At 45.6% G+C, this 288,358-nt stretch overlaps 1 protein-coding gene and 2 pseudogenes across 1 annotated transcript; 1 reads left to right on the plus strand and 2 right to left on the minus strand.

Moving 5' to 3' along the window:
* Positions 1 to 14,053: 14,053 nt before the first annotated feature.
* Positions 14,054 to 163,327, minus strand: FREM1 (FRAS1 related extracellular matrix 1). The gene is made up of 36 exons (XM_075558865.1): positions 163,079 to 163,327; positions 155,672 to 155,766; positions 152,079 to 152,380; positions 150,367 to 150,563; positions 140,566 to 140,889; positions 137,405 to 137,513; positions 129,834 to 129,965; positions 126,456 to 126,800; positions 125,444 to 125,586; positions 117,975 to 118,171; positions 116,242 to 116,332; positions 115,348 to 115,515; positions 109,784 to 109,992; positions 107,273 to 107,366; positions 104,097 to 104,349; positions 100,975 to 101,169; positions 98,796 to 98,981; positions 96,294 to 96,490; positions 91,644 to 91,863; positions 88,843 to 88,987; positions 86,776 to 86,917; positions 82,009 to 82,204; positions 77,105 to 77,369; positions 64,761 to 65,175; positions 59,254 to 59,455; positions 58,496 to 58,640; positions 45,620 to 45,749; positions 43,575 to 43,647; positions 35,355 to 35,504; positions 33,600 to 33,838; positions 31,751 to 31,798; positions 31,153 to 31,311; positions 30,832 to 30,960; positions 29,790 to 29,905; positions 17,538 to 17,623; positions 14,054 to 14,808 (listed from the first exon to the last, which is right to left on the minus strand). Exons 1-36 carry the CDS (start codon positions 163,325 to 163,327, stop codon positions 14,609 to 14,611), a joined length of 6,546 nt encoding a protein of 2,181 aa, XP_075414980.1. The 3' UTR covers positions 14,054 to 14,608.
* On the minus strand, positions 135,014 to 135,646 carry LOC142460165 (dual specificity protein phosphatase 12 pseudogene; annotated as a pseudogene).
* Positions 163,328 to 209,262: 45,935 nt separating the features above from the next.
* LOC142457817 (cytochrome c oxidase subunit NDUFA4 pseudogene) lies at positions 209,263 to 209,781 on the plus strand (annotated as a pseudogene).
* The last annotated feature ends 78,577 nt before the right edge of the window (positions 209,782 to 288,358 follow it).

Below are 288,358 nucleotides of genomic sequence, written 5' to 3' on the forward strand. Positions count from 1 at the left end.
GGAGCTATGTCCTCTGCAGATTTGGAAAATGTATTTTTCTGTTCCTTTGCTATTCCTGAAGCCCTGTCCTATACTTAGCAGGTTCACCAACGACTGTTTGCTTTAGCAAACCAAATGCAATAAAAAGGCCAGCGGATGGAAATTTCTGGCCTTAGTCTTTGTCGTGCTTTGAGTTCTAATAGGCATCACTTTGTCCAAAGAACCGATAACTGATTCTCTAACAAGACTCAACTTTAAAATCAAATCATGACTGAAACCAGGACTCAGAATCAATCTTTCTTTCTCTCCCAGCCTGGCTACATCTCATAGCGGGTTTCAGAACTTTGTAACACCAGCCAGTTCTCGGGGAAGCATCTCCTGCAGGAAAATTGTGCTCCTAGAAAAGGCGAAGGATGCCAGAGAACTCGATGTGTGTTAACCAATCTTAAGCAGCTTGTAAATTGCTTTCTTCCAGTTGGAAGATGGGGGTAGTGTGTCACAACAGAAATAAGTGTAGGGGCATCTGTCTACAAATCCCCCCCCCCCCCGCCTCGGCCCCCTCACCAGTTTCTGCTTATACAATGCCGGCAGCTTGGGGGAGCCATATTGTCCCTATAAGCTCATAACACATGGACAAATGATTAACAACACATGGAAAACAGTTCCACAGTTAAGCTCAAATTCAGATGGGAATGGAAAATCAACTTGCAAAGCTTTCAACTGACTCGGGGCCAAGTGTAGGACAGAATGCAAGGGGAGGATGCCAAGAGAGAGGGCAGCTGGGAAAATGCAAGACGCAGAGAGGAAGTCTGAAACAATGACACCGTGTTCCGACAACCTTTCTCGAAGGCTCTCCAAGGGCAAGAACCCAAATCCACTCTTTGGAAACATGAAGACTTATGCTTTTTTAATGAAAGATTTTAGACAGACTCACATTTTCTATTCTCTATAAATAAAGGTTGGCTTGACCATCTTGGCAACACCTTGGCAGAAACATCCTGTTAAGTATCTGGAACATAAATATTAAAACATTACACATTTCCCCTCCAAGGTGTGGAAATCGAGGAACAAGGTGGCATGAAACAAACTGTGAAAAAGAAGGACAAGAAAACCCAAATGCGAAGCTGGACTTTCCAGCCAAACTTGCCTTCTGTTGAGTACCTGGAATGGGGTCAAGGCTGCCATATAGCTGGGAAGTCATTAAGTCTCATTTGCAAAAATATTCCCATTTTGGTTCACGTTTGAAACCTTGAGGAACCTGTTATCTGTAGCTAGTCACTAACACCACCCTACTGCATCTGATGCGTATCAAGTCTAAAGGCAAGGGAGGGACCTACGAGCAGGAGTCAGCGGGCCAAGAGGTGAGCGTGGTCAGAAGCCCCTGCCAGTCCTATTGGGTCATTAATCCTTACTTCCTCCCCATGCACCTTGACCTGCCTCTCTCTCCCTCTGGGCTGTTGGGCCTGCTCTCTGAACCTGTGTGATTTCAGGATCAGTTGCAGATTAGATCCTTGTGGGCCTTTGGGTTTTCATTGGCTGATTTTCAGAAGCCAACCCCATGCCCTTTTCCCAGTTCACCTTGGTGTGGAAGCACCACGGAAACTTGCTCACCATCATCGATCTCAACACACAAGCCTCCAGGGTTAGAGGTGGTAGCTCCACATGAGGTGCACTGACTGGGAATCAATCCAGGGTTTCTTGCATGGAGCCTGACCGATCACTGAAACGATCAATGCCTTACCTTTTAACATCAGCATTTGATCAGGAAACAAATCTACCCAGTATGGGCACTACCTGTGTTGCTTAAATACTGAACGCGAAGGCAGATGCTGGAATAGTGCTTCTACGGATGAGCCCCTCTATCGCCCAGTCTCTCGCTCCACGGATGAGCCCCTCTATCGCCCAGTCTCTCACTCTATCACACAAGCCATTAGTCCAGCCAGCAAATCATCCTTCCTCTCCTGTGAAAGACTGGCCCTTCGTTTGTCTTTTTCTCTAAAGATATTTGCAAGTCTTAGATCACCTTTGAAGGTAAAGCATAATAGGATTTGAAAAGGCATTTCCAAACTCTACAATACAAACTCTACACATGTCCTAAGATGTGGGTGACATGGGACTTGGAAACTTCAAGTCTCCCACCCCAAGCTCCTCTTTCCAGGCTGGGGTTAGTTGCTGCCAGGACAGGCTGTTGGAAGTTGTCAAACTCTTTCAGGTTCAGGTGCTGGGTTTTCATGCTAGAAACCCACCCCTCGGATCCCACATATATGTTAAAATATTGTAAAAGTTATCTTTTTATTGAGTGTCTACTATGTACCCAGGAGCCCTGGTAGCACTACAGTGGTTATGTGGTGGGCTGTGAACAGAGAGGAGGGCAGTTCGAAACCACGAGCCCCTCCAAGGGAGAGATAAGGCCTCTACTCCAGTAGAGTCTGTGAAACCCACAGGGACTGTCCCTGTCCTACAGTCACCGCAAGTCAGCGTTGATTACAATGCTCAAAAAACTCATAGCCATTTTGCAGATTCCAACTCAGAGTGACCCTACAGGACAGAGTAGAACTGCCTCTCCGAGTTTTGGATATTTTACTTATTTATAGGAGTAGACTGCCTCATCTTTCTCCCACGGAGCAGCTGGAGGGGTCAAACCACTGACCTTGTGGTTAGCTGCTCAGGGCATAGGCCACTACATCATTAGGGCAATGCACAATTAAACATAGTTTAATATCAGATGTTCCCAACCATTCTTCTAGTTAACCACTTTTCCCCTCCGTTTTATAGATAAAGGCATCTAAGTTTTAGGCTCAAACAGCAGAACAGTTGTGAGGTTGGCGCAGAACCGGGCAGTGTTTCGTTCTGTTGTGCATCGGGTCATTATGAGTCAGATTCCCCTCAAGGGCACCTAACAGGTTTAGGGAATTTAAGGATACATGACTAGCCTTAACAGTAACAGTGGAGGTGAGGTTGGGATGTGAACACATTTTATACTTTTCTTGCCTGTCAATTTGCCTCCTGTAACATACCTCTTACACTGGTACATAAATTATTTTATATTCTGTGATTTTAAAATGAGCATTACAAAGAAGCCTTCATTTAATGAAGGCCGTATGTTTCATTATGCATTATTCTATCATTGGACGTTTAATTGCTGTATCTCCAGGCACATAGTCTTCACTTTATGTTTTGAAAATTTTCCAGTATGTTGTGAAAATTCTGTGGCTAGATGTTTTGTTTTCTTCTGGGTAAATTCCTAGAAGTACATGACTGTAGCCTATGGGAGGTCTATGTTTAACTTTTTGAGAAACGACCCATCATTTTTATGAGTGGTGTAGCATTTTACATTTCCATCAGCAGAGTCTGAGAATTCCAGGTGTTCCATAGCTTCACGAGCACTTGGGACAGTCAGACTTTTTAACTTTTGCTACACCGCCAGTGATACTTCATTGTGGCTTTAGTTTATATTTCCCTAGAAGGAGCCCAGGTGGTGCTAAGCACTGGACAACTAACCACAAGATCAATGGTTCAAACCTGTCAGCCGTTCCACACGAGGAAGATGAGGCTGTCTGCTTCCATTAAACATGTACAGCCTCAGTCGCCCTATGTAGAATGACTCTGAGTGGAAATCGACTGCGATGGTAGTGAGTTTAATGACTAATGAGGGGCCCCTGGGGAGCATAAAAAGTTGTTTCCAACTTCCCGCTGAAAGATTGGCAGTTTGAAATCACTCCGACGTTTCTCCGGAGACAGGCGTGGCAATTGATTGTCAAAGGGCCACTTGAAACCCCTATGGCGCTGCTCTTCTCTGCTCCCACTGTGAGGTCAAAGTCGACTCCATGGCAACCAGCAACCTCAGCAAACGAAGATGTGCATCTCCTCACGTGCTCATTTGCCGCTCATATGTGCTCTCTACTGCAGTATTTCTTCAGATATTCTACCCATTTTTAAAGACTGAGCTATCTCTTCTTGAATTTAAGTGTTATAGTTCTTGATCAGACATATGCATCCAAACACCAAACTCCCTGCCGGCAGATGCTGACTCCTACCAAACCATTGACCTTGTATTTCACAGCTCAGTGGGTAACCGACTAAGCCACCAGGGCTCCAGACTAAGTCTGCAGACTTAGTATTCGCTCCCAGGCTGTGACTTACCTTGCCTTTCTCTGAACAGTGCCTTCACCAAGCCATACTAAACATTTGTATGTATTTGGTGATTTGAAACACTAAAATTTTGTTTCAAACGTTGGGGTTCAGAAGGGATGTTGTCCTGTCATGTTTGTTTTGTTTTCCTTGTAATGTCTTTGGCTCATTGGCACCCGTGATGCTGACGTCACAGGATGATGGAAATGTCCCTTCAGCAGTTTTCTGCAGGAGTTTGTGGGGAATGGATGGTCTTTCTTCCTTACATATTTCTAGACTTCGGGGTAGCAGCTATCTCAACACAGAATTTTCTTTGTAAGAAAAAAAAAATCTAACTACAAATTGAATTGATTCAATAAATAGAGGACTTTTTAAAGTTATCCATTTTTTTCTTGATTGAGATTTAGATATTCGCCTTTCCAAGGATTTGTCATTTCACATATGTGGTCGAGTTTATTGGCATAACATTGACCATGTTATTCACTAGCTATGCTTTTAATCGCTGTAGAATCTATAGGGGCTTTCTCTCTCATATCAACTATCTCTGTTTTCTCTTGGCCCACCCCCACCCCCCACCATCAATCTGGCTACAGAAACACAAAACCAAACTCAGTACCATGGAGTCAATTCCAACTCATAGCAACCCTATAGGTCAGGATAGAACTGCCCTTGTGAGTTTCCAGGTCTGTAACTGTGGATGGGACCAGAGAGCCTCACCGTCCTCCCTTGAAGAAGCTGGTGGTTCCCAACGACATACCTTAACAGCCGACCACGTGAAGAATCATCACTTCGAGGAAAGTAAATCACTGTTGCTTTTCTCTTTCTGGTTTCACTGATTTCTGTTCTGACTTTATTCCCTTAGTTCTGCTTTGTACTTTTTCTAGATTCTCAGGTGAGAGGAAAGGCCATGAAGACCGCTCTCCCTGGCCAAGGTGGGCATTTAGTAGTAGAAAGTGACCTCTCACCACTGCTTGACATCCCTCCAACTTTGGTATGGCATGCTTTTATTTTCATTCAGGTTAAAATACATCTAATTCCTCTTTTGATTTCTTCTTTAGCCCATGTCTTAAAGAAGTGTGTCATTTACTTTCTAAACATTGGGCACTTTCCAGAGACATTTCTGTTAATTTATTTAAAATTGAATTCCACCGTGGTTCAAAACACACTTAAGAAGACTTAAATATGTAAAGTTTTATGGTGACTTGTTTTACGTCCCAGAATGGAGGCTGCTTCTGCACATGGTCTATATGCACTGGGAAAGCATGCCCGTTCAGCCGCTATGGGGTGGGGTGTTCTATAAATGACAATGAGGTTAATCCGGTTAAAAGTGTCCATCTTCCATATCCTAATTTATTTTTGCCTCACAGTGCTATCGATTTCAAAAAGAGGGGTATTCAAATTTCTGACTATAATTTTATTTAACAGATTTGTACACTTCTGTATGTAAAATTACATAATTCTCTCTACTCCTAGTTGGCTCTGTTTCTGTTCTGTTGACTATTTCTCCTGACAATTATATACACTTTTGCTTCGTGGATTTCTAAGCTTTATCATGTGGATAGCGTTCAGAATTGTTTCTCTGAGTGAGCATCGACTCCACGGTTTGGGTTTGATTTAAAATTGTTATATCTTCTTGATGTATTGATTCCTTAATCGTTGTAAAGTGATCTTGGTAAAAACCCTTCCATCTGAAATCGATGGTGCCTGATATTAACAGAGCCATTTGACTAGTTTTGTCATGGTATAAAGTTCTCCATTCTTTTGCCTGCAGTATGCAAAGTGGGGGGAGCAGTGCCGGAGCAGTGGTTAGAGACCGGCTGCGAATGGAATGATCAGTGGTTCGGACCAGCTGTTCCATAGGAAAGCTACACGGCAGTTGGCCTCTGGAAAGATTTACAGACTTGGAAACCCCACAGAGCAATTTCGTTCTGTCTCAGAGAGCTGCTGGTCTGTGTTAGAATCAACCCCGTGGCAATGGGTTTGTTTGGGTTTGGTATTTTAAAGTGGTTTTTTTTTTTTTTTTGTGGTTGGGTCGGAGCACATTCTTCGTTTACAGGGTAAGTTGGGATTGATGGCCTGTGGGAAGCAAAAACACAGATGGCGACAGAGGCAAAAGTGAACTTACGTGTCATTGCTGGGAAAGTGTGTTATGGGTTGCCGTGAGGCCTTTAATGGAAGTGTTGGTTGACTTTTGTTCCTTTCTGTCTTAAGATAAACTAAACTTTATTGCCTATCAGAATACAAGACCTATAAAAACTGTTCAAAATGAACAGCTAGGTGTGTGAGCTATGAGGATAGTATATTCATTTCCTGTGCAACCCTGGGCTAAAGGCTTGTAGAGTGAATGTGGAGAACGTTTCGGTGTTCTAGACAGAACAGACGTCCAGACACAGTCTGCTCTCGGTAGCTATTCTCCCAGAATTGACGGGAGGGAGGGGAGAAATATCAGTCAAGTGACATAACTGTACTACACAGTTTAAACAGGCCTCATTGGCATCCCCTGCCCTTGATCAACTGTATAAACGGATAAAGCCTGGGTAGGGCATGATGGAAATGCTAGAAAATGCATCTTGGATTAGTCTGATCAATACACAGCAAGTACATCAACTCCTTTACTTCGTCCTAGAATAAACATCATGTGGTGAATTTTTACAGTATTTTTGTTGAGACACGTCCCATTACATCAAAGGTAGTATTTTAAAATGCACGTTTCAGTGGGTTTTAGCATATTCACCATGTTGAATAATCATTACTTACTTCCAGTACATTTCCATCTCTCCCACAGAAAGCAGCGCTAGGCCTATGAAGATTTAGTCCCAATTTCCTCCAATTCCTGCCCCCTGGCAAGCTTGAATCTGCTTTCTGTCCACCTAGACTTGTCTCTTCTGGACATGTCAAATCAATGGAATCGTACAACAGAATAAGACAAAGTATTGCTATAGAGTCATCAACAAAAATCTCACAATGTGAAGCTAGTATTTCTCGATATATCCTCCGTGTGGGTCTAAACCCTTCTGAGAGTGTCTCCCCCTCTTGTGCCCGCCCTGGAGCATTTGGCACCCTTTGAAGTGTGGTGGTCGTGTTGCTGTTGGGTGCTGTTGCCTCAGTTCCGACTCACAGCGAGCCTGTCCACAACAGAACAAATCTCTTCCCAGTCCTGCGCCACCCTCTGTCCCTAGGGCTGAGCCCAGGGTTGCCACCACTGCGTCCGTCCATCTCATGAACTGCCTTCCTCTTTTCCACTGCCTGACCACTTTATCAAGTACGATGTCCTTCTCCAGGACTGGTCTCTCCTGACAACATGTCCAAAGGAGGTAAGACAAAGTCTTGCCATCCTTGCTTCTAAGGAGCACTCTGGCTGCATTTCTTCCCAGACAGATCGGTTTGTCCATTGAGCACTCTGTGGTACTTTTTTTGTTTCCTTCTTTCCCCCCGCCCCACTTATTTGTTGGCACAACTGCCTCTTGATCCATGTACAAGTTCTTCATGAGCACAATGGAATGTTCTGGAATTCCCATTCTTCTCAAGACGATCCATAGTTTGTTGTGAGCCACACAGTCAAATGCCTTTGCATAGACAATAAAACACAAGTAAGCATCTTCCTGGTATCCTCTGATTTGAACCAAGACCCATCTGACATCAGCAGTGAGATCCTTGGTTCTATATCCTCTTCTGAGGATATCCACCCTGAACCTCTGGTCACTTCCTGTAGCTGTCTTACAAATTTCCTGGCCTAGATGAATGCTATATCAGCTTTTCGTCTGTCTGTCTGTGGTACTGTGGTGCCTGCGCATTGCTGTGATGCTGGAGGCTGTGTTGCGGGTATTTCAAATGCCAGCAGAGTCGCCTAAGGTGAACAGTTTTCAGCAGAGCTTCCAGACTAAGAACACACTATGAAGTAATACGCTGTCCACTTCAGAAGAATTGCCACTGAAAGCCCTACAGATGGCATCAACAATCATCAGTTAACGGAAGCAGAACATCGTCAGAGAGGGTGTCAGAAGATGATCCCCATGGGCTGGAAGGCCCTGAAGGTAGAACTGAGGAAGAGCTCCCTTCTAGAAGTAGAGTTGACTGTAGTGGCTCAGTCGGAGTAAACCTCCTGAACCTTCATTTTGGTGATGGGGCATGACTCAACATGAGAAGAAACAGCTGAAAATATCAATTAATCGTTGGCACTTGGATTGAACCAAGTATGAACACAGGAAAACTGTCAATCATTCAAAATGAAGTGGAAAACATAGAGATCAATATCCTAGACTGTTATGGACTTGTATTGGCCATTTTAAATCAGAAAATCATAGGTTTTACTCTATCAGGAGTGACACAATCAAGAAGACTGGGGTTTTATTCATCGTCCAAAGGATAGTTCAAGATCTACCTTGAAGTACAATGTGATAGGATAATGCTTATCCATATACAAAGAAATTATATCAAGATCACCCCTTAGGAATCACTTAGACTTTTTCTGGTTGTTTTTGAAGGAAACTTAATGAGGCTAAGACAGCTCATGTATCAGTGCGAGAATTGGTCTGCAACCGTCCATTGACTGTAAAGACATGCTTAAACAGGCTTCGTTTGGAATAACTCCATGCATGTATGAACTGGAAACCAAGTACCAGTGCTTTCTGACTTACTCTGGTATGTGGTCTTCGTGTCTGACTTCTTCACATCATGACTTCAAGTATGTAGAACTGCATCATACTCTGCATTCAGAAATCTTTCACTTACCTGGAGTCGAACCATTTTCTCAGGAGAGTACTAGATGTGTGGAATAAAAAGTGGAGATTCAGTATACAATTTAGAAGGCTTCCATCCTGGTGCTGACTCCTATATTCTCACCTCAGCCTCTTCGTTGTAAAAATGGTTTTCACGAATGATATCTAAGTGCCTCTCTCCCATTTCAAAAAATACATTCCAGAGGCACATACTGCTTGTTTGTGAGGAGAGGGGTTAGATTGCTACAAACTGAGTTAGCTAGATTTTTAAAAACTAGCTATTAACCTGTTTTTAGAGACAAGAGCCATGAGGCAAGTTCTAGCAATAGCATTTTTGTCCCAATTACACACTCAATTATATTCCCAATTTTACAACACATAACCCTCAAATCCTCAAAATTGGACCAGTAGGTAACATCATGATAATTGGAGAACAGGTTGGAATTTTCAAGGATTTTGTCTTGCTTGAATCCACGATGAATGTTCATGGCAACAGCAGTCAAGTGATCAAAAGACAAGGTGCATTGGATAAATCTGCTATTTAAGACCTCTCTAGAGTCTTGAAAAGCAAGGAGGTTACTTTGAGGACTAAGGTGCACCTGACTCAGCCATGGTATTTTCAATAACCCTAACATGCATGTGAAAGTTGGGATTTGAAAAAGGAATCTCAGAAAATTGATGTTTTCAATTGCGGTGCTGGAGAAGAACATTGAAAGTACCATGGACTGCTAAAAAGACAAACTCACCTATCTTAGAAGATGGTGTGCCCCTTAGAGGCAAGGATGGCAAATCTTCATCTTACAGACTTTGGTCAGGTTGTCAAGAGAGACTAGTCCCTGGAGAAGGGCATCATGTTTGGTGAAGTGGAGGGCAGTGAAAAGAAGACCCTCCATGAGACAGATTGACACAGTGGCTGCAATGATGGGCTCAAGCAGAGGAACGATCGTGGGGATGACACTGAACTATGCAGTGTATCAGTCCACTGTACATAGGGTTACTATGGGCTGGGGGCAACTCCATGGTACCTAACAACAATACACTCAGGAAGTTATTGCTAGATTCTTAATATTTACATATGATAGGGAAAAAGATCTATGTACATATATTTATAGGTTTAGCACTAAGGTAGCAGATGGACATTGGGCCTCTACTCAAGTTCTCCCTCAATACAAGAACAATTTGTTCTATTAAACAGGTATTCCATGATGCTCACCTTCCCGGCATGGTCGCTGAAGACATAGCAGGTGCATAAGCAAGTATGGTAAAGAAAGCTGATGATGCCCGGCTATTAAAAGATATAGAATCTAGGGTATTAAAGGCTTGAAGATAAACAAGCAGCCATCTAGCGGAGAAGCAACACAGCCCACGTGTAGAAGCACACCAGCCTGTGTGATCATGAGGTGTTGATAGGATCAGGTATCAGGCATCAAAGAACAAAAAATCATATCATTGTGAATGTGAGGGAGTGTGGAGTGGGGACCCAAATCCCATCTGTAGGCAACTGGACATCCCCTTACAGAAAGGTCTCAGGGAGGAGACGAGCCAGTCAGGGTGCAGTGTAGCAATGATGAAACATACAACTTCCCTCTACTTCTATAATGCTTTCTCCCACACTATCATGGTCCCAATTCTACCTTAAAAATCCAGCTAAACCAACGCATGTACAGTGGTACAGATAAGAGCTGTAAACACAAGGAATCCAGGGCAGATAAACCCCTCGGGACCAATATTGAGAGTAGCCATACCAGGAGGGCAAGGGAAAGGTGAGGGGAGAAAGGAGGAACTGATCACAATGATTTGCCTATAACCTTCTCCCTTGAGGATGGACAAAAGAAAAGTGGGTAAAGGGAGACATTGGTCAGTGTAAGGCATGGAAAAATAATAATTTATAAGTTATCAAGGGCTCATGAAGGAGGAGAGGGGGGTTGAGAGGGGGAAATGAGGAGTTGATACCAAGGGCTAAAGTAGAAAGAAAATGTTTTTAGAATGATGATGGGAACAAATGTACAAATGTGCTTGACACAATGGATGGGTGTATGGATTGTGATAAGAGTAGTCCGAGCCCCAAGAAAATGATTTTTTAAGTGATCAATAAAACAAAAGGCAGTCTACAATGTTTATATCTAATGTATTTCCCTCCACTTATGAAGAACAATATAATCAATGATTTCTACTGCAACTAATTCCCTGGTAAATAGCATGAGGCTTTAAAAATGTAAGAAATGTATATGATCTGTTGTATATTTTTATTTTTCTGTCCTTTTCACTATAACATCTCTAGCATCTATAGCAATATCAGGAATAGGTTTGGCATTCCATTTTTAGCATTTGCTGAAGGATGGATGGATGGATGGATGGATGGATGGATGGATGGATGGATGGGTGGGTGGGTGGGTGGGTGGGTGGATGGATGGATGGATGGATGGATGGGTGGGTGGATGGATGGATGGATGGATGGATGGATGGATGGATGGGTGGATGGATGGATGGATGGATGGGTGGATGGATGGGTGGGAGCCATACAACAAAGGGTGGCTGAAAGTGTAAGGATGAAAGAAACGTGTTGCATTTTCTCCCCCACCCCCTGCTTTCCTGCAAATTATTAAAATACGCAACCCATGTGTCCCTAGGAAAACCATGAAATATTAAAAACTTAAGGAGCAATGGACCCAAACTAGAAATAAGTATATTTTATTCATTTTGATTTAACACAAGATACAGTACATATTAATACGCTGCCTTGCTGAAGAAACTAATCAGCACCAGTTTATGGTTTAAATTATACAGAACCATCATGTTCATTAAAATACGTATATAGAGCCTTCTTGGCTGTATTCAAAATAAACAACAGAAATGACTGTCCGGTTTTAGGCTTGTATTTAGTGAAAATAAGCTGCGTATTTATAAAAGACCAAAACACCCGAGGATTCGGAAAAGCTACAGACTATTGAGCTTGGTTTGACGCCCATGGATAAAGGAGGACTTTACCTGAGTTAGAATTCAAGTTTGAAAGAGGAACTGGGTGGTGTTCAGATGGTTCTTTCTGATGGTCTCCTTTTTTCTTTCTTTGTGTCCTTCCCAGCAACCAGCAACCTCCTCCTCTCCTACTGAACTTCTCTCGCCTCCTTCCTTTCTCTCTCCTATAAGCCCTCATGCCCGTCCTACCCATGAGGCCAAATCTTTTCTTCTCACTCCCACCAGAACCTTCGGGCCGGCTATGGCACGGCAAGAGAGGAGGGACACGCCAGCCTCATACTCCCTGTTGTTTCCCCACCCCCCAGCCAGAGCCCAATCATGAGGAAGGCAATACGGCCATAATTGCTCAGCACCTAGACTTGCCTGTTGGCTTTGCACTATCTTTCAATCACAGAACTGAGAGTTTACAACTAAATTAGTGCTTTTGCGATCAGGAATATCTTAAACTCATCTCCTATTTCATTACAGTTGTTCTAGTATATTATGGAGATGGGGTAATTTAGTCAGTTAAGGGCTGGGTACCAATGGCAGGCAAGGTCAGTACCAGCTGCCTGCAGGGAGACTGTGAGGTGTCACGGAAAACCAAGGACAGTTCTTTTCTGTCCCCAGGGCTGTTGTAAGGACCCACTGACTGGAAGGCAGTGGGCTTGGATGGTTTGATATATTATAGGTTTTATACAATAATTATAGTGGTTATCTTCTAGTTATAAATATCAAAACATTTTGTCTGTGTGCTATCATTTGCAATTCTATTTAAATCTTTTTCTTGCAGACATGTATGCTAAAATTACTAGGCTTCCAGCATTTCACAGCGTTGGCAGAATTCTATATTTCCCATTTAAAAAGTCTAGAAAGTTCTAGAGTTCCCATAGGGAAGAGTGGTCCTTGAATTTCCCATTCAATGAACGTTTGCTTGGCCACCCGGGATGGAATCCTTCAAATCAGCTCGTCCCTACTCTACACTGAATCCCACCTTTCCATCCTGCCGAAGCAGTTCCTCTGCTGGAATCTGACTGGAACTCGTCCAGGAAGGTGGGCTTGACATCATTTGGTTAAACATCTGAGACTGCTTTTGGGACATGGGAGAACTGTATGCTAAACCAGTCTTCCATCTAAGGCAAGAGGCCACCTGATTCCATCCCAATGTTTAGATTTAAGTCAGAGGTAGGTCATTGGAGTCTTATCCTAACCCCTCTCTGTACATGTTTCCTATCCACCAAAAGCAAGAATTGATACATGAGCAAAAATCAAGGAAGCTTATCCTGCTTTTAATATCCACAGCTGCACTGGAGTTCTTCAAATAAAAATTAGTTTCACCCAAAGTATTGTTATAATGGAGCCCTGGTGGTGCAGTGGCATCGTGGTTATATGTTGTGCTCTGCATGGTCGGCAGTTCAAAACCACCAGTAGCTCTGAGGGAGAAAGACCATGCTTTCTACTCCTGTAAACAGTTACAGATCAGAAACCCATAGGGGTTTGCTATGAGTCAACATTGACTGGATTGCAGTGGGAAAAAAAACATGTTATAATAAAACCTGCACCTAAATCCTAGTCTAGTTGATAACCTACTTGGTTCTGATGCTGCACTGAGATTCATGCAGAAGGTCACACCTTACATAACCAAACTTTTCATTGATTGGGAAGAGAAAACAATTGGGAGTAAATATTGCAGACATAAGGTTCTAATGGCGTGTAATTAGCCCTGGAATTCGCTGCCACAAAAATGCTTCCCTCAACTGAGCTTATAAATTAATAAGGAACCCGCACATTAGAGAATCGAGTTAGCATGGCATTTCTGCAAAGATTTAAAAGCTCAGAATTGCACTGAAATCTTTTTCTGAGAGCACAGGCTTTCAAGGGCTCTGTTTTCAGTATAACCTTTCACTGTGGATCAGTACAGTTCACTAGTAAATTTCAGAGGAAGCAATATTTCCCCCCTTATGTCAGTCATCATTTATATATACTCTCTATTTCAAATGTCCTTGAGATACGCCTGATAGCATTCCACAGGGCAGGGAAGCGACCCGCAGCACTTCAAAGTTCTCATGATCCTGCAAGGCCAGGGAACCCCAATCAGTAGTTTTGTAATGTTACACAGCCAACCTTCCCACTGGCACAGGTGATCTGTTTAATGACTAATGATGTGGAGACCTTGGAGATAAAGGGCGTCCCTCTGAAGGCTTGTTTGAACTTGAGCTTCAGAGATGAGCCTGAAAGAGTGGCTCTCCTCATCCAAAACTGCCCTTGGCCACCAAACCTTTTATAGAAAAAATTGTTCCTTCTTTTGTCCACAGTTTTTAATGTCAGGCACCACCTTTGCAAGGACTCCGAGAGGACAGAGCAAACTTTGGCAATTCAGCCCGGTCAATAAACTGATAGAGTCCCTACATCCAGGCGGACATGGTCCGAGTGCCCGCTCTAGATTTCAGAAAGGCCTCGTTTGAGGTAATAGGACCAAAATTTCCAAGGGTCATAATGTTAGTGCTGCCTGAGACTTACTTTCAGAAGAGAGGAGGATGTCTCCTGGGAGAAGGACATCCCACATCCTATAGTACTACAGGCTTGTACATTAATTACAATGTCTACCGTGACACAAAACATTCGATCTCATCTTGTCAAGAAATATTCATTCCTCAATCCTTTTGGAGTAATTGATTTATGTTCTGTTTTGAACTGTAGAGAAGCACTTGTAAACTATGATTTGATAAATGTTAAGAGATCAGTCACGACCATTGGTTTTCTCTTGAGCCACAGTCACAAATCCTATAAATAAATAGGTGTGAACCCGGGGTGGGCGGCAACACTTAGAGCTTCCTGGAACACATGTAGCTGTGAGGCTTGCCCAACCGACAGTCCTTGGCTTGCCATTTCCCTTGTCTTTGAACCAAGACACAGTTCTTCCCGGGCTTTGAAGGTTGAGGGAGTAGTTTCCTCCAGTTGGTGAATGTGACTGGCTCACCACCAATCCACGCCCAACGGCCACCCTGTCCTTGGTCGTTCAAGCCTGATGTGCACCAAAAACAGAAAAACAAACAGAATGAAGTCATTTGATTACATTTGTCCTTCGACAAGATCTAAACTCAGGAATCACACGCATACGAAGACCCAGGCTCTAGATCAAGTTCATAACTAGTTGATATCTAGTGGATTCTGACTCATGCTGACCTTTTGTGTTTCCCACAGAACTGGGATCCAAAGGGTTTTCAGTAGCTGATCATCTCGGAAGTAGATCACCAGAGTCTTTTTCCAAGGTTCCTCTGGGTGAATTTAAATGGTCTACTTCTACTTAACAAGAACACGTGTGAAGTGTTTTCACCACCCATCGATGCCAAAAAGAAGTAGCAGGAACGAAAATTCTGTAAGATGCCGTTAAGAGCAGGGTTTTGGAGTCAGGCAGACCTGAGTTCAAACCCCAGTGTCACAACTTAGTAGCAAACTCTCCTTGGATGGAAATTTAAGTTGAGGTTTTGAAAAACCCATCTAAAAAGTGGGGATACCTGCCACCCCACTATCATGATCCCAATTCTACCTTGCAAGTCTGGCTAGACCAGAGGATGTACACTGGTACAGATAGGAACCGGAAACACAGGGAATCCAGGGCAGATGATCCCTTCAGGACCAATGGCATGAGTGGCAATACTGGGAGGGTGCAGGGAGGGTGGGTTGGAAAGGGGGAACTGATTACAAGGATCTATATGTGACCTCCTCCCTGGGGGATGGACAACAGAAACGGGGGTGAAGGGAGACATCGGACAGGACAAGATATGACAAAATAATAATTTATAAATTATCAAGGGTTCATGAGGGAAGTGGGAGTGGGGAGGGAGGGGGGAAATGAGGACTTGATGCCAGGGGCTTAAGTGGAGAGCAAATGTTTTGAGAATGATGAGGGCAATGAATACACAAATGTGCTTTACACAATTTATGTACGTATGGATTGTGATAAGAGTTGTATGAGCCCCAATAAAGTGATTTTTAAAAAGTGGGAATAAAATTAAGCACATTAAGAACCATTTTGAGGATCAAATAAGATAATGCATGTGCAACTCGACATTCTCCTGTATAAGAGGGCTTTAAACTATTTTTGGAAAAAATGCCATTAATTTTCAATTCCATTTTCCCATGAACTTCTTGCAGCTTCATTGTACATGTATTTAATATACAGCAGCTGTTACTGTTACTGCAGGAGAAAGATAGAATTGTCTACTCTCTTGGAAAGTTATAGTGCAGAAACTCACAGGGGCAGTTCTACCCTGTCCTACAGGGCCATTATGGGTTGGAATTGACTCAATGGCCATGAGCATGGTTTCTTTTTGTTAGTCCTATAACCCTGTAGACAGAACTATCAGAGAAGCAGGTACTGCTGTATTGCTCTTCGGTTGTCTACTGTTCTTCCCCATTACTAAGATGTCTTGTTTTTCATATTTGAAAGCAGCATTCTGGGGATTATTTTCATCTCGGATTTAAGTTTTCTCCCTGATACAATATTGCCATAAACAACTTTAATCCACTTGTCCCCCCATTCCCAGGGTAGGTTTACACATGGCACTTTCATGGGGTAAAGCTGCTGTCGTGTTTTCTTAACGTAGAATTCGTCTACTCCTTTCCCTCCTTGAAATAAAAAGGAATGATATGAGGACAGGCTCCCTGGAATAGAATAATCTGGCACCTCCCAGAGCAGGGTGATTGTAAAAACACCCCTACTTACACAGTAAATGAACCTTCCCCTAACGGGTCCTGCCACCCACAAGGGTGGCTGGACTCAAAAGGAATCCATTTAGTTAGCAATACTCTGTCTCCTTTGGGAATATCTATTTGAATTCCTGATCACATAATGCTATGCTAACTACTTTGTGAGGCGAGACCCTTGAAATCAGGCAGAAAATAACTTATCTGCCAGATTTTCAACTTTCATATTCTCAGATAACTTCAAAATTCAGAGACTCACTGAACATAGCAGAACTTTGGAGATGCTAATACTGTGTCCTTCATGTTTTTTGTTTTTCAATAAAATACTTTCAAGGGGAGGTGGTGAGAATATTGGCTTTGATGTCCCATGGGAATTTTAAAATGGAACTTGTTTATTGTTACAACTGTAGAAAATATTTTAAAATCCTGAATTAAGTAAAATCAAGATTACCTTTCAATCCCACCTGGAGTAAACAATCTCTAATATTTTTGCATACACACATAACTACATTTATATACAGTCACCAAATACATATAAATTCTTTTTATTTCATTCTATATTACTTCATTCTTTCTAGGACTGTAGACTGCTTTACTTCACACCTTTCCACAATCGCAATAAATTACACATTCTCTATACAGTATAACATGCATCTCACATCTATTTTGTCATGTCTTTAACATTTAAAGCCTTACAAAAGCCTTCTATCTTAAATCTATCTTCACGTGGCTAGGCTATAATTTGTTCAACCATCTCTGATTTACAGTGTTTCTTATTACCTGTTTTTAATTTTTAGAAATTGGGGTGAGCGCTCTTCCCTATAAATCTAGTCACACTGCTAATTATTTCTTTGAGATAGATGTTTTAAAATGAAATCATTCTGTCACAAGGTTTAAAAGGCTGCTGAGTGTCCTGCACAGCTAAGCAATGGCTGTGGACACACTGTACCCCGGGGCACACTGTCCCCCAGAAGGTAGCAGAGGGAAGGAAGCGTCCAAGCTTTGGGTGCCCGCATCTCACTCCTCCATGCAGCAGATACTTGCCTATCCAGAAGGGTCGCCTTCCACTCATGTCCCAGAGCCATTGCATGTGCTGCCTGGTGAGGACAGTCACAAGGCTGCCCAGGAGTCTACAGGCAAACAAATGAAAACGAGAGCCTCAGTGACAACAAGCGCAATTGTGCATTCCTCCTGATATAACATAAATAAATATCATTAAAAACAAGACAAAATAAAAACTGCAGAGAGAGCTGGAGACTGAGAAGAGATACGTTGTTAATGTTGCCAGGGACTCTCAAGTTGGCTCCGACTCATGGTGGCCCTATGGTAAGGTGACCAGACGTCCCGATTTTGAACAATCTGTCCTGCGTCCCGTGGCATTTTTTAAAAGTCCCGATTTTTGGAAAGAATGCAGGACAAGCTAGAGAAGGGCGGGAGAACGGGAAGGGAATATACGGTTTTCGGCTCCGTGTGGCTATTTCGCCAAGATATGAGTTTTATATTATTTTTGTTAATTTTGTAGTGTTAAAATTTGATAACAAATAATTGTTGAGAACTGATTATCGAGAACTCCTTATCAAAGTTCGCATTGTTGATCAGTTGTTAGAATTAGACCACCATTGTTTGGACTTAATGAACAATGGCATTTTTGGGCATTGGCAACGACGAAAACATTTTGTAACAGTCTCTCAGCTGATACACATCGTACTGAGCACTAGTGCTGGTTAAACAAGTGATGTCAACACATCAGCTAGTCAGATAATTTAGGTAAGTGATTTATTTATTAGTTTCATAAATGCATACATTTTCTTGAATTTAGCAGACAGTACTCATATTACTTATATTTTATAGCAGGCGGCAAAGAGTCTAGCACCAGCCTTGAAAGTGACACTTATGACTACGTTATGGTAAATGCAGAGAAAAAATAATACAAGTTAGTATTGTTATTATTTAGAAAGGAATATAGGATTAAAATTAAAATAACTTAAAATATATACTTTATAACAATAAAATTATTTTAATTTATAAACTAACAATAAAATATGTTGATGTAATTATGTACCTACTTGCTGTGTTTTTAAGCAATATGTATATAATAAATTATACTAAACTTTTATATATTTTTTAGATTTTTAACATAATGAGTAAGAAAAGAGGATGCAAATTCAACAATGATCTAAGAAGTGAATTTCCTTATATTAAAAAAACCAAAAACGATAACATGGTAAAATGTGAGAAATGTAATGGTGAGTTTTCTAATTCACTTGGTGGGAAGAATGATATTTCAACACCCTTGGAGACAAAGAAACATAAAACATATTTAAATACTGCTGCATCTTCCTCAAAATACAGGAATTTTTTTGGAAAACAACTTATGGAGATGAAGAAAATAAATTAGCATTATCAGAAGGACTTACGTCTTTTCATGCTATTGATCACAATCATTCCTTCAGATCTATGGACTGTACATCACAAGTTGTCAAAAAGTTAACCAACAAAAATTTGCCTGTGCTAGAACAAAATCCGAGGCAATTGTGTATAATGTGCTTTCCCCATATGCATTTTCAGAATTAAACAAAAATCTAGAAAAACTTAATTTTATATCCATATATTCTGATGCATCTAATCATAAGGATATAAAGTTATTTCCAACCACTATTAGATTTTTTTATTTGGAAACTGGAATAAAAATTAACATTTTAGATTTCGTTTCTGTGCCCGGCAAAACTTCTGAAATAATTTTCAGTTCCATTATTAATATTTTGGAAAAAAATTTTAAACATAAAATGATTGCATATTGTGCAGACAACATGAATGCAAATTGTGGAGGAAAAGCGAGAAGAGGTACAAACAGTATTTTTTATAAATTAAACAAAAACCTTAATCAAAACATTATTGGTGTTGGTTGTGCAGCACATACAATACATAATGCCATTCAAACAGCTGCTGATTTCTTGCCCATAGATGTGGAAAATATTGTTATCAAAATATATTCTTATTTTTATATATACACTGTGCACGTTGAAATGCTTAAAGAATTTTGTGAAACTGTGGAAGTCAAATATCAGAAAATACTTGGATACAGTATAACGCACTGGTTAGCTCTTTTGCCAGCTGTCTAAAGAATTTTGAAAATATATGATCCTTTGAAATCCTACTTTCTATCACAGGATATATGTCCTAGAATTTTAGAAGAGTTTTTTGAAAAAGAATCTTTAAAAATTTGGCTAGAGTTTATACACAATCCAGCAGCTCTTTTTCAAAATGCTATAAAACTTATTGAAGGTGACAAAATTTCAGTAACCGAAGTAGCAAATGAAGTTAATAATTTAAAATTTCAGTGTCAAGAGCAGTTAGAAAATAATTTTCTTCCATTAACTATCTGTAATAGTATAAGCCAATTAGAAGAACAAGGTGTAATAAATCATGCAGATATCATGAATCACGTTAAAAAGTTCTATAGTAACTGCATAGATTATTTAGAAGAGTGGACAGTACATTTCATTGATATTGAACATTTTCATTGGGTTAGATTAAAACAAGAACTTAATTGGAATGTACAAAAATCATTCAATCATATTACTCAAAATTTCTCAAATAGTAATATTTCCCAAAATGATCTTTTTAATGAGGTATCATTATTAAAAAAATATTGATAAGGGAAAGGTTAAATCTTGGGCATCAGCAAAAATCACAATAGAGAACAAGTGGTTAGAAATATTTCATCATTTTGAAATAAACCATGCTCCATACAATAATGCACTAAAAATTGTGGAATATGCGCTGTCCTTACCAGGAACTAATGCTCCAACTGAACAAGTTTTTTCCTACGGTAAATACAGTGTGGACATCAGAAAAATCACAATTAAGTGCTGAGACTTTGAAAGCCATTTTATGTGTGAAATATAATTTAACAAATTCTTGTGAAAAATTTCATGACCTTTTAAATGACAGCAATCTACTAAAAAATTCACTCAAATGAGAAATATGCCACAGAATAAAATACTATACATAATTTTTAATGTATTGTATTTATAAATTGTACTTATGTTGAAATTTTAAAAATATATTACAATACTATTTTGGGGTTCTATGAAAAATTTTGTTGCTCCAATAGACCAAATTTTTAATCAAGAACCCCCTCCCCCAGTCAATGGTGTCCGGCTTTACCAATAGTTGAGCCCTGGGCTGCTAATCAAAAGCTTGGCCGCTGGGACTTGCCCAGGAATTCTGAGGGAGAAAGCGCTGGAGATCTGTGCCCATAAAGGTTAGGGGGGGGGCAGTATCCTAGGGTGCATGCAGTTCCACTCTGTCACGTGGGGTCACTAGGAGTCAGAATGGACTCAGGAGCCTGTAAAACAGCAGCAAATCTATACAAGGAGGACTCAGGAAGTTGGTGGTGGGAAAATTCTATTATCCATTAATTACATTGTTCTTTCTCCCCCTCATCAATTACATTTTCCCATGAAGGTTGTAAAGCTCCCGTGTGTGTGTGTGTGTGTGTGTGTGTGTGTGTGTGTGTGTGTGTGTGTGTGTGAGAGAGAGAGAGAGAGAGAGAGAGAGAGAGAGAGAGAGAGAGAGAGAGAGAGAGAGAGAGAGAGAGAGAGATACTTTGGACATGCTGTCAGGAGAGAGAAATCTGTGGGGAAGGGCATCGTGCTTGGCAGAGCAGAGGGCCAGTGGAAAAGCGCCTGGACAAGCTGGGTTGGGAGGACTCAGCATAGCCATGGCGTGCGGATGGTACAGGCCTGGGCAGTGTCTCACTCTGTTCTGCACGGGCTGCCATGAGTTAGAACTGACTCAGTGGCATCGAGCCATAACCTGTGTTTATGTGCACGTGTGGTACACATACTTCAAAGAGTTTGTGGGAAAATTCCATTATCTTTTCAGTCCGTTTCTCCAGGAACCTTTTGAAATCCGTAAGCCTTTCCCAGAGATGTAGACTGAACCATAAGTAGCAAGCAGTACAGGAGAGGGATAAATTGTTGTAATGTTCTGACCATGATGCACATGTGCAATAGGCTTAAAACCTCTTTGGGGGAAATTCAGTAACAGCCTATTTGTAAAGATTAATTAATTACTTGATGCCAAAATATTTCTGCTCTCTTAAGAAATATATTTTGAAATCATGGGCATCTGGCAATTCTCCAGTTAATTTGATCAGTCTTCAGATACGATCCAGTTCCTTGAGGCCTGCGCTAGGAACTTGATGCTTTTAGTCAACTGACTCATGAGTTGTGACCCAGTGAACTGAGCCCACCATCAAACCTTCATGTACCACGTGGAACTCAGAGCCCCTTTTCTAAACAAACATATATTCCACCCAATAAAGGCCTTTATGAATCCTCATTGCAGCTGCCTGAGGTGATCCCGTAAGCAAAATGTAATTGTGTTCACTTGTTATGGTTGTGGCTGTGAGAACGCGTAGAGTCAGTTCTGGCCCACAGCGACACAGCGCAGAACAGGATAAAAGGCTGCCTGGTCCTGCGTCTTCCTCACAGGTGCCCCCTGCTTAAACCATTGTTGGGGGGGGGGTCACCGTGTCCATCCATCATGTGTCTCTCTGCCCATCTGGTTGCAGGGGGCTCTTCAAAATGGTCTAAGTAAAAAGTCATGTTTTAAAATAACAACAACCCCCCCCAAAAAAAAAAAAACCCTGATTGCTATCGAGTTGATTCTGACTCACAGGGAACCCAGAGAGGGCTCCCAACGCTTTGTAATCTCTATGGAAGCAGAAAGCGTCACCTTCCTCCCAAGGAGCAGCTGGTGGGTTCAAGCCAACGACCTTAGGGTGAGCAGCCCCACACAGACCAGGCAGCATCGCCAGCGCTCAGTCCAATGTCATTTCCTGAGATATAATGTTTTATCGTAAAATTGTCGTTATTTCTTTGCTTGATTGGTGTTCAGTGACATGAAACTCGGGCAGGGAACAAAATGAGCAGGACGTATAAAACTAGCCAACTGTTGAATGAGGTGGTATTCATTGTGCTCACACCATCCCCAAATTTAGATCCATTTCTCTATTCCCCGCCCCCCACTAGATTACTACAAAAGAGCAGAAGGTGTCTCTTAATGATTTCCCCCGTCACATCGCAGGTACAGGTCTATACATTACAGCAGTGATGTGCAGGTCTACGGATAGGAGCGCTCCTGTGCCTTCAGGGAGTGATCTCAAGGTCGCCTGCTGAATTGGGGTACTGTGACCTGGTGGCATAGTGGTTACCCTGAGGCCTGCTAACCAAGATGTCAACAGTTCAAAACCACCAGCCACACCAAGAGAGAAAAAGGAAGCTTTCTACTCCTGTAACAGGTTCCAGTCTCGCCTGGATGCAATTCTAGCCTGCCCCATAGGGTTGGCATAAGTCAGAATTGACTCGATGGCAGTGAGTTAATTTTTTAAAAATTTAAACTGGCTCTGACCTCATCACTGCTGTCAGGTCCTGTCTGACAACCACTGCAGAAATGACGGTAGCATCTGTCCCCTCCCGGACACATCTAATACGCTAATTCTAACTTACTAGGGGCAAAGGACACAGGAGCATCAAGCTTGCCACAGGGGGGAGGGCTCAAGAGTGCTCTCTGAGCTTTGCAGAACATGGAAAGCCAGGGTTTAAGTTCTACTTCATTCTGCTTTGCCCCCGACTTTGTAATATCGAGCACTTGTCGCTTCAACGTCACTGTCAGAAACAAACATCGCCGTTGCAGTTGAGTTGGCTTTGAGTCAACCCAATGACAACCTGATGGGTGGCAGGGTGGAAGCAGGCTCCATTGGGCCTTCAGCGACTCATTTCTCAGCAGTAGATCGCCAGGCCTTTCTTCTGAGGCACCTCTGGCTGGACTTCAACTACCAACCTTCTGGAGAGCAGCTGAGCATGGTAACCATTCGCACGGCACAGGGACTCATCCCAGGACAGCGCAGAGCCTTGTTACACCTGCTTAACATCTCTTCTCGTTCTCACGTTTAAAAAGAGACTATATACAATTCACTACCTAAGTGTAGGTACCATTTTAGTTTTCTTTTTGACTCTCCAAGCAAGAAGTCCCCCAGGAGAGCTGGGGAAAACATCTGTGCTTAGGACAAGCAAAGCATTAGAACATAGCTTTGCACAAAATAAATGCTCGACGATTTTATACAAATGACATGTTTGTCCTTTATGGTCATGCACACGTAAATATAGTAGGTGTTATCTGAATAAATAAAAAATAAAATACGCAGGCACATATATATAAATAAAAGGCTTTTGATTACTCTGAAACCTGAAGGCAGTTAAAGTGTAATGTGAAAAATAGGAGTTCTACTTTTCTGGCTACAGAAATAAATACTATTTTTAAAAAGACGTTTTGATTAATACAGTTCTATTTCAAGGAGCCCTGAGTTGTGCAAATGGCTAAATGGTAGGCTAGTCTCAGAAAGGTGGGGGCACCGGGATCCCCTCAGAGGACACATATGGCCGTCTGTTTACAAAAAGGCACAGCCGGGAAAGCCCGATGGGGAAGGTGCTTCCCGCACCCATCGGGTCACCCTGCGTTGGACCTGACTCATCACAAGTTTCACGTCACAACAACGATGTATACTTCCAAATAAACGTGTCAGAACAGGCCAGCAGGGCTTCCCGACCCTTCTGTTGAAAACAAAATGGTCTCACAGATAATAATCTATAATGATAGAAATTACCAAATGTAAAATGACTGCCAAAGGAAATGAGCAGACAAGATTACAATATGTAAATTCAAGAGATGCTTAATCTAAGAGTCTGGCTCCTCTGGATTAGAAACGTAGGAAACACCAGCGGGGAGGAAGGAGATTGGCAATAAAGGTTTGGGTTGAGCTGGAGACCTGATTAGGGATAAAGGATAAAGTGAATTTTCCTCTTCTGACTGAGGCACGGACTCTGGGAATGAACCTGGAAGGGGACTTCCAACAAGGAAGCCGGAGAAAACAGCTGAAAGAACCCTGTCATGGTCCTTGAGACAAAAACGTAAACACATTGCATGCGTGCTGTTGTTGCTGGGTGGCATCGAGTTGATTCTGACCCGTGGGTAGCCGTTGGGTACTGAGGAGTTGGTGTCAGCTCAGAGCAGCCCACGTGTAAGAGGACAAAACACCACCTCGTGCTGGTCTAGCCTCACCTGGGACGCCAGCAGAAATGCCTTACGGTAAAGAGGTACTTTCATTTCTGGGCCAATATAGGAAGTGGATACTCTATAATTTGAAAGACTATATATTATTTGGGGTTAGTAATAGATAATTAGTTGCTTCCCCAAAACCCTGGGAAAGTCCCAGCATTCACCAAAATTCTTTTTTTAATTAATGTATCTACACATGTACACCACGATGTTTATACCTCTACACATGGCTTTGCTTCCTTTGTCCCTCCTCTGTTTCCTTTCACCTTCCTCCTGACCCACTATCACTTTCCCCTTATTTCTGCCTATTGGTACCTCCTCTTGGCTAGTTTGCTGTTGCTCTAAGGAAATGTGTCAGTTTATATTGAAAAACAAGTCATAGTTCTACAGCTTAAAACAGCACCCTGAGACTAAGGAGAGTCATGGAAGGAACTTCAAATAATGGGCACAGAGTAGTTCTGAACCTGCTTAACATACCATGTCCGAGCTGCTGAAGTCATAGAGGGTGGAAGACATTCGGGTCTTACGATAGATTTTGTAACAGCTCGTTCCAGAACAAAGTGCCTCTCTCTCTATGACGCCGAAGAAGCAGCCCCCATGATGAAACGGTGCAGCTTTCTACTGCTCACTACACATCTGGCAGCCTGAACCCACCCAGCTGCTTTACCGGAGAAAGAGCTGACCATCGGCTACTGTACAGATGACCAGCCCCCACCCCCACCCCTGCCATTGCGTTGATTCAACTCCTAGGGAGCTCACAAGACAGAGCAGTGCTGGCTCCATCGGGTTTCCAAGGTGGGTGGGTTTGAGCTGCCGACCTTTTGCTTGGCAACTGGGCTCCTAACCCTAACCAGGGTGCCATCAGGCTGGAGGAGGCCCAGCACCGCCAACCAATAACAAGACCTCTTCGCCATGCAGTGCACAAATAGGGCTGGTACCTCATATCCTCAGGTCTAAATAGAAGGAACGTCTTCATTGCGCCGACAGTAAGCTATCAACTCAATGGAAAACTATCATTTAAATGCAATGGCTTTCACATTTCTGATAGAGTGCTGTGGGAAGGCACAATCAGGACCATATGGAGAAACCCTCTTTTTCGTTTTCAGCTAACTGCCATCAAGTTGATGTGGACACACAGTGACCCTATGGGACCAGGGAGATTAGCTCCTGTGGGTTTTCCTGATTGAAACTCTTTACAAAAGTAGAAAGTCCATCTTTCTTCAATGGGCTGGCTGGTGGTTTCAAACTGCTGACCTTTCAGATTGCAGTCTAATGCATAACCACTATGCCACCAGGGCTTCTAGGTAAGGGTCTTACGATGTGAATGATAGGGGCTGAGACTTGCCACATAGAACAGCTGGATCTGGAGAGCCATTTTGCCCATTTCTCTGAAGGTTAGGAATGAAAAATGAATGGCTTAGCTCTTGGATTTCATTGTGGGGAACAAGACTAGGAGATGATACCGATTCCAAATGTAGGGTCCAAATGTAGCCTAGACAGTCCCTGTAAAAAAAATTGCTTTCCAACGGAGTCTGACTTATAACAACCCATTAAGACCGAGTAGAATGATCTCAGAGGGGTCCCAAGGGTGTGACCTTGATGAAAGCAGAGAGACACCTCATTCTCCTGTGGAGATGCTGGCAGATTCGAACAGCCAACCATTTGATTAGCAGTTCACTCTCAACCACAGTACCACCTCAGCTCCTCAGACGTCCCAGAACCTGCCATAGAATCAGTGCGTGATAAATGTTTGATGAATGAATGATTGATTGCACCCATCAACCTGGAACTCCACTGTATCTCGGATTTACTCTGTAAGTTTACTTTGACATAAATCCAAATGAAACTTAAATTCCACACAATTCCTGGTTTGTCTTTGCTGTGCGAGATGTAAAATTATGCACAGATAACTCAGAAATTTGGAATCTAAGTTATCCCAATGCCTGCCAGAGATAATTTTAACTTCTAAAACCAGCTAGTATTTCCTATTCACACAGAAGAAATAATACAATGTGTATCTTGTGTGCATCAGGTTTCTTTCTCTCAACATAAAGTTTCAAGGGTATCCCACATTGTTGGAGGTTTCAGTAATACAATTCTCTTTTTGCTTATGAAACAATTGCTATTCCTGGAGAGGAGATATAGAACTCATACAAATCACGATGGTCACAATGGCAATAAAGCAACAAATAACCTACACTATGAGAATTGTGAATAAGCTAGCTATGAAATTCTTGGGTATGTCATCTGTATGTGTAGAAACATTTACCTTTATTCCTTTCAATTAATAAAACGAAATGGAATTGTTAGGGTAGATGCATGCACTGTTAAGAAACTGCCCAACAGTTCTAAGTAATCTTTGTACACATTTTACACTAAGAGTGCATCGAGGGATTGCACTTTTACAAACATTGAATTATTTACTCTGTTTCCTTATCAACATTTGATACTGTCAATCTTGATAATTTTAGCTGTTCTAGTGGATATGAAAAAAAACCCTTGCTGCTATCGAGTCAAGGCTGGCTCATAGTGACGCTTTAGGACAAGGTAGAACTGTGCTATGAGTTTCTGAGATTTTAACTCTTTATGGGAGTAAAAAGCCCCATCTTTCTCCTGCAAAGTGGTTTTGAACTGCTGACCTTGCAGGTCACAGCCTACTACATAACTGAGTGAAGGAGCCTGGGTGGTGCAGTGCTTAAAGCATCTTGCTGCTAACTGCAAGTTTCTCTGTTCAAAACCACTGTCTGCTCCTCAGGACTCCAAAGGGGAAGTTCTACCTTGTCCTATCAGGTCGCTATCAGTTGGCATCAATTAAATGGTAGTGAGTTTTGTTTTTTAGGGATATAGGTCTACATACATACATTTATATGTTATGTATCAATGTATCAAATGGACTTTGGGGCCTCTACTCAAGTCCTCCCTCAACTCAAGAACACTTTGTTCTAATAACCTGGCATTCGTGATGCTCACCTTTCAACATGATTGCTGAAGACAAAATGGGTGCATAAACGAATATGGTGAAAAAAGCTGATGGTGCCTGGCTATCAAAAGATATAGTGACTGGGGTCTTAAAGGCTTGAAGGTAAAAAAGCAGCCATCTAACAGGGAAGCAACAAAGCCCACAAAGAAAAAGCACAAGAGCCTGTGAGATCATGAGGTGTCCACAGGATCAGGTATCAGGCATCAGAAAACCCAAAACAAACAATCATATCAATGCAAACAAGAGGGGTCAGAGTGGAGACCTAGAGCCCATCTGTAGACAATTGGACATCTCCTTACAGAAGGGTCATAAGGAAGGAGGAAGTCAGCCAAGGTATAGTAAAGCACTGATGAAACACACAACATTCCTCTAGTTCTTTAATGCCTCCCCCCCCCCACTATCATGACCCCAGTTCTACCGTACAAATCCGTCTAGATGAGAGCATGCACACTGGTACAGATAAGATCTCCCAAGACATGGAATCCAATACAGATAATCCCCCAGGAACAGTAAGGGGGTAGCCACACCATGAGGGTAGGGGGAAAGTAGTGGGAGCAGGGGAGAACTGATCTCAATGATGGACATTTACACCCACCCCCTACGAGGGAACGAACAACAGAAACATGGGTGAAGGGAGACAGCAGATGGTGTAACATATGAAAATAATAATAATTTAAATTTATCAAGGGTTTACGAAGGAGAGAAGGTGGGGGAGGGAGGGAAAAAAGGGGAGCTGATGGCAAGGGTTTGAGAAGAAAATGATGATGGTGACATATGTACCAATGTGCTTGATACAACTGACGTATGGATTGTGGTAAGAGCTGCAAGAGCCCCCAGTAAAATGATTGATTAAAAAGCAACAACAAAAAGCAAGCAAGCAAAGGAGGCCTGGTGGTGCGGCGGTCAAGCACTGAGCTGTCAGTGGATGTAAAATGCTCTCTGAGATTGTAGCACATGCTTTCCTCAAGTCCAATGGCTTTGAGTAACTTCTCATGTACTTTTTAACCCACTGTAACGGGTCCATGTCATTTGCCAGTGGTACTGGCTTGCTTGCCTTTTCGTAAGAGCTTGCCTTTTCTGGATCTATGATTTTTATGAAATACACGCATCAAGACTAACTTTTCTAAAATCCGAGGCTTGCCCTTTCATTTACTAGTGGGAACTTCAGGTGAGCATAACCATTCGCATTTCCGAAAACGACTGATATTTGCCAGGGATGGCTCAAGTCTCCACTTGCAACCACAGAGCACCTTGATCCAAGTGTACTGCCCCCAAGCGTAAAGTCCTTATGGCCTCGCGACACTGTCGCCACTATCTGACCGCAGGTCATCCTTCAGTGAGGCTTCTAGCACCCAGGGCCATGTGGTCCACCTTGTCTAGCTCCATAATGATCAGTGCCTCTTCCAATGACATAATCCTGATGCTGAAAGACCTATCATGTCCTCAATTCTACCTTGCAAATCGGATTAGACCGGAGCATGCACACTGCTACAGATAAGAGCCCGCAACACAGGGAATCCAGAAAGTGGGGGAGGGGCAACGGAGGACAATGTAAGATGTGGAAAAAATAATCTGTAACTTATCAAGAGTTCGTGAGGGAGGGCAGGCGGAGGAGGGAGGGAGGGAGGGTAAAGAAATGGGGAGCTGATATCAGGGGCTCAAGTGGGAAGAGAATGCTTTGAAAATGATGATGGCAGCATATGTGCAAATGTGTGGATGGTGATAAGAGATGTAAAAGCCCCCAATACAAGTATTTTAAAAATAAACAAAGACCTATCATTACCATGCATTTTCAAATCACTGGATAGGAATCCCTATCTCATAAAAAAGTTCTCAGGACCTGCAAGCCTGTGGACCTAAAGAAAATGCCTTCTGACTGTCTCCAAAACACTGAGATGGTGAGACAGAACATTGGAATTGTGTCCAGGACACAGCTTTAAGAGATATGACGCCAAGTCAGGATCCATGAACCAGGTCAGGTTCAAGTCCATCTTAACTCCATGTACCTTTCTGCTTGACACACACAAGGTCCGCCCGCCAGGCTTGTTGAATGAACGAGGTCCCTCGACAGTTCCATGAGAAAAGAGAGAAATTGTAGAACCGAAAGCAAAATAGGTGACAACGTTTTTACACACAGATAAATAAAACTGAGAAGAAGCACCAATCGAATGTGAACTAGGGTTTCTTACTGTTCTGTGCAGGCCTGGGCAGCTGCAGTCCACGTGCGTTTCTGCTCCGTGACCAACAAATGGCAGTAGCCTAAGTGAAGGCGCCACCCTGCTGGGCAGGATTTATCTTCCGCCTCCTGAAAAACAGTGTCCAGGTCCACATCACAACAGCCTTCACAATCCCTACTCTGCTCTCAGCCTAAGGAGGCTTATCATTTTCTTGCCTTGAAGAGGGTCATGTTGGCCACCAGAAATGGTGTCAGACTTACTCCCAATTCTCCACCTTGACACATCCAATGGCTTCAAATACAGAACACAATGCTTCGATTTTACATACTGCTGTTATAGTACTTAAAAAAAATTAAGCGAAGAGGGAGGGATATAGAACAAAATTTGAAATTCTTGCCAGCTCCAGACTTTCTGGATCCACGGAGGCTGAATGGACCTCCAGATTATTGCCCCAAAATAATCATTACGCCTCGAACCCAAAACTATCCCCTGGAGTCTTCTTTAACCCGCACAACCGTCGGCCAACATGCCAACGAATGCTTGTCCGGGCCGCTGTGTTCTTTTACGGAAATCTATATGGGATCCCCACCGGGAAGATCAGGTCAGAAGGGAGGAGGGGAAGCATGTCTGTGCTTGGGGAGGATGGGGCAGGTGGGGGGAGGTGGACAATTCAGAAAAGGGGGGTAAGAATGGTTGTGCAACTCGAAGACTGTAATCACTGCCTTTAAATTGGATATGTAGACAGTGTGACATTGGTGGGTATTATGCATAGCCTCAACACCAACAAAAATAAGCAAACACCTTCTTAAACTGTATTGATTTCACTGACTTAACCGTCTTTAACTGTATTGATTGAAACCACTGAGTAAACATCTTCTTAATCTGTATTGGGTAAACCAAGAAGTTTTATGACTTTTAAACAGTTCTTTTAGGTGTGAAACAGTAGAGGCAGCCTGAGCTGACAGTGATGGGCGAGGTTGCCTGTTCTCTTTCTATGAGCTTATCACAGTGCACACTTCTGGGAATGGTATGTGGCTCTCGGCCGGGGTCCCACCTTGGTTTGGGGGCTCCAGGCGGTCCAGGCAGTCCCATTGCACTGATACGGCTTTTGAAGGCGTTGGTCCAGATAGAAGAGCCCCTTTAATTCCAGAGTGCAGTTCTTGGGGAAGGAGGGCAAACGGTCCTATGAGAGAGAAGGGCCATTAAGCAAGGCGCGTCTCAACTGTAAGTGGCTCCCACACCATCTTGCCCGAATCTCGCTTGTTGGGCAGGATGTATGTTGAGTAAACGGCCCCAGCGCTTGGAGATGACTGTGTGTTTAGGGCCCAGCAAACGGCTTGTGGCAGGTGAGTAGGAAGTCGAAAGATTTCCATACCTGTCTGGCGGAGTGTGAGTCCGTTGTGGATTCCACCTTATCGGCTTGAGGCCGTTGGGCCGCTCTGAGGGTTTTTTGTGGCTGGCTGGAGATGGAAGCTTTGCCCTGGGGAGTGGGGGAGCTGCCGTTCCCCAGCTTCAGGGCCACGTTCCCATGATACTTGCGGAAGTCAACAGACAACAATGAGGAAAGGCAGACACCAAGATAGCAAACAAACACAAAAATTGTTCTAAATACGAGCAATTTCTAAAATTGTGAACTTTTTGGTTTTTTTCCTGAGCTCTCAATCCTCTGAAAAGTTTTAAGGACAGCGGTTCTCAAGCTGTGGGTCGCGACCCCTTTGGGGGAATCAAGCAACCTTTCACGGGTGTTGCGCAATTCATAACAGTAGCAAAACTACAGTTATGAAGTAGTAGCGAAAAGAATTTTATGGTTGGGAGAGTCACCACAACATGAGGAACTGTATGAAAGGGTGGCGGCCTTAATGAGAAGCACTGTTTAGGAGGACTAGCCCAGTCTAAAAGAGATGAAATTATCTCTGTAAATACTCTGCATTCATAGAGTCAAGGAAATTAGGAACCCCCTCCACGTGGCTTACACGATAGATGATGTCTGTTCCATTTCTAAAAACAGAGGAGGGATGAACCTAAAGTCAACAGAAAACAAAATGTGATCAGGGTGTCGCTCAGCGATGCGACGGAATTGGGTTGAATAATAATTACCAGTGGGTTAAAGCGGTTCAGTGAAGTCTTGCTAATATCTGAACATTTTAAAGACATTTTTATTCAGATTCTCTGTGTCTAGATCATTGAAGTTTCACAAATTACTAGATCTGATCACAATGTAATAATGCTGGTTTCTGCATTAATCACCCTCCCCCAAAAAAACCCTAAACATGTTGCAAGCAAGTTGATTGCAACTTATAGTGACCCCTTAAGACAGGGTAGAACTGCCCCCATGGGGGTCAAGGCTGTGAATCCTTATGAAGGCAGATTCCTGTGTCTTTCTCCTGAGGAAGGACTGGTTCAAAAAGCAGCTGCGGGGGTGGTCATTCCATCACCCTTGAATTTAGTAGTCGAGAACTTAACCTGGTTAGGGAGATGAGACATTCTTCGTTGTTTGATAACCATCAAATACACAGAGCAGCTCCATGGTGGCTCAGTGGTTAAGAACCTCAGCTGCTAACTGAAATGTGAACCATTTAAACCCACCAGCCGCTTCATGGGAGAAAGCTGTGGCAATCTGCTACCAGAGAGATTACAGCTTTGAGAATCCTGTGGGCTCATTCAGACTAGACAGCCTTGCATTTATAGTACCCCAAGGCCCAATAAAACACATGCATGCACACATACACACAAAAGCACACATATCCATTCACACCCACATTCATAGATGTATACCCCCACATACACATTCATGTCCCCAGGGGAACACTTACAGTCACACACACACACACACACACACACTCATGAGCCTGTGCGTGGTTAGAATGGTCTGTGAACAAGGCCATTGCCATGCGTTTCACACCCATGTGGAAGGATCGCTGGCCCCGCTCTGTGTACAGAAGAGGCACTGCGAGACTGTAAAGGAGGCAGGGCCCCCCCTCACTCTGAGGTTCAAATCTGCTTCATCGGTGCTTCAGAGAACTTATCTTTGGATTATTTTAACGGGCACCAAACATAGCCACTTCCAGGAGGCCCCCAGGGAAGCATTCCCAGTGGGGAGCAGTCAGGAGTCCTCATTTCACTGGCTGACACCATCACAAGGGGTGACCTCAAAATGGCTAAAACTAGTTTGTAGAGTTTCAGCAGAAATGTATCATTTTAACAAAAACAGCCCTGTTGTGAATCATAAGAACTCTTTTGGTAAACACAGCTTACACATATTCCTGTATCTAAAAGGATCACTAAAACTCTGCTAATTTACTTTCTGAGCCTTCCAATGAACTCCGGACAGAGCTGCCATTGAGACTCTGTTACAAAGATGCTTCCAACCGCAGGGCTTATCTGCCCGGACTATGAATGTGCAATTGCTTCTGTGTTACAACAGTCGTTTCATAGTAGCTGCTTTTGTCAGAATGTCTGGTGTTATACTATGGTCGTGTGGTAATTAGTATTTGTGACTCTCGATCAACAAATATTTGGAGAATGTGGTAGTAATCATTTGAAAAGAAATAAAAGGGGGGGCTTCCTCTCAGTTACTAATAATGTAGCTGTTTGATGCAGAAAGATTTTACAAAACAATTTTGTTGCATATCCTCCAAGAAACATCACAAGAAAGCAATTTACAATTACCTTTATCCCACATTTCTCTCTGATTAAGATGGCTAATAAATGTGACTAAGGCTTCTGCGTGGTCTGGTGTGGGAGAGGCCCAAGGTGGGGGCAGGGGGGCTGAAACAGCACGAGTGACCCCACCCAGTGCCCTCCTTGGGCCCCCATGCTTACGATTCTGCCATTCCCACGGGGCCTGAGGCTCGTTCGAGAAAGCACTGTAGTATCAAAGCTCTGTGGAGTGTCTCCTCTGGGGACCTCTAGCCTCTTGGAAGGTGGACGGGGTCTTCTTTCAGGATGGAAGGAACCAAACGTGGTGGGTGAGGAGGCCCCTGGGGGCGGCAGACGTCCTATCCCCCTGTCCCACGGGCTGTGCTTGTTTTGGGTTGAGGAGTGTGAACGATGGCACTGTCCTGGAGACATAAGATGGCACACGGTCAGTTCGGTTCACACAAGCGGATAAGTGATCACGTTGACACGGCCCCCGGAGCCGCCTGTCATTAAACTTAGACGGATGGCGTTCCCACCAGATGTTGCCTGGTTGCCATTTGCCAGAACGCCTCTGTTCTCTCCATCCGCTTCCCTCCGGGCAGGCTGTGCCCTTCTGCACCATCTACAGGGTGATTATCAAGTCATGAAATTGATTTCCCAAGCCAAAAATGAAAATAATTCTCGTGATTCTATACTCATGACACCGTGTCGTTGGGGGGAAAGGCCTCAACATGGCAGTTCTGTACACTGGTCAAAGAGCACACCACAAGCAGCACCCAACACCCAGCCCTGTCCCGGATCGCCCGGATGTGGACGCTGGAGTTGCCTAAAGGTGTCAGCGAACCTGAGTGGCCGGTTTTGAAAAGGAGCATCCGACCATTGCAGAACAAAGACCCAAGTCTTCATGGGCCTGCTGGGCGGGGAGCCTAGCTATGGTCTCTGCGAAGGTAAGCCGGCAGATCTGAGGTTCGAGGCCCCTCAGGTAGTGCCCGAGTCACATCCGAAGCGTGCACTTCATGCACTGTGGGTGAGCAGAAATTTCTTGGAGGAACGGGGAGAAGAAATTTCTTGGCGGAACGGGGAGAAGCTCATTTGGTGAGGCAAAGTGGTGGGGAGGGATGCGGAAACAGAGTTTTATAAAGGACAGAGGGGAGCGTTCCCTTTTAGGACAGGGTGCGAAGAAGAGGCGGTCGGCTCCAGGTAAGGAGCAGATAGGGACCACGCGGGCCACGGCAGGTGTGAAGATGGGGCTACCAGGACCGCGTGTCCAACGCGCAATAGATGAATACCGAGAGGCTTTTGGTCTTGGGGGAAACGAGACCAGAGGCCAGGGCCTGGGCTGGTCTTTATCTTGCTTGGTTCGCAGGGCTGTTCCGCACCATAGGACCGGGCAGGACCTGCTTGGCTCTGCAGGCCAAAGTCATTCATTACTCTTCTCCACCGGCTCCTGGCTCCCCAGCCAGCTGCATCTTTCCGTCTACTTGTCTCCAATCCCTGCCTCTCTGAGAATGTTCCCGGTCACACTGCCAGAGGGGCTTGGGTGTGGGGCAGCGAGGCCCCTCTGTCAATGAAGGGAAATAATGACAGCCCTTCTCACGGGAGGGGGTGGGGGGTAATTGTCGCTGGATTCTCATCAACACTGTTTGCCCCCTCGGTGGGAACAACAAATGGGAAGGGGGGTGGGGGAGAGGGAAACAAAACGCCAACAGCGGCTGACTTGTTGCTTTTTCTCTTTCTCGAGAGAGCGCACTCTTAGCAGGAGGAAAGCCACATGAGGCAGAAGGCAACATAAAAGAGGCTCCGTCAGGACGGAGAAGGCTTTCTGACAAGAACTGCAGCACTGGGGGTGGAAGGCATTATCAAGCGCAGGGGCTGCCGAGAGCAAGCAGCCACCGCGCCAGGCAGGCTCCTGATTCCTAGATGGCCATCAAAGAATACCTCCTTTTGAGTCCAAAATTTTCACTGCAGCTTTTGTCCTGGTGCCAAGAATGGCATTCACGGGGGAGTTGAGAATTACTTCAAAGAGCTCATCATCTTCTTCGAACCCGTCATAGGTAATTGCTATATTCCACATCTTAGTTGACATTCCTACAAGAAGTAAACATTTTAATTACTCTTTAATTGCTATTTCAATCACCTAGGTGTCAGAGAAATATATTAATTAACATGTCTACCGCGAGACAGCAGTAGCCTGAGCGAGCTATTGTGCTGGGTCCCGCTGTTCTCCCAAATAATATTAAAAGACCACATTTGCTCCTGGACAATGGTGATTCCGTTTAAATGCAAACACTGTAACCAAAAAAAAAAAAAAAAAGTAAGCTGCATTATGCAAGGGATGAAAAAAATAAGGGGTTGGGGGTCGGAGGGGATGGGGGTTCACAGATGAGATCCAAGATTTTTTTTTTTTTTTGCTTCTGACCTGCCCCTTCCCTCCGTAGGAAGAAATGAGTCTCGCAATCTGGAAATCTTAATAGTGTCAAAGAAAAAGCTTCAGCCATTGAGACAGGCACTTAGGAATGATGACTGGCCGGCCCTTCATGCTGCTCATGGATCCCTTCAAATGGCGGGCTTCTAAAGACAGCTGTCTCCACCGGCTCCGGCTCCCTGGTCTACAAAAAGCTTTTTGCTGATTAGGTAATGCTCAGCCGATCGGTCCCCTTCTAAAGGGAACTTATGGGAAAGAGAGCCCGTTTCTTTCCCTAGCCTCTGACCAAGTTCATGGTTGAGGTGGGAATGTAACACTTCGGACGGCATACACGTATCCCCACCACCCGTCCCTGCTAAAATGGGGAGCAAGGCAGCCTCAGAAACACAAAATCCTAAGACTAGCAGGACCCCCCTGAGATGGTCTCCTCCTGGCCGTTTCCCATGGTCTGGCTCACAGGGCAGCCTCCTGAGCTGGGTGGCAGGGGACGTGGGGCATTTTTAGCTGGAGCAAGAAGGGCCAAGTCGAAGGCAAGAAAAGTTAGAACTGAACCTTCGAGGGCTGCGTTGGGAACACCTCGCTCATTCACTCCTCCGTTAGTGGCATGTGCGTCCACTCCCCAAAGTCCTACCTGTCCTAGTATTTAAACCAATGCCAACTGAACCCCACTGCCGTCAGGGGGGTCCTGACTCACAGAGGCCCTGTGGGAGGGAGGAGCTCAGCCCTGTGGGCGTCACAGGTGTCCGCCTCGCGAGAGTGGAAGGCGCGTCAGTTTTTTCCTGCGGCGTTAACAGCACAATGAGTAACCCACGAAGCCACCATTGTTCCCAAGGTAACAAACAAACCAAACTACTTGCTGTCTAGTCGATCCCAACACATGGTGGCCCCCGGGTACCAGAGTAGAACTGGCTCCAGAAGGGATTTCCTGGCCCTGACTTTTAGGAAGTAGCTCGCCAAGCCTTCCCCCTGGTGGGCTCAGACCACCAGCTTCTCAGTCACAGAGGGCTTAGCACTGGGCACCACCAAAAGCTCCATCAAAGGCTACTCTTAGCTACATGCAGGTGTGTTGGACAGAGCAAGATTTCCAGATCCCTGGTTAAACTTTCGACATCAATTGGTCTTCTTAGAACAATTACACCACCTTCACAAAAACAAAAAACATTAAGTTGAAGCTACGTGACTGTGACGCTACTCGATGCTCTTGAGTCGGCTCCCACTCCCAGCAAACCCTCCGCACAGCACAGGAACCCCTGCCTGCTCCTGCGCCATCCTCCCGTTGTTCCCACGCTTCTCTGTCGCTCACCCTTCGCCTTACCAAGCACAGTGTCTTTCACCAGGGACCGGTCTCTCCTGACAGCATGTCCAAAGTACATAGGATGAAGTCTTGCCAACTGGCTGTACTTCTTCCAATAATGATGTATTTATATAAACTCCCCTCAAGGAGCCCTGGCGGCATACAGCTTATACCTTGGATTGCTAACCACAAGGTCACTGGTTTAAATCTACCAGCTTCTCCTCAGAGGAAAAATGAGGCTTTCTACTTTCGTAAAGATTTACAGCCTCAGAAACCCACAGTGGCAGTTCTACTTTGTCCTCAGGATCCCTCTGGATCAGAACCCACTTGGTGGCCGTGAGTGAGTGAGACATAAATTCCCATCTCAAGGATGGGTATGTCAATCTCCTAAAATATCTCTGTTGTACACAGTGTGTACTGACCTTTACGTTAGGTGTTGGATGTTACCAAGAAATGCACTATCAGCTAAGCCCTACCTAAGAGAGTTAACAATGTTCTTGAGGCAATACGTAAATACTAGACAAGTCAGACAGTGATGTACAGTTAGCTATGATTAAGAAATCCTGGTATCGTGGTGGCCAAAGCTTTGGGCTGGTAATTCAAACCCATCAGCCACTCTGTGCGAGGATGGTGAGGCTGCCTGTTTCCAGGGAGGTTGACAGTTCCACAAAACCCTGTGGAGCAGCGCTAGTCTATGGAATAGTCCCACTGTGTGGAGCAGCTCTGCCCTATCAGGTTGGAATCAACTCGATGGCAGTGAGTAGGCTACAGAGGAGCAGCTGCCAAAAGATATAGCCAATTGACACAAAAGCAAAAACACAATTACTATTGCCTCAGCTTTAACTCCTGGTGACTGTGCATCAAACTACAATTACGTCAGTGTCTGGTGTTTTCTTTTTTTTAAGTGCATTTCCAGACCTCCCTTCCAAGGTACCTCTGGGTGGACTTGAAACTTCAGCCTCTCAGTTAGCAGCTAAGTAGCACTACCCATTTTCACCGCCCAGGGATTCCAAAGAGAGGGGGGCTAGATGGCAAGCCCTCCATGTATTCAGAGAAGGGAGAGGGTGTCTGGGGCTCCAGCATGGGCAGGATGGGGAGGAAGGAAATGGGAGATGACATGAGCAAAGGCAGGAAGAGAGCCTTGGGGAGACCTCGATCAGCAAACAGTGCATACTGGCTGGTTGGAATAGCAAAGTCAATAAGCCAGTCTGTGGAGAGCCCTGGAAATAAGATGGCTGGGTTCCGATGTTAAACCACAGGTAGGAGGGAAGCTTCTGGAATAAAGTGACACTGGAATTGGAGATTTTTAAAACTCAACCAGAGTATGTATGGAACAACTTGGTGAGCCAATCAAATGCGCAGAGTGCCTAGAAGTTGAGAGACCACCCAGGTAGCTGCTGTCATAACACTGACTTAAAGAGATATGGACCAGACAATACAGACTATCTACAAATCCCAAGAGCTCCAGTACTCAGAGAATCATTTTGATCCCCCACCCAAAACTCAAAGGAAAAGCATTGTTTACATATAAATCCAAGAGTGAAAAAATATTTCCAAGCCCCCAACTAATTTGCCCTCTTGTGCTGGATACATTTGACAGGAGGAAAAATTACAGTAATCCCAAACACAACACACAAGACCACAATTACGTAGCTTTTAATTTAGCAGGGACCCGTGGAGTAGAACCAGGTGGTTGGAGAAAATCTCCTCCAAGTTTCGTGTGAACGTTTCTGATAACGTTTGTCCACATTTCAGCCTGGTTTCTATGTCTACAAGGTGTGCCCATGAGACCGCTCTCATTTTAGGTGAATGAGATTGGAAGTAAAAACTTTCTTGTATGTGTGTTCTCTCCCAGCCCCGACATTCAAGGTGCAAAGTATTCGTTAAGACACTGAGATACAAAAGGTGTTTTCTAGGGTTCCCACTGACCTCCTGTTCCCACAAAACAAAAGGTGCTGAAGAGGAGAGAGAAGTGACATTTTATGCAGACGTGTCCACTTGACAGACAGCACCGGCTAATTCCTGGATATTTTCCTGCAAAGCAGATCTCTTTATTGCAAGACAGTTTCACAATGTTTTGTAGTAAACGCTGCTCTAGAGATCTGTTCCTTTGGAAAACATTTTGACGCTGCGGAGTGATGGAATCCTAATTAAGAAGGCAGCGAACCCTACAAGAGCACAGACTGCTAAGAGAAGGCATCATTCTCTTAAGACTATTTACACGTCTTTCAATCACAAGACGCCACATAGCTAAGTTCAAGGCAGGTGGGATTAGCTTTGGGGTTCTCACAAGAGCTGCAAAGCAAAGCTTCCTGGAATATCACTTGATGGACTGAAGAGTCCCTCCATTTCTCCCAGCGGCTGCCCAGAGTTCCCAAACATAAAACAGCCCAAGGGCTTTGGAAAGCCCACTCTCTGATTCTTTGGCAATCATGGAAGCTGCTGTTTTTCAAGACATGAACAGACCAGAATCCTCTGGGCAGAAGAGAAGAGGAAACACCAGATGCAGAGGGACAAGGATGCACAACATAGAACAAGGGACACAAATCAATAAGCATTTATGGGACTTGTGGACGGGGGCCCTGGAAAATTCTCTAAAGCAAAACTTCACTTTATGAAATGTCTGGTGACTACCAAATGAGCAAAACCACAAACCACCAAGTGTTGTATTATTTAAGTGATAAGGCAGGCCTACATTACTTTCTAAAAATGGCTCTAAAATTGTCAGACTCTTCAGAGCCCCCACCCCTGAAATCATTTGTATACTCTCAAAACAGCGTGCAAGTTCTCCTAGACAGAGGAGTTTGTCTTATCCCAGGGAATCTCTCCAAGTGTGCTACATTTGCCTTTTGCCTTCAGACCCATCCAAACATGGCCCTCCGGTGGTGTAGCGGTTAAGCGTTGGACTATGCAAACACATGGTCTGGCAGTTCAAAACCAGCAGCAGCTCATCTGGAAAAAGACTGGATTTTCTACTCCTGTTAAGAGCTACCGCCTCAGAAACACGCAGGGGGGGGGGGTGTCACTGTGGGTCAGCATTGACTTAATGGCAGTGAGATACGTGACTCATCCAAAGAGAATACCTGGTGGGCTGCCAGGTGGACCCACTAGACGCCCAAATCATTCTCACTCTGGTGATGTGCCGGCCTCAAGTCATACAGAGGACGTCTGGACTCAGGAAGTCAGGCCTGTGGGGCTGCCTTAACATGAAGAACAGAAAAGTGCACAGAGCAACTGCAGCCGACCACTGTATCTCAGGTGCGCGCTCGGGGGAACATCAAGCTCCTCAGAGGAGTAGCTCCCCCACAACCCGTGGTCACTGACTGAGCCGACACATGCTCACCAGAAAGCTAAATACCACAGCAAAGAGGTCTATAACAGTTAGGAGGGGGTGGGGGGCTGAGACATGGAAACGGAAGGGTCAACGCCTCTCATCCACTTGTGACAGGCATTTCTTTTGGTCCATTTAGCTTGGGGGTGGTGTTGGTTCTAGGCCACTTTGGCACATCTATGCCAGGAGCATGTGAAAACAAGAGTTAACCCACTGCTCTCCAGAGTAGCAGAGCCCTGGCTGCTCCCACACTCTTGTCCAGTCCTGTCTTGATCCAGCCTCTCCCAGTCCCTGGGGAGGGGGAGCTAGCAGTGCAGTACTGTGCGCTGGGGCTCAATGCGCTCATTCCTAGAAACCCGGAGGGAAGTGTGGCCCTAGCCTCAGCATTTTCTGACTCTCACCTCACTGGGGTGAGAGTGCTTTTGTGTTCAATCTTCAGCCTGGCGTTTCCGTCTTTTGCTCTGACCAACTAGGGAGAAGTCAGCCAGAAGGCTCTTCGGAGGGAGGATGGAGACTTTCATCTCATGTACGTGCACAAGTTCTCAGGGGAGACCAGTTCCCAGGTGAGAGCAGGCTTTGTAAAGTAGAAGAATGGTGGAAGAGAGGAAGGCTGGCAAAGAGATGAATGGCCACAATGGCTGCAACAGTGGATTTAAACGCAACCACAGCGGTGAGGGTGGTGCACAATCAAACACTGAAAAACCAAGCTCGGTCATCAGATCAATTCTGACCCTTTGCCACCCATCAGTCAGAGTGGACGTGTCTCTGTGGGTTTCTCAGACTGTAAATCTTCATGGAAGGAGAAAGCTGAGTCTTTCTCCTAAGGATCAACTGGTGGTTTTGAACTGCTGACTTTCTGGTTAGAAGCCCAACACTGTCACTAGGACTTTCCCTGGTGCCTGTACCAGGCAGTGGTTTAGTCTCTCGCTCTTTTTTTTTTTAATTTTAATTTTGTAACATTTTATTAGAGGCTCATACAACTCTTATCACAATCCATACATATACATACATCAATTGTATAAAGCACATCTGTACATTCTTTGCCCTCATCATTTTCAAAGCATTTGCTCTCCACTTAAGCCCTTTGCATCAAGTCCTCTTTTTCCCCTCCCTCCCCGTTTCCCCCTCCCTCATGAGCCCTCGATAATTTAGAAATTATTATTTTGCCATATCTTGCCCTATCTGGCGTCTCCCTTCACCCCCTTTTCTGTTGTCCGTCCCCCAGGGAGGAGGTCACATGTGGATCCTTGTAATCGGTTCCCCCTTTCCAACCCACTCACCCTCTACCCTCCCAGTACCGCCCCTCACACCCCTGGTTCTGAAGGTTTAGTCTCTTGTATGCAGAGTTGCTATGAATCAAAGCCGACTCGGCAGCACTAAGAGCAACAGCTTAGAACACACACGTCCCCTGGGACACCTGGAAGGACACCTTCCAGATTTTTCCATGGCTAGTTGTTCTGAGGCAGTATTTTCCAAAAGATGGAACATCCTTGAGACCAGGCACCATACTTTCCTACTCCCTACACTTAACATTTGCTACACATTTCAAGCAAGATATATGCTGTTGAATTCAGTAAGATTTCCCTGTAGAGCAGCGGTTCTCAACCTTCCCAATGCCGCCACCCTTTAGTACAGTTTAATACAGTTCCTCATAAAATTATTTTTGTTGCTACTTCATAACTGTCATTTTACTACTGTTATGAATCAGGCAACCCCTGTGAAAGGGTCGTTGGAACCCCCAAAGGGGTCACGACCCACAGGTTGAGAACCACTGCTGTAGTGCGTCCTTCCATCAGCCTATTCTAACAGGGAGTATTTGGAAATACCCTTCAGGAACCCATGTGAATAGAACATTTTGGGAACATTTGCATGTAGCATTTTTTTTCTTTCATGGTTGTTTTGATATTTTAAATTTGCCACTTGTTATTTTCTGCTCATTTGAGATGAATATTCACTTGAAATTTTTTTAAATGAGGCACAGTCCTAGAGAAAATATTTATAAAACAAATATTCGATAAAGGACTTGTCTCCAAAATATACAAGACTTTTGAAGTCAACCATGAGAAAAGGAACAACCATTTAAAAAGAGGGGCAAAAGATCCGAACAGACACATCACCAAAGAACAGCTACAGATGGTAGGCGAGCCTAGGAGAAGATGTGCAGCAGTCTGCTATTAGGGCATCGCCGGTGAAACAATGCGATGCCCCATCTCACTGACTAGCATGGCGAACATCCAGAGGAAAGACAGCAGCAAACGCTGATGGGGATGGGGAGCAACGGGAATCCTCATCCGCTGCTGCTAGGAATGCAAAACGGCCCAGGCACGTTGGAAGGCAGCCTGGCGGCATTTATTTAGTTAGTTTTTCCAAGCTAAACAGAGGCTTACCACCCCATTTAGCAAGTGTGCTCCTAGGTGCTTCCCCAAATGAGTCGAAAGCATACGCCCACCCACACACAAAACCTGCACACACACGCTTAGAGCAGCCTCGTCACCACGGCCCCACATTGGAAGCAACCAGGATAGCCTTCAATAGGTCAATACACAACTGCACAAGGGCACATGGATATCGAGATACAGGAAAGGGCTGTGCGGCCCCGGGGGCACATTGCTACGGGAAAGAAACCAGTCTGCAAGTGCCACATGCGCAGTGGCCCCAACGACTGGGCATTCTGGAAAAGGCCAACGACCTGAGTGTGAACTACATCTGGGGCTCAGCGGGATGGGCAGAGGAGGGTTGGAAAGGTGCAGCGGGGCACAGGGCCCTTTTGGGGCTGAGGGGATCCTGTCACTGGCACTGCAGGGCAGACACGCGCACTATGGATTTGCCAGACCCGTCAACGACAAAATGTGGAGAGCGAACGCAATGGCCAACGCATCTCGAGCCTGCAAACATTCATCACAGAGGACAGGGTGGGGTGGGGGGGCGGCGGGGAGGGAGCGGTGAGAGACAAGAGACAGCAATCTCAACACATGTGTCTCTTTCCGAGCGGGGTCAGACAGCTCCTAGAAGAGTTTCTAGTTGGCTAGAATTACATTATAGCCCCATCTTCTCTATAATCCACAGTTTCTGATAAAAATTGACCACAAACTATAGCCACAAACATACCTGGATCAAACTGAATCAGCTTAGATCGAGACACCGTGAAATCCTTTCCAACCGTAGCTGACCCCGGGTTGACCTAAGAGGAGGAAATGACTTTTTAAAATAAAAGCAAATGTTTGGTAACAGAGAAACTTCTAGTCTCCCCACCATTATTCTCACGTCATGCTCTTAAATCTGTTTTTAATATAAAATGGTTTTTTAAATTGCAATGAGCTGTATATTTTTTTGCAATGAACTATTTTAGATACATATTATATATGTCTTCCTCAAAGTTAACTTTCTGCTAGAAACATAGCAGAAAGCAAAAACATATTTTTTTGCTCCTCTTTCACAAATGATTTCCTTACTGGGGAAGATCACATGAGTTTAAACAAGCTCTCTCTCGCTCTCTCTGTGGTGTGTAAAATTTTATTTTATTTCATTTCCTTCGCCCCTTCCCGACATCGGTCTAACAAGAGTCTGGGTGGACGGGGGCTGGAGAAAAGAGGGCCACCGGGGTAGGCATTATACCAGCTCTGTGCATCCTCCGAGCTCCAGGGGGCGGAAATCCTTTAGATTTGATTAACTAAATCACGTCTGGTCTGTTTCCCTGTCTGGGGGGATCGCTGCTCTTCGTGGCCAGGGGTGAGACGTGAATGTGGGCGTTGTGCACAGCCAGGCAATCCACATCCAGGACCGAGGGCTTAACAAGCTTCCAGCAAGTGAGTGGGCAGTGGGCTTTTCATTGGATTTAATGAAGCTATTGACTCCTATCCAGCTCCAGAGTGAAAAACCAAAGAGCTGATTGAAGGAATCTATCCCCCTAACTTCTCCCAAAGGGTACCTAGCCATGCACTAAGAACAGTGTCCTGGGCTAGTTTAAAGAGCTCATTGAATGAAAACCCTTGATTAAGTACAAAGGATTTCCAATTCATAGAGACCCTATATGGAAGAGTAGAATTGGTTTATAAGCTGGGGATCGGGTGGCTCTGTGGGCTGGGCATTGGTCTGTTAACCACCAAAACCCACCAGCTGCCCTGAGGGAGAAAGATGAGACTATTTGCTCCTGTAACGATTTCCTTTTGGAAGCCCTACATGGGGACACCATGGCAACAGTGTGGGTTGTTTTGAATTGTTAGGAGATTGCCAGGTCTCTCTCCTGTGGAGCTGGGAGTTTTTATCACTTTCCCATCAGGGGTCCTTTGTGGGTGCGATGAGCAGTTTAAGATAATAAGCTTGGGAAAGTGGGTTGCTATATTTCTACCATGTTCTTAAAAGGCAGAAAGTGCACTATTGAAAACTTAAAAATTCCCATTTCTGTGGCCCTAGCTGCTACCTCATGTCAGGTCAAAGGTGCAAAGAGCTATTCAGGGATCTGCAGCGTTGACATTTTGCTGAAGAGAGACTTAGTGCCAAAGCCTCCATGTGCTGTGTGTTGGCATTGCCAAGGCCCCCCTCCACAGCCTCTCCTTTGAGGAGGGGGCGGCCCCTGGACACCTGCACCTACCATATGCCAGAGGCGACATCTCCCTGCATGGTCCCTGCACGTGCAATTGCCTCGTATTTGGTACCACTGAGTTACAGAATCCATGTAGGGACAGGAGTGGTGTGAGGCAAGGAGCTGGAGAAATCCCTCAAAGAAAGGCGTATGATTCAAACCAAGTCAGACAGCATTTGTAAAAGTGTCTGTTTCTTTCACAAAGTGGACAACATTTTGATGAATCTCTTATATACAACATCTCTTTCCAAAGCAAAATATGATTTAGTTGAATGAGGATAGGTATAGCTCCCTATAAAATAAAACCTCAAAACTTAAAGAGTTTACAGAAACAAACCATCACATTTAAAAGCTGGAAACAGATTTTTAAAAATCATTCAGGAGTTAATAAATATAGATAAGTGAAGGGCCAGGGTGCATGGGAATTTTGAACCTAGACGTTTCTGCGGACTGGGAAGGTCCTAGAGTCGGGCATGTCCCTGGTCACTCTGAATCCTTCACTGAAGATAATCAGTGGCATCAACCAGTAGCAATATTTGGAATCTGACCACTTACACTTGGGAGACATTACCTTCACATTCACAAAGGCCGAGTCCAGGATGTATCCCTTTCTGGTGATTTCCAAAGGCAACACTCCCACATCCTCACAGACTTCGTGCTCACTCTGGGCCCATTCGATGTGAGACCACTTCAATTCTAAACTGTGCACAAAAGGAGAAGCAAGGGAGGGTGGGAAAAAATCATGAGAAATACACAGCGAATCCTTGGGGGTTTCTGCTGCCGAGGAGACGGAGCCACCGATGAATGTCATGGTGGCAGAGGTAGCTCATCTATCTACCCCAATCGTGAAAATCCCTTAATGTTGTTGGCTACATTTGAGAAACGTACCAAAGGGTGGTAGCTAACAGCTCACCCACTCCTTCTGCTGCCTCTGTGAGGCAGACGGCCAGCTGTTTGAATTCCACGGGGAACATGAAAAAGTACAAGACTTGCTCACACCTCACCTTTATGCATGACCGAGAGACTTGGACTCAGCTTGAGTGGTTTAGACCAGAGCACGCGCACTGCTACAGATAAGAGCCTGCAACATGGGGAATCCAGGATAGATCAACCCCTCAGGGCCAACAAGGAGAGTGGAGACACCAGAAGGATTAGGGGAGGGTGGGGGGAGAAAGGGATAATCGATCGCCAGAATCAACTAGCACCCCCTCTCAGGAGGATGAATACCGGAAAAGTGGATAAGGGGCGACGGAGGACAATGTAAGATATGGACAAACTAATCTATAACTGATCAAGGGTTCCTGAGGGAGGGAGGGTGGGGGAGGGAAGGGGAAGAAACGGGGAGCTGATATCAGGGGCTCAAGTGGGAAGAGATGCTTTGAAAATGGTGATGGGGGCCTATGTGCAAATGTGCTTGACACATTGAAGGAGTGTATTGTGATAAGAGATGTAAGAGTACTTTTAAAAAAAGAAGAAGAAGCAGAAACTGTAGTTCAGGGACATTCAGTTTGTGAAGGCCACTGATAAGACACCTTATCTCTGATCTTCTGGGCTTCCTTGTTAGTGTTCTAGCTACTTCTCTTCCTTGAACTTGGGTTCAGTTTATTACCATAACACGCCATACTTGCAGATGTGGCCCAGAATTAAAATGTACACATGCCTTATAACCAACATCCAACCTTTTTTCTGGGCACCTAAAATGTAGCTCAGATGTATCCATACAACTGAATCAATCTGCTACAAAAAGCGGAGCCCGGTTCCCATAGCATCTCTAGTGAGCCTGATGCGTGATGAAAACAGTCTTAAGTTCCATAATGTGGAGCGGTCCTTTCTTTTACTGAGATGAAGAAAACTGAGACTCCCAGCAGACAAACAACTGGCTCACTTTCCAAACACCATGACAAAGCCAGTCGGTTTCAGGGAGAAAAAATTCCAGCATGATTCGGATGCCTGAACGCCTACTCCTCATTTCACCTCTGCGCCTTTATTGGAGTTCAGGGTCCTCCCACAGAGCAACACCATTTCATATTGGCCTGAAAATGTACTCTCTTTGGAGACAAGAGAACTTGAAATGCCTCAACTAAACGTCTCTCTGCAAATGTCTCCTTGATGCTAAGAGTTGGAATCTGCTGGATGGCGGAGGGCTTGTAGACATCAGTCCTCTTCCCTGACGTCATTTCCGGAGCCCAGTTGCGTTTGTGTTACCTCTCGCCCTTTTATCCTATGGGTACAGAACCTCGGTGCTTGCCTTTGGTCTGGGCCCCAGCACTGCTCATTGGTTTCCGGTATCTCCCACTGGCTGGAGTTTATTTTGCGGCATTAGATGTTGTGGGGGTCACTTGCAGAGACTGGGGCTCTCGGACTTCAGCGTTGCTCTCCAGCCTAAGGGTCATGGTCTTGTCCGGTGGGGATGGTGTGGGAGCGTGGAATTATTACAAGGCATTCATAATTTTACATCATCTCACTTCCGCAATCCACAGATCTAAAATGTATCGGGCACTCTGGATTACATAAAATTGGAAATGAGCTTTTTATATTAAAAATTATGGGGATTCTCATAGATAGTTGATGCACCTGAATTCATAGCTGGCATGAAATATCACAAAGGAAAGAAACATGTGATTAATGAAGCACTGAAGACTACGCATAAGGAAACTGGCTAAAACAATTCCTAAAGGATCCACATAAATGAGAAAAGGAAACAAAAATCAGCAGGAGGGGTGTAGGGAAGAAAACAGAAAGATGAATAGGGAGACAAGGAGGGCGGAGGACCAGAGTGAAATCAATACGTTTGGGTGGATTTACACTGTGCTTGAGTGAGGTTCAAATGAACGCCAATGTCAGTTGCTCTGAGACTCCATCCGTTGCTAATGATAAGCAAAAATGTATCCATGCCACTCCACAGATCCAGGGGCCCCCGAGGGCCGACAACTAGATGCAGTCTGACTGCAAACCTGGATTCAGAAGGGCACCATTCCCAGAGATGCTCCTTTCAAACCCTCAGTGTTGGGGGGGATGTTTGTGCATTTCTCCACGCAGTGCCCCAGACACCTGCAGAACGCTGAGCGGTGACAGTTCCCATTCCACAATAGTCTATTTTCTTATAAAGATCTGCTGCATTTTCAACAACATTTTAAATTCCATATCATTGGCCTGAGTAGTGACCTATCGATCGAATTAACTTCTGCCCCAGGGAGAGGATTTGTAATGTTCTCTATCATAAATGCTAACGACATCACTAAAATGCACCAGAATACGTCTGAGAGGAAAGCACAGCAAGGCTTGTGTCACGTACTTGGGACACGTGGTCAGGAGTGACCAGACCCTGGAAAAGGACTTTCTGCTTGGGAAAGCAGCAGGGCAGAGAAAATGAGGATGACGTCAACGAGGTTGCCACAGTGGTGGCATCGATGGGCTCATGCATAAGAACAGCTGTGAGGCTGGCAGGGACAGGGCAGTGTGTGGTTCCGTGGAACACGGAGTCACTATGAGCTGGAACTGGCTCGGGGACACCTGACAACAAGAAAGTGAACCAGAGACACTGTAAACCGTGGGTATAGAAATGGATTGGGGACTCATACTTAATTCTAGTTCCTATCCAAGAGCAAGTCATTTTTATGATATGGCCCCAACTCCAGACTCACCCTCATGAAGCAGTCACTGAAGATGCGGGGTTTGTTTGTTTGTTTGCTTCCTGTTGGAGTTTTATATAATGTTCTGTATGGAAATTCCAGAATAGGTAAATCTATAGAGGCAGTAACTGGACTAATAATTATGGAGAGGCAGGGCAGGGGAATAATTCCCTAGAGGCAGTGAGGAGAAATGGAGAACTAACAGCAATGAGTAGGAGATGAAAATATTCTGAAATTGATTGTGGCAACTATTACGCAACCCTTCTTAATGTGAACGAACAATTAAATTAAATAGCCTGGCACTTGTCATGCTATCCTGAAACCACCAGCCTCTCCGTGGGAGAAAGATGGGTGTTCTACTTCTCTTAGAGAGTTCCAGTTTCGGAAACTCACAAGGGTAGTTCTGCCCTGTCCTACAGGGTCACTATGAGTCAGCATCAACTCAACGGCAGTGAGTTTGGTTTTTTAGTTTATATATTTTCCAAGAAAAAACATTTTTTATGGTGAGGCAGTTGCCTACCTACAGGATGTGCACAACATGTTCTGAATGTATTTAGGTTTTTTAAAGCACTTAATTTGAGGAGTTCACTCTGCTCTGAGATTCTGGTTGCTGGAACTTGATGCAAACACATGGAAGAAAAGTCAGAGAGGTGACCACGTGGTAATTGACTGCAAAAGGCCAAACGGTGGACATCGTGAAATTATCCAGATGCCTCCCAGAAGGAAACACTGGGAACTCTGAAACATTCTGGATGTGTAGATGTCTTGCAGGCATGAGGGGTGATCCCAGCCTTTACGCGTTAATTACAATTTCCGTCTCCATGTTAAGGCCAGAAGCGAAAGTTTATGTGAAATGCCTTTGGCCATCATTTCAGTTACTCGGCAGAAGGGGAAAACTCAGTAAGTCCTGAATCCGAATGTCTCCGTCTTAGAACAATTGCCATCTTGGTGCAGGAACTGCCCAGTGCCTCATAGACCGGCGAGCAGCATCCTTGGTCTGCAGTCCCTAGAAGCCAGCGGCACCACGTCCTCCAACCACCACGGCCAAGACTGCCTCCCAACCTTGGCATGTGTCCACACTGGTGAACTACTCCTCTCGGCAGCTTTGGGTTTTGACTGAGACAGAAAAGCTGATTGACTATAAAAGCTAATTTTTGTTCCTGACAACCGCTATTGTGAATGAAGAACATAGCTAGGGATTCTCATGGTCATTGAGTTTATGCCAACTCATAGTGACCCTGTAGAACAGGGTAACCTTCCCCGGTGGGTCTCTAAGACTGTACTTCTTTATGGGAGTAGAAAGTCCTGTCATTCTCCCGAGAGTGGCTAGTGGTTTTGAACTGCTGACCTTGCACTTTGCAGCCCAACGCAGGATCCTTTAGCATGGGACAGTGGAAACAAATTGATTGGAATTTTGGCTCTTCTGCCATTCCCTGCCTCTAAAAAGTCATGCGTAAGAAAAATTATTTAAACACCAATTTAAAAGCTGCAGCCCCCTTATCCTGCAAGATTTTTTTTTCATTTTCCAAAATAGGCTATCATATAAACACACTATTTCATTTACTTGTGCACTATGTATGCTACAAGAAGACAAAAGTCTTTGATTCAGTCATGCATTTCAAGCCCCCGAGGAGTGTCCAGGAGGCCTGGTGGGGCAGTGGATTATATGCTGGCTGCTAATCACAAGGTCGGCAGTTTGAATCCACCAGCGGCTCCATGGGAAAAAGCCGAGACTATCTGCTTCTGAGAAGATTTCTCCCTTAGGGAGTAACTCCACTTGATCCTATATGGTGACTGGGAGTCAGAATACACTTCCCTGGCGGGGGGTTATTTGGGCCAGGTGTCTAGCACTTTGGGTTACCGAGTCAGAACTAACTGGATGACATCTACCAGAAATAACAACATCTAGCACATAAAAATGAGCAAGCAAATGTGGTGAAGAAAGCTGATGGTGCCCGGCTGTCAAAAGATATAGCATCTGGGGTCTTAAAGGCTTGAAGATAAACAAGTAGCCATCTAGCTCAGAAGCAACAAAGCCCATATGGAAGAGCACACCAGCCTGTGCGATCACGTGGTTCCGAAGGGATCGGTTATCAGAACAAAAAATCATATCATTGGCTGCACACCTCCATGATACGATCGTTGAGGACAAACGGGTGCATAAGCAAATGTGGCAAAGAAAGCTGATGGTGACCAGCTATCAAAAGAGATAGTGTCTGGGGTCTTAAGGGCTTGAAGGTGAACAAGCAGCCATCTAGTTCAGAAGCAACAAAGCCCACATGGAAGAAGCACACCAGCCTGTGTGATCATGAGATGTCAAAGGGATCAGGTATAAGGCATCATCAAAAAAAAAAAAAAATCTTACCATAGTGAATGAAGGAGGAAGTGCAGAGTGGAGACCAAAAACCCATTTGTCGGCCACTGGAGATCCCCTCACAGAGGGGTCTAGAGGAGGAGATGAGTCAGTCAGGGTGCGACGTAGCACCGATGAAGAATACAGCTTTCCTCCAGTTCCTAAATGCTTCCTCGGCCCCACCCCCACCCCCCCACTATCATGATCCAAATTCTACCTTGCAAGTCAGGATAGAGCAGAGGATGTACACTGGTGCAGATAGGAGCTGGAGGCACAGGGAATCCAGGGTGGATGATACCTTCAGGACCAGGGGCGTGAAGGGCGATACTGGGAGGGTAGAGGGTGTGTGGGTTGGAAAGGGGGAACCGATTACATGGATTACCGATTACCCAGGTGGAGGCGCTCCCTCCTGGGCGCTGAAATACATGCTTTCCTACATTTTATTTTGTGGCACATCGGCTCATTCCCATGAAGGATCTCTGAGCCAAAGGTAACATTTGGGGTTAAAACTAGTTTGGGGCTTGGATCATTAATCCATCTTAACAAGCACCTGTGAAAAAAGATACTTGGCCCCACTCTGCCTCAGTTTCCACGTTTCCCAGAGGGTAATAATGGCGAGACGGTGGTGGAAAGGGACTAAGTGAACTTTAATGAGCACTCGTTAAGTATCGCGGGCCCCAAAGGCTTTCTAGAAGCTGACATGGTAGTTCAACTGGTGCTCTTTTAGCCCCATCTTCACCCGTAATCGAGTAGCATACAATTTAAGAAAACCGAAAAATGGAGAACTATTTTCCCATGTCTTCCACCTAAAATGAATCAATTCAAGGGTGATGGTAATTAAGCTCCATAATCAAATACGTTGAACACCTGTGTTTTCTTTCTTTGATTTTTCCCCCTTTGGCCTTTCTCGCGTGGTAATGAGAAAAGCAAGTGCTCAGCCAGAAGGGAGCCGGTGAGTCTCCACCATAAATAAGGCCTTAGGGGTCCGAGACACCTTGCAACCACTTAGTGGTCTGTCCACGGTCAGTCAGTCCGTTGTTCTGTCTCTCCGGAACCCAACTCCCATTATCTGGAAAATGAGGAGAATTAAACTCCTGTCAAATGATTAAGATGGAAATTAGTTAATATGTTCACAGCACCTGTACACAGTGGGTGCTTAATAAGCGGGACTGCCCCTCCCTTTCTCAGGACTTTCTGGAATCTGGTCTGGAGGAGACAACTCCTGCAATTCCTGACTTGCAGGCAAGAGGGAAGATTTGTCTAGATCCTAGGCCAATGGTTCCCGCCTCTCCCCCTATGAGGTGTTTCATAAAAGCTGCTTAAAACGTTCACCTGTGAGAAATTCCTTTTCTTTTAAAATTTTTATAGCATTAGTCCCTTCTCTTTGAAGGTCAAGATGGAATCTTGCAGCAGCTAGCATGATGGTAGCCAGAGGAAGGGGAAGTATGCGTAGGTCAGTGGTGGAATTCGTGCCTAACTTGCAGGAGACCCAAGTTCAATTCCCAGCCCAGGCTCAGCCACCACCCATCTGTCAGCGGAGGTGCGTGTGTTACTGTGATGCTGGGCAGGCCTCAGCGATGCTTCTAATCTAAGATGGGTAAGGAAGCCTAGTGATCGTGGTAGCAAGTGTACAGGATTGCTTGACGTGACTGCACTGGGCAATGATATGATACACATATTAACTCCCAATCATTAACACATTTTTAAAAAATACAAACGAATGTCCTAAATAAATACCTCTCAACAAAAGAATAAGAAGAAGACTGATGAGTTCTTTACTTCCCCAAGAAATCAACCAATGAAAAGCCTAAGATCATGGTGGTTCACTGGGCAACCAGTAGTGGTTACAGCATTGTGCCTTTTGGTACCATGACTCAGAAGCCGTGGAGAAGGAGAGTAGGAATCAGAGAAGCTGCCCCTGAGATCCCAGGAACTTCAGCATGGGTCAACGTTTCTATTTAAGGCTTACTTTGTTCAGGGGTGCAAGAAACGTCTGTATGGAAGGCATTAGGCAGAGAGCTACACAGCTTGGACAGAAGAGGCATTTGGCAGGCATGATGGGGAGCCCTGGAACCTACTGGAAGTCCTGCAGACTCTTGGAGAGTCAAGTTGCCCTGAAGGACAGAACATGGGCTGTCAGTGTGTGGGGCCAAGGCATGATGAACCAATAGTAGGAGCCTCGTTTTGAGGTTGAGGGCCGAGGGTGCCTTTTTGGCTCTGCCACTCATCCCCTCAGTGACTTCTGCACACTGACTTGAGCTCTGGGAGCTGATTTCCTTCTCTCCGTCAGAGCACTGTGTTTTGCAGGGGAAAGCAGACAGCATATGTGGAGCCACCTAGCGCAGTACCTGGAATGTAGGCACTGGGCCAAACCTGAACCATTAAGCAAATGCCCATGGATTTCAAGGTTAGAAAATAGTTTCTGTTTACAGTGGCATGTTTCCCAAATGTACTCATGAAAAGGTGTTGCATGAGCTGTTCCAGCCGAGTAGGGGAGGAGGCTCTGTAGTCATCCCTGATGGAGAGACGCAGCGTTCCGTCTACGGCTCCTCAGCCACGCAAGCCTCTGATGACTTTGGAATGATGGAGTCAAGTACACCAGCAAGCTAGCAGTATCTTGACGGATATTGTCAAAACCAGCATTTCCTACACTTTTTAAAATGGACTGCCTCTGGTTCCTTCAGAACCGGTATCCTATAGTGAGACTGCAGGAGTAAGACCTCACTGCCAACCAAGAGCTTAGGACCCGCTCAACCAGGGTCATTCTCACCTATAAAAGCCCCTTTTGGGGAAATAGAGGAAAGAACTAGGAGGCAAAGAGTATTTATAGAGGTCTAAATACAGGCATGTACAAATGTAAATATATTTATATATGACGATGGAAAATAAAGCTATGTATAAATATTTATAGGTTTAGTATCAAGGTAGCAGATGGACATTAGGCCTCTACTCAAGTACTCCCTCAATGCAAGAACACTTTGCTCTATTAAACTGGCATTCCATGATGCTCACCTTCCCAACATGATCGCTGAAGACAAAGCGGGTGCGTAAGCAAATTTTCTGAAGAAAGCCGATGGTGCCTGGCTATCAAAAGATAAAGCATCTGAGTTCTTAAAGGTTTGAAGGTAAACAGGTGGCCATCTAGCTGAGAAGCAACAAAGCCCACATGGAAGAAGCAAACCAGCCTGCATGATCATGAGATGTTGATAAGATCAGGTATCAGGCATCAAAGAGCCAGAACAAAAAAACTGTATCATTGTGAATGAGGGGGAGTGTGGAGTGGAGACCCAAAGCTCATCTATAGGCAACTGGACATCCCCTTACAGAAGGGTCATGGGAAGGAGATGAGCCAGCCAGGGTGCAGTATAGCACTGGTGAAACATACAACTTTCTTCTTGTTTTTGAATGCTTCCTAACCCCACCACCACCCCCATCCCCACTATCATGGCCCCAAATCTAGTCAGAGCATGTACACGGGTACAGATAAGAGCTGGAAACACAGGGAATCCAGGACAGATAAACCCCTCAGGACCAATATTGAGAGTAGCCATACCAGGAGGAGAAGAGGCAGGTGGGGTGATAGGGGAATCCAACCACAATGATCTACCTATAACCCCCTCCCAGGGGGATGAACAACAGAAAAGTGGGTGAAGGGAGACATCGGTCAGTGTAAGACATGAAAAAATAATAATAATTTATAAATTATCAAGGGTTTCTGAAGGAGGGAGGGAGAAAATGAGAAGCTGATACCAAGGGGTCAAATAGAAAGAAAATGTTTTGAAAATCATGATGGCAACAAATGTACAAATATATTTGACACAATGGAAGTATGTGTGGATTGTAATAAGAGTTGTATGAACCCCCAATAAAATGATTTTTTTAAAAGCCCCTTTTTGTTCCAGATCCCCCTTGCTGGTCTACTCTTTAACTTTTTAAAAAGGAACAGGAAGAATATAAATCTCTTGGCCCCGTCTTAACCCAAGAACACAAAGTCCCATATCATTTTGCTTAATGACAAAGAAGCAGATTGACTTACTTTGTGAGTCAGCCCAGAAGCCATTTCTAATTAGAGGTGGGCATTAGCTGGCCATGAAAGGTTGCTGAGACATTTCTTGATACGGTTAACCCTTGGGCCCACGTGAGTCAGCAAGAATAGACGCACCACCACAAATACAAAGGACTTTGTAGACTATAGATGCTCTTGTAGTTTTTATCTGGTTGGCTCATCTAAATAAAATGTGGTGTTGGCAGCATTTTTTATAGAGGAGATGACCAGGACCAGGACAATCACCTAAGTAAATGGCAAAATAAAGCTCAGACCGTGTGTTTGGCTGCAAGGCCAGTGACGTATGATCCATATAAAAATCTCCAGGGCGGCAGGCACAGGATGCACCGAGTCTTCATCGAGGTGCCCTGTAAGGCGCAGCCAATGTCTGCAGAGAAACAAGGGCGGGGGGCAGTTGAGTTCAGGTCTGCACAGCCGCTGAGCAGGGCCGAGACGGTCTTCCTTGCAGTGAGGACACCATGGACTCGGGCGGGAGTCTTAGGCCTGACCCCTCGTTCCTGCACAAACTCAGAAAAGCCCTTCACATCTCTGTGCCTCATCTTCCTGAGGTCAATTCTGGATTTTCATAGTCTCTAACCCTTAAGGGCTCTGACTGTCTTGAGAGAATAGCACATGACTGAAAAGGTTGTTTTTCACTGGGACCTGCGCTCCTCACATATGTATTTTTAAGTAGACAGACGGTCATAAAGAGCCTAGTTACATGCACAATAGAAATTACACATGGGATAGTTGCTATAGGATTGTGTTCTGCTTTGTTCTGTTGCCATTCACTTCATCATCACAGTACCTATGGGCTAGCTACGCATGCGGATGTATATGTACATGTATCTGTACACACACACACACACACAAAATGAGTTGGAAAGTTATGAGACAACCATTCAAAACTTATAAATGCTGAGCAATTTCCACCTTCCCCCTACCCGCTCCAATAAAAATAACCTACTACACGTCAGAATCCAATCAAGATTCTATTTTGGATTAACCCTTAACAGGCGTTCTCGGCATCATGTTGCTCCGTCGAGTCCAATCATTCCAAGTTGAGTTAGAAACTTCCCTAACAGGCACATTAAGCAGATCTGCAAGACAAGCGGGAGCCTGTCTCCAGCTGTCTCGATGAGGGTTTGAATTACACCAAGTGAGTCCTGCTGTGATTCACCTCTGGCCTCGTTGTTCAACTCATCGCCATCCCAGGCGACTGGGCAGAACTAGCCCAGAGGGATGCTGGGCTGTGCCAGTTTACAGAAGCAGCACCCCCCACACACACCCCACACACCCACACCCACACACACCCACATACATACCATGATCTGATCCTCATAAAAACCCCATGAGGAAAAAAAAACTCCATGAGGTGGCTGGTATTGACCTTCACTTGACAAATAAAGGAAAGGGACCACTGAAAACGGCTGGTGCATTCAACCTCAAACCACCAAGCCTTTGGTTAGTGGCCAAGCGTGGCACCATCGGGCCACCAGAGCTGGTAAAGACCCCTGAGGTCCAACAATTGTACCTTTCAGGTGACGGCTTTATCGCCACCAATGAGGATGCTCTTTAGAAGCGGAGTGGCCATAAAGTGATCTGTTTGGCAACAGCTCCTTGTGCATCTAACCTGGCCCCCAGCTGTGAAGGAGGTCTGAAGACCTGTTAGAATCACAGAGGGGTCATAGCCACTCCCGTAGCACGCAGCGATGATGCTGAATGCCGCAGGCACACCAGGTTCTGTGCTCTGGTCATGGAGAGGCAGAGACGGGAGTGCTCTCGTTTGCTGAGCCCCTCCTATGCGCCGGGTATCTTACCCACACAGACACTTCTCATGGAAACCCATGAGATGGCCGCAAGGAGCCCTGGTGGTGTTGTGCTGCGCTACGATCCACATGGTCGGCAGTTCAAAACCACCACCAGCCTCTCCGGGGATGAAAGGCTGGGCTTTCTACCCCATCAAAAGTTCTAATTTGAGAAGCTCACCGGGGTCACTAGGAGTCAGCATTGACTCGATGGCAGTGAGAAGTCACCTTTGAAAGCCACACCTCTGGTCAAAGGTGCCCACCAGCTCTGCCTGGATCACAGGTGAAGGAGCCAGAAGGCAGACTTACCAGTGGCAGAGCCCCGTTTAGTGGAACTATTAAAGCAACAACTCTTTTAGAAAGTGAGACCAACCTATTAAAGGGTGGGGAGCTGGATTTTTTTTTAAAGGGACGTTTTTCTTGAGAATTGGAAGACGTTTGTCCAAAATTGCGAGTAATTTTTTTCTCTCTCTCCTAAGAGTTCAACCCTGAGGAATCATCCTTCTGCGAAAAGAGCGGCAGAGTGGGTTTTATACGTAATTTCAGGATCTCGGATGGTAGTGTCAGGGGCCAGTCATCCTTCTTAACCCAGCCCCGAGCACAGTGCGCTCAGTCTCCAGTCACCACCCTGTTGGCATCTGTGGAAGTATAAGGCAAGGGGGCCCAGCGAAGCAGGCTACTGCAAGGCTGTATGGGACGTGTATTGTTGGAGGAAGTCAGTTTTTCCTAACAATGACCACAGAGACCTCTGCTGGCGAGTGGTGAGATTACACTGCAGGAGCAGGGAGGGAAAGCAAAAGTCCAGGGGTCCAGATGCCACCATATGGCCACTGATGGGCCTGCACTCCCTCTGTGTGTCTGTGATGCTGGGAAGGACGTCCAATGAGAGCCATGTGAATTACGATGAACCTTCCTACGATCATCTGCTAGCTGGCAAATGGCCTTTAAAGGTCTGCGTCCCCTAATCCCCAGCACAGGGGCCCAGTGAGGGTAAGCAAGCATGTGGCCTGTTGATCTGGTTGCTTTTAGAGATCTGTGACTCTTCTCAAGTCCGGGTCATATAAATTCTGTGCTAAATGCAGGCCTAACGCCTCTCTGACCCCCTTTTGTTCTCGCTCCACTGTGTTCAGTCCCCGAGGATGGATTTACTCGCTTATAAAAGCCATTGCAACAGTCATATTTTTGTAAGGGCAAGAGAAGCTATTTTTAAAAAGTGGTGGTGACTAACTTGACCCTGATCAATCCCTTGCTGTACCATTTCACCAGGAGCCTGCAAGCTCAGATTGGGCCCAAGTCAATGGCCAGACAGAAGCCTGTCAGTTTGACAGTACATGGGGTGACACACGCAGGATGGGCAGGCCAGCCCTATCCAACAGCATTTTTTAACGTTTCCATGCTCTGTAAAGTGAAAGGCTGTTCTCCTAGCAAACAATAATGGCAATAATAAAAAAAATCTCTGTCTGAAACAAATCCTATGATTTGAGGAAATAGCCTATTGGTTTATCCGTTTAGGCCTCACCTGGAAAAAAAAATACTTTCACTTTTCTTCATCAGATCTATTCTGGGCATTCTAAGGAGGACTATCAATCAAATAAGCAAAATCAGTTACATGTGAGGAGGGCCAGCGTTCCCCGTATCATCCATGATCTGAAATTCCACAGCGTCAGATGTTACTTCCAGAGATGGATCCATGATATAAAGGATGGTCTTACTGTTTAAATCCTTCTGGCTAAATTTTTCCTGGATAAATTCACCTACCAAAAAAAAAAATCTCATGGGTAATCACACAAAACATTAAATCATAGCTGATTGTGCTTTAAAGCACAATGTACATCTGTTTAAGAAATTCACCTTATTGCAACTATCCTGCAGACTGGATAGACAATTCTGTACGCCCGCACCATCCTGTTCAGTGGTAACATAATCATTGTTTTCAACGTCAGAAATATACCAGCCAGGGAGATTGTCAGGGGGCAGCGGAGAGGGGAGGTAGGGAGGAAGCCCAGATTTTTAAAATAAACTGACACCATTTAGAATTCAAGGCAGATGCAAAAATCCGTTTAAATAGGAATTTGGTCCTGACACTCTGTGTTTCTCTGAGTCGATTACAATCGGGGCATTGAAAAATAAATAAAATAGAAGGTTGAAGATAATAAGCAGCTGTGAACCCCTATTTGCTTCTCACCCTCAAGATGGATTTAGGAAACTAGGCTTCTTCGGCACCAGCACTCTCTCAGAAACGGCATCTATCAGGAAGCCCTGGGGAGTGGTTACCAACTGGGCATGCGCTTAATTAAATTACTCTCCAGCCTGCCAGCCACTGGGTGTTTCACAATGAGCAATTACAAGGATTAAGGAAGCCGGTACCTGTTGTTGTGTCCTCCAGATGTCCGTGCTGTGGGCCTCGCAAAATCTGAAAGATGATCTGATCATCCTGGGTGTCGGGGTCTGAAGCCTTCAGCACATGGGATGTGATGTAAATCCCATAGCGGCCATCATTCAGGAGTCCCACCGGAGAGGGGGGATGCAAGCGTGTGATCCGGGGAGCCGTTTTGTCCAACTGGTCCACCTGCATTGTCAATGACATGCAACGTGATACGAAGGCTTCTCCCTCCCGCGCATCCTAGAGCTTTTAATGGGCCAGCCATGACAATGAAACTCTCCCCCAGCTGCACAGTCCTCCTCCTCCTCCTCCTCCTCCTCCTCCTCCTCCTGTGATCTTTTCTGCTAAAGACCCAGATGAAGAAGGCGAAAGTAAAGCCTCTGTCCTATCCACAGCCCCCTCCGCATCTGTCAGGGCTCGGAATGGAGGCCATCTTGCTGTTGGGAAACTTTGACCCAATTTTGTACTTTCTGTGTTTTGTTTCTCTTTTCTCTGTTCCCCGCACCTGGCAGAGGCTCGCGATAATAGTTCTATTGCTATTTGCTGAGTGAATCAATTAGGCCCTCCAAAATCATATTTCAAAGTTAATGTGGGTTCCATAGGAAGATTGCCTGTCTCCTCCAACCTTTGTGAAGTACAGAAACGGGTGTAGGGGTTCAAAACTGCATTGCACTTCATTGGTATGTCTTTGGCCAATTGGCAAAGTTGCTAACTAAGAATAGGGATAGTCGGGGGGGAGTGAAAGGTGGTTATTTGACCATGTATACTTGTTTCACTGTGAGTAAGGACCAGGTACTGATAAAAAAATATTAAAATCCACTTGTCATAGAGTTGATTCTGACTCATAGCAACCCTTGAGCACAGAGTAGAGAAGCCCTTTGGAGTTTTGAGAGTATTTATCTTTATAAAAGCAGAAAGCCTCATCTTTCTGCCTCCAAACGAATGGCTGACGAATTCCAAGGAGAGAATTTGCAGTTAGCATACTCAATCGATACCCTAATCTGCCACCAGGGCTCCTAATACTTGATTTCAATTTATGAAGATACTGAGTGGGAAATCATGAGTTAGAACAGAGATGTAAATTTAAATCCCATCTAATCTAGAAGAAATAGACAAATACCTAGAAATATACCAGCTACCCAAATCAATGCAGATAGATGTGGAATACCTGAGAAGACCCAAAAGAAAAGAAGAAATAGAAAATGCCATCCAAAAAAGCTCAAGACCAGATAGCTTCACAGGGAAATTCTACCAAGTATTCAGGGAAGAACTGTCACCAAATCTACAGAGACTATTCCAGAACATAGAATGAGACAGCAAACTCTGAAACTCATTCCACGAACCCAGCAAAACCCCGATTCCAAAACCAGGCAAAAGCCCTGCAAAGACAGAAAACTACAGAACATAGAGGGAAAAAAAATTGGCCAACAGAACTCAACAACATATCAAAAAAATAATAATAATTTATCCTGATGAAGTGAGATTCATATCAGGGATGAGAGGATGGTTCTATATTCTAAAAATAATCAGTGTAATCTTCCACATAAACAAGACACAGAATACAAACCACATGATCATATCCATAGATGCAGAAAAAGCATCTGACAATATCCAACACCATTTCTAACATAACACTAAAATAAGAATAGAAGGGAAACCCGTCAACATAATAAAAGCATACCAAAAACAAACAAACAACAAACCAAACAATGGCCAATATCACTCAATGGGAAAAGGAAGTATTTTAATTTCCCCTGAAAACAGGAACTAAATGAGGGCACGCCGTATCACCACTCTTGCTCAACATCATGCTGGAAGTCTTAGTGAGGCACATCAGATGATAAAAAGAGATCAAGGGAATATCATTGGGAGAAGAAGAAAATGAAAATCTTGCTATTTACAGAAGATATGACTTTACAGAGAGAGAACCCCCAAGGTCTCCACAGAAAGATTGTGAGAAACGACCGAAAGGTTGTAAAATAGGATACAAGATTAGTGAGCAGATATAACTTGGATTCCAGGATACCAGTAAAGAGAGCTCTAGAACAGATATGAAGAAAATAGTGCCATTTACCTAGACCCACAAAAGACGAAATGCCTAGGAATAAACCAAACCAAAGAAACAAAAGACCCATGCAAGCAAAGCTGCAGAACATTATGATAAGAAACCCAAAGAGACCTATACAAATAGAATATCCCACGTTCATGGATAGAGGGACTTAAGATTGTGGAAATGTCAATACTACCTAACGCAATCTACAAACAGTGCAATTCCGATTTAAACTCCAAACTTCATTCTTTAAAGAAATGGAAAAACATTACCAACTTCATATGGAGAGGGAAGAGACCCAGGAAAAGCAGAGAACTTCTAAAAGAGAAGAGCAAAGTGGGATGCCTGTCTACCTCCAAACCTATTACACAAGGCCACAGTAGTCCACCTTCTATTGATGCTTCCCACGTCGTCACTATTTTGCCCTTAGAATCTTTTAATGTTGCAACTCGAGGCTTGAATTTTTCCTCAAGGTCATTCAGTTTAAGATATGTTGAATGTCTTCTCTTTTTTTGGTTTTCTGACTCTAGATCTTTGCTTATTTCATTGCAATTCTTTACTTTGTCTTCTTGAGCTGCCTTTTGAAGTTTTTCTGTTCAGATTTTACTTCATTGGATCTTCCTTTTGCTTCGGCCCCTCTACAATTCAGAGCAGGGTTCAGAGTCTCTTCTGCTACCCGCTTTGATTTTCTCTTTCTTCCCTGTCTTTCTAGTAACCTTTTGCTTTCTTCAAGTATGATGTTCTGAATGCCATCCCATAGTGCATCAGGTCTCCTGTCATTAACATTCCATTAGTCAAATCTGATCTTGAGATGTTCTCAAAATTCAGGTAGGATATACTCAGGTCATATTTAGGCTCTCGTGGACTTGTACATTTTTCTACAAATCGTGTGACAAAATTTTACAAGACCAAGGCCTTCTTCATCACAAGTAGCATTGTTCAACATTACAAATGATGACTGGACACATGGACTTCTCCAGATGGAATACACAGAAATCAAATTGACTACAGTTATGGGAAGAGACGATGGAGACGCTTACTATCAGCAGCTAAAATGAGGCTAGGGACCAACTGTGGAATAGACCATCAATTGCTCATATGTAAGTTCAAGTTGAAGCCAAAAGGAGAAAGAAAATCCTTCCTGTTGGACAACAGAGTAACAGTTCACCCACAGGGGTGAAGGGGCTGGGGGTGGAGATGTGGCTGTGGCTGCTGGGTCCTGTCAAGTCAGCTCTGACTCACAGCCTTCCAAGTTTTCATAGCTTTGTTTGAAAGCCATTAAGATGGCAATAGATGACTTTATTAATAGTAAACCAGTTGTCTTCTCCTCAGTTCTGATGCAATCCTAGGTGTGTCAGAGGAGAACTGAGCTCCACAGGGCTTTCCATAGTTGCGCTTTAGAGAACAGCTTGCTGGGCCTTCCTTCGAGGTGTATCTAGACACATGGGCCTCCAACATTATAGTTAGCCACAGAATCTTAACAGTTCGCACCACCCGTTCAAGATCTAAGATGTTCAAGGCCATATGCCAGTGCTCGGAATAGTCCAGAAATTTAAGCTGGATTCAGAAGAAGGTATGGAATGAGGGATATTATTGCTGATATCAGATAGATTTGGGCTAAGAGCAGATAATAGAAAGATGCGTACCCGTGTTTCACTGAGTACACAACTGTGTGAATCATAGTATATATGGGCCATGTTGTTACGAGTGGGAATTCCGGAACCCTTCATTGTGCTCATCCATGGGCTATACATAGACCAGTTGTCTAAACAGAGCAAGAGGGTGCCTGCGCCTGGCTTCAAAACAGGAAAGATGCATGCACGGGCTACACTCTTTCACCATTCTGACTCAACCTGAATGCTCAACACACACTCTGAGAAACTGGACTCGAAGAAGAATGCAGCATCAAGACTGGAAGAAAACGCGCTGACAATGTGCACTGTGCGGATAACACAACCTTTGAAAGCAAAGAGGGCTTACAGCACTTATTAGTGAAGGTCAAAAGCTACCACCTTCGGTGCGGATTACACTTTAACACAAGAAAACAGAAAGCCCGACGACTGGACCAGGGAGCAGCCTCATGACAAACTGAGAAAGGACTGAACTTGTCAGGGACCTCCTTTCCCTTGGGTCCACGATCAATGTCCATAGAAACAGCAGTCACCAAAAATTGAAGGACAAATTGCATCGGCCAAATCTGCAGCAAAACATAGCTCTCAAGTATTAAAAGAAAAAAGACATCGAGGTCTCTTTGAGGACTAAAGTATACCTAATCCAAGCCACAGCTCTTTTCAATCACCTCCTATACATGTGAAATTGTTAATAATTAATAAGGAAGACATCAAAAGGGTAGATGCCTTTGAATTGTGGTGCTGGTGAATAGACAAATCGTACCATGGACAACCAAAGAACCAGCAAATCTGTCTTGGATCAAGTAGGCCAGTATTGCTCCTCAGAAACCCAGAGGGTGAGATTTTCATCTTCTGTACTTTGGGCATTAACAGGAGGCATCAGTCTCTGGAGAAGGGCATCATAATGGGGAAAGTAGAGGGCCCACAAAAAAGAGCAAGCTCCTCGACCCGATGGACTGAAAAGTGGCTGCAAGCGTGCACTCCAAGACAGCAATGCTGGCGAGGGCGGTGCAGGGCCACAGTGTGTGTCCTAGCGTCACCTGCGTTGACACTGTGTGGACACACGGAAAGCATCGACTAACACCTGGATACCCAGGCTTCTCGTTTTGTTTTGTTATGTTTCTTGATTTTAAAAAGAAAAGCAGCTCCAATGGAGTTAAAGAATAATTTTAAGGTCAGCAAAGCAGAAATTCCAACCTATCAATCTATGTTCATCTGAGTCCACGGTCCACTGGTGTCTGCCCCCCCCCCCACCTCCTAACGTGGATGTATTTGAGTTACAGTGAGACCCTTGCAACCATAGCTTCTGTTTGTTTGCTTTGATGACATGTTTGTTTTTCTTGTACAGTGTGTCATCAGTAATATGCACCACGAACAAGGCTGCCACACGTGATTTGCTGTTACCATTCTCAGAGGCTCATTCATGGATGTTTAGATGTAGTGTTGTCAGCCCCTAAAGACAAGGAAAGTTCGACTCTATAAAATGGGACGATAAAATCAATAATAATAAAACCAAACCAAAACAAAAAAGTCATTCAATTTACGTCAGAACGGACTTAGGACAGAATCTCCAGCCCAGAATCCTGTCATCTATCGGGGATAACGTGTACAACCACTGCCTCTCAAGATCAACCATTGGCCTAGAAGCAAGGGTTACGCCTGTTTTATTTACAAGTAGCCTGCCCGGTTCTTTTCCTAGTGCCTGGCAGCCTGCAGAAGCGGAACGTCAACAAAAGAGAGAAGAGAATAAGGAGACGGAGCTTCCGGAAGCCAGGTCTCTGGTCGCGGGCTGTGTGTCTGCCATACTTGCCTGAATGGGGAATGAAATGGGTTCTTGCCACACTCTCCCATCCACAATAAAGCCTTGATTTGTCCGATCCGTGACCACAAAAGTAAACTGGTCCCTCTGGGAGTCCCCTCCGGAGTGCCTGTAGGCCACGGTCCTGCTGTCCACGTCCTGTTGCGTGAAACTGGGTTGTGGCAGCACCGTCCCTCGCAGGTAGAGCTGGCCGTGCTGGGGGAGCTGGGCCACGAGAAAGGTGAGCTTCTCCAGGGGAGTGTCGGGGTCCGTCAGCTGGAGGAGGTCAGGGGAAAGCAGGCCCGTGGCCCCTTCAACTAGTCTCAGCCCCTTGTTCCTCGTCACCACGGGCAAGGCTCTATCCACCATCTCCAGAGTGACCTCCAGCAGCCCGTGCTTCGTCCGCAGCCCGTTGCTGACAATGAATCTGACAAAGAGAGGCAAGGCGGCCTTGAGCATGGGTCTGCTTTCACCATCGACTGTAATGAGACGATAACAACACACGCCTTTACTAAAGGGCATGTGGGGTGCGGTTCAAATGAAACTCAAGGGCAGTTCTTTCAGAAGGCCTCCTGTCTGCTGTGAAGCCAACTGCCCAATAACACCCACTGACCAGTCTACGCCCCAAAGTATTTGTTCACCCACATTGGTGGGCGACATAGGGATGGAGGAGGCTACGTTCATCGCCTCTACATAGGCCATCACCCCAACCAGGAAGGTTCATATCCCACTGGATCAAGGAAATGCATCTGAGGCCTATCCTCCTTCTTCTATATATATGTGTAATGTTGTCATTGTAGCACCTTTATGGGGGCATGCTAAGATCAACTTTGAAGACAGGTAACTGGAAAATCCAAAAATGCTGAGAATGTTGATTTTGCTTAGTCCACTGTACTCGTGCATTTTCATGGTGAATTTCTTCCGGGCATATGAAACTACCCGACTCTCTAGGATTACCAACCCAGCTCTCTTCTCTTGGCCTCATTTTTTATTCTTCTGTAAAGTGAATGGGATGGACCAGATAGTCACTTAGTACTTACTATCCACCCTAAAATATTACTTGAAGTGCTGATCCTTCACAATTTATATATGCATTTATGTCTTACTCCTTGAAAGATTTGTGGGCATTATGTTAGAGAAGGGATGTTATCCTCATTTGGAAAGTTAAAAGAAAAATAAAAAGGAAAGAAAATTTCAGGTGAAAAGTCCAAGAACTATGCAAGGCAGTAAATTGGGTTGGAAATGGAGTCGGGACTAGGATGGACCCAAGTCTGCTAAGCCCACACGCTCTGCATTGGCAGAGGGCGTCATAAACAATGGTTTAGCAATCCACCAAAGAAAGAAGATATGGATACCAAGGGAGAGAAAAAGATATCAATTTGCCATAAGCAAACTCTCTCTCACAATCCTGGGTTTGTGATACCACATGATGTTTCTGATTTTATTGATCACTAAATCACATTTCACTCACCACTGCCATTCAAAATAAAGCTAAGCTAGCTTAAGTGATCTCTAGAGTGTCTCAATATCTAATTTTTATATTTATGATCATTGAAAGTATTATGAAATTAAGCAAGCAGGATATACTATTAAAACTCCAGAAAATTAGAAAACAGCTGCTCTTAACTGAGAACAACAAATTTACCAAAGAGCAAAGAGGTATATTTAGAGATAATCATAGACTACTTTTATGGATCCAAGTGTCGTAGTTGCTAAGAACAGGCAGAATATATTCTCATGTGGGGGCTTCAAGAAGTTTGTGGGAAAATTCCATTAACTTTTAATTCCACTATTTTCATGAACTTTTTGAAGCCTTTTCTTATATTCTAAGAAAACACACGTAAAAAAAAAACTCACTTCCACCAAGTTGATGCCAATTCAGAGTGGCCCTATAAGACAGGGTAGAACTGCCCCTGGGGGGTTCCGAGACTGTAACTATACCAGAGTAGTAAGCCCATCTTTCTCCCAAAGAGCGCCTGATGGTTTTGAACTACAGACCTTTCAGGTCAAAGCCCAACTCGTAACCACTATGCCACTAGGGCTCCTCATATATTCTACTGGTACAAAACAAAACAATGATGCTTTTAGTAACATACTGTAGCATGACACATGTTTTGGTGGAAAGAGCATTCTAACACATAAGCCTTCCCTTTAGAGGTTCCTCTTATGAATTAGAGTAGGGATGGGTTTCTATTTGTTTTTGAACCTGACCTCTTTGGCTAGCAAGTTCTTTATTCTTGGCCAATTGTACCCTGTCCTTCAGGGTCTGAGAGCTAACGCTGGGTTTTTGAGGATGAAGGAACCGGAAGCCAGGTCCTGTGGGCCCAAGTGGACCAGCTTGCCAGAGGCAGAGGCTTTGGGAGAAAAGTTGTCAGACTTGAGTAAAGGGGTAAGTTCATCTGCAGGCTGACTTTGCTTTGAGGAGCAGGACCCGATTACTGAATCTTTAATTGATCGAGTCGGTCAGACCACCTATGAGGCAAATGCATGCATAGGGCCCATGGAGCAGGTGTCTATGTCACAAAGGTTACAGTTACTAAGTCAAACACAACATTCCACACACCCAGACTTGTGAGGAACGAAACCTGCCTTACCCTGGAGCATTAATTTTACAGTGTGGGTAAGGATATTGAATTACCTTCAGAATTTCAGCTGGATCAAAATCATTTTCCTTTTGTAAAGCTAAATTCTAAATCGATTTATTATCACGACAACCACATGGACAGGAGTGTTTGCGAAATTAGCTACTTATAAAAAGGGAAGAAAATAGTGACCAGCGAATTTAGAAACACGACATCTGTATCTTCTTCAACGTTCTACTTAATGTCGTCGCCCATCGAGATGCATTTTATACGCATGGGACGTGAGTTCTAGCCCTCAGGCAGAACCGATCCTGTCCTGGTTTCGTCGTTTCCCTGTTACTTTTGCGTGTTTCCTCTCTAGAGCCTGTCATCGGACTACAGATAAAAGCAGAGGGCGGCTAGCTGCTCTCTGCAGCTCTGGTCACCTAGGTCGCTAACCAAAAGAGTAGCAGTTTGAATGCATCAGCCACTCTACCACAGAAAGACAAGGCAGTCTTCTTCCCCACACGTTCAAACAAACGAAACCCTTTGCCAGTACGTTCATTCTGACTCCTAGCAGCCCTCCAGGGCAGCACAGAACTGCCCCACGGGGTTTCCAAGACTGTAAATCTCTTACCAAACCATGACCTTCGGGTAGCAGCCAAGCACCTTAACTGCTGCACCCCAAGCGCTCCTTCCACAAATAGCACAGCGCAGGGGAGCCCTGGGCACGTCTAGTCTATCCTGTAAGGGGCACCCAGGAGCCTGAGGGAGCACCGATCTAGTGCTCGGCTGCACACCCAAAGGTTACAGCTCCTCTGTTGGGAGAAGATGTGGCAGACTACTTCCACACAGATGGCAGCCTTGATGGCGGGGCAGGTCTGTACTGCCCTACCGTGTCGCTGTGAGTCGCAACGACTGCACAGAAACCGGTTCGGTTTTTGGGTCCAAAATGGACTCCGTGGTCCCAAGTGTTTTCTTCTGCCTTGCTTTGCTTTGTGTGTTGCCTCGAACTTCTCCCTTTTCCACTGTTGGCCTCCAGGAGCACATCCCATGCTGCCACCCTTCACAGAGCGGCCGCATCCCTGCCAGACCCCTGTACGGAGAAGCGCACTCCCGGCGAATTTTAAAGCAGCCACTTAGGGTCCAGTACACCTTTCAGCCGCAATACCTGCACCTTCAGCCTTACTATTCATTGTAGGGTTGGAGGCTGTGCATCCCCGTTGAAAGTACGCCAACCATGAGCTGGGAAGGAAGGAGTGGAAAGGGAAGCGCCAAGGACCAGGCACAACCAGGTTAACCGTGAGATGCCGCGCCAGGGGCGCCGTCGGAGGAAGCCACGTTGACAGCTGCTGGGGTCCGCCAAGCTGGGGCTCAGGCCATCTGCATGACCTCTGCGAGGCCACGGAATTGTCGGGTGACTCAAGCCATCCGTCTCCACCCCCGCCCTGCCTGCCCACATGATGTGGTGCTGACCACGCTGAAACCGGCAGCCTGCCATCACAGGTCGGAATGAGGACAGGCGGGCCAGGGACCAGGCAAGAGTCCGAAATAGGCTGGCGGAAGGCCAGGGTCCCAGCTGTCTGCGCTGACCTAAAGGTCCTAAGGCAGCAGTGATGAGGTGCAATTCCCAGGCATGCCAGGATCAAAGGCATCCTTCCGCTTCCAGGAGGAAAGCCAAGGGAGGTGAGCAGAGAAAGGCAGGCTGCCGGCTCCTGCCCAGGTTCCGCGGTACCGTGAGCCTGGCAGGACCAGTGAAGCAAGGCGAGAAAGCAAGGGCCGCTCCTTGCTGCCAAAGTTGACCAGATCATGTTCCAAAGGATCCCCCAGCACCCCAAACAAAAACAAAATCATTAACCTATAAAACCTCCCTATACACTCCCCAGTCTTACCCCAAGGTGGTCCTTGCTAGAAGGGACTCCATCCCAAGAAGATGCTGTGGGGGTGTGGAGGGAGAATCAAGCCGCTCCCGCCCTGGGGCCATTTGCTCTAGGACCCCCACCCCGCTCCCACCCCCAGAGAAGAGAGCGGGCCAAGGTGTTGGCTCCCCTCTGGAAAGGGGACTGACCCCGTGGTTCGTCTGGGGGTGCTCGCATGGTCTGATTTCACCATTACCAGGGTGCTTCCAAGCTCTCAGCTTCTCCTGGCAGAGGAGTTGGCTGAAGAATTTGCCATCTGTCACGGCATTTAAGAGATAAAAATGGAATCATAAATAGCGCCAGCTTCTCAGAAAGAAAGAAAAAGTCCAGCCAGCATGTCAAAATGGAGGCCATTAGCATGTTCTTTTAGTACCTGGCTGCCAGCAGCCGAAGTCAGCTTGGTAATCGCTCGGTGTCATCTGTCCACGAACCCACTGCCAAATCTTTCTTCCAGGCCAGCGGCACCAAACAATACAGGAGAAATTTATGATTCAAAAAATATTTTTGCAGAAGGTAAAATCTGACCATGAAACTCCCCCGTTTAATTAGGGCTGCCATGGCATACATTAAAAAGAAGAAGAAGGAGGGGAGGTAAAAAGGGGGTGCGGGTTACCTCTGCCACAGAATTTATCTCCTCTACCCAGCCAAATTCCTTGCCAGGTTGAACAGCACGCGACATAAATTTAGGTGATTAGATTGGTTGCATATATTTAATTTTTAAAAAGCACCATGATCACACTTTCATTAAAAAAGGCTTTCAGCTTTGGTTTAGCGCCACTTGACAAACACGGCGGCCGTCCCTGATTGGGTTAGTGAAATGACAAGATTAAAGCCGGCGACTCGGGCAGATGCTCCACTCTCCCCTTATAAATATGTAAAGCTGCTGGCCAAACAGCCGGATGGCACTTTGAGCAGGTTATTTCCCACAAACCTCCTGTTCCCCACAAATCTTTGGTACCCTGAGGCAAAACAAAGCAAAACAAAACAAAAACAAAAAAACCCCTTCTTGAGCAGAAATGAGAATGGAAGACATTTCTCTCTCAGATCTTGGTTTCTTAGACACCAAGGGGGAGCGACCACTTTTCCCTAAAACAAGGGAAATAATGTACAAAAGAGCATCAGGTACGCTGTCTCACGCACTGCTGGTAGTCAAGAAATGCCAGCTGCCCGAGGGCTAAATGGAGGGATTGCGACAGATCGTCTCCTCCAACCTTTGTTGTTTGGTGGGTTGTTGGTTTTGACTTTCTCTCTTTAGACCTATTGCCCCATCTTCAGCCATCCACAGGCCACCTTCGTGAATGTTGCTTGTATTGTGGTTGTGGCTGCCATCAGCTAAGACCCCCTCGTGACAAGTCTAGGTGACAGAGTTGAACCACCCAGGGGATTTTCTGGGCTGTAACTTTGACAGAAGCAGGTGGCCAAGTCTTTGTCTCACAGACCCGCTGTTTTTTTAGGGACCCTCCACTCGGTCCTGACCCATCGCCACCCGACGCACAGCAAAAGGAAAAAAGGCCCGTCCCGCTCCCTTCACATAATTGTTAGGCCCATTGGTGCATATACTCAACAGTAACAAACAATAAAACAGGTTACTTTTTAAAATAGTAGCTGTAAAAACAAAACCCTATGCAGCCATTGATACACTCTGGTAACCGTGAGGTCTCCTGAGCTGGAATGGAGGGGAGCGGGATTTTGATCGCTGAACGCATGCTCGCATCCGCCTGAGGCCTCCTTCTAGACAAGTTGTAGAATTAAGAGAACTACAAGGGACCAGGGCTGCACTCTCATTGGTGATGGTGGTAGGTGCCATCCAGGTGGCTTCCAATCACAGTGACTCAAAGTACAACAGAAGAAAACACTGCCTGGTCCTGTGTCAAACTCATCATCGTTACAGTTGAGCTTCATTACAGTCACGGTGTCAACCCATCTCATCACGGTCTTCTTCTTTTTATTCTGCCCCTCCACTTTACCAAGCACGATGTCCTTCTCCAGGGACTGGTCTCCTCTGACGACATGCACAAAGCATGTGAGACAGAGTCATGCCACCCTTGCCTCTAAGGAGCAACCTGGCTGTACTGCTCCCAAGACAGCCCATGGCACTGTCAACATTCTTCTCCAGCACCACAATTCAAAGGCATCGCGTCCTCTTCGAGCTTCCTTATTCAATGTCCAAGCTCCACGTGCACAGGAGGCCACTGAAAATACCATGGCTGGGGTCAGGCGCACCTTAGTGCTCAAAGTAACGTCCTTGCTGTTCAACGCTGTAAAGAGGTCTTGTGCAGCAGATTTACCCACTGCGATGCTATTTCCTTGTCTTATTCCTACACTGGCCCAGATCATCGTGAACCTTTGTTATCACTGGAGGTAAGAATCGGTTGCTTTAGAAAATAATGTAGTCCAGTGCGTGAAAAGGAAACATGAAAAGAAATAAAACCAACAACAGAGTTCTCAGTGTAAAGCCCCTTCTATGTGTAGCCCCTTCACTCGATGTTCCCGGAGGTTTTGTCGGGGCTTCCAAAAATCCTTCGGGCTTCTCGGGACATATTCCGGGAAGAACGGGTGCTAGTCTTGACTGCATTAAAAATCGCTCACAGAGCTTTTAAAAAATACAGATTCTTGGGCCCACCTTAGACGTAACCAAAGTAGCCTCTGAGGAGTGAGGACCATGAAAGTGTGCTTTTTAAAAAACTCTTTTTACTGGGGCTCATATAACTCTTATCACAATCCATACATACATCAATTGAGTAAAGAACCCTTATACATTCTTTGCCCTCATCATTCTCAAAATTCGCCTTCTGCTTGGGTTCCTGGAATCAGCCTATTTTTGAACGTGTGTTTTTTAAGGTTCCGGCGAGTACTCAGAAGAAATCTAGGGTATAATCGCTGGGCTGCTAATTGTAAAGGCAGAGGTTTGAACCAGTGGTGAGATTCCAATAATTTAACAACTGGTTCGCTGCCCTGATGACCGTTTTAAGTATTAAAAATGGATATACCAAAAGGTAGTTTATCATTTCCTACAGTTTAATACTTAAATAAGAACGATAAAATAGTTACACAAAACTAGAGTATAAGAATGTAAATAATATCTGACCCCAAACCAATAAGACGATGACAATGGATTTCCATATTGCTCCTTGACTGGCATCCTCACTTGCAATATTCTTGGCTCTGACCCGAGGATCGCCAACGGTGGGATTTATCCTTGACCATCTTTCCTCGATGATAATTCCTTTAGAGGTAGGGCAATCAGACGATAATCACTGTGTTTGATATATTGGAAACTATAAGGTGGCGTCTCTTCTCTGAGCATATTATGTTTGGAAAACCCCTTTCCACCTCTGGTGAGCTAAGAGCAAGGGTTCTCACAATGTGGGGTCTCTTTGAACACTCCCAGGATTGCATGATTCACTCATCATAGCTCGTGGGAATTTGGGGTACGTAACACAAAGCTGAGACGAATGACAATGTGTCACACTCTGGTGGCATGACACTTTTTCTCATTACGTTCTACGTTTGTTTACTGAAGTCAGAAACGCGAGGGAATAAAAATGTAGTATTTCATCAAAAGAGTAACGAGTCTTGTAAAATGATTAAATACATGTTACAATCGTGGTTCTGTCTAATTTCTTATACCTATGGACGGAATAAACCTTCCTACGGGTGCTTGGAGTATGTTGTTGTGCAGGCGAACATTGAAAAAGAGGGAGGAGTATAAATTTGTGATTTCCACATTGGGAGGCTGCTCAGCTACCCACTTTAGAGAGAACCCTAATTGCAAGTGCCATTCCAACAAACTCACCCCAAAATTAGGTATTGCTTCTGGTGAACCGGTATGAACCCACGAAATCATAGGACTCGTTGGAACCCATAGCTACTGTGAGGGAGAAAGATGAGGCTGTCTGCTCCCATAAAGATGTACACCCTCAGAAGCCCAAAGGGCCAGTCCGCCTCTGTCCTACGGGACTCCCTGCAGTGGAACTGACAGAGCCATGTGTTTGGGGTTCGGAGGTAGTTCTCAGGAAGCTCGTTAGTAGGTGGGATAGCGGACCTCCGCACCGATTCCTGAAATACGAGGGCGCCTAATTTTATACGGATACAAATTAGGAGAGTTTTGCCCACACCAACCTCACTCCCATTGGAGGTTCTGGTCTTCACTCTCAGCTCTCCCCAGTCTGCCAGCAACCTCGCCTCCGCTCCCTGACATTTTCACACATCCCTCAGGGGCTTCCATGGCTCAGCCACCGATTTCCCCTGTGCTGCCATTCACGTCTGCCGCTGACGCCCCCTCCCCCGGGGGCACTGGCTGGGGAAGAGCAGCAAATAACACAATAATGATGCTGAGACATAACAAGAGAACCATGATAACAATAACAGTAGCTAATACCTATTTCATGCTTCAGAAAGACCAGACCCCAGACCAAACCCACGAGTTGACTCAGAGTGGCCCCTCTGGGTTTCCCCACAGGGAACTGCTCATGGGAGTAGAAAGCTGCCGTAGTTATAGAATTGTCAACTGAAGGATTAAGCGTGTAGAGGTGGCGTCTAGCCTGTCAATCAGGTCGTAGCCAATGAGGTTTCTGTGTGGGTATAGCCTTCCCCTAAGGATTCTGGGAAATCTGGTATTTCCTCCTTGGAGGTAGGAGACTCTCTGCTCCCACCGTAGGAGATATAGCAGCTGACAAGACACATGGACCCACCCTGATGCAGCCCTGGGTGCTGGAGAAGCCATGCAGAGACCCCTGACAGCACTGAAATGTTTCCAATGCCACGGGATCCAAAGACTTTCTACCCACTGGCCTGTGATCTATATTTGACATCATTGCATGTGTTTTGTGAGTCTGAAGAGGGCTTCATAGATTGATATTGGACATATGGGCTAATATCAGATTTATGGACTTGATCTGGACTGGGCTGGGACGTTTTCTCAATGTTCAATTGCTCTTGTATATAAATCTCTTTCTTATACCCACATGAGTGTCCATGGATTTGTTTCTCTAGTCTACAGACTAACACAAAGGCCCAGGCTTTCGGGGGAACAGATTACAAGGATCTACATATAACCTCCTCCCTGGGGGATGGACAACACAAAAGTGGGTGAAGGGAGACATCAGACAGTGTAAAATATAACAAAATAATAATGGTTTATAATCACTTATATAATGATTTATAATCCTTATTTATAATTTATAATGATTTATAAATTATCAAGGGTTCATGAGGGAAGGGAGAGAGGGGAGGGAGGGGGAAATGAGGAGCCGATATTAAGGGCTCAAGTAGAAAGCAAATATTTTGAGAATGATGATGGCAACAAATATACAAATGTGCTTGACACAATGGATGTATGTATGGATTGTGATAAGAATTGTATGAGCCCCCAATAAAATGATTTTAAAAAGAAAGAAAGAAAGAAAGGAACAATGAAGACTGGCCAAAAAAAAAAAAAAGCCCAGGCTTTCTTCCATGAAGCTGCTGGTGGTTTTGAACTATCGCCCATGAGGATTGTAGCACAATGCATAATCACTACACCACTAGGGCTCTTCAACACCACATCACAACGACTACATATGCCAGGTCCTGTTTTAAGTGCTTGGTAGGCATAAGCTCATGTCAACCTCACAATCACCCTGTGAAGTAGGTGCTAAAACAAGGACATGTGAGGCATGGATAGAATTCCCCACCCTCCGAGCTGAGGTCACGCCTTAGCAACATTTCGTCTCTACATTGGTGATTATTATATTGATTATTCAAATGACTATTAAATTATCCATATGCACAGTCGCCTGTCAATGGAGGCTTGTGCGTGAATATGGTTCTGAACAAGTTTCAGGGGAGCTTCCAGACTAAGACAGACTAAGAAAGGAAGGTCAACCCTCTGCTTCTGCAGATCAGCGAACGAAACACTATAAAACGCAGCCTTCAAGCCACAACCAGCCATGAGGCAGTGTTTCCTTCCATCTGCTGTGCCTGGGTCACCAGGGGTGGCGAGAAGACCTGACTACAGCTAGCAAGACCAACAACTAAGGTTCAGATAACGCCGAGCAACAGCCAGGCGCTGCATCTGACCAAGCACGTGATCACGGAATGATCGTCTGTTGGTTAAGGAGACATCCATCAACAGGATAAGGAGGGTGTGATTTCAAACTTCCGGGGACATTTTAGCAGTTGGGCTATTTCAATTATCTTTCATAAATCATGCCAAATGCTAAAAAGGAAAGCCACATTATCTTTAGTTACATTTACACAGTGGTTATGGCGGGCACAGTGAATTCAGAGAGGAACCAGGTATATGTGGTAGAGGATGAGATTTGAATATGGGTGTTAACTGTACTTAAAGCTTTATGGGGCCTGCTTGACGAACACAGGCATAGAGACTCCATGTGGGTTATTTCACAGCCGCCTTTTGAGGGGGGCATCAAGACATAGTGAACACCATAGTGGGGAGCCCTCATCTAGGCAGAACCTCTCATCTAAAGCAGAAGAGCCAGTGCTCCTGGGGCTCCCCCCCCCCCAAACACTAATCCGGTTCCCTGGTTCCCATCCCAGGATTGTACAGAGAAGGATGAGGGGATCTGTATTTCTGTAAAGGGCCTCAGGGTCAACCAGCATTGCGAACGGTAATCTGATGGATCCTCTCAAGTTCCTCCCACGTCACGTGACTTGAAACTGATGGGAAGAAGTCAAAGGAACACAGACGTTCATCAATGTAGTATCTCTGCTTTCCACCATATTGTTATTCACTCTACCGATTTATCTGATAAGGAATCCTTGAGCAGGTGCACAGCCCCCAATTATCCCATTGTTTCCATGGGGCAATAAGGTCACTGTATGACAGCATGATTTATGACACAGTTACCAGGACGCATTGTGTCAAAAGGCAATGGCAGCGTCTACCAAATGCTCCTCCTCAATGCCTTTCCGTCTGCTGGAAAATCACACTGAGAGAAAGAGTGGAAACCATGGCCTTTTCATGTCTCTCCTTACCGGGGCACCTCGGCTCTTCTTCTTCAAAACAGCCGACAGTGTTGAAAACGGTGTGCTTATGTCTTCCTGGAGGCCGCCATACTTGGTGAAGTCGAGGGGCAGGGCCACAGAGGGAGGCTCTCAGCAAACCGGGTTGACCAGTGGCTGCAACAACGGGTTGAATCGCCCCCACCCTTGAGAGGATGCTGCAGGACCAGGCAACATTCTGTTCTGCTGCGCACAGGGCCACGGCGAGTCAGACTGGATTCGATGGCACCTAACAAGGAGAGTGGCTTCCTTCATTAGAAAGAGGCCCAGGTGTTTGCCTCACTATGAGGCGGTTGTTGTTGTGAGGTGCCATCGAGCAGGGTCTGAGCGACAGTGACCCTATGCACAATCCTCGCAAGTGTTCCTTTGCCTGAGCACATTGTTGCAGCCGCTGTGCCAGTCCATCTCCTCGAGGACTTTTCTCTATTTCCCTGCCCCTCTACTTTACCAAGCATGACAGCCTTTTCCCAGGACTGGCCTCCCCTGACTACACTGTTGAAGTCTGTGAGACAAAGTCGCGCCATCCTTGTCTCTAAGGAGCCCTCTGGCCATGCTTCTTCCAAGACAGATCTGTTTGTCCTTCGAGCAGTCCATGGTACTTTCACTTGTCTTCCCCGGCACCACAATTCAAATGCTCCGATTCTTCTTCTGGCTTCTCCGTTCAACGTCCGCCTTCCCACATGTGCACGAGGCAATGGAACATAGCATGGCTTGGGCCAGGGACACCTTAATCCTTCGAGCTTGTAGGTGGCAGAACATAGTTCATATCACAGCTAGTAAAGGATACCACCCCACCCAACTCCCACCTGCCCGTTCTGTCTTTCTACATATTTATCAAGACAAGGATACCGAAAATTTCCATGGCACTCACCCGAACATGTCGCTGGAGGCGGCCACTTTGCTCTGATGTACGTAACAGACGGTCTGCCCTGCTATGTCCATTTGGCTGAAGCTTGTAATGGGAACTCCAGGATAGTGGACGTACTCAAGCTGGCCTTGCTGCGGGGGAGACGTGATGACATACAGCAGTTCCTCGGGCTTGTCTGTGCCATCCACGGCCAGGAGAGTGGTGGTTGTCAAGAGACCCCTGTCACCTGCAGCCACCACCAGGGGCTTTGTAAAGATGACAATATCACCTGCACGGCAGAAGAGGCAGTTGGTCATGAGCCACGTAAAAGAATAGAAAGCCAAAGGGAGAGGTGAGAATAAAGGTCAGACAGCAAAAAGCAAAGCCAACAGGCCATGCGGAGGTTGCTCTCTCTGCCATTAATGACAGCATCCTGGGTAAAAGACTTAAAACCTTTCACAGGAGAGAGCACACCTGTGGCCAATAGATGAGTTGCATTAGCGAGTCCCACAAAAACAAACTCAAAGTAAAGAACGCATCAGCGCAAGATTCGGGCTTGTTCTCTCTAGAGACGGGCAGAGCACACGGGTAGGTGTCTGTTGCCTTTACTACCCTACTCCTTGAATTGCGCAGTCTGGTTGAAAGTGTCATCTTATATAGAGACAGGAAAGGAACAGGTGAAGGAGAGAAATAGAAGTGGGCGGTGCATAAGCCAAGGATGCAATACTTCAGAGACCAAGGATCGTAATCTATCTTTGGCCCCCAAGGTTCATTCAGAGATACCCCGGGGGCACAGAGATTAAAGCGCTTGGGTGCCAACCAAAAAGTTGGTGGTTCAAACCCGCCATGTGGGGAAAGGGGCTGGCAGTCTACTTCCGTAAGATTTACACCCTTGGAAACTCTCTGGGGACCGTCTTACTCGATCCTAGAAGGTCACTGTGAGTCTGAAGCAGTTTGACAGCAGGACGCTTGGTTTCCTGTTTCTCTTTTTTGTCTCAGGGTTCCTTTAACACAGGGGTGGGGGATGTCCGGCCTGTAGGTAGTGTAACTATTCAAGAGGCCCTTGACAGGAAAAAGGTCCCTCATCCCAGATTCCGATCATCTTAATGATCAAAATCTAGAGCCTACTCTCTGGCCGGCACGGGAGGAAGAGCTCTTCATCTTCACACCGGTCTTCTGAGAGGAGGTGCGATCACCTGACCCGGGAGATGAGGTGCTGACTTGCTAGTGATTGCACAGTGAACAAAAGGAAGAGCTAGAATGTTCACTCAAGCCCCTGAATGCAAGTGCACAAGCCCGTAAACATTGTCTTGTTTCTCGTCCTCTCTGGAACCAAGAGGTAGTTCATAGAAGTCCCTAGACAAGAGCAACATCTCGTGGTACGCATGTATTTTCTAAGAGGCACCGGGTCTTGTTTTTCTCTTTAGAGGACGCCCTGGCGGAAGCACTACATTTCAGTGCTGGACTGCTAACTGCGTCCAGCAGTCGGAACCCAGGCCGAGCTCAAAGGGAGAAATGCCTAGAGATCAGCGTCCGTAAATATTACAGGCCAGAAAACCTTTGGAGGCAATTTATCTCCGCCTTACGCAGTCGCTACGTACAAGGTGACATCCACTCGATGTCGCCTAACAACTATAAAAGCATACCCATCAGTACTGACCGAGCAAATACCCCAAAAGGCAAATGCATGAAGTAAAGCCCACTTCCAAATCTAAAACTGAAAAGAGTCCATACGATTTTGAAAAGATATTGAGTCTCATGTGGGAAAAAAATGGAAATAAAATGTCAAGAAAGGGCCCCGGCACGCTGTGGTTCTCCCCGGGTGGGGATGCTGCTCCCCCACCTCCACACCAGTGGACATTTGGCAATGTTTGAGACACGTTTGGTTGAGACAACGGGGGTTGCTTCTGACTCTAGGTGAATCGCAGCTAGAGGTGCTACTAGAAACCCTGCAAGGCTGGGAACCCTCACTGCAGATGATTCGATTAGTCTTTTTGGTATCACACCCTTCTATCTCAAAACATGATGAAAATCCACAACCCTCCTAATTTTAAGACCATCTGTGAGCCCCAGGTGCCACCGAGGGAAGTCAGATGAAGGCACCGAGGAGGTAAGGCTAGGCAAATGGGGAAACCAAACCCCAAACTCACTGCTATCGAGTGGACTCTGACTCATAGTGACCCGAAGGGACACGGTTGAACTTCCCTGTGGGTTTCCAAGACGAACGCTTTCCAGCATTCGAAAGCCTCATCGTTGGCCTGCAGAGCAGTGGGTGGTTTCTAACAGCTCGCCTCATGGTGAGCAGCCCAAAGCTGAACACACTTCACCACCGGGCTCCTTGGGGAAACAGGAGAGGGTCCCCAGGCACAGAAGATGCGCATGAGGTGAAGAGAGGCAGCTGCCTCGGCCTTCCTGCAACCTGTGTGAGTGTGGAGATGGATGAGGGTCAACTCTAGACGATGTGCTTCTATGCTTCTCTCCGAGGGCTCCAGGTTGTCTTGGCGGCTGTGCAAACCAGAAGACACAGCAAAACTGGAAGACCTTGTGTTATTTTAAAAACCAGCTGTTGTAGAACAGAGGCTGACTCACAGCCACCCAGCAGGACAGAGCCAAACTGCCCAGGGCGTTTCCACGGCTGTAAACCTGTACAGGAGCGGACCACCTCATCGTTCTCCTGCGAAGCAATGCATGCGTGAGCAGCCCAATGCTGGGCCCACTGGGCCACCAGCGCACCTTCCATTATCTGTTGAGCCCCTAAATAGAGAGGACCCCAATGCTCAATCTTAGGCTAATGATTAAGCTTCACGATTCTGCGAAGTACTGTGTAGACAGAAACACGCAGGGTTACAAAGCGGCAGGGCAACCTGAGAAAACTCATGGTACGTGTCAAAATAACTCTGTGTCTACAACGAGGCCCCGACACTGAGCTAAAGCTCAGATATGCACGCACAGAAAGAGAAACGATCTTGAATGTCTACACGTTAATCAGTCAATGTGCTGAATTAGGATAGATTTCCACAGATCCTTTCAGCAAAGAACCACTCATCCGCTGTGGCTGAGACTGGGGGAGCTCAACAACTTCCTGTGGTTTGCTTGCTGGGCACACAGCTAGAGGGCACCCTGCCCACTTCCCCTAACATGACTACCAGTTCGTCAATGAAATATGGAGAAGGGAGGGTCTTACTGCCGCTCCTCGTCCTCCCCACCTTACCTGTGAGTGACCCCAGGACCTCCGGAGAAGGAATCACTGCACGGAAGGCATGTGGGTCGTCAGATGACTACAGGCACACTTCATGTTACTGCACTCTCCTTTGCTGAACTTTGCTGATATGGTGACTTTCTATAAATGAGTGTTCTGAAGCAGCCTGCATGGGGCAAGTCTGTGGGCGCCATTTTTCATTGCAAGTCTGTCTGTCACACTCTCACTCATTGACATCAAGTCGATGCCAACTCACAGTGACCTTAAAGGACTAGGTAGAACTGCCCCCGTGAGTTTCCAAGACTGTAACTGTTTACCGGAGTAAAAGCCCTATCTTTCTCTGGGGGCTTCAACAAGTGCATGGAAAAATGGAACTAAGAGACCATGGAATTTCCCCATCAACTTTTTATTTTAAAGATCATTTTATTGGGGGCTCTTACAACTCTTGTTATAGCCCAACAACTTTTTGAAGCCTCCTCGGTTTTGGCACTTCTCACAACACATCAAGCTTCTCCGTAGTGCTATTGCATGCTGACTGAAAAGACTAAGCACACTGCCTTCCGGTTGACTGTGACTCTCAGCAACTCTATAAGACACGGTAGACCTGCCTCTGTGGCTTTCCAAGACGCTTACTCATTATGGGAGTAGAAAGTCGCATCTTTCTCCTGTAGAGCCACTGGGGGATTGAACTGCTGACCTAGTGGTTAGTAGACCAGTGCATAACAACTGCACCACCAGAGCTCCTTAACAGACTACAGTATAATGCCAACCTAACTTTTACGTGCTCTGGGAAACCAAAACATTCTTGAAATTCGCTTGCTTGCAAAGTTCTCATTACATTCTTGAAATTCACTTGCTTGCAAAGTTCTCATTATCGCAGACCCGCAGTATCTCTGGCGTGTTCCTATAGAAGACGCAGCGCCTCTCCCAGCCCAGGAAACGGCACTGCGCCACCCGTCCAGACGACAGTCTCTCCTGCTCCCGTAGTTAGGGTACATTGTGCTTGGACTTGGGCTGACAATGAGCATAGTAAAAACATGTGTGCAGTCAGACCCAACTTCTCTTACGGCTGAAATAGCTCTGGTGGGCCAGTGCGCGCCAGGCTGGGCTGAAAACGGCCAGGGTCGGGGCTGAACCCATGCGGCCCTCTCTGGGAGGAAGATGAGGCTGTGCATTGTGCTCCCGCTGAGCTACAGGCTCAGAAACGCAGAGAACCAGTCTCCTCTGCCTTTGGGTGTCGCAAAATGTCAGAATGGACTCAATAGCAGGGAGTTTTTGTTTTGTTTTTCTCTTAAGATCAGTCCCAGGGAACATACTTTACAGGCAGAAAATAAGCAAATAAAATATATCATTATTGAGCCAGAAAGAAATGTTGCAGTATTACACAATTTGGTGGGGTTTATTTGTTTGTTTGTTCTTAAGGACCCGTGTAACTCTACCATGCACACAAAGCAGGAGTTTTACTACATTTCAACAGCTACGGCAGCCCTGAGCTTGGTGGAATACCAAAAATCACCAGTGGATTGCCTTTCTATTCTTGTGAACTTCACAGCGCGCAGGCCAAATGGGCCCAGGTGGGAGGGGAGGGTGCCCTGATGAGACCGTGATGGGCAGGGTTTCAAGACAGAGGTCAGGAAAAGACGTTCATTGCATGGCATACCAGTGCACTCCCAGGTATGTTGGTTGGTACCTGGGTAGAATGTAAGTCCACCTGGGTAGATTAAGTTACCTTTTCCCATGTCCTTGATGGCGATGTGACAGTCAAATGCTGGTGACCTGTTGTCACCATCCCACAGGTAGAAGGTGAAGCTGTCTTGGTTCTGGGAATCTACTGGCCCGGTGTGTGTGTACCTCAGCAGGTTCAGATCCACGTCCTCCTGCGTGCACTTCGTGCCAGGGGAGAGTGGGACCCAGTCCCTCCCTATCTGAAAGAAGCCAGAATTAGTCAGTTGCCCAAGAGTGTTTTAGCGGGCATTTTTTCATATCGCCCCCAAACCCTCAATCTGAATAATATTTTAGAAAAATTCCAGAGTCTGTTTTTTGTCTTTTAACCTTATTTTATTTTCCTCAAAGCAATATATTAAAGCAAATTCAGACCTTAGGGGAAAACTGGCTTCAACCAGAAAGGTTTTTTGATTGAGTCATGTGGCAATTCAATGGTCTTGCTACTTCCAAGGTATTTATCATAAGCAATCATGGCTGATTAAATATTCCAATTAATGAGAACAGCTGGGTAATCGAGCTGCTGGAATAGATTCTTAAAAAATTAAACACGTGTCTTTGTGGGGTTCTTTTTTTTTTCTGGTTGATGTCATTATACAACCAAGCCATTTCCCCTGAAAACTGGGTTATTGCTTGGCTTACCTAAAGGGACTGAAACAAAATATATTGGATGCATTTACTTCTAGCCTTACCCCTACTCAAAATCCCTCTCACTACCTTACATTAATATACACCGTCAGATAGAAACATAGACCACAACACATCACCTTTTAGTTTTTAACAGACTCTTCTAGAAACAAGTTACATATGCTAGTCATCAATTCCATGCAAGACTTGGCACAGGAAGTGCAAGAGGCTCTTGTGCTGGATACGGGTGCACTGTGAGCGATTAGCAAAATGTACTATAGGATAGTCTCTTGTGCTTACCAGGTCGGGTTTAAGAAACTAGCACAGAATACAACATTGAGGCAAGGATCCTGTGAAAAACCCTCAGGCCCTCCCCAGGAGGCGGGGCCCTCACTGGAGAATCAGAGGAGCCCCGGGGAGGGGCACCTACATTTCAGAGGAGACACTGACATAGCTGTTGGTGGGGCTGGTGGGTAAGTGGGAGGAGCAACCTCCCATCAGGAAGGCAAGCTAACCAATCATTGTAGCGAACCTAAGGGGAGAGTAAAACCAGTTCTTTGTTCCTGGGTAGACACTTTGAACAAGCTTCTACCAAACCTTCCAATGAAGCACGATGATGACCTCAGACGCTGACCTTACAGGGAACATGGCATCCTCCAAGGGCCACACCAGAAGGACCCCACATGGAAGCCCAACTGAATGAACTGGACTCTACCTCAAAACTACCTGTACCCTTGGACATGGGATTGAAATTCCCTGGTAGGGGAGGAAGCAAAAGGTAGCCACCCCAAGACTGGAAATGGTGGGCACTAGACCTTGACTGGGACCCACACATGGCTTAGTGGGTGTCTAATGAAATGGGACACAGACCATGATATATTTAGTATCTTAATGTTCCTCTTGCAATAATATGACTGGCATTAATCTGATAGTCAAAAGATTTGCCCTTGAAAGAAATGTTACAATAAATTTTCCCCTGGCATCAACCCCATGTTCAATACAAACATAGCTCAATAAATTAAGAAAGCAATAAGCACAAGGCAATAACTTGTGGTTCAAAGCTCACAGTTGGATGATAGTTACATGAACTCCTCATATCAACAGTGCCTTAAATTCTATGCCATTGGATCAATGATTAATGTTACCAATGCAATTGCCTTATACTCCAGGGAGATGACGGACGTCTTTCCTTTTTTGTTTGGTGTGTTTTGGGGGAGGGTCTTTTTATTTCTGTTTGGCTTGTTTGTTTGTTTTGGTTTTCTCTTATTCTTCTTGTTGATTTTTGTTTTTGTCATAATATGACCACCAGTTATTCCTAACCCATGGACAAGCAGATGGAGTCTGGGTCCCCACTTAATTCTAGCCCTCGCAACAAAACCAGAATGTGCTCCAGGCTGAAATATTTCTCGCTTGTTCCATGACAGAAATTTCTTCTCTGGCTTTTTAAATATTTTTTGGTGGTCTTTTCTTGCTTGCTCTTTATTTTTATCTTTATAGTATTATTATGTCTTCTTTTTGTTTCTTATTGTTTCTGTTAGGTTTCCCAGTTTGTGAAGCACAGTAGAAGGAGGTGGGGCTTGGGGAGGGAGAGGGTAACTGGGGAGCAATGAATGTGGGAGGGGGAGGGAGCACTAGAACTGATTGTGATGACGGATATACAACTCTTTAAAAGAGTGGCTAACTATGACGAAAAATAAAATGTTCCAATACTGATTGTGGTGATGCTTGTACAACTCTTCTTAATGTGACTAAGCAATTGAATTGTATGGTATGTGAATTACATGCCAATAAAGATTAAAGAAGAAAGGGGGAAAAGGTTTACAATCTCAGAAAAGAATAATAATGAGTACAAAAATGAATGAAGGAAATGTTCTAAAATTGTGATGGTGATTATATAACTTTTTAAAAATGCTCAAACTATCTATTTAATTGTCTGGTATGTGAATTATGTGTCAATAACTCTGTTTAAAAAAGAATAGAAACAGAAATGTACACCATTTGTGGTCTATTTTTCTGGATACGTTATTGCACAGACTCACATTTCCTGCTAAGGAGCTTTTCCATGCTCCTGTATTACCTTGAGGCCATGGTTGTCCCGGTAATGCAAACTATTAGCAATCAACAAGGAAACTGAAAGACTGGTTTCAGATCCACCCAAAGTCACCTTGAAATAACAGCCTGACAAGTTGTTTCTGAAAGTCCTCAGCCCTGAACACCTCAAGGAAGAGTTCTACTCTTTACCACAGGGGGCCGCGGTGAGCGGTGAGTCAGAATCAACTCACGGACAGCTCGTTTGGTCTGTGTGGGTTTTTCATGTAACGAATGGGATCAACTTCCCCTGTTAAAATATTTTTGACTCTAATATCTGTAGACAAGGGGAATCATAATGGTCCAGGTCATTGCTTGTTCCCATCCTAAGATATATTTGCAAATATAATGTTAAACTCAGGCTCATTTTCACGTTTGGGATTGGACAGCGTGCAATTGTATTCCATGTGCACCTCCAGGTACAAACTTGGACTTCACAGAATCACGTGGAGGCCCCAGAGAAGGCAGAACACCACACTCCAAGGGAGGAAAACAAAGTTAGCAAGAAAAAAAGGGCCCTTGGGGTCGGGGGGGATTGAAAGGATTGAAGTTGTGTCCTCTTTGGTCTGAGAGAGAGTTGGGGAACCCTAGCGAGCTGGGAGGGAGCCGCATGGGTCTATTCTGGGAACCTGGGCCCATCGGGGCTTCCCAGATCCAAAACACTTGAGTCCCCAAGTCCCTCACGTGTGTGAGCACTCACTGCGTTTCCTCTTCTTCATTCCTCTTTGACATGAAATGGCACAGCTCTACCTCAATGCCAATGAGTAATTGCTCTTTGCTTGGATTCTCCGTGGTGCCTACCATCTCTGACTCTCAAGCGGTTTCAGACAGAACGAGTCCTTGCCACGTTTCTAGGACTGTGTCCACCTTAGATTAAAAGTCAACTGTTCAATCTAATCATCGCATTGGGATGATCGGTGTGTGTGTGGTGGGGGGTTGTTGCTGGTCTCCATCTATCACTCAAAAAACCTTCTGACTGATGACTCTGGTGACTTTCCTAAGTGACTGAGCTCTACTTTGGGCTCAGCTACTCCTGGGCGCCAAGCACGCAGTCTGAATCAGACCACAGCGTCGCTGTTGCAGACCGAAGTGGAGAGGACAGATGGGCGAGCAACAGAACGCAGGGGTCTCCACCTCCACTCCTGGGTAAAGCATCCAAGATAATTTGCTTTCTACTATAGCAAATCATTTCCAACGCACACAGGAATGTTCTGTTGTTTTGTTTTTTTTTTGTAGATCAAGTAGTTCACTGGACCCAAATAAGGCAGTTGTGGAAATCTGACAGTGGGTCAGAAGGACCTCATGGTGCTTTGACCCAGGACGTGACCCATTCACACCGTAACAGGAGGTCTCTGCTGCCCCACGGGGGAGGGAGATGCAAAGATAGAGGCAGCACCCTTTTGAGTGTTAGGCTCATCTCAGACAAAATACAGGACGTGGCTTGTCTCCCTGGAAAGGCACTAAGGATTCTTCCCACTCTGGGTGGAAGACGAGAATTGGAAGGGAAACAAGAAAGCTGCTCATTGCTAAGGCTTTAAGAAGGCAGGGGTGAAAAAATACTCAGATGATTTCTGGATTCTAAAGGATTGGGGGGGGGGGGCATGCCAATGCACTGATGCTTCTGCCCACCACACTAAAGGAACACGGGTCAGAGAGGGCTGTCTCTGGCATGAGAACCATGCAAAAAAATAAAATAAAGTCGACATTTCCATGCGTCTATGAACGGTTTGGACATTAGCTAAGAGAGAGAACTGGTAGACCGTGAAAAGTTTAATAACTGAGAGGCTCGCAAAGGATGCTGGGTGCTCACCTCAAACCAGACAATGTGCTTTCTTCTCTAAACTTTCCACCCCTCTGAACTGTGGTGTAACCCTCCAGATGAGAGTTGACAAAGAAAACTTAGAAGGATGTTATTTCACCCTGGATCAGGACAACTAGATTTTCTACTTCTAGGCAGAAACTAAATTCAGTTACAGATGTTTTTATATTGAGAAAATACATGCCTGTGATATTTGTTTAAAAAAACAAATAAATTATTTTTTTAAAAAGACCCACTCACCTTAAGCTGAAGTTGCCCATTTTGGGGAAGTCTTTCAAATACATAGCAAATCTCCTCCCTGGGTGAGTCCTCATCTGTGGCCGAAAGAACAGCGCCAGAGAGAACGCGCGTTTCACCCATAGCCATCGTGATTTCTGCCTGCCTGGAGAAAGGAACATGCCCGCGTATGAACATGCCCGTGTATGACATCTTCGGTATGAAGATATCAGTTTTGTTGATCAAGTGCCCTAACCTCAAATAATTAAGAGATGATGGTCAACATCCCAACACCTGGAAACAATGTGAAATATGTGCTCCTGGCACTTTACATGCCCAAAGTCTCCACCAAGGCCCGGAGTCAAGGCGCTGCGAACGGCCTGGGGGGGGGGGGGGCTGGATTCTGCTCGTCTCACTGAATGGCACAGTGCTTAAGTGCCCAGCAGCCGGCCGGAAGGTTGCCAGTTGGAATTCACGATGCAGATGGATGAGAGAAAGATCTAGCAAGCTGCTTCTGCAGAGATGACAGCCTGGAAATCCCTCCAGGGGGGTCCTACTCTGCCCCACAGGGTGTCTCTGAGTCAGAAGAGACTCCCCAGCCCACAAGCACCCAGCGATTGTTTACATTCAAGGTGCCCTGATGGCCCAACGGGGCAGCACACTGCTGCTGAGCAAAGGCTTGGTGGTTGGAGCCCGGCCACTCGGTGGTAAGAAGGTCACCTCTCGAAGGGTGACAGCCCGGGGACCCTTGGGGGGCAGTTCTACTCTGTCCCGTGTGGTTGATAAGAGTCAAACATTGACTCGATGGCACCTGATAACAGGAAGTGCCTACGTTATAGAACTTTCAGCATTCTATCAGGGTTATAATTAATTTTACAGAGGCATTTTGTTTCCCATATTTCCTTTACCAACAGCTCTCTGGAGATAGGTAGGACTACTCAAATTTTACAGGGAGAAACTTAAAGAGATTGAAGAGCCCATCCACAGGGGTCCCAGTCCCCATGATGACGTGCCACTCGGAGCCTGGCCCTGTGGACGGCTCTCTCTGGCCCTCTGAATGACCCCTCTCCCGTGTCCTGTCCTGTGGAGCCTGTCTTTCCCTCCCAGCCACCCTGATTCCGGTTGTCAAAGGAGAACTCGGCATCTCGGAACATGAGCTGGGAGAGGACGCAGCTGGGGCCGGGGAGGGTACAAATGGCTAGTGAATTCAGTCGCTAACTGAACAGTCGGAGGTGTGAGACCATCCAGAGGCACCCCAGAAGAAAGGGCATGGGCTCTGTTTCCAAAATCCAACCACTGAAAGCCCTGTGGAGCGAAATTCTACTCTGACACGCCTGGGGTCTCCAGGAACCAGAGTCGACTCCAGGCTATCACTCGGGACTGCAGCAGGCGGGGGGCTGCTTCTGCCGCAGTCCCGGCTGCTGCCTAGGGGGTTTGTAGGTCCTCTACGGCCACTGCTGTTTGCAAGGCCAATCTGGCGATTCCCCCCCCCCCCCCGTCTGAAGCAAAGGGAGAAGGTGCCTCTGTCCACCAGGGTTTCCAGGTCATAGTGTGGCCAGGGTCTAACATGAGGTGTACGCTGCCCAATTCTACAGTTTGGGCTTTCCTTGGAATTCAGATAAAGGTTAAAAGTCGTCAGGGTGAGCGTAGTGATTCTGCACTAAGTAGTTTCTAAAAGACAATCAAATCATCACTGAGCTAGTTTGAGATGTGCTCAGAAGAGGTTCTGGACATGTTTCAGGAGAGATCAGTCCCCGGAGAAGGACACCCTGGTTGGCCAAGTGGAGGCGCCATGGGCAAGAGGAAGGCCCTCGACTAGAGGGACGCGTGACTGCAACCAGGGCTCAAACGCAGGGCGACTGCGTGGATGGTCACAATGAAGCTTGCTCGACAGCGCCTCACAACAAGGAGAGGCTAGACTCAGTCACATTTGCATGGAAGGTTCTAGAAGTTCAGAGTGGGTGAAACAAGTTGGGGCAGACAGGAGCTATGGAAGACCCACGTCTCTCTAGGGACACTCGGCACCTGGGTAGCCAACAGCCCAGGCGTCTCAGAATTGTATAGGAAACCCGACAAGGCGCTCTTGCTCACTTGCTCAGCGTTGGCTTCTGATCATTAACTGGGGTGACGGTCACGGTGATGGTTTTAAGAATTGTATGCTTCCCATCCGACAGCCGGAGTGTGAAGTCATCAGCAAGGCTCTCGGAGTCATCGTGCGCATACAGCAGCCGCATTCCTGGAAGGAGGAAAGGAGATGAAGAACAAGGAAGGCTGCCTTCTGGTGGAACCATCCAACACGCAGCGGAGTGGGCGGGGATGTTTGCAAATTGTCCACCTGGTGAGGGTTTCCTATCAGGAATAGACACAGAGCTTTGACAGCCCAATAAGGAAAAGGCAATTGGCCCCATTGAAAAACGGGTAGATCTTTTAATCGATATTTCTCTAAAGAAGACATAAGAATAGGTACACATGGCCAATAGAGCCATAAAAAGATTCTCCTTAGTCATTAGGTGCTACAGATCAAAACGACTGCAACATTTCTCGTTCCACAGGACAGCTAGACTTTAAAAAGACAGAGAAGAACAAAGGCCGGTGATGAGGTGGAGAAACCAGCAGCCCCATGCACTGGGGGAACAAAACGCGGGGCAACTGCCTTGGACAACAGCTTGCTTGCTCCTCCAAATGCTCGACGGAGAGAAGTCATGTGACCCAGCAAGCCTACCCCTGGGTCTGTAGATAGCCGAGGTCCATTGACGACTTGCACATGGATGCTCTCCGAAGTGTACTTTATAAAAGTTAGAAAGGGCAAGCAGTCCAACTGCCTAATAACCAACAGTGTGAAGTACCCATACAAGAGACTGTTATTGTTATTCAGCTTGTACTGCATCATGCTACGACGGGTGGAACATGAAACTATTTTGCTAAATGACACAAATCTGTCCCAAGAGACCACCTATTCCACCTGTGTGAATTCGTTTATATGAACCTTCCAGAATAGGTAAATTTACCAAGACAAAAAGAAAATTAGTGATTGCCAAGCATTGGATGGTGGGAGGGACAGTATGATTGCTACAAGGAATGGGGTTTCTTTTTGAGTAACGAAAATGTCTTAAAATTAATTGTGGGTGTGGTTATACAAATGTGTGGATATGCTGAAAAACACCTATTTGTGTATTTTTAACAGGTGATTTTATGCCATTTTCCAGTATATCTCAATAAAACTGTCTTAAAAACTTGGAAGAATCTATACATAAATAAATTTCTGAATAGAGAAAGTTTTCTAAAATAAAAACAAAGGAATAAATTGAAAGAAATATAAGAATAAATGGTATTTAAACATGGGGGGGGGATTAAAACTCATTGCTATTGAGTCAGTTCTGACCCATAGCGACCTGAGAGGGCAGGGTAGAATGGCCCCTTTGGGTTTCTGAGGCTGTAAATCCTTCTGGCAGCAGGTCATATTTCTCCTGCAAATCTTTATGGGAGAAGAAAGCCTCATCTTTCTCTTACAGAGCCGCTGGTGGATTGGAACTGCTGACCTTGCAGTTGGCAGCCCAACACGTAACCCACTACACCACCAGAGCTCCTTAAAGAATTAAAAGGCAGTATGACAAATGTTGAACAAGTGTTAAGATGAGGCAAGCACGGGAGAGAAATGGCTTGGGAAATCTGGGTGGCTGCCAAGAGGAGGTCCACAAGCTGGGCTTTCAGGGCAGCGCTACCCAGGCAGTGACCTTCCGACTGAGGAGGAAGAGCACATGAAGGCAGGGAGCAGTGACAGGATGGGCAGGGATCTTAGAATTCCATAATTCTCTCTGAATTTTTTTGCATTAAAAATAATCATTTTATTGGGGCTCTGACCGCTCTTATAACAATCCATACACCAATTGTACCAACCACACTTGTACATATGTTGCCATCATAATTTCAAAACCTTTTCTTTCTACTTGAGCCCTTGGTATCTTTTTCCCCCTCCCTTCTACCCTCATAAACCCTTGATAAATTACCGTATGTACTCGTGTGTAAGGCGAGTTTTTCAGCACATTTTTAATGCAGTTTTTGTAGGTCAAATTAGGTGCCTTGGCTGATATCCGGGTCAGCCTATACTCGAGTACATACGGTATATATTTTTGTTATTATTTTCATATCTTACATTGTCCGCTGTCTCCCTTCACCCACATTTCTTTTATTCTTCCCCCTGTGGGGAGTTATATGTCGATCATTGAGATCGGGTCCCCTTTTCTCCCCCTTTGCCCCGCAGCTCCCTCTACCCTCACCGTATCGCTACTCCCATTATTGTTCCTGGGGCTTTATCTGTTCTGAATTCTGTGTGTCGAGCGCTCTTATCTGTACCAAAGTACTCTCTCTCTGAATTTTTTTAAGTATTTTTATCTAGAGAAAATGGGATGAGAGCTGTTTAAAAAAAGAACAATTAAAAAATAATTCAGGCTGCTATCCCGATGTGCCGTTTCTCTAAAGAGCAAATTATTTCCTCTGAGAAGAATGAGTGATTGTATGTGGTTCTATATTTGCTTCAGAAGTAGGAGTTTTGGCAGACAAACCTTTTAAGATTTGGTTCCATGATCACAATAGCTTAAAAAGGATGAAAAGCTCCTGCTACACGATCAGCCATCATAAATACCTTTCATGAGATTCTACAAGTGAAATGAAACATGCAATTTACTTTTCAGTACCCACTCACTTCCTCTAGCTAGGCCACTGTGTCCGAGATTAACCCAGACACCAGTGGAAATCCTTAAGTGGCAAATGAATAAAGTATATGCAAACCATTTCTTCACACACGTATCCCTCTATTTCGATGATGGATCGTATTTTCTGGGTTAGACGGTTACATCAACAAAGCAACAAAGAAAGGAAGTGGAGCACCGTACCGGTCTTGAGAAGCTCCAAGGAAAAGTTGTGAACCTGCTGATGCTCCTGGAGAGGGCGTGCTGGCTGCTGCCGCGGGAGGAGGGCCTCCCTGGGCGCACCGAGGAGGAGGCCATGGCGAGGCTCCTGAGTGACGGTGAACAGCAAGGGCCCCTTGGGAACATCCCGATCCGCAGCACTGATGATGGAAGAATCCAGCTCTCTCATCTGACCCTCATAGACCTACGAGAACAAGCCAGAAGTCAACTCTGCCCCGGCAAAACCATCGGAAGATATCCTGTTTCCGAATCTCCCTGTGATATGCTTGTAACCGGACCTAGAAAGACACTGCTGGGTTAAGAGACACGTAAAAGAAAAGAAAAAAACTAAAAGTTATTAGTTGCCCTATGTTTTCTCCTACAGATTTCAAAGCACCGTCTTACCAGAAAGGGCAAAGGACATATCAGTTATATCTTATATATGTTAAGGATGGGGGCGATCAATGCTTACTTTCTGGAAATTGCAGAGAAGTTCAGCTGCAAGACTGCATTCGTTGATAACCTTTACATGCAGTTCCTAACCTGTCTTTTACCCCCCACTGGGCCGCGGTGCTTTCTTAATCCGTCCGTGTCTTGAAACACAGGTACATGCGACACAATCTGGGACTCCTTGTTTATGGCTACCTTTGTCATCACAGTAAGTACTTCTGTACTGAAACAGCAGTCCGCAAGAATTGAGGGGACGTCAGTGGATGGGTGCTGCGAGGTGCCCTGGAGTCGGTCCTGATCCAACTATGGATCGTAGTAGGTCCAGCCCTACTATGTACATAAAATGAAGCGCTGCCCGGCCCTGTGCCACCCGCGCAGCTGGGGCCGTGTTGCAGCCACTGTGGCCATGCTCTTTGTCAGGGGTCTCCCGTCTTTTCCACTGTCCCTTTACTTTACTGGCTGGGTGGTCGTGTCTATGTTTCATTCTGGGCCCCTCATCTGTCCCCAATCTGCACACCTTCAATTTGTTATACTATTCTCACTAACCCCCCTCTCCAAATCCCACTCGGGGTTTTCCTGTCCTGTAAGTCACAGCACTCGAGAATTTGTGCTGTCGTACTTCCCTATCTTGATTTTCTTTCTTTCTTTCTTACCAGAGAACAAAGAAACATTGCTGCTTCCTATTTTGTAATAGGACAAAACCTGCACACAAAGAAAGTATGAACATATACTAGAAATTGCAATGTACATGTCACTAAGCTATATATCATTGGTGTGTGTGTGCGGGGGGGGGGGGGGTAACTCACTGCTATCAAGTCAATTCTGAGTCCCAGTGACCCTATAGGAGAGAGTAGAAGTGCCCCTGTGGGTTTCTGAGACTGTCACTCCTTTTTGAGCGTGGAAAGCCTCATCTTTCTCTTCAGAAGCAGGTGGTGGTTTGGAACTGAGTTGAGTCTCTGTGACTACAGAGACGCAAATATCCTCAATAGTCGTGACGACTTTCCACCGCGAACTGAAATGCAAGGGAGCCGTTATCTTGGGCGGTTAGCTGAGGATAAACAGGAAGTCCAAAGGATAAGCTATCCGAATGTCTTCAGGCGGAGAGGCAAGTAAGCCCCGAAGGGCTAGCACGGGTGAAGTAGTGAACTGCCAGTTCTTTTAGCCTCTCCTGCGGATTCTGAAGGAACCCCTCCTGCAATCTCTTTACTGAACCTGCCTGCACCAAGAAGAGTCTCTCGCCAGGTGTGCTCCGTGAGCTAAAACAATGGTTTTCTTTGATCGGGTCCAAGATCAGAAAGATGAAGGGACATCATAGTTTAATGCACATCGATATACTTTTGAAATCATCCTAATGAAAACTTGCCTTTTCCTCCAAGGACTTTAAAATGATGTTCCAATTAGCCTTCTGTCTGGAGCGGAGGACTCTGTGCCTCAAAGGACAGCAACTGCTCTCACTTGTCACACAGTGAGTGAACTCACAAGATTGCTGGGAAATTTTATTGGGGAAAAAGTGGGCTTCCTTATGCAAGTTTAATTATCCATTGAGCGTGATTCCCCTCCCGCCAATAAAAAAATTCAGGGAAATACATACAAAATGTCTAAAGAGATCCTAAGAGCTCAAACTGAAATCTCTTTTTCTTACAGCACAATTTGACGAAGCCCAATTATCTACAAAATAAATAAATTTTCTCTCAAGAAGGCAAAATAAATATGGCAATTTAAGCAATCAACTGAAGCTTAAAATAAGCTCTGCCAAGAACACATGGGGCTGTGTTTTTTTCCCCTCAGTGGCTTCTTTAAGGAAGAAGGCAGGGACAAGGAACAAGCGTGGTTACTGAGATGTGGTAAATCCATATGGCCTGTCTAGCCATAATTCCTTATGTGATGGATTATAATTCTGGACTCCGCCTGTGGCTATCGTCCCATTTTGGAAGCTGTACTCTGTCCGTTACAGGACTAAGGGAGGATGTATCTTTAGACTCTACTAGACGGTATGACTTAAGTCTCCTTGGTTTCCTTGGTGGTTGGTCTTCCGAAAGGCAAAAACTGCACCTCCATCAACCGCATCTCCATCAAACCATTCCACTATGAGAAACTGCTCTCTTGGAGCAGAGAAGGCAAGCCCAGCACCAGGACCACGTGAGGAGCCCGTTCCAGGTCTCTGTCTGAAGTAGTGGAGGCAGAGCAAGAGGACCTGCACGGAGACTACGGGACTGTGAGGCAGAGTGGCGGGCAGGTTTCCTGGTCAGAAAGGCCGGGGCCAAGGGATCCCATGGCTGAGGGGCTGAGGGCCGTGGAGAGATTGGCCTGCTGGCTGAGGAGAGGTGTTGTGTTGATCTCCTTACTGTTTGCTGATCCTGGTGTGTGGCAACCCGTGAGCTCGCCTCCTAGCCCCCTTAATCATGAGGACTGTCTGTGAGTCCTGTGTGGACACTGAAACAAATTACCAAACCCAGAAGAAGTCGAGTGAGGTGCAGGGAACAGCGGGGGCCAGAGAGGGTAAAGAAGCTGGAGCTTGGAGGCATATTTGACCCTTTCGCCACGAGGCAAACAAGGAACCCACAGGAGGTCAGAGATGGCCTCCCAGGCCATCGATTGCAGTTGCTTTTAGAGGACGCGGGGCAGTCTCCTGGTGCCCAACCTCTACACAGATACAAGACACCAGAGGTCGGTGCAGAAGGAGTCATTTATAGGTCTTCCTCCCCCTGCTCAGAATGACTGAGGGCCGTTTGCAGAAACCCACACACCAACGGCACAGGGCCAGCAGAAAGCGACCCTGAAGTCTCACTCTGGGGCAGTGCTAGGATGGCGCTCAGCTGCTATTAATATTCACCAGGAGATTAAAGCCAATGGAGAGTGTTTGCTGTCAGAATTGCAATGGGCTCACGCATAGGGACAGGTGTGAGGATGGTGCAGCGCTGGGCAGGGCTTGGTTCTAGGGGCTATAGGGTCGCTATGGGTGGGAACCGACTAACAATCGTAAGAAGAAGGCAACAGAATGCTTCCATCAATGTCATGAGCAATGCGTGTGTAACAAACCAAGCGGTAACAACAACAGTGGTGCCCGTTTTTAAGACACTACTCTGTGCGTGACCATTTGGATCAACATGGCTACCCCTTTAGGAAGCTCTGCTGCAAATGTGCAGAAGAGGAGACAGAAGCAAAGGGAGAAATAATCTGCTCAGGATCCTATAGCTCAGCGGGTCTCACCCTTCCTAACACCGCAACCCTTTCATACAGGTCCTCATGTTGTGGTGACCCCACCACCACCAATCATAAAATTATCTTCTTGGCTACTTCCTAAGTGTAATTTTGCTACTGCTATGAATCAGGCAACCCCAGTGAAAAGGTCGTTTGACCCCCAAAGGGGTCATGACCCACAGATTGAAAACCACTGTTATAGCTAATCAAGGGCAGCGCACGCCCCTCTCTAATTCCAAAACCTGTGTTCATTCCATGTAATCCCCTGTGTGTGCTGGATAGTCATACTACACCTAAAAGTTTAGAAGAATCATATGTGGGAAGACTTCCAAGCTACAACATAAGAGTAAATAACAAACAAAAAAAACCCTAAACCAAAGCCACTGCCTTCAAGTTGATCCCAACTGGTGTGAGTGCGCTAAGTGGTGGGCCGCTAGCCCACGAGGTCAGCGGTTCCAGCGGGAACAGCAGCTCAGTGGGAGGAAGATGAGGTAGTCTGCTCCCGAAAGTATTTACAGCTCAGAAACCCAATGGAACCGTCTTCTGTGCCATGGAGTTGTCCTGAGCTGGAAGAAGAGGAAAGTACAGACTGATAGTCATGGCGTGAGCTCTCACTTATGCGCAACACCACCCAGGAGGTCATGCGTACACAAGCTCTGCGATCTCCCCTCATTCAGTTGGCCTCTCTGGGCAGTTCTTCAGTTATGCAATGCAAATTACATAACCACCCACCCCAAAGCCTACAGCGAGGATGAAATGCAATGCCTGCTCCCATGCATGTGAGTAACTACTATCATTACCGTCACCATTGTATTCGACTGATACTTTTCAAATGGTTGCATCGCATGATGCAAACATTGCCTTCCCCACGCCTCGCCAACCGAGTGTGTCAAGTGCAGACTCGCCAAGGCCAACAGACTAATTTAAAAGCACCATCGCCAGACAGCAACAGAGAGCGGCTGGACGGTCTGATTCCCCTCTTACCGTAATGTTCTGCACCACAAAGTCAGGGGCTTCGTCATTGGTGGGGTTGATTTGGACCTCAAACGGCACCTCCACAGAGCGTCGCTCCCCATCGGTGACGTACACCATGAACTGGTCGGCACGTGGCTCTATCCTCTGGTGCTTGGCCTGCACGTAGTTAATGTGCACTGCCTTCATGTCTTTCCACCGGAACGAAGCTAGAGTACACCAAGGTGGGGCAGGTCAGTAAGGAAACAGTTTTCCAAAGCTGCCGGTCCTCAGTCCTTAACCCAGTGACCTATATTGCCCAGCAAAGTCGATGAGAACTCATGGCGGTTGACATACCTATCAGCTAGCAGAGGCTGCTTCCATGAATTCCAACCATGGCAGGAAAGCAGAGATACATGGACCAGAAAGCAGGATTAAATGTTACTTGGAAAACCAGAGAGATCATTGCTCAGCAGCAGGTAATGGGCCTTTCAGGCTGCTCTTCAAACACCTGGACTGAGAGTCAGAGTGGCCTTCCTTGGATTAAAACCACTGCTTCTGCATAAAGAGCTGTTGGCATGCTTGAGAAAGGGCCAGCTCTTTCACATACAGGCGAACAAGAACCCATCTATCATCTCCCGACTCTGTACAGACCAAGCAGCTGACTGCATCGAGTAGACTCAGCTGAGCTGCTGTTGGGCATTTTGACATCGTCTTTAATAAAGAGAGAGAAATGGCTTCAAACTGTGCACCGGGCCCCAGGAGAAACTGGATACCCCGAACTGCAGATCCTCTTAAATCCAGCATCCACCATATTAAAATGGATATGCTTCTAAGGGGGCTGTGGAGAAGCAATTATTCCTAAAGTGGATCTTTAAAAGACTTTGTTGTGTTTGAAATACAAGAGCTGTTTAGGGATCTGTGTCGCTTTTTGGTTTCAAAATTACGTCAGCATTTCAGGCTTACTTTCTTGCTGACATCCAGTCTGTTTCTCAGTGTTTCCCACAAATCTCTATGGAAAAATGCTACCAATCTGTGAGGATGAGACCTGGCCACCTCCCTGGTGTTACTATGAAGTCCTTTAATAAAATAAACTTTATTCAAAGGTTATTCTCCTATTTTTCAGAGGTAAAACACCTACATATTACTTTTTTCTTGTCAATTAAAACAAAATTATTTTTCTCTTGTTTGTGAAACTGTCTTATTGACATAGGATTTGTGTAGGCTACAATTCAATGGTTTAAATACATTAAAAAGACCTGTGTCTTCTTGTCCACAATTTCTGATCACTTTCTTTTTTTTTTCCTGATCAAGTCCTGTTTTAATGAACAAAGAGTCACAGCTTATAACGGCCAGCCAAGGGGGCAGCCTCAGCCGCACATGCAGATTAGGCTACCTTGGCAACAGGCCAATCAGGGAGTTCAGGGGAGCGTGCCCTGCCCATGAGTCAGTAAGGGCTTACAGTCTTCAATTAGGTACGCAGAGGAGTGGCATGTACACGCAAATCAAGCATAGGGGAAGACGATCTTTTGCCCAATCAAGGGGATACAGGACACAGGTGCTAATCTAAAGAGCATTACCCCTTGTTTGCTCAAGCTTTACAGCTGCAGTGCTCTGTCACATAGGCTGGGGTAGAAGAATGCCCAGAGCTCAGGCTAATTAATTCCAAGTAATGGCCAGGCCTCATGGCTCCAGGCAAGTCCTAATCAATTCCAAGCAATGGCCGGGCCTCATGGCTCCGGACAGGTCTCCCTTTTATATATTTTTCAAAGCCAAGAGCGATCCCCTCGGGAACTGCGTCTCAGGTTGTCAGGCATCAAGAATCATCCTTCACCGTCATTGATCAATGGAATGCCTTCATAAAATAAGAGCCAACCAATGTCTGTCTTAGGTTGGTATGTCTTGTGCCGATTTCACCCGTCAATGACTGCCAGTCCTTCAGGTTTTGCGGAGGGGGATAACTCCACGAACTTGGTTCAACTCACGGCTGTTCAGATGAGCTTGTGCAGTACTTCATGCTAGCATGGTTCGAGGACATTGCAGATAACAAGGCAATAAATTTCAAAATTTTAAAAATAATGATAACATTATATTCCTTATATTCATGCAGAAACAACCCAGTGTTAATTATCTCATTGATAAGCAAGCACATTTGATACACATAGCAACTCTATCTTTTGCCAAGTTAGACATCCTTGAGAAAATTAAAACACCTGTTTTTCTAGACCTTGCATACTTTCTTGCTCTTGGTATCTGATCATTTTCTTAAAGCAAACAAACTTACATGCAAGGGTAAATTAAGGATAATAAGATAGATAGATAGATAGATAGATAGATAGATAGATAGATAGATAGATAGATATAGAAATAGGATTCTAAAGTCTTGGCTATAATAATAGTAATTCCCCGAATGTATATGGTGGTTTCACATCCTTTAAAAGTCCTTCCTTAGCCAGTTGCCAAGCATGATGTGTCCCCCATTAGAGACATGCCTATAAGCAACCAGTCACCGCTCATCACAAAACCATGACTCACCTATACTTATGCCCGTATTGCTTTTTTCAAATCCCGCAGAAGGGAGTGTGTTTTCAATGTAACCAAACTGGGGAAGAGAAGCCAAAACAAACTCCAAGTCATCTGCCGCAGTGTCTGGGTCAGTGGCAGACAAATGGTTAACGGTGACCGGCGCCCAGAAACCCTCGTCCACAAGGAATGGGGTACCTGCATAGAGATAGAGCACAGTTACAACCTGGCCTGGGATCCTCTCATCAGGACAGCCAGGACAAAAGAGAGGGGTTGAAATTCCAACTCAGAGAAGCCTCCCATGCACAGACTTCCCTGAGAGACGTCCATTTCCTTCAGCAGCAGCGTCCTTACAGTGTAACTATTCGGGGTGGGGGTGGGGACGGGAATTTCATTTGACTTATGGAATTATCATGATTTTCCCAGCACCAGCAGCCAGCCAACAATGGAGAGACGGCCGCAATGCAAACGCTCTTGCACGGCCCTTTCGTCATTCTCTAGGAACTCTGATTTCCCTCGCGTGCCTATCGAAGTGACAAATGGAAATAAGAATTGCCAAGCAGTCCTAATGCTGAGCCGCGAAATGTGGCTTATGTACTCTTCAAATTCAGTTGTTACCTCTGTTAGTCAGAGTGCTAATTGCCTGAGAGCGATTATGAATCGCTCATAACGAATTTTTTTTTTCGTGCCTTGGTGCTTAATTATTCTGCTGGGATAATGTTTCCTTCCCAGAACATTGCTTGGGAGAGAGTTTGCAAATTACAGTAACATTCGTACATATGCTTGTGGGTGGTCGGGTTGGTTGGCTGTTGTTGTTTTTTTTCCTGGAGAGACAAAACATACATAATGCCTATGAAAAAGCAAATGCCTGGAAAAGCAAATAAGGTTAAATAGATCGTCATGAATATATATATATAGACATTCACACATGTACATGCGTTAGGTATTCCCAAGTATACAGTCATGCTTAATGTCTAGAACTCATTCTGTGAAATGGGATGTTATGTGATTTGGACGTTGTTTGATCTATTTAAATCATGGGCGGCAGCATTTCCTTATTTTCCACCTTCATGTTGTTTAATAATATTGTGTTTCACTTCCAAATGAACACTTCTCTTTGCCTCTGCTTTTGCTGCTCCTATCACTCGAATGGACTTGCGTGCCTTTGGGAGCCAGGATGCACGTCATGATCATTTTTTTGATGGGAAATGAAACGGAGGGATAATGGGACATTATATCAAGAGGTATGTGATATTCAAGAGTAGATGCTGCTGTGTATGAATCAAAGCAGGCACTTACGTAGTGAACTTTCTGTGTTCTTAACTTTCTATTTTTAAGGCAGGAGAGTTCCTGTTAAAATAACGATAGAAATAAAGTACAGTACGCACATCTGCCAGTAACAGAAGCAGTCATTAGGACTATCAAGACATATGAAATGATGTGGCAACATGTGCACAAATGTGCTTGATACAATTGATGTCTGCATTGTTATAAGAGCCCCCAATAAAGTTGTTTATTAAAATAAAAGGCATACACATGCTAGGTTATCTATGTACTGTACTCTCATACACACGCAAGCACAATCACTTTGTAGACAAGAGACTGGTGAGACGGGTGTTGTGTGAGGAAAGATGCTGCGTTCGCCATGTCCAGTTATACCCGCAGCATGCGATTCTCCGATCAGGGCTTCTGAATGCTGTTACAGCCTACGGGGCCACCGATGTATACGCAGTCATAGGATGCTTGAGTGGACACTACACGGCACACAATTATATATAAATGGTCTTCCCGGAATATACATTCTGTCTAATCGATGTTACTACAGATAAAATCAATTACTCTTGCTCCAAAAGAGAAATATTTTCCCCATGTGCCATAAAGCCAAAATTATTTAAAGGTTCTAGTTGTTCTCCAAACTCACACACACACTCTCTCTCTCTTTCTACCTCTTTCTCTCTCTACCCCCATTCTATATATAATTGTTTACATTTTCAAGTGAGTAAATTCTTTTGTTGTAACCCTTCATAGGTGGGGGAGTTTCCATAAATTTGCATTGAGGGAAATCTCAGAGGACAATTCTACAGGGTGGTGTTCTGTTCTGAATATACGTCAAGTGTATTTTCTTCACTAAACCACATGTAGGACACGAGGGGAGTCATTAGGATCTCGACACAGACAAAAGCATTTTCACCGATTATGATGGAAGGTGGCTGGTTGTCGACTGGATGCACCGTGATGTTGAGCTCATACACTGGGAAGGACTTGTGGGGAGGGACAGATGGGTGCAGTCCGCCGTAACAACAGCCGTTCACAGAAGGGCCGGCGAGTCCATCCGAAACCACCAACGTCATGGTATCAAAACAGGGCACCAGGCCAATCTCACCACCTGCAATGCACAATTCTGGCTGAAATCTGACTTTGTAAAGAACAAAAACAAATTCCAAAATGGGATGCATTTGCACCTCTTCTCTAACATTGAGTAGCAAGGAAAGTGACCTGGGTGGATAAAAAAAATGTGAGCCCCCATTTTGTCAATAGGGCATTAAATACAGCCCTGACAGTCATGCAGAAAGACTTCCCCATCTGGTGCCTCTGGTGGGATCACTGCCAGCCAGCACAACCGGGCTAACAAGGCTCTGACTACACAAATGAACAAGGGGGAGGCAAGAGGCTGAAGTTGGGGGGTGGGGAAGGAGTTCATTCTTCTTTTAATTATTCCAAGTTAGGACCAACCTCAGGTAGAGGCAGAAGGTGCCCTTGTCCCTTCGGTAATTGTTATCATTTGCATTGCCCACCAGAAATGGACAGCCACCAACTACAGAGCTGTTATGAGAAACAGAAGAAGACAGGTGAATCACAAAGATGATACTCATGTTGAATATGTGCTTAAATACTTTCCTCCCTGTTTATTGGCTGCGAGGTTTATAAAAAGGTCAGAGGGCCTGGAAAACACGTGGCTTGTGTTGTAGACTTTGTCTTTTTTACCCAGCGAGGCAACTGGTATCCTAACCAATCACTGTGTTGCAAAATCCATTTGAAAAATATTATTTCAAAAGATGGTCTCCCATTTCCAAAGGCATCCATAATTATCACATTCCCTTCTCTCTGCCCCATTGTCCCCCGCTGGAAATCTCCGGGTCTTGAATGATGAGAGTTCTTATTTCCTGTCCCATTCATCGGGCTTGATGTAGCAATGATATGCCCTCATGAAAGCTACAGTGAAGTGAGGCATACGGAGGAGAGTGGGAGGGGCCCTGCTAGCAGGATGGTGAAGCTCTAAAAGGCTGCAGTCTGACCCTACACAGGGGCTCCTTGGTAGAAACATCAAGTAATCTCCCCTAGGGGTTATAACCCCGGACACCTATGGGCAGCTCAACTCTCGCATATAGGATTGCTGTGAATTGAAAATCATCAGCTCGATGGCCATTGATGGGAATAATGGAAGAGTAACTAGGGAAATGACAATAAATCAAATCAAGCTGCCTGCCTAATCATAGAGACCCTATAGAACAGGGTAGAACTTCCCCTTATGGGTTTCCGAGACTGTAGCTCTTTAGGGAATAGAAAAGCCCTACCCTTCTCCCAAGCAGTAGCTGTTGGTGTAGAACTGGGGGCAGTGTAGCTAGCAGCCCAATGCTTAACCACTACACCCTGAGGGCTCCTAGGGAAAGATGGAGGAGAGCAACAATAATGGAGTATACCGTATATCCTCGTGCACAAGCCGAGTTTTTCGTGCCTCGGCTGATATTCAGGTTGGCTTATACTTGAGTATATATGGTAATTAAAAGCAGGCACTTTGGTGGAATAGCTGGTTAAGAGTTAGGCTGCTAACTGCAAGGCTGGTAGTTCAAAACCACTAGCTACTCCTTGGGAGAAGATGTGACTTTCTGCTCCCATAAAGATTTATAGCCTCCGGCACCCACAGGGCATTTCTACTCTGTCCTATAGGGTTGCTATGTGGTGGAAGAAATTTGACAGCGGGGGGTTTTGGGGTTTTTTGCTTTTATTTGGGTTTTTCTTTTTGAGGATGTGTCCCCACCTCAACTTCAGAAGCTGTGTGCGAGGAGGTGCGATCATGGCATGTAGGGGAATGGCCATGTTACACCGTCATCCGTGGAGAGAAGTGACTTCTGCCTGTTAGAGTTAAAAAGTCTTGGTTGATTTCAGTTACAAGCCCTTGAAAGTAGGATCTACATGAAGCTCTTTTATAGTCCCACCGAGGCTTCCTATGCTGGTACCTTGCAGATACAGATGCTGACTGAATTTTTTCTAGTTGAACATTTCACATGGGGGACAAATGCCACCTGAGTGACAGTAGAATAGAACGACCGACGTAATGTAAGCATGATGCTAAGAAGTAGGCCTTGACTGTGTGCACAAATCTGTGCCCACCAATGTGTGCTGTGGGAATGCCCTGCACCCCAGAAGACATGGTCTTTGCTCCCCAAGGACCCAACAGGCAGAGCAGATGGTCCTTAGGTGCTGACTGGTATCCAATAAGACTAGAATTGTCTGAGGGAGTTCACTGTTGACATTTTCATCATGATTTGAAGATCCATAAGCCACTGGATGGTATCCTAATGACATAGCGGTTAAGTGTCAGGCTGCTAATGAAAAGGGGTTCAAACTCAGCAGACCCTCCACTGAAGAGAGGTGTGGAAACATGCTGCCCTAGGGATCCACAGCCTTGGGAGTCCTGTGGAGCGGGGCTGGTCTGTCTCACGGGGTTCTTATGACTGGAATCCACCCCTTGGCCATGTGATTTGGTTGGGTAGGCTGTGATGGGCATCTCTCTGATGGCATAAGGGATGAGCCCTCGACTGCTAACCGGAAGGTGGGTGGTTTGAAACCACCTGGCAGCTCTGCTACTATAAAGACGACAGGCTAGAAAACTTGATGGAGCTGTCCTGCTTTGTCAGACAGGATCATCAGGAGTCTCAATCGACTTCATGGTACCAACAGCTGCAGCGAGTACTGCGGGTCACACGCAGTCGTCCCGTGGACCAAAACGGAGATGCGGAGAATCACAGGTCGACTTGAGAGTCTTTGTGGTAATGACAGGTATGGAACAGCGAGTCACACTTGCCTCTCTCCATCCTTGGAACTGATGCCTAATCCTGTGATCAGAAATACTTTGAAATACGGTGGTCGTCGTTGAAGACTGGAGTACAGGCTGCTATACCTCTTGGTTTTTAAATAGCCGTGAGCTGCAAGCCATTCTATGAGGCAGCCCATGGTGGGAAGTGGGGTTAAGACCCTGTGTATTGTTTGCATCCCTCACCCAAACTAATATAAGATGCTTATGTCACTTACTTGTGTGTTCATATGTCACAGCGCCAGAGAGAACATCTCCCTGAAAGAACTGCTCAGTGACCATTCCAGCGTTCTTCACCACCCCCAGCTGAGGCTTCTGGGCAATCGTGAACAGCAGTTTTGAGTCATCGCTGTCCACATCGGTAGCACAAAGGTACTCGGTAGTGATGATCGCCTCTCCTCCCTCGGAGCAATGCATCATGGGGATGAGGTCAGCCTTTAGGACCGGGGGCTCATCATTTACAGGGAATACCTAAGCAAAGGGGGGAAGGAGGAAGGGATGTTTTCAAGAGAAAGAACGAGATGACAAATGACCCAACTGGTAACCCATAGCTCATTGTCAGAATGACAGGCATTTTCGATCTTCCACACGCATGAAACAATAGATATGGAACTTGGCCAAGCAGCCTGCATCTTAAAACTTGTCCCACAGGAACCATTTGGCAGGAAATGACCCACGTGGGCGACATTTGAGGTAGAGATGGGAGAGTATGGTTATGATCAGGGACTCAGGACTCTCATTTGTTTCGAAAAAGACAAAATAGAAATGTAATATAAAGCACCCCACCCCCCCAACCCATGTCCTCCTTCAATAAACCCACATATTGGCGAAGAAAGCTGGTCCTTGTGGTCCAATGCACTTACATTTACCACATCCAAGTTATTTTTATTTCAATTTACTTGGTGATGACCAGGCTCCCCTCCACCCTGCACTTCCTGCCACCCAGGAAGTTACCCCACATTTATAATAAGCAGTAGCTGCATTCCAAACATTTTGAGTTAAATTTGAAAGCACAGAAGCATTTAATCAATGCCAGCTTTTACCGTGACAAAACGCTTCCCCCTCGCCGTCATGAAAATAAAGTCCCATGTAGGAAGGACAGAAAGCAACGTGGCATCGTACAGACTCTCTGGACAGAGAGAGCTGGAGCAGAAATGACTTAGAGCATGTGGGTCACAGAAACACGCAGAAGCGAGGACAGCCCTCCTCTGAGTTCCCACCCACAATGGTGCGTGCTGCTGCCAGTTTGTCAAGTCTGACCCGGAAACACTCTCAACGGAACGTTCATTTCCTTCCCCTAGGCTTCGCCACACACAAAAATGAAATGACCAACTCCCCCCTGTGATCATCTTCGGTGGCTTCCAGAGCCGCCCTTCAATCTCACCGGCCTTCCTCCATGCCCACGGTTCATCTTGCCGCCCACTCTGTGGTCGCCCCAACCTACCTCGCTGCTCCATCTGCAGCCTGTGCCTCATCGCTCCCCCACAAGCCTGCTACTTTAGGAGGCTTCTGCTAGTAATTCCATCTAAGCACCGTTGATTTGTAGACCACATCCCAATCTTAAATAATTGTTCCCATGGCAATATGCTTGATGCTTATCAGCTGGCTGTAAGTTCTCGGGGAACAGGGGCTCCGAGTGCCCTGCTGATCATCACACCCCAAGCCTCTAGCCTAGGACGGGGTCCCGAGAGGGCACTTGTTAAATATTTGTGGAATAAATGAATTAATGAATATAATTGTGTGTATACATATAGATGTACATGTCAGTGCACACGCATGCATGAACACTTCTCACACACGCACATCTATCCTGGTCAGGCTGCGATTCAAACGGGTCCCTGGTGGAGCACATGATTCCCTACAAAACCGACAGATCTGTGATGTGAGACCACCAAGGCCTGCAAGAAAGGCCTGACAACCAACCTGCTGCAAAAATGTCAGAATGACCTTAAAGATCGTGTCTATTGTTTAAACACCATCAATAACAGACTGTTTCCCCTCATCCCTGTAAATTGAAAGTGATAAGAAGATGAACTTGGATGGGAGGTGGATTATTTCCCTGGTATTTGTTTTCCAGACAGAAAAATAATGTTAAAAAGCTTTATCTACCCGTAACAGTAGAGGCCAGGGGGTTTCTGTGAATGGGAGAGGAACGACTGAGAGCAGGAGGTGAAAGTGGGTGCACCCCCCGGAGAGCAGAATCCTCGTTGCGGAGTCGACGTGCAGAAACTATTGAACCGGCGTATGTTCTGCACCATACAGTCTCAACAACAGCAACAAACAAGTAAATACATACAAGAATTTAAAGAACTGAAAAGGAAAAAATTCACTGAGATTTTGAAATAACCGTCTGCTCTTGAAACAGCGCCTTACTCTTCACCAAGACCTCCGAGGCTGCAGTGAGAGCAGAAGCGGGAAAAGACGAGGCTCTCCAACGTCTCCAGCATGAGACCGTGCTCACAGAAGACCAGTCCGCCTGGCGATGATGCTCACGGGCCGCGGTCACTGAGAACTGCGGCGGCAGCGAGAAGGGATGAGTGAACGAATGGAAGTGCCAGCAGCAGGTCTGCCATTTTTAAGGGGGAAGTGACTTTGTGGGTGTCCTTGAACCTTCTTGGCCCTCAGTTGGCTCAGCTGTGAAAGGAGGACAATCCCTTCCCTATCTGCCCCGTAAAATAATAATATACATAAGTATTCTTTATTCATCATTAACTGTCAGCTATCTAGAAATGTATGGCTATTACCACCAGGGGTGGTGGATCGGACAAAACTCAAACAGCAATGTAGTTTACTACAGCATGAATACCTAGTGGCTCTGCACGGAGGCCTTTTGGCAGACCCTTGGTCCCTACTGTACATCCCATCATGGGCCATGCTCAGGGCCATGCTCAGGCGGGGAAGCTCTGGAATTCCCACGGAGCCCCTGGGTCTTCACTTAGCCTTGAAGTGCAAGTTCGTCTGCCTTTGTCACAAAGGCAGGAGGAATGGCTGCACGTGGTCCTCGTGCCAAAGCTACTGTGTGCCACACATGTCCGCGTGCCCCATGCACACAGCAGAGGCAAACCCAGCAATCCCGTCCAGTTGCTACGGAGACAGCTTGTGTGTTCAAGTCACACAAGTACAAGTTGTTTCTACATGTAACCCATGACCTTTAAATCAAGTATCAGGGTGTGAGGTAAGTAATGCCCTTAAAAGGCTGGAAGAAAGAGAACGGTGTGCCCATTTCGTCAATATAACCTCACACTTCTCCATTGCCTGGTCAGAGACCTACCGAGATGTGAGAAGGCATCCTCTGTGTTAGATTCCTTGTTTCATGCTCTACCAGAGACCCTGAAACGTTTCCAAACCATAGGTTTTATTTCTCTGTGACCCAGGGAGGAAAGCATCTACCCACCTTGACCTGTAGAGCAAATTCTGCAGAGTTTGTGCCATCGGTGACATCCAGGTGTATGTCATCCTGAAGTGTCTCAGATCCATCATGCTGATACCTGTGGGGATGATACCTGTTACTAAGATATCAAGGTCACGGCAAAAGTTCTTTGAGGTGAACAACACAAGAGGTCATCCTTGGACTTGACCTTGAAAGGCCGTGTTTGTGTGTTCAAAAACAAAACCCAATATAATCATGAAGCCACTTTAACGACTGAAGGATCTCTGTATAGAAGATCACATCACCCTGGAAAATGTGTTTCATTCATCACTGACATTCATCATTTGTCCTTAATCAAAAAGCAGTTTTTCAAGTTGTTACTGTGCTGTGAGAACCACTTGGCATTTGGGCTGAGCCCAAGAGGACTCCAAGACTCAGAAGCAAAGAGGAGAATGAGACGCTGGTGAACATTATGGTCCCTGCCTCGCGGCCCTCTTGGAGGCTAGCCCTTTCACCTGTGCTCGGTCTCTCTAGCTCTCCCCCAAAACCTTGCTCTATGAATGACTGCCTCTTTCCTACCTTCTGCCATCTTTCATTCACCAGCTCTCTTTAAAGAGAGCTATAAAGGTTTTTTAATCTCTCCCAGTCTTAAAAGTACCTTCCTTTGGCCATATCTTCCTCTAATTCTGTCATGTTTCTTGAAAGAGTTGTCTAATTGTAGGTTTTCCATTAATTCTTCAGTCTACTGGGGTGCTACCTGGTAATTACTTCTAAATATCTATCAAGTTGAATTATGACCAAGTTTTAGCATGCTAATGATCAAGATACTCAGAAGTAAAAATAACCGCTAAGAATTAAAAAATTAATGATAGTATCTTGAATATATAGGATATTTACATGTAAAAATAATATCAGAGCTAAAGAACATTTATGCAGCACTATTCTTACTCATAGGATGGGCTAGGACCCAGGGTAGGGATTCTATTCCCAAGGAGAAGACTCATACCCTGGGATCCCTGCCACATACTGTCATCTATGTTTCAATTTGATATCCTCCATATTATTCTAAATAATAATCCATTGATATGTGCTATACCTTTATTATCTTTATTATGCCAATACCCAGTAAAATAGCCAGTAGAAAGTATTTTGATACAAAGGCATAAATGTGGAGTCAAGTAGGTTATATGTATATATCTATGTAGTATATGGTATCTATGTAATATATGGCTTCATCTATAAACTAGCTGAGTGACCTTGGGATAATTCCTCAGTCTCTGAGAACCTTCATTTCTCCATCTGTAATATGAGGCTAGAACCATCTACCTTGTTGGGCTCGATTGCTGGGAAGCTTAGATATAAAACCACAATTACAAGGCCCAGCATGGAGCTTGAATTATATGTACTGGAAAGTGTTGGTACTTCTCTTCGGACCCATCATTCACTCCCTGGAAAGAATTACCTAAACATAGCAAGATTTTGAAGATGTGGTTGAAATCTGCATTAGGAGACTAGGAGCATATTTACATAGGAGCCTCCGTTTATCTTCCACAAACCAAGAAGGGTCTGTCTATGGTAGGTGGCATCTCCAAGTTAGCCCAGTGCTGGCCCACAATGAAAGGTCCTAACGTCACTCCGCCAAGGGGCCTGGGTCGGTCTGGCTGAGGTTGTAAGTCAATGGTGTTATCCAAACTGTGGAGAGACCCTGCTGCTCCTCCTGTGCACAAGCCCAGTGCCTAGTCAGATCTGGAACTAAGCAGTAGGTGTCTAATACTTCATACTTCACCATACTTCACCAAAATCCCCATTTATACCTCGAGCGTCTAGGTAAGAAATGTGTCACTATGCCCATCGGTCTATTGACCGTTACTTTTGACTCATGTGCCATTTCCCAGAGAAGCTCTGAGTATCTTACTTTGGAGCGTGGTATCTGACAGGACTGTACAGGTAGAGGAATGAAGAGGGGTATTGCCGTCGGATCATGAGAGAGGGATTGCTCCATTCCTGACTAACAGAGACCAAGAACTATCCCCTACTTACCCAGCTCAACCCACTGTGTCCACCAATGTCCACAGCACAGCGCAATGGAATGAAAGCGCGTATCAAAATAACCAAAGAGATTGATCAAGCAGGTTCTATCCCTGAGTTTGCAAGGGTTGTGAAACTGGTGGCTTTACTGAGTCAAGTTCAAGGATGTCAAACAGCCTCCCAGTACACTTCAGTCTACATTTGTCTAGCAGGACTATCATTTTCTGGGATGTGTACAGCTCAGCAAGTCAATGCTACGGTCGTAGACTTGCGTTGTTCCAGTACTCACGAAACCCTTCGCAGTGGCATGGCGACGCAGCGGTGACTGGAGGTCAATGAAAAATGTCTGGTTTCTGATCTTACACTGCCACTTTGGAAAGGATTAAATGGCATCTTGGTAAGCCTGAATGGACTGGATAAATTTTCTCCTATTCTGCCTCACACCAGATCCACATGAGCAGTGAAGACATAAAAAGACCAAAAAGAAAAAAAAAAGAAAGTTCTAACCTAACTTTTAGGGCATGGAGGTCTCCCCAGGAAAATGTGCCCCCAGTGTTAACTGGTAATCCATCAAGCTCCAGCCTTCCGTGGAAAGGTGGTCTCTGTAGGATGAGGTGGATCTGGTCCAGGTTGGTGTCCACATCCGAAACCAGAATGTGTTCGGTGGTGATGATGCATCGACCTCCCTCCGCCACTCTCAGGGGCGTGGTCAATACCTAGGGAGGAAAAGGAACCGTTCAAAGCCTTGCTCCAAGAGGGAGCCCCAAAGACCTGTTCTATTGTCTTGGAGTCGGCCTCCAACTCAGGGGGACTCCTGTGCGCCCAAGCAGAACTGTGCTGCCCAAGGTTTGCAACGACTGATTTTCTGGGAAGTAGAGCGTGGATGGCAGGCCTCTCTTCTGAGGTATCTCTCATGGACTGGAATCTCCAATCCTTCCGTGAATAGCCAAGCATATTAACTGTTGGTACCATACAGGGACTGTCGCTGAAGACCATGCCAACAACAAGGACAAAAAGAACAAACCCAGTAAATCAATGACACTCTAGGACAAAGTAGACCACAGGGGTTCCCAAGTTAGAGACCTTTGTGCTATCAGACTGCTTCATTGTTCTCCACGGAGCTGTTAGTGGGGTGCCACTGGGCTCCTCTGAACACAGAGCTCAGTCAGCCAGCATAGCCTTTCCAGAACCATCTTTACATGCCAATATTCTGTCAGGAATGTGGTAAGGGGACAAATCCCTAGACATTTGGACCAACCCCCCCTATTTTGCTAAGTATCTTCAGCTTCTAAGCATTGATGTTTAAAAAGAAGCAAGATGTACAAGCCAGAAAATAACATTTCATTGACTTCAGACCCTATAGGACAGCAGTTCTCAACCTGTGGGTCGCAACCCCTTTGGGTGGGTGGGGGGGGTGTTGAATGACCCTTTCACAGGGGTCGCCCAGTTCTTAACAGTAGCAAAATGACAGTGATGAAGTAGCCACAAAAATAATGTATGGTTGGGGGGGTCACCACAACAAGAGGAACTGTATTAAAGGGCCGTGGCATTAGGAAGGTTGAGTACCCCTGCTCTAGTAGAAACAGTGAAAAAATACTACAATTTGCAAAACAATAAGCGGAAATAGTGAACTTCACCATTCCACACACACTGACCCCGGCTTGATGCGCGCGGGCGCACGCGCGCGCACACACACACACACACACACACACACACTTTATAAAATGAACAGAACTATGTCAGATTCTCCTTGGAAAAGAGAGTCAGCATTTTTTCCCCCATCTAAAAATTCTTAAATGTTTCATAACTTGGTTGGAAACATTTAAGCTTTAGTTATAGCATTTTGGAAGGAAGATTGCCTGGGAAATGGAATTCAAGCCTTGGATTCAAATACAAAAGCCATGAAGAGACTGTTCCTCTAATAGAAAAACCCAATGCTCCACTGACTAATAACTCATGTCTAAGTGAACTGCAAGCCAGGATGGCCCGGGGTATGTCAGTCACCATGCTGAGAGCTGGCAAGACGCGTCCCTGGTCTGGGAAGCGTAGAGAACAATGTCCTCCTCCTGGCACCTGAAACCCTACAGTTGAAAAACCTGTTCATTTTTAGCCCATAAAACTTGTCTGATCCACGGGTGAAAGGGAGCAAGCTCTGCAGGCCATGGGCTGTGAGGCCCCTCTGCAGATGGTCCGGGGACACGGCCTTCTCCAAGGAAGCAGCTGCTACTCTAGGAAGGAGGGAGTCCCTGTGGGAAAGAGGGTCTGGAGGAGCGGGCAGGGGAAAGGGGAGCGGGCAATGAAACGAGGTTCTCTTGTCCATCGGTCCCTGTGGACTGGGGCTCAATGCTACAGCCACCACCTGCTGGATCTGGGAAATTATGAGACATGCAACCCTGGGAGAGTTGCTCTACTCTTTCTTTGCTTCTTCTTTTTAAAAATCATTTTATTGGAGCTCGTACAACTCTTATCACAATCCATCCATCCATCCATCCACTGTGTCAAGCACATTTGTACATTTGTTGTCATCATCATTGTCAAAACATGTTCTTTCTACTTGAGCCCTTGATATCAGCTTCCATTTTCCCCCTCCCTTCCCAACCCCTCCCTCATGAACCCTTGATTATTTATAAATTTTTTTTTTCATATCTTACGCTGACTGATGTTTCCCTTCACCCACTTTTCTGCTCTCCGTCCCCTGGGAAGGGGTTATATGTAGACTGTTGTGAACGGTCCCCCATTTCTCCCCCACCTTCCCCTTCCCCTCCTGGTACGGCTGCTCTCATTATTGGTCCTGAGAGGTTTATCTGACTCTTGCCTGAACTACTTACACCAGCAAATGAAAGAACAAAGATAACGGTCTCTTCCTCGTAGAGCCACCTCCACTCCTTCCTTCCCAAGCAGTTCACTCTTATTTTGCCAAACCTACGTTCTCACTGCTTGTAGAAAGATAAGGCGTTCTTGTCTAAGGAGGAGCATGGGTGGTGCTTGGTGAAGAAGAGGATTCATCTCAAAAGAGGAAGACCTTCAGGGAGATTGATCGGCACAATGGGTGCCACAAGGACCGCAATCAAATGGCAACAGTGAGGGGGCAGTAGACCAGGCGGTGTTTTGCTCTGTTGTACGTAGGGTTGATACGAGTCGGAGCCTATGATGACACCTAAGAACCACAATAGGTAGTGCACGTTGCTCACACGGCCCACGGCTAACCGACGGGTTGAGGTGTGACGCCAGGCAGGCCTCAGAAGAAAAGCCTCAACGTCTGCTTCTGAAACCTCTGCCGTGGAACATCAAGAGTTCAAAAAGAAAGAACATGTCCCGAAAGAGACTGCGGTAGCTATTGTGCAACACTGCTGGAGGTGACTGGACTATGGAACGTGGTGGTATCTGTAAGAGCTCCTAACAAAATGATCTGAAAAACAGAAAGAAAAGAAAAGCCTGTGGGACACATATTGGGAGCTGCCACAGGCAGAAGCTACTCGACAGTAACTGCGTTTAATTTGTGGGTTTGACCATTTTTAATTGTGCACTGGGTGAAGGTTTACGAGCATATAATTTTTCCATTCAGCGATCCGTACATATTTTGTTTCATCTCCTTGATTGTAATACCCACAATGCAGTATCACCTCTCCCACTCCCTCCCTGTGTTTCCTGTCCCCATTGCGCCTTCTTTCCGACTTTTCTGAGCTTTGTCCTTGAATAAATGGTACCATTTTCATCTCCAACGGTTGATTGTTCTACAGTGTGTGGAATAGCCCACTGGTGTTACTCTCCCCAGTGTCGGCCTGCCTAGTGTTTGGCTGATCCTTGAGAGATGGGGGTGAGTTCATTTGCAAACCTGTGGGGTCATGAAGGGCCATAGTCTCAGGAGTCCACTAGTCTGTCTCACCAGTAAGACTCACATTTTTCATGACTTCTGAGTTTTCTTCCTCATTTTCTCCCACTCAATCCAGGACTTTCTAATAAGGTCCACTTTCAGAGGGTACTTAGGTACCGACAAATTCTTCTGCTGTAAGGTTCATGAGGACTGATGTTCACGTGGTCCATTAGTCCATTGGACTAATTGCTTCCCATTATCTTCAATTTTCATCCAAACAAGGAGAGGTAAATAGTTGCTTAGATGGGTGTTCATGAGTTTCTAAAACCCCAGTCACTATTCACCAAAATAGGACACAGAACATTGTCTTTGTAGACTATGTTATGAATGACAACCAGTCTTATTGTCGTTGAACTAAGACCCACACCTGGCCAACTGTTGTTGCCGCTAAGTTGTCTCCATAAATATGCAAAGCTGTCAGTGTTCTAAGGAGTGTACTTTGCGACATGAAGTGACTAAAGTCAGAACAAAACAACCTTAAGGAAACATTCCAAAAATGAAAAGCATACAGCTAACTTTCTTCCATTCATTGACCCTTTTCAATCTTCTTCTGGATTCAGCGTCCAGATGTCAAGGAACCCAGGTTAGCCTGACATCAAAATCCTCTTCAGGTGTCGCTCAGTGCAGCTGCCAGGCCAGACTTCACATCACCTCATGTGGAAGGAGCCTCAACTGTTTAGCTGAGGCCGTTGACGTAGCCGTCTTTCTAATGGTCTGTTCTCCGAGGTTCTCGTCCACTTGTCCTGATTCTTGTTCAAAGAACGGGGCAGCAACCACTAATGCCACGTTCATCCCACATCCTCAGAACCACGTGATGACTTCATGGGTCCGCCAAGGAAGGCCACTGTTCTCCACCATTGTGCCTCTCTCCCCAGAGCCTTGGGCTGCTTTGCATGAAAGACGTTCCCTCCACACTGCTAGGGCCAAATCATGAGCGTCTTCCAATGCCCGGCTACTTCTGGGCTGACTTTTCACACCCAGCAACAGCCGGTCTGCACACAATCTGACCAAGGGGACTCAACAAGGAGTCTAACCCATTTTCACCACAACGCACAGCACTCAGACGAGGACGTGTGAGAGAATCGAGGGCGTGTGGACAATTCTGCGTGAGTTCACTGGCTTCTACCAAAGATGGCACCTTCGGTCGTCTGCCAAGGTTACCCGTTCTGTCACAGATTGCACCCGAGCCTGTGGCCAGAGGCTCTGGCCAATGATGGAGATGATGGTGGTGAACCAGGTGACTGTGGGAACGTACGCCCCAGCGCACCGCCACCATGAGAGATGTAAACTCAGCAGGGTCAGAGCTTCCAGATTTCCGAGAGAAGCCAGAAATCTTCTGATGTCTAATGAATTTTAAGACACTGCTTAGACCCCATCAGAGCAGTTGTGTGGGTGAGGGAAGCACCTCGGACCCTGTCAGAGGCCTCTGCCTACAGCCCGGGCAGACGCAGAGAGAGTAGGAGGCACCGGCAAAGGGAATGCCTGTGCTGTCCAGAAAGAGCCCCCAGAAAGGGGTGTCTCTCCCTAGGAAGGAGACAAGTTTCTAAGAATGGGTCTTGCTACTTTCTCCTTCAACTTTCAAATAAAAGGCAGGTGGGGTGGGGGGTGGGGGTGGGAGGTGGGATGAGTGGAGAGCTGTCTGACGGGAACACGTAGGCAATGGAACATGCCCTCACTACGAATCGCAAACGCCCAAACGAGATTCACAAGGTGGCCTTGCCTTTGCAGTTCTGTGCCAATGAGAGACCAAGGCCTTAGGTTTGCATTGGGCAGTGGGTCAGAGAGGGTGGTACTTTCCATCTTAATTCATTTGGGGAAATTAAAGAGCTTCTTTGGATTACGGAACAGCATAGCCAGCCTGTGGTGAGAGCCAATAAGCCCCTCTGGTTGCTAAGAGACCCATAATTTAATCCCCTCCCTCTGATCAGCACGTGGAACTCAGCAGAAAGGAGAGGAAATGGAAGAGATTTTGAGAGAGCTTTGAAAATCATGCCAAATTCAGCCACTAGAAAATCTCATCTTTTAGATAGAAAGCCCCGTGGGAGGTGAGAGACGTCCCTCCCCCGGCTTTTGCCCGTACACTGCAGCTGGAAAAGAAAAGACGCCGTTTTAAAATAGTCTCAAGAGAAAGTTAGCATTTCCAGCCAGTCACTTTTTCTTTCTCTAAGTCTCCCTCCATCGGAAACAGTGCACGTACCTGCGGAACTTGGTTGTCCACTGGGAGAAGGGTTATGTTAAAGCAGATGCCATGCAAAACGCCACCGCGTTGGTTACTGACGGCAAGGGTGAACTGGACGTGTCGGATGCGGGGACCTATGTCTTGCATGGGCGGCATGTAAGCCACCTTCATATAGTCCACAGCGTGCTGCAAGGCAAGATGGACAGGGGCAGGGTGAGAATCAGGACCTTTCAGCGACCTGCCATGCTAACTGGTATTACACATCATCGCCAATTTCAGCTCTGTTTTACAAATCCCTTTTTATACAAATCAAGGGTGAGAGGGATAAATAGAGTGAGTAAATCCCCGTGGATCTAAATGTTTGAAGCCTCCCAAGTCTATGAAAGATAGGACACTTGCATCGCAAACCAGCTATTCGCGTGGCAACTGTTACCAGGTAGAAGCAAAACTGGCCAAGATGCTTCCTTGCCTGTACAGTAGGTAAAATAATAGTACCTACCACCCAGGGTTGACATACATAGTTACAATCTGTAATCACAATGAAGTCTCGTATGACTAACCCCAGACCACAGAGGTAGACCCTTGTGGTGTCCGTGGGCGCAGGCAGGTGGCCGGGAAGGATTTGGGATGGTAGAAGGATATCGAGTGAACTGAATTTGGTGTGACAAAAATTTATTCACTGTGTCTCCAAATCAGAACCCTGGAGTCGGCAAGAGTTGGTGGTGAATGATGACAAGATTTTGAAATCACATCCAGCTTGATCAAGCATTTTCACATAGTTGCCTCGCCCATTTCGGCAGCATTTGTGATCAAAGGTCAAAGGTCAACATTCGCGACTGTGACACTAGCAAGGACATAGCTTCTCAGAGGGCATGGAATCATGTCCGTCCAGAGCCCAGCGTGTCGTCATACCTGAGAGAATGACCTCAGCTTCAGGGATGCAGGGTTTTTGGTTAGCTTTGGTATGCTGTCCACCAGGAATAATTGCCCAGCGTCCAAATGGCTACACAAAGAGAATAAGCAAGCTCGTTTTCCAAGTAAGAAAGAAAAATTAAAGCAAATAGCTGACGAGCAAACTTCCCACACCTAAAAGACACTGCCGTGGGGAGTGGTCATAACCTCCACCTGGTGGTGGTGGTGGTGGTGGTGCCGTCGAGTTGCTCCGACCCGGAGCGACCTGATGAAAATCCAGAATGGCACTGCCTGCCCCTGCACCATCCTCACCATTCCTGACCAGATTCGGCTCCCATGCATTTGGCCTTCAGCACCTGGCACTGCTTGGGAGCTATGTGTAAGGTTTTCCATGACGACTGCCTCTGAAGTGGGCAGCCAAGGCCTTCTCTGTTGCCTGTTCTTAGTCTGGAGGCTCCGCTGACACCTGTTCACTCTGGGTGGCCCTGCCGGCGTTTGAGAGACCAGGAACATCGCTTCCAGCATCACAGCCACACCCAAGCCATCACAGTGCGACAAACTGAAAGACACCTGGTGGCCTCCATCTGACAGTCCTCTCTTTATTGCTGGTGGGGGAGCTAGACTTAAAAGGAGTCCTGCTTGCACGGTGGTTAAGCATTTGGCTGTTAACCAAAAGGCCAGTTGTTCAAACTAGCCGCTCCGAGGGAGACAGGTGTGGCAGTCTGCTTTCATAATAAAGACTGATGGCCTTGGAAACCATAGCCCTGGGGCCATGCTACTTTGTCCTACAGTCACTGGGAGTCGGAATTGTTTGGTGTTTTTGTTTTTTCAGACATAAGCCCAGTATTATCAATGTCATTGCCACCATGTCTGCTAAAAGCATGCTAGAATATTCTGCCTCAACATCGTGAATGGGAATCAGTAATCTCATCCTAAAGATGACTCCTTGTTCTGTGCGTCCATTGACACTCGCCTGCAGGATATTCATGCCACTTCTATGAACTGCGGTCAAGGACTAGGACACTATCATGGCTTACAAAACTAAAAATAACCTTCTGAGAACCTCAATCAATTTTGCCCAAAACAAAAAAAAATACAGCATTTTCTCTAGAAAAGGGGAGGTAAAAACCTTAATTCTACCTAAATCGAAGATCTCGCAAACTACTGGTCACTTATCAATCAGTATCGTTTTTGAAGAAAAGTACAGAATACATTTGAGACTCAAAAAAACCCCAAACTCACTCCCATCCACTCAATTCGGACTCAAGGTGACCCCCGTCGGACAGGAAAAACTGCTCCTGTGGGTTTGAGAAGGCAGCTCTTTATGAATGAAGAAAGTCGCATCTTTGGAGCGGCTGCGGATTTCAAACCACTAACCCTCATGGGCAGCAGCCCAACGTGTCAGCACGACGCCTCTCGGCTTCTTTTGAAACAAATCAAAAAAACCAAAACACCCAACCTCACTGCACTGAGTCGATGCCAACTCCTAGTGCCCCTACAGGGCGGGTAGAACTGCCCCTGTGGGTTTCCAAGACCATCACGCTTTATGGAGTGGAAAGGCCCATCTTGCTCCCTTGGAGACGGAAGTAAATACTACATTGTGAGCAGGCATTTGTGTCTGATTAAGCAAGGAGGACCACCACAGTACTAAATCTACTCCTCGGTTGGCATTTTCAACTGTCCAACCCCACAACCCAGCGCAGCGCTCAGCTGGCGACTTCCGGAGGACGTACCTGAGTCTAAAGGAGAAAAATGGCGGTGTTGTTACTGTGTAGAGCAGCTGGCTGTCATAGGATTCCGTATCTACAAAGTGTAGCTGCTTCCTGGTTATGTAGGCCACCTCGGTTTCCTTGACAACCAAATGCCGAGAAGCCCCGGGAGCCTCTTTTGGAAGTTGGTCGTCCACTGGAGTGATGTGAATTACCACCACCTAGAATAAAAGTATTTGCACCATGAATTTGAACCATCAAAGTTCAGGTGATGTCCAGCACCTTTACTATAGGATACAAGCAGTCCCAGGGTTCCAACAGTCTGACTTACAGACAACTCCTACTTGGCCTTGCTGCCGTGGAAATTTCCCCTCACTTTGAAACAATCGAGTCAAACCCTAGAAACTCCGTTTTAGAGTCGATGGCAACACACAGCCCACAGCCAGCGAGGACAGAGGGCACCTGTCCCACGGGGTTTCCAAAGCTGTAAGTCCGAAGGGAGCAGACTGCCGCATCTTTCATGGAGCAACCGGCAGGTTCAAATGACTGACCCTTCAATTGGGCGCCCAAGCATGTCAACCCCTGCGCCACCAGTGAATGGCCCATTGCTTGGGTCAAAGTAAGGCTGAAAAGAACCATTTGCACTCCGCCTGGCTCACCTACAAACTCTTAAGGACACTATTAGGAAAAGCGCTCACTCATGACCTGGGAACTGTGTACATGTATTGACATGATTCAGTAGTTATTAAGAGCATAAGCCAAGAATGGCATATCCTTCCTTTAATTTTAAGAATACGAGTATCGTAATAACAGATAATCTAGTTGGCGAGCCCCATAGAATGGGCAGCTAAAACACAGATTATGTTTCTGACTTTATTTTTACATTTCCATGCACTCACAACCTCTGCTGTCTTTGGAATGTCCCTCCACTCAGTCACCGATCCCAGCATGTCAAGGAACACAGCGGCTACTCCCTCCTTTTCTGTCAGAGTGTCCACTTAAAAAAGTGCCCTTTACGCTGGCCACACCTACCCCGCCCCAAGTGTGATTCCCATTATTGGCAGTCTAGCTCTGGCTCTCAGTTTTTCTTCCGTCGATTCTTACAACAGCTTTCTCCTTGTCAGCCATAATGCTAGTAGCTAATCTACTAGATTACTACTAGATTTTCACACCTCCAGGAGCCCTGGTGGAGCCGTGGTGGTGAGGTGGTTACAAGTTGACCTGAGATCTGCAAGGTGGGCAGTTCAAAACCACCAACCTCTCCTCGGGAGAAAGACGAGGATTTCATAAAGCGCTTCAGTCTCAGAAACTCACAGGGGCAGTTCTACCCTGTCCTCTAGGGTCGCTATGAGTTGGCGTTGACTCGATGGCCATGGGTGAGGAGCCATGATGGCACCATGAACACTGGGCTGCTTGCTAATCAATCACAAGGTCAGCCGTTCAAATCCACCAGCCACTCTGTGTAGGAAAAGATGAGGCTGCCTGCTCCTGTAAAGATTTATAGTTTCAGAAACTCTAGATAGAGTGACTATGAGTCAGAACCGACTCCATGACAGCAGGGTTTAGTGCCAGAGCCCTGAGGGGACAACAGTGACGTGCTCCGCTGCTACCTGAAAGGACAGGCGTTTGAGCCCACCGTGGCTCCGCAGAAGAAAGTGCTCTGTCACGTGAGGCCACTAGGAGTCACAATTCAAGGTGTTACCTTGAGAGTTCCTGTGGGACACAAGTGATTCAGTGCTCTGTGATTCCCTGAGCCACCTGGCTGCTCAAGTCCACCGAGAGGCATCTCAGAACACCTGGAGCTCTACTTCTGGAATGTCACAGCCACAGAAAACGCACTGGAGCACGTCTCTAGTCTGACACACAGACAGGAAGAACCATCCACTGGAGTTCAGTTGATAGCCATGGCGGTCTCAATTTTTTAGTGTTCTCTTTAAAAACCTACGGATCAAACCAAGTCATTCACCATCTCCATAATGAAGAAGTCAAGCCAATGACCCAGGAGTTCCATTGTTGTTCTGGGTAGGCACTGCCAAGTTGGTTCTGAATGACCCATAGAGACCCAATGCACAACCACCTGATCCTGTAAAATCCTTACCACCATTGTCATGTGTGAGCCCATCATTGCAGCCATTGGCTGCTAACCCAAAGCTTGGTGGCTTGAGTCTGAATGCACCAGCAGCTTTCGAGGGTCCGTCTCCTTTATTTGCAAAGTGAAGCCCAATACCAGCCACCTCACGGGGTTTTCAGGAGGCTCAGGTATCTCCATCCATGTAGGGAAGATACCTGGCACGTAGTAGGAGTTCAGCAGGTAAGTGAAGATGCTTCGTGGGAGAAAAGATCTGATCTGTTTCTTGTCAAGATGGCAACCTGGAAACCACCATTGGGAGGCTGTGCTGGGTCACCTGGGTCGAGATGAGTCAGAAATCAACTGGACGGCACCCGCCAACCTGGGTCTGAGCACAGTCTCCCCTGTGAAGGCATTCTTACCCTGGTTTTGATGGATTCTAACGTCACAGAAGCACCAGTCAGCCTCGCCTCTTTTTAACAGTGTCCCCACAACACCCAACTTACAAAACGAAGCAAATTCCTTTTGAAATTGAAGTGCAGAAGCCACACGTACAGTCTGGCTAAATGTTTGCTATGGTGCAGAAGACTCTGGACCATCGGCAATGGCAGCTACAAGCCGCTCTCCGGGGTGGATCACGTAACCTGTGTGTCAGCGCAATGGCCCTTACCCTGATTTGATATCAGGATCAAACGAATGGCCAGAACGACAGTGAGGACTGCAGTGAGCACTTCACTCGATCCCCGTCCTCTCCTTCCATTCATTTTACCAACGCAGACATACAGCATGCTTACTGCTCCATTATGAAGCATTCTCACCATTAAAAACTAAAGCCAGCTATCCAAGAAAGGCACACAATGGCAGTCGTTTCTCCAGGCTCCTGGAGTCTGTGTCACATTTCCCCCCTCTTCCAGTTACAGTATTTTGCTAATCTACAAAGTTCAGAAATTCTCTCTGGGACCGCCCAGCCACAGTGTGGATCAGTGAGGCTCCACTTAATTGAAAAACTGAATTTAATAAGGAAACAATAGTTATTGTGCCTTCAAAGAGACCGTTTTCTATGCTAATTTATTCTCCAATGCGTTCTTTGTGTAGAAAGAATGTTTAGGCGTGCTTTTTTATACCCCTACAGCAAATCTTGGTGGGCACATTTTTCAACATGCTTTATGACCGTCTGAGTTGATGTGGCTTTACATGTTTATGCATGTTCAAGCAGTTCTTGTGTGTGTGGCTGTAGATGAGAAAAAATACCCCATTTTGCCCAATTCCACAGAGGAATAAAGTATTCTCAATGTCCTCAAATGTGTCGTAACATAGGCATTAAACACCAGCTCCCAGACAAGCAGATGAACGTTAGTGTTCCAACCACAGTCTTGCCTCCCTGCCCCCCTCCTCGCCCCCCTGCAAAGCAACCTGTGGTCACTTGAACCTGTCAACAGACTTGTAGGGGTTCTGAATATAAAGCTATGAAACAGGGTACCAAATTGGAACCTTCAGAATCAAGCTCATAAAAGGATACCGGGCTCGATGGTGGCCAACTTCAGTGACTAGGCCAAGGTTCTTGAGCCCTTGTCTGCCCTGAGCGCTGATTCCTACCTGCTCTTCCAGATCCGTCACTCCCTTTAAGACCATCCAGTGCCATTTCTCAACCCCCAGAAATTAGTTCCAATGCTAGGTTTGCCCGCCACCCCACAGGCTGGTCAGACTTCCTGCCACCATGGGTCCCAGAGTGCCTGCTCACTCGTGGAGCTTTGGATGGCTCCCTCTCCACTTCTCTTGCAGGTCTTGGCATCTTCCTGCGCCTCCCCTCCAAGTCCTCACCCTCTCTCTGTTTCTCTCTCATCCTTATGGCCTGCGCCCCACTTCACTTTTAACATTACTCTCTCCCGGTTGAAGGGCTCTTAAGATCTTAGACTCTCTAAAGGCCTCTATCATGTAGATTGGAAGAGAAACTATCTGGCCAAAGCCAATCAAACAGTGAGGCTTAACTTCATGACCATCATGGTAAGCAAGATGGGAAGAAGAGGGACAGTTTCATACTGACAATTAGGCATCTTAGTGCTGTGGGTGCATTTCACCGTGGAGGATGCAGATGGGAAATATGAGGGAGAGTGAGGGGTACTTCCTCTGTATGCAAGCTCCTTCCTGCTTTAATTAGATTGGTGGCCCCCTAGCAAAATCCTGTGTCCGCTTCTGTGAAAAGGAGTGCCTGACCAACCAGCACCCCGCCATGGGATCCCGACTGCCCCATAGCAATGCTATGGGAACAGCTCCAGAGAATACTGAGGGGTGGAGCCTGAGGTTAACCTCTGGAAAACCATCAACCTTCTCCTCAGAAAACCTGCCATCAAGTCATCTTCTTATATTTACCTCATCTGAACTTTCAGTTGAAGAGTTGGAAGTTACAGATTTGTTGAATATTTTAAATATACTTTTATTTTTAGGGCAGGATTAGATGCTTGTCCAGATTGAGGATCATTTAAGTCCTCTGAGTTTCTAAAGCAGCACCCTTTTTACAACATAAAATGCTTGCAAATGCACACAAACACTGATGTGTTGGTATATCCACATTAGTCCCCGGAATCTCAGGGGAATGAACGTTACATCTGTTGTCTACCCAAGTTCACTCACTCTTTTCTACTCCCAACCAAATGTTTGAGTCATCTCATTTCTCCTAGTTTGAATACATGTTAAAAGACCCGGAATTCGTTTGTGGGGAAACAGATAGTTCTGAAAGGTTTGACTCTTGAGTTCCGTATCAAGATCTAAAGATACAGAGATGAATAATCCAGGGTTCTGGGATTCAAGGAGCTCAGAGTTGAACCAATAAACTCTATAACAGCCTCACACTACAGTAAGTTAAATAGCAGAGGCAGATACAGAAAGGTACATCCTAGGCAAGCGAAGCCAGTCCAGGAGGTTGTGCAATGGGGGCATCTGAGAAGGATTCTATGTAGCTGAGAACAAGTCCACAGTCCAGAAAGGAGAACAATTAAGGCTGCCAAAAATTTTAGAAAGACAGAATGGGTGGGTGGGGGAGGCAGAATACCCCAGATGAATTCTACCAAACATACTGCTATGATGTCAACAGATTTCAATTGTCTCCAATGAACAACAGATGTATTTTGAAGAGCCTCTGTGAGATCCTGAGAATAATGTAGCCCAGAACGGATAGTGGGAGGGGGCAGTAGAAGAGACCGAGTTAGCTGGTGAGACTGATTATGCAGATGTGAGGGGGCCTCAAAAAGTTCGTGGGAAAATCCTATTTTGTTTTCCTTCTGTTTTCAACAACATTTTAGAAGCCCCCTTGTATGAGAAAGAGAAGGAGTCAGGAATGACTTTAGAGTAGCGGTTCTCAACTTATGGGTCGAGACCCCTTTGGGGGCTCTAATGACCCTTTCACAGGGGTCGCCTGATTCATAACAGTAGCAAAATTACAGTTACGAAGTAGCAATGAGAATAATTTTATGGTGGGGGTTCACCACAACATGAGGAATTTTATTAAAGGGCCGAGGCATTAGGAAAGTTGAGAATCACTGCTTTAGAGTCTCCCTACAGTAGTGTCTTGTCCAAGGTTTTTGGCCATGGTGAACTTGAAATGCTAGTAAGACATCTGTGACAAGATGTCAGATACAGCAGTGGATTCAACAGTCTGAGCTGGAGAAATATGGATGCACACCAAAAAGTGGAATCTGGAGGAGGGCGGAGACACCTGAGAAACTGGTGGGCACTGGGAATGGAGGAGTGCCATGCTCGGGACAAGGGAAGGGGAGGCCAGAAACACTGAGACTGGTGGGGACGGAAGGGGAGGGATCTGAGGGGACGTGGGAGGCTGAGGGAGCCGGGGAGCCAGGGAGATGAGACTGAGTGCTGGGGGCGATTCTGAAGGGTGTGGGTGAGAGGGGGTGGGAGGCCGGGAAGAGATGTGAGACTGAGGGAGCGGTGGGGATGGCAAGGGAGACTAAAAGGAGGGGGGGAAAGTGGAACCTGAAGACAGAGCAAAGTTGTCAAACTCCCTCTCTGAGCCCACATTACTACGAAGAGAGCAGAGAAAAATGCAATTGTGATTTCATCATCGGAAATGAACACATAATTGTAGAGTTCAGTCAGTTTCGATAAAGTCTTCGTTACCACGGCCTTTTATTATAAAGGAATTAGGTCTTTATACTTGTTTGTATTAAAATGTGATCTATAAGGCATGTAATAATCCAAGAGCGCAGGAAGCAAAGTCCTGGGCTATCCATTTTTCAAAAAGTCAGCTAAAAGTGACATGTATTCTAGACAGAAACATAAATCAGTCTGAACAGATACAACAGAAGATGGAAATAAATTGTTGACATTTGGGATATCAAATCCACCAAGATCTATTCTAGATATGGGAGATTCACCTAAAGTGGGATTGTTACTTATAAAGGAGTGGGCTTGTTAGTCAGTAAGCAGATGGGCAGTCTTTCTCGTGCATTCTCCATCAGCTCATTCATCATCCGTAACACGGGCGAGTCACTTCCCTCAGTCTCTGGGCTCTCTGACATCATTCTTCCTAATCAGCCCCTTCTGTTATCTTCATCTTGGCACACAGATGAATTTCAATCACCTATGCATTGGGTAATGCCCCTGACAGTGACGTTTTCAAGAGACAGTATGTAATCGATAGGACATGTGTTGTAAGCAGTCACTATAGAGCAGGCTTGAGGTTTTCCTGAGTCCCTACACATGCTACTTTCTAAGATCATAGGTGGAAAGGGCCTAATAAAAAGCACTGTGCATCGCAGGCGATCACTTAATGTCAGCTCTATTTTTCCCACCACCTTCCCTATAAGAGGCCTCGGTCATCCAGCTTCTACATGGACCCTGTTTGTGTAATTCCTGCCTGAGAACATTGGTTTGCACCCATTTTCAAAATCTGTGCATCTACATGATCTCCTCAAGTGGTAGTAAGACCAACAGTTCTTCAAAAACATCTGAAACAACACAAGAGCGTTGAGTACTTGCCCTTGGGCAGAAAACTCTCAGCACTTTTTATGTTTTCCACAGAGAGGAAACTGAGGCACAGGAGTATTAAACAGTGTCGTGTTCAGGAGAGAAACACAGGGGGTCTAATTCTAGAGCCTATGTTTGCGTGATTGAAGTCAACCACTTCCTATCAGATGAATTTGTGTTGTCTGGAATTAATGAGGTGAGCAGATTTTGTGAGTTGTTCTAACAGGCGCCCAGTGTAAATAATCTGGGCAGCACTACCTACAAGGAAAAAACATTAAAACTCTCGGGGGAAAGTAGCATTCAAGTAGTCCCATTACAAAGAAATCGACCAAATTCTGCTGAAGTCTTTGCTTTTCAAATCCTGACTCTCGACATTGGTTTTCATGGAGTTTCTAGTAACAGCTTGCACAAGACTTTGGGAGTGTATGCAAAGGTGGTCTCTCACCTGAGGCACTGAAAGGTTTGGAGGTTCATGACTATCCCACAGGACCAATTCAAAAGAATCTTCAAAGATTTCGCCACCAAAATGCCGGTAGTAAATGATCCCGTTAAACAGATCCCTCTGAAGGAAGCCAGGAACAGGGTAGCCTGCTGGGTGACAAGCACCACATAGTAAGATTCTCCTAGAAGTTCAACGATGATAACATTGACATTGAACTTCTCTCTGAAAGTCTTCTCTATCCAGTAGGTTGTATATACTCGGGGATACTTTTTTTATTTTTGAGAATTTAGATGCAAAAATCTCCAGAAAAATAAAATTCATTTATAAGGGTTTTAGGAACACAGAAAATAGAATGATCAGCTGGTTCAGTTTGCTTTTTATTTTTTACATGTTTATTGGCATGTAATCCACCTATCATATAATTCAGTGGTATACTTGAGGGTTCTTTAAGAAACACTTTTATCAAACACTTATAAATAGCACAACTATTTTAATGTTCCAACTGTCTTCACGTGTATAAATACTGAATTTGAAAAAAAAAATTAAGTCCTATTTCGGATAGACAATCCTACCAATGACTTAATCCCTACTTAGCAAACTTAGTAACATATCTACTTTAAAGAGTGATTATTAAATGATTGTAATATAATATAAAAAAATATTATTCATGAAATTGCTTCATCCAGGATCTAGAATAGGCCAAACATGCGCTTTCAGGCCCAGTTGCTCGATCATCTTTCTTGGACTACTTCGTAGTGATGGCTACCTTGAGGGGACCAGCTCTGGAACTTTCTAGATCTATTGGATCTATCAAGTTGGGCCTATCAAGTTAACTCCTGTAAAGCTCAGGCTCCCCACCAATAAAAGGAGGTATAAATAATATTTTACCTCACAAAATTAATATCCACCATAGCACAGATTCTGACACCATGTCAGCAAACCCAGAGTGTGCATAAAAAGTTCTCAAGAAAAGAAGACATTGCATTCAAAATCTCCTTAGGGAGCTGGGACTTACCTAGCAGCCCTGGCCCAGGCTTCTTCATGATCTCTCCCGCCCGCGGGGGGGTCGTGATGTTGAAGAAGATGTAGTCATCACTGGAGTCCATGTCGGAAGCTCTCAGCACGGAGCCCTGGATCCGGACAGTCTGCCCCTCCTCCAGCTCAATCACAACGTTGGTGATGAGGAATGGGGGGCTATCATCCTTGGGTAAGATGTGGATGGGAAATTTATGACGGATGCTATGCTGGCCGTCAAATATCCTGAAGACCACAAAGTCTGCGGTGGAATCGCTGTCGTCGTGATGATATCGAACCACGCCCGCCTGGAGATCGGCCACAGTGAAGAGAAATCCCTTCCCCCCTAATGGAGAGAGCGCAGCAGAGGGAGCTGATTCAATGAGGGAGCCCGGAGGGAGCAGCTGGGGGGTGGGGAGAGCGCCCCCTTGAGGAGAGGGATGCCCATGCTTCCCTCACCTGAGAAACAACGGCCTGTAGCTGCCCCTGGGTTTTGAATACTGGGTCTAACATTGCTTAGTTGTGCCGACTCAGACAGGGTGTTTCATTAATCGAGATTCATCTCTAAGATAGAGATGCTCTTGTTGTTAGCGGCCTTTGAGTTGGTCCCACCACAGTGAACCCTTGCACAGCAGAACAAATGCCACTTGGTCGTGCGCCGTCCCCACAGCCAGTTAAGCCACACAACGGTCTGTGGCACACGTTCGGAAGGAGATCGCAAGGCCCTGCTACGTCATCTGTGTCTGGAAGCTCTGCTAACATGTGCTGACATCACGGCACACATAAGCTTCCAGTGACGGATAGTGACTGTGCATAAAGTGCAAAAAGAAACTCAAACCAGATTCATTTTTTTAAAAATTAAGTGTTCTGGCAACACAAGAGGAGAGAATTCTACCCAGAAACCACCTTTCCCACTGACTACTGGGGAGTCTTTTCTGACTCATCCTGACCCTATCGGGCTAAAGAGTAGACCTGCCCCATGGTGTTTTCCAAGGATACACATCTTTCTGGAAGCAGACCGCCCCATCTTCCTCCCACAGAGCAGTGGGTGGGTTGGAATCACCACCTTTCGGTCAACAGTCATCACTTAACCACCAGGGCGTCTATGAAGCACAATAACCAAAAATCCGGACGCACTGCTACCGCGTCGATTCCGACGGCTACCATGACCCAGTGAGGATGCAAGCACTTCGACAGTAGTAAAAGGGTGACTACTCTCGAACGCATTCTCCTTCTCCATGACAGCACTGCGGGAGGAAGAGTCTGCGCTGCGCTCTCAAACCAGTAGCTTTCACACCAGCGGAAAAGTTGTTTGAAATGCAAGTCTAGTCAATTCCCACACACAGTGACCCTATCATAGGGCAGAGGACAAAAGCCACTCAAGGTTTCCTAGGCTGACCCCTTGACAGGAGCAGCTCGGCAGGCCTGTCCTTACCCACTGAGCCACCGGGGCACCTTGGGGCCCCATCCTAACCTACTGAAATAGAAACTCTAATGGGAGTCTGGTGATCTGCTCCATCCAGCGCTCCAGATGATTCCAGTCCATGCCAGCGCCTAAAAGCTTAGCTCTATCAGTCAGCATGGGTTCACCTACCAGCTCTGCCATTTTCTGTTCACGTGATTTTAAGTAGTTTAGCTGAGTGCCTCAAAGTGTGAGAGTCTCCACTTGTAAAACAAGGATACTAACGACACCTCTCTCCATGAAGTTGGCATGAGGTGATGGAGGCAGAATGCGCCTGGCACAAAGCAAAGCGAGCAATTGTTTAATAAGGTGTTAGAAGCGCTTTCCGCCTCCTCCAAGCCCACACGGCATTCGGTTCCCACTCCGTACTTCATTTCTTCAGTACCAGTAAGCATTTCTTCACTTTTTGCACAAAGCATTAGAATAGCTGCAGAATCAATGACTAGATGCTAGTGCGATGGCCACGGCTGGTTACTTGCCCAGAAGGCCCTTTCAGCGTCTTCCTCACTACCAGAATCGCAGCTTTGTCTGGGATAGCAATCGGAATCGTCGAGCACTACGCTTCCCAGACTCCTTTGTGCCTTGCACCCAGGAAAGCCACGTGACACAGTGTTGGCCAGAGAATTTTCATCGTCTCTTCTGCCTTCCTGCCTCAAAGGCCGATGTCGGAAGTATATGCACCTTATGACCAGCAGCAGGGGGAAAAAGGAATTTGTTGGCATCGGGCATCCAGAATGCCAACACCTGGCATGAGGGAAATATTATTCCATTTTTAAGCCACAATAATCAAGTTTCCCTTATACATTGCTCAAACACCAGTCCTGATGGATTTATCCTGGCACACACTGACCTCCAATTCTTCAAGGAAAGAGGATTTATCATGAGCTCATCCCGTTATTTTTAACTCCCTAGCCACCTATGATGATAAATAAGATCTTTCTTTCTGCTTTGCATTTAGGCAAAGCAAGAGGATAATTGAATTAAATCCCCTGAGGTCATTCCAATAGATGCACCATATGATCATATGGGCTAGTACCCTGTTTTCAAAAAGAGGCCCTGCTGGTTCCCTCATTAAGCGCTTGACTGTGAACAGAAAGGTCAGCAGTTCGAACCCACCAGGCAATCCACAGGAAAGATGTGACAGTCTGCTTCTCTGGAGATTTCAAGCCTTCGGACCTAGTACTACTCTGCCCTAATCAGTTGCGATGAGATGTAGTTGACTCACTGGCGGTGGAGTTATTTTTTGGTCTGATAGTACCTTGTTGGGAGTGGAAGTGGTGAGTACGCTCTGGCCTGCTGGCCTCATGATGACTGTTCAGACCCACGGAACAGCTCCATGAGAGAAGGAAGGGGCACTCTGCTCCCATCTAGGTTTCTAGTCTTGGAACCTTGTTCTACTCACGGAAGTTCTGCTCGGTCCAACAGGGCCACTCAGAGTTGGCACTGAATTCATGGCAATGGCTTCAGTTGTCAACCAGTGATGATAATTATGGATTCATTTCTTTAAAAGTATGGTAACTACCACAACTAATAAAATTATTACTAAAATACTGAAAAATAGAAAGGTGATTTTCATCCCTTCTATTCTATCACATTTCTTTAAAGCAGAGGAATGGAGGGAACTGGGAGGAGATAATTAGTTAAGAAGTAGATTTAGAGGTATCTAACATGGCATTCAGAAAGCACACCCGAGATTCAAGTACTGAGCCAACGACACAGTCTCAATCATAAATGGTCAGCTATTCATTTGAGCATCCTGACTAAAAGTTGATGGTCTCAGGGTCTCCAGATTGTTTATGGAGGACAAGTTCATTTAGAAATGGGGCCCAGGAGATGTCGCCTTTACCCTATTAAGTGTGATTTGGTTTTGGAGAAAATACTTTTTAGGTTTTTTTTAACTTTGTTACAAAGACTTGCCTCTTAGTGTAAGACGTCCATGTAGCAATCCATCAGCAACGACTAGATGGACGGCGCCAACGTCATCATTGTCCACAATCTGAAACTGTTCCCACGTGATGGCCCGCGACTGCCCCTCCAGGAGATTTAGACCTGTAAGAGAAAACATAACTGTGTCGGGAATTTTCTATGGCATGCCAACAGGCCTATTGGTTAAAGGATTACATAATTTACTCATGAAGCTTTCTAAAAAAAAATATCTCCAAAAGCTTCTCAAGAAACTGAATTCTAATTTTTAGTTTAGTAACTCCATTCTGACGACCATTCCCTTCCAGAATTACCTACAGCCTGTTGGCTCTCCGGCCTCCTGGATAATGGACTGGCTGAATGACGCTCTAGCTGCCTGTCTTCCACCTCAGTACTCCGTCTGGCAGTCTGTCCTCTTGCCGTGTCCAACACGTGCCCTCTCGGCATGCTCCCCCTGTTTTGGCACGACCTCCCTTATGCCTAGTGCCACGTCCCATGCCATCAAGGCCATCCTGTCGGTACAGCAGCTGCTAAGAGGAGCCTGGTTACACAAGCTGGATGTGTGTGGAGTTAACACTCAGTCAGGCAAACTTTGACCAGTGAGAGACTAGAAATGGGAAGGGAGCTGAGAGTGAGTGTGTGTCCACCTAGTCCAACCTCACCTCTGGCTCCCCATCAGCTTTATTCCTGAGCGAAGCTACCACCTGCTCTGTTTGCCACCTTTTCCCTTGTTCTCCTTGCTCCCTCACTCGTGTTTCTAGTGCAGGACTAGTACGTACAATGCGGCTTAGCTTGTTTTTTAGGGATCCTGAGCTAAAGATAACAACTTATTGTTTTATTTTTTAAAAAAAGGAAGAAAGGAAGCGCCGAGGATACTGGCGCCAATAAAGAACCTCTGTGGCTGCTAAGGAGGGCGCTGAGGCCATGAACACACAGGGCAGACGAGACAAACCATCGTGCAGAGGTGGAATGCAAACAGCAGCAGCTAGAAAGACTGGCTCAAATGTACACGGCAAATTACGAACGGTGGTGGAGTCGTGAGAGATTTTCATCTTTCAATCACGGGCATACCTGAACTTCACAAAAAGAAAATAAATGCACTTTCCAAAGGATTCTGATATCTACAATTGCCAACATCCAAGTCAGGAGCCCTGAGCAGAGTGCTATCGTAAGGACGCTGGGCGTTACAGGACGTGCTATTGAATAAACATGCCTCACTATTAAGCTACTGGATGTGCAATTATTGCTTGATTTTAGGCCATCGGGTCTTCCTTTTCTCTAATCATCCCTCTGAAGGCAGGACAGTGGAACATACAGTCAGAATGATCGATCCAGGACGCTCGACCGATGTCCCCGTTTCCCCGACACAGGGAACACAGAGAGACATACAAGCATGCACCAACCAATCCTTTTAAAATGAAAACTGAAGGTTTAAACCACACACTGAGAAAACAAAAACTTCCCTGGAACAGAACCTACCACCATTGCTTCTAAGTGTGTTCTGCATGCTATTGAAGACAGTGACAAGAAACTAAAAAACAAAACCAAAAAACTACAGTCTGAGCCCTGCCTGCAGGGGCAGTGACTTATTTAATGGGGCTTTTCTGGCCAAAGTCTGTAACTCTCACCAAACAACTGTTCCCTGGGTCTGGTAAGAAGGCAAGGTCTTGGGAGAGAAGCTGATAGGATTCCCCGGTGAGTGACTGAGAACAGGAGTCCCTGAAGTGACACCCTGCTGTGCTAAAATGAGCCCTCTGGGAAGCGGGAGGAGGGACCTCCGGACCAGCGAGAGCCAGGAGGGAGCTCGTGCTCTGGACCTGAGATGCCTGCGCAGTGAACCTCCTGGATCCCGAGGGCAGCGCTACCAGCAGAGGAGCAGAGCAGAACCGAGAACCAGAGTGCGGAACTGAGTGATGGATTTCCCGACCCAGAGAGCGTGTTGAGATGAGTGCTTTGGGGCCGGAGGTTGGCTTCTGGAGTGGCATGCCTCTGGACACTTCACTGGGGAAGCTGGACTTGCCGGCTCAGGAGGAAGAGCTGAGTGCCTTTGGACTTGCTCAAGTGGGAGACCTCTGGGCACTTAGTTCAGGGAGCTGGGTTTGCTGACCCACAATGACTTGGAGTTGCGGCTTCCAGCAGAATGATAGGCCCTGCGGGGCATTTATTAGCAGACTTGACCCTTTGTAACACAGCCTGGTTCACAACTACCCTGAGTATTTCTCTGGCTCTACAATTTGTTAACTTCCTTAATAAACCCTTTCATCATGAATTTTCCCTGTGAGTTTCTGTGTAGCGATTGCAACAGATATTAGAAACGAGAAAGGAAATCTTTCTCTCTCACTGCTATCAAGTCAATGTTGACACCCAGCCATCCCTCCCCCCCCCCCCCCACACACACACACACATCCCGCAGGTGGCCGGAGACAGTCACTGTTTATGGGAGTAGAAAGCCAGGTCTTTCGAGCTGCTCCTGGTTAAGGTTAAGGAAGACCGCTGAAACTGAGAATGGCAGAGAGAGAGAGAGAGAAGCTAGATGGGCATGTGGGTGGATAGATGGTAGCTAAAGCAGTATAAGTTTTATTTATATAGTATGGTTTCCATGGAATTGAACTTAAAAATAGGGCAACGGTCCAAGATGTAATTGATTTTCACTCATCGTCAGCAACAAAGGAAGAAGGAGACCCAAGAATCGCAGAAGGAAAGTCACTGTAGGTCTACCGACTTTCAGGAAGCACCGCCTCCGAGGCCAGGAGACCCGAAACAAATGAGGGGTGAAGACTGCCACCAGAACAGAACCTTCTGGTCACGGTCCCAATAGTCGTCTCAATCAGAACAAGGCTAAACCATCAAGCCGAACTTCAAGTCCCCACACACACACCCCTCCACAGTAATCAGTGGTGGGATTGAGCAGGTTCACACCAGTTAGGCAGAACCAGTACCTAAATTTTTGTTGAGTTCGGCAACCCAGCTGCTAAGACAGGGCCTGTGCTCGGGGTTCTGGCTAAGCCAGGCAGCTTCTCAAAGTGGAAATCACAAATGTATATTCCTTACTCTTTTCAATGTTCATCTGCACAGCAGTGCGTTCCAGCAATGCTCATCTAGTCCATGGGTATAAAAAGCAGACGAAGCTATGCCTGTAGCACTTGTTCATTTCATAAAACTTGTTATACCTTTGAAGAAGCACGACGTTTTATCACCTCAGAAACCAAACAGAACATAGCGAGACTACGTGCCAAACAACCAGAGGATGGCACGCTGTCATTCATTTCAGCTTTGTGTGACCCCCAAGCCCCCACGAGATATTATGAGTGAATTATGTAATTCCTGAAAGCGTTCAAGGAGCTAAAAATATCAGAACAGTTGACATGAACAGAAAGGGGCTTTTCAACGATGAACGTATGTGCAGAGAAGAGAAGTCGCCTGTTTCTAATGTGTCCAACACAATGACTATCAATGTTCGGCCTCCCTGGAAAGGAATGGGATCCTACCCCTACAGGGAAAAGACGGCTTACGATAAAGCACACAGTCGGTGATGCTGGATAAAACCAAGGAAGACTGCAAGTGAGGGTGCCAACCAAGAAGCAAGACAGAAATATCTTAAATGACACTTTTATTGGTTTTTTCAGGTATTATTTAATATTTTATCCATATTTTCAAATTCTTACAACATTATATAGTGTGTACCTATTTTATTGTTCTTATTTAAGTATTAACTGTGTTGAATAATAAACTACCTTTTAGTATATCTTTTTTTAAATTTTTAATATGGTCATTAGGGCAGTGAACTGGTTGCTAAATTTCTTTTTTTTTAATATCATTTCACTGGGGACACGTACAGCTCTGATAACAATCCATGCATCAATTGTATCAAGCATGTTTGTACATATGTTGCCATCATCGTTTGGTTGTTACATTGTGTTAATCCCACCACTGCAATAATAGATTTCTTTTTGCAGATGACTTCAAAAGGCATCTCAAATATGCTTTTCTAAATAATTCAGATGATTGAAATTCTAAACAATACCAAGAAAACACATTGTATCATTGCCTTTCAATATTTTCAAGAAAAATCAACATATTTAAGATTTACTAAAGTCCCTTAAAAAAACAGAGTGAGAAAAATGAATTTCAAAAATAAAGTAAAATAAATCTGCTTTGCATCTGTAGAAGTAAAATACTATTTATTAAAACATGAGAATTTCTCATTTTTATATATAATTTTCTCTAGCTAGGCCCTAAGATTACATAGCAGGAAACTATATATGTAAAGGTATGGAAGATTCTGATATCAATTGAAATGTACACGATTTAAAAGTTCTGCTTTTGAACAAAAGATCATATCGATGTGAATGAGGGGGAGGGGGAAGCGGAGACCCAAAGCCCATCTGTAGACAATTGGACATCCCCTTACAGAAGGCTCACAAGGAAGAGATGAGCCAGTCAGGGTGCAGTATAGCATCAATGAAACATACAACTTTCCTCTAGTTCTTTAATGCTTCCCCCACCCCACTATTATGACCCCAATTCAACTTACAAATCCCGTTAGACCAGAGCATATACATTGACACAGAAAAGAGTTTGAAGCACAGGGAATCCAGGACAGATAAACCCCTCAGGACCAACAATGAGAGTAGTGATGCTGGGATGGTAGGCAGAAGGTGGGGGGAGAAAGGCGAAACCAGTGACAATGATCAACATATAAGGACACCCCCCAGGGGGGCAAACAACAAGAAAGTGGGTGAAGGGAGACAGCAGTCAGTGTAAGATACGGAAAATAATAAAAACATAAATTATCAAGGGTTCTAGGGAGGGAGGGTAGGGAAAGGAGGGAAGGGAAAAATGAGGAGCTGATACCAATGACTCAAGTACAAAGAAAATGTTTTGAAAATGATGATGGCAACATATGTACTAATGTTCCTGACACAATGGATGGATGGATGGATTGTGATAAGGGCTGTAAGAGCCCTCAATAAAATTATTTAAGTTCTGCTTTCTATAGTATTTTACCTAAACAACAAAGTATCATTTCCAAGTCCCAGCAAGTGATTTTATCTTCTCACATTTCAAATGAAATGCTGATAACCTTAACCTAGTACATTTGTCATACATGACAATATGCAAAGGTAGCACATATTATCAGCTAGTTTCTTTTGAAGTTACTGAATGTCACATGTTTATAGATTTGTGTGTGGGCTGCCAAAATAGAGAGAAATTCTCATCCCATCCACTCTACCCTTATCTATTTGAAAAGCAAGTGCTATTCACCTACCACAAGATCACTGTTCACCATACCAGTTGAAAAAACTCAACCTGACACTGCATATTGGGCAAAGAAGCTGCCCATTAGTCACCGACATGCAAGTGGGCTCCATCCATTGTTCTGGTTCAGTGACGTAAGATGTGCACTGATCCTGGCTTCCTGCTGCAAGCCTGAAAGAGGGTGGTGTGCTCTTGTGAGCCAAGGCTATGGGACCACTTCCTTCCATAAGATATAAAAATATTAGAACTTTGAAATGAAGAACGCCTGTACGTTCTCTAGTGGTAGAGGATGCAATCTTTCAATTCTCGGGAAATGGTGGTTGGAGTAACAGCAAAGAGCTTCCTGAAGTAAATTCTGCGATTCTGGATACGTCTCTGTAACCTCTTGTAAGTGACATTACTGCTGAGTTGTATGAGCGGGACCCACTTCAATCCCTTACTTGGTATCACGTCAGTTGCCACTGGACCCGTTCATACACCTTGGCCTCTGGATCGACAGTCTGGAGGTCGTCAGAGGCCTTGTCAAAGCTAAGCTGGTCAGTCTTCATCTTAAGAGTAGCTGCTACAGGAGCATTTCAACTAGCTTCTGAATAGTCCTTCAGATACCATGTACCGAAACAGCAGGGCTCCACACAGGGCTGGCCAAAACGGTCATGCACCAGTCCAGGTGACCAAGCAGGTTGGTCTAGGGTTTACCCAGCACTGGAAAGAGGCACTGCAGACCCGCCCCCTCAGCCCTTGTCTTGAAGCCCGGTTCCTGCAAGTCCATAGTCATAATCGCTGTGGTGTCAGTCTTCTTCGGGTGGTCCTGCTCTGTGAGGACCGCTGTCCACCCGGGGAAACCCCAGGCAGCACTTTCCACATCTGCAGAGCAGAAGTGGCCCGGCTCTGGGCCAGCTCCATGATCCTCCTGACTGGCAGTGTGACCCCAGTCCCATGGTCTGCTCAACGGACAAACTCATCTGTCTTAGAAGAACACAGCATCGAGCTCCTTAGAAGCAAGGATGGCAAGACTTTGTCTTACCTACTTTGGACATGTGGTCAGGAGAGACCAGTCCTTGGAGAAGGACATCCTGCTTGGTAAAGTGGAGGGGCAGTGAAAAAGAAGAAGGTCCTTTCCAAGATGGATGGACACAGTGGCTGTCACAGGACAGTTGTGAGGATGGTGCAGGACCAGCGGTGTTCTGTTATGTTGTGGGTGGGATCACTAGGGGTGGGTACCGACTCGACGGCACCTAACAACAAGGAAAAGTGAGTAGCAGATGCAGTCCCAGAGCAAATCCTCGTGGCACAGTAGATTCTGCATTGCAACCCCAAGGTCAGAAGTTCAAAACCACCAGGTGTGCCGCTGGAGAAAAAGGAGAAGCTTTCTACTCCTGTTAAGATTTACACGCTGAGAAACCCAGAGGGGTGGATCTACTCTGTCCGGTAGGGTCACTATAAGTCAGGCTTCCACCTGGCAGCTTCCACCTAGAATCCTCTGTAATGGAATTCATCTTGGAGAGCAACTGCAGACACGCCCTATTTGCCAAGTGCAGTCTATTCCAGGTGGATTTCGCCATTTCCCTGCATTTTAGTAAATACGTGTAAGACCCACGGCACAGTTAAATGAATGTGCACTCCTTCTGTTCAGGCAGGTGACAGTACCACTGCAGTCCTTCCGTCTCCACTAACACAGTAGTTTCTTCCTGTTAATCAACCTTTGCTCCTGTGGAAACATTGGCCTCACCTGACAGAGGCAAGAGCCCTCCTTTGCAGTGTTGACTGGGGAGCAGCGCCCCCCGGTGGCAGTCTCACCCAAAATGTATTTTAATGGATTTTTAAAATAAGGACAGCTAGGACAATGGATGACAGTGGAGACTTGTCTGCTCTTAAGCACAAAGATTCCAGATCACAGAGTTGTTGCTTCACTCGATTGGATCTCCGCATCTCCTGCAGAGGAAAGGAGTTGGTGCTTGGACATAAGAAATTCTGGATTCAATTTCTCTCTGTTTGTCATTAGGAGAAAACCCAAAACCAAACCCGCTGCCACCGAGTTGAGTCTGACTCAACCATGACCCTCTCGGACACAGTCGAGCGGCCCCTGTGGGTTTCCGAGACCAGAACCTTTTACTGGAGTAGAACACCTCATCTTTCTGCCTTGGAGCAGCTGGTGGTTTCAAAGTGGTGACCTTGCGGTTAGCAGCCCAACCCATCACCACAACGCCACCAGGACGCCTCACTAAGGAAACCAAACAGACAACCCACCAACTCTCCACGATGCCATGTTGAGAATGATTTGTTGGATGCTCTATTGGGAGCGTCACCTGTGTTCCAGGACACGCGCGGGGCGTTTGTATCTGCTGTTCTGATGGAGACATGGACTGTGATTGGCGCGCTCCTTTCGAAGAAGAAGTCGTGTACCTCCAACTCCACCTGCAAGCAAACAGATGGGCATGACTCGGGTCTCCACCACAGATGGAAGGCAAAACTGACCCAGGTTTCTGCGGGAGCCCCATCTCACCCTTGGCAGCTCAATCGCTAGACCAAGTTCCTTCATGGGCCGTCGCTTATTTTCCTCCTCGTAAACTCATGTGTTAACCTGGAATTAGTAAATGTGTCCTTCCTTTGCCCAGGAGCCTGTCTCAGTCCAGCGTGGGCTCAGCGTTCTCGCCAAATGTCAGACTCGAAATGAAACTGTACCCTGGGTAACGAAGTCCTTTTGGAGGTGCGGTGTCATGTATATTCTAATAATTAGATGGAACCATGAGAAATTATTATCTTTCATTGAGGCACTTTATTCTCAAAAACCAGTAAGTGTCCTACCTAATAAAACATGTTGGAATCTTCCAAAGCAGTCACAATGCCTGAAAGAACACACTCAGAGCCAGGCCCGGGGAAGTGCTGGGTTCAGAACACCTGGTGGTCCTGGAAGTGCCCATGTCTGCACCCACAGAGGTCCGAACAGGCCCGGAGCTTCCAGCCCAACTAATCTGAAAAGCCCACAATCTCCCCTGAGAAGCGGGGCCTTCCCTTCTAACAACAAAGGAGCTCTGGGCTAGACCTGCGCTTCTAAGCATCAGGCTAGCTGCTCCTGTCAGGGTCTAAAGTCTCAGAAACCCAGAGGGGCAGTTCTCCCAGCTAGAGCTTCCTAAGAACAAAGAATGGCCTTTGGCCTGGGCCCATTTTCAGGTAAGCATGACACCGTGGCAGAACACGCATGCAGGAAGCATGTGAGCCCGGGCAAAGTCTGGACACAATGAGAAATTACTTCATAGCTGGGGAGGCACAAGAGGCCGGGGCACGAGAGAAACAACAGCTGCCACTTATTACTATTAAATGAGGGAAAGCAAAGCAAAGGGCAAAAAAAACGCCTTTACAGTGTGAAGTCTCCCGTGTGCCCTGGGGGCTGAAGGCTGAAAATTCCTACATTATATGGAGGCCCATTTGGTAACCCCAGGACACTCATTTTCCATAATAAACCTGAACTCCAGTGCGTATCAATCTGCTCATTTAAATTTCCCATCATGTTTGAATCAACTTGCTGGTGGGTCTTCAACTATGTGAAGGGTTATTATGTGCAAGACGGCTACCAGCTGTTCTCCATCCCCTTCAAAGCAAAACAAGGGGGACGGGGCTGAAACTGCAGCTTCAGGGATTTAGGTTGGACAGGAAGAGGAACTTCCTTCCTGGCGGAAAATGCCTGCTTGTGAAATCGGTTATCAAAATTGACACTATGGAATCTCCTAGCCTGAGTGTGACTGATGAAAATGAAAGACCTCAAATAAGTTACTGGTCTGTCTAATGTACCCAATCAAATCACTGGCGGCAAAACTCAGCTCGAGAGGGGCTGGTAGTACACAAAGACACAGAGATCTCCAGCTGGGGAGCCCATGCCTTAATGTTGCCCTAGGCATGACTTTGTAGTGTTTTGTAGTTAGCATGATATTTTTTAATGCTTTCTACCTTTTCAATGTTTCTTGTTTGCTGTGGTTATGAGATAGGGAGAAAAGATGAGAAATAAAACATAATTTAACTGTAACATAAATTACTTTGTTAAAAATTCAAAATGTGGCAGTCCCCTGCCTGATGGTAAAAATTCCCTTTAAGTGTAATCAGCAGGATGTTCCAATTTAGAAGGGAGGCTAACAAAGTCAGGGAGACAAGTAGCCAGACACAAAGTATCACCTCAATGTAGCTAAACAAGGGTCCCTGGAGCTTCAAAGGGTGGTAGCTAATGGTCCCTAAAGAAATGTAGGTATCGATAATTTCCTAACGCTTTCTACAATCTGCCTTCTTAGAGTATTGATTGCATCTTGTGACATTGTAAAATCCTACTAATTTCCTCCTTTAATGATAGTAAAATAATAATAGAAAATCTTGTTTCATAGATATTAACTTGTGGGGTCAGGTCTGAGCTCTCAAACAGCTCGGTAAAGAGACCTGGCTGTTTTCCTTCTGTACGCGCTGTTAGGAATAAAATAAGAATTTCTAAATCAACCTGGTCTCTGTTTTTGGCTACGGTGACAGGCTGTCCCAGACCCCTTGCAGTCCGACAACAGTAAGATAAGGCTTCCTATTCCCGTGAAGTGTTGCAGTCTCAGCAACCCACTGGCCAATTCTACCCTGTCCTATACAGTCACTATGAATCTGTATGGACTCGATGGCAGTGAGTTTTGAGTTTACCGTGGTCAGTGTATGTCTGCCACTCCAATATTCTTCACACGTACAATCCAGAGAGCTTTATCTTATTGATCGCATTCTGCAGCATGAGCCACTGACATTTCCATCACCTCCAACTTTGGATCTCTACCCACATTCCCATTCTAGATCTTTTGTGTAAGTGCGGTCATAGAACGGTGTTCATATTTCAAAACTGGAATTTTTACATAAAAATCCAGATTTCCAACTTGACTTGAAAAATAAAACTGTGGCCACACTAGGTGGGTCTTTACTCTCCCTCGGGTTCATTCAGGCCAGGCTGAGGGGCAGGTACTCCTCCAGCCAGGTGAGCTCATTGACATTGCCTGCTGGGCTCCTTGGGACATTGAGGTTTGCACCCAGATTCACAAAGATTGGTTCCCTTCAGGGACAATGACTGTGCAAATTAACTCTAAGGACTCAAATGCCTCTGTAATACTGTGGGAGACTAACACTGGGTGGATTATATACCCTAACTTATAACAGGGACTCTGGAATGCTGGTATTCCACAGTAGGAAAGCCACCACTTTGGTAAGTTGGAGATGAACTCCCATTACATTATCCTGCTTCAAATACCATTCCCACAGATTCTTCCCGAACAGCTTTCTGCCTTTAAGTGAGCACATAGTTGATTCTGTCTCCCTATAGAAGCAGACATTCTTGTTATCTCCTCCCACCACAGTATCCATCCCTGATCTTTATATATTATAACCGTACAATTGCACCTAAAGAACCCACTAGATTGTTAGAGGCTGGATTGCTCTAACATAATACCAATTGAGCTACCTGGAAATTTCTCCTCCCCGTATGGCTGCTGTTTGGCGGCTGGTAGGCAATCTGCAGGTCATTTAGGTCTTTCCAGGTGAAGGAGGAGATGGGTCGGGTGTGATCCAACAGGTGAGTCACAAAGCCCTGGCGCGGGGGCTTCGTGATGTTGAACACCAGCAAGGGCTTCGGGGTCTCATCATCTTCACAGTCCAGAGTCGATGTGGTCAGGGAGGTCAGGATGAACTGGTCCACTTCCAGAATAAACATGGCCATGAACGCAGCCCTCGGGATCTGATTCGGAAGGCCAGCTCTGATGTGGACAGGCAGCCACGCGCTCTCTGACTTTGAAAGGAGAAAGAGAATGAATGAGTGAGTGAAAGAATGATGGCTGAGTAAATAAACAGGTAAGCAGCCTGAATGAAACTATAATAAACAAGGCTAATAAAGCCACGCAGTCCTCGGGTAGGTCTTGTTTTGGGGGTTTTTCCCTTTTATTGGGGGCTCTTACATCTCTTATCACAATCCATACATTCATCCAGTGTGTCGAGCACATTTGCACATAGGCCGCCATCATCATTTTCAAAGCATTCTCCTCCCACTTGAGCCCCTGATATCACCTACCCATTTCTTCCCCCTCCCTCCCCAGCCCGCCCTCCCTCACGAACCCTTGATAAATTATAGATTATTATTTTCATATCTTACATCGTCCTCAGTCATCTTCACCCACTTTTTTGTTATTTGTCCCCCTGGGAAGGGGTTCTAGATTGATCCTTGTGATTGATTCCCTCTTTCTCCCCCCACCTTCCCCTAATCCTCTGGTATCTCTACTCTCCTTGTTAGCCCTGAAGGGTTTTATTTATCCTGGATTCCCTGTGTTTCGAGCCCTTTTTTAAATTTAATTTTATTTTTAATCATTTTATTGGGGGCTCATACAACTCTTATCACAATCCATACATACATCAATTATAGAAAGCACATTTGTACATTTGTTACCCTCATCATTCTCAAAAACATTTGCTCTCCACGTAAGCCCTTGGCATCAGCTCCTCATTTTTCCCCCTCCTCCCCACTCCCCCTCCTTCATGAATAATTTATAAATTATTATTTTGTCATCTCTTATCTGTAGCAGTGTGCATGTTCTGGTCTAATCCGATTTGTAAGGCAGTATTGAGGTCATGATAGTGGGGGAAGGAAGCATCAAAGAATTAGAGGAAAGTTGTGTGTTTCATCAGTGCTATACTGCACCTTGACTGGCTCACCTCTTCCCTGTGACGCCTCTGTTAGGGGATGTCCAATTGTCTACAAATGGGCATTGGGTATCCACTCCATGCCCCACCCCACCCCACCCCGGCTACATTGGGTAAGATTTTGTTCTGGGTCTTAGATGCCTGATACCTGATCCCATCAACACCTCATGATCACACAGGCTGGTGTGCTTCTTCCATGTAGGATTTGTTGCTTCTCAGCTAGATGGCCACTTGTTTATCTTCAAGCCTTTAAGACCCCAGAGTTTCTGAAACTGTAACTCTTCAAGGGAGCAGGAATTCCGGTCGTCTCCCAGTGACTTCCAATACATAGCCAGGTCTAGGACAGGCACAAATGTTGCCATCCGAGACACTTATGCTTACTCTGCATTCTCCAGCACTTAAGACCTTAACTTCTAAGTCTCATTTCTTTTTCTCCCTTCTGAAATATGAGAATACTCTTCTTCCAAGTGCTAGGTAGTTAGACTAGGGACGAAGCAGGGTTGTCTTCCCAAATGCCTGCGCTAAATGAAAATTAGCCGTCGTGCCACAATGAAGGGGCTGGAAAGAAATCAGGCACATAATTAGATGCCTATGGGAAAATCCAGAACTGAGCATGCTCAGACACAAGCCAGCTAGGCCCAGGTGGAAGCCAACCGGGGCACACCCACCTTAGGCACCAGCAATCTGACATCACCCAGATGCGCTTAAACTCAGCCAATGAGGTCTGCCCAAACCCTCAACTACGCCTCCCCAGCCCAGAAGATAAGCACACCCAAGGGTGTGCTTCCTGCCTGTGGTTACCCACCCATGCCTGCACAGGGGTCCGCTTGCCCTTGGCCTCGGGATTTCTTGGTTCCCCACAAGGTTTCGAGCTCCTGTATCTTTTTTAAAACGATCTGTAGCGAACCCCTGCGTGGTTACCTTGCACGCTTTCCAGAATCCGTGTGTACTTCATTTGGAGACTGTAACACCTGAAATTTTACTTTCCCTCATAAAAGTCACCTGATTATAAAATTGCTTCTGTCACATGAATTCTTTCAGCGTTATGAAGCAAGAACAGAGGTATCCCGCTCCAGAAATCTAACAAGTATCAACTGAGAATTAAATAAGATCGCTGATTAAACACACTTTAGCAAAGTCTGGTCCCACCGCAGACAGGCAATCCATGTGCAGTTCTACAAAGACACAATTCACATGTGTTCCAACCTGCCACTATGAAGGAGCTCCACCATGTCTGGAAAACCCCATGAGGTGTCCATTCCATCTTTCTACTCTCTTTTTCAAACCCCTTGTGTCAGTCGGGAATGACAGCAAAACCGACAATGGGCCTATCCACAGAGACTGAAGACAATTCACCGAAGCGGACATCAGCATCAGGGACAGCATGCCTTCACCGAAGGGAGGGAGGGAGCTAACCTGGTCCACTCTCACTGCCTGCTCCTAGCTTCGAGACCCAGAGCGTGACCCAACTAGAGTACGGAGCAATGTAGCCTTCTGCTGCCGAGTGGCAGTTACCTTACTCGCTCATGCGCCGGCCCCTTTAAACCACACAGCCAGGAGTGAGTGACACGGGCCGAGGAGGTGCACTGCATCGTGGAATAGGATGTCTTTCAGTGTTGTGGGAGGAAGCCTCCTTGGAGCCGCTGTTACGAGTGCAGGGAAGCTCGGCCGCCTAGCAAGCCTGTGTGTACAGAAGGAAGCACTGGTGGTCCTGCTCCGTCCTCACAATGCCGCCACCAGGTCAATCCAATTGTAGCAGTAGATGCCGCTGATGACCAAACTATACAAAACTTTGACAACTTAACAACAACCAGACAAATAACACGATCACCAACTGGGCAAAGGACTTGAACAGACAGGACAACAAAGAGAATATTCAGATGTCCACCAGGCACCGGAAACGGTGTCCGAGCTATCAGAGCGAAGAAACGAAAAACCACTGTGAGGCGCTGTTTCAATCCTTCTAAGATGGCAGATAGTTTTTAAAAATAAAACAAAACCAGAAACTAACGGATGTGAGCAATCCAAATCAAGCCCACTGCCGGCGAGTCAACAACCCTACACAACAGAGAAGGACTGCTCCCAGGGTTTCCCAGGCTGTAAACTTGCCGGGAGCAGAAAGCCTCATCTTTCTCCCCAAGAGAAGCGCCTGTGTTTTGAACTGCTGACCGCGTGGTTAGCAGCCCAATGCCTGTCCCCCAGTGTCACCAGCACTCCTTAGCATGAGCAAGGATATGCGAGAATTGGAACCTTCCCCGTTGCTGGTAGGAATGCCAGAGGGGTAGAAAGCCCTGTGGTAATTCTCGAAAACTAAAAATCGAACTCCCATCGGACCCAGCAATTCCTCTCCATGGCGTCTCCCCCAGACTGGACACCAGAGACAATGTGCAATGCAGCACTGTTCCCGACAGAGGGAACGGCCCAGTGCTCATCACCAGCTGAATGGGTCCATAAAGCAGGCCGCACCCTACAGTGGCAAACTACTCAAGCTGTAGGAGAGAGAAAGCCATGAACCTGCTACAGTGTGGATGGAGCTTGAGGACATTAAGCCACGAGAAATAACTAGCCACTAAAGGACAGATAGAATATGACCTCACTGTATAAAAACACAAGAGAAGGCATACATACACAGACCCTCATTGATTAGTGGTTATCGGGGAGAGATAGAAGGGGGGAGGGGATAGCATTGATGGGAAAATCAAACTGATTAAAGAAAGGTAGGGCTGCCCAGTCAGTAATGTAATTGCTAACAATAAGGTATAGACAGTGAAAAAGTTGACTTGGCAAAGAAATGTGATATATTTACAACAATGAACACACAAAAGAGCGGCTGCTGAGGCTGCTGATGTCCAGCAAAGCACCTCACGAGATGTGGTCGCTTGTTTTGGGTCTAATCGTGTGTTTAATGTTTCTGTTCTATTTCCTACTTCACTGATGCACACCTCGAATCTTAAAAGGTTGCCAGCAGCCAATCTGAGACCAACTATTATCCTCTAGTAACCTGGAGCCACTGAGGAAGAAGAACCTCAGAAGTTGGAGGAGAGTGTGGAATGAATGGAGGGTGTGGAATGAATGGAGGGTGTGGAATGACTGGAGGGTGTGGAATGACTGGAGGGTGTGGTCTCTGCCTCTGTGAGCAACTGCTTCCTTTGAAGTAAGACCAGAAGACGTGGAGGGTCCCCCACTCCAACTACTCAGCGTTTTGATAGAAGATTCTAAGAATCCTCATCAAACAGGGAGTAATGTAGAACAGAATTCCAAATTTCCATCACTCAGGGTTTCTGGAGTAATGGTAGCTGGGTGAATCCCTGGAAGTATTAACATCAAATCTGTAGATTTTGAATCTTTAGACTTTAATCTTTACATGTTCAATAAGAAATATCCCCTGAAGTCTTCCTCATACAAAATAACTCGACTCTCACTGCCATTGAATGCTGCCTCTCTGGATTTCCAAGACTCACTATTTACAGTAGAAAGCCCTCTGAGCCGCGCCCCCTCCTGCCCATCCCTGGATGTTCAGAAACGGGAAGGAGAGAAGGGCCAGTGGGAAATCGAGAAGACGGTCAAATCCTTCCCCTGCCTGCTGGCTGCACCATTCACAAAGATGAATGATGTTCTGAGACTTCCCAGGTTTCGAGGATCCTCTCCATGTGATTCAAAGGTATGCATCAGGGTGTCGTGCTTGTAGAGTAGAGGGCCAGTGACAAAGAGGGAGACCCCCAATGAGAAGGACTGACACAGCTGCTGCAACAATGGGTTCAAGTCTGTGAACAACTGCCAGGACCGGCCAAGGACCGGGCAGTGCTCCCTTCTGGTGTGCAAGTGTCTCTGTGAATTGGAACGGGCTCGATGACATCTAATAACCATAACTACTACTACTCCGTGAACTCGTTCACAAAATTACCTGAAGATGCATAATTTGAAAATCTGACCATGGGAAAAGCAGGGTATTATAGTACTGGTGCTGAACACTGAGACCAATTGGTCCTACAGCTATGTTTAAATAAACACGCTAGTTTCAATGTGCTGACACATCTGCTGCAAACCACCTCTTTCAAGTGCTGAAATGCCAAGAATGTACTTTGAAGACCAAGGTGCACCTGGCCCAAGTCTCCCCTAAATGTGAGAGTTAAGCCAGGAACAAACAAGGAAAACCAAAGAAAAACGGACACCTTGGAATGAGAGTGTTGGCAGAGAAGATTAAAAGGACCTTGGACTTGTAAAGAACAAACAAATCTGTCCTGGAAGAAGTACAGCCAGAATGCTCCTTCGAAGCAAGGAGTGCAAGAGTGCATCGTAAGTACTTTGGGCAGGTCATCAGAAGGGCCCTGTCCCTGGAGAAAGCGCTCAGGGAGGCAGATGAACACAGTGGCCTCCAGGATCAGCCGACACGGCGAGGGGGCAGGGCCAAGGGATTGTTTGGTTCTGTCCTAGAGTCGCTACGGAAAAGAACTGCTAAGATGGCACCTAACAACACAACATGGATGCAAATGTCCACAACATGCGCTTGGAAGAACAGAGATTACGCAAGAAATAGCACATCAAACCATATCCAAAACTGAAACGGCAAGTTGTAAAAAAAAGACGGGGCGGTGAGAGCATAAACGGACTCAGTACTTATCACATAGAGGGGGGACAGAGATAACCTGCCTCACGGATTTCCTTTAAATAGTTAAGAAGCAAAGGTGAAAGAACTTATTTCATTTTTCATAAAATTCAAGGAAAATTTTAATAAAATATAAGAGTTTCAAAAACTAAAGATAAAGGCAAAAAGAATTTTGCAGGTAAAAATTTTGGTTTTGTTTTTAATATCAAAAAAGCCTAAGACATGACTATAGACAAAAAACTATCAATGATTACAACAAACACAGTTTATGTTAACTTACGTATGGCAAATATTCTCAAACTTAATGAAAATATCTGATTATATGGTTATATGTGTCTTACAGGGAAAGCACTTAAAATAAAATGTCCCAAAAGGATAGAAAATAAAAGAATGGTTAGAATTTATCTTGTTAAGAATAAGAGCAAAAGGAACAATATTGTTTTCCAACACAGATGAATTTAGGGTAAAAAATATATTTTTAAAAGATAAAGTCGGAAAAAATGAGGAGCCAATGCCAGGGGCTTAAGTGGAAAGCAAATGTTTTGAGAATGATGAGAGCAATGAATGTACAAATGTGCTTTACACAATCGATGTATGTATGGATTATGATAAGAGTTGGATGAACCCCTAATAAAATGATTTTTAAAATTAAAAGATAATGTCAGTTGATATTGGTAAAATATACAAGTATGCTTCTAAGCATCATTCCATCTAATATTGTTCGGGCTGATCCAGTGTGGTATAGAACACAAGTAAGAAGAGTAATTACTGAAGAGAAAATGACAAAATTATCATTGTTAATGAAAGATATAATTAGGTTCTTTAAAAACCTAAAGGACTGAAAAATTCTTAGAATAATTGAATTCCGAAAAGAAGCCAGATAAAAGGAAATGACACCAAAAGTAGCCTTTCTATTTATGATAAATAATTAATGAGGAGATATTAGAGGCTCATGAGGGAGGGTAGCTTTCTACTCACAATAGTTACACAGAACAAGCTGCCTAACAGCGAGCTGAACACGTGCGTGTGATTTACATGAAGGAAACGTCCATATTTACACATGGAGACGTATAAGAGAACAATTTGCCTCCATGACAAGCGAGACCAGGATCCTTCGAGACTCGATATAGTAAATGGTCTAATAGTCCAACCCTTCCCAAAATCTCTTACCATTTTAATTCCATCTTGGTAAAAATCTTTAGGGGCTTTTGTTTGGAAACTGACATGGATGATATGTAATTATTTATCTGGACCGATGACTAGGCAGAATGACAAGAAACTTTGTAGAGGGAAAGGGAGGGCTGTATCCATGACAATAAAGTGTATTATCGACCTTTACTAATTACAATAGGGTATTGTTCCCTAAGCAGGCAATTCTAAGAGGCTAGCCTTGAAATAGTAGGCATAAAGTCTTGCTATTCAATACATGGGAATTAATCATGGGAAATCCGTAAGACAAATGAATTATTCAATAACAGCATTAAAATTTTGAAAAAGAAACAAAAACCAAAGACTTTCCTAAATGAAGAGAAGTTTTTTTAAAACCTGGAAGAAATTATTGATGAATAGTCACTTACTTTACATGGTAGACTGTACAAGCATAAAAATAATAAAGATACAAAATTTCATATATAATATGACTTCAGTTCCATAATACAAGCTCTATTCTGGTGTGAATATCTTCCCATACTGTGGGTGTGTGTATGTGTGTGTGTGAAAATTAATGGTAGGAATACAACTAGTTTTATTTCTTCTTTTATATCTTCTTGTGTTTTTAAACTATTCTCTACAGTGAGTATATTACAAAATATATACAAAAGTATATATTCACAAAATAATATACTTTATTACTTGCCATACTGACTATTAAGTAAGTTAATGCTAAATAAAGTAATACAGTTATTTAAACCCTCTTGGTAAAACTGGCATACAATCATAAATAAAAGAAATTCCCAAACTCAATAAAATAGGAAAAATAATTTTTAAATTATTCAGAAAGAAAAACGGCTCTGATTTTGTCATGGAGACAAATACTAACAGTAAAAAAAAAAAAAATTGAGTCAAAGCTAATAGACCAAACAACGAGACTTCAGGACTTGGCTCAGCCAGAAAAGATCCATGAGCATATGGACAAAGTATTTTACCTCCCTGGGTCGGTCAGTACTATAATACAAACTAAGAGGCTTGATCTAAACCAATTATTTTCAAGGCTGGCTAATCACAATCAAAACATGAAGTGTTTACTGTGCACCAGGCATTGTGCAACCTGCTTTATAAAAAACATCGCATTGAATTAAGAAATATGTACTGTTTTAAGATGGGGGAAATGAAGCATAAAGCTTAAGGTCATGCAAATAGTTAGAGGTTTGAGCCCAGCCTATCTAGGCCCAGAGTTAATCCTGCAATTACCTTACAGATGGAACTAAACCCTTCAAAACATAGGTTTCTGCCCAAACTTATTTGCCCTACCACCCCCTTTTCAGAAAAACATTACTTAGCACCCCCCCCCCCCTAGCAATAAAAACGTGTGTTCTATAGCCCACAATCCAGGATACAACGTGGGTATCTCCTTTTTCAGCCCCTGGGATCATCCCAGCACCTCTAGGGGGTGGTCTTGCTCACTTGGGAAACATTGCTTTTAGGCCCCCCCAAGAGATCTAGCTGATCCACTGCACTCTCTATCTCTAAACCCTTTCCAGATCTCCATCCTAAAATCCTGCGATCCTGTTTTACCATGCTTTATCTTATCAATTCCTTGGGGTAATGTTCGATAGCTGACTGGCCCTCTGAGCAGAAATGCTAGCAAGAGGCCAGGCTGGAGATCTCTCACTGAGCATCATCTCAGATCATCTTATACCTGCACACAATCTGAGTTGTTTCCCCAGGTGCACTGTTTCTCCGTTCTTCCCAGTGCCCAAAGAATGCACTGTGTGAATTAGTCGAGTCCATGCTTACAGTGTCGTGCACATTGACCCTACTTTATGTCATCATGTCGATGTGAAGACAGCAACAAGAAGAACTGGCAGGATGCTTGAAAAGAAAGATCCACTGATCCTGTAGGAAAACCTCAAACCGAATGCCCAGAAGTCATGTGTACCCTGATCCCAAACTGTCCTGTGATGCCACAGTCAAGAAGAATGGATGTCTCATACACTCCTTGAGAGAATTATTGATGTGAGTTCAAACTGACAACAGTTCATCTAAAACCCAGATGAGAACTTGGAGGAGCAGAGTCTTGATACTTGGTGATGGGGTGGAAGCCTGGCTCAGCGTGCAGTATGTAACCCATAGTGCCGAACTGTGGGTGTAGAAATGGTGAAGAGATGTGTGTACGGCTGTATACTGCCACCAAAAAGAAATGAAATGTTCTTTAAAGAAGGGACATTGGAATTCAGGTGAATTTTGTCTGTTTTCCCAATGATCAACTCTCCCTCCCAAGGTCTGGAAGAGTGTAACCAAGACACTCTTATTGTCCACCACAACTACAACGGCCGGACTGAAAACATCCTGCACATCGCCCCTGGTCTTGCAGAGGGGGTGGGTGAATTTCCTAATTTTTGCCAATAGGTGCTGATGGCCAAAGTGGGGGAAGATGGCCAAAGTGGCCAAAGACGCGTTAAAGAAAAAATGTTGCAGCAGGTCTGATGCCAAGCTGAAAATGTTGAAGGTAAAGAAAGAAGAAGGTTGAAATAGAACCAGGCCCAGGCCTTCCCAAGTTGTCTTAGTTATCTTAGGGCTAGAAAGGGGTCAGAGAAGGGACATTTGATGCTGATATTATAGATAAAAGCTGCCATCTTAAGGACCTAGTGGTGGAATGGGCCTGTAATGTTCCAATGAGTCCAGAAGCAGTTCCACGCGCCACAGGACAGTGACCTCCCCCGGGCAGGGAAGCCAGCATGAGCTCCCCTGGAAGTGGATCTCTTGCTCGTGGATCCACGGGAGCAGACACAGAACCCCCAGCTCTACCTTGTATATGATTTTACTCCTGCTGTCTGTGAGGTCCAGCTGGATGGAGATGTAATCAATGTTGGGGGAAGGGGGGTCCAGGTGTTGATAGTGAAGCCCCATCCGCAGGAACTCCTCACAGCTCACTTTGAGACGTCCTACTTTCTTCACTCGGACCGCACAGCTTCCACCTGGACACCTCAGTTCTGTTCCCAGGTCTGGAAAGCACAGCATTGGGTTAAGACAGCCATGGGAACATAAAGATGGTTACATTTTAAAACAAATCCTCCCTCCAATGGATATTTATTCCTCTCTTGACCCCCCTCCCCACCAAATATTCATTTGTACCCTCCCATGAGTCACTGGGTGGGTTTTCATAAAAGCTTGTCATTACATGCCACAGAAAAGAACACTTGACCAGTGGTCTCACCAGTCCCCTTGGCTATCAAAAATCACAGTGAGAAAATAATAATAGGATGTGTCTTTGGGGCTTAGACACCGCTGGACAACAGGCCACCGACTCACTAAAGTGTCCGTGATCTTAATTCCTTCATGCCATCAGCTTTCAGGGCGCCATCATGCAATCTCTACTATTTCAACTCACTGACATTCTTTCCCCACGCTGCCCATCACACATTCAATTCCTACAGTTCCCGCCAGGCCCAGTTAGTCTTCCATCGGAACCTCCTCTTACATAAGTCTTGGAAACCTGAGCCGACCTGCTTGCTACTGTCCACTGGAAAACACAATTGTCTTTCCAACCGTCTTTCCCAAGCCAATTTTTCACCCTTGTGGGATACATGAAGCTCACGGGTCACTGACTCATTGAGTCTCATTTCTCTGGTGTTCAGAATGGCTAGTTTGCTTCTTAAGCAGATGGTTGTGAGAACTGAATGAGCAGAGCTAAGGGCGAGTGTGCGTTTAGCTCCAAACTGCTGTCTACAGTCAAGGCATCATCACTATGAGTTTCCCTTGTAGTTCTTGGTCTGGTCCACAGAACATAGAACACGCCTATGCATGTGTGGTGTTGCGTCTGCTCACGGTCAACTCCAACTCACCTCGACCCTACAGGACAAAGGACAGTGACCACAGCGGGTCTCCTAGGCTGGAATCTTTACACAAACAGCTTTCCCAAATGTTCTCCCGTGATGCCACTGCTTGTGTTTGAACCACCAACCTTTAGGTTGGCCATGGATCCTGAACCACGCGTGGCATTCAGGGACGTATTGCTAATAACAATATTGCCCTTGTGTGCCTTCACGTCAATATGGGTTCGTAGCAGTGCTGTAAGACAGACTGGAACTGCCCCATAGAGTTTCCTGGGCTCTTATGTTTATGGGAGAAATCTCCAGGCTGTCCCTCCCACCGGCCTTCAGTGAGCGACAGAGTGCTTAACCAGGCACAGCCCACAATTACGGAGCCTGTCCCACGAGGCACGTTCTACATGTCATCTCACCAACTCCCATCTACCAACTGATTTCACGGAGACTTGGACAGATAGGGTCCTGTCACTGCCTACTCTAACACAGAGAGCAAACACCATGGGCCGTTCCCAACCCCAGGACTCTGAGCTCAAAGTTTCTACACGGTCATCCACCATACAACACGTTTTCAGTTAGCTAAAAGTCCCACCTAGACAATAACTAACACTGTCTGCCGAGGTGGAAGGTGATGACCTGTAGTCAGTCTTGGCTGATTAGTTGCATCCAGATAATAATGAAAACATAGCCTACGCGTCTCGGGGAAAAAGCTGTGGGGCTGATCTCCACGCGGTCCCTCCGGCCCAGGCTCCACCAGGACCATCTGGCCGTGGGCGGGCAGCCAGGTTCCCACAGGGTCCAGGCTGACGGTGCACTCCAGGTTAGCCGCCCCACCATAATCAAAGCTGAGCACGTTCTTATCAATGGCCCGGGACAGCCCATGGAATTCCGACACCTCCAGCACACTGGGGCTCATGCGGATGATGTTGCAGTCGGGTTCCAGGAGATAGACCCTCAGGATAAAGGTTTCCGTGAAGGTGTCCGTTTCAGTAAACCTGTGGAGAAAAATGCAGCAAAGGCAAGGTTTGTGGGCACTCAGATTCTTCAGATATGTGTTCCTGGCCCGAAGGGTAAGGAGCGACCCTGACAAAATGTGTGGATTAAGTAGCATTTGGGTTTTGTTGCATACTCAACTCCCACCTCTCTTTGTCTGTGCCTCCTTTTCCATTGCCTTAGCGACAACCCCTTCTTCTGCACCTCTCCCTCCAGTCACCTGTCAACACCTCTCGCTAATGGACCATCCAGATGGGGATTGAGTGACCAGTCCCGAGTGCAAAGTCATCATGTAATTTAAGAACAGCAGCAAGCCTGCAGCATCAGGGCCCGTGTGCTCTTTGGAAACACCACAACATGAGTGGCCATTCACAGCCCGCTTGGGATGTCTTATCGGTTCTTGGCACAAAAAGGGTATTCAGCATTGTTCCTTCCCTTCATCCAGGCCCTGTGATTGCTGTTAGGTGCCAGCGAGTCGGTTCTGACCCATAGCAGCCCTATGCACAGCAGAAGGAAACACTGGCCTGCCCTACACCATCCTCACTATTCTTCCTGTGTGTGATCCCATTGTGGTTGCCGTGGTGGGGGCGCCACAGGCAAGGTAGTTTCTGAGATGACAGAGATGCTTGCCCTTCATTGTAAAGAGGGACAACCGATCAACAATGCACCAACAGGGCGCTTCTAATGGAGGAGCTCTTTTCGCAGCTCAGGAGTTGAGCGAATTCTTGACAAACAGTATCTCATTCAATCCTCACAAGAACCGACAGGAGGCGCTGTTCATCCCATTTTACAGACAAGACCAAGAGGCAGCAAGAGGACAAGTAGTTTGCCCAAGAAGCTAGAACAGAGATACACGGGCAATCAACAGACTCGGATCAACTCTTGCCAACTCCTCTGAATATTCTATGTTTCACAATGTCCTCAAGATAGAGTCATGACTGAACCCCTGACGTGCCCGTAATTCATGCTCCTCAACCCACCCTCTCTACCCTCAAGGAAGGAGCAGCCCAAACCCATCTGCTTTTCCATCCTTTCCAGGCTGCTTCTAACAGCGCAGACAAGCTCTTTGATGTCAGCCTGATTGTTAACTTGACAAACCAGGAAAGACCTAGGAAAGAGCATGCCTGGGATGCGTGCACAGGTTGAACTGAACCCCCTTTCTAACCAATGTTCCTCACCCCAGCTTCCAGGGAGTGTGACCTTCTTTGAAATAAAGCCTTTTAAAATTATTATTAAATGTTTTCATTGGGGGCTCTTACATCTCCCATCACAATCCATACATTCATCCACTGTGTCAAGCACATTTGTACATATGCTGCCATCATCATTTTCAAAGCATTTTCTTTCTACTTGAGCCCTTGATCTCAGCTCCTCGTTTCCCCCTCCTTCTCTCATGAACCCTTGATAAGTTATAGATTATTATTTTCATATCTTATATCGTCCTATTACCCTTCACCCACTTTTCTGTTGTTTGTTCCCCTGGGGGTGGGGGTTAAATGTTGATCCTTGTGATCAATTCCCCTTTTCTTCCCCCACCCCCACCCCTTATCCTCCTGGTATCTCTATTCTCATTGTTGGCCCTGAGGGGTTGATCTATCCCGGATTCCCAGTGTTGTGGGCTCTTCTCTGTAGCAGTGTGCATGTTCTGGTTTAATATGATTTGTAAAGTAGAATTGAGATCATGATAGTGGGGGTACGGAAACATTAAATAACTAGAGCAGTGGTTCTCAACCTTCCTAATGCCACGACCCTTTAATACAGTTCCTCATGTTGTGACCCCCAGCCATAAAATTATTTTCATTGCTACTTCATAACTGCCATTGTGCTACTGTTATGAATCAGGTGACCTTTGTGAAAGGGTCGTTCAACCCCCAAAGGGGTCAGGACTCACAGGTTGAGAACCACTGAATTAGAGGAAAATTGCGTGTTTCGCTAGTGCTATGCTGCACCCTGAGTGGCTCATCTCTTCCTTGTGCCTCTCCTGTGAGCAGATGTCCAACTGTCCACAGATGGGCTTTGGGTCTCCACTCCACACACACACCCCACATTCACAGTGAGGAAATAAAGTCTCGGTCCCTAGAGGCAACTGCTCTCAAGGCGATCCTGAGTCATAATAAATATCATCAAGTGAGGATGAGGTCAGACTGAATTAGGGTTGCCTTTGTCAAGGACTGACTGACCAGTCTCCTCGTGAGCAGAGGGAATTTGGTGCCCAGCCACACCGGTACACACAAAGAGAACACCGTGCGGGGAGGAGAAAGGGAACGGAGTGCTTAGTCCACAAACCAGGGACGCCAAGGACTGCAGGCCACCGCCTGAAGCAAGGAGAGAGGGGTGAGCTAGATCTCCCTTGGAGTCAGCAGAAGGAGCCAATCACTGGAGCCTTTCTAGAATGACCCACTGTTTCAATGTCTTCTGCCAAAGTCATTTTCACGGGTGTACTGCCTGAGAGCAAGTCACACTGAGGTATTGTAGCCAAAGGTTTATCAAAGCAATAAGAACGAAGTCGGGAGGGAGCGCAGGGAGGGGACTACATTAAGGTCTAACTCGGCCCGCACTGAGTTCTCTGTTGCTTCTATGGAGCCTATGCTTCCAGTCTATCGCCATGAACTTGTTTATAATTAAAATTTGCATTGAGTTACAACTCATAGACAGGACCCTCTCTGAAAGTGTACAACGCCCTGATGTATTCGCAGGTTGCATAACTACTGTTATAGTTGTTGGCTGTCTTCAATTTGTGCCGCCGACTCAACTACCACATGCCCTGGGAGCCAAGCACTGTCATCCGTTGGGCTTCCCTGAGTCGATATCTTGGAAGTGGATGGCGAGGCCCCTCTTCTTGGTATGCCTTAGCCTGACAGCCCCACTGGAACCTGGTCAGCACCACGCAGCCCACAAACCTCCGCTAACGCGGGTGTGCTGACTGTACTTGAGATGAGTTGGGTGGGAATTGAACCCAGGTCTCCCACATGAAAGTGAAAATTCTCTCAGGGAGCCACCCCTGCTTCTTTGCAGCCATTGTCTTTATTACCAGAACACCAGAGACACCTGGGCAAGCACAAGAACTGACTACAGAAAAGCCCCCAACAGATGACTCACATCCCGATCCTGGAAAGGTGGCTGCGGTGCTTGCTTCACATGGGCAGGGCTCAGTTTCCGGAGCGCTTTCTGGTCTGGAACCCAGTCATGCCCCGTGTGGGTAATACTCGTCCACACGCAAAACCACCCCCCCACCAGGAAGTCCACAGACTGGTTCTCTGGCAAAGGCTGAGCGGCATTCCTAGGAGGCTTACCTGTAAAGTCGGAGCTTCACTGCGTCTTCGTCCAGAATCGGGCAGCCATTGTGGACATACTTGACTTCGTTAGGAAGGAAATGGCAGTCAAAAACCTAGTTCACACGAAGAAACGGACAAAGGTGTGTGAGAAAATGGGCACAAGGTCTTCTTTGAAATTCTTCTACTAGTGGAGTGCCTCCTGGAGAAGTGACGGACTGTCATTGCATTGTGGTGTGGCCATCTGACGACCTCTACCCCACCCCCATGCCCCCCCTTGTTCCGATAGCTGATATTTTCATAATAGCTGTAAACTAGGAAAATCCCAGCAGATGAAGCAGATATTTGAGAGGCAATTGCTGCTCTGGATAATGATTTTCTTATAGCCCACAGCACATTTAAAAGATGGTGCCTTTTGTCAAAATCGTATTTCCTCACACCCTTCCGGGGTTCGAGCAACGGTGTACGTGTATGTGTATGTGTAGGCAAAGGCAGACAGGAGCCCTCACACAAGCACACTGTGTTGTCATTGTTGGGTTCTGGTAATGTTGACTTGCGGTGACCCCGTGGGACATAGCTCCCCCCCCCGCACCAGGATCTTCTTGTCATTAATCTTTATGGGAACAGAGCACTAACCACAGTGCCTAACCACTGCTCCACCAGGGACCCTATAGTTCTCGTATTCATGTGTGTGTGTGAGTATACACACACACATATGCATATGTATGTATGTATATATGTGTGTTTGTGTACATATTAGAGAGAGAGAGAAAGTTTTTCATATACTCGCTCCTCACTTTGATTAGATTCCAAATACGCAGTTATTAAGGGGAAACTAGCATTATACAACAATGGAGGATGGCTACATTACATAACTGGCAAACCACCAAGCACATGGCCCGGCCCTATGGATACATAACTTGAACCTCACGGCCATCATTACTCTCCCCTCCTACCCCGGAGTCTGTTACAGCCCGGCGTCAATTGTTACTGTGCAAGATAGCCAGTCTTCACGGTGGCTGTAAATGTGAAATTCAGAAAAAGAGATTACCGGTAAGTAAAGATCAGGCTATAGACGAGAGTTCTTCAGAAAATTTATGGGGGTGGGGGGGGGGATAATCCATGATCTTTTTATTCCATTTTCAAGTGCCCCCACCTAGCCTTCTCCTCGCTTTTGATACTTTGATTTCTTTTCTAAGGAGAAAGTTTTCATAGCCAAAGATGAAGTCACTTCCAAGAAACACAAATAACAAAATCCAAATACAGAGGAAGGAAAGATAGCAGAGCTTCAATTGTGAACACCCAATTTTCAGAAGGCTATGGATGACAGGGGGGTACCTACATCCATCTGTAGGGTCCCACGTGGAAGAAGCCCCTGGTGGAGCCCTTCTGGCCACAGTCAAAGGACTGGGCCCCCGGTGGATCCCCTTTGGCCACAGTCGAAGGACTGAGCCCCCAGTAGATCCCCTCTGACCACAGTCAAAGGACTGGGCCCCCGGTGGATTCCCTCTGACCACAGTCAAAGGACTGAGCCCCCGGTGGATCCCCTCTGGCCACTGTCAAAGGACTGGGCCCCCGGTGGATCCCCTGTGACCACAGTTGAAGGACTGGGTCCCCGGTGGATCCCCTCTGACCACAGTTGAAGGACTGGGTCCCCGGTGGATCCCCTCTGACCACAGTTGAAGGACTGGGCCCCCGGTGGATCCCCTTTGGCCACAGTTGAAGGACTGGGACCCCGGTGGATCCCCTTTGGCCACAGTCGAAGGACTGGGCCCCCGGTGGATCCCCTTTGGCCACAGTCGAAGGGCTGGATTAACCTTGAAGTCAGACAGCCACTATTATAAAGCGGATTATGACCGAGGGAACTATGTTATAATGTGATGCCTCGTCATTTGATCTCCCCCTTCACCCATTTTGGATTTGTTCTAGTTTTACATATTCCTTGCTTTTTTTCTCGACAGAAGTTTTGTTCTCTGGTGTATCTTAATACTGTTGGTGGTCTTATTTTCTGTCTTTCTTTTTAAAATATATTTGCTGTTTCTAAGGGTCTCTGTTTCCTACTTTAGGAAGCACAGGAGGGGCAGATGTATAGAGACAATAATTGGTGTGATGACTTACTGGGTTTCGGGGTGGGGGTTGGAGAGAAATGGGGAGCAAATAATAAACGCAGTGGTGGGGTGTTTTAGAACTGATTATAGTAATGTATATGCAACTTTTTAAATACGACTGAACTATGGAAGTGTATGATAGGTGAATTACATTTCAGTAAAACTTTTGGGGGGAAAGCAAAGAGGAAGTCACTGACTACGGACACCAGTGCCACAGAACAGAGGCAAGCCTGTCGTTCCGTTGTCTCTCAGATACTCACAAAAGACTGCTTTTGTTACCTGCATAGTAGCAGAAATGGGAGACCAATGGAGATTCGACAGAAATTTCCTTTGTACAATTAACATAACAGTGAGCTGTACTCAGGTCTCACAATCAATAAGATGCCTACAGAAGTATCTCTGCTTCCATGTACGTCATGACCCTCATTCTGCCCAATCGGAACTGACAGCGCCCTGAGACAGACCCCTTAGGATTTATGTCTTGTGACGATTTGAGCTCACGATGTCGGCTCTGTCCCTTTTTGCAGCCTCAAACGTTTTTCAGGCAACACAACCCACCCTAGGAAGACTTCATCACTGATACAAATGACGCTTTTCCCATAGACTTCAATGGCTCCTCTCTTTAATTGACAACCAGGAAGGAGATGAAGGAAAGAGCCTGCCCCCATATCGTTGACAAATAGTCATGGTAATAAAGAGACAATCTGCTTTGTTAAAAGAAACACCTGTTTTATGTTTCATAATGTGTTTTCCTTTTATAAAGGGCGACAACCATAATTGTCCATAAATTTACTAACTAAAACAAAGGAGAGCTAAATCCTGTTCTAATTACTGTCTAGCTTTGTTTTTTTTCCACTTCAACTGCTTTTCAATTACAATTTATAATTAAATTGTCACACATTCCTAACTCATTGCTCACTTTAATGACAGTAAACTGGTTCAAACTAGAGATCTTTTCTCACTGTGGCATTTCCTCCTCAAAAGAGCAAGCTCAGTGCTCAACTGGGTACTTCCCCACCCAGGGAAGCCCTCGCTTTGGATCAGGTGCGAGAGGTGCTGTGGGTGAGGAAGCCTTTTTGCTAAAACCTAAGCAGAGCATGCGGCCATCGACTTGGTCTTCTGGAAGAGGTCAGGGGGCTATCTCAACAGCGGGTATGGGGGGCTCCCATCGAAATCCCCAAATATCCAATAGGAAAAATGAACCTGTTGGTCTGAACTAGACAAACTTCAGTAATGAAATGAAAACACTAATTGAACAGATGTTAAACAAAACATTTTCGAGGCAAATCGCATGAAACTGTTCATTACACAGCAGGGTGCTGTTAATACAATCGTCTCGCAAGAAATGGGTTCACATAAGGCTTGCTTTCAACTTACTATTAAGCGCTATTAAAGAATAATGTTTAGGCGTCATGTGTTGTGCATGCACCCTCGGTTATGCTGAATTTCAAACACTCCCTAGGAGACGGATGCCTGGGGAGGACCACGCCAACCTGGATTAAAAACTAGCTCTCATTCCAAAACGAAAACCAACAAGAAGACAGCACCGGGGACGCTTGTTGTTGTTGGACTTATTAGAACAATTCGAAAAGCAGGAACAATCTCCTGGAAATTAGACCAAGTCCTCCTAACATAAGAGCACCCATTTCATTATCGTTCAAAGTTTAACCATTTGGTACACACACACACACACACACACACACACACACAAATGAAACTTCATGGTTGTTTTGGTTTGTTTTTTTTTTTGAAACTTCATGTTTTAACAAGCTCCTTTGGTACCGATTTTGGAAGAGAAAATTACTCATTAATTCCAATCTCATCAGATTTACCGGTGGAAATGCACACCTGAGTATTCAGGCTCTAGTTCTTTGTCTGATTTTTAATGAGAAGTCAGTTGAGACTACTCAGCGCACCCTCAGTTCTTTGCAGTCAAGAGTTGCCCCAGACAGCTCAGCACTCGATTGTTTCTGCTCTTTATTGTCTGTCTAGTAACTAGATCTTTGCCTTTAAACCAAAGAAGGTCTGAAATAGACATGACTTGGATGTCTATTCTAGCCCTTGATCTTTGTGACCCAAAATGGTTTCTTCCAAGTAGAGGCACTCAGATCCCTTTTGCTCCCTGGTGCCCCCAAACAGGCCAAATGATAAGGAGCCCTGATGGGGCTGTCAGGTAAGAAGCATTGGTTGGACTGCAAGCCACAGGGTCAGTGGTTCCAACCCACCAGCTGCTCCGAAAGATAAAGAGGAGGCTGGCTGCTCTCATAAACAGCGATAACCTCAGAAATCCCATACAGGGTCCCTGTGAGTCAGAAGCAACTCGGTGGCAATGGGTTTGGGGATATTAAAGTAGCACTGAGCATACAGGACGGAGACAATTCCTTTGCTGTGAGGGAGAAAACACCTGCAGTTGCATCGAGAGAGGAGCCCACCGAGGGAGCTGTGTGAGCACAGTGGTGGTGGTGCTGAGGACACCTCTGCGCGGCAACCCCGTGGATGGAGACGAGGAGAGCACACCAGGGTCTCCCAGGCGGTGGGCTTTTTGAAACAGAATGCCAGGTGTGTCTTATGACTGCACCTGAGGGTGGGCTCCAACCACCAACCTTCGATTCGCCGTTTTGTGTTTGACTGACTGTCTCCTCTAAGCAGTAATAGCATAGGAGCCCTGGTGGACGTTAGGAGTTGGACGGCTAACCACAAGGTCAGCAGTTTGAAACCACCAGCCAGCTCCACAGGAGAAAGTGAGGCTTTCCACTGCCATAAAGAGTGACAGTCTCAGAAACTCACAGGGGCAGTCCCACCCTGTCCTACAGGGTCCGAGTTGACTCGATGACAGAGAGAAGTAGTCATCGATCTTGCCCCAAATTGCCTTCTACAATACTTCAAACTCATGTCTACCCTAAGGACAGAGCAGAAGTGCCCTTGGGGACTTCTGAGGCTGCAAATCTTCCCCTTCTAAGAAGGGAAAAGAGAGAGACCGGCCCGGCCTTTGTGAGACGTGTGTGTGTGTGTGTGTGTGTGTGTGTGAGTGTGTGTGTGTGTGTGTGTGTGTGTGTAGAGCCCTGAGCTAAGTACTCCTGGACAGACAGCCTGAGAGCGGAGGCAATCTATGGGAGTTTTGCTTCTCTTCTTCCCTAATACTGCTCAGTCTCACTTCTTTTTGTTTTTTCTTACTTCTAAATATATGTTAAAGAACTTTTATTAAAAACTATGGATGGAAAGACACTCAGTTTTATCAGAGACCCTGGTTAGCTTAGTAGTTGAGCCTTATGTTGCTCTCCCCCAAGGATGCGAGCATTTGCCTTTGACTGTGCTCTGTGTTCGAATTGCCACCGCCTGCTGTTGAGGTGATCCGATGCTAGGAGCTGGAATAGCCGTGAGTTTGGGTGTTTTCTTTTGTTTTGGATTAGATGCATCCCACTTAGCATACCTGAGCTCTACATGTGAGCTACTATCCCCGACTGACAGAAGACAAGCCAATAGATTTACAGCATACAATTTATGTTAGGAGAAATATTATTAAAATGGCCAAAAATGGGATTACATTGCCCAAGAGACTGAGACCATTATTGCCTACGTCTACCAGTTTTATATGCCTGTCTAAAGTTCTTTGACCAAAAAACCAATAATAATAGTTCTTGTGGTAGACTGGGCCAGACATTGATTGGGTTGCTGTCCCATCTAGAATACCCCCGGGATGGGAGCCCCTGATGTTTTCCAACTTTGGGCTAAAATTTTAAATGTAGTGTGTAGAATATCTACTAGATAGAACATATCATGTTGAGCAAGCACCCCATCAAAATGTCTATAACATCTAAGTACCACTTTTTTAAAAACTGTTCATCGATATTTAAGTTTAGCACCACTTTTTAATAACCTCCGGGAGGTTGTCTCGTTAGCAAACGGAGGTGAAATTCCTATGAAAGGTTCAGCCGATGGAAGGGAGCACCATCCTGAGAAAGAGCAACAGCTCCCAGTGCTCCACTTGCCGATGAGTCCTTGCTGATTTCAACCACTGTCCGAACAAGCAGTGGAACCAGGGCCAATTTGCTCCCAGGCGTCGGTGTAAACCCCCTCTGACAACACATAAAAATGTCTACTTTTAAAGCCCAAAAGACCAACCACAGGATGCCCTCAGAGAATAAAGTCTGAAGGTTTTGATTAATGGAAACGTGACGTGGGCATTTATAAAGAATGCTGAATACTTAAAGGGAAGTATGTTCCCATCTCTTTTCTAACCAAGCACCTCTTACTCAAGGACAGTCCAGGTGAGGTTACTAGATGAACATGCGGTCCCGCCAGCTTTTGCCCTTCTGAGGTCACCCTTGCAAGAGCGTCCTGAAGTCTTGGTACTGCATCTCCAGGGCACACTAGGGAGGCCGGCGAGGTCATGTCGGGCAGTTTCCGGTGAAGACTCCACATCCCTCAACTCCCACCCTTAAAAAGCCGCCTGGTTCCTCCTTTTCCCTTTTCCCATGCCTCCCGGAGTTGGGCCTGTGTGCCTTCCGACCCATCACACAGCGGCCCAAAGGGACAGAGGAGAGCTGTTCCGTTGGGTTGCCGAGGCTGAAATCGGTGTGGGGACAGATGGCTAGATTCTTCCTCCTGCACCGCTGTGCGTGGGCTCCAAGAACCTGCTAGCAGCTGGGTGCTTCACCTCTGTGTGTGCGCGCGCACACACACACACACACACACACACACACACACACATACACACACACACACACACACACACCGGCTCCTTACAGAGAAACGGAGAGATGTCTGGTTGCCTTCCCTTGCCCTTGTCCAACTGGTGGGATTTGCACTCTTCAATAGAAGAGGAGAAATTGGACATGTGAGTTGACTGGCAGTAGGATTTTTTTTTAATCCATACATTCTTTTGACTCTGCCTCCTTCCCTGGTGACATCGTGGTTACGAGTTGGGCTTCAATGCGTAAGGGCCGAAGTTCAGAGAAAGACAGTCTTGGAAACTCACAGGGGCCATTCTATCCTGTTCTAGGGGGTCGCTATGCATCAGGATTGACTTGGCGGCGGCAGTGAGTTTTGGGTCCCTCCACAGGTATTAATTAGTGTCGTTAGGAACCCATCCTATTGGCCGCAGCATTGTAACCCAGTCAGCCTAGAAGGTTCTAGAACAAGGTTTACCCCATATGGACCAACAATGCGATGCACGACCTGCTAATTGCAACTCCAACATCTGCCACCTGAGTACCCATCTCAGCATCTCACTTGAGCTCAGAAAGTCGGCCTCCTCCCACTCCCACCCCCATGCCGGCATCGCACACAGGAGAGTGCAGCGCCCTCCGATAGGGCTTACCTGTGGGGTGAGTTTTCCCACCCGCTGGGTGATTGGCTCGTTCACTACCACTTCCACTTTGCAGGCGTCCTTCTCTTTGGGGACAGCAAACTTGAGATTGTCCTCCGACAGGAAGGCAGAGCGACCCTTCATCACAGTCACCCCTAGGTTCACGCTGACGAAGGTGGGGCTGGCCTGGCCCAGAAGCAGCAGCAGCAGGAGGAGGAGGGGCAGCAGGGCACTGGGGACCCCCCAGCACAGAGAGGGCATGCTGACGGAGGGCAGCCTGAAGGTCACCAGGAGGTCCTGCACACAAAGGAGGCGTCTCAGCTTCCTGCAGGAGGGCCAGCTCAGGGGTCCCGACAGTGCGCCCCAGAGTGTCAGAACGCCCTTTTCATTTCGAACTCAGACAAGGAGCCTTTCAGGAGAGGCTGAAGCTTTTAATAAAACTCGCTGATCACTCCTGACAACGCCGGGAAGATTAATGTGCCTCCCACGTGTTTTCAAAATCCTGCAAATGGGAGGGGAGAGAGACCAGAAGGTTAGTGCAGAAGATTGCCACCGACAAAGGAATCTTTCAACCAGTCTATACTTTCAGCTAAATTAAAAACAAATAAACGAACTTGACCTCCATGCAAATAAAAGACCCCACAAGCCATTTCATTACCTCGATTGCGGGCCCCGCTTCCGGCCGACCTGCCCCCACCGGCAAATCATCTGTGTGGTCCCATCAGACACAGCTGGCCTTGCATGGTCCTGGGGGCTCAGAGAGCTGCCTGACTCAGCCTCTGTGTCGCTGGGGAAATGAGGATCCAGCCTAATTTGTGCGAGCAGATAGGACTCCTTACTTGCTGCTTGAAAGCAAGACTGATTCAAAATCAGTTCACCCCAAATGGGACAGGGCCTGAACCAGGTGTTGTGTGAGCACCTTTCTGGCTTTGCTGGGCTGGGAGGACACTTGGCTTTCCGCCAGGCTGGATGGAGCATTTTGGAAACGGGGAGCGGTGAGTCATCCTACCCGATGGAACAGGGCTGATGTACGTGTGAAAACCGTGACATGGAAAAGGTGTTGTTACAAACATATAGTCACCACAATGAAAAAGAAAAGATTGGGATGGAAATTGGAGTGAGTGTGTGTGTGTGTGTGTGTGTGTGTGTGTGTGTGTGTACATAAAATTCCCCCCCCTAAGTGCCTACTTAAGTTGTGTTTAGATACAGCATTAGTCACTGCCTTCAAGTCCATTTCAGCAGAACTACCTGATAGGCTTTCCAAGGCTGTAAATTCTTCCAGACGCAATCAGCCATCTTTTCCTCCCGACTCAAAACCAATGGGTTCTAGTCACCAACCTTCGGGTTAGAAGCAGAGCCCTTTCACTCTTGTGCCACTAGGACACCTTCTAGGTGTAAAAGAAATGATGCGCCCAGCGACACAGGTTTCAGGTTTGAGGATTCGCAACAAATGAGCCTACTGAGTATCTTATCTAACACTGCCATCAAGTTAATTACTACTCACAGTGACAGCTACAGGTGAGACACAACTGTCCCCTGGGGGTTTCTAAGGCTGTAATCTTAATAGAAGCCGCAGGGCATCTTGTCCTCTTGTACAGCAACTGAGGGCTTCACATGGCAGATCTTTATATTAGCTACATTGCTAATTATAATGTGCTCCATTGGCACAAAAGTTTCCGTATGAGCTGCTTAGATGTCCCGTGGCTGTGTCTGTGTCCTATAAACACTGAAAAGGGTTTGTCTAACTTTAGTACATATTGAAATTTATCCTTAAATCTGAGTTTGGCAAAGTGAACCAACACCCGTACTGCACCCGTACCAAAGACATACATTTAATAGATTTCAATACATTTCTATGTACAACCAGTGCAGAATGAAATTCATGTTCAGAAGAAGAATGTGACCTCTATTGTCTGCATCCTACCTGTTATGTTAAGGAAAGAAGCATTCTCTCATGCTGTTAGAACTTTTCAGTTCAGAGTCAATGTTTGATGGTCTTTAGAGAGGGGACTTGTTTCTTGGGGTGCCGGTCCTGTAACAAATGTACACACACACACACACACACACACGCTCATTGACCATGTGGCCTGCCTGCAGGCTAAAGCAGGTTCCCTTGTTTCAGCAAGAGGACAAATCTAATACCCACAGTGGAATACACACAAATCTAATTCACACGCAACCCTGAAAACACAATGAGGAGCGTGTCACACAGCTGAGGACATGGACACAACTGAAGGCGGGATGCACAGCATTGCGTCCGTCTCAGAAAGATGCACCTTCCGTGGCACCATTGTCAGAAAGGGAGAAAAGAGAAAAGGGAAAAGGGCATTCACACCAAAGGGAAAGACTTTGCAGGCTATGAGCAGAGGGCCAGAGCGGGAGGAGTGAGGAGGAGGAGGATAAAGGAGGGAGGGCAGACTGAGGGGCAAAAAGAAAAGAAAGAATCGCATACACATGGGGGGGCTGGGTGGGAGGTGGCTGGGTGGGACTTGGGCGTGGGGGTTGGGGAGGGTTTGCTGGGTCCTGTCTGGCTTGATGTGATAGTTGTGTAACTCTCCGGAATGTTTTCTTTGTACGTGTCATATTCTGCAAATAAAAGCAGAACATGACATAAATCAACCAAGAAATGTAAAATACATGCTGAAAATTAAAGGGCCACTGCCTTCAACGTCCTCGTTTCTTCACCGATCCGATCTAACATGTGGAAAGGCAGTTGGTAGAGCGGAGTGACTATGAAAGGAGAGAACTGAGCATGGAAGGTGACTTCAATTCCGTGGTGATGTGTGAGCTAGCTTCAAATAGCAGCGTCGACAAAGAGTGTCAGTCTGGCTGGGAACTTTCTACTCCCAGAGCAGCACATACAGGCAGAGGAGAAGTAACAGGGTGGGGAGATCTCCCCACAAAGTGGGAGACAGGGCCCTACCACTGCCCTCTGAGAGGTGAATGGATTAAACCCATCCCGGGTGCCTGCATCCTGCGTGTTTGCTGGGGTTCTCTACCCCAGTCACCACTCCGCCCCAGGAAGAGGTGCTTCTCTCACTGGCTGCTGCTGCGTCTCCTTCTCCTTTACGGGCTCTTTCCTGACTCCCTGACTTTTTAGGTTCAGTCCTTGGGCCTCTTTTGTATCTACCCCTCCCCACCCTTGTGTTCTGATTGCCCTTTTGATGCTGATGAGTGTCCCACATTTCTCTCTCTCTCTCTCTCTCTCTCTCTCTCTCTCTCTCTCTCTCTCTCTCTCTCTCTCTCTCTCTCTCTCTCTCTCTCTCCCTCTCTCTCGCCTAGACCTCCCCCAAAAGCAGGGCTCTAGATATCTCCAACAAAACACTAGAAAAGGCCACCCTGAGCCATGGATCAAGATGTGCTGTGAGTTCAGTGAGCAGAGTACATCAACGAAATCCATATTCAGGATCTATAGCACTGAGTTTGAGGCTGTGGAGGTGACAGTCTTTGTCCCATCATCCCACGCAATCATGAGAATCTCTCCGACGGAGAGCAGGCAGCCTCTGCAATGATGGGGCACAGGATCTGGACTGCAGCTCCGCCCCCAACAGTGACCAGTGCAAACGCGTTTGCGGCAGAGAATGGCATGGCGGCAGAGCAGATCTATGCGCCCGTGGGGTGAAGTGTAACTTTCAAAAGGGAAATCAATTCTTTATCTGATGCACCTGGGCTCACTGGCATCTAAAGCAACTCGGGGACAACTCTTTTTTTTTTTTATTGCTAAATTAGAAAAGTCAAGACAAGGTAAGTAGGAATGTCAAATTTTGTTCAGTAAAACAATATAGTATTTGCATCTAAGGGGGGGGTGAGGAGAGGAAGAATTGATATAGAAGAGGGCAGCTAGAGAGAGATGATGGGCATTTCCGTGAGTAGCGAGGGTGGGGGAAACGGAAGGAGGGTATTAGGGTGTTGATAGGAGTACCTGAGAGGGTAACGGAATCTGGACAGACGAGGCAAAGTAGGAGAAAGAAGAGCCACAAAAATATAAGGAAAACAAAGGGGAAATGCCCTTTAAAAAACACAATAGCATGCATACAGAGATCATATGCCTACACATATGTAAAACTGTATATATGTGTGTGACAAAAGAAGAAATTTCAAAATGTACTCATAATATACTAAAGAGTTTTTCAAACCACACTTGCAGGGAAATTGAGACTGAACCTTTATATGAACACCAGGGTTTTATAGAACAAAAAATGGATGACTCATCTAAGGATCCATCTGTTGGCAAAGTCACTCGAAAACAAGCCCATCGCAAAATGAACAGGTTACAATGTCATCACGTTGCTCAAGGACATCCGCTGTACCAGGACTTCCCTGGTTCAAGCCCAGCCAGACACAGAAGTTCGGGGAGCCCTTTAACCTGAGATGTCCATCCATGCAGTAGCAGGACTGCTCATCCCAAGCCAGAACCAAGGAACACAGCAAAATGAGGAGATCCACACCACCCCCCGCCGAATTCTCCAACCTTCAGGACCAGTGCTGAGAGTGGCAATACCGGGAGGGTGGAGGGAGGGTGGGGTGGAAAGGGGGAACTGACTACAAGGATCTACATATAACCTCCTCCCTGAGGGACGGACAACAGAAAAGTAGGTGAAGGGAGACGTCGGACAGTGTAAGATATGACAAAATGATAATTTATAAATTATCAAGGGTTCATGAGGAAGGGGGGAGCGGGGAGAGAGGTGGAAAATGAGGATCTGATGCCAGGGGCTTAGGTGGAGAGCAAATGTTTTGAGAATGATGAGGGTAACGAATGTACAAATGTGCTTTACACAATTGATGCATGTATGGATTGTGATAAGAGTTGTATGAACCCCAATAAAACGATTTTAAAAAAAATAAAAGAAAAACTGTTGCTGCCCCACTCCTAGTGACCGCTTGTGTGTCGAGGCAGAACTGTGGGAATTGTGCTCCTTAGAGCTTCCCTTAACTAGTTGTTTTTTTTCAGGAGGAAATCACCAGACATTTCTTCCAAGGTACCTAGGAGTGGGCTCCAACCTTCAACCTCTCAGTTAGCAGCCAATGCTTTAACCATTTGTACCATCCAGGGACTCCCTTCAACTAGATTATCAGCGGTGTATCCGATTCCCCGGGAACAGACCTCGGCAGAGGGTGGGCCCAGCATGTGATCCTGGAAGTCCCTTCTCCTACCACCCACTCAGGCTACAGCTGAAAGAAATTCTCCTTGAACCTTGGGCGGGGTGCGGGGATGTCTTAGAGCATGCAATGCAAGCTAAACAAGCGCTCTGGGTAAGGGTTCAGTTCCTGATCGCGGTACATGCTGTGAGTGACCGACCAGTCAGCCTGTCTCTAATGCTGTCCTGCTCGTGCTTTGCTGGGCATCCCAGCTCCGTTGTCTCCCCCGCCACACTCTCAGAATTATTACTTTGCAGCACAACCTATGGGAGTTTAATGAAGAAAACCGGGAAAGAGAAGAAGCAAAGAAGGATCCATGGGAGAAAGACAAGGCTGTCTGCTCTCTTAAAGGGTGAGATAGTTAAGGTTTATTGTGCCAACCTGGCCGATAAAACATGTGGGATTAACTGAAGGGCAGAGAGATACTCCGTGAGCCTCGCCTTTCTAGTTCTTGGGTCTCTTGCTTTCTGATGGTCAGATCAGGGTGCAGCTGCCTTAGCCAGTTCCCTGCTTCAGCAGTCAAGGGTCACTTCCTGCAAGATATCCCCAAGGGGAAGCCACATGGACTTACCCCGATGCAGAAGACCTGGGTCTGGATACCCCTGCCAGCGCTGAGATGCTTACACGTTCACTGATGCAGCTTTCCTCCTGCAGTCGGCGTCATTGCATGTGTTTTGTGAGATTAAGGAAGACTTTGTGGATTGGTGTCGGACATATGGGCTAATATTGGATTTATGGGCTTGGACAGCATGGGGTTGGGATGATTTCTTAATGTACACTTACCCTTTATATAAAACTTATCTACAGATGAGCTTCGGCGGATTTGTTTCTCTAGTCTACCCAGACTAACACAAAGGGTTACAGCTGTGTAAACCCACCGGGGTAGTTCTGCCCCGCCCTATAGGGTCACTATGAGTCAGAATCGATTCGATGGCAAGGAGTTTTCGAGTGAGTCCACACTTAGAGGCAGCTTGGGTATACAGTATAAATCAGTCGGTCTCCGTGGACAGCCAGCTGTCTTAGATACACTGTCTTACTTCACCCAGGAATGGATTCTGTATCTTGATTGAGGGCTGCCTTAACCAAAAAGGGCAATGGGGACCAACGAGGGCACAAATCAACCAAGCTCTTCCTGCATGTCAGCATGACAAAGCCAACCAGGCTCACCTGAGAGCGACCCTGAAGAACCTGCAGCCAACGCTCCCTTTCTCTGAAGTGAATGTGGTGCCCCTTTTCCAGCAACCACATGCGGCTGGAGAGCTTTTAGAGGGAGGGGGTGTCAGCATCTGAGCTCACAAATTCACAAGGTGCCCCACCCAAGGGGTTCAGTCCTAAGAGAAGATGCTGTTGGGGGGCAGGGAGGGCTGGGACTTCAGGTGGGGCTGAACTCCAACATTTCAGAAACAACCTGAAGCAACAACGTAGGGAGGCAGAAAAGAGTCCAGGGACCAGAACCTCTAAATCCAACATCAAGAACAAGACTCAAAACAACACTAATCCGCTAATCAACTGGGTCTGGATGAGGGCTGGCAAATTCGATCGTGCTTTATTGGGGTGTTCTTTGCACTCTCCTTTTCCTCTCGGTGTTGATGAGAGCATTGCATGGGAAATCCTGCCTTGATTTGCTGTTCGCTAGTATCGTTTTACAAGGGGAGGAAAGAGGGAGAGGATTTGGATGAAAAAGAAGCCAGGATGGGCTGTGAGTCCAGCAAGGGGTCACAGGTGGAAATGAGGATGGAATTACAGCTAGGGCAGTGGCAAGGGTTAAGCTCTTGGTTACTAGCTCAAAGGTTGGCCGTTGAAACCCTCCCACTTCACTGATGTGCTTCTGAAAGATCCCCCAAAAAACACAAACTGCCATCAAGACAATTCCAACTCCTAGCCACCATATAGGACCCTACAGGACCGGTACAGCCAACCCTGTGGGTTTCCGAGACTGTAACTCGTTACAGGAAAGATCAGAGTCCTGAAAACCCTGTTCCACTCTGCAGTCATGGGGGTGCCAGGAGTCAGGAGGGACTGTCAGCAACTCACAAGAGACCGCTACAGGATGGCGCCCTAGAGGAGTTTGGGCACATTAGGGAACTCAGCGCCACGTCAGGTCCTAGGACTCCTGTCTGCCCGTGAGTGGGTCTGGTGGCTGACGTGGTCATCCCTGGGCTCGGCAGCGTTACGGGGGGCATCTGCAAGTGGAAGTAGAGAGGGGCACTCAACTGGAGCCCCTGGCAGCCCACCACTGGCGTGTAGGCATGTCTGGCTGATTTGATTCTGGGATGGAAACAAATCCCATCTTTGCTTACTTAGGTGGTTCAGCTGTTTGGAAAATCCTGTCACGGTTGCGAATCAGTTCTGCTCTTACTGGCCTCGTTCCCTGTAGGGGTGAGGGGTGGGAGTCTAAGTCTCTCTGTACAAGACGCTGGAGAAGGAGAGAAAATGTTCTCGAAAGGAAGCGCCACCCTGCTGTGAACTCTTCATAAAAACTTTAAAAGGTTTCTTTCACCAAACGCTCTTTCCTGAGAAAGCTCCTGAACAGAAGAAAACAATTTAGTAACATTGTGTTTGGTGGAGGGGGACATGTGAGCAAGTAGTTATTTCATAATTACACATGCGGCTTAACTGTAGAAGCACGTGTTCTTCGTGTTGATATAAACTTGATCCTCCTGTCACTAATCTGAGATCATCTATGCACGGCCAGGAAGAAATGGACCCCAGCTGTTTCCCCAGCCTGTCCGTGCAGAGGAAATGATCATGTCACTGGTAGACCCTGAGGAGAAGGGATCTGAGCTGGCTTCTTCTGTGGACTTCTGGTTGCTTGGCCATACAGCACGTGGACAGCCCTCTCTCTTAACATCGGTTTATGTTTGTTGCTGGTCTTGCTTTTTGCAGAACCATGTGCAGGCTGATAACCCTCAGCCGTGTTCCGGGTAGCTGTTAACGGTTCCGGTCTAAGGGACAGATGCAGTAGACTCATTGTGAGTTCTCTGTGCTTGAGCCTGCAGTGCCAGGGGTGCAAACGGCTAAGCGGCTGGCTGCTACCCCAAGGCCGCAGGACTGAGCTCACCCACAGGAGCCTCGGAAAATCCGTGGAGCAGCTCAACGGGGCCACACTGCAGACTGCCGCAGGTCCGGGTCCCTGCAACAGGAACTGGTTTGCTGGTTTGGGCCTGACCCCAGGACCCAGGCACTGAATGTCTGTATTATGTGACTTCACTTTACGGGACGGTTTTCTATTCTTTGCGATTTCTTCACGAGCTCCAGGCTCTCTGGTTGAGTTTGCAAACCCCGAACCTCATCCTTTAGGTTCCAGATAAGAATTGATGACTGTTGCCTCGGTTAAACTTTCCCTGAAGGGGAGAGTTCTCCAAAGATCACTGTGACTCACAGACAATACAATTATCTGTGAAACTGTTTACCAAAAGCTGCGGATTGTGACTCCTCACAAGACAAGCACAGTCTAGAGGCCTGCAGGGAAACCGGCCACTTCGTTCATAATTCGCAAGTGTCAAATCAATCCAATATGCGCAGATTGTGTTGCTAGCATGTTGCTTCCTCCACGCCTAGATGTTCTCTAGCATGCCGTCTAAAGCACAGCATGGTGGCTTGGATGAGACTTTCAGAAGCAACGAAGTCCCTGTGCTCCATGCTTTCTACCAAGTCACTTACTGTGGACGAGACTAACTTTTCTTTTGTGCTTACGAAAGAAAGGCAAGCTCACGATTGAATGCGTAAAACCACGGGAGCCCGCAGAGAGGCAATGTGAATACATTTCCAGGACCCAAACACGACACGTGTAAGCTGTGAGTGTGTGTGTGTGTGTGTGTGTGCGTATACACAATATTAAAATGTAATTGAAACCAAAGTGTCAAAGAGTTGGGTTGGGTACCACTCGTTTCTATTAACATAGCTTTCTATTATGAGCATTTTCCACATGATTAACCATGCCTCAGGATCTGACTTTTAATTGGTACAGTCTGTCCATTACGCAGATAGACCAGGATTGCTTTCATTATTCCAGGGTTACACTGATGTAGGTACCAGGTCAATGGACTGTAATTTGAAAAGATATGCTTGATTATAAATCAATTCATTTCTCTAATTCTTTCTTACCAATAGGTTTCTTGAAGTGTAAAGATAGCATTGGAAATTGTAAGCCTGTTTTCAGGAGATATATATACACATATATATATATGTTTCCTGATGCTTTAGGGTACAAAAGATACCCCAAATGTGAAATATAGCCGAAAGAGAACATATATTAAGTCTTAAACAGGAAGAGACACTGACACAGCATTCAGATAAGGAAGACTTTTAGCAAGAGGTTGTGATGGTACCCAAGCATCTGCAGAGATTCAGAGACTTCAATAGGTCAGGGGAGGGCAAAGGAAGCTGTCACAGAAGTATCATTAGTGGTAGATCAATACATGAATTACAGATGTGCCCACAGAACTGGGAGCAGAACCATAATTGGGATATGCACATTATGTAAGAAACAAGAGCTTGCTAGGTTGGTTTCAGGACCCTCTGACCTAGGTAGACAGGATGTGACTCATGGATGTAAGACCCTAGCACCCCAAATTTCATTAAGGGCACACCCAGCCAAGTCCCCAAAGGCTATTCCTGGACCAACTAGGGAAGTGAGAGTTGAATGCACTCAGCCTGAGGGCAAGACTATTCATGATGCTAGTTAGTGGCCAGAAGGAATTCATTGGAGGCTGAAGATATGTGAAGACTCAGAATTGGGGCTTTCTGGCTTCTGCTGTACACCATAGCCTTTTGCTAATGTGGTTCTCAGGAACTTAAGCGAATAGACTGGAAAGACAATACCAGTTTAACCCTTACTCATCCCGCTCACAGCTAACACTCAGGATTTTCCTTTCTACTCCACACTCGCTCGGTACAATGATGCGCCCTGCCGCTGCTTTGATCTGCCTTCCTTTGCTCATATGGGAGATTTAGGTATTATTCCTTTTTTACTGGTAAAAGAATATATATATATATATATAATATACCTTTTCCCTTTAAATCCATTTTATACGAATGCTTCATTGATATAATTACATTTCTTTCTCTGTGCAACCATCAGATTTATTTAATTATCCATTCACCATTTGCAACTTCTTCTCGAATCCATTTTTGTTGTGTCAATGCCACTCAGAGGGGGCCGGTAAGACAGAGTAAACCATGGCACCGGGTGCCCCGGGCTGCATCCTTGACAGAGCAGATTGCCACATGCATCTCCCTCGGAGCAGCTCGGATTTGAACCCCAACGTTTCCGTTAGCAGGAAACACGGAGCCACGGGGTCATCAGGACTTCTGTCTTCTCTTCCAGAAGAAAGTCCCGTGAGAGTTCAGTGACGTTGCCAACCTTGCACAGCGGTCTGGAAACCAGCCCGAGAGTAGAACCTCTGCTCTCCAGATGGCCAAACCAGTGTCCTGTCCTTTTCGCATTTGGCCTCCTTAAGTTGGATGTGCTCAGTCCACACATGTCCCCTGCAGTGCTTTCTCCCTGGGTCCCCAGGCAGCGCGGGCTGACCCTCGGAACTGCAGAGAGCCGTTCTGCAGGCGACCCTGCCATTGCCAAGGCTGCAAAGGCCAGCCTCTGACGGCTTCATAGACACATGGGAAGGTTTCCTGCCATGAATTCTTTTTTAAGTTGGGATTTAATACATATATCATATCGTTCCACATTTCAATCACGTCAAGTGGAATGTACAATTGCTACCACAATTGGTTTCCAAACATTCCTTTTCTACATGGACTCCTTGACCTCGGCTCCTTTTTACTCTCCCTCCACTACTGTTCTCCCCCAACCCCAAACCCCCAAACCCCTTCTTCTACTTGCTGTCCCTCTAGGGCAGCAGTTCTCAACCTTCCTCATGCCTCGACCCTTTCATACAGTTCCTCATGTGGTGGTGACCCCCCAACCATAAAATTATTTTTGTTGCTACTTCATAACTATAATTTTGCTACTGTTATGAATTGGGCAACCCCTGTGAAAGGGTCATTCGGCCCCCCCAAAAGGGTCGCGACCCACAGGTTGAGAACCACTGCTCTAGGGTCATCATCAGTGCTAGGTTTCATATACCGAAAAACAGAAAAACTTGAGAATAAGGGGAGTCAGAACAGAGACAAAAAGCCCCTCTGTAGACAATGTAACATCCCCCCACAGAGGTGTCACAGGGAAGGGATGAGTCAACCAGGGTGTAGTAAAGCACCAATAAAACATATAATACTCCTCTGGTTCCTTGAGGCTTCTTCACACACACAACCCCACTACCAGGACCCCAGTGCTGCCTTTCACTTTGGACTAGACTGGAGCATGTACACAGGTATAGATAAGAGATAAAAGCTCGTGCACACAGAATCCAGGAACAGGAATGGGAATAGCAATACCAGAAAGGTAGGAAAGGGGAACCAATCGCAGTGATGGACACATAACCACACACCCCTCCAGGGGGAAGAACAGCAGAAACCATTGGGGAAGAGAGACAGCAGTCCGTGTGAGATATGAAAATAATAATACTTTGTAATCTATCAAGGGGTCACAAAGATGGTGGAGTAGAGAGAGGGATAAAGGAGGAGTTAATAGCAAGGGCTCAATAGGAAGTAAATGTCTAGAAAAGAATGGTGGCAACATATGTACAAATACACCTGTTACAATCAATGTATGGATTGTATTAAGAGTTGTAAGAGTTCCCAATCGAATATTTTAATTAAAGAAAGAAAACCAGGAAAGCATATAACACAGCTTCAAGAGGGTGACCTCCATTGACATAACACCTCTGAGATGCACCCTAATATGAACAAACAAACCCCAATACAAACCAAAAACACAGAAAGCTTTGGAAATCAGATCAGGTCTACCCCGCATCATAGGGGGGAATCTACTGACAAGTGTTGACTGTTTAGGTCAGTTCTATGCCTCTGATCTTCTAAACTCCTCTCTCCAAAGCACTGTTAGTGACCACTTTCCTCCCATCTCTCATCTTTAGATGGGGGGGTGGGGGAGTTCTCTGGGGGCTTACTTCCCACATAGTTCCACAAGTGAATCTTTGGCTCTCACTGTCATCCATTGCCTTCTGCACACCGGATTCTCACAGTTTAGGCTCTGACACTGGTCCCTCCATGGAGTTTAACAATTCAAAACACGTCAGGCCACCTGAGTCAAACGCAACTTGAGGGCAACTGATCACAAATGGGCTCACAGACAGCCAATAGCAACGAGCAAGCCTAGTGGGCAGGGACAGGCAGCACCCTACAAGCTGTGCTGCTTAGCCTGCGTAGCATGGAGAGGTGGAAAAGGTTTCCCCAGAAGTCCTCTACGTCCATTCTGTTTGCAAGATGCTCAAACGCTCCTTTTGAAGACCCCAAATGTAGTCTTAGGAGTCTGTGGAAGGGGCTAGGAAGGCCTGGTGAAAGGAAACATTTTTTTAAGCACAAACTTTGCAAATTTACAGAAAACCTACCATTCCTCCCGCGCCCCCCTCCCCCGTGTGTGAAAAGCCTACACCATTTGAGAAACTGCTCCAGTGACTCTAGTTAAGCGCATTCTAATGATTGAAATATAGGATGTCCAGGGAGTACCTACAACGCTTCTGGTCGTGTCAAACAGACCCACCTTTAATGAATCTACATCACAAATGCAAATTCCAGGCTGTCCTTTGGAAACTAGCCATCTGACCGGTCTCTGTAGAGACTTAGAATGGAACTACCTTCAAAGGTAACGAAAACCGGTTACAGAAGGAGAAAGGGTTTGTGCCCTTATTAAAAGTTCTATTTTTAATGACTATGAGCCATCTTGAACCCTCAAAAGCATTTCCTGGAAGATTAGGAAATGGCTCTCATTTAAATGCATGTGGCTTTTAGGCAGCGTCTTCAGCCAGCTTGCTCTCATTGCACAACATCAAGAGAAAGAGAAGCACTCCCGTTCATTATGGTTGACTGTACTGTGTCCTTCCCTGGCACCACCACTAGCCTGGTCCAAACGAAGACCTAGAGCCTGCCCCAAAAGACCCACCCTGACGGAAATAGTTCTCCCTCTTCCTGGGTGAATGCTGTATCTCCTAAACCCCTATGTGATAGTAACCTGGCCAAAAGAGAGGCTCGGTTTAAATGGACATTAAGTCATGTTCAGCAGTTCACTCTCTCAGGTGATTCTGGCTTCAGAACAGAGGCATTCTGGTTCTCTCGATAGATCCCTTTGTTGCTTCACAGTGTAATCAGTGACTGAGTGTCCCTTGGGGACAAGGTTGGTACCAAGTGTTCTGGTTACAAACACAATGTCTGCCCTTAAAAAACATTTTCACACACACACACACACACACACACATTTTCACGTAATGCCAAGAGGCAGGCATATCACCAACGCCCCACAAAGGGCACTCGGTACCCTGTGGGTGAAATGAAAAATGAATCACTTATTCTCGGGACACAGAGGTGAGCAGCCTTTCCCTCAACTGGAGCTCAGAGGAGGCTTCCTAAACAAGCAGAGAATTACACCTGAAAGGACAAACAGGATTTAGAAAAGTGAAAGGGGGAAGAAGGGGCAGAGGGAAGGATGGGACAAAATCAAAGAGCAAGCAGATGTCAAGCAAGCAGCCAAGAGTCTGGGAGGGAAAGGTGGGCAGAGTTGTCAGGTGCCATTGAGCTGGTTCCCACTCATCGAGGCCAGCAGGGGGAAACACTGCCCGGGGCCTGCTCCCCTCGCCGTTGCTGCTGGCTGGTGTTCCTCGGTGTCGGGTTAGAGGACGAACAAGAAAAACAAAAACTCCAAAGCGCTAGCTCTCAGCGGCCTGAGTGGTGCTATGGCATCTGAATTATTTAGAACGTCTCCAGGTAATTCTAATGAGCCACCAGGAGAGAAACCCATGCAGTGAACCACTGCCCTTTGATATCATCCTTTAAAGATAAACAACAACCACAAAAAATGACAAAAAAACACAACCTATTGCTATCAAGTCAAATTCTGACTCATAAGCACCCTCCAGACGGAGTCAAAAGGCCCTCTGGGGTTTCCAAGGCGGTGAATGTTTATAGACTGTCACATTCTGCAAACCCATGGGAGCAGCTGGCAGAGTTGAACCACCAACCTTTCGGTTAGCAGCCCAGTGCTTAAACATGACGCCATCAGTTTCCTTTCAGTAGAAACGCAGAACCCACATCAGTGCTGTCCAGTCGATTCAGCCCCTTGGTAACCCTCTAAGTCCCTAATGTCCAGGAAGAGGTAAAAGGCTCAATAGTGGAAGTGAAGGTCTTTGACGTGTCTGAAAAAGACCCAGTACATCTCAAGACCCGGGAGGCGGAAGGAGGTGGGCTGGGACTGGAAACACTGCCTACCCCAGGTCAGCGCCAGGGCGAGAGGGGGTGAGGAGGGCAGGATAGGGGCATTGGTGGTTCGAGGTACAATTCTGGCCTTCCCCACAGGCCCCCAGGCACCATTCCCAGGCACTGCCGCCCAGTCACAGCCACCTCCCGTCCGTCAGTGGAGACTTGGCTGTAGCTATGGTGGGGCTGCCAGGAACAAGGATGCTGCTATGGAGGGACAATGCCCCCCAATAATACGCCTGTGGATGGGAGCGCTGATGGTGATGAAACGCTCAGTGTCTAACCACTGGGCTGGTGGTTCTAACCCCCCCTCCCCCCCGTAGTGACTCCACGGGCAAAAGACCTAGCATTCTACTCCAGGATGATTCCCGGTGGGTGTCCTTGAGTTGATTCTGACATGATTCCAGAGTCTATTTCCCTGTGGGTTCCTGAGCTGTCACTTTTGCAGAAAAGCCTGTGGGGCAAGTCGACTCTGTCCGAGGGGCTACTATGCCTTGAAATCAACTCAGTGGCGCCCCAGAAGAAGAACCGCAGCAGCATGTCCTGGTGAACACAGGGTCTTCGATGTCCATGAGGCCTGAGCCGGGCTGGGTTCGTTGTAAACCAATCACTTCTGACGCACACAAAGAGCAGTTAGGCACCTGCGCAAAGCAAGCACCGATAGGGAGCAGGAGATGCCGCCCAGGGACTGGGGAGCAGAAGCCGAAGAGATGAGGCCCTTCCCCCAGAGCCAAGGAAGAGTGACAGGCTCCTCTGGAATCAGTGCCCAATTCCGTCTTCTGGCCTCCCAAGTGAGAAAAAGTAAATTTCTGTTGATTAAAAAGCCATCTCCATGCGGCACTATGGCCAAGGCAGGCCTAAGAAACTAAGACAGATACTGAGCAGGTTTTGGTAGATCGTCTCCATGAAGAGTCTGGAGACACACTTCCAAAGCACCAGCCAGTGAAAGCCCTCCAGATCACAGCCGTCATGGTCTGAACCCCACGGACAATGGGGTTTCCCTGAGCCAGGGGCCAGCTGGACAGCAGCTGATGAGAACCACAGGGAAGGGCGGGAAGGAGGGATGGGGTGGTCCTGCACAGAAAACCTGAAACGCAGGGCGAAGCGATGTAGGACCATCTAACGGTGGCATCTCTGGCAATTTCGCCGAGTCTTCGATGTGTCCCTCGGACTCTTGGCACGTGTGTGACACGCACTCAGGAGAGGAGCTTCAAAAAGTCCGTAGAAAGGGGGAATTAAAAGATCATGGAATTTCCCCATGAACTTCCCCAGTGGCTTCCGGAATCAGTAAAATTCTCAGAAAAGAAGGAACGTCTATGATGGAAGAAACTAGGCTCCAGATGAATTAGTCAAATGTGGGGCCAACGCTGGTTTCCGTGGCATCGTCACGTTCCCCCTCGCTGCGTGCTGTCTTAAAAGGCGAGGGGAAATATGTGTGACAGCAGTCAATTCTATTCCTCAAACGGCCTGCTTCTGCATGCTCTCTTTGCACGCATGCTAGCTCAAGATGCGATGGCAGGCACAGTCGGGCTCACCCAGGAAGTAATCGGATCTCCCTAAAAGCATGACTTGCACTGCCAGGATGGATCAGATGAGAAGAGCATTTGAGGTAGCATGTTCAATCGTTGCCTACAAAGCAGAACCACTTAAACCTCTTATTCTAATCATTACACAGTCTCCCCCCCACCCCCAAGCATCTCAAAGTCTAATTTTCTTTGTGTTTCTAATGGATTGATTCTGTCTTATCAATTCCTCATTATCCCACACCCTTTCTAACAGTTCTCAACCTGTTCCTTGGCCTTGATTTTACTCATTTGGGTCCATATCAGGATCTCCAGTCTCTCCTACTGGCAAAACAAAACAAAAATACTTGGTTTCTTCTACCCAGTGACAATAAACGAAAGTTACTCTTTGGAAGGGGGGAAATAAGCCAATCCATTTTTAATCTCTAAATAAATTTGAACTTTTTATATACAAGAATTGAATTTTTATACAATGAGAAAGTGCAATATTAACATATAACATCAGTGCCATTCACTAGGGTGTATATGACTCGTATAGACAGATCTCATTTAAATGTATAATCGAAGGAGAAGCACTTGGACCAAAATGCTCACTTTTCAACATTTTCCACTATCCATCCTCACTGTCATGGAATCCCTTCCGATTCACAGCCACTCTACAGGACAGAGCAGAACTATAAGAACTATAAGAATAGGGCTTCTGAGACCGTAAATCTTTATGGAGGCAGCCTGTCACATCGGTCTCCTAAGGTGCAGCTGCGAGTTTTGAACTGCTGACCGTTTAGAGAGCAGCCTAACCACTGTACCACCAGAGCCTCTTACACCATAATTAGTGACCTACTAATCAATATACATCAAATTTGACTTTTCTTCGATGGCTCCTCCTTGACTTCTTCAAAGCACACCGCAGGGCTGCCTACCCCACTGTCTTCATAATCGCTTCTCTCCCAGTTTCCATGGCTCTCATCAACATTGCCTCTATTTCTCCCTTCTCTCTCCATCCTTTTATTTGCCCTCTAACGGTCACCTTGTTCCATTAAACACATGACATTTCATTTCAAATGTGATCTCCACCGGTTTCTCACTACATAGCTATTGCCATGACTTCTGCTCTTCCTCTAGCTAGGCGTGTATGCTCCACAACTGCACTTTGACCGACTCTCTCCCCTAAACTCCGATTATACCTTCGCAATGACCCCTGGGCATTTTCCATCTCTCTGCCCCTGCTGAGGCTAGCCCTGCCTGGAATGTCCTTGCTTCCATTCGACTGAAATCCCTCCAGTTTATTAAGACCTCATGAAACCTCTTCTCCAGATGCCTCAGATCTGATCATTCCATTTAGAAAGTCATTCCTTGCCATGGCAGAAAACTTGCATTGTATTTAAAGCTGTCCCCGGTGAAAGTGCACACATTTGTCTGTGAGTTTTGAAGGCGGGATGACAAAACTGTGTGCTGTATATGTGTGGCCAAACAAGCGTCAACATTGACGTCAGCAATTACAGTTCAATGGCACCGTTTGCATCCCTGTCCAGTGAAGAATACTGGCATCTTTGGAAGGATCTCTATAAAATGTGGGTATTCCATGATTCTGGGTTATAAAGATGTTGCCACTAGTTTCCCTTAAAAAAAAAACTTGGGGGTTGGTGAAGAGCACATTACTCCGAAGGAAACTATCTAGCATTGTGCTCCAAAGCTCTGGTTTGGGTCTCTCAGATTAAACTATTTTCTAAAGTTCTAAACCAAGATGTGGAAGAGATGGGCTTAGCAGCTCACAGCACCGATACAAGAAGGGTTGGTTGCTGTCACCGAGGACACAGTCAAGATCCACAGACTTGATATCGGAGGCTGGAATGATGGAGCGAAGCCAGTAAGTCAGCGTTCAATGAGCACAGGTGCCTAACTGCATTTCCAAAAATCAACTGCACATGCACGGGAATGAGAAGACCTGCCTTGGCAGCCAGTTTTGAAAAACATAAAGTCTGTCTTCAACTACTTGGAGGAGGAGTGAATTTACTCCACGGTTCCAGGCCAGGGGACAGATCGAGGGAGAATGAGTGGAAATCTCCTCTTGTTTTCCTTTCCCAAAGACCTTTCTTTCAGAGTTGTACAATAATAGCAAGGGCTGAAGCGTAGATATAACAATTATTTCAAGGAAGAGGAGGAGACTTGCTGCTCTCTAGGGACCCTCTTAACTCTGGAGCTGGCTTGCCCACTATGATTGGCCCCTGCCCACCTCTTCAGTCTCTTCTCATGCAACTCAGCCTCCTCCTTGTTACCAAAAACACTGGTCAAACTGAGTTTTCTGTCCTTTCTTAATCTCGTGGACCATGTTTCCTGGTCTGTGTATCAGGACCAGGTCTGTGGACCGCCTTTTCCATCTGCCATGAATGTCCTTTCCCCTCTCCCCCCAATCACTTTGTTTCCTGGCTAAATTCTCCCTGTGCTGGTCTGGGTTGACTAGAGAAACAAATCCAGGGAGACAATTACGTGTAAAAGAAAGAGCTTTATGTGCAAGAGCAATTGTACGTAAAGAAAACATCCCAGCCCAGTCCAGGTCAAGTCCATAAATCCGATATTAGCCCATATGTCCCATACCAATCTAGAAATTCCTCTTCAGATTCATGCAACATGTGCAATGATGCCAAATGCAGGAAGATCACAGGCCAGTGGGTGGAAGTCTTATGGATCCAGTGATGGTAGAAGCATCTCAGCTCTGGGGCGGATCTCCACGTGGCTCCTCCAGCTCCGGGCTCTGGCGGCATCAGTGTAGCTCCATTAGGTTCGTTGTCAGTAATGTCTTGCAGGGAGTGAGCATGTGTTTCACCTCCAGTGAGCTATTCATCTCCATTGTGCCTCCCAATGAGGTCTTCAAGCTGCAACCTGATTGACAGGCCAGACTCCACCCCTTCACTCTTAACTCTCAAACTGACAACAGATTATGTAACTATCACACTACCCATCCTTCAGGTATCAACCTCCTACACAGGCATTCAATGATTATTTTGCGGACAGTGTTTTAAGTCTGTAAACTCCGTAACAATAGAAATTCTAATGATTCTACTCATTTAAATGTCACCAATACTAGTCCTTGTTCCCAATATAAAGAACCCCTACTGCCATTGAGCCAGGTTCCGAGGCTTCCATAAATCTTTATGGGAGCAAAAGCTTCATGTTTCTGGTGGTCAGCAGTCCAGTGTGTACCAAGGCTGCTCAGTAGAAATCAGATGGATCAAAAGGGCGATCAAATGACAAGATGTTGCATTTTAACCTAACGACATCTACAGTAGTCCACGCGGATTAGGCCTCCTTGTGAATGGCCTTGCCATCAGACGGATTGCACTGTAGGGTAGGTACTTTCTAATATCTTTTAGCTCTTACAAACTCCCAGTATGGTTAAGGATCAATAGCTTCACCTCACTCCTCAGGAAACCAGTTCATGAACTTGACCAATATTGTAGAGCCAAAGAATATTGAATTGAAACCCAGAATTGAAATCAGTTGAAATGTATCCAAATATCATTCTTTGAATCTTCGTAGAAAGCAGAGAATACCCAATAGAAAAAAAATACCAAATACTTAAGTTTTATTAACAATGCAAAGGCATTTGTGGGGAGCGGGGAGGGAGAGGCAAAAATGAGAACCTGATGCCAGGGGCTTAAGTGGAGAGCAAATGTTTGGGGAATGATGAGAGCAATGGATGTACAGATGTGCTTTGCACAATTGATGTGTGTGGATTGTGATGGGAGTTGTGTGAGCCCCTAATAAAATGATTTTTAAAATATTCAAACTAAATAACAAAAACAAATCATAACAAATTATGGACAACATCGAGAAGAATGGACATCACAGAAGTCATCGCTGTGCTCATGTGGAACCAATACAGGGACCAAGAGGCCGTCTTTTGAACAGAACAAGGGAATACTGTGTAGTCTGAAACCAGGAAAAGTGTGTGCACAGGTTGTATCCAACCTGCATGCTGAGCAAACAATCTAAGAAGCTGGACTCTAGGAAGAATAAAATGATGGTACCAGCCCCTAAACCAGCTATGTTGACCCCTCTCCCCTGCACTGAAGGCAGCACTGAAGGTACCGCCCAGGAAGAGTGGCAGGTCTGCCCAGACCACACAGGTGCAAACTAAGAGGGAAAGAGAGAGAGTGGACTGCATCCTGGCCCACCAAGACCCGAGGACGACATTCCTGCTCAGAGCATCCAATGCACAGAGCGGAGACTAAAGGGTCAGCCTCATCATATGAGAAATGATGTCCCCTTATTGACCCACAATGTTACTGGGGGGGGGAGGGCAGCACAGAGACACAGTGTGGGAATTGTCCCTGGTCTGACATCGCCGCCCTCTCCAGCCCCCCCCCCCCCCACACACACACACTGGGGCATAGCACGAAGGGAGTGCAACAGAGGAGCAAAGTAACAACGTCCCCGAGGATTACCAAAAGTAAACTTCAGACTCAGTGGGGGCAAGGGGAGGGGGCTGGGCTTGGCACCTCATCAGAGCCGATCAGAAAGCATTCATAAGGATCAGCAGACAGATCTGGAACTATTTACAGGCTTTGTATTCTTTTTGTTTTTGTTTTCATGTCTATCTATATAAGACAGGCAGGATAAACAATCCCGAGGAGAAAACAGGACAGATGGTTCTGGGGGACATGGGAAAGGAGGAGGTAGGGGAAAGGGAGTGGGGAGCCAACAAACCCAGTACAAGGTAACAACAAGAGATCTAAAATTGATGGCAAGGAGGGCGTAGAATGCCTGGTAAGGTTTGATCAAGTACAATGTAGCCGAGAGCAATTACTGATAGATAAATGAAGGTTGTACATGATAGTGAGACAGGAGGGACATAAAAAGAAATAGAGGAAAGAACTAGGAAGCAAAAGACATTTATAGATGTATAAACATAGTCACATGCATATGTAAATATATTAATATATAACAGGAATATAGGTCTAGGTTAAGTATTAAGATAGCTGATGAACATTAGGCCTCTCTCAATGCAAGAATACTTTGTTCTAATAATCTGGCATTCGGTGAAGCTCACCTTCCTAGCACGTTTGCTGAAGATAAAATGGGTGCATAAGCAATTGTGGTGAAGAAATCTGATAGTGCTTGGCTATTACAAGATATAGCATCTGGGGACTTAAAAGTTTGAAGTTAAACAAGTGGCCATCTAGCAAGGAAGTAACAAAGCCCACATAGAAAGAAGCACACCAACCTGTGTGATCATGAGGTGTTGGTGGGATCAGGTATAAGGTATCAAAAAACCCCAAACAAACTACCATAGTGATGCGAATGAATGGGTTTGGAATAGAGACCCAATGCCCATTTGTAGACAACTGGACATTCACACACAGAAGGGTCACAGGAAGGAACAAGTCAGTACCGATGAAACACACAACATTCCTCTAGTTCTTTAATGCTTCCTTCCACACCGCCCACCATATCATGACCCCAGTTTTACTGTACAGATCCAGCTAGACCAGAACATGTACCCTGGTACAGATATGAGCTCTTGACACAGGGAATCCAGGACAGAAAGATCCCTTAGGAACAATAATGGGAATAGTGATACTATGAGGGTGGAGGGAAGGTAGAGGGAGAAGGGGGAGAAAGGCAGAACTGATCATAATGATCAATGTGTAACAACCTCACCCCACCCCAGGAGATGAACAACATGGGTGAAGGGAGGCAGCAGATGTGTATGATATGAAAATAATACATAATATAACAAGGGTTCATGATGGGGGAAGGGAAAAAAGAGGAGCTGATACAAAGGGCTCAAATATAAAGAAAATGTTTTGAAAATGATGATGCCAACATATATACAAATGTGCTTGATATAATTGATGTATGTAGTTATAAGAGTTGTAAGAGCCCCCAATAACATGATTTATATATAAAAAAGAAGAAAAATGGCATCCGGATTGGAGGAAGGCTTAATGACCCTCCTAAGATATACAGATGACACAGCCTTGCTTATTAAAAGTGAAAGAGGCTTGGAGCACTTACTGATGAAGATCAAGGACTACAGCCTTCAGGATGATTTGCAACTCAATGAAAAGAAAGACCACATCCTCAGAACTGGACCAAGAGATAACATCATGACAAGACAAGGATTAGAACTGAAGGTGTCAAACCTTTACTTGACTTGGCTCCACAATCAGTGCTCATGAAAGCCACAGTCAAGAAGTCAAAGAACACACTGCACTGGGCAAGTCTGCTGCACAACCAAACTCCCAAACTCACTGCCATTGGTCAGTGCTGACTCATAGCGACCCCCAGTGGGTTTCTGAGACTATAACTGTTTACAGGAGTAGAAAGTCCAGTCTTGCTCCCATGGAGCTGCTGGTGGATTTGACCTGCCAACCATGCGGATCACAGCCAATGTGTAACCACCACAGCACCAGGGCTCCTTAAGAGCTCTTTAGAGTGAAGAATAAGGATATCACTTTGAAGAACAAGCCATGATATTTTGAAATGCCTTATATGCACGTGAAAGTTGAATATTGAATAAGGAAGCCTGCAGAAGAATTGATGCATTTGAATCATGGTGTGGGTGAAGACCATTGAAAGCACCATGGACTTTCATGGGAACAAACATTCCTTCTAGGAAGAAACGCAAACAGAATGTCTCTTAGAGGCAAGGATGGCGAGACTTTCTCTCACATGTTTTGGACATCCTATCAGGGAGGCCTGGTGGTGGAGTGGTTACACCAAGTTGGTGCTAATCTCAGGGTCAGCAGTTCGAAACCACCAGCAAGCTCCGTGGGAGAAAATCATAGAGCTGCAGTCTCAGAAACTCCGGGAAGCTGTTCTACCCTGTTCTGTAGGGTCGACAGGAGTCAGAATGGACTCAATGGCAGTGAGGGACAGCAGGAGGGAGGGAGTAGTGAGTTTTTTTTTAATCAGAAGAGACTGGACCTTGGAGAAGGACATTGAACTTAGTAAAATAGAGAGCCAGCGAAAAATAGGACGACCTTCGATGACAAGATGAACTGACATCAAGGTGTAACAATGGGCTCAAATACAACTGGGACTACAGCGCAGGACCGGGTAGCGTTTCATTCTGTTTCCGTGGAGTTTCTAGGAGCTGGAGTAGTCTTGACAACACCTAATAACTACTGTATATACTCAAGTATAAGCTGACCCGGAATTTTCCAAATAAAATCTCAGAATTTCGGGTGGGGTTATACTTGATTATATATGCGGTAATAATGCAAATGATTTAAAGACGCGGTGAGTCCTCGTGTATGGCTGTCTAGCCTTTCTGAAATTCCCCTAGCTTCAACAGGACTTGGACTTCGACTTTATACAGTGAAGAATTTTGTTGTACTGACAAGAAATGCACATGTTAGAATGAGGACAAAATGCCTACAAGTCCATGAACCCAGGTTGCCGCCGAGTTTAGGGATGGGAGCAGAGCTCATTTGTTAAGTCTGAGCAGCTGATAACACTTTTGACAGAGGGCAGAGGTGGGAGGTGACTCTCAAGGAAGCACTCAGTGGGGCCTGGAGAGTGTATCTGCATCACTGTCTCTACGTGACCAGGCAGGATGTGTCAAAGATCAGTGTGAAAGCGAATGGAGCATGTCAGACGAGCTTTGCAGCCTTTGGCTGGGGCACCAGAAGAGTATTCTTGGACCCATCTTTTATTGCACATTTTCCAGACATATCTGCAACCCCATAAAGAGGGGAGGAGAAAGGGTGAAGCAAAAACAAACACACCCATTTTTGTCATTGCCTTTCAACTTACCGATGAGAAGCAAAGAGCCTTTTTTGTTAAAAATAGCCTAACTTTGCCTGCTCTCCACCCTCCATCCTGCAGTGAGTCGTTTCCCATCCAAATTTAATATCTTCAGACAGCTGGAGGCTACACTTGTCAGACAAGATCATAGCTCACAGCTATAACGTCTTATCTTGATGGCCAAGTTTGAGAGCCCTTTGAAAGGCTACCCCAGTCACCACAATAAGAGGAGCTACAGACAAAATAGAAGATTTCATTAGGAGTGTCATTTTTCCCCCAGCACCCTTTTGAGCCTGTCACCTGGTGGCACAAAAGCTGCTGGGTCATTTGAAGGGGTCATATTGCAAGCCATACAAGGACAGAGCCGCTAAGCCCTGTTCAGACCACCCAGCTCTCCAAAGGGAAGCAGCACTGATTCAGACAAGATAGGAGTCTGCCCTCCTTTGTCACCTGGCCCACAGGGAAGCAGCCTTTCCAAGGAGTTACCAAATCCCACTGGGAGGAATGGCTGTGACATTTGTCTGATGCAGGACACCATGGTCTGTAGTCTTTAGAAGATCCAAAAAAAATTAAAGGGCTATTTTTGAAAGTTTTTGAAGAAAAGAATAGGCCTGCTCTTTGGAACTATTCTGGAAGCAGAAGCTAAAGAGTCTCCAACACTACTTCTCCCCACCCACCTACCCCGTCCCTTTATCCGTTTAGAAAACAAGCAAGTTCCACCCAATATCAGAAAGTTAGAACTGGCAAGATGCTGAAACTCACTTAATTCAACCTCTTCAATTTATTGACAGAGGAAGTGACGCTCAGAGGGTCTAGGTGGCCTGTTCGAGATTGGTTTGCAGCAGCTAAAATTGGAAAGGGCCAGGATCTTGTCTAAATGATACATGCTGGTCATTTTGAGTCCTTAAAAACTATCACTAAGTCTGGCATGTAACTGTACTCCCAACTATTCGGAGTTAGGAGAAGCAAAAAGAAGAGGTACTGGTGGTCTCACTCTCTTGTAGTACTACAAAATGTAATGCCATTCAACACGGAGGTGGGACTGGAGGCCGAGTCCCTGTTTTCATGTGCTGTCAAATGGGGGGCTTAACATAATGGTAGAGTCACATCTTGTTTCTCCAAACAAACAAACAAGTTCACTGTCATCAGAGTTCATTCCAATGCATGGTTACACTATGGACAGAGAACTGCCCCTGTGGGTTTCTGAGGCTGGAAATCTGCGTGGAAGTAGAAAACCTCATCTTCTCCCATGGAGTGGCTGATAGGTTTGAACTGCAGCCTACCTGGTGACCCACCAAGAAATAAGGGTCGTGTCACAATGAGTCTAATCCATAGGCTACTTCTAACAGTAAGACTGTTACAGAGCACTCTGAAGAAAGCTGATGGAGAACTGGGAACAAGTTGGGTTTTAAGGTGCCCGGGACATATACTCTCACATGGAAACACGGTGTCAGGTATCTGTGCCCAACTCCTTTGCTCACTTCTTGAAATTATAAGGCAGGGATTGGAAGAGGCTCAAGTGGGGAGGAGGTGGGAGGCAGAGAAGCGAGGATGGTGGGAAAGCTGGCTAAAAAGCCAAGCATGCTAACCCTTGTCCCACAGGAGTTACGGCCTATGCCAACTCACACACAAGTTTTTTTATTTAGAGCTGGGGTTTATTATTAACGCAGTGCATGACAAGAAATTAATTGCCGTGGGCCATGTTCAGCAAAGCATGGTCTCTGGACCACCTGGGCAGATTCCCAGCCCCACCTGAGGTCTAAGCTCTTTGGAGTCAGGACTCAGAATCTGTCTTCTGGCCAAACACTTGGGTGGTCCTTCTGACCCCTGAGGCTAGGGGGACCCCCGGGGTAGATGAACAAGCCGACCCAGTGGACATGGTCCTGAGGTGAGGCTGCAGTCCCTTCTCAACAGCAGTAGGAGGCAGAGGGGCAACTCTGCATCTAACTGACTGCAGCCCAGAAGGACAGCATGGATTTTTCCAGAGCAAAACCTGCAGAGTTCAGGGATTGCCATCCTGAGCCTAGCCTGCAAAGCAGCCCTGAAGAAGTTTATCTCTCCGGCAAGCCTCTGGGGCCAGAAACCCCCAGGAGCCCCCCACACCGACCCCAAACGCTCTTTTCTAGTTTTGTCTTTCACCCCAAGAACACCACGCTCCAGAGGAATGAAATAAAGAGATGCCTGTGATCCAGATGGAAAAGCAAAAGAAACCATCTCCGACAGAACCCAAGGACCTGGACCGAATCTGAACGCGGCCAGAGCTGCCTGGAAATCCAGAGTCCACAGAAACGTTTCCTTGGCCTCCCAGCCAGCGTCCCTCGGCCCCATGGAAATAAACTCCATCCTTCGGAAATTTTCTGTGTCCCAACATAGCTAAACCAACGCAAAAGGAGACATAAGCCCATCCAGATTCATTTTTCTTCTTTTTTTTAGGATCTTATTGTTGGTTTTATTAATTTTTACATCATTCCCATTTGCCATTTCTAAGCTGAAACATTCTACCCCAACATAAATAAATAAGCGAAATAAAACTACATAGGCGCTTGACGAGAGCATCGCCTGGGGCCCTGTCTCAGGACTGTGAGTTCCCAAGTAACCAGGAGCCCTCTTTGAGGGCGTTGTTGGGGAACACTGCAAATTGTCACTCTCAGAGTTTACGGGGGAATTAAACTTTTACAGGGTTGCTCGGAGCGAAGGGACCATGCGTGCAGACAAGCAGACAGAATGCTCCGGGCCTCGCCAGGGCGCGCGCGGGCACACTCACAGGGGATCACGGGGATCTCCCGATCCCGCCCTCCGCCCGGCACACTTACTCACCGGGGATCACCGGATCCCGCTCTCCGCGCGGGCAGCTCGATGCCGAGGAAGCGGAGGTTTGTAGCCCGGAGTCGCCGCCGCTGCCGCCCACCGAGCAATCTCGGGATTTTAAAGGAAGCGGGAGAAAAATCCGCCCGGCGAAGGGCAGGGAGCTGAAATCCCAGTCTTTCGGGTCATCGGAGTTTCGCGTTTTCTTTGTGCTAAAAATCCACTCGCGCGCCCGGCCCAAAATGCTCCCGCGAAGTTCCCACGCCCGCTGCGCCCGCCCGCCGCCGGGAGGCTCTGCGCCGCGGTGGCCGCTTCGCCAACTTCCCGAGCGCGCCCGAGGGACGGCGAGGGTGCCGGCGGGCTCCGCAGTCAGCCGGCCAGCCTGGCGATCGATGGGCGCAGCTCGCCCTGCCCTCGGCCGCCGGTGGGTCCAGGGGAACCACGGGGCCTTCTGTTACCGTCTCCTCCCCGCTTCCTCTCTCGCTATCAGTTCGGGAATAACTACTCTGCCACTGGCTGCGGGGACGCGGCCGCCCCCAGCCCCCACCCCCGCAGCACACAGGCACACACCCATCACACATGTCCACACAGAGTACACCCTCTCACACACAGGCGCACACCCATCACACATGTCCACACACAGAGTACACCCTCTCACACACAGCACACCCTCACACACAGGCACACACCCATCACACAGGTCCACACACAGAGTACACCCTCTCACACACAGGCGCACACCCATCACACATGCCCACACACAGAGTACACCCTCTCACACACAGGCACACCCTCACACACAGGCACACCCTCACACACAGGCGCACACCCATCACACATGTCCACACACAGAGTACACCCTCTCACACACAGGCGCACACCCATCACACATGTCCACATACAGATTACACCCTCTCACATGCAGGCACACACCCATCACACACCTCACACACAGGTACACCATGTGTGGTAGTTACATAATTTCATCTCTACTTGATGAATAAGCGTAGGGGTGAAGTCGAGTCTGTCAATCATTGGATTCTGGGAGACTTGGGCCAGCGCCGAGATGCTTCCACCACCACTGGATCCACAAGACTTTTCACCTCCTGGCGTGTCATCTTCCTGCACCCGGCATCATTTCATGTACTGTGTGATTCTAAAGAGGAATTATGGATCAGTATCAGACGTATGGGCTAATATTGTACTCAGGGGCTTGATCGGGTCTGGGCTGGGATGTTTCCTCAGTAGACAATTGCTCTTTGACATAAGCTCAATCTCACACACATACGAGTGCCTCTGCATTTGTTTTTCTCGTCAACCTGGCCTGACACACAAGTGCACACACATCACATTATCTCAGGCCCAGGCATACACACACACACAGTCACAATGCAAGAATGCTCATAAAGGCACACACGCCCACATGCACACACACATCAGTGCCCATGCATAGCACACTTTCTCTTACACAGGAACACACCCATCACACACACACAGGTACACACAGTCACAATGCAAAAATGCACACATAGGAACACATCTTCACGTGTCTCATACACACATGTACATCAATGTTCACATACAGGCCACAAATTCATATACCACCTCACACATGTGTACACACATTTGCACATACCTGCACAGACACACACTGTCACAAGTATGCCCACAAAGACACACATATTCAGACCACACACACACAATCTTACAGAGGTACCTACACAGGCAAACACATCCATAAATACCCACACACAAGTGGGCACATCTTCACACACACTCCACGTAGTAGACATGCACACACACATTCTTCAAACACACTCCATGACAAAGAATCTCTTTTCTCCTAACAAATTTCCACACTGAATGGTTTCTATTCAAATTGCAGACAAGATGCCCAGCATCCTGGGGGAAGGGAGGGGTAGCTGGCCTCTTGTAGCTTCAAGGAGAAGATCACATGGAAGCAACTTCTAGAGGCCACTGTTCATTATCCTCTTGGTCCTGCTGTTTATAGAGCTTTTCTGTGCAGCAATTTTAAAAGACCGACAGAACTCCCTCGAATCTCATCCACTGGCTTGCAGCTCACGATCCATGGATTCAGGTCTACCCCAGACCAGGAAGGTCCTGCCAACAGTGTTTTGTTGACTTCTACTTATCAGGACCGCTGGGTGGGTGAAAGCCTGGCTCCTTAACCACTGTGTAACAATATATATAAAGCTTCCCCTGAATTTCAAACCCTCCAGTAATGAAAAAAAAGGCATATCATCTATTCTGACTTTTAAATTGACCATAAATAGAGAAGCATGGGTCTTATCACCCTTATGGGGGAAATGTTTGTATTGAGACATGTCTGGCTATTCGGGATCTTTGGCAAAGGTATCAGACACTATAAATCTCCTGTGACCTAACACGTGACTCCTCCCACAGGTTACCCACCTCACCCTCCCACGTTGCCAACGATGGAAAGGGTTTTTAGATACTTGCAATGAAAATAAAATACAAAGCCTCTACGTTTAGAATTTCAAGCAACTCTAAAAACCAGTAAGGAAAAAATGGACCATCCTGATAGTGTCTAGTCACAAAGAGAGGGAGAACCACAAATGTTTAGTGTACACACGAAAACATCTACAACTGTGGGTGAAGGGAGACAAATGCCAAAATAATAATTATTTATAAATGATCAAAGGTTCATGAGAGAGAAGGGGAGTGGGGAGGGATGGAGAAAAATGAGGAACTGATACCAAGGGCCCAAGTAGAAAGCAAATGTTTTGAGAATGATGATGGCAATGTACAAATGTACAATGTGCTTGACACAGTAGATGTATGTATGGATTGTGATGAGTTGTATGAGCCCCCAATAAAATGATTTAAATAAATAAAATAAAATACTTGAATCTGAAAAAAGAAAACATCTACAACAATTTAGGAATCTGGTCACAGCAAGTTCCACTCCAGCCTAGGGGGTTACTATAAGCTGAAAAGCGACTCAGTAACACCCAACAAGAAGAACAGCATCCCTCGTGGAAACGAAGCTCCCGACAAACACCGCATGTGTCCACAATGTTTGAACAGAAGCATTCCGGTGCCATCCCATTTTCACCATTGAAAACCAAGCTGGCGAGGCATTCTTTTCATTGGTGATTAACTTGATCAGAGCTTTACATGGTACCATGAAGCAGACATCAGGATTTGGGTCTGCCCCAGTTGTATTTTGTGACCATGCCTGAACTGGTTCAAACTGGATCAAAAGCCTGGCTAGGGTATAGACAAAGTGCCATGAGCGAGTCAAAGGTGGGCTCTTAAGCACGATTGTGGGCGACAGATGATCAGAGACAGTTTCTGGAGGACCTACATGCCTGTGCTGATGGCCAGCGGATGAAGAAGAAGGGGCGGGCACAGATAAGGGAGCCTTTTCAAGACCAGCAGCCCAGAGATAAGGATCTGTGTATTAGTCTGGGGACATTGGAGAAACAAATCTACAGCAACTCATGTGTAAGAGAGAGTTTTATCGGGTGCATAAGCAAATGTGGCGAAGAAAGCTGATGGTGCCCGGCCAACAAAAGAGCTAGTGTCTGGGGTCCTAAAGGCTTGAAGGTAAACAAGCGGCCATCTAGCTCAGAAGCAACAAAGTCCATATGGAAGAAGCACAGTAGTCTGTGTGATCACGAGGTGTCAAAGGGATCAGGTATAAGGCATCATCAGGAAAAAAAAAATCTTACCATAGTGAATGAAGGGGGAAGTGCAGAGTGGAGACCAAAGCCCATTTGTCGGCCACTGGAGATCCCCTCGCAGAGGGGTCTAGGGGAGGAGATGAGTCAGTCAGGCTGCGACGTAGCACCGATGAAGAATACAGCTTTCCTCCAGTTGCTAAATGCTTTCTCCCCCACAACTACCATGATCCGAATTCTAACTTGCAAGTCTGGATAGAGCAGAGGTTGTACACTGGTGCAGATAGGAGCTGGAGGCACAGGGAATCCAGGGCAGATGATACCTTCAGGACCAGGGGTTTGAGGGGGCGATACTGGGAGGGTAAAGGGTGAGTGGGTTGGAAAGGGGGAACCGATTAGAAGAATCTACATGTGACCTCCTCCCTGGGGGATGGACAACAGAAAAGGGGGTGAAGGGAGTATCGGACAGGGCAACATATGACAAATTAATAATTTATAAATCATCAAGGGCTAATCGGGGAGAGCGGGAAGGGAGGGGGAAGAAGAGGACTTGATGCAAAGGGCTTAAGTGGAGAGCAAATGCTTTAAAAATGATGAGGGCAAAGAATGTACAGATGTGCTTTATACAATTGATGTATGTGTATGGATTGTGATAAGAGTTGTAGGAGTCCCTAATAAAATGTTTTTTAAAAAAGAGAGTTTTATATAAAGAGTAAGTGCGCATCAAGAAAACATCCCAACCCAGTGCACCCCAAGTCCACAAGTCCAACATTAGCCCATTCGTCCGACACCAATCCACAAAGTCCTCCTTCATTTCACAAAACACATGCAATGATGTCCAATGCAGGAGGAAAGCCAAATCAGTGAGTGTGTAAGCATCTCATTGCTGGCAGGGGTCTACACGCGGCTGCTCCAGCACTCAGGGCTGCATCAGAGTAGGTCCATGTGGCTTCTCCTCAGGGATGTCTCGCAGGAAGTGAGTCTTGCCAGCTGAAGCAAGGAAATGGCTAAGGCAGCTGCACCCTGGTCCAATCATCAGAACGCAAGAGACCCAAGAACTAGAAAGGCCAAGCTCATGGAGCCATTTATCTCTCTGTCCTTCAATTGACCCCACATGTGTTTATCAGTCAGGTTGGCACAATAAACTTAAACTATATCAAGCTGTTTGCTACAAGTAGAACACAAGCAAATGGATGTTGCTGGAACTTAAGTAACAAGTGAGGAAGGCGGCAGCAAGCGGACTGCACATTTGGAGAGTCGTTTTATGGCTTGCCAGAAAGGAGGGTGGCCTTTGCCCTGAAGGCTTTGTAGAGCCACTGAAGGTTTAAGCAAATGCTAGATCCGCCTGGGCTACACCACTGCAAACAGGACGGGGTCCACGTCTCTTGGGTTTATCATTGGGATTTTGACAAGATTCAGCAGGTCCCCAGCAGTACCCTCCAACCTCGGATGACGCACTTACAGACACTCAGTGCAGACAGGTGTCATCGGATGCCCTGAGGATGACGATCCAGCGGACTGTTCGCTCATCCTTCTCAATTGTGTGCTCACTCTTAGCCGAGATCATCTGTGACATGCACATGCTTCCTACAGAGGCCTATCTGCCAACTGTCTGTCCAGTGGGCCGACCGAGTTCCTCTGCGCTTCCTCTGTCAGTGATAAGTGTTTCCAAGTCAGCATTTTTCTTTCAACTAATTTTCCCATCTGACAAATGCCTTCACTAGACATCCAACTAAAAATGATGGAGAATTCCCTGACACCTTCTGCTTCTCTTGAGGCAGTCCCTCCAGAGCACCGCCGCTCGTGTGCTGCTGATGGGAAAGCGTGCTGACGCCAGTCTCCATTCATGGGGGGGGGAGGGACTAAAAAGAGGGTCGGGGGGGCTTATTTCAATCGTTTACTTCTGAAGAAAGAGCATGTATGCCATTTTAGAATGATTAGACGTGGATCTGGTGAAATACGTCATCATAAATCAGCAAACATTAGGTTCTAAAATAAAATAGAATCTAAACCATAGGTTCCCAAATTTCTTTAGCCTACCATCCCATCCCATTTTAGGGGGGAAAAATTACTCAGCAGCCCCCTGACAATTCAAAACCTTTCTACTATGACCCATAACTAAAAATCGAAATAGTGACCCTAGGAGAGAGGATCACTGTGCCCGTGAGTTACAAGACCATAACTCTCTGTGGGAGCAGCAAGCCCGTCTTTCTCCCCAGGGTGGCCTAACCGCTGCTCCGCGGGGGCTTTCTATGATAAAGCACAGGTTGCTGCTTTCACAATGCCCACCTGGATCATTCTGGTGCTGCCCCCCCCCACCCGGGGCAGTGTTGTCCACTTTGGGAACCAGCCCGAACACTCCATCATCACCAAAAGGCTTGTAAGCGTCTTCAACGCTGTGATCCCCAGGAATCTAAAGGCCTCGGTGGATCTGAAATTCCCACCCAAGGAAAATGTCACCATTGAAATGCATTGGGCACAGTGCCCTTTCCATGAGCCATCTGAGCGCATCAGTGCAACACAGCACGTGCCCGCTGTCCCTGCAAATCACACCCCACTTCCCCGCGGGCGGTCCGACTGCCCCCTTCTGCAGCCTGCGTTAGAAACACGGGGATCATGGTGCAGTGCTTCCTTTTTCTTACATGGCGAACCTTTTCGAAGAGGCCCTTGCACAGCACTTACGGAAAGATCAAGTCTCTCCCCACCCTGGGTTCATACATCGGTTCTGAGTTAGGACTTCAAAGGCGTAACCGGCAGCATTCCCGGGGCAGCATTTTAACAGTGCAGGAAGACTAGAAGGTTGTGGCTACACTAACCCATCCCCAACGCTGGCTGACCGCAGACAAACAATACTCTAATCAGATCCTGTAAATAGTATACATATTACCACGTTTGGACTGTCTCCTCAGTTTCCAGAGCTATTTCATAGACATTGACTGGCGGATGCAGGATAAGCCAAAACAAAATTCGGACCCATGGCCACACATCTGTGTCACAAAACAGACGCTGCACGCTTTTAATATCTTTTTTCAATAAAGGTTTCTATGATTACATAGCAATACATTTTTACTCACCCTGAAGAAATGTTCCCATGTGGAATGTGAATTTCTGCCTTTGATAGGAAAACACTTTGATAGGATAAGGTTGACCTAGTCGTTGCATTACTATGATTGAAACTGTAGAATTAGGGGGGAGGTAGAGGGCTGGAAGGGATCATGAGGCAAGACTTTTTCTGTTAAAACGAAAGAACATCTTCCACTGGACTAAAGTCTTCCTTCAAAGTCCTCGCCACCATAATTAAAATGGAACAATACAAACTCAGTTTGGTGCTTCGGGATTGTTTTCATAACAGAGTGGATTAACATCACACTGAGCGAAAACAAAATGAGTGGGTGGAGGGGTGGGATGAGGGAAGAGAGAAATCTCTTGATCTCTAAATGAAGTGTCTTCAGAGTCTTAGCAGAGGAATGCAAATTAACACTGGGCTGCCCCATCCCCACTCCCCTCCCTAAGGCAGGACATTCCAGCAACAGTTTAACTTTGGCAAACATAAAATACCAATCAAGTCCCTTACAAGACCAGCCTCACAATCACAGAGGAGCCATCTGGTCATTAGGGACTGAAGATAAGACAAGTTTTGCCTGTGGGAACTACAGGCAAAAGCCCCCCAAGCCGCTGCCAAAGTGAAGTGAGAGAGGTAAGGAGCTGCAGAAGTGCTGCTGAAACCCCCAGCTCTGCCGTAGGCCCGGCACAAAGAGGTAACTTACCTTTGGTGTTTCTCAAGCATCAGGGAGTCTATCCCTACAATAAAAAGAAGGGATGCTTGTTAGAGAATGGGGCATCTGGCTCCTGAGAGGGAATCTTGGTACCAGGGACGTGCCCCTTACTGGATGCAAAAAGGTGTGGGACGCACAGACTGGCCGAAACCGTGTGGTCTCTCTGAACAGAAGACCAGTTAGGTCTCTGTTTGTCTTACCTGGATGCCAACAAGAGCCAAGTAAGCTCTACTGCGGGAGAGGAGACTCCGTGGAAGTATTTGCAAAATCCCAAGAAGTACATCCCTTGGACAAAACTGATCTTCGTTGGCATGAAGAAGACAGAAAAAGTAGACTTGATAACTTAGCTCAGGAAAACAAAGATATCAATAAGTAATCGCTGACCAAGGCCTTATTTATTATTGCAAACTAGGAATGTCTCCTGCCTTTCCTCATGTGCGCTTCGTTCACCTTGAACCACCCACCAGAATTCATGTGGTTTTTGTTGCTGGGGGTCCATTGAGTCAATTCCAACTCTTGTGCCCTTTGTGACAGAACGAGACCACCAGCCCTTTCTCCCTCAAGGGTGCTGGGTGGGTTTGAATTGCCAACCTTTTGGTTAGCAGCTAAGTGGTTAACTTCTGCATCACCAAGGCTCCTCCAGAGAATGAATGGTTGATGGGGTATTTGTTGTTAGGCCATCCTGAATTTTTGAAGGCCCTGGTGATGTGGTGGGTTATAAATTGGGCTCCTAATGCCAAGGTCAGCCATTTGAGCAGCCACCAGCTGCTCCATGAGAGACAAATGAAACTGTTTCCATAAAGATTTGCAGCCTCTGGACCCCTGTGGAGGGGTCCTACTCTGTCCTATGGGGTGACTATGAGTTGGAACCTACTTGATGATAGTGACTTTGGGGGGGGTCCTAAAATTTAAAAGATTGGCTGGGTGTGACGAGTAAGATCAAACTTCTCGGAGTGTTGATAGCAATTCTGGTTCACCAGGTGCTCTCACGGCTTCTTTGTCTTGAACTTAGGGTCAAGTTGGATTCATCATGCTCACCTTTTCACCAAGACAGTGAATGCCATCTCACAACATACAGGAAATTGGTTTTGAAATCCCATCCCTGTCTCACTGAACAAGGCGCCCTGGTGGCATAGTGCATTCCGGTTAGACTGCTAACCACAAGGTCTGCAGTTTGAACCCTCTAGCCACCCCACGGGAGAAAGGTGAGGATTTCTTCCCGGTAAAAATTCATAGCCTGGGAAACCCACAGAGACAAAAAGACAATGATACTCATAAGGTTGCTGAGTCAGAATCTGGTGACTTTGGAATTGGGTCTCATTAAACTGAGCAAGACTCACCTGTGTTTCACGTGTGTCCATCAGGCAAGGGCTCAAGATAAGACAGGCTAGCTCTACCTGTTAAAAGACAAAACTCACCGCCATTGAGTTGATTCCGACTCACAGTGACCCTATAGGACAGGGTAGAAGTGCCCATGTGGGTTCGAAATTTGTAACTCTTTCCAGAAATAGAAAGTCTTAGCTTTCTCCTGTGGAGCTGCTGGTGGTTTTAAACTGCTACACCATGAGGGTTGAGCAAAGCCCACTTTAACTTTTGTTCTCAACTATGTCAATCTAATTAAAATGTCTGGTATCTACCAAGATTTACATCAAATAATAGTATTTTATTTATGGTGATATCAAATAAGAATATTTAGGATTTCCCCAAGAAAATAATTTATTTAATTTTTACTAGTTTTATTGGCATTTCATCCACATAACCCACAATTCAATAGTTCAATCATAGCAAGAAGAGTTGTACAATCACCCCCACAATTGATTTTAGAACATATTTTTCTGCCTTGTACTCATTGCTATTCACGTAATTACTATTTTTAAATTGTGGCAAAAATATACACAACAAAACCTTCTCCGATTCAACGCCTTCTACGTGCACAATCTCGGGCCATAGATTACATTCTTCATGTTGTACAACCATTACTGATACCCTTTCCCCAATCACTCCTCCACCACTAACATAGATTCCGTGTCCCCTAAACAGGGACTGCACCTCCTTCACTCATGGGAACCATTGGTCAAGTTGGGTTTCTTTTTCTTTCTTTTTTGGTAGTTTTCTTGATATAATATTCACATCTCCATCATTAAACCGCTTTTAAAAAGAGTTGTGTCTCCTTCACCACATCAGTTCTAGTGTTCCCTCCCCCGCCCAAAGAAAAGAAATTATAATCAATGTAAAGGAAGATTGAAATTGAGGGAATTTACCAACAAACAAAACCAAACCAAAGGAGCTTGGAATGTCTTCCTGACGTAAACCAAATTCCACTTCTGTGTCAGTGACTGCAATACTTGTGTTTGGCACATTGTCTTATCACGCCATGTTAGGAATCTGCAGCATATGTTTTTCAAATCATTTACTAGTGTGCATAAATATTAATTAAAAGAACAATTTCTTTTAAGATTAGATTTCATTTCAATGTAGCATAAATCTTGGCCAAGTAAATATCGCGAGACATTTATGGCGATTCTGCCCCCTAGGCTAGGGCTCTGCTTCCCTGGAGAACAGCATCTGCTTACCATCAAGAAGCAAGGGAGTGCATTTTATGGTGCCGGTTTCCTGGAGAGATAAATAAGGGGAGGAGGGAGACCTTAATTTTTCAACATGCATTCCTCTAGAACTTAAATCAGCAGCGCTTTTAGAATGGAAAGCCCAGAACTGGGGGAAAGGTATGCCTATTTCGTTATGGCAACGGAAAAGCAGCCAACTGCCTGGTGAAGACCGCCTTTGAGGGCGGCCTATGTTAGATCCCTTTTTGTTTACTCCTGAGGCCAAACTGATTGAAGGGTGAAGTGTCCGGTCAGCCTCAGTCGGGATTTTTTTTGTTTTGTTTTTCAAACATGCCTGATTTCCCCAAGCTATCCAAATGATGTCTTACTGTGCTTTTATGCAGAAACAAAACCATTGGTCTTGGTAATTTCAGAATCAAAGTAAATCAACATTCTCTGATCCAAAAAAACCCAGTCTTAGGCCTGCCTCTAATTAGCAGTAGGTTGTTCATTGGTGGCCTCCTTGGCGGGACTGTATGTGCGAGGGGGCCATCAGGAAGGCAGGCCCTTGGGTCACTGCATTACTACAGCCATGGGAGTTGCAGGTTCGAACCCCAGAACGGCTTCGGCACCCATAAAATTCCCCGTCTGTGCTTGCACTTTGGCGGTCTTCTCTGTGTGTATGAAAAGATGCTGGGACAAGCATCCGACGTGCGCTTTGACTTTTCATCGAAGTTGTAGCTAAAAGCACTGTGAACTAGGTGGTCAGTGTTTTCAATTAATGTTTATAAAATGTTTAGCGCAGTTGGTGTTGTGAGCGGTGTCGAGTTGGCTGTGACTCGTGGCGACTCCATGGACGGCGGTGCCAAACGTTGACTGGTACTGCCCCCCCCTTCTCAACTGCTGGTGTGCTGGAGCTCCTGGGAGAGGACACCGTGCACTTGGAGTGCTTTCTAAGCACAGGACTCAGCTACAGCACGAAAACCTAGCACAATGCTCTTTTTCACTTTTCCCACAAAGGAGCCTTGCTGGTATAGTGGTCAGATGCTGAGCTGATAATCACAAGGTCAGCAGTTCAAAACCACTAGCCCTCAGGAGAAAGAAGAAGAGACTTTCTACTCCTGTAAAAAATTACAGCCTGGAAAACTCAGAGGGGTTAGTTTTAACCTGTCCTGTGAAGTCACTATGAGTTGACACCAACTCGATGGTGGTGAGTTTGGTTTGGGTTTGCTTCCCTCCCCTAGCTCTCCCCTCCCCCCACCACCTCCACCCCTGACACAGGAAATAACTTCATCTCAGTTTACAGAGATAATTTTCCTTCGCTCTTACAGCTGCATAGTTCTTCATCATATGACTGCTCCATAGTTTGTTTAATAAAACTTCCTGGGTGGGGGTAGGGTGGGGGATAGAGGTGGAGTAGAGACCCAAAGCCCTTCTGTAGACAATTGGACATCCCCTCAGAGAAGGGTCACAAGGAAGGGGCGAGTCATCCAGGGTGCAGTATAACACCGGCAAAACACACAACATTCCTCTAGTTCTTTAATGCTTCCTACCCCCCACTGTCATGACCCCAGTTCTACCTTACCAACCCGGCTAGAGTGGAGCATGTACATGGGTACAGATAAGAGCTCTCAGCACAAGGAATCCAAGACAGATAAACCCCTCAGGAGCAGTCAGGGGAGTAGTGATACCATGAGGGTAGGGGGAAGGTGGGAGGGAAAGGGAGAACCGATCTTAATGATCAACACATAAACCTACCTGTCCGCTCTTCCAATGGGGACAAACAACAGGAACATGGGTAAAGGGAGACAGCGGTTGGTGTAAGATATGAAATTAATAATCATTTATAAATTATCAAGGGTTCATGAGGGAGGGAGGGTTGGTGAAGGAGAGGGAAAAAATTGAGCTGATACCAAGGACTCAAGTAGAAAGAAAATGTTTCGTAAAGGATCATGGTAACATATGTACAATTGTGCTTGATACAGTGTATGCATGGATTACTATAAGAGCTGTAAGAGCCCCCAATAAAATGATTTTTTTAACTAACTATAGGGGGTGGAGGCAGGGGTGGTGGTAAATGACAGCTGTTGTGAAGTTGTCCAAGAAGGAGGAGGACGTTTTGAAACGGCAGTAACAATTATACAACAATACTGCTTGATGTGATGGAATGAACTATGGAATGATATCTGTCAGTTCCCAATAAAAACGTTCTGTAAAAAAAGCAAACAACTTCCTATATTTGAGAATTTAGCCTGTTATGGCCAATCTCCACATTGGCCTGTTATGATTAAGGCTACAATGACTAGCCTGTGCTTTTTCACGTGATTGAAATACACCTTAGATTGTGGATGCGTATTCCTGAAAGGAAGGTTATTGGACCAAAACATATACGTAAATGCAGTTTTGTTAAAGCAGCAACAACACCCGAACCCACTGCCATGGAGTCTTCTCTCCATGGGGTCCTGAACTGTCCATCTTGATGGCGACAGACAGCCCAACCTGTCGTCCTCTGTGCCACTGCGGCTCATCAGGCTTGTCCCCAAACAGCCAAACCCACTGGCACCAAGTCAATTCCGACTCATCGTGACCCTGTAGGGCAGCGTATCAGAGCCCCGTGCAGTTTCTGAACCTTTACATTTTTTTCTTCCTCAGAGTGGAGTGCCTGGTGGATTTGAACTGCTGACTTTGTGGTTAGCTGCCAAATGCACAGCCCACTATAAGTCACCAGTTGCCCTCCATAGCCTTGTTCACTCCCATTAAGTCAATTCTGGCTCGTAGTGGCCCTATAGGACAGACTAAAATTGTCCCCAGAGAGTTTGCAAGACGATGAAACCTTTGTGGGAACAGAAAGGCTCATCTTTTTCCCTCGGAGCAGTTGGTGGGTTCAAACTGCCGACCTTGTGGCCAGGAGCCCAATGAATAATCCACCAGGGCTTATTACCCTCCAAAGGGTCTATACCATTTTGCCTTCTCACCAGCAAAGTATGAGAGTACCATCTTCCAAGCTTCATCACCAGCAAACTGTTTTGGCCAAGTTTTTATGAAACTACCTTTTTCTTATGAGAGAACTAGAGTTTCTAAGATAATTTTTAAGTGCCATTTAAATTCTTTATCAAGGAAGAATGCACCCTAGTCATCTGTTTTGTTGGTATCTCCGTCTCTACACTTGACTGCAAATGTTCTGCCACCAGGTGTATAGAGCACTTTGCTACTGAAGCAGGAGCGTGGAGTGAAGTTCAAAACCAGGACAAGAAAAGAAGAAATGCCATCCCCCCTCAAGGCACAACTTTCCATAGTCTGCAGTCTGCTCCACCCTTGAAAGGGGAGAGCCGCCAAGCCTGCAGGCAGCCAGCTTCCAGACACTCTAAAAGTTTGCCTTATTTGTGTTTCTTTTCAAGGACAAGGAAAAAAAAACACAAAAAAAACCACAAAAATGAGAAAATATTGATAAGGTGACATCTGAGAAGCCTAGTACTGCATATTGAGCCCAAGCAGCAATTAGGAAGTGAAGGCATGCTCTCTCCGACTGCGACCTGGAGTGACTCCGTGGAGAAGGAAGGAAGGGAGGATGTGCACCAGTGGGGCAGGAATCTCTGAGGCGGTTTCAGGCTCTCAGACCAGCCTCGGGTGAAGCTGTCAGCACAGAGTGGAATGCAGAAATACTGCAACAAATCCGCTGCCTCCCAAATCCGCTGCCTCACTGAGGAAGGGCAAAGGTGGAGGGAGCAGACTTATCAACAGATTTTTCTGCTAGCTCAGGGGTTCTCAGCCCTGTCAACAGATTAATATCGTTGGAGCAACATTTTCAGACAAACAGATGCCGGGCTCCTTCCTTGGAAAATTAAATCAGCATCTCGGGGGTCAGATTCTAGGATCCTACTGAGAACCAGTGGTCTAGCCAAAGACAGAGGGCCTTTGTTCCTTTCAAGGATGAAGGGAGACCTGCTGGTGTAGTGAATAATGAGTTGGTCAAAGTCAGCAGTTCAAAACAACCAGCCGCTCTTCAGGAGAAAAATGAGGCTTTCTACTCCTACAAAGATCTACAGCCTTGAAAACCCACAGGGGCCAGTTCTACTCTGTCTTCTAGGGTCATTATGAGTCAGAACCAACTCAATGGCAGTGAATCTTTGAGTTTCAAATATGAAAAAGGACTAGCCAACCAAGACCAGTTGCCATCAAATCAACTCATCCATAGAGGCCTTAGATGGTTTCTGAGGAAGGAGACGGCCTTTTCCTTCTCCAGAGGAATGGCTGCCGGGTTCAAACTGCTGACCGGTGGACAGCAACCCAACACGTAGTCCATAATGTATGCCTTAGTCATATAGTATGGTATAATAAGTAGTCCACTACACTATCAGGACTTCTTGCAAGAGAATTATTTTAGAGCTTAATTTAACAAGTCCACCCATCAAAATATATGGCGATTATTTACCCAGCTTCTACATCAGTTACTAAATAGCCATCTAAGTGAGTTATCAGCTAAGTCCACATGGAAAAGCATAACAATCCATGTGATGCAAGGATTGTAAGTAATAAAATCCAAGATCAGAGAAAGGAATTGTGTTCAAACTTAAATCTGAGTACCCAATTTTCAGAAGGCTGTGGGTGACAATGAATGCCCAAGATCTATTTGCAGAGTCCCCATGCAGACTGAGCCTCCATTGAATTCCTTTAGACCATTGACCAGGACTATGAATAGTCTTGCCCTCAGACAGAGTACATTAGAAAGTGGGTTACTAAAGGTATTTTAGGGTTAAAATTTAAACCTCTCCTTATTTGAGGTTTTCTGTGTTTTATTTTGTTGTTGTTCGGTGTTTTTGTATTACTTTATTTATCTGAAATCCAAGATAGATAAATCTATAGAGACAGTAACTAGACTAATATTTCCTTAAGGCTGTGGTAGGGGAGGTTGGGACTAATTGGGAACTAATAATAATAATAATATATATAATAATAAATAAAATGTTCTAAATTGATTGTGGTAATGGTGTGACAACTCTTTGAAATATATTCAAACCATTGAATTGTATGGTATATGAATTATATATCAATAAAACTGGTTTGGTTCTGATTTTTTCAAAATCACAACTTAGAAAGTCCTATGGAGCAGTTCTACTCTCTCACAGAAGGCCCCTGTACATTGTTACTGACTTGGCAGTACTTGACAACAACCTGTGTCATAATTATACAAAGGAACGTCATCCAAATGCCAAGTGGTAGGAGAATGATCAAGTGATAACAATATGCCTGTTATAATGGTTTATATATTATGATGTTAGGAGGAAATGTGATTTTGCCACTAGAAAAGTATCATACAGGTTTTTAATTAATACAAATAATGCTTATGATGCAATGTAAGGGAAATAAAGCAGAATGTTGCTTTACAGCTACCTAAATGATTACAACTCCACAAGGAATAGGAATACAACCATAGTAAAATCAGACAGGAACATTAAAAATTCCTAATTTGTTAAAATGGAGAGATGGCAGATGATTTTGTGCACTTGGTTTTCATTTTTGACTTTTACAATATTACTTTGACAATGAATTATAATGTACTCGCTCATGTGAAATTTTTAAAATCCTTATTTCCATGCATCTGATTTCCAATGAAACAAGTCTAACAGCATCTATCGAAAACACGCTCTCTTGTATGACCTGTAATGATCCATTATCCATTGTATGATCCACATGGGGTGGGAAGTAAATGGGGCTGTTCAATCAGAGTACCTGATAATTTCTAATAATTCACCTTTCTTGGGGGGGGCTATTTCGGAGCCAGTGTCTAGAACAGCATGTACGTACTTGAACATTGATGGTTACAGAATACTTTGAGAGTTGATTTTCTTTTGCTCTCCTTTGGTTAGTCCACATTTGTGTGTCTCAAAGTCGAGAATCTGCATCCAAAATGGATGTGCCCCAAGTTCATGTAACATCCTAGGATGAAGCTGGAGTTTTAACTTTACTTGACTATGTAAAGAAATCGTGTTGCATTTCTTAAAAGATGAAGAACAAGGTGCCAGAAAAATTGTACTCTTCTAGGAGTTGAAGCCATGGTAACCACCACCCTCTGCTGTTAGTGTCGCCAGCCGTTTGGACATACAGGTAAGAAAGCAGAAACGGGATAATCTCAGGGAAATGCTTTATCTTAAAGTCTGATTCATCTTTTCTCTGTTGAACCCCTCAAGTGAATGCTTCATTTCAGTTATTATACTTTCGACTCCAGAGATTTTGAATTAGCTTTACATGGAAGGACATCATTCTAATATTTCTCTGTTATAATTTCCTTAAGTTGCTGAAACATGTAAAACTTGTTAGCTGGTTGAAACTCTTTGTCTGGTAAGAGGTATTGCTGCATTTCCATGAGGACAGTTGCTATTGGCATAATGAGTTAAACACTGGGTTGCTTCCTGCTATATTGGCAGTTCATACCCCACTAGCAGCTCCACAAGAAAAAGGTGTGGCTGGCTGCTATCTAAAGATTGACAGTCTCAGAAACCCTAAGGAGTCATTCTGGCCTGTCCTATAGGGTCACTATGAGTCAGAAGCAACTCGGTGGCAGTGAGTATGGGTCATACTTTCTTGTTGCTTTTGCATGACTCAGATTATTTTTGTAGCTGTTGTAAAAAAATTGTCCACTTTAAACAATTCCATGTGGCAGCTCTGGGAATCTAATTCTCCCCTGCCCAGGATTTGTTGTGGATACTATTTGTTTTTGTTATTTTTTGTTTAGTGTTTTTTTTAACAAGGTTTGTAAAATCTGTATTCATTGTCATGTATGGTCATTGAATTCTCTACCTGGTTAGCTGAGTGGGTCATCTAATAATAAGACAGGGAATCCTCAAGTGTCAAGAACCAGCAGGTCTCCTAGTCTTTGCTGAACGTCTCAGTAGGCATGTTGGGGCTCACCTTCACACTCAGCCAGCCATTGAGCAACTCTTCCTGAAGCTTCACTTCCTGCTTGTACAGAACCTCAAAGTCAACCAGAGGTGACCATTTAGGGCTTGTTCGTGTCCTTTGTGTGCATGGGCATGGCTTCTAAATTCTCAAGTATATCAGAGCCTGGGTGATCGTCTTAGCCCTCAGCTTTTCCTTTTAAACTTTGTTGGTTGGCCTTTTGTTTGTCCCAACTAGTATCCACTGTCTCAGGAGATTGAGTATCAAATAATTGCCTCTAATTATTTTTTATCATTTGCCCTAATTATTTTTTATCATTTCACATTGGAGTGAGCTCCTGTTGCTCTTACTGGCCATCAACTCAATTCTGACTCATGATTACCCACATGGACAGGGTCAAACTGCTCCATAGGATTGATTGTCAAGGCCCTGGTCTTTCCTAAGCAGATAACTAAGCCTGTCCTCCAATATCCCTCTGGGTAGGTTTGAGCTGCCAACCTTTCGGAGAAATGCTCTTGACACCATTTGCACCATCTGGCATTTCTTTTGCCAGCTCCTGGTCAGGTCAAATAACGACAGTCCTGGGGACTTTTAGGGAAGCAGCAGACAGGTCGCTGAGTGACAGCTCAGTTGAATGGGGCTTGGAAAGAGCTCTCGCTCAGTGCCAGCCCCTCCCGTCACTGACCGGCCGCTGTTCTGCACTGTGGCTCTGTTTTCAGTGCTTTGGCAGAGGCGGGCAATGGGGAATGGGGCAGGACAAGTTTAAATGGCACAGGAATATGAACGAGGAGCACTGAGTTTCTATTGAGGTTGATGGAAGCCATGGTAATGGGTAGCGGTGATGGTTGCGCACCATGATGAATACAATGGTTGTTGTTGTTCGGTGTCATCAAGTGCATTCTAACCCATCGCCAACGTGATGCACCACAGACGGAAACCCTGCCCGGTCCTCCGCCATTCTCTCCGCTGGTCCTGTGTTTGAGCCCATTGTTTCAGCCACTGTATCCACCCGTCTCCTTGAAGACCCTCTTCTCTTTCACTGCCCAGCTACTTTCCCAAACACGAGGTCCTTCTCCGGGGACTGGTCTCTCCCCGAAACACGGGCAAAGTATATAAGATGAAGTTTTCCCAGCCTGGCTTCTAAGGAGCCCTCTGACTGTACTTCTTCCAAGACAGCTCGGGGTTAGCAGTCCATGACACGTTCAATATTCTTCTCCAGCACCACAATTCAAACACATTGATTCTTCTTAGGTCTTCCTTAGAATTCTTTGTCCACCTTTCACGTGCATATGAAGCGATTGAAAACACCCCGACATGAGTCCCGGCACACCTTAGTTCTCAATGTGACATCCTTGTTTCTCAATACTCTCAAGAGGTCTTATGCAGCCGATTTGCCCACTGCAACTCACCTTTGTTCTCTTGACTACATACAGCTTCCATGAGTATTGACTGTGGATTTAAGCATGGAAAAACATCCTGGAAAACTTCCATTTTTCCCCCTCCATTTATCATGATATTCCCTGCTGGTCCAGTTGTGAGGATTTTGGTCTTCTTGACAATGAGTCGTTATCCATACTGAGGGCTGCAATCCTTGATCTTCATCAGCAAGTGCCTGAAATCCTTGCTTTCTGCAAATAAAGCTCTGCATATTGCAGGTTGTTAATAAGCCTTCCTCCAATCCCAGTGTCACGTTCTTCTTCAAATAAACCAGTGTCTCTGATTATTGCTTAGCAAATAGATCGAATAAGTATGGTGAGATGATAAAACCCTGTCACACACCTTTCCTGGTTGTAAACCATGCAGTATCCCCTTGTTCTAGTCACGTAACTGCCAGTTGATTCATGTAGAAGTTCCACTGAAGCACCATGAAGGGTTTGGAAATTCCCAGGCTTCCCAGAGCTATGCATAATGTATCATGGTCCACACAAGAGACTGTCTTGTCATTATCAATAAGACACAAGTAAATATCTTTCTGGTGTCCCCTGCTTTCTGCTAAGATCTGTCTGACATCAGCGATGGTATACCTTGTTTCACTTCGTCTTCTGAATCCAGCCTGACCCTCTGGTAGCTCCCTGTCAGTGCACTGCATTGTTGGATCATCTTCAGCAACAATTTACTGACCTGTGCCATCAGTGATATCGTTCTTTCGTTTGAGTGCTCTGTTGGGCATCTTTCTGTGGAATGGGAACAACGATGAATCTCTTCTAGTCAGTTGACCAAGTAGCTGTTCTCCAAATTTCCTGACATAAATGAGTGAGTGTTTCCAGTGCTTCATCAGCTTGTTGAAACATTGCAGTTGGTATTCCATCAGTTCCTGGGCCTTATTTTATCCTAATGTTCTCAGTGCCGCTGGAAGTTCCTTTGGGTACAGTGATTCTGCGTATTGCCATCTTCCTAAGATGTTCCCTGTGTCATCCGATAGTTTTCCCACAGAATCCCTCAATTTTTCAACTCGAGGCTTGGATTTTTTTCTTTGGTTCTTTCAGTTTAAGATATGCTGAGTGTGATCTTCTCTTTTGGATTTCTAAGTCTAGGTCTTTGCTTATTTCATTTAATATTTGGCTTTGTCTTCTAGAGCTGCCCTTTGAAATTTTCTATTCAGCTCTTTGACTTCATCATTCCTTCCATTTGTTTTAGCTACTCAACAATTAAAAACAAATTTGAGAGTCTCTTCTGACATCCATTTTGATCTTTCTTTTCGTTGTATCAAAAGGATACAATTAATATCAGTGAACATTGTACATAAAAATGCTGAAAAGGTCGAGGAGGTCCTGGGTGACTTTGGGCGCCCGCAAAATCAGCGTGCGGAGTCCTAGCTCCTGGGTCTGCCAAATTTGTTTTTCCTTCCGGACCCGAGGCCAGAGCCGCAAACATGCTGCGCCAGATCCTGGGTCAGGCCAAGAAGCACCCGAGTTTGATCCCTCTCTTCGTGTTTATCGGAGCTGGAGGTACTGGAGCTGGACTGTATATCATGCGTCTGGCATTGTTTAATCCAGATGTCAGTTGGGACAGAAAGAACAACCCAGAACCATGGAATAAACTTGGTCCCAATGACCAATATAAGTTCTTCGCTGTGGATACAGATTACAGCAAGCTGAAGAAAGAAGGCCCTGACTTCTAAATGAGAAGTTTCCCCTAAAGCTGCTGAGAATGAAGGTCTTCCAGAAGTTATCCGCACAATTTTCCACGTGACCAGGATATGGTTATCTCCTAAATGCACGAAATCATGTTGGAGTGTCGTGTTGGGGTTTACACTGAATAATAAACATGTGAAACTTGAAAAAAAAATGCTGAAAAGGTAACAAAATTATATGTGGTTTTACAACAATCATAAAAAAGGAGAAAAGATAAAAAGCCCATTGTTCTGACCTAGTTTATGCCATTTCCCTTAATCAATGCTCCCTTATTACTACAAAGCTTTCAAAAATCTCTTTTAAAAGTTAACTCAGGTTAGATCATCGACTGAGACCTTTCTGATTTAACATCCGGGAAACAATTATAGTTCCCTTAGTTCCGCGATGTTGAGAACACTTCATTTTCTCTCCCTTTGCTCTCCAGTACTGACAAGTACTGGAATGCCGCAGTTATAAAAAACACAATCTCAATGTATAAGAAGCCATTGTGCCCTAACTTACTGTGACCAGTGATTGCTGCCCAGTGCCGTCCAGTTGATGCTGATTCACAGTGAGGCTGTGTACAACCGAGTGACACAGTTCCAGCACCTGCGCCACCCTCACAGTCAGGGCATGTGTGAACCCACTGCTGCTGCAGCCACTGTGTCAGCCCATCTCCTTGAGGATCTTCCTCCTTTCCTCTGATGTTCTACGTTACCAAGCATGATGTCTTTTCCCAGGGAGTGGTTTGTCCGGATAACTTTGATGGACTAGAAAGAGAAAACTTAAATCAGTTATATTTGATTAATATAATATGAGACAAAATAATATCAAAACTACCTGAGCAGCAATGAGTTACAAGAAACTTGCAGTTGAAATTGTATATGTATATATTTTAGACAACAGTGCTTACCACTGAATAGTCTGTAATGAGAAAGTACTTTGCATTGACGGCAGTAGCTGTTTCTCTGTGCGTAAATGGGATTGAGCTTCATTTGAACCAACAATGGGATACAATTTTGCCTTATCTGTCTTAGAGTTGAGAATACGTGGGATGACTTTTTTGTTTTGTCTTATTGTTTATTTTTCCTCCAGGAGATTTTTTGTCATTGCCTTTTGTCTAGTGTTTCTTCCCGTGCCTTTAAATCCCATCAGTAAGTGACTTCTGAAAGAGCTAATACCATTTTGTGACTTCATCAGAGTCCTGCTGTCTAAGTTATTTCCTGCCCTTGATTCTTCTACACAGTTATGTACAAATCCTTTATAGCATATTTCTCAATTACAACAGCTGGGATTTGCTGTCTATCGTCTGGTGCCTATAGAGACTACCCAGCAGCACAGCCTCAACGTCTCTAAAAGAACCCCCATTGAATGTCAAGCAGATTACTCTGTGCTTATTGTGTTAACGCTGGCAAGTTCAAGCTAAGCACTTTAATATATGTATACTTAAAAATGCACTGATGGAAAAATAGAAACCAAGAAATATCTTCCTACAAAGTAGATGAAGTTGTTTTTCTTTTAAGTTAGTGACAATTACCTATGCCAACAAATACCCAAAAAAGCAAAGCAAAAATAGCCAGATAAGTAAGGAAAAGCTAGTCATATATCCAAAGAAGCTGAAATAATCACTGTAAAATATACAGTCCCCAAATCCCACACTTTACAATGTCTGTCTGATGCAACCACAAAACCTCTATTAAGTATCTAGCCAAAAACTATCATTTGACCTCTCTCTTTCATACTCCCATGCTATGTTTGCAATTACCCAGAGGGAATTACACAGCAGTATCAAAGGCCTTTTCACAATGATGATGGGTGTGATCCTGGACCACAGTCCCCTGCATGTCATACTGGGTCTCGTTGCTCCTAGAGACTTGTCCTGCAATTGCTTTCTCATTCGGTAAGAAAGAGTATCTTTTTTAAAAAAAATTCTAACTAAGGAACAACTGTATATCTTAATGAGAAGTATCCAGACTCTTTAAAGTCTCTTATAATTTGATTTAGTAAATGGAATTTGGGAACACGGTATACTGCTAGTATCTAGTGGAATCATGGGAGATTCTTTTCACTGCAAAACAGTCTGTGAAGTGTTTGCTTCTTACATGTTAAATCATGCATTCAGAGTTAGAAAACACATGGAAAACAAAATGTGCACTTGCCAGAAATCCCTCCTTATTCCCTCAATATGTATGTATGTACATATGCGTGTCCACCTCTCCTAGAAATGATTTAATTCATTTTTGACATTTCTCCATCTGTAACAAGCCATTCTGTTTTAGCTTTCCCACAACCTGAAAATATTTACTTCCATCCTCAACTCAGGGATATGTGACAATGATGGCTAGCTCCTCTAAATATTTATGATGTTGGAAGAAAATGTTTTCTCTTTCTAAATAAAGAAATGCAGAGAATGAAGATGGAGAGGTGGGGCATGCTGGAGATATTAACTATCACAATGAGAACATTTTCTGGAGAAATGAGGAAATTAAAATAGCCAGTATTAGAGAAACACAAGTTGTTGCTGGTCGGCGCAGTCCAGTTGGTACACAGAGGAAACGTTACCCAGTCCTGTGCCATCCTCACCGTGACTGTTGTGCTTGAACCCACTGTGCCAATCCATGTTGTGCAGCCACTGTGCCAATCTGTCTCCTTGGAAGGCTTCCTTCTTTGGGCTGAACCTCTACTTTTCCAAGAATAAAGTCCTTCTCCAGGGACTAGTCTTTCCTGATAACATGTCCAAAATACACTGCTTCTAAAGAGCATTCTTGATGTACTTCTTCCAAGACAGATATGTCTGTTCTTTCAGCAGTCCTTGGTCCTTTCAATATTCTTCATCAGCACCAAAATTCAGGTGCATGGATGCTTCTTTGGTCTTCCTTGTTCAACACTCAACTATCACATGCATGTGAGGCAGTGGCCTGGGACAGGGGCACCTTCATCCTCAAAGTAACATCGTGCTTTGCAACACTTTAAAGGAAACTTGAAAGAGGAATTACTGAAACCCAAATGATAGCGGAACAACAGGAAAGTCAAAGGAAATAGAGGAAAGAGCTAAGAGGCAAAGGACATTTATAGAGATCTAAATAAAGGCATGTACATATGCAAATATATTTATATATGAGGATGGGGAAATAGATCTATGTACATATATTTATAGGTTTAGTATTAAGGCAGCAGATGGACATTGGGCCTCCACTCAAGTACTCCCTCTATGCAAGAATACTTTCTTCTATTAAGTTGGCATTCTATGATGCTCACCTTCCCGACACAACTGCTAAAGACAAAGTGATAAAGAAAGCTGATGGTACCCGGCTATCAAAATATATAGCATCTGGGGTCTTAAAGGCTTGAAGGTAAACAAGCGGCCATCTAGCTCAGAAGCAACAAGGCCCACATGGAAGAAGCACACCAGCCTGTGTGATCACGAGGTCCAGAAGGATCAGTTATCAGGTATCAAAGAACAAAAAATCATATCACTGTGAATGAGGGGGGAGTGTGGAATGGAGACCTAAAGCCCATTTGCAGGCCACTGGACATACCCTTACAGAAGGATCTCGGGGAGGAGATGAGCCAGTCAGGGTGTGATGTAGCAACGATGAAACATACAACGTTCCTCTAGTTCCTAAATGCTTTCTCCTTTCCCACTATCATGATCCCAATTCTACCCTACAAATCTGGCTAGACCAGAGGATATACACTGGTACAGATAGGAAGTGGAAACATAGGGAATCCAGGGTGGATGATCCCTTCAGGACCAGTGGTGTGAGTGGCGATACTGGGAGGGTGGAGAGAGGGTGGATTGGAAAGGGGGAACCAATTACGAGGATCTACATGTGACATCCTCTCTGGGAGCCGGGCAACAGAGAAATGGGTGAAAGGAGATGTCGGACAGGGCAAGATATGACAGAATAATAATTTATAAATTATCAAGAGTTCATGAGGGAGGGGGAAGTGGGGAGAGAAGAGCAAAAAATTAGGAACTGATGCCAAAGGCTCAAGTGGAGAGCAAATGTTTTGAGAATGATGAGGGCAATGAATGTACAAATGTGCTTTACACAATTGATGTATGTATGGATTGTGATAAGAGTTGTATGACCTCCTAATAAAATTATTTTTTTAAGAAAAGAAAGAAAGCTTGGAAAGAATTTACCTAACGCAATGTGTCATTTGATCTCTTGACTGCTGCTTCCATGAACATTGATTGTGGATCCAAGCAAGACAAAATTCTTGACAGCTTTAATCTTTTCTCCATTTATCATGATGTTATTTATTGGTCCAGTTGTGAGGATGTTGGTCTTCTTGACACTGAGTTGTAATCCATACTGAAGCCTGAAATCCGTGATCTTCAGCAGCAAGTGCTTCAAGTCCTTCTGGGCTTCCTCAAAGTTGTGTCATCTGCATGTCACAAGTTGGTAATAAGCCTTCCTCCAATCCTGACACCCCATTCTTTTTTCACATGGTCCATCTTCTCTGGTTATTTGTTCAACATATAGACTGATTGAGAATGGAGGGAACACAGCCCTGATGCAGCTTTCCTGCTTTGAAACCATGTGGGTTCCCTTGCCCTGTTTGCACAACTGTCTCTTGAATCATCTACAGATTCTGCATGAGCACAATTCATGTGCTGGAATTCCCATTCTTCTCAAGTCAGAATCGCCCTGACAGCAACCACAGAGCAGTGTCATGCCAATCGTATGTTCTGGGGTTCAACAGACTTAGACCTACAGGAAGATTCTGAACGACTGAAAATAAAATGCCTCTTCCTAATAATTATAATAAAGTGAATACAATGAAAATTATGAATACTATAGAGTCAGTATAAGAAGACAAGGGAAAAACAACATATTGTAAAATGGTAGAAATGTTTAAAATTGTGGTATCTTAAATTTTCCTTTCCAGTGATCTTGGATTACCTCATTCAACTCCCCCCTCCCCCACATACTAGGTAAATGAGGTGCTCTTGCTCTATGTTCACATCTACATTTTGAAGCTCTAATTGAGACCGGAAGCAGTGGCCCCTAGGGCAGCTTGACTCTGATTGTGCTGGCTGGTTCCCAGCCGCACGTGCCTTCACTTGGTAGCCAAAACACGGGCTGGGAGAGCATCCGTGATGTCCGAATGTCGGTCAGAGCCTTGGTGATGCGAGGCCCTTGTTGGCTCCCTGTGCCTGCCGAAGGGCCTATTGGAGATTGACTCCAGCGGTCATGAGCACAACACCTGCTTAACTTATAGAGAAATTCCAGACTCTTCCATGAATCATAAAAGGGAATAGCTGAACATTCGTGGCACTTTGGTAGCCAAAGCCCTGACCTTCTTTGTGTTTAAGGGGGAAAAAACAACAGTGGCTACTGAACAGTGGCTGGTGTAGCCTCCAGGGAAGGGGTGTGTCCGCAATTTAAACTTATTCCAACAAGTCCAAAGTAGATCAGCTAGGACCCCTGGAGGGAGCAAGAAAGCAGTCCACTTCCTCTACTGCCTCTTTGGAGGCTGGCTGCCCAAAGAAAACACGCCGCAAGTAAATCGAGACAGGGGAAGATGGCTAAATATTACTCCAAAGATAGGGAAGACAGCAATCATAATTAGAGACAGAGACCAGGGGAGATGTGGAAAAAAGCAATCATAATTAGAGACAGAGACTAAGGGAGATGTGGAAGACAGCAATCATAATTAGAGAGACTAGGGGGCGAAAAGACTAAAAGGCCATTTAGGAACTTGTTTTTAAAAACCACATTCAACATAGAAACATCAAGAGGAAACACTAAATTGTCTTTTGGGGGGAAACCATGAGAGAGATTTTTTTTCCACTACAGGATGATCACCGTGCTATCATGATGGCTACATAAAATGGACTTCTAAAAAATGAATCTAACATTTCTCCTGCCCCCAGGGAACTACTTTGCAAGAAAAATAAAGCCCACATACAAAACCATGAAAAGTCTTCCAAAACGGAACCTCAAATGGGAATGGGAGAGGAGAAGGGAAATCACGCCAAACGATGCAGAGCAATGGCACTACGGTGAGTGGTCTACCATGAGCTGCTAATGCTAAACGAACCAGCTGACTGCTACGCACCATCCGGTTCTTGCCAAGGACTAGTTCCGGTCAAGTTCATGCTGACTCAGGAACTGCCATGGCTTGTAAAACTATCCTCAAAAGGCCTTTCAGCAGCCGCTCTCTCTTTTTCAATGCCCGGTCTCTCAAGGCACCTTTGAGTGGCTTGGAACCTCCAACCTTTCAGTGAGCAGCCAAGGGCATTGCCATTAACAACTCCCGGGGGCTCCTTCTAAGACTGACTAGAAAATTTTCAAGAGAGAATCAAAGCTAATAAATGCAATATCACTGCCTGGATACCCTGAGTCTTTGTTCTACTTTTTCTTCTAGTCCAAAGAGGAAAATGAAGATTGATATTTTAATAAAGTTTGCCCAAGTTTCCGGAAAAGCGTGTGACCTTAGCCAGAGCTTAAACACCCTCCAAGCATTTGGCCTTTCCTTATAAAGGACTCGGCAGGATTGTAAAGCAAACCATGTGTCCCACTTCATACCCAATCACAGCTCACATAGGCCTTGTAGCATGTGCTAACTGCCAATATCTTGCCAGTTGCAGAGAGGCTAGAGTCATCTGGACATCTTGTCTGGGACCAGGGTAGGGCGCATAAACCCTGGACGCTCCAGTTAGTTGACTGGCTGGATTTAAAACGCCTCCAGGGATTTAGTGTTTGGTTCTCCACCCTAGCGTAGCTCCCCTGGCCAGAAGTCCCTGGAAGGCTTGCCTTCTGTGACTAATGCTTTACTATTTGTCATTAGTACGTGTCTTCACCGATCTCACAGATGAAGTGTCCCTCCTGGCAAAGAAGGCAGCTGTGCAGAATGTGCTGCGGTTTGGGAAAGGACTGGAAACTGAGGGTCAGGCAGGCCCCGGCCCCCAAGGGACCGCTACATTCTCATCGACATTCAATGTTTCTGTCTGTGTACGGATCTCCCACCTCACAATGTAAGCTCTTGGAAGGCAGGGACCAGGTGTGCCTTGTAAGTTGCGGTACACTCGCTACAACGACAGCCCACGGCAAGTCAAAAAGTCTGATCAATCATGAAGACAGCCCCGAACCAGACAATGTTTTGCCTTGTTATAGGGTAAGAACAAAAGAACTAACTCAGTGACAATAAACAGCAACCACAAGACCCTAAAGCTATCTCAAACTTAGAGATGTCTGAAAATCGACTCCCATCCTCCAGTTCTTGAACACTCTTCACCAGCCAATCACTCTCCTGTTTTCCAGTTCAGTAAACGCCCCCTCACCTTCCCAGTTGGCCAAGCCTGAGACCTGAGTCACCTTTCATGGCTTTCTTGACCATCTCCCCTTATGTAAGTCAATACTATGTCGTATTGCATTGTATCCAAAGCATCTCTAAAATCTGTCATTTCTTTCCATCTTATGATGGTCATCCAGCATATATTCCGATCTCCTCTACTCTTTTTAAATCAAATTATATAGTCCCCTACTTTCCATTGCATTCTATATAGAATATAAAAGTCTTCTCATTGCCATCGAATCAATATCGACTCATGGGGACCCTACAGAACAGAGTGGAATGCCCTTGTGTGCTTCCAGGACTGTAAATCTTTACAGGAACAGAAAGCCTCCTCCTTCTCCAGTGGACCAGTAGATTAGATGCCTGGGCTGGACAAGAATAAGGAATTGCTTATTTCATTAGCACCATCAATATTGGTATTGACGTGAAATCACTCCGTTTTACTCAGCATCATGGTAAATCAGGCTTCACCCAAAAGACCATGGGATTCTAAACCACTGGTACTTGAGAATTACTCATGCTAAGTCAAGCTGCATGAGTCCCATCTCTCATTTTATTAATGGAGAAAATTAATGTTCTGCCCATCAGTCACACACATCTAGCTCTCATGTGACCTTGCTCCGCTTTGGCAGCTGGATTGCGGAAGCCTCTTTCTTGCTGGGATCGTGGGACAGAGATTTCCTTGATTTATCAGTGGATGAATAATAAACAAAGAGCACAGTGGGGAGGAGGTCCAATGGCTTCAAGAAACCAGTCCTCTTTGAGAGAAGATCCTGCAAAGCAGATGACCCAAATCAGAACCAAAGAGTCCTGGCCCCGAGCTCAGCACGATTCTAAATCCGTAACGCCAAAAAAAAAACAAACAGTCCTGTGTTCTGTTTCTAGGAAGGAAATCGTCCTCTGCTGCGTGGGCTGTTAGGCAGGGCGCCACCAACAACAGTCATGCCTTTTGCGGTTGCTCGGGCTGGCCTGGCCCGGCCAGCATGAGACAGGTAGGACCCTGTCACGGGGAACTCTGTGCAGGGAGGAGGACAGATGGCACTCATTAGGAGACCAGGAGACAGAGGTTTACATCTCTCAGCATCTTTCAGATGCTATCTGGTGTAACCACAACTAAATTGCAGCTAACAAAATGCTTTTCAAAGCTGTTCCAGCAGTCCCGGTTCTTCCCCCGGGGCTATGACTTCAACATCTTGAATATTCATATTAGTAAAGCTCCCTAGGTTTAATCCTCTGCGACTGACCATTTCATTTCCTGTTTGCAGCTTAGCAAACAAAATGAACAGGATTCCGAATGCCCCCCGTCCCACCCCAACAACAGGTCTTGTGTCTTCTTGACTGAGTTGCCCGTGAAGATCCTGGCACATTGTCTTTCCACATTGGCAAGGGGAAACTTCTTCCTCACAGGAGAAATAGCACTTAGATATGGGGTAGAGGCACAAAAAGGGAATTTGTGACCACATTATAAATGATAAGGAATCAAATCTGAAGTGATGCTCAACCAATCTCTGTGGGTGGTGCTGCTTCAAAAGCTTGTGTCTTATTCATAAAAAATAGCTACAATGCCAAGAAAACAGTTAATATGATGAAATGTTCTTGTAATGTAATGTTCTTGACCTACAGTTACCAGGAAGGAAGGAAGGAAGGAGAAAGTGTTTTTGCTCAGGGGATATTGAGTTCATGTTAATGGTGGTGGAACAATTTGGAGAGGTTACATCAAGAATGGTTGCACAATGCAAAACGTATAATCAATGGCACTGTAGAAGTTGTTGAATTGGAGAATATTTTGTTGCGTGTTTTTTTGCCCAAATTGAAGGAAAAAAATTACACAGATAACAATGAGTACAAGGAAGAAGAAAATGTTCTAACATAGATTGCAGTAATGATTGTACATCTCTTCTTGATATGACTGAACTATGGAATTGCATGAACTGTAGGTGGATGAAGTGTCAATAAAATGGTTTTAGAATACCACAGTAATGTTGCTGTTGTTTTTGATGCTAGATGCTGCTGGGTCAGATCTGACTAGCTACAGTCCTCTATAGAACAGGAGGCAATGCTGTCTGGCCATGGGCCATCCCCACAATCACTGCTTTGTTTGAGTCCCTGTTGCAGTCACTGTGTCGGTCATCCCGCTGAGGACCTTCCTTAGCCCCCTGCTGACCCACATCTGATGTCCCCTCCAGGGACCTGCCCACCTCAAAACATGTTCAAAGTAGGTGAGACAATGACTCGCCATCCTACAGCTGAACTTTGATAAGAAAAGAGACTCGAGGTAAGCCGTTCCAGGTACCTTAACCCAAGGCTAATTCTCATCCTAGGCTTGAAGATAATAAAGCTGATCAGTCTTAATTAATTAATTAAAATTTAAAATAAAGAAATACTGTTAAGTCATTCTCTCTTTTTTTCCCAAAGGAGTCTGGTGGTGCAATGGTTAACCATTTGGCTGCTAACCAGACGCTGGTGGTTTGAACGCACCGGCCAGTCAAGGGAGAAAGAGGCGGTAGTCCGTCCACATGGATTTGCAGCCTTGGAAACCCAATGGGGGCAATTCTATTCTGTTCCATAGAGTCAAATTTGATACAGGATTCTTTTTTACCCCAACAAAGTAAGACGAATTGAAAGTCACAAACGCTCTCGCTGACACCGTTTGTAGAACCAGCCTCTTTCTTGTCAACCTCTCACACTTGAAGGACATTTGGAAACCTGACCGCATTCTGCAGGCACCACCAATGTGGTGCGTGACACAAGACACCATACACCTGCTGAAAGGTTGGATGAGTAGAAAATCAAGGGAATCCAAGTCATTTCACTGTCAGAAGCATTTCTCTCATGGACAGCAACACAGTCTACCTGCCCTGCAGCTAGAGGGTAAGCCGGCGACCTGGGAGGGAGACCAGTCTTCCTGCCCAAGCCAAGCTGTGCTTTCCCTGAAAAGCTCAGGATCGGATGCAGAAAGCCCTCGGCACGGGAAAGAACAAGGAGCATGTCTTCAAAAGGCTCTCTTCTCAACCTGAAGCACTGAGGGTGCTAAGTAGCTGTCCTCACATTCCCAGAGCTCATTAGATGAAAGGAGACTACTCTATCTTGCTTCCACTCTGCCCCACCTCAGTCTCCGTGACCTTCAAGATAACCATGGTATCAGTTCTCGGAACCAGAAAATTAGCTCAGAGCAGGCTGCCAGTTAGCCAAAATCTCTCCTGGAGAAGGGTAGGCATAAAGAGGTTAACTGTGTGAAGAGTACGCTCCTTGAGGACAGCAAATAGCCTGCCATCAAGTCTAACAACAACACAGAAGCCAACCCCAACCACACTGCCACCGAGACCATTCCAACTCATAGGGACCCTCCAGGTCAGAGCGGAACTGCGCGCAGGTTTCTCCGGCCTGTAAATCTCTATGGAAGAGGCTGATCCATCTTTCTCCCATGGAGGGCTGGGAGATTTGAACTCCTGACTTTTGGTTTAGCAGCTGAGCATTTTAACCACTGCTCCACCAGGGTTCCTTGCTGCTGTGTCTAACATTTAGTAAGTAGCTAATACATTTTTGTTGATTGGATTAGTGGTCTGATGGAGATTTTTCTGGCCTACAATTCACCCCTTAGAAGTAGTTGTCGGAGTAGAGAGGTTTGCTGTGCACACGGGGCAGGTCTCCCCTGTCCCAGAGGGTCCCTGCGAGTCAGAACTGACTGGTGTGGCTTGGTTTGGTAGTAGTTGAGCTATTGAGGCGTCATTCACCCCTGGACCCATGAAGACCATTTCCCCATCTTGTTCTTGGCTCTTGTAGATCAGGGATGGGGGAACATGTGGCCCATGGGCAATATTCCAAATAACCAAAACCACACTCCCTACCAGGGAATCGATGCCCAACTCATAACAACCCTATAACGGGGTAGAACTGGCCCTGTGAGTTTCTGAGACTGTAATTCTTTACAAGAGTAGAAAGTGGCTGGTGGTTTCCAACTGCTGACCTTGCAGATCACAGCACAACTTGTAACCACTGCACCTCCAGGCTTTCTCGCGGGCCATATAAGGCCCCAGAAATCATCCAGACTAGCTAACATCACACATGTCACCAAAGACATACCGTTCCAGCTATCACCTTACAGGAATAAGCTAATGCAACGAGCAAATACAGCAAATTTTGAAGTTGATCGTTTTGGATGGTGCGGGAATGATGTTCTTGACTATCCAAACGGCTCTTGGCAGAAAAGGGGCTCCCCAACCCTGCTGCAGATGAATCAGGAAACCCCCAAGTTGTCTCCCCAACTAAGGTATTAAGATGAGATTCAAAGAAATAGAGAAACCAGACCTAACCCCCACCCCCCTCCTCTCTCCACATGAGTTCTCCTCCTAAGGCTGCCCTCCAAGGGCATTAAGAGCTGCAGCCCGGTTATCTTTCGTTTGCCAAAGGCTTGATTGACCTGTCTGTTCTAGACACAAGCCAGGCCGGGCAGTGCACCGGGATGAAGATGTCTGTAAAAACTGGACTCGGGGAAAGAGAATGTTCTTATCCGTGAAATGTTAGGGAATGAAAAGAAAATCCTGACTTAGCTCAAAATCCCAGAAACTAAGAGTTGATCGCTGAGACGACTCAGGATGGGAGACTGTTACAGATAAATAAATGGGCCGTTTTTGTTATTGTGTGCCTTCAGGTTGAACTCGACGCTTAGTAACCCCACAGCGCTGAGCAGAAGTGGTCTTGGCTGTAATCTTTAGGGGAGTAGATAAGCAGGTCTCTTCTGCAGAGAAGCTGATGACTCAGTTTGCAGTCAAGCACTTAACTACTGCAACACGGATTGTACAGAGTAGAACTACTTCTTAGGGCTTCCAAGACTCTAAATCTTGATGATAGTACACAGCCTCATCTTTCTCTGAAGGAGCGACTGCTGGGTTTGAACCACCAGCCTTGAGGTTAGCTGCCTAATGCCTACCTCATCATGCTGCCAGGACTCCTATCTAGGATAGAGTAGAAGTGTGTCCTTGGGTTCCTAAAGCTGTAGTCTTATGGAAGCAGTCTGCCACATATTTCTCCCACAGAGTGCTGGTGGGTTTAAACTGCTGATTTTTCAGTTAACAGCCAAATGCTTAGCCACAGTACCGCCAGGCTCCTTTTGAATCCTTAAAAAAAACAAACCAAAATCCCCTGCTATTCAAATGATCCCTTTTGGAAACTTCTCCTTGGTTGTGGTGTGTGCCCCTCCCCGTTAGGTGTCCCTTTTTAACTTCTTGGACAGATCCTGTCTCTTCCCGCTGGTGTTCACTTTATAAAACCACGTATTCTCTGCATTCAAAGCTGGTTGCTCTTCTCGTTAGTTGCCTTGGAGTGGTGGAAGCCTCACGTGTGCAGAGCCACTGTCCCACGGGGTTTTGAAGGTGGTGGCCTTTTGGAAGCAGGTGAGCAAGTCTTATTTACAAGACCTCTCTGGGTGGGTTTTCAGCTCCAACCTTTCGCTTAGCGGTCCAGCCCTTAACCCAGCTGTACTACACAGGGGCTCCTTTTAAGACTTAGTTCTGTCTGTTTTAAAATTTTCCTCTCCAACTTAAATTTGGACTGAATCCAGAAGATGTTCATTTGGGCTGGTCACTGCCCTGAGTTCTGAAGACGTCGCGTTCACTGTGGGAGCTAGCCACGCTTACGATCTGAAGTCAGAGTAACACTTGGGAAAGACGAGGAACACAGTGTAACCTTCTGCCATAGAAGCCACGTCTAGGGCAGCTCGTGTGTAGGGAGGAGAATGACAGCTTTTTAGAAAGGGGACAGAGTCCGAAAGAAATGCTGGAAGTCTTAACATCGGAGCTGAATGAGCAGAGGGTGTCAAGATGGTCAGAGAGGGAGAGTGGCAGGCAGAAGGGGACAGGAGACTAGGACTTCTTTGAACCCTAAATCTGAGCGATGCTTCCCACGGAATCCCAGGAGACGAGCTCTGAGAAACAGGAGCCAGATCTCCCAGCCACATGGAGGAGATGCAGAAGTGGTCTTCCTGTTTCTTTCATCAGCTCCCTGAAAAGCCTGGAGACGTGAAGTGTCAAGGAGAAACTTCAGCGGGGACGGGTCTTCTGTGTGAAGGGAATGTATGCACATGGCTTACAGGCAAGCTCGGGAGTCTAGGAGAGACCTGGAGATCACGCATCTGAATTTGGTTTGGGGAGGCAGCAGACCACCACCATGCTGAAAGAAGCAACAAAAAGTGCTCTCTGGTGAGTGTCGGGCTTGCATCCAACTCCTCTGAGCAGCAGGCCCACGTGGCCCCATGACCTCAGCCAAGAGAGGAGATGGGTCTCTCTGTTCTTTTTCAAAACATTTCCATCTATCTGGAAGCTGAGATGCTCAGGCTAATAGGAGAAAAATGTTCGCTAACGTGCCACATGGGTAAGTCTTTCAACAGCTTGCAAACGCTTCCCCGTGTGATGGGTTCATCGTCGCTAAACTTATTTATGGGATCAAAGCGAATTTTCAGGTTATATGTTTCCTTAGTTGCAATCCTCCATCTTCACTAATTATATATTTATGGGCAATTCTTAACATTCTCTGCTAGATATGGTAGTTCCGACTTTATGTCTCCTTTAGGACTGAAAATCTGCCATTAGTTTTCATGCTGATAATAAGGACGATCTGAATGCCTTCTTTCTGAATTGGATTTTTCATTTATCAGCGTGCTCTTTTGTGGGGAGCATTTGTGTGCATCTGGACTCTTTAAGAGCTCTCTCCTCCCAATAGATTGAGATCTAAGAGAGTTGATTCTGACTCACGGCGACCTTAATGCTGACCTACAATGACCCCATATGACAGGATAAAACGGCCCCTGTGAATTCCTGAGACGTAACTCTTCACAGGAGGAGAAAGCCCCATCTTTCTCTTGCAGAGCAGCTGACTTGTGGTTAGCAGGCCAATGCATAACCTCTATGCCCCCAGGGCTCCTCATGATTACAACAATAGATCTCCAATTTTTCGGTTAAGATTTTTATTAAAATGAACATTTCTGAGCTCTGCCCATGAAAATGGGGATTTCATAGGACTGGGTTGGATCTTGGGACTCTGCATAGCTTCCGTTTATACTCGAGTATAAGCTGACCCGAATATCAGCCGAGACACCTAATTTTAACCACAAAACTGCATTAAAAATGTGCTGAAAAACTCTGCTGAGACACAAGTCTATACGGTAACGAGCCCTTCGGGTCCTGTGGGCACAGGTGGTCGAAGGATGGCTGCCACTTAGGCAAACATGAAAGAAAAGGCAGCAGGATAATTTATCTGCAAAAAAATATTTTCTATTTAGAAATGGATAACTCTCTCGTCAAATCCTAAACCAAGGCAGGTCAGAGATTGGGCAAGTCCGAGTTTTAGGGTACTGATCTCCAAGAGCATAGTCCAATGAGGGCGGATGCTGAGCCGGCTCGGTGGTTTGATGTTACAGAAGCCTGGCGTGTGGGTTTCCCCCTCTCCTTGTGCCACCCCAAGCACAGAACAGCCTGAAAGTCCTGCTTGTTGCTAAAGAAATCGAATCCATATGTTTGTCTGACTTAGACTAGAGTAAAAAATGCTCTTGGTGTTCGTTTACAAGCAAGAGAAGCCCTTTGCCATGAAATCAGCACAGAGGAATGCATCCCTTTAGGGTAAGCAGACTTCCACAACACACAAGTAGAACTGAAGAAGGGGCCTTAAAATCGGGACGAGTGGGGAAAGCGATGCGACAATTCAAAAGCAACTGGGGGATTTTTCTAGAACTCCTTAAGGTTTAGTCTGTTGACACAAATCATTCTCAAGACCTTCAGACTCTTAACTTAGGGCTCTTGGATACCCAGTCTTGCACGATGGCATCTGAAATCGTACTTGCTAACTAAAGGGAAACAAATGTGCGTGACTCCTCGCAGAGGCTGGATTGCTTTAAGCGGTTTTGTGTTTTGTTTTGTTTTTCAATAAACTTATTTTTTGTGAGACTCGCCTTTAATCACTAACAAGTTACAATGCTATTTATGTTTATTTCTTGAGGGCAAGCCAAATGCGTTAGAGAAGTGGAACAGCTGCACTGGCCTGTGGGTCTGAATTTAGCTGCTGCTTTCAGAGAGTTCTTGCCACAATCGAAGCTCTTCTCATGAGAACTTTAGAAACCGAAGATCTCCAAAGTCTATTTTGTTTACCGCCAGGGACAGAATGGGGTGCAGGGGATCAACACTTCCATCACCCATCTGACCATGTGTCATGTCAGAGGGAATCTGTGTGCTGCTCTGTGGCTGGGAGCTAGGCCACCAGTATTTCAAGTGCCAGCAGGGTCGCCCTTGGGGACAGTGGTCAGCAGGGCTTCCAGCACAAGGTGGAGTAGGAAAGAAAGGCCTGCCGGTCTACTTCTGAAAATGGGCCAGCAAAACCCTAAGGGATCCCCGCAGGACACTGTCTGAGTTCCTTGGTTTGGACACATCAGCAGGAAAGGGTCAGCGACTTACCGAGGACATCGTGTTCACTGGAGCAGTGGACCAGATAGGGCATAGGAGGCCCTCGGAGAGGTGGATTGACACAGGACCCACACACAACCGTGGACGCAAACATAGCAGCACTTGTGAGGGCAATGGAGGACTGGGGGATGGTTCATGCATCAGTTGTGCACAAGGTCACCAGGAGGTAGAGTGGGCTCGCAGAAGCAAACAGCACAACAATAGGTACTTGCCAGTTGTTCCCAGAGGGAGGTAACTGCCATGAGTTCTTTTAGAAGCAGATCCTGAAATGAAGCAGAAAAATGTGTTGGAACCTAACCTAGTCTCCAGGCCACCTTGAGGAAGTCGGGTATACGGTGGGGACAGCATAGGTGGCACGCCTGACAGGGTTGAGTTTAAACCTAGTCTCTGCTCTTCCTGGCTGCATCTTGGAGTGAGAGTCTTTGTCTTTGCAAGACTGCTCACTAATATGAGGTGAGCACTATCTTGTTGGACTGTGTTGAGTGATAAACAGGGAACCTATGTCAACCTTAGAACCATGGTCTGCTGAGGGCGGGGGAGGAGGACGGTGTGGGGAGGGGCGTTAGAGGAGGGTGTAACCAGGGGAGCCACATATTCCAGGTGCTAGCAAATCTATAGGGGATTTAAACACCATAATACAATGGACTAGAAATTGGTCTGTTCTATATTATTACAATTCATGGGTCTGTGTTAGACCGGGTTGACTAGAGAAACGGATACAGAAACACGCATATATATGAAAGAAAGAGCTTTATGTCCAAGAGTAGTTATATATTAAGAAAACAGCCCAGCCCAGCTAAGTCCAGATCATAAGTCTCAAATTAGCCCATAAGTCTGATACTAGTCCCTAAATTACTTTTCAGACTCACACAGCAACATGCAATGATGGTGAATGCAAGAATATCACAGGCTGGTGGGTGCAGAGTCTTGTGGATCCAATGGTGGTGGAAGTCTCACAAGGCTCTGGCAGTTCTCAGCCTCATGGCTGGCCAGCAAGAAGTGAAGCAGAGAGGAGGGAGGCTGGCCTCCAGAGAGCCATTTATCTCAGTCACCCTCCAATCAAGCTGCGACTTGATTGACAGGCTAAACTCCACCCTTTCACTCTTAATACCCTCATGTTGACTCGAGATTATGTAACTACCACAGGGTCATTCAAGACAATGACAGTGCTGAGAGACTTCTTCTACCAAGGTTGGTATTCCTCGCCCCACCCCACCACCACTACTGGCTTAGTGCCTGGTGGTGAGTTCTTTAGAAAAAACTAGTTCAGGTCTCTCTTGGAGAAGATGGGCCAAACCTGTATGAAAGCACACCAGTCTGTGTGATCATGAAGCGTCAATGGGATCAGGTATCAGGCATTAAAGACCCAAAACAAAAAACAAAAAAATCATATCAATGGAAATGAGGGGGAGGGCAGAGTGGAGACCCAAAGCCCATCAGTAGTCAATTGAGCACCCCCTGTCAGAAGGGCCACATAGAAGAGACAAGCCAGTCAGGGTGCAGTATAGTACCTACGAAACACAAAACTTTCCTCTAGTTCTTTAATACTTACACACACACACACACACACACACACACACACACTATCATGACCCCAATTCTATCTTGCAAATCTGGCTTGACCAGAACATGTATACTTATACATAAGCTCTCACAACACTGGAAATTCAGAACAGATAAACCCTTCAGGACTGATAAGGGAAGCAGTGATACTAGGAGGGTAAGGGAAGAGGGTGGGGGGGGGAGTAGGGGGGAACTGATCACAAAAATCGACATATGCCCCCTTCCCAGGGGGACAGACAGCAGAGAAGTGGGTAAAGGGAGACAACAGTCAATATAAGACATGAAATAAAAGAAAAAAAATTAAAATTATCAAGGGGACATGGGAGAGGGTGATGGGGGAGGGAGGGAAAAATTAGCTGATACGAAGGGCTTAAGTAGAAAGAAAATGTTTTGGAAAGGATGATGATGACATATGTACAGCTTTGTTTGATACAATGGATATACATATAGATTGTGATAAGAACTGTAAGTGCCCCCAATAAAATATTTTTTTAATCTAAGATTTAAAAAAAAAGAGCCTTGTGCATGAATCCTACACCAGGTCAGCTGAACCGACATCAGAAAATGTCATTTGGAGAATTTAAATAAAGCTATTTCTGGAACCCAAGTATTGAGTGCCTTTGCTGTTTGTGTTCACCTTACACTTCATACGCTACAAAAAGAAACCATCCACCCCACGGCATCTGGAAGCAAAGTGGCTCTTAGGATTTCTTAGGGGAGAAAGAGCTACCGGTTCCCGTGTGCAGTAAGTATCCCCTCCCCCAAATCCCTTACATACTCCCTCCTCCTTCCAAAGTTGCTCCTTCTCTCCTACAAATTCCAAATCTTCTTAAGCTAGACCATCCAAGGGCTCTCTCTCCCATGCCTCTTTGGATATCTCTTTTTTCACTGATTTTCAGTATCACCTTACAACATGAGAGGTACCAGCAGCACTCAGAGTAGGCCCACCAGTAACCATTCATCCAATTGAGCGAGTGGGACCTGACAGTAACCGCCATCCCAACAACACAACAAAACCTTATCTATTTTTTCTTGTCCACATGTGGAAGTGTTCGGGTTCGGGACTTGTGTGATCATGAACCCATGGTAACCTACCCTGGGGGAAAGAGAGAGAGAGAGAGAGAGAGAGTCACATCATGAATGCTATCATAAATCACTCTGTTGGGTTTTAATTAATAAAAGTAATTCAAAACATTGAACTAACATTGCCTTACAGATGCTAAGTGCCATGCTTAATTGTAGTCATTTTCCTGCTCGTTACACTTCCTAAAAGGTAAAGAGAAAGAGAGAACAAACCAGTTGTCATCAAGTGGAGTCTAAAGCCGCCTGAGTTTCCCAAGCTGCCATCTTTATGAACGCAAACAGTCACATCTTTCACCCACAGAGTAGCTGGCAGGCCTCAACGTAACCACTGTGTCCCCAAGAACAACCATACTACCACCGCCAGCCACAAAATACTAAAAACTGACCCTCTATCACGCATTCGTTTATCTCCCCTGGGGAAAAAACTTCTAAAAATGTATACATTGATGAAACAGAAACACCATCCATGAGAGAGGGGGCAGAGCGCAGCTGATAATGCCAAAAACTGAAACCCAAACTCATCTCCATCAATAGGCAATTCTGACTCACCGTGTCCCTAAGAAGGCTTTCTGAGACTGTGACCCTTTACGGAAGCTGCTGAAGCACTTCCATGTCTAGGCCAGGAAATCTAGAAGACCTGGCTAGCTGATTCCTTAAACATCAGGAAAGGGTGTGTGTGTGTTAGGACTGCATCCTTTCATCATACTTATTCAATCTGAATACTGAGCAAATAATGAGAGAAGCTGGATGATATGAAGAAGAATGTGGCATCAGGATTGGAGGAAGGCTTATTAATGACCTGTGATATGCAAATAGCACAAACTTGCTTATTGAAAGTGAGGAGGACTTGAAGCCCTTGCTGTTGAAGAGTAAGAATTGCAGTCTTCAGTATGGATTAGAACTCAGTGAAAAGAAAACCGAAATCCACACAACCAGACCAGTAGGTAGCATCATGATAAGCAGAGAAAAGATGGACATTCTCAAGTTCACCTTGCTCAGATCCACAACCAAGGCTCATGGAAGCTGCAGTCAGGAGATCAAAGGACACATGGCATTGGGTAATGTGCTGCACCAGACCTCTTTAGAGTGCTGGAAAGCAAGGGTGTTCATTTAAGGACTGAGGTGCAACCTGACCCAAGAAATGGTGTTTTCAATGATCTCATGTTCATGGGAATTTTGGACGACTGAGGAAGACTTCGGAAGGTTTGATGCCTTTGAAGTATGATGTTGGTGAGCAGCATTGAAAGGACTGCGGGCTGTCAGAATGCCTCCTACTTGGTCTCCTGTACTTTGGATATGCAATCTGGCTAGACCAATGCCTAGGAAAGGAATTATACTTGGCAAAGAAGAAAGTTGGTGGTAACCAGGAAGACCGTCAGGGAGAAGGATTGGCTCAGTGGCTGTAACAATGGGCTCATATATTACAACAATTGTGAGAATGGATTGGAACTGGGCATTGTTTCATTCAGTTATATGTAGGGTCTCTGTAAGTCAAAGCCACTTGATAGCACCTAACAACAAAAGATTACACACACACACACACACCATTGTCTTGTGTCATACTTATTGTAAAAGAGTATCATTGCATTTACATGTGGGCAATTCCTGTGGAGCCCAGCATCACCTCCCTAGGGGCAAGTCCCCCTAGGTAATGTTTCAACATGTGGCAGGCCCACCATTTTAAGCTCCATATGGGGGAGGGGTCCCCAAGTTGAATCACTCAACCACAAAGAGGCCCTCTCTGTTTCTCTTACTCTCTCAATATCTAAAGGTGATGTAAATGGTGAAACATTTGACTGCTAATAGATTGGTTGGCAGTTCAAAGCCACCCAGCAACTCCACTGGGAAAAACCCTGGTGATCTGTTCATACAAATTCAGCCACAGAAATCCACTGGGGCCGTTTCACTTTGTCACATGGGGTCACTGTTTGAATGGACACAAAAAAACCACCAACAACTCAATAGTCATGATCTTTAATCTCTCCAATTCTAGTGTTTGCTAATCATTCATAAAGAGTTGGCATTTCAATCGCACGAGGCGAAAGACGAGGCTATCTGCTCTCAGAGGTACACCCCACATCCTTGGTGAGAGTAGGTGATCGCCCATTATTCATAATCACATAGAAGTGGGAGAACCATTTCCCTTATTATTTAATCAAGAGCATTACCTTGATTAAAAACCCCTTAATGTGGGGACCCCAGGAGCCCACGCTGTCACTTACGAAGACTTTTTCATGTGTAGACAGTCATTGTGCCTCCTTTTACCGTCACCAGAGGCTCATGGTGACAAAGGCTTTGTCCAGAGATACAGTGTCAGGATCCATAGCCTATGCTATGTTCATGGATTATGCTATCAAAGAAGGTCCAAAGGGGACCTAAGAGTCATTTTCTAGAACGGAAAGTGTTACTCTAAGGAACTCCTTGTCCATCTGTTCTTTCCATTAAGACTCAAACAAAAGAACATAAGTTGAAATGACATGACCAGGGAGTTTGCTTAGACAATTTGTGAACAAGCCACTGGAATGGGGAGCTCTGGAAAAGTTGGAAGGCCCACCCTGGGGCACCAATTAAAGGAATGGGGTACTTTTAAGGAAAATATGTGTCTTTTTCATTTCAAGGTCAATCGACCCAAAGGGAAAATTAACCAAGGGAATACTAATTGGTAAGATTTGATGAAAGCGTTCTCTGGGCTAGTACGCTACTCAAGTGCTTTATATTAGGTAATGAGACTAAAACAGGGAAAAAATGAGAGACAGGTTTATTTTCCTCGGGAAAACAAATATTCTTCTATTTTTAAAATTAAAACAAAGCAACTCTGTTTCACCATCACCATCAAAATAATGCTTCATCTCCATGGGCATTTCAAAAATTAAAGGGGGAGAGCGACAGAAAGGTAAATAGTCAAAGAAGCCGAGTTGGGAGAGGAGGAGGGAAAAGTGTATAGGGAATAAAGAGAACCCCACAGAGACGGGGAAGTAGAGAAAGAATCAGGAGCAAACAGGGAGAAATAAGAAGCAAGCAGGTAAAGAAGAGAGGAAATGATCAATGTGGTGGCAGGGAGCTAAGAAGGATGATTTTCCCCATCAAACTCTGACATTTATCTAGGTGATGGGTGGACTCAAGGGCAAAATATCAATGATCTGTTTCATTCTACAGTGCCTCCTTAAGGGCTTCATCACTGTCTACAAGTCTTCCATGTCTCTTACCATGTTTTTTTTGAGTCTTGGCTCCAGGTAATATAGCTACAGTTGTTGCTGATGCTGTTGCTACTAGTGGGTGCCATCTAATAGGGTTCTACTCATAGCAACCCTGTGTACCATAGATTGAAACACCACCTGGCCCTGCACCGTCCGCACAAGCAATGGTTGAGGCTGAGGTTGCACCTACTCTGTTGACCCATTTCATCAAGGGCTTCTTTTTCACTGCCACTCACTTTACCAAGCCCAAGTCCAGTCCTTTTCCAGGGTGATAATATGTCCGACGTCCAGATTGCCTCTAAGGAGAGTCCCGGTTGTGTTCCTTCCAATACAGGTCCGTTTGTTCTTTCATGCAGTCCATAGCACTTTCAAGATTCTTCTCCAGCTCCGCAATTCAAATGCATCAATTCTTCCCTGGGCTTCCTTATTCACTGTCCAACTTTCAGAGCATATGAGGTGATTGAAAATACCATGGCTTGGGTCAGGCACACCTTAGTCTCAAAGTAACCTCCCTGCCTCTCAATACTCTAAAGAGATCTTCTCTGTTTATTTGCTCAGCCTACAGATTTACCAAGTATGGTGAGAGGATACAGCCCTGTCACACACCTTTCCTGATTTTAAACCTTGTTCTGTTTTGACAACTGCTTCTTGATGCAAGTACAAGTTTCACACAAACATAATGAAGTGTTCTGGAATTCCCATTCTTCTCAAGGTTATCCATCGTTTATTATGATACATACAGTTCAATGTCTTGATAAACACAAATAAACATCTTTCTGGTATTCTCTGCTTTGAGTCAAGAACCATCTGACATCAGCAATGATATCACTTGTCCCAGGCCCTCTTCTGAATTGCCTGACCCTCTGGCAGCTCCCTGTCAATGTACTGCTACCATTGTTGGATGGTCTTACTGACATGCAACATCAGTGACAATGTCCTATAGTTTGAGCATTCTGTTGGGTCACCTTTCTTTGGAATGGGCACCACTATGGATCTCCTCCTGTCAGTTAGCCAAATGGCTGTCTTCCAAATCCCTGGCATAAGTGAAGAACTGCTTCCAGTACTTGATCAGCTGCTTGAAACATTTCAATTTATAATCCATCAGTTCCTTGAGCCTTGTTTTCACCTAGTGCTTTCAGTAGTCCTTAAACTTTTTCTTCGGTGCCTTTCCTTCTTGCTCGTATGCTACCTCTTGAAATGGCAGAATGTCCACTAACTCTTCTTGTATTAATCCATATGCTGAGCAAATAATCAGAGAAGCTGGGCTATGTGAAGAAGAAAGTGATATGAGGATTGGAGGAAGGCTTATTAACAACCTGTGATATGCAGATGACACAACCTTGCTGGCTGATAGTGAGGAAGACTTGAAGCCCTTGTTGATGAAGATCAAGGATTGCAGCCTTCAATATGTAAAGAAGACAGCCTTCAGCTCAATGTAAAGAAGGCAGAATTCTCACAACTGGACAAATAGGTGACATCCTCATAAATGGAGAAAGGTTGACGTGGTCGAGGCTTTGGCCTTGATTGGATACAATCAATGCTCGTGGAAGCAGCAGTCAGGAGGTCAAAAGATGTGTTGCACTAGGTCAGTCTGCTGCACAAGATCCCTTTAGAGTATTGAAAAGCAAGGATGTTACCTTGAGGACTAAGGTGTGCCTGACCCAATTCATAATAGTTTCCATTGCCTCATATGCGTGTAAAATTGGATCATGAATAAGGAAGACCAAAGAAGAATCAATGCACATGACTTATGGTGCTGGAAAAGAATATTGAAAGTACCAGGGATTGCTAAAAGGACAAACGGATCTGTCTTGAAAGGACAAACAGAGTTCTCTTAGAGGAAAGGATGGCAAGACTTCGTTTTACATGCTATGGACCTATTGTCAGAAATCAATCCCTGGACAATGGCATCGTGCCTGGTAAATTGGAGGGGAAGTAAAAAAGAGGAAAGTCCCCAAGTAGGTGGGTTGTTACAGTGGCTGGAACCATGAGCTTGGGAATAGGACAATTGTGAGGATGGCACAGGACGGGGCAGTGTTTCGTTCTGTTGTGCATAGAGTCACTAAGGCAGGGGTGCTCAATGCGTCGACCGCGATCCACTGGTCGATCACAAATGTAATGTAGGTAGATCGCATGGCATTAAAAAAATAGAAGTAAGCCTATCATCAATCCCGTCACATAATTGATATACAGCACAGCCAAACAGATGCAATCTTAGGTGTCAAACGCATGCGCAAACAACTGTGTTAAGTGCAGCAAAACTGACAAGCTACTTTATTGCCAATTTTTTTACCTTGCTTTTTTTCCCTATTAAATGTGAGAAAGGATATTAAAATGAGTTGGGGAGCTGGACCAAATAAGAAGACAAAAACGTATCACTTTCATACAGAATGAGAGATTTTGACACTACAAGCCGACATTCCACTGAAGTCCAGAGCACATGAACAGTTCTGGAACTTACTCGCAGAGGGAAAGTGCCCAAACATGAGAAAACGTGCTACCTCCTTGACGGCATTATTCGGCTCTACTTATTTATGTGAGTCAGCCTTTTCCCACATACAGATCATTTAGTCGAAGTCCCGTTGCACCAAGACTGACGATCATTTGGAAGTGTGCTTGATGCTGGCTGTCAGCAGCTCCTGTCTGAACTATGCGTCCCTGGCTCATTCCATTCAGTGCAAATCGTCAGAGTAAAGTCAGATAATGACAAAGAGTGTACATAGTCAATTGTGTTGTACAATATGGACTCCTGCGGTTATGCAAGGTACATAAACATACAGTGTACATACAAAGCATTCTCAATGCATTTATGAATAGCTGTGATCAATAAATATGTTTTGCGTTTTTGTGGTTGGTAGCTCATTCTGACTTGATCATTTTACATGTAGCTCGCATGCTGTAAAGTGTGAGCGCCCCTGCACTAAGGGTTACAGCTGACTGGTGGCACCTGCCAACAACAAAGGGGTCTTGGACAGCACAGTCACCCAAGGCAGTGTGTCGTTTGAGCGCTTGGCTGCGGCTTCCATGAGCAGTCCCTGAGGACCCGAAAAAGACAAGATCCTTGACAACGCCAATCTCGTCTCCATCTATCATGATGTTGCCCACCGATGGTCCATTGTGCGGATTTTGGTCCTCTTTACCTTGAGTTACAATCAGAAGGCGATGGTCCTTGCTCTTCAACAGCAAGTGCTTCAACTCCTCCTCCCTCCCAGCGAGCAAAATCGTGCAGGTTGTTAAGAAGCCTCCTCCAATCCGGGTACTGCATTCTTCTTCATACAGTCCAGCTTCTCTGATGGTTTGCCCAGTCACTGACTGAATAAATATGGTGAGAGGATGCAAGCCTAATGCACTAACTTCGAGGTCAGCGAGTTCAAAAACCAGACAGACAAGACCTTCTACTCCTCTACAGAGTTACAGTCTGGAAGCCACAGGGGCAGATCCACCCTGTCCTGGAGTCACAGCGAGTAGGCATTGACTGCATGGCAGTGAGTTATAATGTCAGTAGCTTTTGTGAAATAGCTGAGCCACTCTGCAGGTAACCAGATACCCTCACTCTGGCACTGAATGAAATCAAAAGAAAGGTAAGTTAGCATTTAAGTCGGAAGTCATTTTAATACCACGTGAGGAAATGACTAGGCTACATGGTTATTCCTTTCAATTCAATGGTGCCTGACCCCCACCCCCCAAAAAAAACCTATGCAGAAATAGAATGAAGCATTCTCAACTGAAAACACGTATGTCTGCCTCTCCCTGTTCTGTGGAGCTTAACCTTAGCTACAGCTGTTCCTAAAGCTAATCTGTTTAACAGAGTCACAAGCTCGGTTGGCCAGCCTCACCACCTTCTTAAATTATCGGAGTGTTTACTATCATAACAACCCATGAAGTGGCTCCCTTAGCCTCGTGCCTCTTGCCTTTCTGTTCCTATTTTCTACCTTAGCTCAAGGGATTGTGGAGAAGTAGCACATTTTTTCAAGGACAGTTGAAATTTTTCCAAGTTCCCTAAGTCTCCACAGGCAACTTTGCAGATTTGTATAACACGGAATGGAATTCTGAAAGTCGGCTGAGGCTGTTTGGGGAGAGTCAGAAAGTCGCCAGATGTTGCTGTTATAGAGAATATGAAATGCTTTCTACTAAATGTGCATGTGATTAGATCTTGGGGAACTACTCTATCATTACAGTAATGGGAGAACTGTTGGGGTTTTTCCTTACAGTGTTGCATTTTTCCTACTCAAAATCTCTTTTGACTAAATGAATTGCATATGTGTAATCAAAGCATTATACATGTCATTGTACTTGGAGTTAATTTGAGCAATTTTTGTCAAAATTTACCCACATGGTAAAACGTGCTTTGAAAACAATTTCATACAAGAAACTTTTTAAAGATTGTTATTTTTAAATATAACCATGCAGCTTTGCTTTAGCCGGAGTAGGTTTTATCTGGGACCAAAGAATATCCTTAAATGTAATACTTTTTCACATCTGTATGGGAATATCATCTTGGTTCTTGAGCAAATCTTGAGATTAGAAAACTGCAGGTAGATTTTAACATTTCAAAATGTCATAAAAACAAGAAAAATTTAAATGTATAATTAATAATAAAAATTTAAAACCACATCAATAATGTTTATTCATTTATTCAGTGGATATTTATTAAGCTCCTCCCTTGTGCTGCTCTTCTTCTGGGCAGCGGGGAAGCTGCAATACATGGACCAAGTGCTCCATATGTAAACATGTTCTAGAAAAACGGGAAATTGGTTATGTGAGACAATGAAATCATGTACAGCCATATAACTGATGTGGTGCAAATAGGTTAATATCTATGTAATATGTAACTATGTGATGTAAAGATAATATCTACAGGATATTAAATGCAAAAGGTAGACTGCAAAAAGGATTACAGTGTTTTATGTAAAGGTATACATAGTAAGAACATCAGCTAACAATTACTGAAAGTTTGCTATCAGGTAAGCATAGTTTCATGTGCTTTACATTCATAGTTTTAGTTGGTCATACTTAAAATTCTGTAAGGAGCCCTGGTGGTGTCATGGTTACAGATGGGAGTGTTAATCAGGTCAGCAATTCAAAACTGCCAGTGGCTCCGAAGAAAGATGAGACCCTCGACTTCGGTAAAGAGTTAACAGTCTTGGAAAGCTACAGAGCAGTTAGTTCTACCCTGCCCTGTAGGGTCACTGAGTAGGAATTGACTCGATGGCAGGGAGTTTGGTTTGGGTTGGACAGTTCTGTATAGTGGACATCATTATTGACCCTATTTTACAGAGGTACTGAGAGATGAACTGACCTCTTCACAGTCACATAGCTCGTCAGAAAGAAAGGACTAGGATTTAGACCCAGGCACTTTGGCTCCAGAGTTCCTACAGAGAGTTAATAGTCTAAGCTACAGAAAAGGTTAATGGTTCAAATCCATCCAAAGGCACCTTGGAAGGAAAACCCTGATTATCTATTTCCAAAAATTCAGGGCCAGGAAATCCTTCGGAGCACAGTTCTACTCTCATACACACTGGAGTACAATGAGTAGAAATTGACTCAACGACGTTTGTTTGTTTTGAGTTGTGCACTTGACCAACGTGCTCTTCTTATGCATGTGTGTTCTGGACTCACACAACATGAGTTCCAATCCAGGTTATGCTATTTGCCAGGCAGTCGATCTTGAGCAAATTATGTGATTAAAAAAAATCATTTTATTAGGGGCTCGTACAACTCTTATGACAATCCATACATATATCCATTGTGTCAAGCACATGTGTACATTTGTTGCCCTCATCATTCTCAAAACATTTGTTTTCTACTTGAGCCCTTGGTATCAGCTCCTCATTTTTCCCCTTCTCTCCCCCTCCCCCCTCCCTTATGAACCCTTGATACTTTATAAATTATTATTATTTTGTCATAACTTATACAATGTCCGACATCTCCCTTCACCCACTTTTCTGTTGTCCATCCCCCAGGGAGGAGGTTATATGTAGATCTTTGTAATCAGTTCCCCCTTTCAACCCCACCTTTCCTCCACCCTCCTGGTATGGACACTTTCATCACTGGTCCTGAATGGTTTATCTGTCCTGGATTCCCTGGGTTAATTTTTTTTAAGAAATCATTTATTCAGATAGAATTCACATATCATGCACTTCCACAGTCCAGGTGTACCAAAAAGGGCATCATTGCAATGAGTTCTGGGCAGTTCCTTCCCTCTTGGGCTGGTCTACTTTGAAAGTGAAATTGAAGAACAGAGGACCATCTTTTTTGATACCCTTTCTTTTCAGTCTTGGAATTATTTCTCATAACTTTTTTGCTGTCTGCTTTCAGATCCAAATATCAGGTACCTTCCACTTTACCTAAGCCGTGGGAGAGCAACCGCCGGAGAAGCTTCTTTAATTTAGTTCAGTAAACTTGAAGTAGTTTGTTTGATTTTTTTTTTTTTGCATTAAGCACATCAAAACCATATGAGATGTGGCTTTCTTAGAGTACCACGGCCCTACAGCCTGGGCAAAGATGATGGTGAGGACACCAAAGGACACCACATCTAACTGCATTTTTCAATTTCACAAAACATACTCCCCAAAGCCAACAAAACCTTTGCGGAGACTCAGACTCATGGAGACTCCCGTGCGCATCAGAGTAGAAGGAGGTTGCATGGGGTCTTCAATTGCTGTGATCTTTGGATTTGTTAGGGTTTTCTTTCAAAGTGCCTCTGGCTGGATTCAAACCACAAAACGGCATCCTTTGTGCGACCCGGGGGCTTCACAACATTTTTGTGCATGCTGACATGAAAACATTTCTATTTTTCTGGTAATGACATTGTGGGTTCATTCCACAAATGCAAATCTCCCTCTCTTCTCTCTTGGGGTTGGAAGGAGCCCCTGCCTTGCTTCCCCCCAACGGAAACACCGCTTCACATTGAAAATGAGCAGCAACGTTGGCAAGCAACCTCACCTGGAGTCTCCCCCTGCGTGGTGGTAAGGGTTGTTGCATACCTCGTTCTGCTTAGAGCCAAATGGGAATTCACAGCACTCCAGGGGCTTCAGCTCATGGTGGGACTGGAGATCAGGCCAGCTCCACACCCGGCAATAAATGATGTGCGGCAAACCCTTGCAATGGGACACTTGCAGCTGCCCATCCAGGGACCGGGGAATGGTGACTCACTTGCTGGGCTGCCCTGGACAGCTGAGGGCTCGCCCCAGCTCATCCATGGCTCCTTTCTTCTTCTTCAGCTTCTTCACTAAAGAGTCCACCGCCTTATCGGCCCACTGTACCTCCTCATCTCCTGGCTTCAAGCCGGGCAGTCTCTTCACTGGGGCTGGTGAAGGAGAAGAGGGAGCTGATGGGGGTGCTGGAGTACATGGAGAGGTGGGCAACAGGCACCCAGCGCCAAGAGAAGCCTGAGACACCACCCTCGGGGCCCTCAGGGCCCAGGGGGAAGGATCAGCGAGCAACTTCCAAGGAATGTCATAGGGGGGCAGTCTTCCCGTTCCTCTGGAAGCAACTGTGACGCCAAGGCGGGAAGTAGATTCACTCTCTCCCAAGCTCTTGAGTAGCAGCGGCAACTCTCGTTTTGTTTAATAAGGACTGTTGGTAGTCTTCTGGAACAAGCCGATTCATTTTAGTATCCTGAAATCAGTCTAGCTCATAATCTCCACCAGTTGCTTGTTTAATATGCATCAAATCCTCCTTTGTTTTGGGGTCCAATCATACAAAGGTCTTCTAACGAAGATGTTATATATACAAACCCTTCGTTTCGTTATCATTATCAGGCACCTCCAGGGAGAAAGACGGACAGCAGCCTTTTCAAGAACTGTTGCCCCATCATACATCAAGTAAAAGTTCTTTAAACTAGGCCTGTGTGGTTGTGTTAAAATAAACGTGGGCTTCTCTTAATGGCATGTGGGATCCATGCCAGGGGTTGCGAGAGTTATGGTTTATTGTGCCAACCTCCTGGATGGCCATGACCTTACCAGCCAGGTCCACGCACAGCATGGGCCGAGGGGAGGTGGGACAGAGACCATGACTTTTTTTTTTAAGAGTTTTACCAGCTTATACTTCACATATCATATAATTCAATAGTTCAATCCTATTAAAGATAATTGTACAATCATCTCCACAATCCATTTTAAAACATTTCATTCTTTTTCATATCATTGTCATCAGTTCCTCACCTCCCCCAAGTCCTCCCAACCACCTGCACATACCCCCCAAGAGGCCATCACTGGTCCTTTAAATGCAAAATACAGAAAAACAAAAACACTGTGTTCGGCGTGGTAGCAAGGCTATTTACATTCCAGGTCAATGGTCAGAGGGGATTTACCCGAGGCTCTGTCCATATGTGGATTTGGGGTTCCACTGCCAGAGAAAATAATAGTTGGCCTACTATATTATATTATATATTATTATATTATTGCATACTATTATCTCATAGTGTCACCAAGAGTCAGAGTCTCCCCCCATGACACCAAACATTACCTTGTATTAACATGTGAATCAAGTTAGAAAGTACACATTAAGTGTTTAGCTCAATCCTGACACACAGTGAATACACAATAAATGTTCATCATTTTCAATGACTGGAAGAATATGTACACAAATAGTAAAAGTAGTTATCTTTAGGAAGTATATGAGGTAGTACCCCCAAAAAAGATGCTCATTTGTTTTGTTTTGCTTGTTTTATGTGAGGGGGAAAGGGCATTTGTTCCACCAGGTCTGGGGGAAGGGTGTCCATGCTTTTACCAGACAGATTATGCACTTTTTAATAGTCTAAACTATTAAACTGGATGATATGTGAATTATGTCAATAAAACTTAGAATGAAGCTTTTTTTTTACTCTCTGCATGACACCATGGTGATTGGCAAGAACAAGCACCTTACAAAAGATGACAAAAAGGAGCTAAGAAGAAAGTGGTTGATCCATTTCTAAGAAAGATTGGTATGATATGAAAGCACCAGCTCTGTTCAATATAAGGAATATTGGGAAAACACTAGTCACCAGGACTCATGGAACCAAAATTGCATCTGATCTCAAGGGTTGAGTTTTTGAAGTGAGCCTTGCTGATCTGCAAAATGATGAGGTTGCCTTTAGAAAAATTAAGTTAATCACCGAGGATGTTCAGGGCAAACACTGCCTGACCAACTTCCATGGCATGGACCTTACGCGGGACAAGATGTGTTCCACGGTCAAGCAATGGCAGACCATGACTGAAGCTCATGTTAATGTCAAGACTACCAATGGGTATCTACTTCAGTTGTTCTGTGTTGATTTTACTAAAAAACACAATAATCAGATTCGGAAGACCTCTTATGCTCAGCACCAGCAGGTCTACCAAATCCTAAAGAAAATGATGGAAATCATGACCCGAGAGGTGCAGACAGAGGACTTGAAAGAAGTGGTCAATAAATTGATTGGGGAAGACATAGAAAAGGCTTGCCAGTCTATTTATCCTCTCCATGATGTGTTTGTCAGAAAAGTAAAGATGCTGAAAAAGCCCAAGTTTGAATTGGGAAAACGCATGGAGCTTCATGGTGCAGGTGGCAGTTCTGGTAAAACTACCGGCGAAGAGACAGGTGCACAAGTGGATTGAGCTGATGGCTATGAGCCACCAGTTCAAGAATCTGTTTACAATTCAGACTTAATGTTGACAACTAAAAGGTCTTATTGTGGGAAAAAATTAGAATGAAATGTATATTAGTTCTACAGTGAAATTCACAGCTCTATTGTATACAACAAATATATATGTTCTTCTAGAGCAGTGGTTCTCAACCTTCCTAATGCCGTGACCCTTTAATACAGTTCCTCCTGTTGTGGGGACCCCCGAACCATAAAATTATTTTTGCTGCTACTTCATATCTGTAATTTTGCTACTGTTATGAATTGGTGACCCCTGTGAAAGGGTCGTTCAACCCCCAAAGGAGTCATGACCCACAGGTTGAGAACCGCTGCTCCAGTGAGAGATGATCAGCTTTAATAAAGCTAAACACCCACACTGGTCTGTTACTCTGTTGTAGTATATTAGCTTGCCTGTTGTCACGATGCTAGGAACTGTGTCCCTGGTATTTCATGTTCTAGCAGGGTCACCTACTGTGGAGAGGTGTCAGCAAAGCTCTTACACCCAGACTCAGAAGGATGACCTAGTGATCTAGCTCTTTAAAAACTGACTCGTGAAACCTGTTGAATACCAGCAGGATATCGTCTGATATTGTGCCGGAAGATGAGCCCCTCAGGTTGGAAGAAACTCAAAATATAAATGGAGAAGAGCTACTTCCTCAAGGTAGCGATCTTGATGACATAGAGACAAGCTTTCAAGACCTGGCCTTGTTGCTACGCCCTGACTCAAAAGGAGAAGAGAGTTGCAGTCATCTACCGTATGTGTTCAAGTATGAGCCGAGTTTTTTCAGCACATTTTTTATGCTGAAAAAGTCCCCCAGTTTTTTTGTGGTAAAACTAGGAGTCTCAGCTTATCCTTGAGTATATATGGCATTAATAATCAGACTGTAGGATATAAGAAGTATAAATTTAGGAAAATTGTAGCTCATCAAAAATAAAATGGAAAGCATAAACATTGATATCACCTACATTAGTGAGTTGAAACAAACTGGTATTGGATGGTTTTAATCAATCATATGGGCCACTATTATGGGAATGGCAAATTCAAGAGAGATGATCTTCAAAAAGAACATTTCAAGGCCTATCCTAAAATCCAATGCTGTCAACAATAGAATAATATCTATATGCCTATAAGGAAGAAAATTAATATAAATTTCATTCAAATGTATACATCAACCAATAATGTCAAAGATTTTTAAAATGCCGTTTTTGCCAACTTCTGCAGTCTAACATTAATTAAGCATGCAACTAAGAAGCATTGATAATAACTCATGACTAGACTGAGAAAGTTGGAAACAAAGAAGAAAGTTGGGAAATATGGTCTTGATCATAGAAATGACTGGGAATTGCATGATAAATTTTGCAAGACCAACAACTTATTGCTGTGGACCTGCTGGGCAGAATACACAGGAATCACATTGATGATCGTGGGAAAAGAGATATGGAGAAGCTCACCATCATCCGTCACAACAAGGCCAGCCACAGACTATGGACTCCACCATCCACTGCTTCTATGCAAGTTCACACTGACTCTGAAGAAGTCCATTTAAACAAATCCATAAAAGCCAAAATTCAACATCACGTACCTGAATTTACATACCATCTCAAAAGTAGGTTTGATGCATTGAAAGGGCAGGATGATACCAAAGCCAACCCACATAACAAAAGCAAATGGTCTTTTAAAAGAGAAGGGAAAAGAAAAAGCCAAACTGAGTGTAAGAAGATACAGTGAAACATGATCTTGACGGTAGAGTAGTTAGGGTGACCGGAAGAAATGATGAAGTCAAAGAGCGAAACAGAGAATTTCAAAGGGCAGCTTGACAAAGTAAAGCATCCTAATGAACTGTGCAAAGACGTGTAGTTAGAAAATCAACAGGGAAGCAGACTCTTGTGATTTCGCAGGCTGAGAGAAGTAAAGGAAAACTTCAAGCCTCTGGTTACAATACTGAAAGATTCTATGGGTAGATATTGAATAATGCAGGAAGCATTTTAAAAACATTGAATGAATGCATGCAATCATTATACAAAAATAATTGGACAGTGTCCCGCGTTTCAGAAGGCAGCAGGTGATCAGGACGCAATGGGACTGAATGAAGAAATCCAAGCTGCACTGACGGCATAGGGCAGAACCAGGTTGCAGGAATTGACAAAATCCCAGTTGAGGTGTTTCAACAAAGGGCTGCAATCCTGGAGGCACTCGTTTGTCCATGCCAACCAACTCGGAAGACTCGGACAACAGACTAGCAGAGACCCCTTCCAAAGTAAGGTGCTCCCTCACAATGAGGAAGATATCAAACAATATCATCAGTATCAAAATTTTACTTAAGAGAATTAAAAATTGTTTGTAGCAGTACATCAACAGACCAAGAAAGAGATATGGAATGAAAGATATTATTGCTGATATCAGAGGGCTCTTGTCTGAAAACAGAGAATGCCAGAGAATGTCAACTATGCGGACCATAACAAATTTAAAATAACATTACAAAGAAGGGGGAATTCGAAATTGTGCAGAAGCTGTGCACGTGCACCAACCAAGAGGCAGTCCTCATACTGTAACAGAGAGGGCATGTGTAATTTAAAATCAGAAAGGGCGTGCATCGGTGTCGTGTCCTTTCAGTACTTATTCAACCTGTATGCTGAGCAAATAATCTCAGAAACTGGAATGTATGAAGAATACAATATTAGTGTTGAAGGAACACATTAGCAACCTGAGAGACACAGATAATACAACCTTGCTGACTAAAAGCAAAGAGGATTTGAAGGACTCATTGATGAAGTTCAAAGACCACAGCCTTGGGTATGGATTATACCTAAATGTAAAGAAGACACAAACTCTCACAACTAGACCAAGAAGCAATAGCATAATAAGTGTAGAAAATACTAAAGTTGCTGATTATTTAATTTTACTCAGTACCACAAGCAGCACTTATGAAAGTGACAGTCAAGAAATCATAATAAATAAAGTGTATTGGACAAAACTGCTGAAAAAGATCCCTTTAAAGTGTTTAAAGGGGATAAAGTCACTTTGAGGACCAAGGTGCACCTGATCCAGGTCACATTATGTTCTATCACCTCATCTGTAAAAGCGGAATAATGAATAAAGAAGATCATAGAATGTATATATTAAATTGAGGGCATGGATGGAGAATACTGAATATGTCATGGAATGCCAGAAGAATGGGAAAAAAACCCACCCTGGAAGAAATCTAGTCAGTATGTTCTTTGAAACCAAGGATGATGAGACTTCAGCCCGTGTGCTTGGAGCACGTTATCAGGAGGCACTACTTCCTGAAGAAGGATTTAGAAAAGTAGAGAGACATCGAAAGAGCCTCAGTGAGATGAATTAATACGGTGGTTACCATGACGAGCTCCGAGAATGACACAGGACCGGGCAGTGTTTTGTTGTGTTGTACATAAGGTCACTGCGAGTCACAACTATGTTGATGGCAACTAACAAGAAAATAACGTTTTTGTTTTTAAATAAATGAAAAGAGCCACGTATCCTCTACCGCAGTCCGAAGCAGCACTGCTCGGTCACCCTACAGCTTCCTTCTTGCTGTCTCCCTCCCTCCAGACCCGATCCCTGGAAACCACTGAAACGTTCTCTTTCAGCCTTGTAGTGTTGCCTTTTCTAGACTGTCATATGAACACAGACATACAATAGGTGCCCTTCTAGGTATTTGTCCATAATGTTTTAATAATCAATAGTTGATTCCTAATAGTTGAGCCGTTTGCCTTTTTGCTGTGCTCCATAGCTTATCCATAGTTGATTCGCTTTAGCTCCAGGGCATCTGAGTCATTTTCGGTTCTTGGCAGTTACAAATGAAGCTCCCGTGAGCATTTGTGTACACGCCTTTGCGTGAATGTATGCTTTCATAGCTCTTCAGTAAGTATCTAGGTGTGAGATTGCTGAGTTGTGTGGAAAGCCTTTGTTTAAGTATATAAGAAAATGCTAAACTGTTTCCCACAGTTGTGCCATATTGCTTTCCAAACATTAGTATATCATTTTACATTTACAGGAATATTACTGGGCCATGAAAAGTACCATAGATGAATAATTATAGGCACAAAAAAAGCACTTGCAAAACATTATTATGATAGGTTTATTGTGCCAACGTGGCCATTGATCACATGTGGGATTAAATGAAGGGCAGAGAGATAAATGGCTCGGGCGAGCCTCGCCTTTCTTATCTCTTGCTCTTTGATCATCGGACCAGTGTGCGGCTCCCTTGCTCGTTCTGTGCCTCAGTTTGCAAGCTACACTGCCTGTGGGACACCTAACCCGTGGACTGTGTTGCTGTGATTTGAGATTCCTTCAAGACTTGCTTTGACAAGCGACTGGACTATACATCACTTGAGCTGGGGACTGTCGGACCCAGTCATCTGACTGACTGTTGGTAACCTGCCTTGCTATTTGTTGCCTATGCCTGGATAGCCTGAATTGCTCTACAGAGGACTACCCAGAGGCCCTCAAGACTTGAAGGACTTCCAGTGTACTAGCTGTCTCATGGAAGTGAATTGCACTGAGCCATTTGTACTGCTTTATAGATTAATTAACTGCTTATTTCTTATGTTTTCTATCTATCTAAATATATATATAAGTATTAGTGTCCTGGTTTTGTTTCTCTAGAGAAGCATGTCTAACATAATGATCAACTTTAAAGGAGCAAGCTATGAAACATACCATGAATAATTTATCATGCTATTTTACTCTCTTTAATCACAATTTTTATTACTTGCATAATATTCCATTCAATGGCTATCATTATTTCCTTATGGAACATTCAGATTATGTCAAATCTTCTACTAATATAAATAAAAATACAGTGAACATAATTACATCTAAATCCTTATACGCATTTCTGACTATTTTCTTGCCAGTGCAGTCAATGAGGAGAGCAAACATAGTGTTGAGGTTCTTAAGACATACAGTCAAATGCTCACAGTTCCTCCACCACCGCAGCACCTGACAGCACCCTTCTAATGGTCTGTAAGTCTAACTCTCGATTCCTAACCCTTCTGAGTAATGAGCTCTGGCCCTGTTCTCCATTCCCCACCAGGCACTATCACGTGTCCTGTCTCTGCTTGTGGACTGAGCCACCCTGCACATCCCTCTTCCCAGCCGGAATACTCACCGTCGCTGAGAGAGATTTTGCATTCCTCTGTGACCGTCCCACCACATTTGCTGATTATGCCCAACTTGGCCCTGAATCCCTATTTCTGGTGCTCATTCCACATCTGTCTGCCTTCACCATGCCATTCCATGTCCCCGCGTTATTTCCCAATCACTGATTGTGATCTGAAAGTCTTTCATACAGTCCAAAACTCTGCCGGGCTAGGGCTCTCGATCTTTGTTCTGATCTTTCTAGCCGGCAAGGTTCAGATGACTAAACCAATAAGCATGTGGCTCATTTCAGCCCCAGATCAAGAGTCTCAGACATCATACTTGAAGGCATTAAGGGTTATGAAGTATCAACAGTAACACCTGGACCTCCCCTGGGCTCCCCCATGGACCCTTAGTGGGCATTCTCTATACAGAACACAATCCTTTGTGTGTGCTTTGAAATCCTATGAGATTAAATAGGTTTCATTTCTGTTTGCATGATTCTAACCTAGAGGAACAAAAGAGAAACAAACTTGCTTTAAATTCCTGCCTCCGGTGCACGCAAGCATCGCCTCACCTCCTGAAGACACATTATTTTCTTACCTGAAAATTGTTAAAGGTGAATCTAATTTATTTTGTAAAGTTTCACATAAAAAAAAAGAAAGCCAGATAGAATACTTTTAAATAAAGACTATTTTGAAGCATGTAATGCCCAGAATATAGGAAGTGGGCAGGGCCTCGTCTCATAGAGAAGCTTGGCACATTTTGATAAAGTAGTCCTTTAATAAGGATTGGGGATATAGGCACATCAAGGTCTTCTGACTCACACAGATACACCTTCAATCTGGAGAAACTATAATAGCAGATTTAAGTAATCATTAGGAACTACTGGCTTTGGAAAAGAGATCTCTGATCGTCTGGTGGGTGGGTTGCATGTTAGGCTATTAAACCCAAGGTTGGAGGTTCAAGCCCACTAGATGATCTGCAAGAGAAAGATGAGGCTGGGAGCAGTTCGACTCTGCCTTCTAGAGTCACGATGAGTCAGAATCAACTGGGCAGTGGGTTTGGTTTGGGTTTTGATCTTTGGAAAAGGAGCCCTGTGGCACAGTGGTTAAAATGCTCGACTGGAACCAAAAGGTTGGTAGTTCAAAGCCACCAGCCTCTCCATAAGAAGAAGATGAGGCTGTCCACGTCCATAAACGTTTGCTACCTTGGAAACGCGATGGGGGCAGCTCTCTTCTGTCGAATAGGGCCACTGGGCATAGGCACTGGTGGATGCAGGTTTGATGTGTAGGTCTTCGAGATGACAAGGGGGTAAAAAGGTTTTATCCTCAGCGAATGGTCTTGAGAACAAGTTTGGAATCAATTCAGACTGAACTTGCAGAATCCTAGGAAAGCTTTTCGGTGGGCACGTTCCCAATGGCAGAGGGGACATGATTATCAGGAACAGAAAATCTACCATGACCTGGACTCTTCCCAAATAGTACTGGAGCTGGAGTAAGTGAGGAGGCAGCACATAGTAGGACCAGTTTACGTTTCACAAACACCCGCCCTGGTTTGGACAGCCAGCTTCGTGCCTCCTCATTGGTGTATGCTCTTTCAGAAAGAAATTAAATGTACGTACACATTCCGAAATGCTGTCCTATCAATAAATCGAACTCTATACCAGACAACACTCATCTTCCTGGTAGTTTAAGATTTGTAGAAGTTGAACATCTGAAGGGGGGAAAAGAGTTCCTCAATGAAAGGAAACAGCTAATCTTCTTAAGTGTTTCAGTTAGGACATAAATGGCAGGTAACTCCCACCATAAACACAGCTGTGCTGGCTCCTCTTGTGACATTGGAGACAAACACTGCTGTGTCGGGATCTTGGGAGAAGCAACAGAAGTCTGTCTTTGTGGGGAGCGAAGGGAACCAGGCCTGTTGCCATTCCCGACTCGGCTCATTTGAAGATGTGGGCGAACAAGCTCCTCCCCCACCCCCTCCAGTCTCTGGGGCTTTGAGGTAAGCAGGAACATTTCCTTTAAACAGCTTCAACATGAAAGGCAAGGCTTTCCAGCTGGAATGGGAGCCTGCTTGTCAATGACAAACACATGGTCCGAATGTCAACAACACAACAGTATGAAACATTACAGGAAGGGGCTCAAACAGCTCTGCTCAGTGTAGGCCTGGCTGGCCAGGCTCTTGTGACAGGATTAGAAGCGCCCACAGGCACCAGCTACAGAGCTGGGCCCCATGCAGTGGGAGCCTGGGCTGTGTTACCATCAGAGGACCACAGTGAAGCAACGCATGGTCCAAGGACCCTGGTCCTCTCCGCATTCTGGAGAGCGTTTCCCACACCCACTGGCAAGGCAATAAAGGTGAAGAGAAGTGATTGTGTTTTGATAGAATGATGGCTTTCACATATCTAAGTGGGATTGCCAAAAATAGGAGGTGGGAGTAATGGGAAGGAAGACAGAGGTAAAAAAGAGGTGATCCTTCTACCAAAACTTAAATTAGCATTCTGCGATGAGTACACTGACAGGAAGTTGAATGATATATGCCAAGATCGCCGATCTTAGCAGCACATCAAAATCACTTGGGGGATTAAAAATGATGATAAATAGATGATAAATTAACGGCTGTGTCTTTAGTTGTTGTTGTTACCTGCTGTCAAACCAGCCCTGACTCACGGCAGGCCCGTGAACAATGGAACAAAGTGTTACCGGGTGTTTGCATCATTCCCATGAGCCGTTTCGGATCTTTCAGGTGGGATCGCAGGAACCATAGACTTTTCAGAAGTCGAACGTCAGGCCTTTCTTCCTAGTCTACCTTTGTCTGGAAGCTCTGCTGAAACCTCTTCGGCATCATGGACATCCACTGATGTATCACGAGGTACACTGGCTGAGAATCAAACCCACATCTCCTGCATGAAAGGGGGAATTCAACCAGTGGACCACCATTGCCCCTAATGGAGATGGATGGATGGATGGATGGATGGATGGATGGATGGATGGATGGATGGATGGATGGATGATAAGCAAAGATCTGAATGGATGAGTGGGTATAGGGGTGCACGGATGAGTTTGTGAATGGGTGGATGGAGATAGTGATAGACAAAATAGTGAATAGATTAAAACACCATCTTTCCCACTATCTGCAACAAGAGTCTGATTTACTTGAGTTGAAGTAAGGCATAGACACCTTTTTAAGAGATTCGGGGTAATTTTCCATTAAAGTCAGGGCTAATCACACCACACACACACACACACACACACACACACACACACGTGTTCAGAGCTGGGATAACGGATCTTTAGGGTGCTATGGAATAAGAGACAAGAAATCTCCTACCTAGTTTGACAGGATAGAGGAAAATTGTGATTTCCTGCTTCGATGGAACCTTAAAGGATAAGCTGCCAATCAAATAAATGAGAGGGGAAGATGGACGGTACAGGTAGACAAGGTGCACACAGCATACTATGGAGTTTGGCAACTCTCCAAGGCATTTGGAAGCTATTGAGAGATTTGAAGCATGAACCGCCATGTGCATCCGTTGTGCCTGCCTGCCAAGCCTCCCCTCTTTGATGATAATAGAGCCCATTTGGGGGCTTGGGTAAAGATGAATGTCCTTCAAGCCACAGGAGTGGATGTATAACACAGGCAGGGCTGGTCACAAATAGAGCCCCGCTACTTTAACATCAGTGATTGATTCCGGAATGGCCTCATGTACCTCCTGGGACCGTCTGCCAAACCCTGTTGGTAGGTGTCTTCTTTTTGCTGGAGTTGTACACCTGGTAAGGTCTGAATCTCGGGCTGCCAACAACTAACAGACCCCACAATGCAGATGTTTGCAACTCTGGATCAAGCTGGTCTTGAAGCAGACCCAATCTTGGAATTTCCCAGTGCAGTGGGCCAATAAATCCTTTGATTTGCTCAATATATTTCTGACTAGTTTCACTGCCAACCAAAGAACCTAATACAGGAGGGCTATGATATTTTAGACTAGGGTACTTTGCACCTAAATGATGCAATAAGTCATCATGGTGCCAGGTTTAAGCACTGAGCTGCGATTCCATAGGTCCGTGGCTCATATTCACCATCTGCTCTGCAGGAAAAAGGTGGCAGTCTGCTTCCATAAAGATTGACAGCCTTGGAAAACCCGATGGGGTGGTTCAACTGGTTTAACTCTGCCCTGTGGGGTCACTGATTGACATTGACTTGACAGAAACAAACGCACTTGGTCTTGTTCTTTGGGTTTCCTGCGGGTGGGGGGCAGGGTTATAGGGCAGACGGAGGGCATAGTAGTTAACATGCTGGGCTGCCAACCTGAAAGTGGGAGGTTGAGTCTACCCAGAGGCACCTCTGAAGAAAAGCCTGGTGGTCTGTGACTGAAGACCCTGTAAAACACATTCGATTCCGATACACCTGGGCCCCAGGAGTCAGTCAGCTCCGCGACAGAGGGTTCTCTGATTGTATTTGAGAAAGGCTAGCCGGGTAGCAAGGTGGAAAAGGACACACCATTTCAGAGGCTACCGCAGCCATCAGAGGAGCAATGAGGCCTGGCCTCAGACACTGACAGTGGGGATGGAGAGGAAATGATAAGAGAGAATTGTAGAAAAATCACCAAACCATGATGATTGGCGGGCCATTAATAGGGAAAATGAATGATGGGTTTAAATACCCATGCATTCAGCTAATATTGACCGTGTAAAATAAAGAAAACACCTCATGATAAAGTTTTGAGAATTAAATAAGTCAATGTATATGAAGAACCTGCCTCAGTAGCCTCTCATCTAAAAAAGATAAGAGAGGAAACCGCCTAGACAGGTCCAACCCACAGCTGGAACCAAGCCCAGTCAAAGAAAGTCTACAGACAAATCAATTAACCGAGCTGATTTGGAGACACATGAGAAAGAAATAATGTACTCCTGTGATATGCTACTGAGATTTGGGGGTTGTTACACAGCCGTGCCCAAAAGATACAATGGGGTCTTAAACACAGGGAACATGAGGTAGAGTTGGTTTGTCTTTGTTAGGTGCCATAGAGTTGGCTCCAACTCACAGCAACGCTAAGTATACAAGAGGGAAACCCTTCCCAGGCCTGAGCTTCCTCACCCTCTTTCCTCTTGGAGCACACCGTGGCAGCCGTCCATCCTCAGGAAAGGTATTCCTTTCTTTCCTGGACCCTCTACTTTCTTAACCACATGATGTCCTTCTCCCGGGAATGGTCTCTTCTGATAACATTTCCAAAGTCTGAGTCAAGGAGTCTCACTACCCATGCTGCTAAGGTGCATTCTGGCTGGACTTCCTACAAGACGTGTTTGTTTGTTCCTCTGATAGTCCGTGGCACTTCCAGTATTCATCACCAACACCACAATGCAAAGGCATCAATTCTGCTTTGGATTTTCTTAAGCAAAGTTGAGCTTGCACACACATATGAGGTCGTCTAAAATGCCATGGCTTGGTTCAGGGACCCTTCAATCATTAGAATGTTATCTTTGCTTGTTAACACTTGGAAGAACTCTTTTACAGTTTATTTTCTAATGCACAATGTCATTTGATTTATGGACTATTGCTTCCCTGGGGATTGGTTGTGGATTCAATATAAAGAAATGCCTAACAGCTTTAATTTTTTTCTCCATTAATCATGATGTTCTTCTTGGTCTAGTTGTGAGAGTTTCTGTTTTCTTTACACGAAGGGGGAACCCACAATGACAGCTATACTCTTTGATCTTCATCAATAAGGGCTTCAAGTCCTCATCACGGTCAGAAGGAAGATTGGGTCATGTAGAGTTTGCAGGTGGTTTGTGAGCCTTCTTTAAGCCTCATACCAAGTCCTTCGCCCAGCTTCTCCAATTCTTTGCTCAGCATGCAGACTGAGTAATCATGGTGAAAGGATACCAACCCAGCACACACCTTTCCTGATTTTAAAACATGCAGTTCCCCTTAAAGTATTCACAAAAATATTTTTTTGCCTATGTAGAGGCTCCACATGAACACAATGAAGCGTTCTGGAATTCCCAATTTTCAAAATGTTATCTATCATTGGTGCTGATCCACACAAATGAGTGACTTTTGTATAGCCAATGAAACACAAGTAAACATTTTTCTGGGATTCGCTTCATTAAGGCAAGATATGTTTCAATAATTCCCACAGTCTGTTGGATCACCTTTCTTTGGAATGGGCATGAATATGGAGCCTTTGCAGTCTGCTGGCCAGGTAGTTGTCTTTTCAATTCTTGGCAGGGACGATGGCGCACTTTAAAAAAAACAACATTTTATTAGGGACTCATACAACTCTTATTACAATCCATGCATATACATACATCAATTGTATAAAGCACATCTGTACATTCCTTGCCCTAATCATTTTCAAAGCATTTGCTCTCCACTTAAGCCCTTTGCATCAGGTCCTCTTTTTTCCCCCTCCCTCTCCGCTCCCTCCTCCCTCGTGAGCCCTTGATAATTTATAGATTATTATTTTGTCATATCTTTCCCTATCCAGCATCTCGCTTCACCCCCTTATCTATTGTCCATCCCCCAGGGAGAAGGTCACATGTATATCCTTGTAATCAGTTCCCCCTTTCCACCCCACTCACCCTCTATTCTCCCAGTATTGCCCCTCACCCCCTGGTTCTGAAGGGATCATCCACCCTGGATTCCCTGTGCCTCCAGCTCCTATATGCACCAGTGTACAACCTCTGCTCTATCCAGACTTGCAAGGTAGAATTCGGATCATGGTAGTGGGGTGAGGGGGGAAAGCATTTAGGAACTGGAGGAAAGCTGTATTCTTCATCGGTGCTACGTCGCACCCTGACTGACTCATCTCCTCCCCTACACCCCTCTGTGAGGGGGTCTCCAGTGGCCGACAAATGGGTTTTGGGTCTCCACTCTGCACTTCCCCCTTCATTCTCTATAGTAAGATAGTTTTTTATGATGCCTTATCCCTGATCCCTTTGGCACCTTGTGATCGCACAGGCTGGTGTGCTTCTTCCATGTGGGCTTTGTTGCTTCTGAACTAGATGGCTGCTTGTTCACCTTAAAGCCTTTAAGACCCAAGACACTATCTCTTTTGATAGCCGGGCACCATCAGCTTTCTTCACCACATTTACTTGTTCACCCGCTTTGGCTTCAGCAGTTGTGTCAGGAGGGTGAGCATCATAGAATGACAGTGCACTTTCAACACTGTACATCAACTTATTGAAACATTTCTGTTGGTTTTTCATCAGTTCCTGAAATCTTGTTTTATGTCAGTGTCTTCAGTGCAGCTTGGGCTTCTTCCTTCAATACCATTGATTCTTGATCGTATGCTACCTCCTGAAATGCTTGAATGTTGAGCTATTCATTTTGCTTCGGTGACTATGCATTCATTCCACCTTATCTTGATGTCCCTGCATTGTTCAATAAGTGTCCCATAGAATCCTTCAATATTGCTACCAAAATCTTGAATTTTTTTTCTTCAGTCCTGATATAGTGAAAGTTTATTGTGCCAACCTGGCCGATAAACGCATGTGGGGTTAATTAAAGGGCGGAGAGATAATGGCTCAGTGAGCCTTGCCTTTCTAGTTCTCGGGTCTCTTACTTTCTGATGGTCAGACCAGGGTGCAGTTGCCTTAACCAGTTCCCTGCTTTAGTTGGCAAGGCTCACTTCCTGCAAGACATTCCTGAGGATAAGCCACATGGACCTAACCCGATGCAGCCCTGGGTGCTGGAGTACCTGTGTGTAGACCCCTGCCAGTGCTGAGATTCTTACACACTCACTGACTCAGCTTTCCTCCTGCAGTCGGCATCATTGTGTCTGTTTTAGATGGAGGGGGACTTTGTGGATTGGTGTTGGATATATGTGTTAATAGGTTAATGTTGGACTTGTGGGCTTGGGCAGCACTGGGTTGGGATGTTTTCTTGATGCGCACTTAACCTTTATATAAAACTCTCTCTTACACATGAGTTTCTGTGGATTTGTTTCTTTAAAGTACCCAGACTAATACAAGTCCTTTCAGCTTGGGTGAGCATTTTGGTTTCTTAACTCTGAGCCTTTGAACATTTCATTAATAATGCTTTACTTTGTCTTCTTGAGCTGCCTTTGAACTGTTCTATCTGGCTCTTTTACTTCATAATTGCATCCATTTATTTTAGTTTATCTGTACATTCACTATTTATTAATTACATAGAAAATATGTAATAGTCTATATCATCATCATTATCTAATTATCACTCAATAGAAAAATAGGAGTTCCAGAACCCTTCATTGTGCCCAAAGGAACCTGCACATGGAAGAGGCCGCTGTGCAGGCGGAACAAGGGACTACTGCAGGGTTGAAAATCAGGAACGGTGTCCATCCAGGTTGTATCCTTTCACCACACTTACTGAAGCAGTATACTGAGCAAATGATCAGATAACCTGGTTTATAGGAAGAAGCATGCAGTATCAGGATTATATTAGCAATCTGATATGCAGATGACACGACCTTGCTGCTAAAAGTGAGGCGGACTTAGCACTTGCTATTGTAGAGCAAGGATGGCAGCCTTCAGTTTGGATGCCAACTCAGTGTGAAGAACACCAAAATGCTCACATCTGGACCAATCGGTAACATCATGATAAATAGAAAAGACTGAATTTGTCAAGTGTTTCATCTTGCTTGGATCCACAATCAGTGCTCATGCAAGCAGCAGTCAAGAGATCAAGTGACACACTGCATTGAGTAAATCTGGTGTTAAAAGGCAAAGATGTTACTTTGAGAACTCAGGTGTGCCTGACTCAAGTCATGGTATTTTCGATCACCTCATATGCATGTGAAAGTTGGATATTGAATAAGGAAGGCCGAAGAAAAAATTGATGCATCTAAACTATGGTGCTGGTGGAGAATATTGAGAGTCCCATGGACTGCCAAAAGAACCAATGTCTGTCTTGAGAGAAATACAGCCAGAATGCTCCTTGTCTCATGTCCTTTGGACCTGTTATCAGGAGAGACCCGTCCCTGGAGAAGGGGACCATGCTTGGCCAGGTGGAGGGGCCGCGCAAAAGGCCCTCGACACGATGGCTGGACACAGTGGCTGCAACCATGAGCTCCAACGTGAGAACCATTGTGAGGCTGGTGCAGGACCTGGCGGTGTTTCCTTCTGTGGTGTATAAGGTCACTATGAGTCAGAGCCGACTGGAAGGCACTGAACAACCACAGCAAACATTCACCACGGTCTTGTCTTTCTTTCCTAACTTTCTAGCGACCTTTGGCTTTTTCCATGGAGGATGCTCTGGATGTCATCCCATGCTTTCTGGTCTTTGGTTCTTAATGTTCAATCTGTCAAATATGATCTTGAGATGATCTCTAAATTCAGGTGAAATATGCTGCAGTCCTATTTTGGCTTTCTTGGACTTGCTTTAATTTTATTCCATTTCAACTTGACTCTTCATATGGCAATTGGTGGCGCCTCGACTTGTTCTGTCGGATGATATTGAGATTCTCTCACACGTACACTCACTTTGCTTCCTGTGCATCCCATCTGGTAAGGTCCCTGTCTATAGTCACCATTTATGTTGTTGTAAAGCAGTATTTGCAATGAAGAAGATGTTGGTTTTGCAAAGTTCTTCCAATTTTTTTTAAAGATCCATCCTTTCTATTTCATGTTCTGATTATGAATGCTTCTTCTCATTTTGCATCATGCGTCCTGTGTTAGACAAACAAATCCATGGACATACATATGTATATAAGAAAAAGGTTTATATACTAGAGCAATTGAACATTTAGTAAACATCCCAGCCCAGTCCAAATCAGGTCCACAAGTCCGATATTAGCCCATATGTCCAATACCAATCTAGAAAGTCCTCTTCAGACTCACAAAACACATGCAATGAAGACAAATGCAGAATGATCACAAGCCAGTGGGTATAAAGTCTTTGGGTCCAGTGGTATTGTAAGCATCTCAGTGCTGGCAGGGGTCTCTCTGTGGCTTCTCTGGCTTCTGAGGTCTGGTTGCGTTCATGTTGGCTTGTCTTTGCAATGTCTCTCAGGGTGTGAGCCAAGAGTCTCCCAACTCCAAAGAGGAAAATAATGCCAGATTTCTCAGAATCCTTAGGGGAAGGCCATGCTCACACAGAAGCCTCATTGGCTATGACCCAATTGACAGAGTAGACTCCACCCCTTCACTCTTAATCCTCAAATTGATAAATGGTTATATATCTACCACCCACGCCATCAGCAAGTGAAAGTCCCAAAAGCCTTGTTCCATCAATGTCATTAAAGTCATCTTTAAGGTCAACTCTGCTTTGAGGAGGCAGCTCTTGCCTGGTGGTCTTTTGAGTACCTCCCAATCTGAGGGGGTTCCTTCTCTGACATTGTATCAGCATGTTCTGCTGCAATTCATAAAATTTGCAGTGACTAATAATCCCTGAAAAGTGGACAAAGCTTTGCTGAAACTTGATGACCATGGGTGACCTGGGTGGTATTTGAAATATCAATAGCATCAATAAGAGCATCAAAGCAACGCAAAAGCAGCTACAGTACGACAGACAGATGAGTGGTGGTCAATTCCTGTACCCCACAAAAGGCTTCCTTGGCAAAAATTGTGTAATAGAAATATTTACAAGAATGACAAAAAAGAGTAATCTTGTGTACAACCAAATCTTGAGGGGATTTGTTCCTTGATTTGGAAGTTTACGGTCATGATTTTATAGCGCCTCCCAGTCAATTAGTCTCACAAACTTAGTACTGCTCTTCTCTCTCTTAGTTATTTGCATAGTGCATACAGACTAACAGCTTGCAAATAGCCATCCAAAGCACACTAATTGGTCTCTATTCACCAGGAAGGGTGCTCTGATGGCAGAGAGGTTATGCGTTAGGTTAAGGTCAGCAGTTCAAAACCACCAGCTGCTCCACGGGAGAAAGATGGAGCTTTCTACTCCCATCAACAGTTAGCTCATAGGAACAGCTCTATCCTGGCCGATAGGGCCACTAAGAGTAGGGATCAGCTCAGTGGCTGTGAGTTTGGCTTTTTGTTTCTTTACCTGGAGCAACCGAAGAAGGAGAACCGGGACTGAAAGGAAGCTGTGGACAGTTTCTCCACAGGGAAAGTTGAGGCTCTCTTTCCTTTCACTATGCACAGTCTGGGAAATCCCATTTGGGTCACTATGAGGCGGGATCAATTCTTTTTTTTTTTTAAGGATTTTACTGGGGGCTCGTACAGCTCTTATCACAATCCATACATGTATCCATCCTGTCAAGCACATTTGTACATTTGTTGCCATCATCATTTTCAAAACATTTTCTTTCTACTTGAGCCCTTGATATCAGCTTCTCATTTTTCCCTTCCCTCCCTCATGAACCCTTTATCATTTATAAATTATTATTATTATTATTTCATGTCTTACACGGACCAATGTCTCCCTTCACCCACTTTTCTGTTGTCCCTCCCCCAGGGACAGGGTTATAGGTAGATCATTATGATCGGTTCCCCATTTCTCCCCCCACCTTCTCCTTCCCCTCCGGGTATCCCTACACTCATTTGGTCCTGAGGGGTTTATCTGTCCTGCATTCCCTGTGTTTCCAGCTCTTCTCTATACCTGGGTACATGCTCTGGTCTAGTCGGATTTGTAAGGCAGAATTGGGCTCATGATAATGGTGTGGGGGGGGGAGCATTAAAGAACTGGAGGAAAGTTGTATGTTTCATCAGTGCTATGAGATGGAATCCATTCTATGACAGAGGCAGCCATACCATGTAGGAGCCAGGGTCAGTGAAGGCGCTCTTTACACAGGAACACTCAGAGTGTTCATAGAGGCTCCATTTGCAGCTGGGTGGGGGATGAGTTGATAACCACCTAGTGCTTTGGGTTTTTTTAACTTCTACAGAGAACCTCATGAAAGTTATGGTCCCTTCCAGAAAAATGCAAAGACCTTGCCTCTAATTTTAGGGCACCAAAGGAACTCTCTGAGGGAGATGAATAGATAAGAATTACTCATCTAAGCCAAGTTTTATGATTCAAAGACAACGAAAAACAAGGCACCAGAAATCTCAAACCAAACTCACTGCCAGCTCACAGCAACCCTATAGAGCAGAGTAGAACTGCCACGGTGAATTTCCAGGAGTAGAAAGACATGTCTTTCTCCCGGGGAGCACCGGTTGGTTTCAAACTGCCAACCTTGGAGTTGGCAGCCTAATGAGCCACCAGGGCTGGAAAAAAAAAAAGAGACGACAAATCACTTGTTCAAGACCTCAGGGATTGATAGTGACCATGCTTGCATTACACCCTGGGTCTCCTAATTCCCAGTCTGGGCCCCTTCCCCCAACCCCTCACCCATGATGGCACTCCTTATGTTAGAGATCATCACATGACTGCATTTGCTTTGAGGGGAGTACTGGTGGGATTTACATCTGTCTGGTGGGGGGTGGCCATGAAGGGAGCAGGATGAAGTGAAATTGATGCAGCTGCAAGATCGACCTGTGTAGGCCCTCTGAGGAGCTCTCAAGCTGTGTACAGTTTCCCCGAGGGGAGGAGGGGCAGTGAGGAGTTGGATGGGAGGCTGGGCCCTTCTACATCCACATCGACCAGGCTATGGAGGTGGATGACTTAGGAAGGGGTGTGGCCTCTAGGATTTCTCCAAGAGCTTAGCAAGGATCCATCAGTCGTCCATACTCTGCACAGGAGTGTCACCATTCTTAAAGAAGGTGGTAGAGAGCTGGGCAGGCCACCCTTGCATCCATCCCAGAGGGCTTGTGAACCTTATGACCAGCATCCTACACCTTGCCCAACAATCCTCAAGACTGTTCAAGATTGACCATTTTTTCCCCTTTTCACCACTTGAGGCACTGAGACGGTCCCCAGGTCATTGAGAGTGAAATGAACACTGCTGCCAGGTGCCCAGTCTATCTGAGGGAGGCTGAGGCCTCCTCTAGACGTTTTAATGACAACTGACCTTGACAAAATTAGGGGTCCGTTTTGGAAAATAGTCTCGGGAGAATCCCAAAAGGAATGGGATGAAATCGATGGAGCTGTGCGCTGTTTCGCTTTATAGCCTTTCCATTTGTCAGACAGAGTATCCTGAACACTTATTCCGTGATTTACATTTCGGCCCGCCATGCAATTTGCCGCTCCTGCCATGTTTACACGCGCCATCTGGAAGAACTAATGAGCCAGGAGCAACCAGAAACTACACACGCTCTGACGGCACCTCGAAAATGTTCCCTGGCGGTCAAATGATTTTGCTCTTTTTCTCACCCCCTGGAATTACAAGATGACAGCCTGAGTTTTGTAAATTGTAGGGCAGGAATCGGCAAAGCTCATTCTACTAGAAGGAACCTGGGGGCATCTGGCATCCCTGATCGATTCCAAATCATTTCGCCCTTACCGCATTCTTCCCAAGGCAGGAAGTGTCTCCTGACATTGGCATTCTTAGAAATGATGACCCACTGTCTCCCCAAAATATATGACAAATGATGACCCACTGTCACTGTGGGTCGTCGCTAGGGGAAGAGGGAGCACGTGGAAATGCTGAGGAGGGTAGAGTTTAAGAACTTGGACTTGAGTCTTCCAGGAGCCAGCACCCAACCATGTCACTTTCTATTTTTATGACTCTGGACAAGTTATTTAATCCCTTTAGAGATATAGAGATACAAACAAAGATACAACATTGTGGCCAATTTCATTCCTGTTCATGGAAACCCCATGCACATATAAAACAGGGGTAATGACACAACCTGCATCTAAACCAAACCCATTGCTGTGGAGAAAGCCTCATCTTTCTCCCTCAGAGTGGCTGGTAGCCTGCAAACTACCAACCTTGAGGTCAGCAGCCCAGGGAGTAGCCACTACCCCACATAAAGAAGCTCAAAGTATGTGAACTCCTAGGAGAGACCAGTCCCTGGAGAAGGCCAGGCATGGGAAAGTAGCTGGCCAGCCAAAAGGAGTAAAGACTTCCACAAGAGGAACGGACACAGTAACTGCCTTGTGTGGGAAACAGAAAGATTTCTCCCAAGTTGTCTCTCCCAAATATATGCCAAACTTAACTGCTTGCTACACATGGTGAATGACTGAGGTCAACAAAGTAGGTCAGGGGTTATTCTCCCTACAGGTTATCAGCCATCCAGAGCAAGCACACACCGCTGCTTATCCCACAACAAGTAGGGCCCATTCCCTTCTGATAAGGATAGTAGTAAATCATTTCCCTGAAGGAGAGCCCAGGGAGGTCAAGCCCACTCAAGGGTGACCGAGGTTAGACCACCATTGTGAATCTAGGGTCTGCCCTTCCTGTCACATGTATACCTCTATTCCCTCTCCTTCCTATCATGTGTACACCCCTAGCTCATCCCCTTCCTGTTACGTTTTTGTATATCCCCCTCCTATTGCTTGTATTGCCTATTGTACAACCCCTTCCCGTGATGTGTGGGGTTACCTGTAATCACACCCCCTAAGTAGATATAAGCCTTGGTTAGCAATAAACGGGGTCTCTGTCCCACCTCATGTCCGGCTTTTGGCCCACGCTGTACGTGGACCTGGCTGGTAAGATCATGGCCATCCAGGAGGAGAGCATGCTACCATGGAATGTGTCTGACTCCATTATTTCAATCTCTCTATCTCTCATTCTCTCTATAACTTTACTATAATCTTTACTTATTATCATAACCATACAGTGCGCTTACTGAACCCGTGATTAGTTGTGGGGGGCTGGCCTTTCCCCCCACAGACTTGATGGGCTCCAACAGGAGAACACTTAATGAGAATGGCAGAGGGCCAAGCAATGTCTCTTTCTGTCATACATGGGGTCACTGTGAGTCGGAATTGACTCGGTGCCTCCTAACAACGCTAAAATAAAGGAGTTATTATGAGAGATCAATGAGACCATGTGGATAAAGATCATTGGACTATTAGGGCACTAACAATGCTGTGTTGTTGTGGTTGTTGTTGTTGTTGTCGTCATCTTCGTTTGCTCAGCCCTGCACCGTCATCATGGTCCTTGGTATCTGGAGTGCCTTCTAGCCTGAAGGGCTCGTGTTCCAGAACTATATCAGAGAATATCCTGCTATGATCCAAAACATTTCCATTGATTCATTTTCAGAATCTTGGTCTGGAAACGCCACTGTAACCCATGTACTATGCATGATCCTGATGGTTTGTGAAATGCCAGTAGCTTAGCTTCCAACGCCATCGCAATATGCAAGGGACCACACAAGACACCAAATTAACAGATACGTGAAGACAGAAGGGGGAACAAGCCCTGTGGCAGTTAATATTATTATTCATCCCCTTAAGAAAGAGAGATTCTTCTTTCAAAGGCAATTTTGTCAGCAACTCAACTTGGGCCACCATTGCCCTGTGTGGAGGCTAACTAAGAATAGCATGGATGAATTAAATACATCCACAGTTATGTTTAAGGGCTTTTTTGTCCATGGCAGGGTGTGACGTCTTCTTGGAAATTTAAATGGGTATACAGATTCTACCCACTTGACACTTCAGAAGCAAATTCTTCTTTAAAGTTGAAGTTAGAGACAGGAACCAATACAAAGGAACAAATTCACTGCCATTGCATTGATTCCTACCCATAGTGAAGTGAGCGACTCTGAATCATTTCTCTTCCCAGAACAAACCTCTCCACCCTCCCACTGACAGAGAAATCAAGAGGAAACAGGTCAAGAGAACTGCCCTAAGAAGAAGGCTTCGTGAAAGTCCTGGAAAGCATTGCCTAAAAACAGTGCATTCAATTCTAGCATTAATGTTTTATTTTTTTAATGTTTTATTTTTATAGTTTTTACCAAATGTAGTTGTTAGTCATCATCAAATCGGCTCCAAGTCACAGTGACTTCGTGTCTATCAGAACGAAGTATCGCCTGTCCATCTTGGTATTTATGATCATCAAACAGAGCATTGCATATTATTTTTTAAAAACTTAGAAATGGCATTAAACTTTGGAGGAAAAGAAAAATCACCCTCATCCTACAGTTCAGATATCGAACAGTTAACATATTAATGGATTCCCTTCTCGTTTTTTCCTGTGCCCGAATACAGAGGGAGGAGGGGAAGGGCAGGGATCAAAGACGTTTGTGAGAAGATTCCATTATCTTTTCTTTCCACTTGTCCGTGAGCTTTTTGAAGTCCCTTCATAGTTGTGTATTTGCTTCTCCTTGTTCTGAATGGTGTATGATCATATTGCATAATCAGTATTTGACTTGGCTTTTTAAAAACAGGGCATCTAATTACTTGCCAGTGTTATTAGAAACTCCTTAAAAATGAGATTCTAAGCATGTGTAATAATCCTCATTCTTCGGATGAGTCATTAGTTGTTTTCATTTTTTAACCTTAAAAATTAAAGTTGTAGTAAACAGGTTTACACTAATCTTTATCCAAATGCCTGTTTTTTTGTCTTGGATTCTTAGCAGTACACTTGGCACAAAGACTGTTTTGAAGGCAATTATTATACAGCAAATTTGATCCCGAAAGACAACAATAACTTTATATTCTCATAAGCAGTATATGAGTATCCATCCATCAAACTTTTGTCAGACCCGAATTACATAGTTTTTTTAAAAATCAAAAGTATATTTGATTGAAAATAAATAACTGCTTGGTAATAAAATTCTTCTAACTCTGTATTTCTAAATGAGTGAGGCACGGTGGTTTGGTGGTAGAATTCCTGCCTTCTATGCAGAAGGCCTCTGTTGGTTGCCAGTCAGTGCACTTCAAGTACATCCACCAGCCATAGGAAAGCTCACATGTTGCTCTATTGATGAACAGGCCTTCCATGGAGCTTCCTAAGACAGAGTAGGAAGAAAGGCCTGGTGATCTACTTCCCAAAGACAATACAGGAAAACACTCGATCCAAGAGACTCCATCTATAGCTGATACTAGGAACAGCATCGGATCAGGCAGCACCTCAGTCTGTGTATATGATGTCGCCCTGAGTTGGGGGCCAATTCAATAGCTGTTTAACAACAGGAACAATACCCCTAAACTAAAATAACAAGTTCATTATGAGCATTGGATCATAGCTGATGGTTCTATCTAGTCTCTATCATGAGGAGCCCTGGTGGCGTAGAGCTTAAGAGTTGGGCTTCAATCCTCAAGGTCAGCAGTTCAAAACCACCAGCAGCTCCTTGAGGGAAAGCCCACCAAATCAATTCTGACTTTGAGTGACCCTAGAGAGCAGAGTAGAACTGCTTCTTTGGGCTTCTGAGACCATAGGTCTTTCCTGAGCAGAGGCCTTCTTTCCTGAGGGCCTCCTCACGTTTCTCCTGTAGAGCACATGCTGGGTGCGAACAACTGACCTTGCAGGCACCGCAACCCCCCAGCTCATAATCCACTCTACTGCCTGGGTTCCAAGAAGAAATACATACATTCAAATATTGACTAGATGGAAGAGGATTTTTACAAACTGCCATCAGCTCAATTCAACTCACACCAACCTTGGAAGGCCAAGTAGAATTTTCCCATAGAGGTTCAAAGGCTGTAACTTTCTGTGGGGGCAGACTTTCCGCATCTTTCGCTGCAGAGCAGCTGGGGAGTCCAAACAGCTAAACCTCTTGGCTTATAGCTGAGCTTTTTGTTTCTTTTTTAAACATAAATTAACTCACTCATTCCAGGCCAGAGATGTTTCACATGGTGGAGATCCTACTGATCTCTCAATTCCTTCAGTGCTCTGAGGTCACATTTTCCTGGGAGCACAGAAGTGGTGCTGTAGGTCCAGGCCCCACCAAAAACTGGTTTCATGCAGGAGCCCCAGGGCCCGACCCCCACAGCCCGCCTCAACATTCTGGCTTGGCAGCAGAAGGAACAAGTGTACTCGGGATGTTGGCTGATTTCAATTTTCTTCACCATTTTCCTGAGCATTTTAACAATACTCTGTTTGTCACACGACAGAGATACACACTTCTCCTGTTGAGCCACTTTTCTTTGACCTGGGCTACCACTGAATCTGTATCGTAACTAATTCATCATCCAGATCACATGACCAAGAAGTAACAAACCCACCGAAATCTGTATGACACTGTAACTCCATCTCTGACGGTCTAGTCCTGCACACACACACACACACACACACACACACACACACACACACGAAAAAGAGGAGGAGGAGGACAGGATAGCATCTGAACAAGGCACCGGCTGTAAATCATTTTAGCTCTGCACTGCCTTCAGCCTGAGCTCAGGGTCCTCGCATCGCATTAAAACACTAATAAACAACTGGGAAAGGCAGGAGGGGCGATCTCACTACCTCCTGCTAGACCAGCACAATTCCGACAGTTACTGATAAGGGTGGACTCTGGTTTCCTGTGAGGGGTGAGGGGGACAACTGTAAGCAACCCTCAGAGATAGCGTCCTGCCATGGACATGGCCCAGATGAGAAAGCAAGGCTGTGGCAGCCCTGAGGATCCTCCGTGTGGTCACCTCTGACCTACCTCAGCCAAGGCATGGCGAACACCCAGCCCTCAGTGGTCCGTGGAAGCTAACAGGGGGAGAATCTACACCGTCAAAGGATCGGGTCTAGAAGCCTGGACTAGCCTCTCCCTAGGATAAAGGAATACTTCTCTTTAAAATGTCTCTGCTGCTGTCACCTACCACCAAATAAGCTCCCAACTCCTAGCGACCCCCACACAACAGAACCACCACCGCCTGGTCCTGTGCCACCTCCATGCGGGTCATCGATGGGTCGGGCGTGCTCCAGAGGGCTTTAACTGGCTGACTTTCCGAAATAGATCGCCAGGTCTTTCTTCCTACTGCCTTTCAGTCGAGCAGCGCCACTGCCACCCACTCAGCACTGCAGCGGCCTGCACGCCTCCTCCGACAGAGGACAGTGACTGTGCTGGAGCACGTGGACCGGGAATCAAACCAGGTCGCCCACAGGAAAGCGAGTGGCTGATGTCCCCGCCCCTCAGAAGAAAGCTTTGCATCCCAAGCTGCTGGATGAGAGAACCCCAGACTCATCTAGGATTCCTCCCATGAGATGCTGGCTCTGCTACGGTCTGAGCCCAAGCCTCCATCTGGAGTCTCCAGCAGCTTCTGCAGGAGGCGTGCAGCCTGTCGTCTGTAGCTCTCCCCGACACCTGGAAACTGCCTTGGCCACCGGCTTTAAGGAAGAATGTGGTCTGCTTGCTGAAGAGTTTCGCTGGCCTAAGAATACACCCTGCTCAGAGCACCAGGTCCGAGCAGATGGGAACTCTAGTCTAGATAAACCCTGGAATTACACATGCCCTGGTGTATGGGAGCGTTGTTATGAAGGAACGGATGTGTAAAAGATGTTTTTAAGTTTTCCTCCAGAAAAGGTTTTCACTTTAAAGAAACAGACTTTGATGGTTACCAGGAGTGAACGTGAAGGGGAGGGAAGGGGAAGGCACAGGCCAGAGGATAAAACAAACAAACAAACAAACAAAAACACTCGCTGCCATCGAGTCGATGGCGACTCACAGCAACTCTCCAGGGCAGGGTAGCACCGCCCCGTGAGTTTCCAGGATGGGAGTAGAAAGCCTCATCTTTCTCCAGAAGAAATGTTGGTGGTTTCCAACCACTGACCTTGGGGTGAACAGGCCAACTCATAACCCACTATGCCACCAGGGATTCCAGCTAGTGGATAGACAGGTATCATTTCTAAACGGGAAACCAATATCCAACAAGAGGGACACGAGAGAGGGGATCATGGAAGCAGGGCAAGATGATGGCAGCATTAATGAATTGTTGCATGCATAACCGATGGGGTGCCCCAAACCTTCACCTACTTCACAATTAAAAAAATTCACAAGAATAATACACGTCCTCCTGAAGTTAGGCAAGGAGGGTCTCAGAATTGTTTCAAGGCCAGATGTATCCAATTTAACCACTTAGTAACTATGGAAAGAACTATTTTGGAAGCATACACAATCTCATGCCAATCAGATGGACCCACGCCAACCTTGTAACCATTAACTACATGTTAACCAATCACGGCATTTACTGGCATTCCTTATGTTTGCCTTCCTTCTTTCTTTCTTTTTCTCTTTATTAAATCATTTTCTTGGGGGCTTGTACAACTTCTTATGTTTCCTTTCTTTTTTTAAAAATCATTTTAGTAGGGGCTCAAACAACCACTACCTTCACAGTGGTAATCAGACGACCAACTACATCAATTACACAGTCAACGAGATGGCCAACAAAAATTACTTAGTCCTTGTAGTGTCAGCAAACTCTAAATAGAAATTTGCTTTCCCAAATCTTTCTGTTCCTGCTTTTTTCTCTTTTTTTCTTTATCGTTTTATTAGGGATTCATAGAACTCTTATCACAATCCATACATACATCAATTCTATAAAGCACATTTGTACATTCATTGCCCTCATCATTCTCTTTGCTCTCCACCTAAGCCCCTGGCATCAGCTCCTCAGTTTTCCTCTCCCTCCCACTCCCCCCTCCCTCATGAACCCTTGATAATTCATAAATTATTATTTTGTCATATCTTGCCCTGTCTGAAGTCTCCCTTCACCCACTTTTCTGTTGTCCATTCCCCAGGGAGGAGGTTATATATAGATCCTTGTAATCAGTTCCCCTTTCCAACCCACCCTTCCAGTATCGCCAATCATACCACTGGTCCTGAAGGAATCATCCACCCTGGATTCCCTGTGTTTCCAAATCCTATCTGTACCAGTGTACATCCTCTGGTCTAGCCAGATTTGTAAGGTAGAATTGGGATCAGGAGAGTAGGGGGGGCAGAGGTAGGAAGTATTTAGGAACTAGAGGAAATCACACCCAGACTGGCTCATCTCCTCCCTGAGACGCTTCTGTAAGGGGATGTCCAGTGGCCTACAGATGGGCTTTGGGTCTCCACTCTGCACTTCTCCCCTCATTCACAATGATATGGTTTTTTTTTTTTTTTTTTTTTTGGTTCTTATGATGCCTGATACCTGATCCCTTTGATACCTCATGATCGCACAGGTTGGTGTGCTTCTTCCATGTGGGCTTTGTTGCTTCTGAGCTAGATGGCCACTTGTTTACCTTCAAGCCTTTAAGACCCCAGATGCTATATATTTTGATAGCCGGGCACCATCAGCTTTCTTTTCCACATTTGCTTGTGCACCCATTTGTCTTCAGTGATCGTATCATGGAGGTGAGCACACAATGATGTGATTTTTTTGTTCTTTGATGCCTGATAACTGATCCCTTCAGCACCTCATGAGCACGTAGGCTGGTATGCTTCTTCCATGTGGGCTTTGTTGCTTCTGAGCTAGATGGCCAGTTGTTTACCTTCAAGCTTTTAAGATCCCAGACACTATATCCTTTGATAGCTGGGCACCATCAGCTATTATCACCACATTTGCTTATCTAACCACTTTGTCTTCCATGATTGTGTTGGGAAGGTGAGCACCCCCTTAGTGTTTTGCCTCCGTGTGACAGGATCAGATCGGGCACAATTCTTACGCTGTGTTTCCAGTGTTGTCCCCTGTAGGGCTATGGGTCAGTGAGGGACGTTGTGTCTCATAGTGGGGCCGGCCATGTGGTCCTCTCTCTGGACTGGCTGCTCTGAGCAGGAACATCGTCCTCAAGACCTGGTGGGCCAGGAAGTGCTCCACTCTCTCCTCCTCCCCCTTCATCTGCTTCCATGTGCTCCAGTCAGACATGTCCTTCTCCCGCAGCTGCAGATTCAGTGCTGTCCTCTGAAATAAATTCTTCTGTGGGGAGGAGGAGGCGTCCACGTAGTTGTGATTGGGACTGGCCCCTCAGACCTCTCCTCTGGTTCCCTACTCCAAGCCAGCATGTTGCATTCACATCTTGGAGGACTGGGTTGAAGTCTGGTCCCTCTTTCCCTGTGGAGAGATAAGTAATACCCTCCCCTTTTCTTAAAACAATTCTCTGAACTGTCTTATTTTTGGTTCACTTAGTTCAGAAGCTTCTAGACTGTGTAGTTCTGAATTTGCAAATGTCTCTCGCTATTGAGTAAAGCTCTCCACTTTTCATTTCATTTAGAGCCCGCCATTGTTGCTCGACAGCACTGCTTGAGAGACTATCCACTTCTTTTAGCCAAAGTGGTGCAGTGGGTTGTATGTTGGGCTGATGCCCACAAGGTCAGCAGTTCGAACCCACCAGCCTCTCTGTGGGAGAAAGAAGGGGCTCTTTGCTCCCATGTAGATTTACAATTGTGATGCTGGTGAAAAAGATCAGAAGTGCCATAGACAGTTAAAAGGACAAACCAATCTCAGCCAGAGTGCTCCTGAGAGGCAAGGATGGAAAGGTGTCATCTTACATACTTTGGACATGTTGTCAGGAGAGATTGGTCCCTGGAGAAAGGCATCATGCTTGGCCAAGTCGAGGGGCAACAAGAAAGAGGCAGCCCCTCAACAAGAAGGTCTGGCCCAATTGTGGCTGCAACCGTGGGCTCAAACTTGGGAACCACTGGGAGGAGGATCCAGGACGGGCCATGTTTTGTTCTGTTGTGCATCGAGTCACTCTGGGTCAGGACCCACTCGGGCGCTAACAACAACAACAAATGTCTTTGGAAAGCCAAAGGGGCAGTTCTATCCTGTCCTCGAGGGTCTCTGTGAGTCGAATCCATTCGATGGCAGCAGCGTTTGTTTGGTTTGCCCATACATACAAACCAACGAAAATTAAGGAATGCTGATGGACCTGAAAAAAACTCACATCCATTGCCAGGGCACATGTCACCTATTTGTATTAAATCCATCCCCGCTTTTCAACCTACCGCGCCCCACACCTGGTGAATCTCTCGTGCCTGATATGAGGAAGCACCTCAACATAAACACATGGCTTCTGCTGAAATTCCCTGGGTTTCTCTTCTTCGCGTGGATCGGAGGGAGTAGCTAAAATGATTTCTGACCCGAATGACCGAAGGAGGGGCCACTTCACTCCGACAAGCAAGCTGGTTCCCCAGCCAAAGCAGCCGCACCTTTCTGTCCCTGTGAGAGAACAGCGGCTGGGACTGGTCTTCAGCTTGCCTGGGGAAGACACAGAACAAAGATGGGAAGGGCTGTTCATGACAGACTCAGAAGTCTCAGCCTCCAAGCCTGCCAAACACACCAAACAGATCTGGCATCATCGCCTGTTCCGGAAAAGAAAGGCCCGGGCCAGAAAGCCCTTGAAAGTGCACAGATAGTCTCAGTGAGGATTAGCTGGGCATCTTTTCCAAAGAGTCCCATGTTAGAGTTTGTCACCCAGGCACCGAATGGACGTGGCAGCCGTGGAAGGCGTGTGAGGTTTTCGCTCTGCGCCTTAACTCATCGCGTGCCTTTCCTCTGCAGCTCTTTTAGATAATGTTTGACAAAAGGGCAGCAAGTCGTAAAAATAAGACGTAAACACAACTCGCCAATAAAGTACAACACAATTCGCCTCCGTACCCTGTGTGGGGATGTGGGAAGTCAGAGGAGAGCGTAGAATCTTGCCAGAAGAGAAAGACACATAGTTGGGAAGTCACGTTAGCCAAGAGATGTGTCTCCTCTGTTAACTGGCAACGGGGTGCTCTAGACGGGGAATTGATCAAACACAGATGTGTAAGTGTGATGTTGCCAAGAGGTATAAAATGCCACGTTGCAGGCAGATAACAGGTGTTGTCGAGGACAAACGGGAGCCCGCAGCCCGAAGGAAATGTAAGGAAAGGGCTTAGTAAGCCTTAAACAAGATAAAGACAAAGATGCATCACCCAGACGAGAGGGGCCACTTTCAGGAGGTCACATTGGCACAGTCGTGACGTGGGAGCCCAAAGGGAATTGTCACAAAAGCATGAGTGGCAACACAGTGATCTATCGTAGTTGCGGGTGTGACTAGAGAAACGGGTTAGACCGTGACTGGGACACGTATGTTATGCCAGACAGAAGAGGTTAGGAGAGTGACCCGACCTTGTAAGGGCTCTCCAGCCAAGGTCGTCAGGGTAGGACTCTTGGCCATGCAACCTAGCGCCCCCAAATCTGCCAGCACACCCTTATGCAAGTCCCTAAAGGCTAGGCTGCCCTCCCCGGGCTGACTAGGGAGTCTACTTGGTCAGAGGGCAAGGCTATTAACACCGCTTGTAGAATGGTCAGAAAGGAGTCCATGGAGGCTGAATTTATGTGCAGACTTATAAATGGTGGGTTAGTCTGGGTAGACTAGAGAAACAAATCCATGGACACATATATATGTATAAGAGATTTATATACAAGAGCAATTGAACATTGAGAAAACATCCCAACCCAGTCCAGTCCAAGGCCATAAGTCTGATACTAGCCCATATGTCTGATACCAATCTATAAAGTCCTCTTCAGACTTATGAAACACATGCAATCACAGGACAATCACAAGCCAGTGGGCAGAAAGTCCTTGGATCCAGTGGAGTTGTAAGCATCTCAGCGCTGGCAGGGGTCTCTGTGACTTCTCCGGCCTCAGAGGTCTGATTGCATCCATGTGGCTTGTCCGGCTCAGGACAGTAGGGTGGGTCCATGTGCCTTGTCAGCTGTACTGTCTCCCAGGGAGTAAAGTAGTGAGAGAAGTGTCTCCCACCTCCAAGGAGGAAGTACCAGATTTCCCAGAAATCTCAGAAGGCCAAGGCCTCATTGGCTCTGATCTGATTGACAGTCTAGACTCCACCCTTACATTCTTAATCCTCAAATTGACAAAGGATTGTCTATCACAAATGGATTCAGGGGTCCCACTGTGCACCACGAGAAGGCCTGCTGGCACTATCTGGTAAGCATTGGACTGCTAACCACAAGGTGGGCAGTTCAAACCCACCAGATAAGTCTTCGGGAGAAAGAGGACGAAATCTATCTGCTCCATGGAGAGGGACAGCCAGCGCAGCGACCTGCAGTTGCTATGAGCAGGAATCAGTGGGGTGGTTTCTGCTGGCTGGTGGGTTGGTTTTTTATGGTAAACCACAACCTTCTGCAAGTTTAGTGCTCAGGATGTAAGGTTTGAACACACTGCGGGGAAAGCATGCCTCAGTTAAGCCATATTGCACGTGGTTTTCATTTTGTCTTGTTTTTATCATTTTATTGGGGGCTTGTTCAATTCTTCTCACAATCCATACATGCATCCATTGTGTCAAGCACATTTGTACATTTGTTGCCATCATCATTCTCAAAACATTTGCTTTCTACTTGAGCCCTTGGCATCAGCTTCTCATTTTTTCCCCTCCCTCCCTGATCCACCTTCCCTCATGAACCCTTGTTATAGTTTTTTTTCATACCTTACACTATCCGATATTTTCCTTCACCCACTTTTCTGTTGTCCTTCCCCCAGGGAGGAGGTTATATGTAGATCCTTGTAATTGGTTCCCCCTTTTTACTCCACCATCCCTCCACCCTCCTGGTATCACCACTCTCAGCATTGGTCCTGAGGGATTCATCTGTCCTGGATTCCCTGTGTTTCCAGTTCCTATCTGTACCAGTGTACATCCTCTGCTCTAGTCGGATTTGTAAGGTAGAATTGGGATCGTGACAGTGCGGGGGGAAGGAAGCATTAGGAACTAGAGGAAAGTTGTATCTTTCATCATTGCTACACTGCACCCTGACTGACTTATTTCTTTAAAAAACAAATCACAATCTAAATCTACTCCAGGTTACACTATACAGCCATGAATGTGTTGAATGCCAACTCTTACTTTAAAATCTGATTCAAAAATCATCTGTGAACCAGAATCCAACAGACACCAACTGTCGCTGGCCACAGCCTGCCTCCCAGGCAGCAACAGTAGCTCCGTTATCTGCATTACCAAAGCAGGTCTGACTTTATAACACAGATCACATTGCATGGTCACCATTAATTTGTGTGTGTGTCTCCCTCTGCTGATCCGGGAGTAACTTAGAAGTAAGGTGTGTGAGCTATTCATCGACACATCCAACACTAATTTGAAGCAGGCTGGATCAAGGCCTAAACCCTAAGTTCTAGACCCCTCTCCCACACCCCCCTAGGTCCCCCCATCAATGGACACAGCTAAGGTCTCACCACCGTGTGCACCACTGACTGAAGAGCAACAAGTCTCCCCATCGTGCTTAGGCACTACGGTCCCTTCAGAGTTCCCCAGAATTGTTTCTGGGGTTCACCAGAGATCATCGCACTGCTCAAGTCAGTTCTAACTCTCCCTTCTCTTTTCCTCCCCCGTGACACCTCTGCCTCAAACGCTGTACCATCACATTGGATGCAGCCCCCTCCCTGAACCCAGCTCCCCTGGGATTTGCCAAGACACAGGTTCTCAAGTCTGGCATCATCAACACAGCCAGGTAGGGGTTGAGCTGGATGTGAGAGGCATCCAATGAGTCTGATAAGTGAAAGAGAGAGAGCTCTTTCCGGTAACACCCACTTTCCCCCAGCGATGCCCGTGGGTACTCAGAGAACAGGAGCAGGGATGGGTACACGCGCTGACCCCGTATCCCTCAGCCTCTTCTTGTGAATCTGAACTGGGATGTTAATTCTTTCCCCACTCCCCCAGGTAAAACTCTCACTTACTTTCACTTAAAAATCACTAACTTTCGGGGTTGCTTGATCCATGAGGTGCCCCTTGGAACTGCTAGATGTTCCATCCGTCGGTGGTACAAAAGTCTAGATCTAATCACCACCTCAAAGTAGGAGGGTAAGTCAAAAGGTGTTCCTTCAGAACATCCAACTGGGAAGGTGCTGTTTCTTGCATAGCCTCCATCTCAGTCTATCCACTTCTCAAGGTGGTGGGTCCATCTCTCAAACACTTCTCCACACACACTGTGTTAGTCCGGTTGACTAGAGAAACAAATTCATAGACACTCATATCTGTAAGAAAGAGCTTTATATAAAAGAACAATTGTATATTGAGAAAACATCCCAGCCCAGTCCAGATAAGTCTGATATTAGCTCATATGTCTTATACATACTAGTCTCTAAATTCCTCTTCAGACTCACACAACACATGCAATGAATGCAGGAAGATCACAGGCCAGTGGGCGGACAGTCTTGTGGATCCAGTGGCAGTGGAAGCACCTGAGTGCTAGCTAGCAGGGGTCTCCACATGGCTCCTCCAGCTCCAGGGCTCTGGCTCCATCAGTGTAGCTCCATGTGACTTGACAACAGGAATGTCTCACAGGGAGACCAGCAAAGAGCATATCTGGCTTCTAGTGAGCTATCTATATCCTTTGCACCTCCAAATGAGGTCATCAAGCTGTGATCTGATTGACAGGCTAGGCTCCACCCCCTCACAAGTTGACAGATTATGTAACTGACACACACACACACAGAATTCTGCCCCCTTTGATTTACAGCGTACCAACGTGGCAGTCCGGCATCCTTGATGAGCTCACATCCTGGTTCCTTTGCAGTGTGATGGTGTAAGATCAGGACTCTAATGAATGGGATAAGCTTTCCCAGTGAAAATCTCATATGACTGCACTCAAAGAATGAACAGGCACATTGTACAGTGGGGGGACATTTCTCTGCACAACATGCCTGGCCTTTTTATCACCAATGTAGGTTTCACTTTTCTAAAAACATTTTCAAAATAAGCTCCATGATCATCCTGGGTCCATCAAGAAAATGTATCATTTGGGAATCCCAAAAAAACAGTTGCCAGAACCAACTGCACTGACCTTGACTAGATCAGCGGATGCTCTTATAAACCTCGGCTTTGGTTGAACTGTGCTCTCTAGGTCACACTGCTGCATCTAAGACTCGTCCCTGTTTCTTATTTGTTCCATAAAATCATCTACACTAGCTCAACAAATGGAAGTTCAGTCCCTTGAGTGTTGATCTTTGAGGAACACTTTGGACTGACTCATCAAGCCAAAAGTTTGTTGAGGCCAAAATGTTTGCTTTAATTTCAAAATACTGGCCCCAGTGAGATCCCAGCTTCATCCGCTATTGCATCAATGGTAATTCTATGGCATTCCATTCGTTTCTGGACTTCAGCCACAGGTGGTGTTTTTAGGGAGGTGGCTTTCCATCAAGGTCGATAGCGTTCCCTACCTTGCCTTATCTTTAAGTGTTAGTTACCAAGCTTCTTTAATACAATTGAACCATCTAAAAACTGTTGTTTTATGGGAGGCACCAGTCCTGTAAACTTGTTGCAAAGTTTCAATGAATTGGGAAGAGTTCCACTTCAGTCTTGTTAGAAATTTGATATAAGCCCTGACCTTGAAATCGTTTTTCCCATGGCGGGGGGGGGGGGGGGGTGGACTATCACTTTTTAGGCACTCTAATAAAACCACTGACACCCACCCTTCCAAGAAAGATGGCCTAACAGTAGCAGTATCATTGCAGGCAACTGAAAATTGGCCCCAAATAGCACAACAGTTTCAGCAGCCTATCAATAGGGACCTGCCAAAACTTCCCATGAGATTCAGGAGCGGATATGAGGGCTATCATTGGGGGCATCAGATCCCTAAGCAAAGACTATCCCGAAAATAAACGCTTGCGTTCTATTGACTATGGAAAGGCACTTGACTGGGTGGATCATCCCAGACTATGAATGGCACTAGAAGAACCCTTCCCTGTGCCCTTAGGGACCTGTACGTGGACCCCGAGGCAGTCGTTCAAGCAGAACATGGAGCTGCTGCAGGGTTACAACCAGGAACCCTGTGTGTCGGGGTTGGAACCTTCCACCATACTTTTCCATCTGTCTGCTGAGCAGATTTCAGAATAGCTGATCTATACGAAGAAGAATCAGGACTGGAGGAAGGCTAATTCACCATCTTTGATATGCAGATGAGACGTGACATCGAACAAGGCGGACGTGCTGTCAGCACTGGCTGACCAAACCCACCATGGTGGCCTTCCGTCTGGCTTGCAACACAGTGTATAGAGAAGCAAAACCCTCACGGCTGAGCCAAGAGATAACAGGAAAAAATGGAAGTTGCCGCAGGTTTCATTTTGCTTCGATCCACAATCAATGTACTGAAAACAGCAATCGAGAAATCAAATGACGTATTGCATGAGCCAAATTTGCTGAGACTATTTGAGTTGATCTATTACATGTAGTAAACATTAAGAGTAAACTTTAGTTCTTGACCAGCAAGGAGGTCACCTTGAAGACTAAGGTGTGCCTGATCCAAGTCACACTATTTTCATCCACTTCCTGTGTGACTTTAAGGTGGAAAATGACTAAGGAAGACCAGAGAAGATGCACTTGGATTAAGATGTTGACAAAGAATAATGAAAGTTCTAGGGATTCTCAGACAAACAAGCACAACTGTCTTGGAAGAAGTACACCCAGAATGCACCCCAGAAGCGAGAATGGGGAGACTTTGTCTGAGATCCGTTGGACACATTGTCAGGAGAGACCAGTCATCCCCTGGAAAGGGGCACCAAAAAACCCAAACTCACTGCCATCGAGTCAACGCGGACTCATAGCGACCCCTGGGGGTTTCCGAGACTGTACCTGTTTACAAGGGTAGAAAGCCCAGTCTTCCTCCCACGGAGCTGCTGGTGGTTTTGAACTGCCCACCACTGCAGGGCACAGCCCAACATGTAACCACTACCCCACCAGGGAACCTGGAAAAGGATGCCAGGCTTGGTAAAGGAGAGCTCAGTGAAAAAGAGGAGGCCGTCCATGAGATGGATTGACGCAGTGGCTGTAACAATGGGCTCCTAACAACAATTGTGAGATGCCACCGGACTGAGTAGTGGGTTGTATTTAGGGTTGTGTTTAGGGTCCCAGCAGCTAACCGACTCAACAGCAGTTAACAACAGTGAGTCTAAGGCAACTGTATCACTGAAGGGACTTTCTGCCGCCATCTGCCCATTGCAGAGACATGTATAAGCACATTTTGTTTGGAATAAACCCATACATGTATGCACTGGAAGCCTATTAGGAATACCTTTTGACTTACCCTCATATTTAAAATATTTATTCCAAATTAAGTGAGGGGGGGGAGGATGGTGGACCTGCAAAACTGAAGTGAAGGAATGTTTACCAAAATGTTTACTAAACGTAAGATAACGATTCAAATAGCATTTCCATATTAAGGGAATTTTTGGAGAGCATGGATGGGTTTTGACTGTTAGCATGACGTGGGGAGTCCACAGCGGAACAACCCTGAATACACCTGGAAAACAGCACCAGAGTGATGTGGAGACGGGACTCCCAAAGCAGGGGCTTTGAAGGTCAAAGAAATCCTGCCTTCTAACACTGGTTCTTCTGACCATCGAGTCTCCTCAGCCTGCCAGACTTTGTGAAAAGAGTGAAATTCAATTGTAGGTACATGTCACCCTTGGTTACAAAACTTTAATTGTAGAAATGTTTGAACATACACAAAAACTACTGTGGATCCCCATGTGCCCATGATCCAGCTCCACATCCGTCACCCAGTGACCAATCCCCCTCCTCTTCCAGCTCCACAGAACAATAAAGTGTTCATCTAATTCCATGCGTACACATGGGAGTATACACAGGAAGCCCTCAGAGATAATTCGTTTGTAAACATTGGAGTATACGCAGGAATTCCTCAGAGATATTCCATACATACACTTGGGAGTATACGCAGGCAGCCCTCAGAGATAGTCCATGCGTACACATGGGAGTATACGCAGGCAGCCCTCAGAGATAGTCCATGCGTACACATGGGAGTATACGCAGGCAGCCCTCAGAGATAGTCCGTGCGTGCACATGGGAGTATACGCAGGCAGTCCTCAGAGGCATTCCGTGCGTACACATGGGAGTATACGCAGGCAGTCCTCAGAGATAGTCCGTGCGTACACATGGGAGTATACGCAGGCAGTCCTCAGAGATAGTCCGTGCGTACACATGGGCGTATACAAGGCAGTCCTTAGAGGTATTCCATGCGTACACATGGGAGTATACGCAGGCAGCCTTCATAGATAGTCCGTGCGTACACATGGGAGTATACGCAGGCAGTCCTCAGAGGCATTCCGTGCGTGCACATGGGAGTATACGCAGGCAGCCCTCAGAGGCATTCCGTGCGTACACATGGGAGTATACGCAGGCAGTCCTCAGAGGCATTCCGTGCGTACACATGGGAGTATACGCAGGCAGTCCTCAGAGGCATTCCGTGCGTGCACATGGGAGTATACGCAGGCAGCCCTCAGAGATAGTCCGTGCGTACACATGGGAGTATACGCAGGCAGCCCTCAGAGATAGTCCGTGCGTGCACATGGGAGTATACGCAGGCAGTCCTCAGAGATAGTCCGTGCGTACACATGGGAGTATACGCAGGCAGTCCTCAGAGGCATTCCGTGCGTACACATGGGAGTATACGCAGGCAGCCCTCAGAGATAGTCCGTGCGTGCACATGGGAGTATACGCAGGCAGCCCTCAGAGGCATTCCGTGCGTACAGCCCTCAGAGATATCATGGGCTCTGTTTTCCAGATCACTGCAGTAAAGCAAATATCACCATAAAATGAGTCACATAAATTTTGGGTTTCCCAGTGCACCTGAAAGTTATATTTACATGCTACTGTGGTTTATCAGGTGTACCATAGCATTATGAAAAAGAAAATTACCAAATATGACACAAAGGCAGGAAGTGATGGTGCCAAAATCTTGACGTAGGGCTGTCACAAGCCTTCTATTTGTGAAACGCCCAGGACCTGCGTAGCACAAGGTGTGCGTGTGCCCCTCTCCACAGCCTCTCCCACATACTGAGAGTGACGTCGGGGCAGTGGCTGCGCTGGACGGCTAACTGCAAAGGCAGCAGCCGCTCTGAGGGAGGCAGAGGGAACTTTCTATGGCTGCAGAGTTGCAATCTCGAGACCCACAGAGGCAGGTCCACTCTGTCCTACGGGGTCGCTGTGAGTCGGCATCGCCTCAAAGCAGTGAGTTTGGTTTGTGTTTTGACATTACCATGAGCCCACCTAAACACAACAGTCATTCTTGATATTATCAAAGATCCAATTAGAATATAATCTCATTTGTATCCCCTTTCTCCACCCTCAAATAAATTAGCCACTGGAAATGCATTCATGTTGCTGTTCTTAGGTTACCAAGAGGGAGTTGCCGGGTACAAATGGTTAACCTGTTGGACTGCTGATAGAAAGGTTGGTGGTTCAAGTTCCCCAGAGGTGCTTCAGAGGAAATGCCTGGTGATCTACTCCTAACAGGTAAGGCTGAAAGAAGGGAAAGAAAAATAGAGAGATCTCTAATGTGAGACCAGGGGTTGGTTTTGCAGCAGGGAGAATGGAGAATTTTGGAGCATGAGAGAGATTCTGGACAGAAGGAAAGAAAGAGATCGGAGAACATCAAACACAAGCAGGCCTGTCTCCCAAGAGTCGGCTGGCTTTTGTTGAGATTTCCCTGGTCCACGGTCATTCATCTGGCCAGCGGCAGCCAGGAGAGCGGTCCTCACCAGGATGCAATCACTGATGAAGGCCAGACACTGGGGCTCTGTCCTCCTCTCAAAAGGAGCCCCCCAAGTCTGCGCCTCAGACAGAGAAAGCAAGCTTTTCAATTCACTGCCCTGAAAGGTAGGCTAGCAATTCACACACACCTGGCAAAAAAAGGTTAGTTAAATTTTCACTTACTTTTCAGAGGCAGGTGTAACGTGAGAAATGCGGTTCCAGCAACTCCTTGTCCTGGGTAGGTGCCATTGAATCAGTTCCAACCATGGCCACCTTATGCACAACAGAACGAGCCGCCCCCGTCCTGCCCCATCCTCAGAGCTGCTCCTGCGCTTGATTTCATGGTTGCCGCCCGGATGACCCTTCTCGTTGAGGGCCCTCCTCGTGTCCACTGCCCCTTTACTTCACCCGCCACACTGTCCTTCTGCGGGCACTGGTCTTGTTAGGTTTCTCGCGTGGAGAATACCTCCGTTCCTGACTTCACATGAGAAAGAATTCACACCGAAGCCTGGTTTGTGATCCAAGTGGGTTTTGATCAAGGACAGAAGAAGTGTCAGGTTTTACAGTCACTGAACACTGAACCCTCATGGGACTGCACACCCACACGTGGTGGCCTGAGACCGGAGAGAGCACAGAACAGCCGAGCAGAAGGGTGAAGAAGAAGAGGGGGTGGTCTCATAATCCAGGTATTTGAGGCCTCTGGCTGGGAGGTGTGGTTGATGGTATTGGTTGACCCCATTGGCTGAATTAAGCCCACCTGGCCTAATTTGGGCCCACCCAGGTGTACCACCCAGCTGGCTGGGGCTTGAATTGGCACATGCCCCTTAGCCTTTATGGCTGGCTGACCCTCGCCTGGTTCTCGGCAGCCACCTCCTGTAGGGGTCCTCCAGGAAGGGAGAGGGACAACCCCTGGCCGCTGCTTCTCACTTCTTTACAGTCTCTCCTAACATGTCCAAAGTATGTAACACAAAGTCTTGCCACTCTTGCCCCTAAGGAGCGCTCTGGTCTTACTTCTGCCACGGCAGATTTGTACCTTTGGGCAGTCCATGGTACTTTCAGCATTCCTCCCCAGCACCATAAGTCAAACACATCAGTTCCTCTAGGGTCATCCTTATCCAGTGTCCAACTTTCACGTGCAAACGAGGCGATTGAAAACAACGCGACTTGGGTCAGGCGCACCTTAGTCCTCCAAGTGACATCCTTGATTTTCAACACTCTAAGGTCAATTTCAACTTAAAATCACCCCCATGAGACAGTGGGGCTGCCCCATGGTCCTTTCTAGGGTGTGAAGCCCTCGCAGTGCTGCTGGGTAAGCCTTGAACAGCTAACCTCAAGGTTTATAGCTCAAATCCACCAGCTGCTCCAAGAGAGAAAAAGCAGGCTGCCTGCTCCCTTAACGATTTATAGACCCAGACACCTGGGTAGGGTAGCAGACCAATAGAAATTGACAGGAGGGTAGTGGATTTCCTCTTAATTGGAGCAGATCGCCACATCTTCTCGGCTGCAGAAATACAGGGTGGGTTTGAACCACCAGCCTTCAAGTTAGCAGCTGAGCACTCACCTGTTGCTCCACCAAGGCTCTTTATACTCCCCAGTTGGGATGTAATCACTATATAAAGATAGATGTAGTGATCTAGTGGAAAATGCTGTCACAGCATGGTGCAGCACCACCTTGTCACCATAGTTGATTTAGTTATATTTCAAGTCCGTTCATTTTACTTCTCTTTAAACAAACGACCACTGCCACTTTGACCAATTCATTGACTGAAAAATCACAGAGGACTGACCCAATGGACCAGCTGACCCACCGGCCTCACTACCAACTAAAACAAAGTGCATCTCAGCGTTTTCCACTAAGTGAATACTGGACTGCGTGTTGCTTCTCACTCTTCATGGTATTTGCCTCTCGGTGCGGTGTTCAATGTATCCCAGAAAGGAAAGAAGAGGGATACGGAGCATTTTGTAACGTATCATTAGTCTAATTAAAGGTAATGAGGTAGGAAAAAGAGTGGGAGCTCAACAGAACCTTGCTGACAATAGGACAGTCTCTGGGACACACTTTGAGGAGTGTACCTGGGGTGTCAGTTGAGATCCAGATGATCCGCTTTGAATGAACCAAGGAAGGAATGCCTTTGTTGTTCCAAGGAACTGCTAGGGAGGGGAGGAGGTAACAAAGAGAAAAGTAGGCAGATGCAGCAGGAGGCCTTCTGCATAACCCTTTCCTCCCTCTTCCTTGGGAAAGAGCCAAGAAAGGGCCCCTCTGCAGGAGGAATGACGCCAAGAGATCTCGGAGAGCTTATGGACTTTGTCAGACTGAATTAATACGCAAACCCAAACTACATACTGCCCATCAGAAAGTTACAGGTACGTGAGAAGTGAAAGATGAAAAAGTTATTCATTGTGCAAATACTTCTAAGAAGGCTTCAGTTCCAATGTTAATAACAGGACCAGGCAAAGCCCACTTCGGGAAGGTAATGACACCCAGAGATAGAGGGAAATTTTGTAATTAATAAAAAAGGTGAATTTCAGGACACTAACCCACCCAAGGGGAGGGTATTGTTTATATCTCCACAGGGATAGAGGGACCAGACTTCAACCCAGTACTCCAAGATGTGAATCCAACATACTGGCATGGAGTAGGGAACCAGTGGAGAGGTCTGAGCAGCCATCCCCAATCCCAACTACTTGGACACCTGCCCTCCCCCCAGAAGAATTTATTTCAGAGGACAGCACTGAATCTGCAGCTCTAGGAGAGGGACATGTCTGACCAGACCACACGGGAGCAAATGAAAGGGGAGGAAGAGAGAGTGGAGAACATCCTGGTCCACCAAGCCTTGAGGACAATATTTCCGCTCAGAGCAGCCAATCCACAGGGAAGACCACATGGCCAGCCCCACTATGAGACATGAGATTCCTCACTGACCCACCGGAGACAACACCGGAGACACAGTGTGGGAATTCCACCCAATCTGATCCCACCACACCGAGGCAAAACACTAAGGGCGCGCAACAGAACAGCAAGGGGAACAGAGCAACGAAGTCCCCAGGAAATACTGAAAATAGACTTTGGGGTCAGGGTTTTGATGCCCCAACAGACTCGACTGGAAAACACTCTTAAAGGCCAGCAAACAGTCCTTGAACTAACGACAAGCTCTTCTTTCTTGTTGTTCTGTTTTGTTTTGTTTTGTTTTTGTCATTGGCTTGTTGGTGTTGTTGTTGCTCTTTTCTTCTATTTTGTTGCTTGGTTTCGCTCTGTCTTGTTTTTGTGCATATTATTATCTCCACGGGTCTGTCTAAATAAGATAGGCTGGATGAACAATCTGGAGGAGAAAACAACAGGACTGACAGTTCCAGAGGGACATAGGAGAGGGGGAGGTGGGCGGAAAGGTAGTGGTATTGACAAACCCAGGGACAAGGAAACAACAGGTGATCCAAATAGATGGTGTGGAGGGTGTAGGAGGCCTGGTAGGGCGTGACCAAGGGTATTGTAACCAAGAGCAATTACTGAAACCCAAATGAAGACTGAGCATGATAGTGGGACAAGAGGAAAGTCGAAGGAAATGGAAGAAAGAGCTAGGAGGCAAAGGGCACTTATAGAAGTCTAAATAAAGGCATATACATATGTACATATATTTGTATATGAGGATGGGGAGATAGATCTATGTGCATATATTTATAGGTTTAGTATTAAGGTAGTAGATGAACATTGGGCCTCCACTCAAGTACTCCCTCAATTCAAGAATACTTTCTTCTATTAAACAGGCATTCTCACTGGAGATCCCCTCACAGAGGGGTCTAGGGAGGAGATGAGTCAGTCAGGGTGCAATGTAGCACCGATGAAGAATACAGCTTTCCTCCAGTTGCTAAATGCTTCCTCCCCCACAATTACCATGATCCGAATTCTACCTTGCAAGTCTGGATAGAGCAGAGGATGTACACTGGTGCAGATAGGAGCTGGAGGCAAAGGGAATCCATGGCGGATGATACCTTCAGGACCAGGGGTGTGAGGGGCGATACTGGGAGGGTAGAGGGTGAGTGGGTTGGAAAGAGGGAACTGATTACAAGGATCTACATGTGACCTCCTCCCTGGGCGACAGACAACAGAAAATGGGGTGAAGGGAGACACCGGACAGGGCAAGATATGACAAAATAATAAGTTATAGATTATCAAGGGCTCATGAGGGAGTAGGGAGCAGTGAGGGAGGGGGAAAAAGAGGACTTGATGCAAAGGGCTTAAGTGGAGAGCAAATGCTTTGAAAATGATGAGGGCAAAGAATATATAGATGTGCTATATACAATTGATGTATGTATGGATTGTGATAAGAGTTGTATGAGCCCGTAATAAAATGATTTTTAAAAAAAGGTGAATTCACCAAGAAGCCAATGTGAAACATGTACATAATAACAGAACTTCAAGTGCGTGATGCCAATGAAGAAAACCAGACCACTATCCAATCATAGTTGCACGTTACAGCCGTCCTTTCCAAGTAACTGGAGGAACAGGACCTCCACTTAAACCACAAATTGTGCTGGAAGAGTTGTACCTCCATTCAGACACACAAGCCAATGGAGACCCTGCTCACAGAACGATCCATGTGGCAACAGACTAGCGTGGAAGCCATCCGCATGCACGCACATGTACCTGGGGACAGATGGCCGCATGTAGAAATAGTAACAACACCAAAAAACTCACTGCCATTCAGTCGGTTCCAACTCGTGGCGCCCCCTATAGGACAGAGTAGAGCTGCCCTGATAGGTTTCCAAGTGTGTAACTTTCCTCCCACCCACAGAGTAGCTGGTGGCCTTGAACCCCCGACCTGGGGGTGAGCAGCCCAATTCCTAACCCACGACACAAGCACAGCACCTAGAAAGATTTCAAGATATGTATATATGCACAGATTGGTGTACAGATACATGTTTATTTGTCCTGTCAGCTGAGAGGTCCTAAAAGCTACGACACCCCAGAAAGCAACTAACACACCCACCACCCCAACGGTGGCTTTGAGCCTCCGATCCTATAAATCTTTCCAGAAGCAGAATGCCTCATCTTTTCCCCAAGGAGCTACTTGGGGGTTGAAACTGCTGACCTTGCAGAGAGCAGCCCAACGCCCAAGTGACAATAAGTCACCAGAGTTTAAAGTCAGAGAGTGGCGTGGTCTTCATGAGCTCTACCGTCTGTGCGTGGTTTGAAAATGCCCAGGGTCCCGGGGTCCCTAGGGAGCCCCGGTGAAGCACGTGACTGCTAACAAAGGTTGTCTGTGCAAACTCAGCAGCAGCACCTCCTCGGGAGGAAGCAGAGGCCATCTTTTCCATAAAGATCCCAGGCTCCGACCCCTGTGGAGCAGCCCTCCTCTGTCCCACCCGGCTACTGGGACTCAGAATCAGTTCGCTGGCCTTGACTACCCGTGTACCAGAGACACACACTGCAGCCGCCGCTTCGTGAAACCACCACCAAGTCTCAGATGTGCTTGCGAAACGGAGACAGACATCCGAATCACACGCCCAACGTTGTTTTTCCTCCCATGGCTTTGTTTTCAATTCGTCGTCTAGCCTCCCTTGGGTCTTTAAAAGACCGTATTTGCTCCCCATTGTTTGTCATGATCAAAATGCTCACGCAAAATGTTAATATTATCGTCGATCTGTAAAAGAAATCATCCCATCCCCCCTGCCCCAAATTGTTTTGATCTTGCTTTCTCTGTCACCTTCGAAGGGGAGCGAACAATAACGTGGGCTTTGTTTGGGCACGGCTGGGAAGGCTGGAGAAAACAGAATTGCTTAACTAAAATGCTGATTTTCCTCCTTCGCCAAACAGAAGAAGAGTGGGAACATTTTTGTGACTCCAAGGAGGGCAATGTTTCTAATTAGTGAACAAGATCAGCTGAGGCAGCGGCTCTGGTCCTCTGAGGTTCCCATCAGGGACGCCATCCAGCTGAGCAAAGCAGCAAAAGTGTCTGAATTGTGTTTGTGAAGGTTGCCACCTTCTGAAGAAAATGAAGCATTACAATCCATTTTAAAGGCAAAAAGCAAAATAAAACACGTTTTTAGAAATATCAGTGTGTGCTGGGGAGACAAGGGCTAGGAGGAAAGAAGACAAGAAGGGAATATGGCATGGTTGCTAACCGCAATGTCAGCAGTTCAATCCCACCAGCCGCTGCGAGGCAGAAAGAGGAGGCTTTCTGCTCCCATGACGATCTCCAGCTGCAGAACCCCCAGGACCATTTCACTCTGCCTGACAGAGATGCTGAGTCAGTCAACTAATGGCAGTGAGTGTGAGCTTTTGATATTAAAACTTCGAAACTCGTATATGAAACGACTGGAGGAAAAGTACATCAACCAGGTATTAAAGCATCTTTTAAATATTTTCTCTATATTTTTTCAATTTTCTTCAATGAGCATGCAAGTTCAATGAAAGGAGAAGGTGGTTTGCTGCACGGATTTTTGTTTTAAGCATAAAACAAATAAAAACACATCTTCATCAGTCAAGCTGATTCCAACTCAGTGACCCAGAGTGGACCTACACCCATGAGACAGATGAATCTTTGCAGAAGCAGAGCGCTGGGCCACTCGCTCACTGTCCTCAGAGGCTGGTGGGTCCTGCCGGCACCCTGACCACTGTGCCGCCAGTGCGCCCCCAAAACCATAGAACAGAGCAAGCAGGCAAACGCCTAAATCAGCGTTCTCAACCTTCCTACTGCCATGACCCTTTAATGCAGTTCCTCATGTGTGGTGACCCCCCAACCATAAAATTACTATTTTCATTGCTACTTCATAACTGTTATTCTGCTACTGTTATGAATCATCATGTAAACATCTGATGTGCAAGAGGTATTTTCATTGTTACAAATTGAATATAATTAAAACATAGTGATTCATCACAGAAACAATATGTAATTATACATTGTGAAATATTTATTTCTAATGACAAATAGATGAAATGTTGTCTTGCAGCATGGTATACATGCGTAACAGTCTTCCTGCTGGGTACTCGTATGTGGGCGTATCTGCATGTGGGGGACCTGCCTGGAGACGGATAGAGAGGACCACTGTCTTGGATAGAGAGGACCACTGTCTTGGTTCCTAAGACCATCAGAAAAATGTGTTTTCAATGGTCTTAGGAGACCCCTGCGAAAGGGTCGTTCGACCCCACCCCCAAAGGAGTCGTGACCCTCAGGTTGAGAACCGCTAGCCTAAAGGGTTTGAGGAACCCACGTTTCCCAGTGATTCCTCTTTACATTCAGACACTGTGCATGGCGCATGAACTGGTATAAATATATTTATTTTTCACCAAACTTCCAGGAAGTGAGCCAACTCACTGAGAAATCAATGACTTCAATTGAGCTTCCAAATTGACTTAAGACAAATTGGCTTTCAGGAACGTGGACTTAAGGCTGCCTTGCTCAATCATTTGAGACGATATTCGGTACTTAATTCCTGATCAATAGCAGCATGGGCTCACAAGTCCATCTCCCTGCCTCACCTGATTAGATCTGCTCCCTGCACACCCACTCAGTGGTTTCAGGGAGGGTTTACACTCACCAGGGATCCTAAGAAGACACACACCACCACTACCAACAACAACAACCACCACCCCTTTTGCTGCTGCTATAACAACAAAGCTTGGTTTCTCTCCGAGAGGGCATGTTTTAGCCGAATGATAGATCGGCCTGTAAGATAAACCAGCATACCCCTGAGAAAGGTACTTTACAGAACTCGCAAGTGTGTGAGACCAGGTGGGCAACATTTGCTGAAAAGCAAAGAAGAGATGGACAGCCAGGGAGGGCAGGGAAATGGACAGATAGAAATAGGGAAAAACTCACCGCCATGGAGTTGACTCTGTGGGTCACATGTTGGCTTGCGGGCTGCAAGGTGAGCAGTTCGAAACCCCCAGCAGCTCCTCAGGAGAAAGACGAGGCTTTCTACTCCTGTAAAGATTTGCGTTCTCGGACGCCCACAAGAGCAGATCTACTCTGTCCTGTAGGGTCGCTGTAGTGTAAACAAGGAAGGTGGTGTAGAAATGGAGAGGGATGACACGATAGGGGATAGCAATCAATGTCAAGGAACAATTTGTGGATGGATTTTTGGACAGGAAACTAATGAGTTCTGAAAACTTTCACCTAAAAAGCAATGCAATCTTAAATTAAGAAATAAAAATGATTGAATCTCAAATCAGGCTCACCAAAATCCATGTACTTCACAAATCTCAGGTGTTGCTAGAAATTTCAGACAGGTGAGCAGGAAGAGGCCCATGACCACCCCAACAAGGCTTCCCAGAGCTCTTCCTATCTCGTTAGGCATATCCAATAAGCAGTGATGAATCACTTCCTCGTAAGAAAATTACTTCTGTCATCATTCTATTCCTGTAGTTACATAGCTTCTGTCAAGTTTCCAAAGAGCCGTGTGCCACGCATCCGCAGAACCAGGTCTGCCCGCCAGGTTCAAGTGTAGACCCACCAGGTGCCTCCTGCCGAGGTGAAAACATCCCACGGTTAAGGACTGTCCCGCCAGTGTGTTTGCCAAGAAATCTGACATGAGCATGTTGATCAGAAAACTTGACCAAGTCACCGTGCTTCCGGGAGTCTCGGTAACAGGAAGAGCGTGGACTGCAGGCCTGGTGCGACCCATTTTCTCCCCAGCCACCAAGGGAAAAGTGTTTTTGTTTTTATTTGCTTCCAGTATTAAAATATTTTTCTCAGCTCAAAATAAAACAGGGGTTTTTTTTGCTGACCATATAGAGGAACGAAATGATACCACTCTCAACATCATTCCTTGTTCAGAGATTACCATTACTATACTCAAGAGAAATAGTCAAGGAACTCTACTAAATCTTGGCTACGAATCACAAGTCAGTGGTATTGTCCATCCCCTTACTCCAAGCCCTGCATGATGGACTGGCTGATTCAGGCTGGTACAGCCAAGAACATCGGACTCCCAACCCCTCCAGCTTTCAGGAATACTGAGAGGGTGCCTTCCTCTCTGCCAGCTTTCCATCTCCAGGTGCTTGCGCGTTTCATTAAAATACTTTGTCTTCTCCAGCTGTCCTTTGAAATTTTCTGTTCAGCTCTTTTACTTCATCATTTCTTCCAGTAACTTCAGCTACACTACGTTCAAGAGCAAGTTTAGAGTCTTTTCTGATGCTGTCTTTTGAATGCCTTCATATATGTTCTTAAGATTGCCCCATAACTCTGGTCTTCATGTTTCGTGTTTAGTACATTAAATCTACTCCTGAGATGGTCTCTAAATGCATGTAGGCTATATTCAAGGCTGTATTATGGTTCTCCTGGATTTGACTTCATCTTCTTCTGCTTCCACCTGTGCATATGAGCAATTGGTGGTCTGTTCCAAAGTCAACCCCTGGCCTTGTTTTGGCTAGTGCTATTAAGCTTCTCCATCATCTCTTTCCACAAATACAGTCTATTTTATTCCATTGAATTCCATTCTGGACAGGTCCATGTGTTTAGGCACCATTTCTGTTGTTTTTTTAAAAAAAACAAGTATTTGCAATGACTAAGTCATTGGCCTGGCAAAGTTCAAAATGGTTGCAGAAGTACTTAGGCAGGGGTCTGCCAGAATTCAAGTCAAATTCAGGCCCAGGTAGCTTCAGTGGTAAATTCCACTACTACTTAAAGAATAATTAATATCACTTCCCAAATTCTTCCAAAAAATCAAAAAGAAGGAAGCACTTTCCAGTTCATTGTTATGAGCACAGGAAAGAAAGCTACCAATTGTGAGCTCTCAGAAACATTGATGCAAACATCGTTAATGAAATACTGACAAATGGAACCCAACAACATCTGGAAAGGATTATATACCATGACCAGGGGAGACATCTCTCAGGAATGCAAGGTTTCTTTACCACCCCGAATCAACTAGCATAAGCCATGCAATCGATGGATGACAGGGGCGCAATCATAGGAGCATCTGGGTAAGGACAGAAAAAGCATTTGACAAAAGTCAACATCCCCAACAGACGAGGAGCAGAAAGGGATTTTCTCAACTTGTTTTTTCAAAAATGCAAAACCTCAGAGCTAGCCTCATATTTAATGGTGCAAAACTCAATTCCTCTGGAGACCTGTGCAGTGGAGAGTGGACTCGAACCCAAAATCCTACATACAACCTTTCAGGGCCAGCCTTGGGCAGTTACAAGGCTTTGCTTGGCAGGTGTCAAGGGGACACTGCTCTCCCCACGCCAGACTTGGTGCCCAGCCAGTGCATCACAATGCTCTGGAAGGAGGTAAAATTAAGGACTCGGGCCCCACCGGATCAGCTATGCTGGTG

The sequence above is a fragment of the Tenrec ecaudatus genome, chromosome 10, assembly GCF_050624435.1.
Source record: "Tenrec ecaudatus isolate mTenEca1 chromosome 10, mTenEca1.hap1, whole genome shotgun sequence".
In the NCBI taxonomy this organism is placed as follows: domain Eukaryota; kingdom Metazoa; phylum Chordata; class Mammalia; order Afrosoricida; family Tenrecidae; genus Tenrec; species Tenrec ecaudatus.

What these genes read in the sequence shown, in the direction of transcription:
- FREM1 (XM_075558865.1), bottom strand. Translation starts at nt 163,327, where the DNA reads ATGCCCTCTCTGTGCTGGGGGGTCCCCAGTGCCCTGCTGCCCCTCCTC. An exon ending in GCGCGTGTCCTGGAACACAG is followed by an intron (nt 129,966 to 137,404) that starts GTGACGCTCCCA and finishes TTTCTCTTACAG; the next exon opens with GTCTAAATCTCCTGGAGGGG. An exon ending in CTCCATGCCCTAAAAGTTAG is followed by an intron (nt 107,367 to 109,783) that starts GTTAGAACTTTC and finishes TCATCCCCACAG; the next exon opens with GTATCAGCATGATGGATCTG.